Consider the following 288,358-nt stretch of genomic DNA (forward strand, 5'->3'; position numbering starts at 1 on the left):
CAGCCAGGTCTTTGTCTCACTGCGTTGAGAAACACGTGATGGTGTCTCCGCAGTGTCGGATGTTGATCTCCATGAGTTCATACATCCTCCTTTTCATAGTCTTTTTACTAGGCATTGCTCCTACCAGCCAGTTTCCTACCCCACACTGATGAGGGGCAATACCCCAAAACAGCTGTATGTGGATGGATACCATGTTTTGGCATAGGTGGTTTCCTTCATTGGAGACTGCCCTTCCCGTGGTTGTTCCTTCCCGGACAAAGACCTGGCTGGTCATTGCTTGCGTTGAGAAACATGTGATGGTGTCTCCGCGGCTTCTGTTTTGCATGTTTTACATATTTCCCATAAGGGATGGGGGCAGTGCTCTAGAATCACTGCGTTGAGAAACACGTGATGGTGTCTCTGCAGTGTCGGATGTTGATCTCCATGAGTTCATTCATCCTCCTTTTCATAGACTTTTTACTAGGCATTGCTCCTACCAGCCAGTTTGCTACTCCACACTGATGAGGGGCAATACCCCGAAACAGCTGTATGTGGATGGATACCATGAGACCAGTGAAAATGGCACTTTGATCTATCTCCCTGGAACTGACTTCAGTCCAGACACAGAATTATCTACTAGGTCGTCCACTCCCTTCTGGTTATCCTGCCCGTGCACTCGCTGGTGGCCCACTTGACTAATTCATCAGCACCCAGACTTTGGTTGATGCTTCCACAGTGACTCTTCCACTGGCATCATTATCACGTTGCTTAAGACACAATACTCCACTTCACAAGTTTGAGTGGCAACTTCACAGCACAGGTACAGGACTGTCTGAGCCGCACCAGGAGTCTACCCCTGACTGACTATAACCAGAAAAATCTCTCTCTCTGGTTCCCAGTTACCACTCCTCTAATTAACTCTGAAATGTCCTACAACTGTGCTGTATTAGGAGTGTACTCAGTGCCCCCATCTTTTGTCCTATTTACTAACTGCACTGTCCCTAACTTGTAAATCACAATATGGCAATAAACACATATATACACATCTTTACACATAATGCACAGATGCATAAATACAAGACATTCAAATATGGCAAACATGTACAAGCAAACATTAATATCAGCATTTAGTGAGCTAGGCCCTGACCCTCTTACAAGATCCTCAGAATTACATGTAGAGAATTACATCTTAAACTATGAGTGTGTGTTTTGCTGTATTGTGAGAGACATGGAGCCTGTGCTGAAGTGTGAAGGAGTTGCTGCTGAAGGGTTTGCCAGCAGACTGCGACAAGTGTCACGAGTGCAAGTAGAGTGTCATAAGTGTTAGCAAAATTGCTTTATGCCAAGTGACTATCTCCTTGTCTAATGTGAGATTTAGTAACCACAAAGCATACTGCTTTATGGGAAACTCTGTAACTCTTTAAGCTTATTGCCTCCCTGTAAGTAAAATTGTTGAGCATTTGCCTGTGTGCATTTCCTTTCCTTCTGACATCATTGGGTAAGGAACCACTCTGTCACCAAAAACTATATTAACCAATTTCCTAAAATGGCATGCCACAACATCTTTTATAAAATGTTCACCTTGCCTTCCATCACACAAGATTCCAACTTTTTAATAAGATCTCCCCTACTTGTATACAATATGTGAAGAACTTACCTGTCTATGTCCCGGAAAGTCTGTCCATGCCACCACTACTCAGTCCTTTGTAGCAGAAGGATTGCAATGCCGGGCAGCAAATATTCAGTACTAAATGCAATGTTCTGGTCAATGTTTTGCTTGTTAGTCTAATTCTGGATTGCTGCCAGTGCCAGGTACAGTGGCGTTATCCTCTATCTTGCTGATATCTTGCTTATCAGTCATCACATGACTTGATTGCTGATCTAGCTGATCTGCTGATTCAGACCTTCAGTTTGACTATTCATTAGTTTGTTAACATTTGTACTGTCCATGGCAACCAAAACTCTCTGTATTTACAATAATTAGTTTTTTAGCCCCTTAAACCCCAGAGGTATTTTTGTTTTTACGTTTTCATTTTTCGCTCCCCTTCTTCCCGGAGCCATAACGTTTTTATTTTTCCATCAATATGGCCATGGGAGGGCTTATATTTTGCGGGACGAGTTGTACTTTTGAATGACACCATTGGTTTTAGCATGTCGTGTACTCGAAAAACGGGAAAAAAAATTCCAAGTGCCGTAAAGTTGCAAAAAAGGTGCAATCCCACACTCGTTTTTTGTTTGGCTTTTTTTACTAGGTTCCCTAAATGCTAAAAGTGACCTGCTATTATGATTCTCCAGGTCATTACAAGTTCTTAGACACCAAACATGTCTAGGCTCTTTTTTATTTAATTGGTGAAAAAAAATTCCAAAGTTTGCTAAAAAAAAAAAAATTGCGACATTTTCCGATACTCGTAGCGTCTCCACTTTTAGTGATCTCGGGTTGGGTGAGGGCTTATTTTTTGCACGCGGAGCTGATGTTTTTAAGGATATCATTTATGTGATGATACAATCTTTTGAATGCCCGTTATTGCATTTTAATGCAATGTTGCGGCAACAAAAAAAATGTAATTCTGGCGTTTTGATTTTTTTCCCGCTACGCCGTTTAGCTATGGGGTTATTCCTTTCTTTTATTGATAGAGCAGGCGATTATGGACACGGCGATACCAAATATGTGTATGTGTGATTTTTTTTTTTATTGTTTTATTTTGAATGGGGCAGAAGGGGGGTGATTTAAACTTTTATTTTTTTTTTTTTTCCTATTTTTTAAAGCTTTTTTTTTAAAATTTTGACATGCTTCAATAGTCTCCATGGGAGGCTAGAAGCTGCCACAACTTGATCGGCTCTGCTACATATAGGCGATGATCGCCTATATGTAGCAGAATTACAGCATTGCTATGAGCGCTGACCAGCGGGTGGCGCTCATAACAATGCCTCATCAACAACCATAAAGGTCTCTAGGAGACCTCAGATTGTTATGGCAATGCATCGCTGACCCCCGATCACATGACGGGGTTCGGCAATGCAAGTATTTACGGCCACACGGTCAGAAGCTCTAGATAAAGCATGCTGTCAGCGTTTGACATCGGGATCTAACTAGTTAATAGGTGCGGGTGGATCGCGATTCCACTTGCGCCTATTGCGGGCACATGTCAGCTGTTGAAATCAGCTGACATGTCCCGGCTTTGATGCGGGCTCACCGCTGGAACCCACATCAAAACGGGGGGTACTGCCATTGGGTGTACTATCGCGTCCAATGACAGTAAAGGGGTTAAAGGGTTTGTCCAACACGAGACAAACCCTTTCAATTGTCCCTACTGCGCTGAATAAAATAAAAGCATACTTTTTTCCCAGATTGTGGCTGTTCCTCCAATCTGAGCCCATGTCATGTGAACATATCATATTATCAGTTATGTTATGTCACTATACCAACTATGCTACATCATATTCTCAACTCTGCTACAATGTTTTACCAACTCTGCTACTTTGTGGTAATAAAAAGCGTAAAAGCCATGCCACCGCAACAAGGTGTACCTCAATCGGGACAGTCCTATCCTCTAGTATTAAAACCTGACCTAGTGTCAGACGACATCAATGAAGATGGGGGCAGAGCAGGATCGGAGTTTGGCTGGTCAGATACCTGGTAATGAGAATCTATATCAATGAAATGTCCAACTCAAAAAAGGGAGCCATTTTGAGCCATGAGCCCAATGTTAAATGACCACAGTGTAAACGTGCTCTTACACAAATTTGACATATATCAAGTTATGCTCCAGCCCATTTCTTTGGTTTTTCTGTAGTTCCTTGTACTGTGTACAAACAGGGGCATGGCTCCCCTTTTTAGCTAGGCATTTAATCTATATAACTTTCCATGGTCAGGTGTCTGACCAATCGGACCCAGGCCCTGATCTACCCCATCGACATTGAGGTCGTCTGACACAAGGTGAGATATTGATACTAGAGGATGAGACCTTCCCACATTGGGTTGGATTTTATGCTTTTTTGATCAAAAACAGTGTTTACTAAGCATTCTATATTATTTGCATGTATTATTACTATTTACTTAATTAAAGCAGGGTGTATGTTCATTTTTTTATATTTTAGGCTTTGTCTGATAAATGGCCACAGTGTAAATGTACTCTTATTTGTTGCAACTTATGCTCCATCTCATTTCTTTGATTTTACTTTCTGGTAATGCCTTTGCTTCCCTTGTCATTGCTGATCCTCTTTTCTTTACCAGTCATCACTAATTTAGCTCTGCTTTACCAGTCACCACTGTTCCAGCTTTAGTATATCATTTATCACCAATCCAGCTTTGCTTTACCAGACATTATTGTTCCGCTCTACTACATCAGCTCAGCAGCTCCTGAAAAACCAACTCCTCTCTCCTGCTGCTCTAATGCCTCCTGTCTGTACTGCTCTAATTGCTCTTCTAGACCAAGGGCTTTGAGGATCCACCTCACCAGGTGAGACATGACCGGCACTGGCACTAAGAACCTTGATGGGGATGCCTGATGCTGAATTAACATAAATACTGGGTGCACTGCATGGAAAATATGACGTGAAGTGTAAGTAAATCTGCCCTGTACTTTTAATCTGTCACCAGAAATTTGCGGGCTATGTAAATGCCCTGTGTCCGGTCCGATGGGCGGTGTTTCTTCTTCTTTTCTCCACCCCATCTGTGGCCGACGTTCGTGATGTTTTCAGGAATTAGAGTACATCTCCATATTTCGCACGTGTGCAAAGCAATCTTGCCTCGCGCACGCGCAGCATGCTTTGCCCAGCTACGGGCAAAGCCGAAAATCATTACCCGGAACACAGCGAAATTCTTCCGGTACATAGTGTACCGGCGCATGCGCAGTAATGATTTTCGGCTTTGCCCGCAGTTGGGCAAAGCATACTGCACGAGGTAATATTGCTTTGCACACATGCGAAATATGGAGGAGAACTACTCTAATTCCTGAAAATATCACGGACATCGGCCACGGATGGGGTGGAGAAAAGAAGAAACACCGCCCATCAGACCGAACACAGGACATTTACATAGCCTGCAAATTTCCGGTGACAGATTCCCTTTAACCCCCCTAGTTTGTTTGCATGCTGAAACATCCACATATTATGTCATTGTAATGGTCCCTACTTTTGTCTTCTAAAGCTATCACCAATCACAGGCATTTAACTGCTTAAATTCTGCGGTCAAGGTTGACTGTGGCACCTAGGCGGTTTAATAAAAATGTGATCACCCAGTGCAACTGTGTTGTAATTGCAGCCATAAGACTAATAATGGCCTCTAGTCCTATAATGGCTGTATGCAGGGTTGGACTGGGGTGACAATTGCCCACCAGTAACATCAACTCTGGGAGCCCACTGTTCAGCTACAAGCAAACATCACAATCTCCTCATCCACAAATTTACCTCTGCTTCAATACACTAGGAAGACTGTCTTTGTCTGTACATAGTGAATCAAATGTATGGTGCCAACTACTGCTCATAGGGTGGTGGAGGATCTACTGCACAGGGGGAGGATCTACTGCACAGGGGTCCACTGGGGGCTTCACCTGTTCAACCGTGGGCCAGTCCAAGCTTGGCTGTATTGTTAATAAGCCATTTAAAGTCTATGCCACTGAAGAAGACAGTAAAGAGCTGTGCTTGGCTACCAATCCAGTGAATAGATGATCATCTGTTTAAACACAAACACCCCTGTAGGGATTGTGGGTTTTTGCTTCTTCTATTTTTAAACAGATTAAACACAATTGTTTGGATCTCAATTAAAAATTTCAATTAAACTTTTAAGCAAATTATATCAATCGATTGCCCAACAGATTAGAAGACGACAGGCTAAATGCGCCGGTTGCGCTTGGTCTCCTCATGCAGTGTGCATTTAAATGGAAGCAAATTATTAAAATCTTCAGTTCAGTAAAGCAAATAACAGGAGAATTGCTGTTGTTCAGTTAACAGTTTAATGATTTTTATGCTAATCCTGGTGTTAATTAGCCTTTAACAGCCACAACACTGTTTGGGAAAAACAACTTTATTTTTTCTTGTGTCATTTCACCATATTTAGTATTTTCCTGCCAGCAAATAATTAATGAAATGATTGCAGTCATTTATCAGGCCGATTCAAATATTGTGTTATTTTGTCTATAAACGGGTGAAAATTGTAAAAGAAAAATCAATTAGCGCTATTGAGATCAGTGCCGATGAGAGGGTAATCAATTTTTTCGATTCTCTTCTTTTTTACTCTTTTTAATTTTCTCCTCCATATTTTCTTCCTCTGTATCTTTTCTTGGTCAAGCTGCATCTGGAATACTGTGTACAGTTCTGGGCACCACATTTTAAAAAAGACATTGAAAAACTGGAGCAAGTTCAGAGAAGAGCTACCAGTATAGTGAGCAGACTGCAAACTATGTCCTACGAGGAACGGTTAAAGGATCTGAGAATGCTTAGCTTGCAATAAAGAAGGCTAAGAGGAGACTTACTAGCTGTCTACAAATATATGAAGGGATGTCACAGTGTAGAGAGATCATCCTTATTCTCATTTGCACGTGGAAACACAAGAAGCAATTTAATGAAACTGTAAGGGAGAAGATACAGATTAGATATTAGAAAAAGTTTTTTGACATTGAGGGTGATCAATGCGTGGAACAGGCTTCCACGTGAGGTGGTGAGTGATCCTTCTATGGAAGTCTTCAAACAGAGGTTGGACAGAAATCTGTCTGAGATGGTTTAGTGAATAATGCATTGAGCAGGAGGTTGGACATGAGAACCCTGGAGATCCCTTCCAACGCTAACATTCTATGATTTTATGGCTCTATGATTCAATGTGTAATTATGTACAGAGGCGTATCTAGAGTCCGATGGGTCCCAGTGCAAAATTTGGGCCTGGGCCTCAGCCTGCATGTTGGTCAGATGAATGGGCAATTGCAGCCATCTAGATTCTATAAAGATATACACCATTCACAAAAAGTTAGGAATATTTGGCTTTTGGGTAAAATTTCAGGATGAACCTAAAATGCGCTCTGACTTTTTCAGGTCAACATAATGCGACTGTCTCTAATGTACTGAATGCACATGTCCAACTGTTCAATGTTTCCGTACCTTTTTCACAACATTCTGTTCTCCAACAAGGAGCTTAATGGCAAAATTTTCAACAGGTGTTTGATCCATTAATTAAACCTGTTTCTTGGAGATCGGTTGTGACCAAATTTGGATTGCCACTACCCTATTCACTTTAGTTCACCTGTTCTGGTAATGTAGCCCAAGTATTTTGCCTCCTCCTTCCCTATGGCAAACTTCTTTGGGTTTATGGTAAACCTCATCTTCTTCAACACATCTAGAACTGTCTGGACCTTCTGTAGATGACTTCTCCAATCCAGGCTGAAGATCATAATATCATCCAGGTAATCTGCGGCATACTTTTTGTGAGGGGCTAGAATCCGGTCCAGCATTCTGGTATATTGGAAGCCAGAATCATGTGTAAAGAAGGTCATCTTCTCCTTGGCACTGTCACGCTGCAGCTCTGCAGGTAGATGCAAACTCCACAAGATGGCAACAGAGTGGAGGGAAGACTGATATACTGTGCAGAGCAGTCCACCAGCACTGCAGCGAGGCTACCACTAGGTGGCAACAGAATAGTCAAACAAGCCGGGTCGATACCAGAAAGTAGTGCAGTACAAAGGAAAATGCCAAACACAGAGTCAGAAAAGCACCAAAAAGGTCAATACCGGTCAGAAGCAGAAATACCAGAAGCAAGAGGCAGGAGCAGGTCAGAGTCAAAGCAGAGTCGGGTACCAGGGCGTGCAAACACGAAGGGAAACACTGAGTCGGGACGAGAAGAGGGGAATCAACAGACACGGGCACAGTCAGCAAAACACAGCAGGACAAATCAGGGTATAACCAGAGTCAGCTACTCACGCTGTAGGCAGAAAATATAACTGACACTGCCTGCAGGAAGCAGCACAGAGAAATAGCCGACCTGAAACCAGAATGAGGCAGAGAAAAGGTAACCCTTGAATGACCAGACCGGGAAAAGGAGAGACAGGAAAAACCCGGTCTGGATCATGACAGTACCCTCCTCTCAAGGGGGGGCACCGGACCCCTAGGTTACTTAGGATAGCGTGCATGAAAAGCCCAGTCCAACCGATCTGCATGGAATGATCGCGCTGGGACCCAAGATCGATCCTCAGGACCATAACCCCTCCAATGTACCAAGGACTGAATCGACTGCGAACCATCCGAGAATCAACAATCCATTCAACTTCATACTCAGTCTGACCATCCACGAAGACAGGACATGAAGGGGATGGAGACCCAGCAGAGGAAGGAACAAATAACTTAAGCAGGAATTTATGGAACACATTGGGGATACGAAGAGACAAAGGTAAGCGTAAGTGAAAGGTCACTGGTTTGACAACCTCAATGATCTCGTAAAGACCAATAAACTTGGGACCCAGCTTAACGGAAGAAAGTTTTAGACGTATTTTGTTGGTAGACAACCACACTTTATCTCCTGCTAGAAATATAGGACCTAAAGATCGTCGCTTATGAGGAAAATGTTTCTGTTTGCCCTGAGCCACACCAATGTTCTTCTGGACCTTCCTCCACAACTCCCCCAACCGTTGAACTGCAGAATCTGCCCCTGGACACCCCAAATCCAGCCTGGAAAATGAACCAAAATGGGGGTGAAAACCGTAGTTACAAAAAAACGGAGAAGTGCCGGTGGACTGATTAACTCGATTATTAAATGCAAACTCAGCCATGGGCAACAAGGAACACCAATCGTCCTGCTGAGACATGGCAAGACACCGCAAAATCTGTTCCAGTGACTGATTGGACCTCTCCATCTGACCGTTGGTTTCGGGATGGTAGGCCGAGGAGGTCAAGATAATAACCATTCTTTTACAAAATGCCCTCCAAAATTTGGACACAAACTGCACCCCTTTATCAGACACCAAATTCAGAGGCACACTATGCAACCGCACAACGTGTTCAATAAGCAACTTAGATAGTGTTTCTGCGTTAGGTAGTCCTGCCAAAGGTACAAAATGCACCTGTTTGCTAAATCTGTCAACCACTACCCAGACCACAGTTTTGCCATTGGAAGGAGGGAGATTAGTGATAAAAATCCATGGACAAATGAGTCCAAGGCCTGTCTGGAATTGGCAATGGCACCAATTCCCCAGCAGGTTATGGGAGCTTTTAGCCCGGGCACACGTATCACAAGCAGACACAAACACGGTGATATCAGAAAACATGGAGGACCACTAAAAACAGTCGAGCAATAGCTCTCTGGGTGGCCGAGATTCCAGGGTGCCCATTGAGAGCAGAATCGTGGAACTCCCGGAGCACCCCCAACCGATATTGAACAGGGACGAAGAGCTTGTTATCAGGCAAAGACAGAGGAGCAAGGGACTGGGCCTCATGAATTTCCTGCTCCAATTCGAAGGACACCCCCGTAACGACCACCCCACGCTGAAGAATGGAGGAAGGAGGTTTGGGAGGTGATATCGGTTCCAAGCTGTGAGATAAGGCATCGGCCTTGACATTCTTGGAACCAGGTCGAAAGGTGATGGAAAAATGAAAACGTGAAAAAAAAGCAACCACCTCGCCTGTCTAGGAGTCAAACGTTTGGCAGACTCAATATAGGACAGGTTCCTGTGGTCTGTAATCACCAGGATCTGATGAACAGCCCATCCAAAAGTGCCTCCATTCTTCAAAAGCCAGTTTTATGGCTAATAATTCCCGATTCCCGACATCGTAATTTCTCTCAGCAGGAGAAAATTTCTTGGAGAAGGCACAAGGTCTTAAGTTAGTCAAAGTGACGGGTCCCTCAGACAGCACCACCCCCACTCCCACCTCCGATACGTCCACTTCTACAATGAATGGTTCAGTCGGATCGGGCTGGACCAATACAGGAACAGACATGAAACATTTTTTCAATGTAGAAAAAGCTACCACTGCCGGGGCCGACCAGTTTTTAAGATCAGCCACCTTACAAATGAGATCAGTGAGGGGCTTGACCACTTGAGAAAACCCCTTAATACATTTTGGATAGTAATTGGCAAAACCCAAAAAACGCTTAAGACCTTTAAGATCTCTGGGTTGCACCCAATAAGCAATGGCCTGTCCCTTTCCAGGGTCCATATGAAACCCCTTGGTAGACAGGATGAACCCCAGATAGGACAGCTCTTAGACAAAATTGAGCGCTTCTCAGGTTTAGCGAACAGAGAGTTCACCCGTAACCTCTGGAGAACAGCACGTAGATGACCAAAGTGAGATTCTTTGTCAGATGAATAAACAAGAATGTCATCTAAATATACCACCATAAAGCGCTCAATGAAGTCAGAAAATACATTTTTAATGAAATTCTGAAAAACCGCTGGCGCATTCGTGAGACCAAAGGGCACGACCAAATTTTCAAACAAACCCTCAGAGGTGAGAAATGCTGTTTTCCACTCATCCCCCTCCTGAATACGGATAAGGTTTTACGCTCTCCTGAGGTCCAATTTGTAAAACCACTAAGCCCCAGATAATTGGTTATACAGATCAGGGATAAGCAGGAGGGGGTAGGTATTTCTCACCATAATTTTATTTAGTTCTCGAAAATGGAGGCAAGGGCGTTAACCACCATCCTTTTTTTTAACAAAAACGAATCCAGCGGCCACTGGAGAGACAGAGGGATGGATATGACCTTTGCGTAAACTTTCAGAGATATAATTTTTCATAGAAGAACGTTCCAGGCTGGAAAGATTGTACAAATGGGCCTTGGCCAATTTAGCACCCGGAATAAGATTAATAGTACAATCATAGGGGCGATGGGGTGGCAATACCTCAGCCTCTTTTTCGGAAAACACGTCCTCAAAATCTTTCAGGTACTCCGGAATACCCTCCAGATTAACGGACGCCATAAGCACAGTCAAAAGACAACCATTTGAACAATTAGGACCCATTTCACAATATCCCGAGATCCCCAGTCAATGACTGGATTATGCAATTGCAACCAGGGGAATCTCCCAACACCAGTTGCGCTGGAAGATTATCCAGAGCATAACATGAAATTCATTCCTGGACCCCACCTTGAGGAGAAACTCTTCAGAGACAAATTTAACAACATTTTTTGCGGTGTCTTATCAATGGCAATGATATGGATTGGGGCCTCAAGCCTAACTGTCCCTCTCTTACTCATTGATACCAGACTTGAGTCAATGAAGTTCATGGACGATCCACAGTCCACAAATGCTGAAGTGAGTGTGAAGCAATCCCCACAACAAAGTTCCACCTCTAACAAAAAATTTTTGAATGAAAAAAAAGGTACCTGAGAGTCTGAGTGACCTCCTCGACAATCACCCAGACTTGGCCGCTTGTTAGTCGGTAGGCGGGAGGGGCAGTCCTTTTTCCAATGTCCAGGATTTCCACAATAAAAACATAATTTTCCTTCACATCGTCGCCTCCTCTCCTTCTCCTTGAGGTTGGTGGCCCCCACCTCCATAGGTTCCGTATACGGCACCACACCAGAATTAGCAGGATGTAGAGGAACCTCTCGCTGCATTACACCTCTCTCCCGCAACCTCAGATCCACGCGAATGGCCTGAGTCATAGCCTCCTCTAAGAAGCTGGGTGGCGGATGGAGAGCCAGAGCGTCCTTAAGAAGATCCAACACTCCCCTCCTGAACTGAAATCTTAGCGCAGAGTCATTCCAGGACACTTCGGTGGACCACCGTCTAAACTCTGAGATATACCATTCGGCAGTGAGTTTACCCTGGGAGAGACCCATGTTCGTGTCCTCTGCCACCCTGGTTCATCAAAAATCAGTCCTAAGGCCTCAAAGAACCTATCCACAGTCAAACGTTAAGGGGTAGTAGCTGGTAAAGAGAAAGCCCTCCCGGAGTAACGAAATAATTATCCCCACCCAATGACTCTCATCAGCAGAGTATTGGGGTCTAAGGCAGAAAAGCAGCTTACAACTCTGCATGAATGTAAGGAACCTCCTTTTCTCCGGGGAAAGTATCTGGGAGCCTGATCATAGGTTCAGGAGAGTGTAGCAAGACATTTATAGGGTCTGAATGCTTACAGGCTGATTGGGAAATAGAACCCTGAAAAGACTTAACCGTCTGAGAAAGTTCCCCCTGGAGTTGATTATAGGAAGTGGCCTGGGGCCTATGTTCCACAGACAAGTCCTGTATCATTTGAGTCAGATTAGACATCTGATCCACCAGGGTACGAAGCGGATCCATAAAGAGAGGAACAAGGGAAAAAGAAACTGTCTGAGGTCAGTTATAATGTAACGCTGCAGCTCTGCAGGTAAATGCAAACTCCACAAGAAGGCAACAGAGTGGAGGGAAGACTGAAATACTGCTCAGAGCAGTCCACCAGCACTGCAGCGAGGCTACCACCAGGTGGCAGCAGAATGGTCAAACAAGCCGGGTCAATACCAGAGAGTAGCACAGTGCAAAGGAAAATACCAAACACAGAGTCAGAAGAGCGCTAAAAAGGTTAATACCGGTCAGAAGCAGAAATATCTAAAGCAAGAGGCAGGAGCAGGTCAGAGTCAAAGCAAAATCAGGTACCGGGGAGTCCAAACACAAAGGGAAACACTGAGTTGGGACGGGAAGAGGGGAATGAACAGACACGGACACAGTCAGCAAAACAGCAGGACAAATCAGGGTATAGCCAGAGTCAGCTACTTACACCGTAGGCAGAAAATATGGCTGACACTGCCTGTAGGAAGCTGCGCAGAGAAATAGTCAAACTGAAACCAGAGCGAGGCAGAGAAAAGTTAACTCCTGAATGACCAGACCAGGAAAACGACAGACAGGAAAAACCCAGTCTGGATCATGACAGGCACTTTGGGACAGGAGAATTTGCCAGTACCCTTTCGTTAGGTCAAGGGTGGTGATGTATCTGGCTGACCCAAGCCTCTCAGTGAGTTCATCAACCCGGTGCATCGGATATGCATCAAATTAAGACACCCGATTTAGTTTCCTGTAGTCATTACAGAAACGCCCCTCTCCATCTGAATTTGGCACTGGGACATTGGGGCTCGGCCAGCTGCTCTTTGACTACTCGACGATGCCCAGGTTCAGCACTCTCCTCCCCTCCATCCAAATCACCTAGCAGCGAGCTTTGGGAATCTGATAGGCTTTTTGTTTACCCACACATGCGGTCCTGTCAGGATTTCATGCTCAACAACATGTGTACATCCTGGCAACTCTGAAAACAGGTCCCAGTTTTGCTAAAACAGCTCTCGGTACTGTTGTTTCTAGGCTGGTGACAGTGTCTGTGCCACTCTGACTTTCTCCATCCTTCAGAATTGACCCCAGGCACGTAGCTTCCACCAGTTCCCTGTCTTGCCATGGTTTAAGCAGGGTGAGGTGGTACACCAGGTACGGCTTCCTTCTCTTTGGCTGGTGGACCTTGTAGTTGATGTCACTCAGTTTTTTTACTAAATTTTCTCAGCCTAGTCGACCAAATGTGGACATTTGCCTGGGCCTCTTGTACTTGAAGGAGGCTGTTCCTCACAATCGTCATCACCCTCACGATCCTGTCCTACATCTGAACCACATGCTCGGTGATGCTCTGGTGGGTGTAGCTTGTGCTTCCCAGGTCTCCTTCTCAATATCCAGAAGTCTCCGAGGGTGCCATCAGTATAACAGGTCGAATGGTGAGAACCTCGTAGAGGCCTGTGTAACTTCCCTATTAGAGGTACGAGAGTAGACAATCCCAGTCTTGGCCAAGTCTAGTACCCTATGCCAATAGGGTCCCGGTACTGACAGCTGCTCTAGTACTTCCCCCTCTCAGTTTAGTGACCTGAAATAGCAAATCCACATTTGCCGCGAAACCTGGTGTCGGCCCCCAGCTCTTGGGCAACCCCATTTATCACAATAACATTGTCCATTGGCAGGGTCATCAAACTCCCAGAGGCCAGTACCCCATTTATTTTCATGGGACATGCTTGTGATCCCTGCCCGGGATGATAGTGCACACTTCAGGCTGGATAGGCATAATATGAACAGAGCCTCCCTATGCTGCAGTTCATAGACATAGGACGGCTATGTGGCGCGGATCGTGACAAATTAAGTCTTTACCAGCGACTTTTGGCAACCCCTCAGTGACCCCTTTTGATATCGGAGTCATCCCAATTTTGGCACTATTATCCTTCTTTTGAGAGTTAGGCTCCTTTTGGGTACACCAGTACGAGGATGATTATGCCCAATTTCCTTAAGGACTTTGCGACCACCTGGTACTTTTCCACTAGGCCAACCAGGTTGTCGCCATTCCAAGGGTCTTCTTCGGCAACCAAGGTCTTCATTGGCCTAGGAAGGGAGTGAATAAATCTGTGCATAACAACAAGCTCAACCATCTGAGCTGGGGTGAAGGACTCTGGATGCAATAATTTCTGTACAAGATGCAGCAGGTTGAACATTTGGGAGCCAGGGGGTTTGTCTCCACAATAAGCCCTGTGGTGCTCTGACAGACATAGTCAATCCCATGCATGCCAATATTTCAGTTTTTAATTTGTCATACTCCTGTGCATCATGTAAGGCCAGGTCAATAAGCCATTTGGGGTTCGTCAGATAGGGGGCCAGCAGCTTTGCCCACTACCTTTCGAACACAGTTAAAAATGCCTCATCACCCGATCTTTTGCATGGCATGTCTTACCGCATTCTGGATGTATGAGCAATCACCTGGACTTTTGGGAGGGGTTATTTCTCTGTTGCGGACATCCCCTTCTAGGAGTTCCATCTACCTTTGCTGCTGTCGGATCTGCTGCATCAGGAGGTTATTTGTCTCCTGCTGGACTTGCTACTGCTCTTGGTGCTGCTGAAGTTGCTGGTGCTGCTGCTGAAGCTACTGCTGTTGCTGGCTTGGGATCAGGTGCTTGATCAGCTCCTCCATTTTGTCTGACCACTGTTCCATCCCTATAGCAGCCTTCACCCAAGACATACAGTTTGTCCACATCCATCACACTTGCTTCATGGGGATCTTGCCCGCACTTCTAGCTAATACCTGTAGTAGATCGGCTCACTCAGCTGCACACAGAGGTAGACACAGGAACACTGTCTCTTTAAATATTCGACTGGTTTATTAAATATACTGCATAAACCAGTGCAGAATTAGCAAAATAAAAACGGCCTTTCTGGCCTAATGGGAACACAAAACATAGCAAATGGCACTGTCCATGTGGCTACGAGGATCTGCAAACACAAGGTTCAGCTTTCTTTACCATGAGCACAGACACCAAATTCCAAATTATTCATAAGGCTGACTATTTACCTTCTAAACCCCACCCTGGTTTGGAGATATGGTGAACAGCCTCCCACCCACTCTTCAGCTGTTCACTAAACCTCCCTTAATATGGCGCATTAATCCCTCTCAACACTTGGTGTCCTGGAACATTTTCCTTGGTTCATATCACTGAAGCTAATAACTGCAGTGACACATATCTTCCTCTAGCACTTTGCCAGTGACTTTGTCACTGGGTGTATATCCACCACTGTTGCTGGCTTTTGTTTCAAGAAATTGTTTGAGACGAGGAAATCAAATCACAACTGCCTGCTTCTACTTAAATGCCCTACTTTCATAATAAAATGTCAGGGTAGAGTCAACTTTTTACATTTTCCATAAATTTCACCAGAAAGTCAAATATCCCTAACTTTTTATGAGTGGTGTATGTGTTAAATCTCCATGTAATGTCCCTCATCCTAGCTCCTTCCTGTAATAATGTAATCCCCTACTTACTGTGCTCCCAGAGGCATAGCTAGGGTTTTGGATCAAAGGGTGAGAAACGTCTAAGTGGGCCCTTAACCAGGTAACCCTGATTACAATTATTGTGGTGCACCCTAATTGTAGGTATAGAGGAACCTCAGCAGATGACCGCGGTGTTACTAAAAAAAAATCTCTGTACAAAGACCAACAATGATATTACCACCATATGGTGACTATATAGTGGTAGATACCAGTCCTGAAGAACATGTAATAGATTACAGTACAGTTACTGTGAGTGACTTACAAATGACATTCTTTCTGATGGAGTCATTTACTTTTCCGGTCTTTTCCATCCGGCTCAGACCGGCACAACAACTTCTCCAGGCAGGACTCAGCTACAGAGATTACAACAAAGACACATTTGTTCACATTCCCTGCACTGTCCCTATCTATTCCCAAACTACACAAACACTTGGAAAAGACTCCTTGAGAAAGCGGTGCATCCAGCACGCGAAACGCGCGTCGGGGCTCATCATACCCGGCCCAGGGTCTTTTCCAAGTGTTCCCCTTCTTCGTAAGCTTTCTTCCCCCATTTTTGACCATTTTGGACTTCCAATTTTATATTTGATTGTTACTTTGACGTTTGGGGGATCTTACCTATATGCATGGAACCTATATTGCACTAGCACTTTAGACATATATTTTCTCATGATTCCTATGCACTAGGGGACATTTTGGCTTCCCTGTGGGGTCTGTTGTTATTCTGCTATAAGTTCAATAGAATCACTGCACACGTAAAATATGCTTAAGGTGAGTATTTCTTAATTGATTGACGGAGAAGAAGCGACAGCTGACATTTCGGCCTGATTGCGGACTTTATCACATAGTCGCTGAAACAATAAGAAATATATACAATAAGAATCAAAGGCATATATACAAAATATACAACATATACAAAGAGCAGAAATATCCAAGGAGCATTGTTTGTCAACAAGTATGACTACACTAGGATCATTAGAGAGTATCAAGACATAAAGACACCTTACACAAGAAAAAGAGAATAGACTGGCGGCAGATATTAGCATAAAATAGAAGTTATTGCAATAATGTCATACCCCTTTAAAAGTAGAGGGTCTGTACTCACCGGATAATTAGTGACACTGCTAGGCAATATTTCAAAGATTGAAGGTTATCCTGTGTGTGAGGATAAAGGGAGGCATGATTAATGTGTATATGGACTCCAATAAAATACATGTAGATAAGTCAGGGAAAAAAATTGTATCATATATAGAGTAGTGCAAGAAGCTTGCGTAATTAATTAAAATAAACATATTGGGATGCGGAAGCTAGTGTAGCTTTAAAAGGTAGATATTGCATACCAATATGGTTAGTGGTCCCGCTTCCAGTGGAGCTGAAATTGTGGAGGTATGCCAAAGCTGTGTGAAATGGAGAAAAGACCAGGATAAATATATATATATATATATATATATATATATATATATATATATATATATATATGTATTCCCTGGTGGTGTGGGGCTGCTGCCCAAGGAAAAAATACGATCATTGGTGGCGCAGTGGATGATGCAGGCAGCACCGTGCCTGAGCAGTGAATGAGCGCAGTAACACGTCAAGTGTTTTTTATGGGCCCAGGACTGGTCATGTGGCCGGATTTAGGTGGGACGCCCGCGCGTGTGCACTAGAGCGCGGCGGTGTCGCTCAGTGTGGGTTAGCCACCAAGAAAATGGCATCTGATGAAGGCGCATGTGCAGTTGAGTGCGGCGGTGTCGCTCTATATCAGTAGGACACTAATAAGATGTATTTTATTATATCCACTTAATTGCTCCTCTTCCTCCTTTATACACGTTTCCTTGGAGCGAGTGTTTCTTTTCCCTGGTGTGGGATTATTATTATCTCACAAATTGGCATTGTGTACGCCACTGGGGTTTTTTGTGTAGACTCTATGTAGTACATTGCACTCCCCATAGGCAGATTCTATATAGCATAATGTTCAACATACACTCACTGGCCACTTTATTAGGTACACCATGCTAGTAACGGGTTGGACCCCCTTTTGCCTTCAGAACTGCCTCAATTCTTCGTGGCAGAGATTCAACAAGGTGCTGGAAGCATTCCTCAGAGATTTTGGACCATATTGACATGATGGCATCACACAGTTGGCGCAGATTTGTCGGCTGCACATCCCTGATGCGAATCTCCCGTTCCACCACATCCCAAAGATGCTCTATTGGATTGAGATCTGGTGACTGAGGAGGCCATTTGAGTACAGTGAACTCATTGTCATGTTCAAGAAACCAATCTGAGATGATTCGAGCTTTATGACATGGCGCATTATCCTGCTGAAAGTAGCCATCAGATGCCTGTTCTTAGCTGAGAGGAGTGGTACCCAGTGTGGTCTTCTGCTGCTGTAGCCCATCTGCCTCAAAGTTCGACGCACTGTGCGTTCAGAGATGCTCTTCTGCCTACCTTGGTTGTAACGGGTGGCAATTTGAGTCACTGTTGCCTTTCTATCAGCTCGAACCAGTATGCCCATTCTCCTCTGACCTCTGGCATCAACAAGGCATTTCCGGCCACAGAACTGCCGCTCACTGGATTTTTTTTCTTTTTCGGACCATTCTCTGTAAACCCTAGAGATGGTTGTGCGTGAAAATCCCAGTAGATCAGCAGTTTCTGAAATACTCAGACCAGCCCTTCTGGCACCAACAATCTTGCCACGTTCAAAGGCACTCAAATCACCTTTCTTCCCCATACTGATGCTCGGTTTGAACTGCAGGAGATTGTCTTGACCATGTCTACATGCCTAAATGCACTGAGTTGCCGCCATGTGATTGGCTGATTAGAAATTAAGTCTTAACACACAGTTGGACAGGTGTACCTAATAAAGTGGCCAGTGAGTGTAGGCAGACTCTATGTAGTATAGTACACTCCCCACAGGCCTCTATAGTATAATGCACTCTCCATAGGCAGACTCTATATATTATAAAGCACCCTTACAGGCAGATTCTATATAGTATAATGCACCCCCATCAGCAGACTCTATATAGTATAATCTACCCCTATAGGCCTCGATACAGTATAATACACTCCTCATAGGCAGACTCTATACAATATAAAGCACCCCCATAGGCAGACGCTATATAGTATAATGCACTCCCCATAGGTAGACTCTACAGTATAATGCATCCTCATAAAAAAATACAATACTCACCTCTCCTCTTTCCCCCGCTGATCCAAGCACCCGCTTAACTCAGCGGGCGCCAAGTCATAACGTCATTGCGCCTGCTGTCAGTATCTGACACAGGGATGTCAGATGCTGAAAGGGGGATGACGGGAGAGGGAGCGTGACGCTCCCTCTCTCATCAGTGCTTTCAACTGTATCGGCATCCAGCTGATACAGTTGAATTTGCGATGACTGATGGGGGGGCCTGGTGCCAGCATCGGGCCCCCCTTCACAGTTCATGGGCCCAATAGCGGCAGAGTGGCAGTGCAGGAAGATCGAGTCTCGCTGCTCTGCCACAGAGTGTAACTATGAGTGCGCTGCGCACGCCTATACAGTTGCAGTAGCGTAGCTCCGGGTGGGCCACATCAGAGCAAGGGGCCAAGGGTGACCCCCATCCCCCCCCAGTAGCTACACTACTGTGTGCACCTTATTGTTTCTCATTGTTAGTCTCTATTTTATGATTGAATTACAGCATAATCTGTACTGATTCAGATTAGTTCAATGTAATGCATCTATATCTACATTGCCCTCTGCTTTTTACCTATTTTGTTACATTCCAACCTGTGTTTAAATATTTTTGTTTGTGATGTATCAGCACTAAATAGTCTACGTAGGTGAAGTGAGAAAAATATAGGCATAAATTATGTTTATGGGATCAAATAACTAAAAATTGGCATGTGCATATGTATTCACCCTTTTGCTTTGAAGCCCCTAAAAATTTCTGGTGCAAGCAAATATCTTCATAATTTGCATGCTTATTGTAAGGAACTCCACGTGGGTTAGCTCTAAGTGTCACATGTCTGTCAGTATATATGTGGGGAAGGTGACTTGACGGACAGACTTGACTGGAAGTAGGAGGGAACGGTTGGTGCACTATGGACGGAGATTGACAAGGACAGCAGGGTGATAGCCGGGAAAGACAGACAAGAGAGTGCAGTACCTAGAAATGACTACAAGATGGCAGGGGGGAGTAGTTCAGGACTCAACAGCAGCTTAGGGCTTGAGAAACGCTTAGGCATGGGGGCGGGGGGATAGTAACCTAGGAGGGGAATTCCCGGTGAGAGAGGGGATAAATATGACTGGTTGGGGTTCCAGGTAGGTTAGTCAGGGGGGTGGCCCTGACCCGACGGACCACAGGACAAATGAGGCCCCGGGGGTACCGATTGGACAACGACCTAGGGCAGGTGAAGCGCTGGCGGTAGATTGGTCTAGGACAGCCCAGCGAAAGATCCGCGAAGGACGTTACTTCGACTGAAGGAAAGGTGCAGGTACCCGGGCCTGGAGACGGAGAACTGTAAAGAACTGCGGTGCGTGGCTGTGGTCGTCAGGAGGACGACGAATAAAATCCGGAACTGTTGCAACTGAACTCTGCCTCTGTCTTGTCCTTGCTTCGCCTGGTGCCTGTGTCGTCCGGACGTGGTAAGCAGTGGACCACCCCCCAATCCGGCCCCCTACCACATATACACTTTACCTTTTCTGAAAGACCACAGAGGTTGTAACACCATTAAACAAGATGCACTCCTAACCAAACAGCACCATAAAGACCAAGGAGATCTCCAAACAACACCATAAAGACGAAGGAGATCTCCAAAAATGTCATGGACAAAGTTGTTGAGAAAAACAAGTCAGGGTTGGGTTATAAAAAAAATCCCAATCTCTGATGATCCCCCGGAGCACCATCAAATCCATTATCATCAAATGGAAAGAACATGATACCACAACAAACCTGCCAAGAGAGGGCGGTCCACCAAAACTCTCATCCCGGGCATGGAGGGAATTAATCAGAGAGGCAACACAGAAACCAAAAGTAACTCTGAAGAAGCTGCAGAGTTTCCAAGCAGAGACTGGAGTATCTGTCCATAAGACCACAATGAACCGTACACTCCGTAGAGGTGGTCTTTATGGAAAAGAGTCTAGTAAAAAGCTTTTACATACACACAAAAATTGTAAGACTCATTCTGAATTTGCCAAAAAGCATATAGGAAACTCTCTAAATCAATGAAGGAAGGTGCTGTGGTCAGATGAGACCAAAATTGAACTTTATAGAAACCAAGATAAACGATATGTCTGGCGCAAAACAAATATAGCTCATCATCCCAAGAACATCATGTTTTTGGCAGCAGGAACAAGGAAAATGGTCTGAGTTGCGGGGAAGCTGGATGGTGCGAAATACAGGGATATTCTTGAGCCAGGGGCGGACCCTGACAGCTTGGGGCTTCTGTGCAAGAAATATGTCTGGGCCCCCTCCTTTTATGGCGAAAAAGCTATGTATATATAAATATACTAGCTGAAGAGCCCGGCCCTGCCCGGGCATAGTAGCTAACTGTGGTTAGTTATAGAAAATTATAATTATCCTCCATCCCATAGTCCCGTGCCCATATACCCATCATACATATCCACGATCCCATAGGCCCTTGCCCATATACCCATCATACATATCCTCCATCCCATAGTCGAGTGCCCATATACCCATCACACATCCTCCATCCCATAGTCCCATGCCCATATACCCATCATACATATTCGCCATCCCATAGTCGAGTGCCCATATACCCATCACACATACTTCATCTCATAGTCCCGTGCCCATATACCCATCATACATATCCTCCATCCCATAGTCCCGTGCCCATATACCCATCATACATATCCGCCATCTCATAGTCCCGTGCCCATATACCCATCATACATATCCTCCATCCCATAGTCCAGTGCCCATATACCCATCACACATCCTCCATCCCATAGTCCCGTGCCTATATACATATCCGCCATCCCACAGTCCTGTGCCCATATTCCCGTCAAACATATGCTCCATCCCATAGTCCAGTGCCCATATACCCATCACACATCCTCCATCCCATAGTCCCGTGCCCATATACATATCCGCCATCCCATAGTCCCGTGCCCATATACCCGTCATACATATCCTCCATCCCATAGTCCAGTGCCCATATACCCATCACACATCCTCCATCCCATAGTCCCGTGCCCATATACATATCCGCCATCCCATAGTCCCGTGCCCATATAAACGTCATACATATCCTCCATCCCATAGTCCAGTGCCCATATACCCATCACACATCCTCCATCCCATAGTCCCGTGCCCATATACATATCCGCCATCCCATAGTCCCGTGCCCATATACCCATCATACATATCCTCCATCCCATAGTCCCGTGCCCATATACCCATCATACATATCCTCCATCCCAAAGTCGAGTGCCCATATACCCATCACACATCCTTCATCCTATAGTCCCATGCCCATATACCCATCATACATATTCTCCATCCCATAGTCCCATGCCCATATACCCATCATACATATTCTCCATCCCATAGTCCCATGCCCATATACCCATCATACATATTCGCCATCCCATAGTCGAGTGCCCATATACCCATCACACATCCTTCATCTTATAGTCCCATGCCCATATACCCATCATACATATCCTCCATCCCATAGTCCCGTGCCCATATACCCATCATACATATCCACCATTTCATAGTCCCGTGCCCATATACCCATCATATATATCCTCCATCCCATAGTCCAGTGCCCATATACCCATCATACATATCCTCCATCCCATAGCCCCGTGCCCATATACCCATCATACATATCCGCCATTTCATAGTCCCGTGCCCATATACCCATCATATATATCCTCCATCCCATAGTCCAGTGCCCATATACCTATCCGCCATCCCATAGTCCCGTGCCCATATACCCGTCAAACATATGCTCCATCCCATAGTCCAGTGCCCATATACCCATCACACATCCTCCATCCCATTGTTCCGTGCCCATATACAAATCCGCCATCCCATAGTCCCGTGCCCATATACCTGTCATACATATCCTCCATCCCATAGTCCAGTGCCCATATACCCATCACACATCCTCCATCCCATAGTCCCGTGCCCATATACATATCCGCCATCCCATAGTCCCGTGCCCATATACCCATCATACATATCCTCCATCCCATAGTCCCGTGCCCATATAGATATCCTCCATCCCATAGTCCCGTGCCCATATACCCATCATACATATCCTCCATCCCATAGTCCCGTGCCCATATACTCATCACACATCCTCCAACCCATAGTCAACCATTATGACATCATAATGAGCGGCGGCAGGACTTGCAACCTTTGATGACATCAGGGTCGCCATGGCAACCATTGTGACATCATAAGGAGGGGCGGGGCTTGGCGCGCACACTGCTTCCCCGGTATGCAAATAGGGGCATTGTGACATCACAATGAGGGGCGGGGCTTGACACGCACACACTTTTTCCCCCAGTATGTAGATAGGGGCAACATTGTTTGGTGAATTGGAACGCACGGGGTTAAAATTTCGCCTCACAACATAGCTTAGGACGCTCTCAGGGTCCAGACGTGCGACTGTGCCAAATTTTGTGGCTGTAGCTGCGACGGTGCCGATGCCTATCCCGGACATACAAACAAACATACACACACATACACACATACACACATACACACTTTGAGCTTTATATATTAGATATGCACAGTGGGTACAGAAAGTATTCAGACTCCTTTCAATTTTTCACTCTTTGTTTCATTGCAGCCATTTGGTAAATTCAAAAAAGTTCATTTTTTTCTCATTAATGTACACTCTGCACTCCATCTTGACTGAAAAAAAAAACAGAAATGTAGAAATTTTTGCAAATTTATTAATAAAGAAAATCTGAAATATCACATGGTCATAAGTATTCAGACCCTTTGCTCAGACACTCATATCTAAGGGTGGTTTCACATTAGCGCTTTTTAAGCGCACGCATGGCCGGGGGTAGCTCCGCCCCCGAGCCGGCTCTCTGCCCGGCGTGCCCGCCCCTTGCTTGTAGCGCCGCCTCCTAGCGCACAGCGGCGCCTGCGATCGGCGCACCCTATCTTTAGCATAGGGTGCGCAGATCGTGCGCAGGCCGTGCGCTAGTTGCGCTTTGACCTGCGCTGCGCACTTTTGACGGTGCGCCGTGCGCGCCAAAATCCGAAAAGTTTGATTTTGGAGAGCACGGCGCACCGTCTAGAGTGCGCAGCGCAGGTCAAAGCGCAACTAGCGCACGGCCTGCGCACGATCTGCGCACCCTATGCTAAAGATAGGGTGCGCCGATCGCAGGCGGCGCTGTGCGCTAGGAGGCGGCGCTACAAGCAAGGGGCGGGCACGCCGGGCAGAGAGCCGGCTCGGGGGCGGAGCTACCCCCGGCCGTGCGTGCGCTTAAAAAGCGCTAATGTGAAACCACCCTAAGTCACATGCTGTCCATTTCCTTGCGATCCTCCTTGAGATGGTTCTACTTCTTCATTGGAGTCCAGCTGTGTTTATTTACCTTATAGGACTTGATTTGTAAAGGCACACACCTGTCTATATAAGAACTCACAGCTCACAGTGCATGTCAGACTAAATGAGAATCATGAGGTCAAAGGAACTGGCCAAGGAGCTCAGAGACAGAATTGTGGCAAGGCACAGATCTGGCCCAGGTTACAAAAGAATTTCTGCAGTACTCAAGGTTCCTAAGAGCACAATGGCCTCCATAATCCTTAAATGGAAGACGTTTGGGACCACCAGAAGTCTTCCTAGACCTGGCCGTCCAGCCAAACTGAGCAATCGTGGGAGAAGAGTCTTGGTGAGAGAGGTAAGGAAGAACCCCAAGATCGAATCCTGCTTTGAGCAGGGGGTTGGACCAGATGGCCCAGGAGGTCCCTTCCAACTCTACGATTCTATGATTCTATCACTGTGGCTGAGCTCCACAGATGCAGTAGGGAGATGGGAGAAAGATCCACAAAGTCACCTATCACTGCAGCCCTCCACCAGTTGGGCCTTTATGGCAGAGTGGCCCGACCGAAGCCTCTCCTCGGTGCAAGACATATGAAGACCCGCATAGAGTTTGCTAAAAAAACATGAAGGACTCCCAGACTATGAGAAATATGATTCTCTGGTCTAATGAGACGAAGATAGAACTTTTTGGTGATAATTCTAAGCTGTATGTGTGGAGAAAACCAGGCACTGTTCATCACCTGCTCATTACAATCCCAACAGTGAAACATGGTGGTGGCAGCATCATGCTATGGGGGAGTTTTTCAGCTACAAGGATAGGATGACTGGTTGCAATTGAAGGAAACATGAATGCGGCCAAGTACAGAGATAACCTGGATGAAAACCTCTTCTAGAGTGCTCTGGACCTCAGACTTGGTCGAAGGTTCACCTTCCAACAAGACAATGATCCTAAGCACACAGTTAAAATAACAAAGGAGTGGCTTCAGAACAACTCTGTGACCATTCTTGACTGGCCCAGCCAGAGCCCTGACCTAAACCCAATTGAGCATCACTGGAGAGACCTGAAAATGGCTGCCCACCAACGTTCACCATCCAAACTGACAGAACTGGAGAGGATCTGCAAGGAAGAATAGCAGAGGATACCAAAATCCAGGTGTGAAAAACTTGTTGCATCATTCCCAAGAAGACTCATGGCTGTACTAGCTCAAAAGGGTGCTTCTACTCAATACTGAGCAAAGGGTCTGAATACTTATGACCATGTGATATTTTAATTTTTCTTTTTTAATAAATTTGCAAAAATTTCTACATTTCTGTGTTTTCAGTCAAGATGGGGTGCAGAGTGTACAATAATGAGAAAAAAATGAACTTTTTTGAATTTACCAAATGGCTGCAATGAAACAAAGAGTGAAAAACTTAAAGTGGTCTGAATACTTTCCATACCCACTGTATATGTATATATATGTATATCCACACACACATACATGTATATATTACATAGTCTCCTTTATTATGTATATTGCTGTCCTTTATACAGTGCCCTCTCTTGCTATGTACAGCACCGTCCCTTACACATTGGATTACATAGAGCCCTGTTTTTTATTACATACCGTCCTCTCTTGTTATAATGCAATGATGGCTGATGGAGCATGGGAAATCTTCTTTTCTAATGGAGGAGATGATGGACTGGTAGTCTGGTCACCGGCTCCTCCATCAGCAGTCATTTTATATCTAACAAGAGAGCTGACTATGTAATAAAAGAGGGCACTGTGTGAATAACAAAAATAACAAGAATATACTATGTAAGAGACAGCACTGTACATAACAGCAGAGAACACTATAAAATAAGGGACGGCACCATATATAACTAGAGACGATGTTATTTAATATGGGACGATGTTATACATGATAAAAGAGGAAACTATGTAACTATGGTGTTATACATAATAAGTGAGTACACTATATACTAAGGGACTGTGTTAGACATAATACAGTGAGTACACTATATACTAAGGGACTGTGCTATACATAAAAAGTGACTACACTATATACTGAGGGATGGCGCTATACATAATAGATGAGTAAACTATATACTAAGGGACTGCTATACATAATAATTGAGTACACTATATACTCAGGGACTGTGTTAAACATAATAAGCGATAATAACGTCTTCCTCCACCTCCCCGTTCCTAAATCCATTATAAATACTCCTTCCTCCCTTCACAATCCCCCACGCCCCTCATTGTCCTCCTCCCCCCCCGCATCCCATTATTGTCCTCTCCCCACCCCCATCATTGCTTTCTCCCCCTCGCCCTCATTATTGCCCATTCCACCACTTCCATCATTGCTTTCTCCCTTACCACCCCCCATTATTGCCCTTCCACCACAACCATCATTGTCCTTTCCACCACATCACTGCCTTTTCCCAACCACCTCTTTCATTGTTTTCTCCCCCACCACCCCATCATTGTCCTTTCCACCACCTCCATCATTGCTTTCTCCCCCACCCCATCATTGCCCATTCCACCATCTCCATCATTGCTTTCTCCCCCACCACCCCCATCGTTGCCCTCTCCCCCACAACCCCATCATTGCCTTCTTCCTTACCACCTCCATTATTGCCTTCTTCTCCACCACCCCATCATTGTCCTTTCCACTGCCACCATCATTGCCCTTTCCATTGCCACCATCATTGCCTTCTCCCCCACCACCCCATCATTGCCCATTCCACCACCTCCATCATTTCCTCCTCCCCCACCATCCCCACCATTGCCATTTCCACCACCACCATCATTGCGTTTTCCACCACCACCTCATCATTGCCCATTCTTCCACCTCCATTATTTCCTCCTCCCCACCACCCCATTATTGCTCTTTCAACCATCATTGTCCTTTTCACCACCTCCATCATTGCCTTCTCCTCCACCACCACCATCACTGCCCATTCCACCACCTCCATAATTTCCTCCTCCCCCACCCCCCATTATTGCCCTTTCCACCACCCCATCATTGCTTTCTCCCCCACCACCCCATCATTGCCCTCTTCATCATCCCCATCATTGCCTTCTCTTGATCACCCCCATCATTGCCTTCTCCCCATCACCCCATCATTGCCCTCTCCTCCACCTACACACTCACACAGACACACACACCTCACTGCACGTTCCCCCGCAGCGCTACGCATGCACGCGGCACGCACACACACCACCAGTCATCTCTATACACATGCACGTACATACGCACACAGCAGACAGCACCTCTCACCTCTCCGCAGGCTCTCCTGCCGCCACAGCGTCACTGTCACCGGCAGCTTCCTCTCAATGGCACACCAGCCGCGGCGCTAATAGATGATGTCATCCAGCCGTTCCGCTGACTGCTGTGTGAGACAGGAAGCGAGGGCAGGATGCAGGATGCTCCGCTGCCATTTTCTCTTGTAGGCAGCGGAGCTGCAGGGATCTCTCCCTGCCTGCCACACATGAGGGCAATCTGGCCAGGGTCCCCCCAGAGCCTCGGGGCTGGATAAACAGGCCAGACTGCCCTCATTATTAGCCACCCTGCAGGGGCCCCCCAGAGCCTCTGTGCCCCGGTGCAGCTGCCCCAGTTGCACATGCGGTATGTCCGCCCCTGTCTTGAGCGTAACCTGTTTCAGCCTGTCAGTGATTGGATACTGGGACGTAGGTTCACCTACCAATAAGTCAATGACACAAAGCATACTACTAATGCAACACTCCAGTAATTAAGAGAAAACGTGTAAATAATCCTCCATCTTACTTGAAGTAGCTGGGCAAAAAAACTACTGGCAACATGTGGAAAGCTCTTAGAGACTTATCCAAAGTGACTTGCAGCTGTAATTGCAGCAAAAAGAGGCTCTACAAAGTACTGACTTTTTTGGGCGAATAATTATGCACAATCAAGTTTTCAGTTATTTTGTCTTATTTGCTGTTTGCTTCACAATAAAAAGAAAACCAAATGTTCAAAGTTTTAGACATGTTCTTTACATGAACTGATACAAACCCTCTAACAAATAAACAGTGAAATTCCAGATTGTGAGGTAGCAAAACGCTAAATATGGGGTGAATACTTTTCCTAGCACTGTATGTCCAATACTAGTTCCAGCGTATAGCAAAGAAATGAGCTAGAGCATAAGTTGCTAGACATGCAAATTGTAGGAGCATGATCACACTGTGGTCATTTTACAGACAAGAACCAAGATAAAAACAAATTGTTGATGAGAGTGATGACAACTTGTCTCTTCAGAATTTCCCACAGTTGTTTGGTTGGGTTCAGATCAGGAGACACTTGGCCATCAAATCACTTTCACCCTGTTCCTCTTCAGAAATGTAACAGATGAGTGTTTTGGATCATTGTCATGTTGGAAAAGTGCATGTCGACCAAAGGCACGGAGTAATGGGGTCATCTTCTCTTTCAACAGCAGTACATCTGTGAATTTGTGAAACCATCAATGAAATATAGCTCCCCATAAGGACTCTGCCACCACCATGCTTCACTGTAGGCACCATGTATTTAGAAAAAAATAATTTATCAAAAATACCTGGTGCTTGCAGTGAGACCTGGTGGTGGCAGTCCTTATGTGGGGCTAAATGAGTGCTGTTGGTGTTGGGGAGCTACATTTCACAAATTTACAGCTGCCAATACTTCGCATAGGCAGCTCAACATGAAAAATTTGATGAAAGGTCTTCATTAAAAGACATACAACATACCCACAATTAGGAGACCCCTCTTCTGTATACACATGGACACACATAATGAACACATAAGAGTAAGATAACTTTATTGGTCTTCATAGAGATTCACAGACAGTTTAGTTCAGACACGTGTGATTTTATCCTTTATTTCTAAGCAGGAAAGGTACACACCGATACGGGACATCCCATGTTAGTACGAGTGGATATGCTTCTCTGCATGTGATTCTACAGATAAGGATACATTCACAGCTTGGAAAGGTAGAAGAATACCTACAAAAATCACAATTTTAACGGTTCAGTGTATCTCGTTGACATATATATATATATATATACTGTATATATATTTCATTGACCACATGGAATACCGCACCTTATAACAGCTTATTATTACTGAATGGAAAACATTTAACATGACTTCATGTTTCGGCTAAAATGCTGATCTATTGAGCAAGAGACAAAGCAAATGGTTTAATATTGTTTTAGCCAGTTAAGTTATTCACTAATGCAAAAACTAATCTATCTAGCTTTCCAAGTAGTCTGATGTTAATAACAAAAATACTCTAATAAAAACTAAAAATTAAATTAATATTCAGGCCGTCTGCTTGGTGAGGTCGCACACCAATACTTTATGGACGGGTACCTGTAAAGTTTACAACATTTCTATAAGAAACCATAATACTAGTACATGTCCCTATAAAAAGGACGTAATGAAGTGTTCTCAAGTTTTCTTTTTTTTTTCCAACATGTTGTGTAGACAGATCCAGGGAATGTCTGAAGACCTCATCGAAGAGTTCCCCATCGGCTCTGGTCAGCCTCTAACATGGGTGAAAAGTAGTGATGATCGAAACTGCTGGGATAAGGTGTTTTCCACCCTGCTCGGGTGCTAGCTGAATATCTTCGGCGTGCTTGAAAAATACGAGTCCGCGCAGCTTCCTTTTCTCGCAACTGTTTGACAGCTGCAACACATGGAGGGGCCATCTATGTTAGGCAATCCCTGCATGTGTTAAAGCTGTCGAAAAACCACGAGGCATGCAACTGTGGGGACTTGAACATATTTTTCGAGCACCCTGAAGACACTCGATTAGCACCCGAGCATGGTGGATAACACCTTATCCCTGCAGGTTCGCTCATCACTAGTGAAAATCATAACAATCCAGTGATATAACTGAGTCTGGTTAAAAGGGGATGGGCAGAATTAGTAAAAACGGTTGCTTCTTTCTTAGAAACACGGAGAAGAAAAAGTCTGGGTTGCAATACCCCACACAACCTGTGGACATGTGTGGCGCTGTTTTGGAGAAAAAATAAAGTTGATCCTTTTTTTTTTTTTTTTTTTCAAATTAAGTTCAACGACTTTAGTCAGTCAGTTTTCCTTGTACAAGTTCTATCCGTGGTCTTTACAGATTGAACTCGTACCTATTATCATCTATGGAGCTGTTCAAATGTCCATGTATTCTGGGGGGCTGAGCGGTCCGCATAAAATCACGGAGACATGGCTGATTTCTATCGGAGTCTCAGACAAAACTTGCCAATGCCTATATTTGGGTCTGTGGAGGAATTCGACAACATTCCGAAATGTCATCATTGGTAAAATACACTCCATGGCTGTTTTTTTTTATTCTGGTCCCCTAAATGCAAGGGATTTTTAACTTCCATTTTCATTTTAGACACAGTAAATAACAAAATAGCTGGACTGGACTGCACTGGAGAAGTTGCCAAGTAAATGCTCTTCATTGGCGTCACTTCCTGCTCTGCAGTGATTGGCAGAAGTTGCATCTTACAGACTTCCTGCTCTGCACTGACTGGCTGAAGTTGCATCTTACAGACTTCCTGCTCTGCAGTGACTGGCTGAAGTTGCATCTTACAGACTTCCTGCTCTGCAGTGACTGGCTGAAGTTGCATCTTACAGACTTCCTGCTCTGCAGTGACTGGCTGAAGTTGCATCTCACAGACTTCCTGCTCTGCAGTGACTGGCTGAAGTTGCATCTTACAGACTTCCTGCTCTGCAGTGACTGGCTGAAGTTGCATCTTACAGACTTCCTGCTCTGCAGTGACTGGCTGAAGTTGCATCTTACAGACTTCCTGCTCTGCAGTGATTGGCAGAAGTTGCATCTTACAGACTTCCTGCTCTGCAGTGACTGGCTGAAGTTGCATCTTACAGACTTCCTGCTCTGCAGTGACTGGCTGAAGTTGCATCTTACATACTTCCTGCTTTGCAGTGACTGGCTGAAGTTGCATCTTACAGACTTCCCGCTCTGCAGTGATTGGCAGAAGTTGTATCTTACAGACTTCCTGCTCTGCAGTGATTGGCTGAAGTTGCATCTTACAGACTTCCTGCTCTGTAGTGACTGGCTGAAGTTGCATCTTACAGACTTCCTGCTCTGCAGTGATTGGCAGAAGTTGCATCTTACAGACTTCCTGCTCTGCAGTGACTGGCTGAAGTTGCATCTTACAGACTTCCTGCTCTGCAGTGACTGGCTGAAGTTGCATCTTACATACTTCCTGCTTTGCAGTGACTGGCTGAAGTTGCATCTTACAGACTTCCCGCTCTGCAGTGATTGGCAGAAGTTGCATCTTACAGACTTCCTGCTCTGCAGTGATTGGCTGAAGTTGCATCTTACAAACTTCCTGCTCTGCAGCGATTGGCTGAAGTTGAGGGTCTTAAATGGGAAGATCAGGAATTCTGCGTGAAACAGCTAATAAGTGCAGATCACTGAGAGATGTTGCTCTGCCAACCTCTGTTGCACCAACCAGTAACTTGCAGCGGTAGTTGTTTATTGTCTGCTGTGCTAAGTTTCCATCTGGGAGATCAGTATCAAACAATAATCAATCCGGGGACGTTAATTTGGTCCATACTAATAAAAAATAGGTCCAATTCTAATATGTATATATATATTGCTGAGTATCCCAAATCTTATACCCCTCACACATCGCAATGACATTAAAAATTAAAACTGGAGAACCTCCTTTCAGGCTACGGCTGCAATCTGACTTTGGTCACGACACCTATCGAGCTGCCAAAGTTTTCTAGGTGCCGATGATACATCACAGTGCGATACAAGTGAGTTGGCTTTCATTGGGCCCCTGATGGTACTGAAAGTGAGGCATGCAAATGTAAAAAAAAGTCAGAAGTCGACGGATTATGAGCAACTTGTTTGTTGCGATCGTAGTACTTTAGGGGTTGCAGTGTGACCCTATTCTCTTTTATTGCAGAGGCATGGCAAACCATGGCTGCACGACAGGTGTCTTATCTGCTACAGATCCAGCAGTTCTCTGAAGGCTGAGCACTGTGTAACCCCACCCACACAACTGATTGGCAGCTTTTTGTTTACATTGTATAGGCAGAGAGCTGCCAATCAGTGGTGGGGGTGGGGTTATACAGAGCTCATGAATATGGAGGACTATATGGCAGCAGGTTTACTAGTCCTCTAGTGATAATTTCCTGCTGATAAAACAATGATTTTATTAAAATTACAGCAAGCAGACTTGTAAGTGACTCAGAGCTGGAATCAGAATCTCTACCCCTACATTATGCTGCTTGCAAATATCTGATGACAGATTCTCTTTAAATGCCATTTAGGTGACCCCTGAATATTCCTAGTACTTTGGCAATATTGGACATGCTAATTCTGAAGCTCCAATCTCCAGCATGGCCGCTGTGTGCGCATTGCTATGTGAATAATGATGAGGATCAGAACACAGAATAAGGCAGTCGTTCACACCAACACACCCAGGGGAAAGGTTTTCTTTTAGCTTTTATATTAGACAAATTTCCTTTCTTTCAGATAAACTGCAGTTTTCATGAAAAACTATGACCATGCAATAATAATGTTATTTCTCTGTATTACTGAAAAAGTCCTGCAGCCAATCACGCAATTTCATAACCCTGCCCAATGTACGTTGGGTGGTTTCATTCATGTGCGGCTGCTGATCCGGGTGTTTTCCTGTGATCCTGTCATGTAAAAACATGCTATTAACCTGTAGATATGGAGCTAATCTGCAAGCTAATAGAGTTCTGAAGCTGCGCCACTCACGCACTGAAAGCCCCTCTGTCGGGAGGAAGTGAACTTTATTCCCCCCCATGGCAGTCTCAGGCTTTCAGTCATAGGGGTGGCACTGGCACGGCTTCAGTTATTAGCGTCAGCTATAAACAGCGCCGGGGTGCAGTTACAGCCGCCGCTCACTATGTACCGAACGAACGATGACTGCAGCCATGCCAGTCAAAGGGGTAGCACCGGCGCTGCCTATGTCATTAAAGCCGGCTGTCAGTCAGTGCCAGCATGCAGTTTCAGCCGCCGTTCACTATGTACTGAACTAACGATGAATGTAGCCACGCCAGTCATAGGGATGGCGCCGGCGTAGCTTCAGTCATTAGAGCTGGCTGTCAGTCAGCGCCGGATTGTGGTTTCGATGTGATGTAGAAATACTTAGCACTCCGGGGTGCGGTTTCAGTCATCACTCACTATGTACTGAATGAACGATGACTGTAGCCACGCCAGTCATAGGAATGGCGCCGGCGTGGCTAAAGTCATTAGAGAGGGCTGTCAGTCAGCGACGGATTGTGGTTTCGATGTGATGTAGAAATACTTAGCACTCCGGGGTGCGGTTTCAGTCATCGCTCACTATGTACTGAACGAACGATGACTGTAGCCACGCCAGTCATAGGAATGGCGCCGGCGTGGCTAAAGTCATTAGAGAGGGCTGTCAGTCAGCGACGGATTGTGGTTTCGATGTGATGTAGAAATACTTGACACTCCGGGGTGCGGTTTCAGCCATCGCTCACTATGTACTGAACGATCGATGACTGTAGCCACGCCAGTCATAGAGGTGGCGCCGGCGCAGCTTAAGTCATTATAGCCGGCTGTCAGTAAGTGCCAGCATGCAATTTCAGCTGCTGTTCACTATGTACTGAACTAACTGTAGCCACGTCAGTAACAGGGGTGGTGCCGGCGCGACTTCAGTCATTATGATGACTGTAGCCACGCCAGTCATAGGAATGGCGCCGGCGTGGCTAAAGTCATTAGAGAGGGCTGTCAGTCAGCGACGGATTGTGGTTTCGATGTGATGTAGAAATACTTGACACTCCGGGGTGCGGTTTCAGCCATCGCTCACTATGTACTGAACGATCGATGACTGTAGCCACGCCAGTCATAGAGGTGGCGCCGGCGCAGCTTAAGTCATTATAGCCGGCTGTCAGTAAGTGCCAGCATGCAATTTCAGCTGCTGTTCACTATGTACTGAACTAACTGTAGCCACGTCAGTAACAGGGGTGGTGCCGGCGCGACTTCAGTCATTATAGCCGGCTGTCAGTAAGTGCCAGCATGCAATTTCAGCTGCTGTTCACTATGTACTGAACGAACTGTAGCCACGCCAGTGATAAGGGTGGCGCCGGCGCGGCTTAAGTCATTATAGCCGGCTGTCAGTAAGTGCCAGCATGCGATTTCAGCTGCTGTTCACTATGTACTGAACGAACTGTAGCCACGCCAGTCATAGGGGTGGCGCCGGCGCGGCTTAAGTCATTATAGCCGGCTGTCAGTAAGTGCCAGCATGCGATTTCAGCTGCTGTTCACTATGTACTGAACTAACTGTAGCCACGTCAGTAACAGGGGTGGTGCCGGCGCGACTTCAGTCATTAGAACCGTCTGGCAGTCAGTGCCGGAGTGCGGTTTTGATGTGATGTAGAAATACTTAGCACTCCGGGGTGCGGTTTCAGCCACCTTTCACTGTGTACTGAACGATGACTGAAGCCACACCAGTCATAGGGCTGCGGTGGTCTGGCTACAGTCTCATTTCCTCCTGGCAGCAGGGCTCTCAGTGCGGGCGCCGGGCAGCTTCTGAACATTATTAACCTGCAGATTAACCCCATACCTGCAGGTTCATAGCATGTTTTTACATGACATGTTCCCTAAGGTTAACTTCCCACGATGAGTTATTTGATGCTGTTTATTTTCGCTGAGTAAAAACGCAGCGGTTTACAGTTCTAGAGCAAAGTGGATGGGATTTCAAGAAATCTCATGCCCGCTGGGCTTTTTTTTTACACCGCCTAAACTGCAATGAGTGTTTGAAATCTGCAACATGTCAATGTCTCTTGTGGGTTCGCTGAGTTTTATGTGCAAATTTTCCCCATAAACTTACATAAGAAGCAGAAAGTCCGCTAGTAAAAAAAAAAACACATGTGCGGAAAGGCACTAAAAACATATGCGATCAATAAAGTTTTCTCAAAGTCAAATATCAGGAAGTATCAAAAACAAAGCAGCTTTATTGAAAACATATAAAAACACGAAAAATGCAGCTTCAAAACACAATAAATACTTGTGTAAAAGAAAAACCCACAACTTAATAAGTGCAGAAAATCTGCAACATCAAAAACTCACCAAATACTCATCGTGGAAATGTCGCCTTAAATATTCAAAACGTATAAAAGAAGGTACTGAAGCAAGATTTTGTGGAACACGTCCAATATTTGACTGAATGCACATTTTACTCATTTTTTTAAGTCTCGACCACACAAAGATAACTTGGACTTGACATCCTCAATAGCGTGCTCGGTTAATGTCTAATACGAACATCTGGGCATCTTGAGTCCCTGCAGCTGCATGAGTTGCAGCTGTTATAGCTCATACTCACTTGCGAGAGACGCGCACGATTCTGGTGCGAGTCTCTCGCATGAAAACCCGGCACTGCCGCCGGCACTCGGACCGGAGCGTGCGGCTGCATAGAAATACATGTACCCGCACGCTCCGGTCCGAGTGCCGACAGCAATGCCGGGTTTTCATGCGAGAGACTCGCATAAGAATCGCGAGAGTTTCACGCAAGTGAGTATGAGCCCTTAGACAGACACAACAAAATCATGCAGCTGCAGGGAATCGAACATAATATATGAGCACACCGAGATGTTTGGATAAGACGTTAACCGAGCACATTCGCTCATCACTAATTCTTAATAATACAACCCTGTTACATACAGTGGGTACAGAAAGTATTCAGAACCCTTTAAATTTTTCACTCTTTGTTTCATTGCAGCCATTTGGTAAATTCACAAAAGTTCATTTTTTTCTCATTAATGTACACTCTGCACCCCATCTTGACTGAAAAAAACAGAGATGTAGAAATTGTTGCAAATTTATTAAAAAAGAAAACTGAAATATCACATGGTCATAAGTATTCAGACCCTTTGCTCAGACACTCATATTTAAGTCACATGCTGTCCATTTCCTTGTGATCCTCCTTGAGATGGTTCTACTCCTTCATTGGAGTCCAGCTGTGTTTAATTAAACTGATAGGACTTGATTTGTAAAGGCGCACACCTGTCTATATAAGACCTCACAGCTCACAGTGCATGTCAGACCAAATGAGAATCATGAGGTCAAAGGAACTGGCCAAGGAGCCCAGAGACAGAATTGGGGCAAGGCACAGATCTGGCCAATGTTACAAAAGAATTTCTGCAGTACTCAAGGTTCCTAAGAGCACAGTGGCCTCCATAATCCTTAAATGGAAGAAGTTTGGGACCACCAGAAGTCTTCCTAGACCTGGCCGTCCAGCCAAACGGAGCAGTCGTGGGAGAAGAGTCTTGGTGAGAGAGATAAAGAAGAACCCCAAGATTACTGTGGCTGAGCTCCACAGATGCAGTTGGGAGATGGGAGAAAGTTCCACAAAGTCAACTATCACTGCAGCCCTGCACCAGTTGGGCCTTTATGGCAGAGTGGCCCAACGGTAGCCTCTCCTCAGTGCCAGACATATGAAAGCCCGCATAGAGTTTGCTAAAAAACACATGAAGGACTCCCAGACTGTGAGAAATAACATTCTCTTGTCTGATGAAACGAAGATAGAACTTTTTGGTGATAATTCTAAGCGGTATGTGTTGAGAAATCCAGACACTGCTCATCACCTGCCCAATACAATCCCAACAGTGAAACATGGTGGTGGCAGCATCATGCTATGGGGGTGTTTTTCAGCTGCAGGGACAGGACGACTGGTTGAAATTGAAGGAAACATGAATGCGGCCAAGTACAGAGATATCCTGGATGAAAACCTCTTCCAGAGTGCTCTGGACCTCAGACTTGGTCGAAGGTTCACCTTCCAACAAGATAATGACCCTAAGCACCCAGCTAAAATAACAAAGGAGTGGCTTCAGAACAACTCTGTGACCATTCTTGACTGGCCCAGCCAGAGGCCTCAGCTAAACCAAATTGAGCATCTCTGCAGAGACCTGAAAATGACTGTCCACCAACGATCACCATCCAATCTGACGGAACTGGAGAGGATCTGCAAGGAAGAAAGGCAGAGGATCCCCAAATCCAGGGGTGAAAAACTTGTGGCATCATTGCCAAGAAGACTCATGGCTGCACTAGCTCAAAAGGTGCTTCTACTCAATACTGAGCAAAGGGTCTGAATACTTATGACCATGAGAGATTTTAGTTTGTTTTTTTAATAACTGCAAAAATTTTTACATTTCTGGTTTTTTTTCAGTCAAGATGGGGTGCAGAGTGTACAATAATGAGAAAAAAATGAACTTTTTGGAATTCACCAAATGGCTGCAATGAAACAAAGAGTGAAAAATTTAAAGGGGTCCAAATACTTTCCGTACCCACTGTACTATGGAGCAGTTACAAACATCTCGAGAACTTTCCTTTGTTTTTCAGGAAATACTGTAGTTATTTCTCTGATAATGGGATAGTTGTGCTTCTTAATAGGAAGTACATTCAATTTCATTTTTTTTTCTTAAAAAGCACAACTGAACAAAAGATCTTTTTTTCTTTAAACGGACATAAAAAAAAATGTGATACTGATATAAAAATACTGTACAGAAAAACACATCTAGTTAATCAATGCCATTCAATGACAAACCCGTAAACCTGGCAGCGGTGCACCCTGTGTGTTTAGACTTGGTGCATTTTGTAAGAGTGTAACACTTAAAGGCTTTGTACATTTTCGCACAGATTTTTTTTTAAATCGTTAAATTACTTCCTGAATGCAAAGTTAAGCAGTTTTCTGAATAGCCTTCATTAAAAATGTTCTAGACTTTTCCTTAACCAGCTTAGTGCTTTTTGCAAAAAAAGATACAAAACCATCAGAGCTTCAGCTCCCTGTTCTGAAAGATCTCCAACCCTTTTTACAAGGTGATAAATAGCAGCAGTGATGTCCACACAGATATCCATAGTGTGGATAAGGGAGATAGCATATACAACTTCAGAGAGGGCAGAGAAAACTCACTAATATAAAAGTAAGAGAAAAAGAGTAAAAGTAAGTGCAGTATAGGAGCTGATACATGAGCTAGTGAAGACAGCAACACCCTGGATACACAGAGCTCACATCCAGCCTATATTACTGGGAGAGAAACTCCCACAAAAGAACAATCTGAAATTTAGATCAGGCTGCTACCTGCGTATCAGGGTTTATAGCAACCCATAGCTCTTCAACTTCCAAACTCAATGCCCTAGTGGAGGAAATTGACTTCTTCCCGGCAGTCTGAGCTTTCAGTCACAGAGGCAAGGCCGGAGAGGCTTCAGTCGCCGCTCAGTACATGGTGAGCAGCAACTGTAAGCAAGCCCCAGTACTGACTGGCAGCCATCTCTGAACTGATATGGCTGTCAGTCATTGTGACAGGGAGTGTTTACAGCCGCTGCTCACTGTGTACTGAGCGGTGACTGAAGTCGCTCCAGGCATGTCTGAATGACTGAAAGCTAGAAGCTGCCAGGAAAAATAAAGTTAATTTCCTCCCGGTGGCCGAGCTTTCAGTACGGTGGCCTCAGAGCTCTGGAACGCTATTATCCTGCAGGCTGACTCTATATCTGAAAGGTAATAATAATGCTGGGGGACATGACAGGTTCCCTTTAAGGTAACCACTATTGTATGTAAAAATAAATAATTTTTCCGTGTCAAAGGTGTCTAAAGCCTTAAAGTCAACTCTTAAAGGGAATCTGTCACCCTTTTCTTCCACTTTCAGCATTGACATCAGGGGCTTATCTACAGCATTCTGTAATGCTGTAGATTCGCCCCCGATGTACCCTGAAAGATAAGAAAAACACGTTAGATTATACTCACCGGAGGGGGCGGTCCGGTCTGATGGGTGTCGCGGTCCGGTCCGGCGCCTCCCATCTTCATACGATGCGTCCTCTTCTTCCCTTCCTGTCGTGGCTTTGCTGCAGGCGCACTGCTCTGCCCTGTTAAGGGCAGAGCAGAGTCCTGCAGTGCGCAGGCGTCGGGAGAGGTCTGGCGCCTGCGCACTGCAGTATTCTGCTCTGCCTTCAACAGGGCAGAGCAGTGCGCCTGCAGCGGAGCCACGACAGGAAGGGAAGAAGAGGACGGCATCGTATGAAGATAGGAGGTGTCGGACCGGACCGCCCCATCCGGTGAGTAATCTAACGTGTTTTTCTTATCTTATGGGTTACATCGGGGGCTTATCTACAGCATTACAGAATGCTGTAGATAAGCCCCTGATGTCAATGCCAGCATCTGATAGTGGAAAAAAGGGTGACAGATTCCCTTTAATTGGGCATTCATTTTGTGCCTAAAAATGGACCAGTCTAATTTTAAAATGTCGAGCTTTTGTTCAGTCTCCAAAGTCAGGTCTAGTAGACAATGTTCTTTATGGTGCAAACCAATAATAATTTGTCTTCATTTATTTCCTTCAAATTTTTAGCGTAAGTAAATGTAAGCCAAGGTTCTCCCGTGTCTAGACTACAAAGCGGACAGATCTTCTTCCCATCAGAGTCATCCATAAAAAGTTTTTTATGTGTACCTGTGACTTTTAGCCATTCATGGTTCATCCGTGGTGGTGGACAGGAAAGCTATATCGTTCAAGTAAAAAAAAAATGGATACAGTTAAAAGCAGCGCTCTAGGATTTGGAAAATTAGATCATATTTAGGATTCTAAGTCTTGGATTTTACTAGCACTAAAATACTAGCGTGGCTTTACTTGTTCACAAAATCTCACATAATTTGATTTATGCAGGCACATCAAAATGTAAGTGGCTCACAATTTGGCTGCACGCTGACCTCTATGCCAAAAACAGCAGAGGAACATACCTGCGTAAGGCCCTGTTGGTAGACGGAACAGAGATCAATGTCTACAGACAAAACAACAAAGACGATGGCGGACCAAAGTCACTGTAAAACTAATGTAATGTACTATTGCGGGGCCCGCTTTTATTGTAAGTGCCCCTCTCGTTGAATTCGTAGACGTTCTTTCTCAACCTGCAGACGTTCCTTCTCTATGTGAAGCTTCTCAGACTCGAACTTTAGGAGCTGTAGCCTCTCCTTTTCTAGCTGAAGATGTTCCCTTTCCAGTTTTAATTTTTCAGCTTCTATGTCCAAGGGTTGCAATACAGTTTTTTCCGACGGCACAAAGTCATTCTCCAGGTTGGCTTTCTCCGCGTGCATGACTTGTAGCCTGAGCTTCTCTCGTTCAATTTGCAAACGTTCTTTCTCAAGCTGGAGTCTCTCATGCTCCATGTCTAAGTGCCGCAATCGCTCTCTTTCAATTTGCAGTCTCTCCTTTTCTACTTGCAGTCTCTCGGCTTCAATGGTTAAACGTTGTCGTTCCATCTCCAACTTCTGCTTCTCTAGGTTTATAAGCAGATGGGAGTCTTTATACGGGATTCTGGCTATAGAACTTAGGGTGCCGAACTCCTCGATTCTGGGAAACTCCTCGGGAAGGTCATTTTCTTCTCTAGAGTCAGGCAATACGGTCGATAACATTTCATCTTCTTCCATTTCGAACTAGGAAAAAGGAAAATGAAAGGTTTTTGAAATTTGCAATTTAAAAGACAAGTATCATCCAAGACACAACTACCTTGAAGAGACTCATGGTTGCCATGTCTTACACCTTCTGGATAGAATGTTATCATCCATATTTGCAAATACACTTCTAAGGCTACTTTCACACTTGCGTTATTTTGCGCTGCGTGCGCAGTGCAAACGCGCATAAAAAACTCATCATGCGTTTTTTGTTATTTTGCGCATGCGTTTTTTTGCGCTGATGTGCGCATAACGATGCGCACGTCGGCGCTCCCATAGACTATAATGTGTTTTTGGGTGAATTTTGTGCACATTGCGTGCGCATGCACTTTTTTTGAGACTGGTCGGACGCACAAAAAATGCAACAGGATGCATTTTGTGCGCCCGGGCGCACACTACAAAAAACCGCATACAAACGCGTACCATGTTAAGTATAGGAGAAAAAAACGCATGCGCATAAAAACGCAAGTGTGAAACCAGCCTAAGTCGTCACTTTGATTCCATGATTCTTTAAAAGAGATAGCCGGGATCTAAACATCTATTCTAACAGCAGGAAATGTGAGAAAATATGCAATTCTCACCTCTTAAAGGGAATCTGTCAGTAGGTTTTGGCTATATAATCTGATAGCAGCACGCAATAGGGGTTAAAACACTGAACTCAACGATGTGTCACTTATCAGGTCGAGTGCTGTTTACAATCAATATAGGTTTATCACCAGGTCATTATTACTGCCAGGAATAGTGCTTATGCGCCTGCTAGTCCAACTACGCCCCCTCTTCTGATCAGCAGCTCACTGTCACTATACAATGTATACAGAAAACTGTGGTGTGGGCAGGATCAGCTTTCTCACCTCTGCTTCATGCTACAACAGTGGAAACAGAAAACTGTGGTGTGGGCGGGATCAGCTTTCTCACCTTTGCTTCATGCTATAACAGTGTATGCAGGATACTGTGGTGTAGGCAGGATCAGCTTTATCACCTCTGCTTCATACTGCAACAGTGTATGCAGGAAACTCTGGTGTGGGCAGGATCAGCTTTCTCACCTCTGATTCATGCTACAACAGTAGATACAGAAAACTGTGGTGTGGGCGGGATCAGCTTTCTCACCTTTGCTTGATGCTACAACAGTGGATACAGAAAACTGTGGTGTGGGCGGGATCAGCTTTCTCACCTCTGCTTCATGCTACAACAGTGTATACAGAAAACTGTGGTGTGGACGGAATCAACTTTCTCACCTCTGCTTCATGCTATAACAGTGTATGCAGGATACTGTGGTGTAGGCAGGATCAGCTTTATCACCTCTGCTTCATACTGCAACAGTGTATGCAGGAAACTCTGGTGTGGGCAGGATCAGCTTTCTCACCTCTGATTCATGCTACAACAGTAGATACAGAAAACTGTGGTGTGGGCGGGATCAGCTTTCTCACCTTTGCTTGATGCTACAACAGTGGATACAGAAAACTGTGGTGTGGACGGAATCAACTTTCTCACCTCTGCTTCATACTACAACGCGTTCCTACACGTGGATTATGGACATGGGTAAGGTTAACCCCTAACTATCTCTTCTGTGTGCCGCAATTGGTCTCCTATCCCTGGGTCCTCTTACATTATATACAGTGGGGCAAAAAAGTATTTAGTCAGTCAGCAATAGTGCAAGTTCCACCACTTAAAAAGATGAGAATCGTCTGTAATTTACATCATAGGTAGACCTCAACTATGGGAGACAAACTGAGAAAAAAAAATCCAGAAAATCACATTGTCTGTTTTTTTTTCATTTTATTTGCATATTATGGTGGAAAATAAGTATTTGGTCAGAAACAAGCAATCAAGATTTCTGGCTCTCACAGACCTGTAACTTCTTCTTTAAGAGTCTCCTCTTTCCTCCACTCATTACCTGTAGTAATGGCACCTGTTTAAACTTGTTATCAGTATAAAAAGACACCTGTGCACACCCTCAAACAGTCTGACTCCAAACTCCACTATGGTGAAGACCAAAGAGCTGTCAAAGGACACCAGAAACAAAATTGTAGCCCTGCACCAGGCTGGGAAGACTGAATCTGCAATAGCCAACCAGCTTGGAGTGAAGAAATCAACTGTGGGAGCAATAATTAGAAAATGGAAGACATACAAGACCACTGATAATCTCCCTCGATCTGGTGCTCCACGCAAAATCCCACCCCGTGGGGTCAGAATGATCACAAGAACGGTGAGCAAAAATCCCAGAACCATGCGGGGGGACCTAGTGAATGAACTGCAGAGAGCTGGGACCAATGTAACAAGGCCTACCATAAGTAACACACTACGCCACCATGGACTCAGATTCTGCAGTGCCAGACGTGTCCCACTGCTTAAGCCTGTACATGTCCGGGCCCGTCTGAAGTTTGCTAGAGAGCATTTGGATGATCCAGAGGAGTTTTGGGAGAATGTCCTATGGTCTGATGAAACCAAACTGGAACTGTTTGGTAGAAACACAACTTGTCGTGTTTGGAGGAAAAAGAATACTGAGTTGCATCCATCAAACACCATACCTACTGTAAAGCATGGTGGTGGAAACATCATGCTTTGGGGCTGTTTCTCTGCAAAGGGGCCAGGACGACTGATCCGGGTACATGAAAGAATGAATGGGGCCATGTATCGTGAGATTTTGAGTGCAAACCTCCTTCCATCAGCAAGGGCATTGAAGATGAAACGTGGCTGGGTCTTTCAACATGACAATGATCCAAAGCACACCGCCAGGGCAACGAAGGAGTGGCTTCGTAAGAAGCATTTCAAGGTCCTGGAGTGGCCTAGCCAGTCTCCAGATCTCAACCCTATAGAAAACCTTTGGAGGGAGTTGAAAGTCCGTGTTGCCAAGCGAAAAGCCAAAAACATCACTGCTCTAGAGGAGATCTGCATGGAGGAATGGGCCAACATACCAACAACAGTGTGTGGCAACCTTGTGAAGACTTACAGAAAACGTTTGACCTCTGTCATTGCCAACAAAGGATATATCACAAAGTATTGAGATGAAATTTTGTTTCTGACCAAATACTTATTTTCCACCATAATTTGCAAATAAAATGAAAAAAAAACAGACAATGTGATTTTCTGGATTTTTTTTTCTCAGTTTGTCTCCCATAGTTGAGGTCTACCTATGATGTAAATTACAGACGCCTCTCATCTTTTTAAGTGGTGGAACTTGCACTATTGCTGACTGACTAAATACTTTTTTGACCCACTGTATGTGTGGTGACTAGAGTTGAGCGAAACGGGTCGAAAAAATTCAAAAGTCGCCGACTTTTGGCAAAGTCGGGTTTCATGAAACGAAACCCGACCCTAGGATGAGGTCGGCCACGAGGTCGGCGACTTACGCGCCAAAGTCGCGTTTCAAAAGTTTGTTTTGCGCTCTTTTTCAGCCAATCAGGATCCACGGACACTGTGGGCAATGTGATGACCTAGGCACGGGTCACCACCATCTTTCAGAAGGGCATGCAAGTGATTGGCTTGCTTTGGTGGGCGTCACAGGGGGTATAAAAGGGCGTGCACGCCGACCGCCATCTTACTTCTGCCGATCTTAGTATAGGGAGAGGTTGCTGCTGATTCTGTAGGGAGAGCGTTAGGCAGGGAAGAAGACAAAAAAACTGCTTCTGCTGCTAGCGATTTGGCCTGCACAACACACAAGTCACTGTGTGTGCAGTGCAAGGGGAGGCTATATAGTGGTGTATCAGTGGTGTTGGTTGTTGGGCTGCCTTTTAAGGCTTCCTGACACGCTGGCATTGCTGTTTACCCACTGCTCCGCAAACTGCTTTTTTAAAAGCAATCCAATCTCCCTTATCCTCTAGTCACTTTTGTCACAGCTGTGCCATCGAGCATGTCACATAGCGCTCAGATATCAGTGGGCCTCACACAATCCACAAGTGTCCAGTGTCCAAAAGTGTGCGCAGAGATTCAAAATCTCCATTATCCTCTCGTCACTTTGGTCACAGGCAGCTGTGCCATCGAGCGTGTCACATAGCGCTCAGATATCAGTGGGCCTCACACAATCCACAAGTGTCCAGTGTCCAAAAGTGTGCGCAGAGATTCAAAATCTCCATTATCCTCTCGTCACTTTGGTCACAGGCAGCTGTGCCATCGAGCGTGTCACATAGCGCTCAGATATCAGTGGGCCTCACACAATCCACAAGTGTCCAGTGTCCAAAAGTGTGCGCAGAGATTCAAAATCTCCATTATCCTCTCGTCACTTTGGTCACAGGCAGCTGTGCCATCGAGCGTGTCAGATTGCGCTCAGATATCAGTGGGCCTCACACAATCCACAAGTGTCCAGTGTCCAAAAGTGTGCGCAGAGATTCAAAATCTCCATTATCCTCTCGTCACTTTGGTCACAGGCTGCTGTGCTATCGAGCGTGTCACATAGCGCTCAGATATCAGTGGGCCTCACACAATCCACAAGTGTCCAGTGTCCAAAAGTGTGCGCAGAGATTCAAAATCTCCATTATCCTCTCGTCACTTTGGTCACAGGCAGCTGTGCCATCGAGCGTGTCACATAGCGCTCAGATATCAGTGGGCCTCACACAATCCACAAGTGTCCAGTGTACAAAAGTGTGCGCAGAGATTCAAAATCTCCATTATCCTCTCGTCACTTTGGTCACAGGCAGCTGTGCCATCGAGCGTGTCACATAGCGCTCAGATATCAGTGGGCCTCACACAATCCACAAGTGTCCAGTGTCCAAAAGTGTGCGCAGAGATTCAAAATCTCCATTATCCTCTCGTCACTTTGGTCACAGGCAGCTGTGCCATCGAGCGTGTCACATAGCGCTCAGATATCAGTGGGCCTCACACAATCCACAAGTGTCCAGTGTCCAAAAGTGTGCGCAGAGATTCAAAATCTCCATTATCCTCTCGTCACTTTGGTCACAGGCAGCTGTGCCATCGAGCGTGTCACATAGCGCTCAGATATCAGTGGGCCTCACACAATCCACAAGTGTCCAGTGTCCAAAAGTGTGCGCAGAGATTCAAAATCTCCATTATCCTCTCGTCACTTTGGTCACAGGCAGCTGTGCCATCGAGCCTGTCACATAGCGCTCAGATATCAGTGGGCCTCACACAATCCACAAGTGTCCAGTGTCCAAAAGTGTGCGCAGAGATTCAAAATCTCCATTATCCTCTCGTCACTTTGGTCACAGGCAGCTGTGCCATCGAGCCTGTCACATAGCGCTCAGATATCAGTGGGCCTCACACAATCCACAAGTGTCCAGTGTCCAAAAGTGTGCGCAGAGATTCAAAATCTCCATTATCCTCTCGTCACTTTGGTCACAGGCAGCTGTGCCATCGAGCGTGTCACATAGCGCTCAGATATCAGTGGGCCTCACACAATCCAAAAGTGTCCACTGTCCACAAGTGTGTGCAGAAATTCTAAATCTCCCCTGTCCTATAGACACCTTGTACCTTGTTTTACATTACTATATAGTTTGTTGGATTTTGTCTACATTTCTACCAAAAATGAGGAAGGCTGGTGGAAGAGGCCGTGGAATTGGGCGGGGGTTGGCAGCTGGTAATGATGGTGTTGGTGGTGGATCTGATGGTAGTGGCAAGAGCAAAATAGGACCGAATGCAGGAGGTGCTGACCCTGTGTCATCGTCTGTCTACATAAGGCCTCGAACGCTTAGTTTTCTAGGAGTTGGCAAACCGCTTTTAAAGGCAGAGCATCAGGAAAAAGTTTTGTCTTACATTGCTGACTCAGCCTCCAGCTCTATCGCCTCCTCTTCTTCAGTTGTAAAAAGTAAAAGCACTGAGTCGTCATTGGAGGCTCATGTTCATGAACCACACCTTTCCTTGTGTCCTTCACCCCAACCAAGATTGAAGGATGACGCAGGCCATACTACTGATTACTCCATGGAGCTGTTTTCACATACCATGCCTGGATTATCAAGTCAAATGGTGAATTACCCAGGCCAAGATGAATCTGACATGGAGTGCACTGATGCACAGCCGCTGATGGATGATTCTGCTGGTACATTCACTCAGAGCACTACATTGTCCTCGCAGTGTACAGAGCCAGATTTTGACCCTGATGAGACTCAGGTGCCCCTTCCCGCACACTATACCACCATACACGGTGACACAGAGAAAGGTGCACATGACATAGAAGAGGAGGTGATGGATGACCCAGTTGTTGACCCAGATTGGCATCCATTGGGGGAAGAGGGTGCTGCTTCCAATAGCTCAGATGAGGAGCATCCACAGCAGACATCGACATCGCAACAGCTGTTATCTGGCAGGCCCGGAGTACTCCAAAGACAGGTTCCAAACATCAAAAGAGTTGCTGGACAGCTTGTCCAGAGGGTCAAAAGATCACAGCGTGCTAGGCCGCAAAATGTCTGCCAAAGTAGGAAGAGTGCAGTGTGGCACTTTTTTGAACAAAATCCTCATGATCAGGCCAAGGTTATCTGTAAGAAGTGCGCAAAGACCTTTAGCCGAGGAAAAATCTGAAAAATTTGAATACCAGTTGCATGCTTAGACATTTAACCAGCATGCACTTGCAAGCGTGGACACAACACCAAACCTCAAGTGCCACATGTGCAACTGATCACAACGAAGGTAGTCAGCAACGCTACATTGTTTCCCCCACTGTAAGCCCACAGGTTAGCACAGCAGCAAATGTTGAGGTGTCGTTGCAAGGCCACAGCAGTCAGGGAATCCCACTGTTATATCAACGAAAGACTGATTCTAGGCCATCAGAAAGAACACCAACTCCATCACCATCATCAACCCTCTCTCAGTCCGCCCTGTCCACCGCTACTTCCACCATATGCAGCTCTCAAGTCCAGCTCACCCTCCCAGACACTATGAGTAGGTCAAGAAAGTACTCAGTCTCTCATCCGCGTACACTGGGTTTGAACGCCCACATTGCCAAACTAATCTCGTTTGAGATGATGCCCTTTCGGTTGGTGGAAAGCACAGCTTTCCGCGAACTCATGGCCTATGCAGTACCACGCTATGACCTACCCAGTCGCCACTTCTTCTCTCGCAAAGCCATCCCAGCCCTCCACCATCATGTGAAAGACCGCATTGTCCATGCACTCAAGCAGTCAGTGAGCGGAAAGGTGCACCTCACAACTGATGCATGGTCCAGTCGGCATGGCCAGGGCCGTTACGTGTCCATCACTGCGCACTGGCTTAATGTGGTGGATGCAGGGTCCACAGGGGACAGCGGTGGTGGGACAGTGCTGCCTAGCCCACGGTATAGGAAACAGTTGGCTGTAGGCGTTCGACCCTCCTCCTCCTCCTCCAGAAGCGAAAGCTCGTCCACAGAGCGCAGTCGTACGAGCACTCCATCTGCAGCTGCCACTGTTGCACACGATGTGTCCCCCTATCGAGCAGCTAGTGGAAAGCGTCAGCAGGCTGTGTTGCAGATGATGTGTTTGGGCGACAGACACACCGCCGAGGTGCTGGCCGAGTACTTGAAGCGACAAACTGAGTCATGGCTGGGCAGTGTACATCTTGAGGCAGGCAAGGTAGTTAGTGATAACGGGCGTAATTTTGTGGCAGCCATAGCCCTTTCAAAACTCAGCCACATACCTTGCTTGGCTCACACCTTGAACCTGGTGGTGCAGTGCTTCCTCAAAAATTATCCGGAGTTAACAGCCCTGCTCCAGAAGGTGCGAAGACTGTGCGCGCACATCCGCCGGTCGCCTGTACACTCCGTTCGTATGCAGAAGCTGCAGCGATTGCTCCACCTTCCCAACCACCGCCTCATTATCGACATTGCAACAAGGTGGAACTCCACCCTGCACATGGTGGAGCGGCTGTGCGAGCAGAGGCAGGCCATAATGCATTTGTGGGAGGATACACGGCCAGGCACTTTGAGAGCAGACATGGAGTTGACAGGCGTGCAGTGGTCGAAGCTGAAAGACCTTTGTAAAGTCCTTCAGTGTTTTGAGGAATGCACACGGCTGGTAAGCGCAGACGACGCCATCCTAAGCATGAGCATCCCACTTATGCGTCTGCTCATGCAAACTTTGACGCACCTTAAGGAGCAGGCGTCTGCAGCCAATGTTGATGAGGAGGAAGAGGAGGAGGGAATCCTTGATGACATTCAGCCATTGTCTGCTCAGGGACCTCTCCTGGACGAGGTGGAGGAAGAAGAGGAGGAGGTGGAGGATGATGGGGATGATTGCTTAGGGGAGGAGGATGCATCTCGTGGGGCAAGTGAAAATGTTGGCGTGGCAAGGTCTGGTACAGGGTTTGTGCGTGACTGGAGGGATGTGGATTTGCCAGAAAGTGCTCCTCCACCCAGCACTCGCAGTGCATCATTGACACCGGGAACATTGGCCCACATGTCAGATTATGCCTTGCAGATCCTAAAAAGGGACCCCCCCGCACTGCCAAAATGATGAACGATGACGACTACTGGTTGGCCAGCATCCTGGATCCACGCTATAAAGGCAAATTACAAAACATCATGCCACAGGAGAACCTTGACCTAATATTGGCTAATAAACAAGCAACTCTGGTAAATCGGTTGCTTGAGGCATTCCCAGCACACAGCAGCGGTGATGGTTCTCACACGAGCCGTACGGGCCGGGGGCAGCTTGGCAGAGGTGTTCGTGGTGCACACAGCAGAAGTGGCGTTGGAGACAGGGGTTTCATGACAATGTTGTGGACTGATTTTTCAAATACCGCTCACACAACTGGTAATACTGCATCGATGGAAAGTGACAGGAGACAGCAGTTGTCAACTATGGTTACAAACTACTTTTCCTCCCATATCGATGTTCTCCCACACAGGTCATTCCCCTTTGACTATTGGGCCGCTAAACTGGACACCTGGCCTGAATTGGCCCAATATGCCTTACAGGAGCTTGCTTGCCCAGCTGCAAGTGTGCTATCGGAAAGAGTCTTCAGTGCAGCTGGATCAATCCTGACAGAAAAAAGGACCCGTCTGTCAACCCAAAATGTGGATGATCTAATCTTCATTAAAATGAACCACGCATGGGTTTCCAAGGATTTTGTCCCACCTTCCCCTGATGACACATAGGGTGACAGAAAAATGGCTTGCTTTGGTCCACCTCTTCCTGGTACTTCACCTATTTCGCCTTTTGCATCAGCTGAATGTCCAACATCAACATATGCCACTTTCTAAAAATCCCTAACTGTGCTGCCTCCCCCCCCCCATGGCCGGGGTCACCACCTAGCGCACGACACCGTGCGAGTGCCGTTGCCCTGGACAGGTGGGTAGGCCGACTCTTGGGCGCGGGCACTGGCACAGGGTCCCTCATAGTGCAATCAAGTGTCTCTGACGGTGGTGGTGCACACCCGCCGTCAGACACACCGCTGTACTATGAGGGGCCCAGTGCCAGTACCGACGCCCACGAGTGGGCCCCCCTTGCTGGGGCAGGGCCCCAGCATTTGCAATCTTTACCTCTCCCTGCTCCTCCGCTGTGTAATCTGGGCCGTCAAATCCATACTGTGCCTGACACCGTCTGAGCCTGCCTCCTGAGACATATATTTTGAATGTGTACGCTATCCATACATGTTATCCGGGGATACGGTACCCTTTCTAACCTTTGTGCAATCACGTGCAATCCATACTGGGCCTAACACCGTCTGAGCCTGCCTCCTGAGACATATATTTTGAATGTGTACGCTATCCATACATGTTATCCGGGGATACGGTACCCTTTCTAACCTTTGTGCAATCACGTGCAATCCATACTGGGCCTAACACCGTCTGAGCCTGCCTCCTGAGACATATATTTTGAATGTGTACGCTATCCATACATGTTATCCGGGGATACGGTACCCTTTCTAACCTTTGTGCAATCACGTGCAATCCATACTGGGCCTAACACCGTCTGAGCCTGCCTCCTGAGACATATATTTTGAATGTGTACGCTATCCATACATGTTATCCGGGGATACAGTACCCTTTCTAACCTTTGTGCAATCACGTGCAATCCATACTGGGCCTAACACCGTCTGAGCCTGCCTCCTGAGACATATATTTTGAATGTATACGCTATCCATACATGTTATCCAGGGATACGGTACCCTTTCTAACCTTTGTGCAATCACGTGCAATCCATACTGGGCGTGAAAACGGCTGGCGAGCTGTTAAGCAAGCTACAGCACCTGTCCAGACAAGTACAGGGATTCCCTAGCGAGGAGACTTATTTGATTGTTTTCAATGTTGGGACAGCAATTTTTGGGGAGCACTATACTCTGGAGAATGATAGATGGGGCCCACCATACACTGGAACATTCCAAAGGTGGACATCAGACACTGGAGCAGCATTTACAGGGCCCATTATACACTAGAGCATTAGAAATGGGGCCCATTATGTTTGGAGCATTATTTGGGCCCATAAGACATTGGAGCTTCATCCATGGGGACCAACATATACTGTAGCATTATGTGGAGCTCATCATATACTGTTTCAAACATTATATGGGACCAATGATTCTGTATGGAGAAATAGATGGGCCTCGTCATGAGATGTAAAAAGTGAGGTATTTTTCATTGTACTATACCGCTATTTATCTGCCGTATCGGAGCATGATGAGTTGTGGTATGTGTTAAAGGGGCGCTCTTTCGCCCAGGGCACATGAAAACCTGCAGCCAGCCCTCCCCCCCCACAACTTTAGCGAAATAACCCCCATTTTTCAGTGCGTAACTTATATTATGAAGTTAATTACGGTTGACAAGCTTAAGTAAGAAGAATTGATGCTTTTGGCATTCAAATGGGCACTGTAGGTGTGTTTCCTGTCCTCCTCTCACTGCCGACTTTTATTCCCCATTGACTTACATTGGGTTTCGTGTTTCGGGACTTTTCCCTATAATCGGACGATCTTGCTCGACCCGACTTTTGGAAAAGTCGGGTTTCACGAAACGAAACGCGACCCTAAAAAAACAAAAGTCGCTCAACTCTAGTGGTGACTATCAGGATTTACTACAGGGGATACTATCATTTGTAGAGTTGAGCGAAACAGGTCGGTCAGATTCAAAAGTCGCCGACTTACGCCAAAGTCGGGTTTCATGAAACGAAACTCAACCACAGTGTGAAGTCGGCCATGCGGTCGGCGACCCAAGCGCCAAAGTCGGGTTTTGCTAAATGCTTGCACGTGACTTTTTTCAGCCAATGAGAGAAGTGGAGCGTAGCAGAGCGGGAGCGTAGCTGGAGTGGGAGTGAGAGAGAGAGGGAGAGGGAGAGAAAAGAGAGAGAGATTACGCCGCCTCTAGGGTTAAAATTCATGCCAGGTGTGTTTACAGTCCTCCATTCACTGCCGACTTTTCTCCCCATTGACTTGCATTGGATTTAGTGTTTCACGACTTTTCCCTATAGTCGGCCGATTTCGTTTTGAGAAAGTCGGGTTTCATGAAACCCCACTCGACCCTAAAAAAGGCAAAGTCGCTCATCTCTAGTCATTAGGAGGCTTAGGGGAATTTTCCCATGGCAATAGGCCACAGGTTTAGGGAAATTATTCTAAAATGGGAGTGTGTACTTTTCACTCCCTACCCCATGTAGCCTATCCCATTGTGTAGGACTCTTTGTTATCTGGCATTCCCGGCCCATGAACAAATATCTCTATGTTTCGTGTACATTTTGTGCTGCATTATATATGTTATGTCTGTATTTTAACATTTATATGATTGAATTAAAGACTCCTTTAATATTCAGAATTATTGGTATTATGGTTTTGATTGCTCCAGTGCTTTGGTGTTATTATTATGCATTCTGTACTTGGGATTTTGTTGTCCAATATCATAAATAGTAGGGTTGCTCAGTACGTCAGAGGCAAGATAGAATACTGTTTTATCGGTGTAGGTGACAGGCCCTATAGCAAAAATAAAAATGAAGCCGTCTTGGGTTTGGAAAGGGTGGCCCGACACTCGGATCAGTGTCTAGTGGGATGGAGAAACACGGGTTCACGCTAACATTTTGGAAAATGAAATGGCCTTTAGAGGAGAATGCCTCTATAATGTGGCAGGAGATTTATTATACATCTTTTTTTTTTTCTTGCAGATTCCTTATCAGTTCTTGGAGAATAATCCTCCTTAGGCTACGTTCAGTATTTGGTCAGTATTTTACATCAGTATTTGTAAGGCAAGATCAGGAGTGGAACAAAGGAAAAGTATAAGGCTGAGTTCAGACAATGAGATTTTGGTTGCGTTTTTGAAGCCTCGTGTTTTTGCTCCATCAGGAACGCAGCGTCTTACCGTTCTAGGAAAGTGGATGGGATTTATAGAAATCTCCTGCCCGCTGCGCTTCTTTTTTTTTTTTTACTGTGTAAACTGACCTGCGGACCGTTTTTCAAATCCTCAACATGTTAATTTTTCTTGCAGGTACACTGAGTTTTCTGTGCAGATACACATCAAAAACACATGTAATCCGCACCTGAGTATAGCAATAAGGCTTTGTCAAAGCAAAAAAAAAACAGGAAGAATCAAAAACAAAGCAGCTTTGTTTTTGATTCCTGACCGGATGGGGCGGGCAGGGAGCCGGCAGGGGGCGGGGCTTAGCGCCGGCCGTGCGCTGGGTGGAATAAACGCTAGTGTGAAACTAGCCTCACCTACCATGTTTGTACATAACTACAATTCACCTGGAAAATAAACCTTCTTCTGTAATTTTCATAAGTGCCTCCTGCAGTCGAGTTCAAGCTACCTGATGATATATCTACGTGTGAGTACTGGCTTGTACTGAGGCAGCCTAGAAACGGTGTCTCAAGCGCCCACCACTTGCAGCCTAGTTATGGAGTCAGAATAGGCTTAGTGCAGCTGCAGTCCTAGAATATAATAAAAGATTTGAAGGCCATGCCTTTCGATCTGTCCAGTGACTCCTTTTCTAGTACCACATTGCATTATTACATTTACCACAATACAATGATCTTCGCTTGTTCTTTTGGCAAATGGAGAAATGACAAATGGAGGTTCACTGCTGTTTCTTACTGACTTTATGGAGTCTATTTCATGCGTATTCACTTTTCTAAAATTAATTGCTGGTGTCTTTCAATGTCCTTCCAATGAGAAACACCATCTATCAAGAAGATCAGGATTCACTAAGGCCCCGACCTCGATTCATTAAGATTAGTGTATTTTATGCTAGTATTGTTAATGAGGGGCGTGCATGGATAATATTTGCCAAATTCATTTAGAAGCGCACACTAATTAATGAATTTGGCACACCTTAGTAATATTAGCATCTCTGAAGCTTGCCAGGAATGTTACTCCAGTCATAGACAGGAGTAGCACCTCTGGAGTAAGAAATGCCACGACTTTAGAAGAAATTTATGGGTGCGCATAGTCATGCCTTGTCTCCACCCTAGGCTTGCCCATTTTGTTTGAGCTGCAAAAAAAAAAAAAAACTGGCATGAAAACACCAAAAATTCACAAACATTTTGTGAATTTTCAAAGTGTTTTATTCCAGAAATGAATTTTTAATTGTTAGCTTCATAGAAACATTAATCTTTTATAAATATGTGCCTTTTTTTAAATTTTATATTTGTCTGTCATAAATAGTATAACTGTGTAATTTGCTATAATGTCATTATGTATTTATGATTTTATTCCATTAATTGAGGTGATCATGATCTCAATCTAATACTGTGGATGCTGCAGATCTACAACGTAGACCATGGATTCAGGTTGCAGGCTACCTTATATACGTGGGGGTTATATAGGTTATCATGCTACCCTACAGTACGTACATGGGATTATATATGCTGCCATATTATCCTATGTATATGGGGTTATGTAGGCTGGTATTGGACATTCAGGGAAGTCTAAACTACTGAATCAGAAAAAGAATCTCTGCATACAAAAAACATTTTTGGTCAAAAATTAAAATATCCCATTTCCCCATTAACACTAACTTTCAGTTTGGATAATTTAGTGATGGAGGTTGGGCAATGCCAGATATCTCCATTGCCACATAATGTTCATTCTATGGACAACAGTACTGAGACACCTCCAAACTACACCTACAGGAGCCTTTATGGCTTCCCATTCTACATCCATAGACATTAATATGAAGTTGGTCCACATTTTGCCCTTATAACAGCTTCCACTCTTCTAGGAAGGCTTTCTATAAGAATTTTGACCCCTTCGTCCAGAAGATAATTTGTGAGGTCAGACACTGATGTTGGGGAAAGGCTGGGCTCAAAATCTCTCTGGTGTAGTTCATCCCAAAGTTGTTGGATGGGGCTGAGGTCCGGGCTCAGTGCGGCCGCTCATGTCCTTCCACTAAACTCCCCCAACGATGCCTGTATGGAACTTGTGCACTGGGCACAGCCATGGGGACAGAAAATGGTCCTCCCCAAACTGTTCCCACAAAGCAGGAGGCTACAATTGTCCAAAATGTCTTGTAAGTTAAAGCATTAAGATTTCCTTTCATTGGAATTAAGGAACAGAGTGCGACCCCTGGACTACAACCTCATAGTATTATCCCTCCTCCACCATTCAGTCAGGTGGTAATGTTCTCCTTGCATTTACCAAACCCACACTCCTCCATCAGATACCAGATACAGAAGTGTGATCCGTCACTGCACAGAACACATTTCCTCCAGAGTCCAGTGGTGGCGGCTTTACACCACTCCATCCGATTGTCTGCATTGTGCTTGGTGATGTACGGCTGCATGCAGCTGCTCGGCCATGAAGCTACTGGCGGGGGTGCAGTGTTTGTGCTAATCTTAATACCAGAGGGGGTCTGGACTCTACAGTTATGGGGGCAGCAGAGCGTTGGTGAGTTTTCTGGCCTCTGATACTCAGCACTTGACCCCCCGCTCTGTAACATTACGGGGTCTCCATTTTGTGGCTGAGTTGCTGCGGTTCCATCCACTTTTCCATAATATCACTCACAGGTGACGGTGGAGGAAGAAATGTAATGAATGGACTTGTTACCCCGGTGGCTCCTATTACAGGACCTCGCTGGTATCAGTGACCCCTTTACCACTAGCCATTCTGTCACGTTAGTAAAGGCGGACGGCATGGTGTGGGGAAGATATTATACATAGGGGGGGCACAAGGGGCCGGATGTTAACACCGGGGTGGATGGTTTACACCAGGGGATGGATTTTATACATTTGGGGCAATGGAGCTGAATGAAAAACCTGAATTCAATGATTAAGAGGTGTGTCCCAGAACTTTTATCCAATAGTCTCTCTTAAGAGTAGACAGATAAAATCGAAACTGCAATTTTATATTCCCCTTAACCCCAAGCTGTAAACTAGGTTTTGTCAGCCAGTTTGACTTATCATTTGGGCATTGGAGTAGAGCCTAAACGCCATAGGTTTGTTGACCAATGTTGGCCAATTATAGCGCTAAGTGCTCCTCAAAAACATTTTATGGACCCAAGTGATGGTTATTCTAGTAATAGTGGTTGGTAAGAGTCCATCGACAAACATGACATTTTTGCCCGTTCCTCTTGTTGTCTATCATCATATTTGTACATAATTACACAATTTTCACCTAGAACAATAGGTCCAAGGTTAATGTCTTGTTCTCATGGTAGATGGCATTGATCTTTCTAACATTACGGGTCACATACCTTCTCTTCACTAGGCGTCTGATTATACACAATTCTATTTTGACGGGAGTTGAACTGGATTCCAAAGCAAGGATGTGATATTCTCTTTTTCCAGTTAGGACCCTGTAATGTCAGAAGAGGTCAATAGAATTGTCCTGTGTCTCAGTAGGTCTACATACGTAAGGGCAACAGAATTATTGTGGATGTATGTATTTTCTATATTCCAGACTTTTGTTAGCCTTTTCCTACAAAACTTGCAATTTTGGTTAGAGAGGAATAACCACCATTCCATTGGGTTTCTTTTAGGATTGTTATATTATGTAGGGTGAGTTTCGATCAACTAATTTGGCTTTGTGTCACTGAGATGCTAAAAAATCTCTGAGAATAATTCAAAATTGATTAAAAACTTCCATCTTCCTCTTTCCCTACCAGACCCTAACAAAATAGGGTAAGTTGTGTCAGAGCCGTGATATATTATATTCTGAAGTCAGGACAGATCTAGCAGTGGAAACTTGATGTGATGGAGGACACAACCGGTCCAGGTCTCATTCTACAAGTACGGTGGAATGGGTGGATGGTGTCATGGTAGGAAGTTGGTGGGGAATGGACAAATATACAAATTTTCTATAACATACACTAAAGAGACAATATAATCAAAACATTTTTTACATTAAGTGTCAACCCTTACAAAATGCTTACGAGGGTGATGGTAGAGCAGATATCACATCTGGTCTACAGGCTACAAAACACAACAGCAAGTTTCATGCAGATAGGGAGTAACTTAACTGATGTAAAGGGGTCTTCTGCCTTTAGAAAGGTGGACCCCAAATGATTCCTGTGATATAAAATAACAATGTCAGATAGTACTCACCCTCCCCAGCTCCAGAGCTGGCTCACCGCCGCTGCTCTGGTCTCTGTTTTGGCTGAAGCGGTGACGTCATGTCGACAGCGTTCATCACTACTGCAGCTGTAGGGAAGGTGACCTGACGGACGGACTGACTGGTCAGGTATCAAAGGGGTTTGCACTTGTCAGGCAGGATGTCAGTTATGACAGAAGGGAAAACAGCTAGGAAAGTGTAGGTGACGTGCATTACCTGGAATTGACATTAGGGGGCAGGGAGGAGTGTGAGCATAGGACTTGACATCAGCTTAGGTTCTAAGAAACCGTTGGTCATGGGGGGCGGAGTTACAGGGAATCGGGAAAGCTATAAATTTGACAGGAGGGTTCCAGAAGATTCCAGTCCCCAGGGGGAGCTCAAGTGATGAGGAGACTGTGACAGTTGGTGCACTGTGAGGAAAACCTAACTAGGGGACTGAGGAGAAAGGAAGTCAAGGGGTAGGGTCCTGACATGAAGTACCGCAGTATAGACGAGGCTCCGGGTGTGGGACACCGTATTTGGAACGACGTATGACCAGTAAAATTACTGTTGGTGTACAGGCCTACGGCAGCCACAGTGAAGGAGCTGTCAGAGCGTCACAGAGTGAAAAGGGACGGTATGTATATATACGTCCCTGTTGAAAGTACGCTGTCTCAATGTGTTCTGTAACCCGAGAGCTGTGAAGAGAATTGCGGTGTGTTGTGGGACCGTCAGGCGGACGGTGAAAGAAAGAATAAACTTGGCCCTGTTGCACCAGAAACGTGCCTCCATCTTGTGTCTGTACGTCACTGCGCGGTATCCAGAGGGACCACCCCCCAGCCCGGCCCACCGACCCTACACTTGGCGTAGTCGGCAGGATCAACGCCGCTAATACAATATCTTCTGCGGCAGGCCTGCCTCTGAGGAATGGAAACGGACTTGGACTGCACTGTTTGGATTATAAACACCTGTGGATTACAAATTACCAACCTGTGGATTAAAAATTGGGAGCGCTGTGGCATATCTGCGTTGCCAGCAGAGGATCCGGGGCGGTACCAGGTTCGGAGCAAGATGGCGGTGCTGCTTCAGTGCAGAGGAGAGGTCCGGGTGTTTGCAGCCGTTCTGGATGGACTGGGACCCCCTCCTACGTACCCCTGGGGACAGCGATATGTACCAGGAGGCCGACGCTCCCACATACTGGACCCTGGCAGGTGGGTGGAAAGGCCTGCCGTCGCCCCACCCAGCAGAGGGAGTGGCACCGAGGAAAAGATTGGCTGGGGCTATTTGGCGCCATTCGATTGCTGCCCACCGGACGGGATGAGACGCTGCGGTTGTCGAGGCATCGGCCGCCTTGAGTGGCGATGGCAGCGGGAGGTCGAGCTCCGCCAGCAGATCTATACCTCGGAGTCACGATCAGCCAGTCTGATCTCGGGTGGAGGAGCGGAGCCATGGCGGAGCCTCTCCGCGGAACCTCTGAGCCTGGAGGCCAGCCCCACCGGACGGTGGAGTGAAGAGTGGAGACTGCAGGAGCAGCCGCGGAAAGATGTGACGGAGACCGCGGTGCCGGGGAAGGTGAGAGTTCCCCCGGCTCTACCAGCGGCTCCGCAAGCGGCCCCCACCACTCAGCCACAGCACGCGGCCTCCTGTGATCCCGAAAGTCTGGCCAAGGAAAACACCACTGTCTATGCGGAGCTGAATGGTGTCTCCACTCCCAGCCCCGAGCCACCCCGCCCGGTGACGCCACGCCCGGTGTCGCCGGTGCGGAGCCTGTCTCCAGAAGACGCTGTTGCGTTCCCCCTGCAAGTGGCGACATCCTCCCCGAAACCGGCCGTTACTCCGGTTATGCCGGCTCCGGCTGAAGCTCCGGATGCAGTTCACCCTGCGGCCGTGGCTATGCCGGCGTTGGAACTGGCTGCAGCCTATTTGTCAGGCCCTGTGGCCCAACCTTTGGAAAACCTGACTGCCCCATCCGCCATCCGGCCCCAGCGGCTGCTGGGCCACTGACATCATCCGCCGCCTCTGCCCTGTTTTCACCCCCGGCTATATCCCGCCCACCGGACTCCCGGGCTTATACCGGACCCTCGGTTTGGGTCGCAGAAGTTGTGAAAAAGAAGAAGGCCAGAGAGCAGGAAGTATGGAACCTGCTCCATGCAAAGGGGGAAGCTGGCATGGCGGCTACACGATCCTTGGGATGGCTCGTGTACACCAATATACCAAAAGGGTACGGGTTTATTCGAGATAGTGAGACTGGCCAGAAAGTCTACATAAATGTAACTTCTATACGTCATGGCAGGGCCTTGAAGGAAGGGGACTTAGTGTCCTATTACAAGGAATATTGTCCTCGCGGTTACTATGCGGTTGCTGTACTCGCAGAGCCCAAAGAGTGTGGGCCCCCGTAAAAAAAAAGGACTTTTAGGACACTCTTCGTACCCCAGGAACCTCACGGCTGTGGGGTCCCTTGCTACCAGTCACCGGAAAGTGAATTGGACTGTCGGGAGTTCGTTGCACCATTGTGCATGTCATAAGGACATTTTTTGTGAAAAGGAATTTTTTTTTTTTGTTATTTATTTGTTGTTTCTATTTTCTCTTTCTTGCTTGCTCCGTTCTATGTTTTTTTAGCAAAGTACACGTTTAGTTGTTTGCCTGACAGAGCGGGGATATGAAGAAGCGAAGGAGTGTCCAGGTCCAAGGAAGGGGGAGAAAATCTGTTATGTTTTATTGTTTCTGTGTGTGATGGTTTTAAAGCAATAGTAAAAAAAAAAATATATATATATATATATATATATATATATATATATATATAAGAAAATGGGGTACTTGTGATATTATAAAGTTGTTCTGATGTATAATATGCACAAGAAAATGCAACAGGTCCGGGTAAGAGATGATCTGTGTGACCGAAGGAAACGTGAGACCGAAGGGGTCTATAAGTTGAGAAGGTCTGGGAGACCAAGGCGCCGACCATGACTGGCAACTAAGAGAAAGGCAAAGAGATGGAAGAAGTGAAACAGACAGTAGTCCCAGGTCAGGTCCCTGACACCACAGACACCCCAGAAAGAAGAGGGCGGGCACTGACAATGATCTGGTAGGTGTAAGGTCTCGATCATGGCATACTGGATTGTGAAAAGTGGCAGAAGGGGAGAGTAGGGGAAGGTACACGCTGGAGGGAGAGAATCCAGGTGTACCTAGCCCAATTTTGAAAGATGCTATCATGTGGCGTGCGCGCTGGCGAGTGGCAGTAGGCCGCTCGGAGCATGGTGCTCCCGGTTTGTTTCGGCCCCCGCGGGTAGTGGGTTTGGCCCAACAACTGGTCCGACAACAGATGGTAGAAAAAGCTTCAGAATGACGAAGGTAGGGGGCTATGATTGTCGGGGACGACAATAGACAAAAGAAGGAGGAGTGTAGGGAAGGTGACCTGACGGACGAACTGACAGGTCAGGTTTCAAAGGGGTTTGCACTTGTCAGGCAGGATGTCAGTTATGACAGAAGGGAAAACAGCTAGGAAAGTGTAGGTGACGTGCAGTAGCTGGAATTGACATTAGAGGGCAGGGAGGAGTGTGAGCATAGGACTTGACATCAGCTTAGGGCTAAGAAACCGTTGGTCATTGGGGGCGGAGTTACAGGGAACCGGGAAAGCTAAAAATTTCACAGTAGGGTTCCAGAAGATTCCAGTTCCCAGGGGGAGCTCAAGTGACAAGAGGACTGTGACAGTTGGTGCACTAGGAGGAAAACCTAACTAGGGGACTGAGGAGAAAGGAAGTCAAGGGGGGTGGTCCTGACACGAAGTACCGCAGTATAGACGAGGCTCCGGGTGTAGGACACCGTATTTGGAACGACGTATGACCAGTAAAATTACTGTTGGTGTACAGGCCTACGGCAGCCACAGTGACGGAGCTGTCAGAACGTCACAGAGTGAAAAGGGACGGTACGTATATATGCGTCCCTGTTGAAAGTACGCTGTCTCAATGTGTTCTGTAACCCGAGAGCTGTGAAGAGAATTGCGGTGGGTTGTGGGACCGTCAGGCGGACGGTGAAAGAAAGAATAAACTTGGACCTGTTGCAACCGAAACGTGCCTCCATCTTGTGTCTGTACGTCACTGCGCAGTATCCAGAGGGACCACCCCCCAGCCTGGCCCACCGACCCTACACTGCCAGTCTCTGAACTCAACATCTCGTGCCATCTACAATGGCAGAGCCACTGAGCTCAGTGATTGGCTGCAGCGGTGATGCGTACTGGCGATGTGACGTCAATGCTGCAGCTAAAACATGGATAGTGGAGCAGTAATGGGGAGCCAGCACTGGAGTGGGGGAAGGGGAGTACTATCTGGTGTTATTATCCGAACTCCAGACCCCCCCCCCCGATACACATCTACGATCAGGTCATCAGAATATCTCTTCTCAATGAGTAGCAATGAGTATGCCCATGCCAGACACCACTGGCGGTGTTTTATCTCGGATGAGGGTAGAGAACTGTGTAGGGAACTCAGCAGGTGAATGATCGCCAATAGGTTCTCACACAGTCAGGTGTCCAGGAACACCACTGTTCAGATGAAACTTTTGAAAGGGACATAAAGCTATTCTAGTGCTGCATGTCCTTGTTTCTCAGGGCCATTGCGGTTTCAAAAGTTTGGCATCCATATTCATAAAGGCAAGGTACATCCTATCTTATAAAATGGGAAAATGCTTTAAAGAGGAGATTTGACCAATTTGTTTATGTTGAACTAGACGCACTATATAATAGGTGCGGCAAAGCAAAATAAAACTTTTTTTTTCATTTCGCCTGTCGTTTTGGAGATATTAGCAATCAAAGTAGTTGACACTTAAACAGTTATTTTTTCTTTTTATGTCCAAGTGGGCATTACCAGAGAGATTTCACTGGGGGCGTGTACTTTTTCCTCTTTTTGAGGCTTACGAATCATAAGCAGTCAACAACACACTGGGGAAAGAAGTACATGCCGCCACAATAGCATTGACTAACAGTCTGCTCTGCTCACTGCAGAGGGATGATGTGCTGGAGAACAGTAGACCTGAGTGTAATTAATTGACAGCTTTTAGTTTTCTTCTCCAGCAGTTAGTGTGGGGGAGAGGCAGTAAAGTAAAAGTTGAGTCTCATTACAAACACTTCTAATAGCTCTCCTAAAAATTCAAATGAAATCGATTGGTGGAACCAAATACACATTAGCATTTCCAAAGTAAGATTAGTGCTGCCAATTTTATTGTACTACTGCCCCTCCCCCACATTTACTACAGGAGATAAAGGCTGAACACTGTCAGTTAATCACACTCAGGTCTGCTGTGCTCCAGCACGTCATCACTCTGCAAAGAGGAGAGCAGTACGAATGTCAATACATGTCTCGCACTGATCCTGTTCTACGCCATTGTGGGAGCAGATTCTTGTTTTCCCATTGTGTTGCTGCCTGCTTATGATTGGTTAGCATCAGACAGACGGAAGTACACGCCCTCAGTGAAATCTCTCTGGTAACGCCCACTTGACTTAAAAAGAAAATAACAGTTTAAATACTAAATACTTTGATAATATCTCTATTATCATGGTGCCAAGTACAGTGCTCAGCTTTTTCGGTCGGTCCCATGCACAATCACAACTTCATTCCGATGACAAATTTTAGACCCCGTTTTTGAGGAGGTGGTGAGGTCCCATTAGCCTGTGGATAGGTGAGAACTTTTAATACTGGGAATAACCTCTTATGTTTCCAAGTTACAAATCAAGACAAATCAAGAAGAATTAGTCTTATATTATTATGACTGCTTACTCTTCAATCTTATGACATAAGTTCAAAAAAACTCTTACTTCAAAGTTCTGAGGTTCTTCTTCTTCTTCAACTTTGATATCAGCCATAGACTCATTTGCTTCTCGGACATCTGTCCCATTTTTCCACTCCAAGCTAGAGTCATTCGTTAACCCACTTGGTTTGTCATCCGAGTCGTCAATTATGGAGTCCAGATCTGACAGTGGTAGGTGCATTCCAGAATTTCCCAGTTTAAGATCTGAATTCAGACTTTTCCTTTTTATAAGGGACCTCCAATCAAGATATCTTCGTTTAACCTCAGTCCCCGTCCTCTGTTCCCCTTCTCCGAGCGCATTCACACATTCCGCTATTTCTTCCCAGGCTTTGCGCTTCATTTCGTTAATTGTGGTGTTGAGCTGCTTCGAAAAAATGACATCTCTTCTCTTTTTTATTTCCGTTAGTAACGTTTGCGTTTCTTGGACGCTGAAATTACTTTTCCTTTTTCTTTTTAACTGTTTCATCATGGACGGCTGTAAGGTCATTTTTTTCACATCAGAAGAAACACCAAGATGAGTCCGAGATGGAAAGATCTGCGGTAACTGCTTCTTTCTGCTGAATTTGGCCAGTTTTAAAGCTTAAGGAAACGCTTTTCCTAGAGAATTCTGAAAAACTGAAAAAGAAATGTAAAAACTCAACGTAAATAATATATACAGAGTATAATAATAATAATAAAAGTGAAAGCATTATATACAGAAAGGGCAAAATAGTATAACAAAATATTAAAGGGCTTGCAAACGCATCTTTTCTTATCTTTCCTCTTGGCTCAACATATGTGGAGTGAGATTACTATCCCTCAAAAAAAAACAATTTTGGTATACTCTGTCAGAAGATATTTACGCTATATGTGTCCATGTGTGGTCACCCGTTGGTTTGGATGTGGATTGCAGCCTGCCAAGTGTTTTGCTAGCATGTCACTCTAGTGACTTTGAATATATTGTAAAAAATTCAAAACGCTAATCAAAATTTGTGCTCAATTTTTGCAGCAGGGCTCCTTTTCCTATTTGTTTTTTTTTTTGCTTTTTTTTTAACTTGCACTATCCCCGTGTACATTCGGTGGCCCTGAGCGCTGACCAGTGATGCACATCTCTGATCGCCATCAGTTCTCAATTACTGGCAAAGACCTTTCTATCCTGCTAATTTTACATTCTTTATGTATTTATTTGATATTTTGACAGATCTGACTTTTACAAATGCATCAATACCAAATATGTGGATTTTTTTTAAATTATTTTTATGTTTAATAGGGCAAAAGGGGGGTGATTTGATCTTATACGTTTTTTTAATTTTTCTTTTGCATATTTTTTTAAAAAACTTTTTTACATCTTTACTGTATTTAGTAGTCCCCTTAGGGGACTTGAAGCTGCAATTATCTCACAATCACGGTCTCCTATGAACACAAGCTACAGGTTGGCTTTTACAGAAGAATTGTAATGACAAGCAAGGGGGGTCAACTGCAGACCCCTGGCTGTCATGGCAACCCATTAGCGCCTCGGGATCACATCTGCTCCACCCACAGCTGTTAAAGGCACATGATTACTGATTGAATTAGCCATCATCTGCTGTGAAAGATGCGGGCTCCGGCGTTGAGTCAGGAACACCACATATGATGTAAATGTACGTCATCTGTCTCTAAGGGGTTAAATATTTCCGTGGATGCCCAGACATCATAAGGCTGCAGCTGGTTCCTCATGTATCCGGATCTATACCATACACTGACCCCATTGCTGAGGCTTCTCGCTGCACAAGCCCCTAAGGTGAGCAGCTCTGCACTGATTTGGTTCTAGCCTGTGGTTACAAAGCAATCTTAAAGTTATCACGCTAGGAGGAGACTAAAAAAACATTAAAAATCTCTGCAATTTAGAGCATGGAGGTGATATTTAATAACAAAAAAAAATAAAAGTTATTGGTCTCTCCAAACACTTTTCAACCATTAAAGAACTTGAGAAAACCCGTTTAAGGTGGATCTGTCATTTGATTTGACATTACAGACTTCATATATTATTACATAGATCTTTAGACCCAATGAGGCTGGTGCACTTACTTTACCAAATGGGATCAAGCATTCTGACGTGGATTTTTTTAAAAGTTTAAACTCTGCTGCTGCTGAGACCTCACACTGCTCAGTACAAGCAGCAGATGTCAGACCCGCTGGGTGGTGCCGGGACACTGATCTCTCTGTCTCTCATTCTTTCGTTGCCTATTTTAATATTAGGATTATACAGACTTTCTGCCATGGCTTTTCAATATAAATACACCTGCCTCATAAGGTCAAAATGATCTATATAAGAATTGTGAAATCTGGTGATAAAGATAAAGACTCTACCAGACCATCGTTTCATCGTTTCCCTTTGCCAAAAATCATCCAACTCTATGGATAACTATAATATGTTCTGCACTGCTTCAACCTGAAAGGTCTAGTCTATACCCAGCCTTAATACTGGAGGATGAGAGTAGGTAAAACTACAAGGAACTGTAACGAATGGAAGCGGAGGCAGAGATGATGAAGTTCACATTCGTTTTTATTTTTTAAGTGGAACCTCAGGACCACGGTCCGGGGGGCTCCGAAGGGGGCGTGACTAGTGAGCCCCGGGCACCCGTAGTAAAGCCCCTCAGGCAAGGCCAGAATGGAATACCCGGAGGACACAGGTGCTACCTCCAGTTAGACCCCAAACACGTGGCAGCTGTCTCAGCGGGACCAAAAGGGATAACAAAAGTTACAGCAGAGTCCGTAATGCGCTGGGTCCTGGATCTGGTTAGTTGGTAAGGAGTCGGTTCCAGTGACCTTCACACAGTCCTTGGACTCGGATGGCTGTAGGCGGAACGGGATGGTTTAGGCCCAGATGGTTGCTGATATAACCAGGTAACACAGGATACTGATATGCTGTGGAAACAGAGAGCATTAGACAATGCACAGAGACTGCAGATGCAGTTCAGACAGGTTAGCATGAGAACCGGATGTAGCAATGATAGATACTCATTGCTCCGGTGCTCTCCCTATGGAGGAGAGGCCAGAAATAGCAGCCAGTGCGCTGCCATTGGTTGATTGCATTTTTTGAATAATGCACGCCGCCCCTTTAAGAAGGCAAGAGAGCGGGCAGGCGGGCCCTAATGGCCTTAGCTACAGATCTCCTCACAGGACGCCAGGAGGAGGAGGCAGGATAGAATGCTGAGGAGCAGCATGAGAGGCTCGAGGTGAGTGCCTAGAACGGAGAGCAGCGGCAGGCCTGGACACAGCGCCAGGACGGGGTCCAGGCGTAACAGCGGCAGACCTGGGCGCAGCACCAGGACGGGGACCGGGTGTAACAGTATCCCCCTCTTTACACCCCCTCTTCTTCAAGCCTGCGTAGAACCGTTTAAGGAGAAGAGGAGCCTGGATGTTGTCCCTAGGCTCCCAAGATCTCTCCTCAGGACCAAAACCCTTCCAGTCCACCAGATAGTAGGTCTAGGTCTTACCCCTTACTTTTTTTACGGCCAGGATATGTTTTACCTCAAAAACATCATCCTCCGAGACAGGGTCAGGAGTGGTACCCGGATCCTTAAAGAAGGGACTCAAAACTACTGGTTTGAGGAGAGAAACATGAAAGGAGTTAGGCACACGTAGGGAAGTGGGAAACTTCAGCTTGTACGAGACTGGATTGATCTGTCTCAAGATCTCAAATGGTCCGATGAACCGGGGACCCAATTTGTAGGATGGCATCTTTAACCAGATGCACTTAGAAGAGAGCCATACCTTGTCTCCGGGACGAAAGATAGGCGCTTCCAAATGTCTCTTGTCCACATGCCTTTTCATACGCTGGGAGGCTTTCTCCAGAGCAGTTTTGGTATCCCTCCAGACCTTAGAAAAATCTTCGGAGAAAGTATCGGCAGCTGGAACGCCAGACGATCCGGAGATGGGAAGAGGTATTCTGGGTTGCAATCCGAAGACAATCTGAATGGGAGACTTTCCAGAAGATTCACTTACTTGATTGTTGTAAGAAAATTCGGCCCAGGACAGTAAGTCTACCCAGTCGTCATCATGGGCGTTGACAAAGTGACGCAGGAATCCAGCCAGGATTTGATTTGTCCTCTCCACTTGTCCATTGGACTGGGAATGGTACGCTGAGGAAAAATCCAGTTCAATTCTTACCAGTTTACAAACTGCTCTCCAGAATCTTGAGGTGAACTGGACGCCTCTGTCAGACACGATGTGGAGAGGGAAACCATGGAGACGGAAGATGTGCCGGATGAACAGGTCCGCCAACTCATGAGCAGTTGGAAGACCGGGTAGTGGAACGAAGTGAGCCATTTTAGAGAAGCGATCCACCACTACCCACACCACAGAACAGCCAGATGAGATCGGGAGATCTGTGATGAAGTCCATCACGATATGTTGCCAGGGGGTAGACGGAATTGGGAGAGGCTGAAGCCTATCTGTGGGTAGATGCTTGGCCGTCTTGTTACAAGCACAGGAATGACAGACTGTGACATACTGCAGAATGTCCTTAGCCATGGCAGGCCACCAGTAGTACCGGGAGATGAGTTGCAGAGTCTCTCTGGCCGGCGTGACCAGCCAACTTGGACGAGTAACCCCACCGAAGGACACGAGTATGCTCAGAAGCTGACACGAAAGTCTTCCCGGGAGGCAGCCGGGCAAGATCAGTAGAAGCGACCGCGACTAACCTTGAGGGTTCAATGATGTGCTGCGGTTCATCTTCTTGATCAGGAGGTAGAAAGGCTCTGGAAAGTGCGTCTGCTTTGACATTTTTGTCAGCTGGGCGAAAATGAAGAACAAAGTTAAAACGAGCAAAAAACAAAGCCCAGCCGGCTTGACGAGGATTCAGCCTTTGTGCAGTTTGGAGGTAAGCAAGGTTTTTGTGATCGGTGTATTCGACTACCTGATGAAGAGCTCCTTCTAGAAGATGCCTCCACTCCTGCAGAGCCAATTTGATAGCCAACAATTCCCGATCTCCAACAGAACAATTCCTCTCTGCGGAAGAAAAACCTTGGAAAAAAAACCACAGGGATGCATTCGACCGGAGGACGATTTATGGGTTAGTACAGCTCCCGCACCTACTGAAGAGGCATCAACCTCAAGAAAAAATTGTTCATTGGAGTTAGGACGATGAAGAACAGGTGCGATAGCAAAGGCCTTTTTGAGAGAAACAAAGGCCTCCTCAGCCTCAGGAGGCCAATCCTTCAGATTTGTACCTTTCCAGGTTAGAGCTGAGATGGGCGCCACTCGGGTGGAGAAGTTAGGAATGAATTGCCTGTAGTAGCTGGCGAAGCACAGGAATCACTATATGGCCTTCAACCCAGACGGACGAGGCCACTTGAGTACAGCCGATAACTTCTCAGGATCCATTTTTAATCCTGTGGAGGAAACAATGTAACCGAGGAAAGGCAAAGAGGATTGTTCAAAGAGGCACTTTTCAAACTTGGCGTACAGTCTGTTCTTCCTGAGCCTCTGTAAGACCAGGCGCACTTGTCTGCGATGCGAGACCAAGTCAGTAGAAAAAATCAGATTGTCGTCTAGGTAGAGAACAACACAGATGTAAAGCAGATCCCTGAAAATGTCATTGACGAACTCTTGGAAAACAGCGGGAGCATTGCTTAGACCAAACGGCATCACCAGGTACTCATAGTGGCCATCTCGGGTGTTCAAGGCTGTTTTCCATTCGCCTCCATCTCTGATTCGGATGAAATTGTAAGCCCCTCTGAGATCCAGCTTGGTGAAGATCCGGGCCCCTCGGAGACGGTCAAACAGTTCTGAAATTAGAGGCAAAGGGTACCTGGTTTTTACCGTGATCTGGTTCAGTCCTCGGTAGTCGATACAGGGCCGCAGGGATCCGTCCTTTTTCTTCACGAAGAAGAAGCCTGCTCCTGCCGGTGACGATGATTTTCGGATAAACCCTCTGGCCAAGTTCTCCTGGATGTAGTCCGACATAGCCTGAGTCTCTGCCTGGGAAAGAGGGTAAACTCTCCCACGGGGAGGAGATGTTCCAGGAAGAAGGTCTATTGGACAGTCATACGACCTGTGGGGAGGAAGTTTTTCAGCCTCCTTTTTCCCGAAGACATCCGAGAAGGACCAGTAAGCGGATGGTAATCCAGGCAGGGTAGCAGGTTGGACCGGGGGTGAAGCTGGTTCAATCCGGGTTAAACAACGGTCCGAGCAGGAATCTCCCCAATGTAGAATTTCACCTGTTCTCCAATTAAGGACTGGTTCATGTTTCTGAAACCAAGGCTAACCTAGAAGCAAGGGGTGAGACAAACCAGGGTACACATAAAAACGGATTCTTTCAGAATGCATAAGACCTATCCGGAGTTCCACTGGCTCAGTCTGGAACTGGACAGGTTCAGTCAGAGGCTGGCTATCGACAGCAGTTACCCCCAACAGGTTGGGAAGAGCCTAAACTGGTAAGTGGTAGCGATCCACAAGCGTCTGCTGGATAAAGCTTCCAGCGGCTCCGGAGTCCAACAGACAGAGTCCAGAAAATTTTATTGCTCCACAGGTCACGGAGACTGAGATCTGCAACGAAGGAGAGGAACGTTCTCTACCTAGGGTGGCCTCTCCTACCGAGCCTAGGCACAGGAGTTTTCCGACTTCTTTGGACAGGAGCGGATCAGGTGTTCGGAACTACCACAGTACAGACAGCTTCCGTTTTGCGATGCGCCTCCTGGCAGCGGCTGGCCAGACTTACTCGATCTACCTCCATAGCTTTGGGAGAAGAGGATGAGGTAGTCGTCTTGGAAGAATTAGCGTCCAGGTGGTAGGACCTCCTGTCACGCTTAATCTCCATGGAATGCTCCTGAAAACGCAGGTCAGTCCGGGTCGTCAAGGAAATCAGGTCATCCAAGATGGTAGGCCTGTCCCGTCCCGCCAGCTCATCCTTAAATTTTCCAGATAGGCCCTCCCAGAAGGTAGCCAGCAAGGCCTCATTGTTCCAGGATAACTCAGAGGAGAGGGTGCGGAACTGAACAGCATACTGAGCCACCGTGAGGGTTCCTTGGCGTAAGCGAAGCAGGGCAGAAGCGGTCGACGTGACCTGGCCAGGTTCATCAAAGGTCCTGCGAAAAGATTCAAGAAAGATTGAAGATCATTAACCAGCGGGTCTCCTCTCTCCCATAACGGATTCAGCCAGGCGAGAGCCTCTCCTGCTAGATGTGACATAATGAAGCCCACTTTGGCACGGTCAGACGCAAACATATGCCCCAATATGTCGAAGTGTAGGGTACACTGATTGAGAAAACCCCGACACTGAGTGGGATCACCATGGAAGCGGGTATGAGCTGCCAGGCGGGGGCCCTTGCTTGTCATGACAGCAGGTACCTGGGTGTTGCTAGGTGAATCAGGAGCAGCCGGGTTCTGCAGAGAATCCATGCGGGTGGACAGGTTACGTAGATATGTCGTGATCTTATCCTGTTGATCTCTTAAATGGGTCACCTCTTGGCACAACTCCAACACCGGAGGCCTCTAGGGTCCAGCGGATTCCATTGCCGGAGCAATCTGTAACGAATGGAAGCGGAGGCAGAGATGATGAAGTTCACATTCTTTTTTATTTTTTAAGTGGAACCTCAGGAACACGGTCCGGGGGGCTCCGAAGGGGGAGTGACTAGTGAGCCCCGGGCACCCGTAGTAAAGCCCCTCAGGCAGAGCCAGAATGGAATACCCAGAGGACACAGGTGCTACCTCCAGTTAGACCCCGAACACGTGGCAGCTGTCCCATCGGGACCAATAGGAATAACAAAAGTTACAGCAGAGTCTGTAATGCGCTGGGTCCTGGATCTGGTTAGTTGGTAAGGAGTCGGTCCCAGTGACCTTCACACAGTCCTTGGACTCAGATGGCTGTAGGCGGAACGGGATGGCTTAGGCCCAGATGGATACTGATATAACCAGGTAACACAGGATACTGATATGCTGTGGAAACAGAGAGCATTAGACAATGCACAGAGACTGCAGATGCAGCGCAGACAGGTTAGCATGAGAACCGGATGTAGCAATGATAGATACTCATTGCTCCGGCGCTCTCCCTATGGAGGAGAGGCCAGAAATAGCAGCCAGTGCGCTGCCATTGGTTGATTGCATTTTTTGAATAATGCACACCACTCCTTTAAGAAGGCAAGAGAGCGGGCGGGCGTGCCCTAATAGCCTTAGCTACAGATCTCCTCACAGGATGCCAGGAGGAGGAGGCAGGAGGGAGGACAGAATGCTGAGCAGCAGCATGAGAGGCTCGAGGTGAGTGCCCAAAACGGAGAGCAGCGGCAGGCCTGGACGCAGCGCCAGGACGGGGGCCAGGTGTAACAGTGGCAGACCTGGGCGCAGCAGGAACTATGTGACTACAGACTTGTGAATCCTCACATTGTGCACAGTGTGAAGATTCTCCGGCTCTGGGAGCGGGTATGCGATACACATACTAGCGGACACATTTCGACTAGACTGTTTCCGGCCTCGCTCAATACACTTTCATTGACCGAGGCTGCACCGACTAGTCGGCATGTGACAGCATGTGTGCAAATCATATACTTGTGCACACGCAACCGCCCGCTCCTTGCGCCGACAACCAGAATCCTTATAGCGTGCAGTGCGCATTCACAAGTCTTGTAGCTTAATACCCAACTATCCCTTTAACTGTGATACCGCATGATGATTGACATCCTGGTGAAAACAAGTATAACCAATAAAACCTAGCACCCTCCCACCAGATGTCCCGTAAGAACTGCTGCCTCTTTGGTGTCACCGCATGTTAGCCAGTGTGAGGTCTGCAGTCTAGTTTGTCTGTGTCCATACACTAAGACCAACTTTCATAGGTATGAGATTAAATCTGTTGCCTTTATGCTTTATGGCTTTTAATTCCTTCGATTTTCTGTTCTTTTGCTCCCTTTCTTCCCGTAGCCATAACTTTTTATTTTTCCATCAATATAGCCATATGGGGGGGGCTTGTTTTTTTGCGGGACGAGTTGTATTTCTGAATAACGCTATTGATTTTACCATATAGCGTACTGGAAAAAGGACAAAAAAATCAAAGTGCGGTGAAATCGTTCCACAATTGTTTTTTATTTACCGTGTTCATTATGATTCTCCAGGTCATTACGAGCGCATAGATACCAAACACGTATCGGCTCTTTTTTGTTTAAGGCAGGCACTTGGCCGATGACGTAAATATACGTCATCGGTCATGAAAGGGATAAGATATTATCAGTATGGAGTTTGTATGTCCCATGTAGGTTCCCATACACCAAAAATATATTAAGCATATCCCTAAAATAAGAAAATAGTCCCACCGAGGATGGAGACTAATGAGCACGTTCATTATATAGAACATTATACTAAGTTAGTGATATACGCAGGATATGAATGATGGTAATATTTTCATAATGTAAAAAAAAACTGAAGTAAACTGTATTAACAGAGGAATGATATGTCACCAGATTTCACAATAAATCTCCTAAATAAATCATGTATACATTATTAAATAGAGCTCTTAGACTTGAAAGAACTTGTGTACTTACCTTGCCAGAATGGCTGTATAATACTGATACTGAGAAAATAATTTTGTTTTTAGTCCCACTGTAGAATGAGGGCACGCATAACTTCAACTGCATTTAGTCCCACCTCATTCGCCCCACCAGCCTGACTGACAGCTACAGCTTGTACTTAGCAGAGCGAGATCTCAGCAGCAGGAGGGACACTGAGGAGATTTCAGTCAGGAATAGTAGATAGAATTGTAACATAATCAGGGAGGAGGGACACTGAGGAGGTATCAATCAGTCTAGGTGGACAAAGATTCAGCAGCAGCAAGGAGGAGGAACACTGAGGAATTAGGATAGTTTGGTAACATAACATAGTTAGTAAGGCCGAAAAAAGACATTAGTCCATCCAGTTCAGCCTATAAAATTCTGTCAGAATAAATCCCCAGATCTACGTCCTTCTAAAGAACCTAACAATAACTGTAAGATACAATATTGTTACACTCCAGGAAGACATCCAGGCCTCTCTTGAACCCTTCGACTGAATTCACCATCACCACCTCCTCAGGCAGGGAATTCCAGATTCTCACTGCCCTAACAGTAAAGAATCCTCTTCTATGTTGGTGGAAAAACCTTTTCTCCTCCAGAAGCAGAGAATGCCCCCTTGTGACTGTCACCTTCCTTGGTATAAACAGATCCTCGGAGAGATATTTGTATTGTCCCCTTATATACTTATACATGGTTATTAGATCGCCCCTCAGTCGTCTTTTTTCTAGACTAAATAATCCTAATTTTGCTAATCTCTCAGGGTATTGTAGTTCCTCCATCCCCTTTATTAATTTTGAGGCCCTCCTTTGTACCCGCTCTAGTTCCATTATATCCTTCCTGAGCACCGGTGCCCAAAACTGTACACGGTACTCCATGTGCGGTCTAACCAGAGATTTGTACAGAGGCAGTATAATGCTCTCATCATGTGTCTCCAGACCTCTTTTAATGCACCCCATGATCCTGTTTGCCTTGGCAGCCGCTGCCTGGCACTGGCTGCTCCAGGTAAGTTTATCATTAACTAGGATCCCCAAGTCCTTCTCCATGTCAGATTTACCCAGTGGTTTACCGTTCAGTGTGTAATGGTGATATTGATTCCTTCTTCCCATGTGTATAACCTTACATTTATCATTGTTAAACTGCATCTGCCACCTTTCGGCCCAAGTTCCCAACTTATCCAGATCCATCTGTAGCAGAATACTATCTTCTCTTGTACTGACTGCTTTACATAGTTTTGTATCATCTGCAAATATCGATATTTTACTGTGTAAACCTTCTACCAGATCGTTAATAAATATGTTAAAGAGAATAGGTCCCAACACTGACCCCTGCGGTACCCCACTGGTCACAGCGACCCAGTTAGAGAATATACCATTTATTACCACCCTCTGCTTTCTATCACTAAGCCAGTTACTTACCCATTTACACACATTTTCCCACAGACCCAACATTCTCATTTTGTGTACCATCCTCTTGTACGGCACAGTATCAAACGCTTTGGAAAAATCAAGATATACCACGTCCAATGACTCACCTTTGTCCAGTCTATAGCTTACCTCTTCATAAAAACTGATTAGATTGGTTTGACAGGAGCGATTCCTCATAAACCCTCGCGGGCAGGGTCCTCTCTCCTCCTGTACCAGTTATGACTTGTATTGTTTAAGATTATTGTACTTGTTTTTATGTATACCCCCCTCACATGTAAAGCGCCATGGAATAAATGGCGCTATAACAATAAATAATAATAATAATAATAATAATAAACCCATGATGATATGGAGTTAAACAGTTATTCTCATTGAGATAATCCAGAATAACATCCCCCAGAAACCAAATATTTTACCAACAATAGAGGTTAGACTTACTGGCCTATAATTTCCAGGTTCACTTTTAGAGCCTTTTTTGAATATTGGTACCACATTTGCTAGGAGCCAGTCCTGTGGAACAGACCCCGTCGCTATAGAGTCTCTAAATATAAGAAATAATGGTTTGTCTCTTACATCACTTAGTTCTCTTAGTACTCGTGGGTGTATGCCATCCGGACCCGGAGATTTATCTATTTTAATCTTATTTAGCCGGTTTTGCACCTCTTCTTGGGTTAGATTGGTGACCCTTAATATAGGGTTTTCTTTGTCTCTCGGCATTTCACCTAGCATTTCATTTTCCACCGTGAATGAGGTGGAGAAGAAGTTGTTTAATATATTAGCTTTTTCGTCATCATCTACAACCATTCTTTCCTCACAATTTTTTAATGGGCCTACACTTTCACTTATGATTCTTTTCCTATTGATATAGTTGAAGAACAGTTTGGGATTAGTATTACTCTCCTTAGCAATGTGCTTCTCTGTTTCCTTTTTGGCAGCTTTAATTATTTTTTTAGATAAAGAATTTTTCTTGCCCCTCTTACTTCTCTGTTTAGCCACATTGGGTTTTTCCTATTTCTCGTCCTTTTATTCCCACAAGGTATAAACCGCTTACAGTGCCTATTAAGGATGTTCTAAAACATTTCCCATTTATTTTCTGTATTCTTATTTCTGAGGTCATTGTCCCAGTCAACCAGATTAAGGGCATCTCTAAGCTGGTCAGACTTTGTCTTCCTAAAATTCAGTGATTTTGCGACTCCCTGACAAGTCCCCTTAGCGAAAGACAAGTGACACTGTACAATATTGTGGTTGCTATTTCCTAGATGCCTGACGACCTGCAGATTTCTTATTCTGTCAGGTCTGTTAGATAGTATTAGGTCTAAAAGTGCGGCTCCTCTGGTTGGATTCTGCACCAATTGTGAAAGATAATTTTTCTTGGCTATTAGCAGAAACCTGTTACCTTTATAGGTTTCGCAGGTCTCAGTTTCCCAGTTAATATCCGGGTAGTTAAAGTCCCCCATAACAAGGACCTCATTATGGGTTGCAGCTTCATCTATCTGCCTTAGTAGTAGACTTTCCATGATTTCTGTTATATTTGGGGGGTTGTAACAGACCCCAAAGAGAATTTTGTTACTATTTTTCCCTCCATGTATTTCGACCCATATGGACTCGACATCCTCATTCCCTTCGCTAATATCTTCCCTTAAAGTGGACTTTAGACAACACTTTACATAAAGACAAACCCCTCCTCCGCTCCGATTTTTACGATCCTTTCTAAACAGACTGTAACCCTGTAAGTTAACTGCCCATCATAGCTTTCATCTCACCATGTCTCGGTTATTCCCACTAGGTCATAGTTACCTGTAGATATTTCTGCTTCTAGTTCTTCCATCTTGCTTGTCAGGCTTCTGGCGTTTGCGAGCATGCATTTTAGAGAATTTTGCTTTGTTCCAATCTCCTCCCTGTTGATTGTTTTAGAAATTTTCTTACCTCCCTTCTGAGAATGTTGTCTTGGATCTTCTTTGCCGCACCTCATATCATTCATCAGTATAATATCTGACTTCATGCTCGTGTCTAACGTTTTTCTTCCCGTCCCCTCTTCTTCTAGTTTATCGCTCTCCTGATGAGTGTAGTGAGTCTTCTGGCGAATCTGTGTTTCCCAGGTTTGTTGAGGTGTAGTAGAGATTTAGTTAAAAATTAAATCTTCAGTAAGAATTATTCAGCTATTATGACAAGTAATTTTTTTATTTTATTATGAAAGCAACCGACAGATTCCTTTTAATGCAAATCTTTTCGAGGTTGGAATTCAGCCCCAGTATTTGGTTTAAAGAGTTTGTCCAAGCTTCATTCTTCAGGAGCACACTGCTCCCCAGCCTCCCAGCTTCTTGCTTGCCAAGGGGCCGTATGCTCCTGAATGATTGACAGTTTGGACCAATGACACGGTTGAGACGCTGGCCCGAACTGTACAAGCTTTGATGCTCCTACCAGAGGCAGCTTTGGATCTGGCCATCTACAGTGTCAAACAGCAGCAATCCTTCTATTATCGGAGGACTTTTAAGTCCTCTTTCTGTGCTATTTCACCATCTACAGTGTCCCCACGCTCCTCCTACGTTGGAGAGACAGCGGTTCAAGCAGCAGCGGAACAAAACTTGAAAGCTTACCGTAAGTGCAAAGAGTTTGCAAGCATTGTGCTCGCCTAAGAGACTGGCCACTGCTATTAGTTTGCTGTGGTGGCTGGTAGCCTAGGCAATAAGCAGCAAACAATAATTAAAAATCCCTCTGTTTCAGGAGAGCAGTCATATTTTTTATTAAGGTCTGAAACCTTGGTCAAAGTTATCTGAGTACACAAGTCTCCAATGGTGGCCAAACTTTTATCTCGGCCCATTTTCCTTTATGCCATTTTTAAAATGCTAAAGATGAAAATTTTTTGGGGGAAAAAATACAAAGGAAATGTATCATCTTTAGGCCTTTTACAGATCATTTCATCTTCAACTTGCTTAACTTTTCACAACAGCAGTAATTATGACCAGGGGTGCCCAAACTTTTACATGCCACTGTAGATTATCGACTGTGCAAAAATATATATACCGTAGTAAATCGCTAAGGCTACTTTCGCACATCTGGTTTTTTCCAACAGGCAGGATCCGGCGTCGTGGCAGAGCGACGGATCCGGCGTAAATTGTGGAAAACTGATGAAACGGATCCGTTTTTCCGCCGGATCCGTCTAGCGGCATTGTTTCACTCACTGGCATTGTTTATATCTGTTTCCTGGGGGCTGGCCAATTGGATCCGAGCATGCTCAAACTTAAAAAAACGGATCCGGTGGCCGGATCCGTATTTTTCCGGATCTGGCGCATTCCGACTTCCATTGTAGCAAAAAGCCGGAAACGGCTCATCCGGCGCTGTCCTGTTTTTCGCCGCAGACAAAAAACATTACTGTAGGTGCTTTTTCCAGATGCCGGAAATATAATTTTAGCCGGATCCGGCCAAAACCGGAAGAAACGGGAGGCCATGCGGCGCAATCGGGCGCTAACACAAGTCAATGAGAAAAAAACAGTTCCACCAGTTCTGGTTTTTCTAAAAATAGCCAGATCCTGCCTGTCGGAAAAAACCTGATGTGTTAAAGTAGCCTTATACTACAGTACTTTTTACTAAAATATCATCACAATCCGCGTCAGATAGTTGCGGGCACTCAGTAATCTGGTTTTACTGACGTCCGTCTAGTAATTGTAGTTTCTAATTTTTTTGTGCAAAGTTCTAGTAGTAAGTATACTATAGGTTTTTCTACTGTATACGATTACGATTGGTGTAATTTAGTTGTGGGCGATCAGTACCGTAATTATTTTTTTTTCTATTCTTTTTCTTTTTATCTTTTTCTAGATTCTTTTCTTTATAATTTTTTTTTTCGTTCCTTCTATTCTACCTTTAACTTAAAAAAAAAAGTTTTCACCAAGCACTCACACAAACACAGGTATGGTGTCCACACTACACACGTGAAAAATGTCCCGCTCGTTCCAAACCCGGTGTTCAGCTGAGGAGGCATATGCCTTCCTTGCCTCCGACACTGACATTGAGGGACAGGATGCCACCTTCTCTTCCTCAAGTGTTTCTGAACCGCCACGCAGAAAATGAACCAGCTCCCACCGTTAGCGACCCCCTATGGACCTCACCTCCTGAAAATTATGAGCCACAAATTCTTGATTTTGTGGCGCAATCAGGAATCCAATTTGACATCACAGGCCTCACAGAAATTTTTCTTTTTTTAAATCTTTTTGTAGATCTCATGGTGTCCCAGAAAAATTTGTATGCCCTCCAATTTTTATCCCAAAATCCCACTTCATCATTTGCCAACTGTAGACACCATAGAAATTATGACATTTTGGGGTCTTGTTCTACACATGGGGTTAGTGAAGAAGCCAACACTTCCTCAATATTGGGGTTTTGACGTTTTTTAGAACACCCCATTGTTCCACACTGACACGCTTAGAGGCCAACCACAAATTTTTGCATTACAACGATAGTCCAGAGATGACTCCAACATTGATCACTTCAGCAACAAGTTTGTGGAGGTGTACGTTCCCCAAAGGAACATCTGTATGGATGAATCCCTAGCACATTTCAAGGGGGGCGGCTCAAATTCTGTCAATAACTGCCCAGTATGAGGGCCATGTATGGAATTAAATTCTACAAACTGTACGAAAGTACCTCACGGTACACTCACAGGTTTAGGGTTTATGAAGGGAAGGACACCCGGATTCAACCTCCTGAATGTCCTCCTGTCCTGGGAGTGAGTGGGAAAATTGTCTGGGAATTGGTGCACCCACTGCTGGATCAAGGTTATCACCTCTACATACATAGTTTTTATACCAGCGTCCCAATCTTCAAGCCCCTCTCTGCACGAGGTGACGCAGGCCTGAGGTCCTGTCCTCAAAATTCGGAGAGGCCTCCCGAAGAAGCTAATTGGGCAGCTGCTCAGTAAGGGTGAAAGCAGAGCCCAATGTAAAGACGACATGCTGATGGTCAAGTACAAGAGGGGTGTCCTTTTCTTGACCACTATACATGGTGATGGCACCTCCTCCACTGTTCCAATACACAGGTCACCAAACCAGACTGTGTCCTGGGGTACAACAAGAACATGGGGGTGGGAGTTGATCTCTGTGATCAAGGCCTCCAGCCGTACTGTGCTATGCGAAAAGCTAAGGTGTGGTACCAGAAGCTGGCCGTGCCCATCGCACAGATGGCATTGTATAATGCTTTTGTGCTATCATGATGTGCTGGCCAGACTGGGACCTTCCTTCAATTCCAGGAGGTAATAATTACGGCACTAATATTTGGAAGTCAGGAAGGAGCGGGCCCCAATACTTCTGGAGCTGAAGGAACGTGTTGTACCAGAGCAACATTTCCCCAGTGAGGTCCCTCAAACAGCAAAGAGAGGAAGGTCGCAAAAAAGGTGCAAAGTGTGTTACAGAAAGGGGATATGAAAGGACACCATTTATCAGTGCGACACCTGCCCCGACAAACCTGGTCTGTGTATAAAAGACTTTCAGAGTCTCCCACCATCCCTGGATAACTAAATTTATTTCTGACGTAAGACAACTTACATATGCCAACCTGATGCACTCTACACAACTGACGCATGCTCGGCTTTTTCCAGCAGTCCCATAGAGAATGACTGCAAATTTGATTACCCGAACCTGTCATTTCACATTCAACCTGGTCTTGCTGCACTTATACCCCACAACAGATTAAAAACTGCTTTTGTTATAAATCTCTGACTAATACGTCCACAAACTATCCTGATTCTCATCCTCTGCAACTTGCCATCCACTCTTTTTCAGCAGGACATCCCTCTTCATCAGCATTCTGCCAGCACTATAGATGCTGGAACCTCCCTTCAGTCACTTCCTAGGTTGTATTGCTCCTCCCATTGTCCAGTTACTTGCCTCACATGAACTGAAAGCTCAGTTCTCTGTAATGTTTATATGCAGTTTGACAGACAGGAGATCAGGAGCAGAGAGACAAAAATCCAACCCCGCTTCCAATATCTCTGCGTCTCTTCTGCTGCAGACGGATGACACTTGACAATGAGCAGCGGACAGAGAACAGTTAGACAGAAGGGAGACACCTTGTTGTTGGCACTTTGGAGTCATTTTGAACCCCTTTATGACCTATGACGTACCTATGTCACAGGTAGACTCCGACTCTTTGGAGCGGGCTCCGGCGCTGAGCCCGCATCTTTTCAGCCACATGACAGCTGATTTGATCATCTGACATGTGCCCCTAACAGTAGTGGGTGGATTCACGATCCACCCACAGCTGTTTACATGTTAAATGCCACTGTCAAGCTCTGACAGCGGCATTTAACATGTGTGCCCGAAACGCGTCACAAACCCCGCCCATCTGTGCCCCTGTCAAATGATCGTGGGGCGCCGATGGGTTGGCATGACAACCTGAGGTCTGCAGGAGGCCTCCAAGGTTGTCATTGCAGATCTGCTTTGAGCACACGATCATTTCTGCTACCTATACATGTTCGGTATCTATGAACTCAAAATATTCTGAAGAATCATAATGGCTGTGGTCCTGTGGTCCGTTTTAGCATTTAGTGAACATGGTAAAAAAAAACCATTGTGGAACTGCACTTTTTTTTTGCAATTTCACCGCACTTGGAATTAGTTTCCCAATTCCCAGTACGCTATTTGGTAGAATAAATGGTGTCACTCAAAAGTACAACTCGTCCCGCAAAAAACAAGCCCTCACACGGCCATATGGCCAGAATAATTAAAAAAAGTTATGGCTCTTGGAAGAAGGGGAGCGAAAAATGGAAGTGCAAAAACGGAAAATCCCAAGGTGGTGATTCACAGATTGTCTATCACGTTATCTATCCAATCAGACCAGGTTGTCGGAAAGTTACGCCATGAACCCTGCAATGGGATGAGGGCAAAAATCGCCGAAAGACGAGTATAAAGAGACTTTTCGGAGATTGTCCACCTTTGGAGTTATTTTTTTAGGGTCTAAAAATCATGTTTACTATTTGGATTTTATTAAAAATGTTGCAGCGGTCTGTGGTCAGAAATCAACTCACAAATAGACAGATAAAAAAGTTCCAGATTCTAATGTCAGACCCTCAGAACGAGCTCACTGATCGATTCTCAGTTTACTCATTCTGCAGCCAGCAACAGGCAGTGCAACACAGAGGTTATAAAAGGAATACATTTTTAACGAAACCCAACAATATTACCCCTTCTCGTAATCTTAAGTCATATGTCGTGTCCCTGCCTTTGATGCGGGCTCAGACACTGAGCACGCATCTCTCCATGACGGGGAAATCTCCCCCCGCGGCTGTAAACCTATAGGATCTCACTGTCAATCTATGACAGCGACAAGTAATGAGCCGGCAGGATGCATGCCTTTCCACGCTCCTAAGACGTGATCGCAGGGTGCCGATGGGTTGCCGGGGGTCTGCTGATGACCCCTATGCCTATTATTACGATTCTCCAATGATAGCCAGACGTAGCCGGCGTTCATTGATTATGATTTTAGCTATATGTAGCAGTGCTGATACATCTACAGGCGATCAGACGATTTCAGCCTCAAGTCCCCTAAGGGGACTATTAAATACAGCAAAAAGTGGGGGGGGGGGGAATTGAAAGTTTTTTAAAAAATGAATTTTTTTTTTTTGGGGGGGGGGAACAGTTTAAATCATTCCCCTTTTGCCCCATTAAAGCTAAAATTAAAAAAAAATACACATATGGTATCGCTGCTTTCAAAAATCTAAAATAACCTGATAGGTAAGATAGATTTTTTGGACGCCGCAACATTGCAATAAAGTGCAATAAGAGGCGATCAAAATAGTATCAGTAACAATGTCAACTCAGGGCGCAAAAAAATGAGCTTTCACCCAACCCTCTGGTCGGCGCTCATAGCAAGTGAGTAATTCTGCTACACACAGGTGATCTGATCATCGCCTCTATGTAGCAGAGCCGATCGAGTTATGACAGCTTCTAGTCTCCCATGGAGGCTATTGAAGCATGCCAAAAGTAAAAAAAAAAAAATGTTTTTAAAAATATTTAAAAAAAAGTAAAAAAATCTAGAAATTCAAATCACCCACCTTTTGTCCCATTCAAAATAAAACAATAAAAAAATCAAATATACACAGATATTTGGTATCGCCGCGTTCAGAATCGCCCGATCTATCAATAAAAAAAGGTTTAACCCGATCGCTAAACGGCGTAGCGAGAATAAAGTAAAAAAGACAGAATTTTTGGCTGCTGCGACGTTGCATTAAAATGCAATAACGGGCGATCAGAAGATCATATCTGCACCAAAATAATATCATTAAAAACGTCAGCTCGGCACACAAAAAATGAGCCCTCACCAGACCCCAGATCACGAAAAATGGAGACGCTACGGGTATCTGAAAATGGCGCAATTTTTTTTTTTTAACAAAGTTTGAAATTTTTTTCACCACTTAAATAAAAAAAGAACCTAGACATGTTTGGTGTCTATGAACTCATAATGACCTGGAGAATCATAATGGCGGGTCAGTTTTAGCATTTAGTGAACATGGCAAAAAAACAAACAATTGTGGAATTGCACTTTTTTTTTGCAATTTCTACGCACTTAATTTTTTTCCTTTTCTCCAGTACACTATATGGTAGAATAAATGGTTTCTCTCAAAAGTACAACTCGTCCAGCAAAAACAAACAAGCTAAAAAAAAAACCTAAGGTTCTTGGAAGAATGGCGGGGGAAAAAATGAAAAAAAAAAGAAAATGGAAGAGGCAAGAACAGGTTAATATATATATATATATATATATATATATACATATATATATATGAATAAAATATAAATATAATATATATATACATATATATATATATATAAAAATAAAATATAAATATAATATATATATGCATACATATATATATATATAATTCTAGTTGAATCTGAGGTCCTGCCGCCACATTGCGAGGCCCAGTGACTGCAGTCGGATGTGATGTCCTCAGAGAGGTTTTGGAATGTAGTAGTGCAGCTAACACTGCCGTCCCCCCTATATACAGTAGTATGAGCGGAGTAGTGGTTACTATAGGGCGGTGCAATGTATGACTGACAGGTGTGAACAGACACTGAGCAGATAGAATGAGCCATTGTCCCCAAATCTGGTTCCCTTCCCCCTGCTGTCTAAATGTAGCAGAGCCGGGCTTGTCACATCCTGGTGCCATTACTGCTTCCTTATCCCATCACAAAGCAGGCAGCTGCAAAAGAGTCAAAGACAAAGTCAGCTCTGCTACATCAGGATGCAGCTCGCAGCCATGATCCACTTTTACACAGCAGTGCTTGCCTAGCATACAAGATGGCGATGTGGAGCCCAGGGAAAGAGCAAGAGGAGGCCAAGCTGTGAGCAGAGCACTGCACATCCCCACAGGGACACACACACAGCTCTGCTGCAGACATGCACGCTGCTCTTACCTGCAGACTCAGTGCGCTGAGTAGTATGGATCCCCCTGGGCACAGACACAGCAAGGGATGCCCGGCAGCCCCTGATAATAATAGTAGAGGGGGGACAGGAGCTGGCGGACACAGGGAGAAGGAGGGGGGCATCCACACAGCCACTGGGAAGAGGGGAGGAGGACAGAGGAGGAGGAGGAAGGGCGAGGAGCTACTACAAGGAGGCGAAGGATGAGGAGGGCGAGGGGGATCAGCCAGGCGGTGGGCACCGCAGACACAAAGAGGCAGCTGTGAAATGGCAAAATAAGAATGATCGTGTCGTATCACACCGGCTGCAGCGATGACACCGCTACGTGCAGGATACTACACCGTCTGCGCCGCGTCCTGACGAAGAGCGGCGGCAGCACCGGCAGTCTAGACCATAGACATCACATCTCTACCTGACTGGACCGCTACGTGACCGGACGTCTCCATGCTGCTTCACGTATCCGACATTCACGGTTCAAACACGGACTGTCCGGACCGACCGCCGGTCACGTATGAGGCCGGGACCAGAGACCCGCGGTCGATTCAGAACCAAAGTGTCGGAAGTGTGAAAATGGCCTCATCTACAGTTATGTCAGCAGTGGACCTGCTGCGTATGTCTTCCATTTTTTTGACGGATCCGCTTTAGTAGTGAGTGACTGAAATTTAAAGGAAAATGAGTCTGGGAAAAAGGAGAGAGAGAGAGAGAGATTTTCTGCCGCCAGAACGGAATTTGGGGTTAAATTTCTGGCAAGGAAATTCTTCCGGGCATACTCAGTGTCAAAAAGTGGATCCGTTGCCGGATTCCGTCAATAAACGGTTAGGCAACGGATCCGCCGCCCATAGGCGACCATTATAGTGAATGGCGGAGAGCGGCGGATCTGTTGTTATCCGCTATTTTGACGCAGACAAAAAACGTTTCATTGTCCGTCCACTAAAGTCAGCGGACGACAAAATTTTGGTGGATCCGCCGCTAATGCAAGTCAATGGGGAAAAAAAAAGGATCCGCCAAAAAAAAATGGCGGATTTTGAGTGACGTCAAACAACTGAAGTGTGAAACAGGCCTTATTAGTATGAGGTGAAATCTGCGGCAAAATCGCTGACAAAAATAAGCAGTGTGTGCCTGAGACTTCAGGAGTCTCGCTCTCTTGGCCGGCAGTAGGAAATCCTTCAGGTTTTGTGACAAAACTACACGGAAAAACACATCAGGCGTATAGGGGGCGCCGGCCATTTTGACGGTCGGGAGAGATGTGGATCGCGCTTGTCAAATTCGGACTGCCAAATGGTATTCCTCCCCCTGAGACCAGTAAGTGGCTGCAACGTCAGCTGGTGACTCTCTGATAGAGAACACATTAGCGTTCGGAGAAAGGAGCGCTCCTGTGTGTGGGAGGGACGGCGGAGAGGGGTCAGCCCAACTATCAGCCTTTGCCTGTGTCTCTTACTAAATTCCCCCCCAAAAAAACTATCCAACGGCTATTATGGCGTCCAAAGATTAATAAAATCAGGTTCCCCATAACGATAATCTTCCAGGAGGCCTAGATAAAAGCGCAAAACTCGATAAGACACCAGATTCCAAAATGAATCCTAACTTTAGACTAGTCCCCTATGTAGATTTTCACCTCCAAATCCGGCCACACATGGTGCTCCCCTTCTTTTTCTGTCACACAGACTTCTCCCCGTATCCATACACCCTCCTCTCACACACGGGCCGGCCTTGTCCCTTCTCCGATCAGACGCCCCCCTCATTACCTTCACCACAGTCGTCTTCCTCTGTGGTGAGGGACTATGGAGTCGGCGCATGTCCTGTATCGTGTCACATTTGGTTTTGCTGGAACATATTTAGAACCGTGTCAGAAACAATTCAATTTTGTAAAAATCATGTTAATTTGCGGTAATTTTGCTGTATTTTTCCCTAAATTGAGGCAAAAATTAAAGTAATGCAAAAAAAAAAAAAAAATGCCTAAGGCCTCTTTCACACATCAGTTTTTTGCCTTCAGGCACGATCCGGCTTTTTTTTGTAAAACCGGATCCGGCAAAATGCAATGCCGGATCCAGTTTTTCCCCATTGACTTGCATTAGCGCCGGATCGTGCCGGATGGCATTGCGTTTCATCCGTTTTTTGCCGGATCCGGCAACTTGTCTCATTCCGGCGTCTGGAAAAAATGGCTACTGTAACGTTTTTTGTCTCCGGCGAAAAAGCCGGAAGCGCCGCATCCGGCGCTTCCAGCTTTTTGCTACAATGAAAGTCTATGGGCGCCGGAATGCGCCGGATCCAGAAAAAGACGGATCCAGCCACCGGATCCGTTTTTTTTAAGTCTGCGCATGCTCAGATCCAATTGGCCAGCCCCCAGGAACAGATATAACCTGCTAGACGGATCCAGCAAAAAAACGGATCCGTTTCTACAGTTCTCCAAAATTTAAGCCGGATCCGTTTTTTCTAAAAATAGCCGGATCCTGCCTGACGGCAAAAAACTGATGTGTGAAAGTAGCCTAAGACACTGCCGAGGAAGAGAAGGACTTACGCCCAGGAGGTCTGCCGAAAGACGCTTCAGAAGGTCATTTGGCCGGCAGCAGGATCGGCAACCATCAAGAACTTCCAGGCCAGTCCTAAAAAATAAGACACTTTTTTTACTTTTTTGAAGTCGTCCATGATTTTTTTTTTTTTTTTTTTTTTTTTTATACTTGTACAGGTTATTTTGGTCGTAATTCTTATCCTATCCAGTGTACAGTGAATGCATCTGATGTCTCCATATCAGAATTATGGGCTGGAGACACGTATCTCTGATAATCATGGTGATTTATTATTTGGTTTTTCCAATGTGTCTGTAAAAAAAAAAAATATTGTCTGTTTGTGATTTTTTGATAAGCCGTCCAGAAAAAATAAAAAGTCAAGTTGGCAACTCTGACCGGCAGCCATCTTGACGGACTCTCCCTGGAGCTCTTGGTGGTCCCAACCCGAGCTGTCCGGCGACCGGCCAGTCCCAGCATTGCGGCCATCTGACTGCCCCCTTATGGCGACTCTTGATATGCCCCTAGGGCTACAATATATAAATGCCATCCCAAGAGTGCATACTTTTTCCGTTTTTCATGACTCTGCTGGATCCAAATTTTCTTATCTTTAGTATGGCATCCATTTATCTCATATACAAAAAGTAATAAAAATCCATTTTCCAATATTGTCCCATAATGAAAAATGTATCCGTGTGGTATCTACTGCTTAAGTCACTCACTTGAATAGGTTAAATTTGATCCACAATTTAGATTTAAAAAAATGGACGCCTCTCCCATTTTTTTTATTGCTATGGGCAAATGATTGGAAGAAAAAAATGACGTCAGCATGCCCATAGACTACAATGGGAATGTGTGCATGAAACACAGACACTTGTATGAGGCTTTAAAAAGTTTTTGCTATATAATCTTAGAGCGGCATAATGTAGAGACAGAGACCCTGATTCCAGCGATGAGTCACGTACAGGGCTGCTTACTGTAGTTTTGATAAAATTACTGTTTTATCTGCTGCAGATCTAGCAGTTCTCTGAATGCTGTGCTTTGTATAACCCTACCCACACCACTGATGTGTATACTGTGCCTAAGAAGAAAACAGCCAATCAGTGGTGTGGGCGGGGTTATACAGACCTCAGGAATAATGAGGACTACATGGCAGCAGGTGTACTAGTCCTGTATAGAGTTGAGCGACTTTTGGTTTTTTAGGGTCGAGTTTCGTTTCGTGAAACCCGACTTTTCCAAAAGTCGGGTCGAGCAAGATCGTCCGATTATAGGGAAAAGTCGGGGTCGTCCCGAAACACGAAACCCAATGTAAGTCAATGGGGAATAAAAGTCGGCAGTGAGAGGAGGACAGGAAACACACCTACAGTGCCCATTTGAATGCCAAAAGCATCAATTCTTCTTACTTAAGCTGGTCAACCTTAATTAACTTCATAATACAAGTTACGCACTGAAAAATGGGGGTTATTTGGCTAAAGTTGTGGGGGGGTAGGGCTGGCTCCAGGTTTTCATGTGCCCTGGGCGAAAGAGCGCTCCTTTAACACATAATACCACAACTCATCATGCTCCGATACGGCAGAGAAATAGCGGTATAGTACAATGAAAAATACTTCACTTTTTACATCTCATGACGAGGCCCATCTATTTCTCCATACAGAATCATTGGTCCCATATAATGTTTGAAACAGTATATGATGAGCTCCACATAATGCTACAGTATATGTTGGTCCCCATGGATGAAGCTCCACTGTCTCATGGGCCCAAATAATGCTCCAAACATAATGGGCCCCATTTCTAATGCTCTAGTGTATAATGGGCCCTGTAAATGCTGCTCCAGTGTCTGATGTCCACCGTTGGAATGTTCCAGTGTATGGTGGGCCCCATCTATCATTCTCCAGAGTATAGTGCTCCCCAAAAATTGCTGTCCCAACATTGAAAACAATCAAATAAGTCTCCTCGCTAGGGAATCCCTGTACTAGTCTGGACTCCTCGTCGTCCCCATCTTCCATCTCACTGCACAGTATTTCAACCTTGCTAGTGCTGTGATCCTGAGCAAGCAGGGGGGGCCCACTCGTTGGCGACGGCACTGGCACAGGGCCCCTGATAGTACGGTGGTGTGTCTGATGGCGGGTGGGCCGAACCTGCACTTTCATCTGCAGCTTCCTCTTTGTCACCGTGTAAGATGGAACTGTATATGGGAAGGGTAACCTGAGTTTCATCAGGGTCAGATTCAGGTCGTGTAGCGTGCGAGGGGAATGTAGTGGTCTGGGTCAATGTACCAGCAGATTCATCGAACAGTGGCTGGGCATCAGTGCACTTGTGTCGCCCCCAGGAGTACGGTTGCCACAGTGGCATTACCTTCCTCCTAGGGAGTGTGATATCATGCTTGGGAGCAACGAAGGATCTCTAGCAGGTTAACTGATTGGGCGGCGTTATTCCCACGAGTCATGACCCTCCAAACAGCGTTCATGAAGGCAAAGTGTTTGTTTTACGTGGGCAGTATGGTTGCAAAGCTGAACCTTAAAGGAATGTCCAGAAGGGCACCACCAGGAGTGGAGCCTACGTCGTAATTTGACTCAACACGGGCAGCCTCAACCATGCCAGCTACAGAACAGATGCACACATTGCAAGCTTATTTCCGTTAACGAACGAGACTCCGTCATGCCCCGCGGTCCGAGTCCAGCTTACTAGAGGGACACGTGAGGCTCTGGCACATGAGATTGGCCAATAACTGGTGTGTCATGCCCTTACATGTCCGTGGCTGCATGTGCGCTACACTGAAAAGGCCAGCGTTTGTCGCTTACAGGTGCAGATAACCCGCTGAACAACGTTAGTGATGGGGATCACTGATTACAATTATTACTTGCGAACGATGATTTGCCAGTAAGTGCAGGTCAACCGCAGTTCCGGAATTAGGCCTAACCGTCATTCCTGAAAAAATGAAAAACTTACGTGTGCAAACCACAGGTGCTGTAGCTTGCTTAACAGCTCACCAGCTGTTCTCACGCCCAGTATGGATTACACGTGATTGCACAAAGGTGAGAAAGGGTACCGTATCCCCGGATAACATGTATGGATAGCGTACACATTCAAAATATATGTCTATACATCAGGAGGCAGGCTCAGACGGTGTTAGGCCCAGTATGGATTGCACGTGATTGCACAAAGGTGAGAAAGGGTACCGTATCCCCGGATAACATGTATGGATAGCGTACACATTCTAAAGATATGTCTATACATCAGGAGGCAGGCTCAGACGGTGTTAGGCCCAGTATGGCTTGCACGTGATTGCACAAAGGTGAGAAAGGGTACCGTATCCCCGGATAACATGTATGGATAGCGTACACATTCAAAATATATGTCAATACACCAGGAGGCAGGCTCAGACGGTGTCAGGCACAGTATGGATTTGATGGCCCAGACTACACAGCGGAGGAGCAGGGAGAGGTAAAGATTGCAAATGCTGGGACCCTGCCCAAGCAAGGGGGGCCCACTTGTGGTTGTCGGTACTGGCACTGGGCCCCTCATAGTACAGCGGTGTGTCTGACGGCGGGTGTGCACCACCACCGTCAGAGACACTTGATTGCACTATGAGGGACACTGCCAGTGCCCGCGCCCAAGAGTCGGCCTACCCACCTGTCCAGGGCAACGGCACTCGCACGGTGTCATGCGCTAGGTGGTGACCCCGGCCATGGGGGGGGAGGCAGCACAGTTAGGGAGTTTTAGAAAGTGGCATATGCTGATGTTGGACATTCAGCTGATGCAAAAGGCGAAATAGGTCAAGTCCCAGGAAGAGGTGGACCAAAGCAAGCCATTTTTCTGTCACCCTATGTGCCATCAGGGGAAGGTGGGACAAAATCCTTGGAAACCCATGCGTGGCTCATTTTAATGAAGGTTAGATCATCCACATTTTGGGTTGACAGACGGGTCCTTTTTTCTGTCAGGATTGATCCAGCTGCACTGAAGACTCTTTCCGATAGCACACTTGCAGCTGGGCAAGCGAGCTCCTGTAAGGCATATTGTGCCAATTCAGGCCAGGTGTCCAGTTTAGCAGCCCAATAGTCAAAGGGGAATGACCTGTGTGGGAGAACATCGATATGGGAGGAAAAGTAGTTTGTAACCATAGTTGACAACTGCTGTCTCCTGTCACTTTCCATCGATGCTGTATTACCAGTTGTGTGAGCGGTACTTGAAAAATCAGTCCACAACATTGTCATGAAACCCCTGTCTCCAACGCCACTTCTGCTGTGTGCACCATGAACACCTCTGCCAAGCTGCCCCCGGCCCGTACGGCTCGTGTGAGAACCATCACCGCTGCTGTGTGCTGGGAATGCCTCAAGCAACCGATTTACCAGAGTTGCTTGTTTATTAGCCAATATTAGGTCAAGGTTCTCCTGTGGCATGATGTTTTGTAATTTGCCTTTATAGCGTGGATCCAGGATGCTGGCCAACCAGTAGTCATCATCGTTCATCATTTTGGCAATGCGGGGGTCCCTTTTTAGGATCCGCAAGGCATAATCTGACATGTGGGCCAATGTTCCCGGTGTCAATGATGCACTGCGAGTGCTGGTTGGAGGAGCACTTTCTGGCAAATCCACATCCCTCCAGTCACGCACAAACCCTGTACCAGACCTTGCCACGCCAACATTTTCACTTGCCCCACGAGATGCATCCTCCTCCCCTAAGTAATCATCCCCATTATCATCCTCCTCCTCCTCTTCTTCCTCCAACTCGTCCAGGAGAGGTCCCTGAGCAGACAATGGCTGAATGTCATCAAGGATTCCCTCCACCTCTTCCTCCTCGTCAACATTGGCTGCAGACGCCTGCTCCTTAAGGTGCGTCAAAGTTTGCATGAGCAGACGCATAAGTGGGATGCTCATGCTTAGGATGGCGTCGTCTGCGCTTACCAGCCGTGTGCATTCCTCAAAACACTGAAGGACTTTACAGAGGTCTTTCAGCTTCGACCACTGCACACCTGTCAACTCCATGTCTGCTCTCAAAGTGCCTGGCCGTATATCCTCCCACAAATGCACTATGGCCTGCCTCTGCTCGCACAGCCGCTCCACCATGTGCAGGGTGGAGTTCCACCTTGTTGCAATGTCGATAATGAGGCGGTGGTTGGGAAGGTGGAGCAATCGCTGCAGCTTCTGCATACGAATGGAGTGTACAGGCGACCGGCGGATGTGCACGCACAGTCTTCGCACCTTCTGGAGCAGGGCTGTTAACTCCGGATAATTTTTGAGGAAGCACTGCACCACCAGGTTCAAGGTGTGAGCCAAGCAAGGTATGTGGCTGAGTTTTGAAAGGGCTATGGCTGCCACAAAATTATGGCCGTTATCACTAACTACCTTGCCTGCCTCAAGATGTACACTGCCCAGCCATGACTCAGTTTGTCGCTTCAAGTACTCAGCCAGCACCTCGGCGGTGTGTCTGTCGCCCAAACACATCATCTGCAACACAGCCTGCTGACGCTTTCCACTAGCTGCTCGATAGGGGGACACCTCGTGTGCAACAGTGGCAGCTGCAGATGGAGTGCTCGTACGACTGCGCTCTGTGGACGAGCTTTCGCTTCTGGAGGAGGAGGAGGGTGGAACGCCTACAGCCAACTGTTTCCTATACCGTGGGCTAGGTAGCACTGTCCCACCACCGCTGTCCCCTGTGGACCCTGCATCCACCACATTAACCCAGTGCGCAGTGATGGACACGTAACGGCCCTGGCCATGCCGACTGGACCATGCATCAGTTGTGAGGTGCACCTTTCCACTCACTGACTGCTTGAGTGCATGGACAATGCGGTCTTTCACATGATGGTGGAGGGCTGGGATGGCTTTGCGAGAGAAGAAGTGGCGACTGGGTAGGTCATAGCGTGGTACTGCATTGGCCATGAGTTCGCAGAAAGCTGCGCTTTCCACCAACCGATAGGGCATCATCTCAAACGAGATTAGTTTGGCAATGTGGGCGTTCAAACCCAGTGTACGCGGATGAGAGACTGAGTACTTTCTTGACCTACTCATAGTGTCTGGGAGGGTGAGCTGGACTTGAGAGCTGCATATGGAAGAAGTAGCGGTGGACAGGGCGGACTGAGAGAGGGTTGATGATGGTGATGGAGTTGGTGTTCTTTCTGATGGCCTAGAATCAGTATTTCGTTGATATAACAGTGGGATTCCCTGACTGCTGTGGCCTTGCAACGACACCTCAACATTTGCTGCTGTGCTAACCGGTGGGCTTACAGTGGGGGAAACAATGTAGCGCTGCTGACTACCTTCGTTGTGATCAGTTGCACATGTGGCACTTGAGGTTTGGTGTTGTGTCCACACTTGCAAGTGCATGCTGGTTAAATGTCTAAGCATGCAACTGGTATTCAAATTTTTCAGATTTTTCCCTCGGCTAAAGGTCTTTGCGCACTTCTTACAGATAACCTTGGCCTGATCATGAGGATTTTGTTCAAAAAAGTGCCACACTGCACTCTTCCTACTTTGGCAGACATTTTGCGGCCTAGCACGCTGTGATGTTTTGACCCTCTGGACAAGCTGTCCAGCAACTCTTTGATTTTTGGAACCTGTCTTTGGAGTGCTCCGGGCCTGCCAGATAACAGCTGTTGCGATGTTGATGTCTGCTGTGGATGCTCCTCATCTGAGCTATTGGAAGCAGCACCCTCTTCCCCCAATGGATGCCAATCTGTGTCAACAACTGGGTCATCCATCACCTCCTCTTCAATGTCATGTGCACCTTCCTCTGTGTCACCGTGTATGGTGGTATAGTGTGCGGGAAGGGGCACCTGAGTCTCATCAGGGTCAGAATCAGGCTCTGTACACTGCGAGGACAATGTAGTGCTCTGAGTGAATGTACCAGCAGAATCATCTATCAGCGGCTGTGCATCAGTGCACTCCATGTCAGATTCATCTTGGCCTGGGTAATTCACCATTTCACTTGATAATCCAGGCATGGTATGTGAAAACAGCTCCATGGAGTAATCAGTAGTATGGCCTGCGTCATCCTTCAATCTTGGTTGTGGTGAAGGACACAAGGAAAGGTGTGGTTCATGAACATGAGCCTCCAATGACGACTCAGTGCTTTTACTTTTTACAACTTCAGTAGATGAGGCGATAGAGTTGGAGGCTGAGTCAGCAATGTAAGACAAAACTTTTTCCTGATGCTCTGGCGTTAAAAGCGGTTTGCCAACTCCTAGAAAACTAAGCCTTCGAAGCCTTATGGAGCCAGACGATGACGCAGGCTCAACACCTCCTGCATTCGGTCCTATTTTGCTTTTGCCACTACCATCAGATCCACCACCAACACCATCATTACCAGCTGCCAACCCCCGCCCAATTCCACGGCCTCTTCCACCAGCCTTCCTCATTTTTGGTAGAAATGTAGACAAAATCCAACAAACTATATAGTAATGTAAAACAAGGTACAAGGTGTCTATAGGACAGGGGAGATTTAGATTTTCTGCACACACTAGTGGACACTGGACACTTTTGGATTGTGTGAGGCCCACTGAATATCACAGCGCTATGTCACAGGCTCGATGGCACAGGTGTGAAAAAAGTGACTACAGGATAAGAGAGATTTTGAATTTCTGTGAGATTTTGAATTTCTGCAGACACTTGTGGACACTGGACACTTGGATTGTGTGAGGCCCAATGAATAGCACAGCGCTATGTCACAGGCTCGATGCAGCAGGTGTGAAAAAAGTGACTACAGGATAAGGGAGATTTTGAATTTCTGCAGACACTTGTGGACACTGGACACTTGGATTGTGTGAGGCCCACTGAATATCACAGCGCTATGTCACAGGCTCGATGCAGCAGGTGTGAAATAAGTGACTACAGGATAAGGGAGATTTTGAATTTCTGCAGACACTGGACACTTTTGGATTGTGTGAGGCCCAATGAATATCAGAGTGCTATGTCACAGGCTCGATGCAGCAGGTGTGAAAAAAGTGACTACAGGATAAGGGAGATTTTGAATTTCTGCAGACACTTGTGGACACTGGACACTTGGATTGTGTGAGGCCCACTGAATATCACAGTGCTATGTCACAGGCTCGATGGCACAGGTGTGAAAAAAGTGACTACAGGATAAGGGAGATTTTGAATTTCTGCAGACACTTGTGGACACTGGACACTTGGATTGTGTGAGGCCCACTGAATATCACAGTGCTATGTCACAGGCTCGATGGCACAGGTGTGAAAAAAGTGACTACAGGATAAGGGAGATTTTGAATTTCTGCAGACACTTGTGAACACTGGACACTTGGATTGTGTGAGGTCCAATGAATATCAGAGCGCTATGTCACAGGCTCGATGCAGCAGGTGTGAAAAAAGTGACTACAGGATAAGGGAGATTTTGAATTTCTGCAGACACTTGTGGACACTGGACACTTGGATTGTGTGAGGCCCACTGAATATCACAGCGCTATGTCACAGGCTCGATGCAGCAGGTGTGAAAAAAGTGACTACAGGATAAGGGAGATTTTGAATTTCTGCAGACACTTGTGGACACTGGACACTTGGATTGTGTGAGGCCCACTGAATATCACAGTGCTATGTCACAGGCTCGATGGCACAGGTGTGAAAAAAGTGACTACAGGATAAGGGAGATTTTGAATTTCTGCAGACACTTGTGGACACTGGACACTTTTGGATTGTGTGAGGCCCAATGAATATCAGAGCGCTATGTCACAGGCTCGATGCAGCAGGTGTGAAAAAAGTGACTACAGGATAAGGGAGATTTTGAATTTCTGCAGACACTGGACACTTTTGGATTGTGTGAGGCCCAATGAATATCAGAGCGCTATGTCACAGGCTCGATGCAGCAGGTGTGAAAAAAGTGACTACAGGATAAGGGAGATTTTGAATTTCTGCAGACACTGGACACTTGGATTGTGTGAGGCCCAATGAATAGCACAGCGCTATGTCACAGGCTCGATGCAGCAGGTGTGAAAAAAGTGACTACAGGATAAGGGAGATTTTGAATTTCTGCAGACACTTGTGGACACTGGACACTTTTGGATTGTGTGAGGCCCACTGAATATCAGAGCGCTATGTCACAGGCTCGATGGCACAGGTGTGAAAAAAGTGAATTGTAGAATTGGGCAGAATAGGAATCTCCCTAGAGTGTAGGTCTGTAAGAACGGAACAAGTCCTCCACAGTGACACACAGATAGCTTCACTGTGGCTGTGATAACAGCCGTTACACGGTACTGTGTGAGGAGCGTACACCGCTGTATGGTGTGAATAAATACACGCTCAGTACCTTAGCAGGACAAAAAAAAATTGGGATTGCTTTTAAAAAAGCAGTTTGCAGAGCAGTGGGGAAACAGCAATGCAGCTGTCAGGAAGCCTTAGAAGGCAGCCTAACAACCAACACCGCTGATCCACCACAATATAGCCTCCCCTTGCACTGCACACACAGTGACTGGTGTGTTGCACAGGCAAAATCGCTAGCAGCAGAAGCAGTTTTTTTGTCTTCTTCCCTGCCTAACGCTCTCCCTACAGAATCAGCAACCTCTCCCTATGCTAAGATCGGCAGAAGTAAGATGGCGGTCGGCGTGCACGCCCTTTTATAACCCCTGTGACGCCCACCAAAGCAAGCCAATCACTTGCATGCCCTTCTGAAAGATGGTGGCGACCCCTGCCTATGTCATCACGTTGCCCACAGTGTCCGTGGATCCTGATTGGCTGAAAAAGAGCGCTAAACAAACTTTTGAGATGCGACTTTGGCGCGTAAGTCGCCGACCTCGTGGCCGACCTCATCCTAGGGTCGGGTTTCGTTTCATGAAACCCGACTTTGCCAAAAGTCGGCGACTTTTGAAATTGTTCGACCCGTTTCGCTCAACTCTAGTCCTGTAGTGATAATCTCCTGCTAATAAAACAGTGATTTTATCAAAACTACAGCAAGCACTTGGAATCAAGGTCTCTGTCCCTACATCATGCTTATCTCAGATGACATGGCACAGACTTGGATGGGATGAGAGTTACCTTCAATCCCAGACATTACTGTTGTTGGGTAGCTGTGAATCCCAGCTATCATATATACTAGAAAATGAATGTCACACATGCATCGAACAATTAGCAGACCAGTTCTTATTTTTTAATGTACATTTCTGCCTTTTATAATATCAATTATTTATTATATATATATAAAGCAAACAGTTATGCATAGTATATTTAAAGCATTATTATAGAAAAGCATAGTTATGTTATTTTAATACATTTATCAAAATATACAGTTTGTCGTGTTACTAGATAAAATTCATGGCTAGTATAATGGAGAGATGCATGGAAATGTAGTGCACAAACAGGTATTTTTCTTTACTGCTATTTTTTATGATCTTTATTAATGGAGGAGGATGCTTAGAGAGTAATTCTGCAGAGCAGCCAGAGGACACGCCCCCGAGGATCCTGTGAGTCACTTCCTTTTGCTAAAGATCATAAAAATTAGCACTTAAAAAAATCTCCATTTGTCTGAAACCGTATGGTAGGGGGTAGAAAAAAAAATGAAAAAGAATCCTCACTGGAGCAGTGGGAATAAAATAAGAGCGAAAGGTGGCCACTTTTAATCTGGTGACATAACCTCTTTCCACTTCAATTCAAAATGTACAAATGAAAATAAGAAACTTTGAATTATTAGGCAGTTTTGACCATATCATTCATCAGCCACCTGTTCAATTAGGCTTGCATGCCCCCCCCCCCCCCCAATGGATCTTAAAGCATGTCGTTCTCGGAGACACCCCAGCGTTTCAGAGATAAAAATACCTGGCTGAAATTATTTGGGTTCCCTTTAAGGTACAGTATAAGGTACCTCTATGGGACTGATAATAATCCATTTAGTGATTAATAAAAAATATATCCATATGTTCATAAAAGTAATTTTAGTAACATACAGATAACAGGAGGACATGGTAGATAAAGCAATGTTCTGAAATTCTAGAGAGATGCCATGAACCGTTGGTAAACATCGAAACTCTGAAGTCATTAATATGCTAATTTATATAAGTATTTATAAAAGTGTATCAGGCGTACATATGTGCATTTGCTATCATCATAGGCATGGCATGCTATATAATGTATATTGGCAGCTACTATTCTGTATGGAGAGCGGGCACACTATGCCAATGCAGATATCATGGGCATTGGATGTAGCACATATGACGTGTGCTAAAGCAGCCTAGATACATTTCCTCACTCCACTTTAAAGAAAAGGGGGAGACAGGGCGCTTCCAATGCGTAGGTCTGTATGGAAAGTAGATGAGTGCACAGCAAGTGTTAGGCTCACCTGATAGGGTTGTGAGAGTCACAACACCTATAATCGCATAAAACAGCTGCAGCAGTCTGCACGAGGTCCAAGGACTTGGTACAAAGAGAAGGCTGGTAGTGCAATATGAGACTGCGCTGCTGTGGTAGAATTCAAGGTATCTTTATTTCCAACGCGTTTCCTGAGCCAGTCCCAGCTCACTTAATCAGGGCATGTTACAGAAGTTCATTGCAGGGGTATATATACACAAAAAAAAAAAAAAGGGGGAGGCGCCAAGAATAGTGAGGCGACACGTCAGCATGGATACATATACATGAATCATACAAAACAATAAAACTTTATTACAACCATATTAAAACGATGTTTAAAATGCCATAAAAAGAGTGTTGGTATAAAAACGTGATTAAAAAATAAAAAGACACAGGGGGGATCACGAGGTAAAAGATTAAAAAATGGCTCTCGAGTCCTGAGGTGGATTAGAACTTGCCTCAGAGAATATAACTCATGGTATTAGTCCACTATGCTACATGTGAAACTGGAAAGTAAGGAGAAAATGGTTAAAATCATGTGTAAATAGCTAAAACTAGTCTCAAATATCTTTTTTCTAGGTGGAGAAAAGAGAAGAACAACAAGAAGAAACTCTCTGGAATAGGTGATATAAAAATGGTTAAAAATTGAGTGTTAAGACATAATAAAAAAAAATAAAAAAATAAAAAAAAAAATGCATAATTTTTTTTTTTTTCTTTCTTTAAAAAACGAAGATGATGATATAAAGGAATTGAAAGGATAAGATATTAAAACACAGGGTCAAAATAAAATCAATAAAAAGCATCATTGATGATATTAAGACCATTGGGCTCAATAGATTTGAGTTTGTAGATCAAAAAACTTCCTTTCTGCATAGTGATTGAAACCTATTGGGGATGTGGTCTGGTATATGATCAATGGGATAAATGGTGGCTTTACTGAAATCTCTGGAATGTGTGGTGTCAAAGTGTCGTGAAAGTCCATGTTTCTGGAAGCCTATTTTGATATTGTGACGGTGTGAATTAATGCGACAATGTAGTGCTTGTGTAGTGCGACCTACATACAATCTGGGACAAGGACAGGAAATGACATATATAACATGAGAGGAATGACAAGTGAGGTGGAATTTGAGGGGAAATTTTTCAAGTGTAATGGGGTGGACAAACACGGACGTGCAGTGTGAAATGGTATGACAGCAAGCACAATTAGGACGGTGACACTTATAAATCCCTGGTGATGAAATGGTATGGGTAGTAGGCTTCTGGGGTAGAAGTCTACTTGGAGCCAGAATATTCTTTAATGACCTGGCCTTTCGGAAGGTGATAGCAGGTTTGTCTGGAAGGACCCCATTAAGTATCGGGTCCTTCTTAATGATGGGCCATAAATTATTTAGAACATCTCTTATCCTGTTCTGTTGTGAACTGAATGTTGTAATAAAATTTGTTCTAAAGAGTTCAGCATCATCTTTCTTTTGTTTAGCCAGAGATTTGCTGAGGAGAATATTCTGGTTAAAAGTTTTAAAAACATTATCACATGTAGAACTAATGAGTTTTTTGGAATACCTCTGAGCAAGGAACCTTTCCCTCAGGACCTCGGATTGTGTGTTAAAATCCTAAAATCCTTGAATTCTACCACAGCAGCGCAGTCTCTTATTGCACTACCAGCCTTCTCTTTTTTCCACTTTAAAGATGACAGATCGTTAGGTGTCACATCGTAGTCATTGTACAAAGTTACATATTGTCTCTTCAAAGAGGAAGAGGACTGGAACTCTAGAACCACCTTTCTGAAGAGACAATTTGGCTATTTAAATTCCCAGATTTAGCCTATAAGTCTCCGCACTCTGACATGCCAGGCTTGGCTTGTCGCTCTCCACAAGGAGACCCTAATACATTGTGACATATAATACGTTGAAGACAAAGAACCGTCGCGTTGAGCTTTTCCAAATTACTTGACTCCGGGCTAGGAAGGGGAATTTTTATAAACCCAGTTGGAGGTCCGGTCATCTTTGGGCTGAGAAATTAAGGTTACATAGGGTTCCCTGCTACTCTAGGGTGCAAGTTTGGTTGGACATTGGGAGCACGAAAACGGCTCTGCCCCGGGTTTGGCTAGGGAGAACATCGAAGATCTCTGACTCGCGCCGTGGCCTTCTGGCTTAGAGTAATGGTGAAGTTTTTTGAGGACCTTCTCCTCCGGGAAGGGTCTACATGAATCCTCACCTCGTTTGCTGTTTTGGTGTGACTTTGTTCACATTTTTTTATTGCCTAGGATGCTGCTTCAATCAAAAATTCATCAGTACTATTAACTCCAATGGAGGGCACAGGCGAGGTACAAAAACTATACAATAGCTCACAACATGCAATTTCTAAACAAAACCTCTATACAAAAATAAACCTTTAAATCAAGTTTGACTCCTGGTGCTTTTCTTCACGGTCCCCAGTCTTAGGGATGAGACATTAGAAAGTGACATATTGTTTCAATCAGATTTTTATGTATATGTACTGTATACATAGTAATTAAATGTAGCATTTATTTTTATACCCCACAGGCCACACACATGAAGAATACGGGAGACTGTTATCACGTGCAGTACACAACCAGTACTTATCAGAAATTCCTCCAGTTCCTTTAATATTGATGTAGGCTTCACAGACTAATTTTCTTCTTGTCTAATCATCAATTTTTGAAGGACATCCAGTTCTAAGTATTATCACTTTTGTGCCAATTTGAAGCCATTTCTTCTTGACGTTTTCACAGTGTTCCATGGCATATTTAACCCATTTACCCCCAAGGGTGGTTTGCACGTTAATGACCGGGCCAATTTTTACAATTCTGACCACTGTCCCTTTATGAGGTCAGAACTCTGGAACGCTTCCATGGATTCCGGCGATTCTGACATTGTTTTCTCGTACTTCATGTTAGTGGTAACATTTCTTTGATATAACTTGTGTTCATTTGTGAAAAAAGCAGAAATTTGGTGAAAATTTTAAAAATTTCCAACTTTGAATTTTCATGCCCTTAAATCACAGAGATATGTTACATAAAATACTTAATAAGTAACATTTCCCACATGTCTACTTTACATCAGCACAATTTTGGAACCAAATTTTTTTTTGTTAGGAAGTTATAAGGGTTAAAAGTCAACCAGCGATTTCTCATTTTTACAACACCATTTTTTTAGGGACCACATCACATTGAGGGGTCACTTTGAGGGGTCTATATGACAGAAAATACCCAAAAGTGACAACATTCTAAAAACTGCACTCCCTTTTTTGTGCCCTACTCCTGACTGATAACTTTCAACAATGAGATCCCTTTGCTGTGTTGTAAGCTGATTACAGACCCTGACTTTTGAATTCTCCAAGAACAGCTGAGTTTTATATGGAGTTAGTCAGAGTCCCTATAAATGATGGCGGCCGTGTACTGACTACTATGTAACATAAGTGTAAATCTGATGGGTTAATTCTGAGTGCAACAACATCCCCAATTATAAGAGGTTGCTCACAATTGCACAAAAACGATTTCAGTTTCTTTCTCAATGGATTTGTACAGACTATGGGTGACATTAAAATGAGGAAAAAAGTTATGAAATTATTTTTATATCCACTGTATGTCCATGTAGCGGCTAAAAAGAGTAGGAAGTGAGAGAGTCTAGAATTAGGGCTTAGTGGCTAGTGTAAAAATGACACACAATATATGAGAAGAGGTAGACTCATCCATCCAACTTCGGGTGGTTTAATTTTTGTTTTTGCTTAATTTTTTGCATTTTTTTTATCAATGCATTTTTTGTAATATGGTAATCTCCTAGCCAACTATTAATCTATGAGTCCTTTTGATCAGTGAGCTGTAGAGCCAATGTGCATATATACTATTCAGTGTTAAAATGCAAGCGACTGCCGCCCGCTTTTCAGATATATATATATATATATTTGCCTTAAAGAGGCCCTATGTGGTCAAAACATTGCTCGTACTTTTTGCCTTGTGTATGCGGTAACCAATAAAGGGATCATCTGGGAGTTGCACCAAGACTGCATGGACCATGTGTCACGTCACAGCTGCCAGGTGACTCGGGACCAGGGGCTCCTTCCCTGTCCCTAACACTAGGGACGCCCTAGCTCGACCTGCTCCCCAGGGTACTTCAGATGGTGAAGATGACGGGGCCTCCGCCCCTTGCTTTATCTCCTAAGTTAGCCCTCCATTTGTTCTCTTCCCCCACCCAGGGAAAAGGGGGTGCTACTGTGCACCGTAGTACACCAACCCAACAAACAAGGCAACACAGACAAGGGTTAACAGAAAACTCCAGGCATTCAAAATATTCACTCATATGTAACAGAGGAATACACCGGGGTGTGAAAGTAAGGGAATAAACAAAAACAGAGGATAGGGAATTACCAAACATACAAACAAAGCAACAGTCACTAATAACTCCTCCAACTCTCATTCTCATATGTGCTCCTCTCCCACCGTTAGCCATGCAGCAAATGCTAGCTCTGACGAGGATTAGTATCAGAGCCCAGATTATAAAGGGAAAATGAGTGGCTAACCAAGCTCAGCTGTGAGCACAGGGATTTCCAACATGGCCGATTAACCCCTGTTATGCCAGAAGAAATAACACATTTAAAATGAAGAAGTACTTCTTCTAAGCGCCGGAGTAGGAGCAATCAGACGCTGCGGTCTTCTGGCTCCACACTGTCGCGGCAACCCCGTGACACCATGGCGTGGTGCATGGGAGTAGACAGGAGCCTAGGAGCCAATGCCTATGTTTATGTGTCTGCTGCAAAGTGACTTTTACGGAACAAGAAGTATGAGCCTGGTGTAAGGCTTACTGACAGGTGTAAAAAGTGCAAGATTTCTGAAATATTTGTAATGATTAAGCCTCTCTCTGATCCATGCTGTCTATAATTCAGAGAGCATGAATTTACTAGACAGGTTCTCTATAAACAATAGGTAATTTTCTGATTTCACAGTCCCTGTAATGTCCATGAATGAAACAGTTTACAAATGGCTAACACCCCAAGGATCTCTGCACTTATTAAACTGAATGACTTCACAGTAAAATTCGGTTAAAGCCCTGGGCATCGGGGACACTTCCTCCCACTCCGATCGGTTGCTGTGGTAGACTTGAACCTCGTCAGTGATTTCATCCGGGGCATAATCGCCACCCAGGATATAAATTTTATCTTCGATACCCACTGCCCCAGCATTAAAACCAGCGCACTCAAAGGACCCTTCACCCTTCCAAACGCAAGTCTCGGGGCAGAAACTGTAAACTTTATATGTTGAAAGGTCACAGATGTACAAGGTGCTGTTGACGGGAACGGCTTTGATTAAAGTGGCATGAAAAAATTGTCCAAACTCTGCCAGAAGTTCACACCATTGATCTGTGTCTGCATTATACTTGAAAAAACAGTCAAGCGAAGGATTAAAAGCATCTGTGATCTCAACTTCGGATCCCAGTACGTAAATGAAGGACTTGCACGTGCTTGCTTCAGGATAGTATATCCCTCTTGGCAGTGGACCAACTGACTTCCATTCTTTAGTTAAAGGATTATAAGCTTCGACATCTAGTAGACTACGAATGTCTTGTGCTCCTTTGGTTTTCCCACCAATCACAAACAACTGGTTGAGGGCTATGACAGACGTATGCATGGTTCTTGGCTTTTTCATGGCTGGTACTAAAAATGAGTTATTGCTTGAAGGACAGTAGCACCAGGTTCTGTCAGTAGCTTCATGGTGGTGTTCGGCAATATGAAGCCGCACGGCACGACAGCAGCTACCAGTACATCCTCCTGTGATAAAGAGCTTTTCTCCAAAACTAGATAAGCTAGAACCAGGGAGGTCAATGATATGGATCTGAGGAAGCTCCATCCATTTATCAGTTTTGATATTATAGCAAAATGTGTACTGAGTTTCTCCATCTTCTGCTGTTTTGTGGACAAAGATATATTTTTCCGTAGTCGAAATTCGGGCATCCGGGTATAATCCCCCAAAATGTTCAATGCATCGTATGGCATTTCTGATCTTTGATGAACAGTCCGTGCTTGCTAACAATGGCTCCTCAGAATCCAGTAGATTTTGAAGAAAAGATTGTGAGAGCTGATGTAGTCTAACCTTACTTATCAACTGGGGGAAAAAACATGCTCTCTTTTCCAAACTATGCTTCGTCCAAGCTAGGACAGCCATGAGCACAAACTCTTCATCTGGAACATTCAGGTCATCATCCTCCAGGCATTTTTCTAGCACCCCGACATTCAACTCCAAGAAGTCCGTAGATTGTGTTAGCAATAGGAAATGCCGTCGAGCAAAGTTTAAGGCACAGTCGAACAGACGGGTGGAACCGTAACTATCTGACAACGACAGGAGTGACAGGCAATTACTTATGTCAATGGTCTTAATTAAAAAATCACTGCATGCCTTTGAAAGTAGAGGCACCTGGAGAAAGGCGGTCATCTGAAATAGCATATCCACATTTCCTTCTGTAATCTCGGCTTTGCCTGTGTAGGCGTAATCCAGAAATGCTTTTATAGCTTTTGAAGACAGATTGCTGATCATGACGTTTCCTCCATCTCGTTCTTTCATATTTACTTCAAACATAGCCCTGAAAGGCAATAGAACTAAATTAGTCATGTAAGTTATAGTACCAAGCAAAAAAGTTGTTTTTAGAAACCCTAAAAAGGTGCACAGATTACCAAGGAAACCCTAACTTGTCCACATCCATATTTGCTCCTTGAAAGAGTAAATATAATACCCATCTTTAAGGTAAATATAATGTATGGTCAATCAGGGAGACCTCTGCTAATCCCAAAAACAGGGTTTCCAAAACTACCTTTGTGAGTGAAGTGGAGTGAGCATGTGTGACCACCAATCCTAAAGACTGTAAATTAAGCTGTGGTCGCACATGCTCACTACTGATCCATTCACACCGGGAACTTTAAGAACACTGTTCCACACAGACAGGAGAATGAAGCAAGAACAAGAAGGTATGCCCATGTGCATATACTCAGCATATTCCTAAGGCCAGTAATATCGCTAAGTCCAAGCAGACATTCTGACATAATATCTAAAATGTCCTATACGATTATGTTCAATATATACGTTGTGAGGCAGTGACCGATGTCACAGGTAGGGGTCTGTTTGTTCTCCCAGGGGTGCGCACGGAGGCATATTGAGGCCATGATGAGGGGGCGTCGCAGGCATAGCTATGATTGCAATGGTGAAGCAGTGACCGATGCCACAGGTAGGAGTCCACTGTGTGTTCTCCCCAGGATGTGCATAGAGGCATATGAAGGCCATAGGAGTGCACAGCATAGCTGTTACTGAAATGCAGACTAAAAATAATAAAAATAAGTGTTAGTCTTGGACATGCTAGTGTCCAAGGCAGATGTAGGGAAAACCTGCTCTGGGATGTTATGTTGTGAAACAGACTGTGGAATGGTAGTCATGCAGTCTGTTTAATTCCAGGCCTGAGTTTTCCATGTGGCTGAGGGCCTTAGGTTCATTTGATAAAAGCCCTGTAGGAAAGGGTTTGGGTGTGTCAGGGCCAGTTTCAGTTTGGTGTAGGTGAGAGTGCAGAGCAGAGGTTCTGCAGAGCTTTGTCTGTGTAAGGAGACACCGGACAGAGCAGAGCCAATAGGCCTGGCACCCACAGCGTACACAGCGGTGCTGTCTTCCATGGTAACTGGTCAGAGGTGGACTGGCGTGTTTAAGGACTGCAAACAGGAGGATATGGTTCCCGGCTGTAATCCAGAGGATATCATGGACTGTATACGGTTGTGAGTAAGAGACATTGACATGGAGGTGCAGTCACCCACGGTTACAGGACAAAGGGAGGTCCAGCATGTTTAGTGACTGTGTAAACTGAAGGAGGACGTGTCTTGTGAAAAGCTGTGAGTAAGAGACATTGACACGGCGGTACAGTCGCCCACAATAACTGGACAAAGGGAGGTCCAGCGTGTTTAGTGGCTGTGTAAACGGAAGGATGCCGTGTAGTATGTAGTGCCGTGAAATGGACATTAATACTATGCACTAAGATTATATGCACTTGTGTGAAGTGGACACTGAGATCATATGCACTTGAGTGAATTTGTACATTTAATGCTGTGAAGAAACACATTAAAGCAGTTTTGTGTTTGAACTTTGTGGGTCACTGCTTCCTCACTGCATATGGTGCTACCGGTGCACTACATAAAATAGTATATGCTCAATAGCTTGATAAGCGTCCCAATTTGCTGGGACTTAGAGATATTACTGCCTTTAGAGATATGCTGAGTATAAGCACATCGGCATACCTCATTTTGTGGGAAAAGACTATCTGCACTGAGACTTTATGGGACCTGTATATGAGTAGTGGGGACAGGAGGTGTATGAATAAAACTATTATACCTCTATTTAAACATTGATTTATCTTTCAAACATCTGGTATCAGTGGCGTAAGTTATTGGCCCCGGTGCGAACTTTCATATGGGGCCCCCCAATGCCAAAATACACGCACATCTCCGTTCCATACACCTCGTACACGCGTGGCTCCGCTCCATACACCTCGTATACGCTACGATCCATACACCTCGCATATGCCACGCTACGCTCCATACACCTCATATATGCTACGTTCCGCTCCATACACCTCGTATATGCTACGCTCCGCTCCATACACCTCGCATATGCTACGCTACGCTCCATACACCTCATATATGCTACGTTCCGCTCCATACACCTCGTATATGCTACGCTCCGCTCCATACACCTCGTATACGCTACGCTCCATATACTTCATACGCACGCAGCTCCGCTCCGTACACTTCATACGCATGCCGCACTGCTCTGTACACTTCATGCGCATGCCGCTCTGCTCCGTACACTTCGTACGCACGCGGCTTCTCTCCGTACACTTCGTACGCACGCGGCTCCGCTTTGTACACACACGGCTCCGCTCACCTCGTACACACACGGCTGCGCTCCATACACTTCGTACACACGGCTCCGCTCCATACACCTCGTACACACACGGCTCTGCTCCGCACACCTCGTACACATGGCTCTGCTCTGTACACCTTGTACACACACATAGCTCTGCTACATCCATCCAGTAAACTCCTCCTGACCCCTCACATAAACTTACCCTCTCCCAGCACCATGACAACCAGCACGGCAGAGTCCTGCATACACGAGGCTCCTGATCATGTGACCCCTGACTCCTCCCCTCCTGTGACCTCATCACAGGTCCTGTGCGCACAGAGCAGCCAATCAAAGTGCAGAGCTCCACAGCAAATGAGTGGCTGCAGCTCCGCGATCGGGCCCCTAAGGACCCTGGGCCCCATCGCAGCTGCAACCCTTGCGACTGCGGTAGTCCCGCCCCTGTCTGATATTAAGGGTTTACTTCCCTAAAAACCGACATCTGCATAGGTGATAGTAATTTTTAGGCTATGTGCACACGCTGCGGATTCACCAGCGGATTTTTCCGTATGGATCCGCAGGTAAAACCGCAGGTACAGTAAATTGACCTGCGGATTGGCCAGCGGTTTTCCCCTGTGGTTTGACACCTGGACAATGGAATAGGTGTCAAACCGCAGCGGAATCCGCAGAAAGAACTGACATGTCAATTCTTTCTGCGGATTTAAAACCGCAGCTTTTCCGCAGTGAAAAAACCGCAGCATGTGCACAGCGGATTGTAAATCCCATAGACTTACATTGTACTGTACACTGTCTGCGGAACTGCTGCACTGTCTGATACAAGAGCTGTCTCGCACTTACTGTTTGCCATGGGGCAGTAATTTTATGTTTTTTTTCACTTGGTGTTTTGGTATTTGGTGCTTCAGAAGGCATTATAGGGATATGCAGCTCACGTAGAGCGGAGGTGCCAGATCACTAACCCTATGGCGCCAAACTCCACGGACAGGCAGGGTGTGATATCATGTATAATTAGAGAATGTATATCTATACCACCAACAATTATTTCCTTTCCTGCCTTTCTCTGGCCCCTCGTATTTTAGTAGAGATTTTGGTCTTGTATTGTTTTTCCTCTATTATTTTTAATATAAAGTTGTGTGAAAAAGTATTTACCCCCTTCCTGATTTCTTATTCTTTTGCATGTTTGTCACATTTAAATGTCTCAGATCAACAAACAAATTTAAATATTAGACAAAGATAACAGAAGTAATCACAAAATGCAGTTTCTAATTTAACCCCCGGAGGTATTTTCGTTTTCGCATTTTCGTTTTTTGCTCCCCTTCTTCCCAGAGCCATAACTTTGAGGACTTTTTTTTTGCGCACCGAGGTGACGTTTTTAATTATACCATTTTGGTGCAGATACGATCTTTTGATCACCCATTATTGCAGGGGTGGGGAACGTCCGGCCCGCGGGCCGTATTCGGCCCACCATATCCTTTGATCCGGCCCGCAGTCGCTCCAGAGCCGCGATCGGGTACCTTGATGCCAGAGGAGCAGAGGAGGACTCTTGCTCTGCTTCCTAGCCCCGCCCGCTGGATACCGCGCACTGATACGTGCAGCCGCAGGCACTGACGGGGACTGAGCACACCCCGCCGGACCCCAGCGGCCCCCGCGCCCTGATACTAACCAGGACGAGTAACCGCGCGCCGCTACCCAGTGTAAGCTGCGCGGTCTGTGGCCTGCCTTCCTAGTCACCCCGGCCTGCCATCTTCATCATCCTGGTCACCGGTGCTGCTGTGTCAGGTCAGTATGTGCTGCCTAATGGAGCCCTGTGCTGCTTATTGGGGATGTGTGCTGCCTATTGGGGACGTGTGCTGCCTAATGGGGACACGTGCTGCATATTGGGGACGTGTGCTGCATATTGGGGACCTGTGCTGCCTAATGGGGATGTGTGCTGCCTAATGGGGATGTGTGCTGCCTAATGGGGACATGTGCTGCATATTGGGGACCTGTGCTGCCTAATGGGGACATGTGCTGCATACTGGGGACCTGTGCTGCCTAATGGGGACATGTGCTGCATATTGGGGACCTGTGCTGCCTAATGGGGATGTGTGCTGCATATTGGGGACCTGTGCTGCCTAATGGGGACCTGTGCTGCATATTGGGGACCTGTGCTGCCTAATGGGGACATGTGCTGCCTAATGGGGACCTGTGCTGCCTAATGGGGACCTGTGCTGCCTAATGGGGACGTGTGCTGCCTAATGGGGACGTGTGCTGCCTAATGGGGACATGTGCTGCATATTGGGGACCTGTGCTGCCTAATGGGGACATGTGCTGCATACTGGGGACATGTGCTGCATATTGGGGACCTGTGCTGCCTAATGGGGATGTGTGCTGCATATTGGGGACCTGTGCTGCCTAATGGGGACCTGTGCTGCATACTGGGGACCTGTGCTGCCTAATGGGGACGTGTGCTGCATATTGGGGACCTGTGCTGCCTATTGGGGACGTGTGCTGCCTAATGGGGACGTGTGCTGCCTAATGGGGACGTGTGCTGCCTAATGGGGACCTGTGCTGCATATTGGGGACCTGTGCTGTCTATTGGGGATGTGTGCTGCCTAATAGGGACATGTGCTACATAGTGGGGATGTGTGCTGCCTAATGGGGACGTGTGCTGCATATTGGGGACCTGTGCTGCCTATTGGGGACGTGTGCTGCCTATTGGGGACGTGTACTGCCTAATGGGGACGTGTGCTGCCTAATGGGGACGAGTGCTGCCTAATGGAGACGTGTGCTGCCTAATGGGGACGTGTGCTGCCTAATGGGGACGTGTGCTGCCTAATGGGGACGTGTGCTGCATATTGGGGACCTGTGCTGCCTATTGGGGACGTGTGCTGCCTATTGGGGACGTGTACTGCCTAATGGGGACGTGTGCTGCCTAATGGGGACGAGTGCTGCCTAATGGAGACGTGTGCTGCCTAATGGGGACGTGTGCTGCCTAATGGGGACGTGTGCTGCCTAATGGGGACGTGTGCTGCATATTGGGGACCTGTGCTGCCTATTGGGGACGTGTGCTGCCTAATGGGGATGAGTGCTGCCTAATGGGGACGTGTGCTGCCTAATGGGGACCTGTGCTGCATATTGGGGACCTGTGCTGCCTAATGGGGATGTGTGCTGCATATTGGGGACCTGTGTTGCCTAATGGGGACGTGTACTGCATATTGGGGACCTGTGCTGCCTATTGGGGATGTGTGCTGCCTAATGGGGATGTGTGCTGCCTAATGGGGACGTGTGCTGCCTAATGGGGACCTGTGCTGCATATTGGGGACCTGTGCTGCCTAATGGGGACCTGTGCTGCATATTGGGGACCTGTGCTGCCTAATGGGGACGTGTGCTGCATATTGGGGACCTGTGCTGCCTAATGGGGACGTGTGCAGTATATTGGGGACCTGTTCTGCCTATTGGGGACGTGTGCTGCCTAATGGGGACGTGTGCTGCCTAATGGGGACGTGTGCTGCCTAATGGGGACGTGTGCTGCCTAATGGGGACGTGTGCTGCCTAATGGGGACCTGTGCTGCATATTGGGGACCTGTGCTGCCTAATGGGGATGTGTGCTGCATATTGGGGACCTGTGTTGCCTAATGGGGACGTGTACTGCATATTGGGGACCTGTGCTGCCTATTGGGGATGTGTGCTGCCTAATGGGGATGTGTGCTGCCTAATGGGGACGTGTGCTGCCTAATGGGGACCTGTGCTGCATATTGGGGACCTGTGCTGCCTAATGGGGACCTGTGCTGCATATTGGGGACCTGTGCTGCCTAATGGGGACGTGTGCTGCATATTGGGGACCTGTGCTGCCTAATGGGGACGTGTGCAGTATATTGGGGACCTGTTCTGCCTATTGGGGACGTGTGCTGCCTAATGGGGACGTGTGCTGCCTAATGGGGATGTGTGCTGCCTAATGGGCACCTGTGCTGCATTTTGGGGACCTGTGCTGCCTATTGGGGACGTGTGCTGCCTAATAGGGACATGCTGCATATTGGGGACGTGTGCTGCCTAATGGGGATGTGTACTGCCTAATGGGGACCTGTGCTGCCTAATGGGTACATGTGCTGCATATTGGGGACATGTGCTGCCTACTGGGGACCTGTGCTGTCTAATGGGGACGTGTGCTGCATATTGGGGACGTGCGCTGCCTAATGGGGACCTGTGCTGCCTAATGGGGACCTGTGCTGCCTAATGGGGACATGTGCTTCATATTGGGGACCTGTGCTGCCTACTGGGGACCTGTGCTGCCTAATTGGTACGTGTGCTTCATATTGGGGACCTGTGCTGCCTAATGGGGACGTGTGCTGCCTAATGGGGACGTGTTCTGCATATTGGGGACCTGTGTTGCCTATTGGGGACCTGTGCTGCCTATTGGGGACCTGTGTTGCATATTGGGGACTTGTGCTGCCTAATGAGGACCTTTTTCAACTGTTTGACTGTGCCCCTACTTGTATATGTTTGTATACCTCAGGGCTCAGGCCCCAGAAATGGGGTTAATCTGCAGGTTAGTAGTGTTCTGAACCTGCTTGGCTCCTGCATATAAAACCCTACTGTTGGGAGGAAATGCACTCTAATCCTCCAGAAGGTGTTCAGTCACGGCTTTGTAAATGTAGAGCAGAGGCTGTAACTGCGCCCCCCTTCATGGTTTCCAGTGCAGAGCAGCTGTCAGTCAGTGCGGAAGGCTGCGGTTACAGCCGCTGCTCTCCATACACAGAGCGGTGACTGAACCCACACCGGCGCCACCTCCATGACGGAAACCATAACGCTGCTGGGAGAATTAAAGTTCATCGGGGCAGCGGGGTTCAATCTGCAGGCGCCAAGCAGGATTCGAACGCTATTAACCTATATCTGCAGGCTAATAGCGTTTTTACAGGTGATAGGTTCCCTTGAAATTAATTTGCTCAGTCATGCTTTTTCTTTTTCAAATAGGTTCAGGTAGTGGTGAGACAAAATGGCCAGCGTAAAGAAAAGAAAAGTTGATGCAGAGTGTCGAGGTTTTCAAGATAAATGGACAAATGATTATTTTTTTGTTGAAGTCAAAGGCAAACCTGTGTGACTGGTTTGTGCCAATGCATTAGCAGTATTGAAAAAAGCCAATCGGGAGCGTCATTACAGCGTCAAAAGGACGCATGCGCCACCAAACGCATACTGCGCACGGCCTGCGTCCTCAGTGATAAAGATAGGGGACGCATGACGCATGTAGCGTCATGCGCCCGGAGGCGGAGCTACCGGAGGAGGCGCGGCAGGGGGCGGGGCATAGCGGCGGCAGTGCGCAGGCCGACGCTGCGGCCCTAAACGCAAGTGTGAAACCGGCCATAGCGCTCTGCTTTCAAACGTGAAATCATTTGAAGCTAACCTAAAGCTGTGGAAAGTGCAACTTGAAAGGAATAACACAGTTCATTTCCCCACTCTGGAAAGACAAAAGCCTTCCACGACACTTGAATATGCTGGTGAATGTGCCAAACTAATTGAAGCATTTGATGAAAGATTCAAGGATATCAAAAGTAAACAAATGGAACTGGACATCTTGGCTGCACCATTCAATGTGGGACCAGCTGATGTGCCGGATGACCTACGACACGAAATCATTCAGCTGCAAAACAATGCTGAGCTGAAAGCTAGGGACAATAACCTCCCGTTGCTGGAGCTTTATAAATGTTATGTGAACAATGATGATTTTCCCACTGTGAGGAGACGTGCATTGAAATATGCATCTGTGTTCGGAACAACGTATTGCTGTCAGCAGTTCTTTTCAAAACTTTCCATTGCAAAGTGTCGCCTTCGCTCAAGATTGACTGATGCAAACTTAGAAAACCAGTTGCGAGTAGCAACATCATCAATACCTCCCAATATCAAACGCTTCACCAAAGAGAAGTCAATCCAGCCATCACATTAGGTAGGAGTTATATAAATGTATGAATAAATATAGGTGGCTAATGTTTAAGTTTATTAATGAGTGATGAGCGAGTATACTCCTTGCTCGGGTGATCTCCGAGTATTTTGGTGTGCTCAGAGATTTCGTTTTCGTCGCCTCAGCTGCATGATTTGTGGCTGCTGGACAGCCGGAATACATGTGTGGAATGCCTGTTTGTTAAGGAATCCCCACATGTATTCAGCCTGTCCAGCAGCTGGAAATCATGCAAATGCGTCGACAGAAACTAAATCTCCGAGCACGCCAAAATACTCAGAGGACACCTGAGCATGCTCGGGAAAATCCAAGCAACGAGTATACTCGTTCATCATTATTAATTTTATGTGGCCCCCAAACGCTATTATAAAATTCCAAATGGCCCTCGGCAGAAAAAAGGTTCCCCACCCCTGAACTAGTCAATAGGCGCAGGAGGATCGCAATTACGCTTGTGCCTATTGCGGGCACATGTCAACTGTTTATAACATCTGATATGTTGCGGCTTTGAGGTGGGCTCACCGCCGGAGCCCACCTCAAAGCAGGGGATACTGACCGCTGACGTACTATCCTGTCAGGGTTCAGTAAGGGGTTAAAAATATTTTTTTTACTTTTGGCATGCTTCAATAGTCTCCATGGGAGACTAGAAGCTGCCATAACCCAATCAGTTCTGCTACATACAGGCAATGATCAGATCGCCTGTATGTAGCAGAATTACTTACCGGGTGGCGCTCATAGCAATCTGGCTATGACAGCAATAGAGGTCTGCAGGAGACCTTTGGTTGTCATGACAACCCATCGGTGACCCATGATCACGTGACAAAGGTCATCGATGGGCCGATTTCCGGCGCGATTGCTGGAAGCGCATGTTAAATGCCGCTGTCAGAGTTTGACATTTAATGGGTTAATAGCCGCGGGTGGATCGCGATTCCACCCGCAGCTGTTCTGGGCACACGTCAGCTGTTCAAAACAGCTGACGTGCTGGGAAAGATGTGGGCTCGGTGTCGGAGCCCACATCAAAGAAAGGGTGTCCGACATCGGAGTACTGTTACACCCGATGTCGGAAAGGGGTTAAGGTTTTCATTATTAAGGGAAAAAGAAATCCAAACCTACAGGGCCCTGTGTGAAAAAGTGATTGCCCTCCTCCCCCTTAAAACATAAATTAACTGTGGTGCATCACATCTTTGGGAAGCTGAGTTGAATTTACTTAGACATACGCAGGCCTGATTACTGCCACACCTGTTCTCAATCAAGAAATCACTTAAATAGGACCTGTCTGACAAAAACTGAAGTACACTAAAAGGTCCTCAAAAGCGAGACACTTTTTCACACAACTGTATAACTAATAAAGATATATTTTATAGGGTTTTTTAGCCAAAGATCAAGGGTCCAGGATTTAGCAGCTACGACCAGACCAGGGCACCAGGGCTAATACTATGTAAATGTGATTAAGCTATGTATATACATATTTTTTCCCCTGGAAATAACGTTCATGTTCAAATATACCAACAGGATCTTACCTGAAGAAGTCACTACTGGCTGCCAGGACACAACGGTGGCATGGAATAGATTCATCTTTCATCGTTATGTTGAAGTCAAAGAATATGTTTTGTTCCCTGAAGTTCTGCAGCACAGTTAAAATTTGTTGCCCGTGACTTTCCGCCACCAAGGAGACCGATTTCTTTTCAGCAGATAACGAACCATTGCACACTACTCTCCCAAATGGGTCCATATCGAGCCCGGAAATATGGGAAAGCTTAGGGTAGGAACAGAAACATAAGTCACATATTGGTGTATAGCTATGGAATAAAATTAATCGAATGGTTATGTCACGTGGAGGAGGATCTGTAACAACAAATTTGGATGTAGCACAATTTTCATCTACAAATTTTACAGCAAATTTTCATCTGTTGCATGTACATATTAAACTTAGCATTGCAAAAAGTGAAGTTCTCAGAAAATCTAGAACTACTAGAACTGACTAGAACATGACAGTGCATGCACTGCCCCAAATAATAATGGCGCCTGCTCAAGATCTCTGACGGAGAAGGCAGGACACTCACACAAGAATCACCTGTCATTCAGTCACAGGAGGAGGGAGGTGGGTGGGGAAAGAGGCCGGTGAGCTGAGAGTGCAGCGTCATGACTCCTGAACTTGCCATTATGAATTTTGAAAAATATAAAATTTTTGGGATTGTGTCTCCATTTTCCCAAAACCCAAAACATTTTTGTTTTTCTTTCAAAGGAGCAAGTGTGAGTTTTGGGTATTTTTAGGAGGGCTAGATGATGTTCTTATCGACACCATTTTGGGATAGATATGACATTTTGATCGCTTCTTGCATCATTTCTTGAGATATTGCGGTAACCAACAAAGCGCAATTTTGATGTTTTTAATTTTTTCCTGCTTACGGTGTTTATCAATTGATTTAATTCATTTTATATTTTGATAGATCAGACTTTACTGGAAGTGATGATACCACATATGTTTTTTGTTTTATTTTTTTTATTATCTTTGTTTTTAATAGGGGAAAAAGGGGGTGATTTGAACTTTTATGTTTTTTTCATATTTTGTAAAACTTTTTTTTTGTACTTTTTACTATATTTTTTAGTCTCAGGGGATTTGAACCTGTGATCGATCACTTTTGCTATATACAGCGATTCCACAGGATTGCTGCATGTAGTAAAAATCACGGTCCCCTTTGAAGCTCGGCCAGAGGCTAGGTTTCAAGGGACGTCGGTAATGAGAACAATGTAGGGCTTCAATAGACTCCCCACTGCCATAGAGACCCAATGGGGACCCGGGATGAAGTCACAGATGCACCGACAGGCGTGTCGATGCCTGTGTCTCCCATGTCGGTGTGCTGTTATTGCCGCTGTCAGAGTTTGATAGCAACTTTTAACAGGTTGCGGGCAGAGCTCGACACCACATGTTGCTTTAAGAGGCAAATGATGGCTGTTAGGGTGCAATCAGATGGCCTTAAAAATCAGACGGCAATCAGACCATAATGCTCGGACTGGCCAGCAGCTCTCCAGACCCGAGCGTGACAGCTGCATAGAAATACAAAAAAAGACATCAAGCTGTCACACTCAAGTGGAGAGAGCGACCGGCCAGTCCGAACATTACGGTCTGATCTACGACTGATGTATACGGCCATCTAACTGTGCCCTAACAGTCGTGAGTGAAATGGGGCTGTACCCGTGACTGATAACCTGTTAAATGCTGTTATCAATCTCTGACAGAAGCATTTACTGCACACGGCCTGGTGGGCATGCTGTTCCATGAAAGCAATGGCACGCTGTGAAGCCTGTGGCTGGGCTTCAAAGGAGACTGTGATTTGTGCTATATAAAAGAATTATGCAAATACAAGAAGACTGGAAAGATGCAAAGCCAAATAGGGTCTTATCTGGGTAAAATGCCAAAAGAATTGTCCAATGGTTGGGTTGTGGGCACACAACCCCTGATAACGCTAGGCTGCTGCAGACCCACGAAAATATGAAAGTGCTGGTAATAGAGAAACTAATGGGTTAAATCTGTGCTGCCATGTGGAAAAGATGAAGGATGCCAATCCGGGTGTAAGTGGTTTATTTGCCAAAGCGTTTCAAAGTATACATACTTCTTCTTCAGGACAACCAAGTATTTTTATTGTATTTTTATCATGGTTGTCCTGAACTAAAGTATGTATGCTTCCAAATGCGTTGGCAAATAAACCGTTAGACTCGGATGGGCATCCTTCATCCTTTCCACATGGCGGCACAGATTTAAGGCATTTGTTTCTCCATTGCCTCCATATAAAACAATTATGACATATTGTTGTATATAGTAGAAGAGATCAGGCAAATTTGCCTAAGAACTCTGCCATGAATAAAGATCTAAAAATCCTCCAACTTCTCCCAATGATCCAGTAGAAATTTGGTGATGAAAAATTGTTTTTCCAGCATGGTGCAGACCATGCCACAGCGCAAAAGTGATAACTAAGCAGCTCAGTGAACAAAACAGTGACATTTTAGGTCCATGGCCAGGAGACCTCACCGATCTCAGTCCCTTTGAGAACTTGTGGTCAATCCACCAAAAAAAGAGTACAAACAAAATACAGAAATTGTGATAAACACCAAGCACTGATTGGACAAGAACGGGCGGTCACCTGTCAGGATTTGGCCCAGAAGCTGATATCCAGCCAGGGGTGAAGGGCAGAAGTCTTATAAAATTAGGGTCAGCGGTGCAAATATTGAGTCTTTGCAAAAGCTTGATGAGTTTGCCAATAAAAGATGAAAAACTTATGAAATGATGATAATTGTACTCCAGTAACTGTAGAAATATCCAACTGAAAGATCTAAAAACATTGAAGCAGAAAACAGTGGAAACAAAAATTTGTGTCAATCTCAAAACTTTTGGCCGTAGTCGTACACTCACGTATATACAGATGGTATACAGTCCTGCCCATTGTTATTGGCACCCATGAAGTTTAAATACATAATGTGTAATATCGCCTGAAAAAAATGAATCAAGCGAAAGTTTTTTTGTATAGAGAATTTGTGTTAAATACAAAAGAGCAAATGATAAACAATAATTTAAAACAAAAAAACAATGGGAGGGAAAGACACCTAAAGCTTGCTGTGACGCTCGCACCCTTTACATTAAGTTAGTATGGAAACAAATTTTGACTCGCCTGTGGTCAATCACAAATGAGAATCACCTGTGAATAATTGTCGGTGCCCATGTGACATGAATTACCCAATGAATGATGACTTCAGTGTTTTAAAAAGTCACATGGTAGGCCTTGTTCCTTTGTCACAATGGTGAAGACAAAGGAGCTGTCTGAGGACATCAGAACTGCTATTATTAGCAAACACAAGGCTTCCAAAGAGTATAAGGCCATCTACAAAGACTTTGGTATCTCAGTCTCAACAGTGCACAATGTTATTAAGAAGTTTGCCAAGCATGGAACCATCAAGAACCTCTCTGGACATGGGGGAAAGAGAAAAATTGACAAGCGATGTCTTCTAAGGTTGGTGCGAATAGTGGAGAAAACACCACGTCAAACATCCATAGACCTGAATGTCAACCTGGAACAGTCTGGGGTCAGGGTTTCAACAAGTACCATACGCCGCACACTAAACCAAGCAGAGCTTTATAGACAAAGGCCAAGGAAGAAACCATTGCTGAAGAAAAGACATAAAAAGGAAGGACTGATCTTTGTCAAAGAGTACCTTGACATACCACAATCCTTCTGGGAAAATGTTCTGTGGACAGATGAAACAAAAATAGAGCTTTTTGGCAATGCAAAGAAACAGTTTGCTTACAGACGGCGCAATGAATATTATAAGGAAAAGAACACCCTACCAACAGTTAAGCATGGAGGAGGATCCATAACGCTGTTGGGTTGCTTTGCTGTGTCTGGTACTGGAGGCCTTGACTATATCACAGGAATCATGTTATCAGAGAATTATCAAGAGATTTTAGTGCGAAATGTCCTACCCAGTGCAAGAAAACTTGGTTTAAGTCGAAGATTATGGGTCCTCCAGCAAGACAATGACCCAAAGCATACATCCAAAAGTAAACAAGAATGGTTGAAAAAGAAAAAAATGGACTGTTTTAAATTGGCTAGCAATGAGTCCTGACCTCAATCCCATTGAAAATCTTTAGGGTGAGCTGAAATCTGCCATTGCGTAAAAGAACCCTGCAAACATTCAAGAGCTTGAACAAACTGCAAAGGAAGAGTGGGAGAAAATACCAGCTGAGAAGTGCGAGAAGCTGATAGTTGTTTTATTGTTGCAACACTTTGGACCACTAATTAAAAAATCCTGTGGATATAACTGGCATATTTCCATTTATGTTTTAATATATTGTACAGTCTACGAAAAAAATGAAGGGGTGCCAATAATGGTGATCAGCACTGCACATACACACACAAACTGTAAAAACATACTGTAAACACACATAATGATATCTACACATACAGTAAATACACACACACGCATATACAGCTCTGGCAAAAATTAAGAGACCACTGCACAGTTTTATAACGATCAGCTTCTCTACCTGTCTGACAGCCATTCCATTCCAGTGTCAGTTGAATTCCAACCAAAGTACACCTCATTGTACTTAACCCCTTAATGTATATTGACGGGCATAGTCCGTCATGGACGGGTGTCAGTTCCGCACCATGACAGACTATGCACGTCATGCATTTAAACTACCACTGCGTCTATACACACAGTGGTAGTTCAGTGCCGACAGCTATCTATGACAGCTGAGAGGCACCGCAATGGGGACAGGGACCCATGCCATCGGTCCCCGCACCCAGAGATTGCTGTGATCGGTCAATCAATTTGACTGACCGATCACAGCATGACCGCGCAGGAGATGCTGAAATATCAACACCTCCTACCAGGTCAGTGCAGGAGCTCAGCGCTGCCGGTGACTGAGCTTCTGCACTAACAGTCAGGAGCGACGTCCGCGCCGCCCCTGGCTGTTAACCCCTTAATTGCTGCGATCGAGCATAATCGCAGCGTTTGGGGGGAAGCCCGATCATTGCCATGAAGACAACCCCCGGGTCATCCAGCTACGGAAATCATCTGAGACCATGTTCACAGCATGGTCTCAGAAGCTTTCTGCATAGGGTATAATACATTGCAATGTATTATACCTGCAACAAAAGTGAAAAAAGTGAAAGTCCCATGAAGGGACTAGGTAAAAAAGGAAATTAAAAAATATGTAAAAAAAAAGTTAAAAAATAATAATGATGTTAAAACTAACAAATACACATTTTTATGTAAAAAAAAATTAAATAAACAAAAAAAAGTACACATTTGGTATCTCTGCGTCTGTAAAAATCCGATCTATAAAAGTATCATGCTAGTTAACCCCTTCTGTGAACGCCGTAAAAAGCAAAAACACAAAAAAGCAGCAAATTATACTTTTTCCAAACGGTATCATCATACCGCTTGGAAAAAGTGGAATAAAACGCGATCAAAAAAACGAATGGTAATAAAAACAGTATCACTGAAAGCGCCATCTTATCCCACAAAAAAAACAGCCGCCATACAGCTCCATCAACGGAAAAATAAAAAAGTTATAGCTCTCATAATAAAGTGATGCAAAAATTTTATTTTTTTCTGTAAAAGTTTTTTTGTGTAAAAAAGGCAAAACATAAAAAAAGATATAAATGAGGTATTGCTGTAATCATAGTGACCCGAAGAATAAAACTGCCTTATCAATTTTACCACACGCGGAACGGAGGAAAAAAAAAAAAAACAATTCCTGAATTGTTGGTTTTTGTTCATTCTGCCTCCACAAAAATCGGAATAGAAAGCGATCAAAAAAGTCATGTGCCCGAAAATGGTACCAATAAAAACGTCAGCTCGTCCCGCAGAAATTAAGCCCATACATGACTCTGTCAGCCGAAATATGTAAAAATTATAGCTCTCAAAATACTGCGATGCAAAAACATCTTACAAAAAATTCTTACAAAAAAAGGCGTCTTTTAGTGTGTGACAGAAGCTAAACATGAAAAAAGGATATAAATCTGATATCGCTGTCATCACACCGACCCGAAGAATAAAGTCGCCTAATCACTAATACCGCACGAGGAACGGCGTAAAAGATAAATCTAATTTTTCACCGTTTGTGGAATTGTTCATTTGGCCTCCAAAGATCGCAGTAAGGCGATCACAGTGGTTTACCGCATATCAGCGTACTCAGAACAAATTGGACAACAAGTTTTGGGGTCCTATTTCTCCTGTTACCCTTGTAAAAATAAAAATTTGGGGGCAAAATTATCATTTTTATATGATTTTTTTATTTTCACGGCTCTACGTTATTAACTTCTGTGAAGCACTTGGGGGTTTAAAGTGCTCACTACACATCTAGAAAAGCTCCTTGGGGGGGTCTAGTTTCCAAAATGGGGTCACTTATGGGGGGGTTTCTAATGTTTAGGCACATCAGGGGCTATGCAAAAGCGACATAGCGTCTGATCTCGATACAAACCAATTTTGCACAACACATATAGTGGTTCATTTTCTCCTGATACCCTTGTCAAAATTTAAAAAATTGTGTCCTAAGTAAAATTTTTGTGAAAAATGTTAAATGTTCATTTTTTCCTTCCCCATTGCTTCAATTGTTGTGAAGCACCTGAAGGGTTAATAAACTTTTTGATTGTGGTTTTGAGCACCTTGAGGGGTGCAGTTTTTAGAATGGTGTCACTTTTGGGTATTTGCATTGAAAAAGTCAAACGGCGCTCCTTCCCTTCTGAGCTCTGCCATGCACCGAAACAGTGGTTCCCCCCCACATATCAGCGTACTCAGGACAAATTGCACAATAACTTTTGCAGTCCAATTTCTCCTGTTACCCTTGGTAAAATAAAAAAAAATGAACCTGATGTATTTTTTTGTGAAAAAAAGTTAAATGTTCATTTTTTTTTAAATATTCAAAAACTTCCTGTGAAGCACCTGAAGGGTTAATAAACTTCTTGAATGTGGTTTTGAGCACCTTGAGGGGTGCACTTTTTAGAATGATGTCACTTTTGGGTATTTTCTGTCACATTGACTCCTCAAAGTGACTTCAAATGTGATGTGGTCCCTAAAAAAATGGTTTTGTAAATTTTGTTGAAAAAATGAGAAATCGCTGGTCACATTTTAATCCTTATAACTTCCTAACAAAAAAAAAATTGTTTCCAAAATTGTGCTGATGTAAAGTAAACATATGGGAAATGTTATTTATTAAGTATTTTGTGTGCCTTATCTCTCTGATTTAACAGCATAAAAATTAAAAGTTTGAAAATTGCAAAATGTTAGAAATTTTCGCCATATTTCCATTTTTTTCATAAATAAACGCAAGTTATATCTATGAAATGTTACCACTAACATGAAGTACAATATGTCACGAAGAAATATTCTTAGGATCACCAGGATCCGTTGAAGCGTTCCAGAGTTATAACCACAAAGTGGCAGTGGTCAGATTTCAAAATTAAGGCCTGGTCATTAACCTACAAAGTGCCTTGGTCCTTAAGGGGTTAATATGCTTCTGATTAGGTGATCACCTGAACCATATCTTATTTAACGAAGGAAAGTATATAAAACCCTGCTGTGGTGTTCACAATCCTCTTGCAATAGGCCAAGCCGGATGACAAAACAAGTGTTAGTAATATCCCAAAAGTAATAGGAATGAAAAAATAACTTTTATCCATGCCAAAGAAGGGCTCAGTTCTGGCTTTACTAGCAGAGGGATACAGAGAGCATCATGTTGCCTCCATCCTTAAAATTTCTAAGACGGTAGTCCATTAAAACAAGGTCAAGCAGCAGACATTGGGGACAGCAAAGCCACAGACTGGCAGAGGGTGAAAACGACTCTCCACTGACCAGGATGACCATCATCTTATTTGAATGTCACTCAGCAACCGCAGGATGACATCAAGTGACCTATAAAAGGAATGGCAAATGGCAGCTGGAGTGAAGTGCACGTCAAGAACAGTTCATAACAGGCTCCTAGAGGCAGGGCTCAAGTCATGTAAAGCTAGAAAAAAAGCCTTTCATCCATGAGAAGCAAAGGAGAGCCAGGCGTAATTTTGCCAAAGACCATAAGGATTGGACCATAGAGGACTGGATTAAGGTAATCTTCTCTGATGAGTCTAATTTTCAGCTTTGCCCAACACCTGGTCATCTAATGGTTAGACGGAGACCTGGACAGGCGTACAAGCCACAGTGTCTTGCACCCACTGTGAAATTTGATGGAGGATTGGTGATGATCTAGGGATGCTTCATCAAGGCTGGAATTGGGCAGGTTAATCTTTTGCGAAGGATGAATGAATAAAGCCGCATACAAGGTTATCCTGGAAAAAAACAGTTGATTCCTTCTGCTCAGGCAATGTTCCCCAACTCTGTGGACTGGTTTTTCCAGCAGGACAATGCGCCATGCCACACAGCTAGGTCAATCAATGTGTGGATGAAGGACCTCTACATCAAATCCCTGTCATGGGCAGCCCAATCTCCAGACCTGAACCCCATAGAAAACCTCTGGAATGTAATCAAGAGGAAGATGGATAGCCACAAGCCATCAAACAAAGAAGAACTGCTTACATTTTTGTACCAGGAGTGGCATAAGGTCACCCAAAAGCAGTGTGAAAGACTGGTGGAAAGCAGCCAAGACGCATGAAAGCTGGGATAAACAATCATGGTTATTCCACAAAATATTGATTTCTGAACTCTTCCCGAGTTAAAACATTAGTATTGTTGTTTCTAAATGATTATGAACTTGTTTTCTTAGCATTATTTGAGGTCTGCAAGAACTGCATTTTTTTTGTTATTGTGACCATTTCTCATTTTCTGAAAATAAATACAAAATTTATTGCTTGGAAATTTGGAGACATGTTGTCAGTAGTTCATAGAATAAAAAGAACAATTTACATTTTACTCAAAAATATAAAGAGAAAAATCAGACAGACTGAACATTTTGCAGTGGTCTCTTAATTTTTGCCAGAGCGGTATGTATATATATATATATATATATATATCTAATACTAGCTGAAGAGCCCGGCACTGCCCGGGCATAGTAACTAACTGTGGTTAGTTATAACAAATTATAATTATCCTCCATCCCATAGTCCCGTGCCCATATACCCATCATACATATCCTCCATCCCATAGACCCGTGCCCATATACCCATCATACATATCCTCCATCCCATAGGCCCGTGCCCATATACCCATCGTACATATCCTCCATCCCATAGGCCCGTGCCCATATACCCATCATACATATCAGCCATCCCATAGTCCCGTGCCCATATACCCGTCATACATATCCACCATCCCATAGTCCCGTGCCCATATACCCATCATACATATTCTCCATCCCATAGTCCCGTGCCCATATACCCATCATACATATCCTCCATCCCATAGTCCCGTGCCCATATATCCATCATACATATCCTCCATCCCATAGGCCCGTGCCCATATACCCATCATACATATCCTCCATCCCATAGTCCCGTGCCCATATACCCATCATACATCCTCCATCCCATAGTCCCGTGCCCATATACCCATCATACATATCCTCCATCCCATAGTCCCGTGCCCATATACCCATCATACATATCCTCCATCCCATAGTCCCGTGCCCATATACCCATCATACATATTCTTCATCCCATAGTCCCGTGCCCATATACCCATCATACATCCTCCATCCCATAGGCCCGTGCCCATATACCCATCATACATATCCTCCATCCCATAGTCCCGTGCCCATATACCTATCATACATATCCTCCATCCCATAGTCCCGTGCCCATTTTCCCATCATACATATCCTCCATCCCATAGGCCCGTGCCCATATACCCGTCATACATATCCTCCATCCCATAGTCCCGTGCCCATATACCCATCATACATATCCTCCATCCCATAGTCCCGTGCCCATATACCCATCATACATATCCTCCATCCCATAGTCCCGTGCCCATATACCCATCACAGATCCTCCATCCCATAGGCCCGTGCCCATATACCCGTCATACATATCCTCCATCCCATAGTCGAGTGCCCATATACCCATCATACATATTCTCCATCCCATAGGCCCGTGCCCATATACCCATCATACATACAGTGGGGCAAAAAAGTATTTAGTCAGTCAGCAATAGTGCAAGTTCCACCACTTAAAAAGATGAGAGGCGTCTGTAATTTACATCATAGGTATACCTCAACTATGGGAGACAAACTGAGAAAAAAAAATCGAGAAAATCACATTGTCTGGTTTTTTTTCATTTTATTTGCATATTATGGTGGAAAATAAGTATTTGGTCAGAAACAAAATTTCATCTCAATACTTTGTGATATATCCTTTGTTGGCAATGACAGAGGTCAAACGTTTTCTGTAAGTCTTCACTAGGTTGCCACACACTGTTGTTGGTATGTTGGCCCATTCCTCCATGCAGATCTCCTCTAGAGCAGTGATGTTTTTGGCTTTTCACTTGGCAACACGGACTTTCAACTCCCTCCAAAGGTTTTCTATAGGGTTGAGATCTGGAGACTGGCTAGGCCACTCCAGGACCTTGAAATGCTTCTTACGAAGCCACTCCTTCGTTGCCCTGGCGGTGTGCTTTGGATCATTGTCATGTTGAAAGACCCAGCCACGTTTCATCTTCAATGCCCTTGCTGATGGAAGGCGGTTTTCACTCAAAATCTCACGATACATGGCCCCATTCATTCTTTCATGTACCCGGATCAGTCGTCCTGGCCCCTTTGCAGAGAAACAGCCCCAAAGCATGATGTTTCCACCACCATGCTTTACAGTAGGTATGGTGTTTGATGGATGCAACTCAGTATTCTTTTTCCTCCAAACACGACAAGTTGTGTTTCTACCAAACAGTTCCAGTTTGGTTTCATCAGACCATAGGACATTCTCCCAAAACTCCTCTGGATCATCCAAATGCTCTCTAGCAAACTTCAGACGGGCCCGGACATGTACAGGCTTAAGCAGTGGGACACGTCTGGCACTGCAGGATCTGAGTCCATGGTGGTGTAGTGTGTTACTTATGGTAGGCCTTGTTACATTGGTCCCAGCTCTCTGCAGTTCATTCACAAGGTCCCCACGCGTGGTTCTGGGATTTTTGCTCACCGTTCTTGTGATCATTCTGACCCCACGGGGTGGGATTTTGCGTGGAGCACCAGATCGAGGGAGATTATCACTGGTCTTGTATGTCTTCCATTTTCTAATTATTGCTCCCACAGTTGATTTCTTCACTCCAAGCTGGTTGGCTATTGCAGATTCAGTCTTCCCAGCCTGGTGCAGGGCTACAATTTTGTTTCTGGTGTCCTTTGACAGCTCTTTGGTCTTCACCATAGTGGAGTTTGGAGTCAGACTGTTTGAGGGTGTGCACAGGTGTCTTTTTATACTGATAACAAGTTTAGGGGTGCCATTACTACAGGTAATGAGTGGAGGAAAGAGGAGACTCTTAAAGAAGAAGTTACAGGTCTGTGAGAGCCAGAAATCTTGATTGCTTGTTTCTGACCAAATACTTATTTTCCACCATAATATGCAAATAAAATGAAAAAAATACAGACAATGTGATTTTCTGGATTTTTTTTTCTCAGTTTGTCTCCCATAGTTGAGGTCTACCTATGATGTAAATTACAGACGCCTCTCATCTTTTTAAGTGGTGGAACTTGCACTATTGCTGACTGACTAAATACTTTTTTGCCCCACTGTATCCACGATCCCATAGTCCCATGCCCATATACCCATCATACATATCCTCCATCCCATAGTCCCGTGCCCATATACCCATCATACATATCCTCCATCCCATAGTACCATGCCCATATACCCATCATACATATCCGCCATCCCATAGTCCCGTGCCCATATACCCATCACACATCCTCCATCCCATAGTCCAGTGCCCATATACCCATCACACATCCTCCATCCCATAGTCCCGTGCCCATATACCCATCATACATATCCTCCATCCCATAGTCCCGTGCCCATATACCCATCATACATATCCTCCATCCCATAGTCCCATGCCCATATACCCATCATACATATCCGCCATCCCATAGTCCCGTGCATTATGATGTCATAATGGTTGACTGGGATGGAGGATGTGTGATGGGTATATGGGCACGGGACTATGGGATGGAGGATGTGTGATGGGTATATGGGCACTGGACTATGGGATGGAGGATATGTATGATGGGTATATGGGCACGGGACTATGGGATGGAGGATATGTATGATGGGTATATGGGCACGGGACTATGGGATGGCGGATATGTATGATGGGTATATGGGCACGGGACTATGGGATGGCGGATATGTATGATGGGTATATGGGCACGGGACTATGGGATGAAGGATGTGTGATGGTATATGGGCACGGGACTATGGGATGGAGGATGTATGATGGGTATATGGGCACGGGACTATGGGATGGAGGATATGTATGATGGGTATATGGGCACGGGACTATGGGATGGAGGATGTGTGATGGGTATATGGGCACGGGACTATGGGATGGCGGATATGTATGATGGGTATATGGGCACGGGACTATGGGATGAAGGATGTGTGATGGGTATATGGGCACGGGACTATGGGATGGAGGATGTGTGATGGGTATATGGGCACGGGACTATGGGATGGAGGATATGTGATGGGTATATGGGCACGGGACTATGGGATGGAGGATATGTATGATGGGTATATGGGCACGGGACTATGGGATGGAGGATGTGTGATGGGTATATGGGCACGGGACTATGGGATGGAGGATATGTGATGGGTATATGGGCACGGGACTATGGGATGGAGGATATGTATGATGGGTATATGGGCACGGGACTATGGGATGGAGGATTATTATAATTTGTTATAACTAACCACAGTTAGTTACTATGCCCGGGCAGCGCCGGCTCTTCAGCTAGTATATATAAATATACTGTAAAAACACACATATATACACATACTGTAAATAGACAAACACACTCATATATTTACATATATACTGCTCAAAGAAATAAAGGGAACACAAACATCCTGCTGCAAATGGAATAGTGCTCCCTTTATTCTTTTGAGCAGTGTATATATAAGCCGTCCAGGGAAGCTTATTGAGTGTATACATATACTGTCAGCACCCCCACATGCACATATATTTGCAGTATAGTTACATATGATGTGTACACATCATACTGCACATACAGACATACACAGTATAAGCACATATAGACATATACGCATCCCTACATTACATGTGCATTACTGTGGGGTTACTACTGACTGTACCTGTGTGGATGGTGGGCAGGCAGTGTCAGGGCAGGCAGGGCTTCAGCACAGGGCTGCCATCTGACAGCTGACAGTGCTACACTGTATCATCAGCAGCATCATTGGTGCAGCAGCCCACCAGGGGGCCTGTTACATGTACCCCGTTGTTATCCTGCCCCTCATTGGCGTCTATTCCAGCTTTTCCTATTGGAGAGTATTGGAAGGAGGGGGCAGCACACACAGCCGGCAGCCCTGCTGCCTGTAGGAGCGGAGGACAATACAAGGCGGCTGTTATACAGTGATGATGAATAATGTAGCATTGCCTGGGACTGCACTGCAGGAGCCAGGGAATATGACATCGCATATCCACACCCCAGTAACAGATCATCTCCCTAGGTCGCGGTACGCACCATACAGTGGAGTAGTGACGCTGAGTTGCCAGCATAGCAGAGTGGAGTTTAGTTTCAGCACATCTCTGATCTGGGTTTTACAGTTCGGGTAAATCAACTGGGATATCGTCAAGGCTCACACACACGGCAGAGCTATAGATCAGGGAGACACAGGGGCGGACTGTCCCAATTACGGTCACCGTGTAGTGGTGGGATGGTTTTGGCTTTTTTTTTTTAATAAAGAACATGTCAACTAAATCCCCTATATTGCTTTCATGCACTATGCCATTTACTGCAGGGCATTCAATCACGTTTGTTTTTTTTCTGTTCAGTGGCCAGTGTGAACGCGCGCTTACACGCTCCATGCACACCAGTTTGTATCGTTTTTTATGGGGAGTCCTGGTGACCGGTTCCCTTTAGGCAGGTTTATATCTATGCAGCTTGTACAAGTGAACTTCATTATTTCAAAAGTGGTTTACCTGTCTAACCCCGTTATTACAGTATCTTCCATGTGTTACACAGATGCATCATGGGCTTGTCCTGCCCCACGCATGAAATAAAAGGCTAAATTATAACATGGAGGCTTATAAATCAGAGCAATGTTTTAATTACATTCAGAACCAGTTTAAGAGGAACAAATTAAGATTTCCCACAGAAATCTCAGACTTTTACTTACAGAAATACTGGCTAAATAACATTCTTACATATATAGAAACCTTTCTAATTTTATAAAGGTGCATTTTTTTGCATTGAAAACTTTTGCATGTTTCATGTAATGCATTTCTTATGTATTGTACAACTGTAATATGGTGTTGGTGCATGCGGGCAGGACTGATGGGTCTGTGGCTCGGCCCCCCGGGGCCTGCTTCTGGTGTCTCTGGAGCAGAGATCATAATACCAGCCTTGAATAGTGAAGGAGTCGGCAGCCAACCCTGAGAGACATCCAAGGTGGGAACGCCCCGTCATGCCGAAGGGAGTCTGCTAGACCCAGGCCTAGTTGACCAGTGCTGATGGGTTCATGGATGCCGGGAGGGGGCTGGCCTGAAGGAAGGTCTCTTTTCCTGGCTGGTAGGAGAGTTGTCCTGTTGGTTGTTTTTTTTGCTTTTTGGACTGAACATTTCCGAAACAACCACAATTGGACTGTGCACCTCTTGGGAAGCAGGAGTTTAGTCCTCTGTTGCAGAAGAAAAGTACTCTTACCCTGATAGGCAGAGGGCAGGAAGCACTAGAAAGTTGGCGTGCATGATTGTTCAGGGCGCTGGCGGTGTGGCCCAGCCACCGGAGAAGGCTAGAAGAGAGCCTGGATTTTTTTTAAGAGTAGGGTCGCAGGAGCCTCTGTCAAACGTGGTGGAGGCCGCATGAATAGGAAGGTTTCCCCAGGAGATGCTCAGGGGAAAACTAGGGCATATTTGTCTTGTCCCTTCATTTTTTTTTAATGGAGCCACCTCACTACCTGGTAGGATATACCTGTCCTGAAGATTTCAAATCCTTCTTTGCAGACTGGTGATGAAGGTGGGCATGGAATAACCTGAACACAGACTTTCGGGTGACTGGCAGGTAACGGATTTGTCTTCCCTCCCTACTCTATCTGGCTCTGGGGGGCGAGAGGTTAGGTAGTGACACAATTCTAGGTGTGAGATCAGAGTGACAATTTCACTCTGTCACCCTCAAAAGCCATATTTGAAAGAAAAAGGGAAATCATTAATTAAAAAAATCAAGACCTAAAGCAGAAACCAGCCTGGGTCGTCCGGACCCATGTCTGCCTCCTACTGACACTAAGCTAAAACGGATTAGCTTCATGTCAGTTGGTGGTGTACCCTCCTAGCATAATCAGCATACAACCATAGTTTGTGTTCCCCAATGAAGCATTAACCACCCCGCACACCAACCAGAGGGCCACACAACGTAACCACCCCTCCAATCATAAACCTCCACCTCATACTAATCAGTGGACCCCACAGGATAAACCCAACAAAGCCCCAATGCCCCCTTCCCCAATCGTAAATCCCCATCAGGCGCCCCCTCAAGCATAAATCCCCATCATGCACCCTCCACCCCCAAGCATAAACCCCCCAACGGATGCCACCCCAGCTTAAACCCCCCATTCGACGCCCCTCCCCCACAGCATCAACCCCTTCAAACGTCCAACCCCCAAGCATAAACCCCTATCAGATGTCCACACCCCCCCAAACATTGCTTCCATCGGACGCCACCCCCCACCCAAGCATAAGCCCCCATCGGACGTCCACCCCCGGCATAAACCCTCACCAGACGTCCACGTCCACCCCCCCGGCATAAACCCTCATCGGACGTCCACCCCCCCTTAAGCATAAACCCCCATCAGACGTCCACCTCCCTTAAGCGTAAGTCCCAGCATAAAACCCTCATTGGACATCCTCCCCCCAGCATAAAACCTCATCGGATGTCCACCCCCATTAAGCATAAACCCCATCGGACATCCACCGCTGACCCAATCCCAGCATAATCCCCATTGGATGTCCACCCCCTTAAGCATAAGCCCCTATCGGACGCCACTCCCAGCATAAAACCCTCATTGGAATCCACCATCCCAGCATAAAACCTCATCGGACGTCCACCCCCCTTAAGCATAAACCCTCATCGGATGTCCACCCATGACCCCTCCCCAGCATAAACCCCATTGAACGTCCAACCCACCTTAAGCATAAACCCCATCGGACGTCCACCCCCTCCCAGCATAAGCCCCATTGGATGTCCAACTTCCCCAGCATAAACCCCGTCAAACGTCTACCCCCCATTTGACACCCCCAAGCATAAACCCCCACCAGATGGCACCTCTCCCCCAAACAAAAAGCCCTACCAGTCGAGCGCCTACCCCAAAATCAATCCCCCTTTCAAGTCACAACAGATGCAGAAAGGCCCGCCCCAAGCATAGGCCCCGTTGCCCAAACATAAGGTCCCCAAGACACTCAGGCACAATTGTGCATTAAATTCCCCCCCCCCCCCCAAGAGCCCAACCAGACCAGAGGGGTTAATGCATGCTTGTGGTGTCTGGTTGGACTTCCAGGGGGGAGATTAATGCATGCTTGTGGGGTCTGGTTGTCCCCGGGGGGGGTGGGCTAATGCACATTTGTGGGGTCTGGTTGGGCTTCTGGGGGGACGATGAATGCACGCTTTTGGGGTCTGCTAGAGCTCCGGGGGAGGGATAATGCACGCTTGCAAGGTCTGGTTGGGCACCGCATTAGACCCCCCAGGAGCCCACCAGACAACAAAAGCATGCATTAACCCCCTCCCCGTCAGTCCAACCAGACACACAAGCGTGCATTAATTTCCCCCCCAGGGAACCCAACCAAACCCCAGCTTAAACCCCCCATTGGACGCCCCTCCCCCACAGCATCAACCCCTTCAAACGTCCAACCCCCAAGCATAAACCCCTATCAGATGTCCACACCCCCCCAAACATTGCTTCCATCGGACGCCACCCCCCACCCAAGCATAAGCCCCCATCGGACGTCCACCCCCCGGCATAAACCCTCACCAGACGTCCACGTCCACCCCCCCGGCATAAACCCTCATCGGACGTCCACCCCCCCCTTAAGCATAAACCCCCATCAGACGTCCACCTCCCTTAAGCGTAAGTCCCAGCATAAAACCCTCATTGGACATCCTCCCCCCAGCATAAAACCTCATCGGATGTCCACCCCCATTAAGCATAAACCCCATCGGACATCCACCCCTGACCCAATCCCAGCATAATCCCCATTGGATGTCCACCCCCTTAAGCATAAGCCCCTATCGGACGCCACTCCCAGCATAAAACCCTCATTGGAATCCACCATCCCAGCATAAAACCTCATCGGACGTCCACCCCCCTTAAGCATAAACCCTCATCGGATGTCCACCCATGACCCCTCCCCAGCATAAACCCCATTGAACGTCCAACCCACCTTAAGCATAAACCCCATCGGACGTCCACCCCCTCCCAGCATAAGCCCCATTGGATGTCCAACTTCCCCAGCATAAACCCCGTCGAACGTCTACCCCCCATTTGACACCCCCAAGCATAAACCCCCACCAGATGGCACCTCTCCCCCAAACAAAAAGCCCTACCAGTCGAGCGCCTACCCCAAAATCAATCCCCCTTTCAAGTCACAACAGATGCAGAAAGGCCCGCCCCAAGCATAGGCCCCGTTGCCCAAACATAAGGTCCCCAAGACACTCAGGCACAATTGTGCATTAAATTCCCCCCCCCCCCCCAAGAGCCCAACCAGACCAGAGGGGTTAATGCATGCTTGTGGTGTCTGGTTGGACTTCCAGGGGGGAGATTAATGCACGCTTGTGGGGTCTGGTTGTCCCCGGGGGGGTGGGCTAATGCACATTTGTGGGGTCTGGTTGGGCTTCTGGGGGGACGATGAATGCACGCTTTTGGGGTCTGCTAGAGCTCCGGGGGAGGGATAATGCACGCTTGCAAGGTCTGGTTGGGCACCGCATTAGACCCCCCAGGAGCCCACCAGACAACAAAAGCATGCATTAACCCCCTCCCCGTCAGTCCAACCAGACACACAAGCGTGCATTAATTTCCCCCCCTGGGAACCCAACCAAACCCCACATGCGTACAATAACCCCCCTCCATGCTTGTGGGGTCTGGTGGTCTCCTGAGAGGGTTAATGCATGCTTCTGGGGTCTGGATGGCTCCTGAGGTGGGTTAATGCATGGTCCAACTAGACCCCGCAAGCGTGCATTAACCCACCGGGCCCAACCAGACCCCACAAGCGTGCATAAGGCCCCTTCACACATCAGTTTTTTGCTATCAGTAACAATCTGTCGAATTTGGAAAAAAACTAATCTGGCAACTGATGCTGCCAGATTCGTTTTTTTTCATAACTTGTATTTGCGACGGATGGCCTCACGTTTCATCCGTCGTTCACCGTATCCGTTGAAAATTGTCCGGCGGCTGGATCCGTCACCGTCCGTTGTTTGCTTGAATGGAAGCCTATGGGTGCCGGATCCGTCAAATGACGGAATCTGGCGACGGATTCCGTTTTTTTTTAACTGAGAATGCTCCCATTTATTTAGGATCCAATTAGCCAGCCCCCAATTAGGAAAGGTATATAAACCTGCCAGGTAGGGCTTCACTAATCCATGTCCCAGCAAGCAAGCCAGCAGGAGTCCAGCGACCCAGCCAGGCCTACCAGCCACACAGCCAGTCTCAGTAAACATGTCTTCTTCTGGGAGCCCTCCCTTACATCGTCAGCAAACGGAGTTAAACATTTTTTTTTTCTTTGTGATGTTAACATTTTTTGTACACATAACCCTATATGCATTAATTCTTGTTTAACAGAAAGCCGCAGCATCAGAGGTGCTTCTAGGAGACGGACAGGGTGGGGAAAGACCCAGAGTGGGCTCGCAGAGTGTTTCTTAACATGCATCGCAGAAACGGATCATCACAGACATCACAGTACACACAACACATAAGTCTACATCCAAGCACTTTTTTTTTTTTTATAGTCTTCCGATTCTGGAGCTCAACGTGGAGGTCCTCAAAGCGCCTCCTAGGGTCGTAGGCGTCAACGTTGGGGTGGTCAGCAGAGAGTAAGCACCTTTTTTTTTTTTGATTTTTGTATTTTTCAACTTCATGTGGAAGATTTGAGTGTAATACTTTTGTTTTTTGTCTTTTTTAACAGGCTTCACGGCGTGCTCCTGACTGATGGTGAGGAAGCAGGTCTAGACATCAACCTTATCGATCTAGTCCGAGAGCGGGAGCCGCTGTGGAACATGGGGGACCGCCGCCACGCTGGGAAAAAGTGTGCCACAAAGTTGTTGAAGATTGGGAGGACCTTGATGCTCGGGCCCAGAATCAAGCACGTAAGCATTCACAGTTCAGTAAGTGATGTTACAGGACGTAATGTGTTATATAACCAACTTGTGCTTTCACTTTACAGGGGACAGAGTGACCAAGCCGTGGCAGTCACTCAGGGATCGCTTCAAGAGGGAGTTCAACAAAAAGATGCGGGACCCCAAAGTATAAGTATGCTAGAGCCCTGTCATTCCTCCGGTCGACTATGGTGAGCAGAAGGTAAATATTCTCCACCCCATTTACTAAGTAAAAATGTTTACATGTGTAACTTTTTGTTTCAGCCAGGGCCATGAAATATATTACTTTTTTTTTCTTTGTACCACAGCACCGTCTGCAGCACTTGGGAGTTTTCAAAGTTGAACCCTTCCGGAGCGATCCCATCAGAGTCCATCACTAGGGACCACTTCAACAGACCAGACCCATCTGCACCTTCCCTCACATCTGGTCCCTCGGTCCCATCCACCAGCGATGGGAGCATCTTGGCAAACTTTGTTACATGAAGCTGCTGGTGACAAGGTAGCTTTTCCTTTAATCCACCCCTCTGACACTGCTGCCACCTATAGAACACCTTTGGGTTCTGGGCTGCAGCACCAGAGGGGTCAGGAAAAGAACTATGCGCCCGAGTTCTGGCATCTAAATGCATCCTTCCAGAACTCGATGAAACTGTTGTCCGAGCAAACGAGTGCTGGATTCAACCTCATGCACAACAGTATGCTTGAATTGAGTACGCGTCTGGATAGGATGCAAGTAAATCACCCAATCATTCATTTTTCCAGGCAGTAGTCAAGCGCAGACAAGTTATCTCCTGACCAGCAGATGCATGTAATGCAAGTCTGCCAGTTTGCTCTAGTGCAGGTTAGCTCCCAAGCCCCTCCACCTGCCCCAGTAGTTCCTCCCGCATCTGCCCCTCCTCAAGCCACTGTCCCTCCTCCCCCTACTGTACAATACCAGCTTCTTGCCCCGTACCAGTTCCCAACCACAGCATCTGTGCCTCCACTCCCTGCCCAACGCCAGTCTCCTTCCACACCCAATGTGCCCCAAATACAAGCCTCTTCTCCACCCACCACCTCTTCTGTCTCCACCCCTTAAACCTTACCAAATCCCATCCCTACTCTCATTTTTTTTGTCCACCCACCCTCTTGAATTCTCCACCCCTTCACCTTCTGATCCGTCACCACCACAATCCGCTCTCCATACTCCCACTGTCGAAGTGGTTCGATCGATCAGCCCTTCCAGTACTAACTTATATTTTTATTAAATTATTTTTTTTTAGAAAAAGCTTTACAGTCTCTCATTTAATAAGATACAATACTTGGGGTAACAAGGTACAATACTTGGGTTAATAGAAAAAAAAATAATGGTGTAATCACAAACATGAAAACTGCAAAAAGTTTGGTACTCCAACATACATTATATCAAAGGACAAAGATATCAAACCATCTCATCCTGCCATTCTACTCTTCCTTGAGGTGACATAAAGTACTCTGCAAATTTGTCCCTCATTCCTGAAACTGCCTCCGGACTCCGAAAAGTAATATTCTGATAATCACGCAAGGGGCTTTCTACCAAATTGTCATCCATGGCAATCTGTTCCTTGCATATTAGGAAATTGTGCAGGACCACACAAGCTTTCACCACCTCATCCACATTGTGAGCATTCAGGTTAATAGTGGTCAACAGAACTTGCCATTTGGATGTGAGAAGGCCAAAAGCGCACTCCGCCGCTCTTTGCGCTCGTGTTAAGCGACAATTAAACACTCTTTGCGTTGGCATCAAGCCACTACTTCCGTATGGCTTCAGCAGGTGTTGCGAGAGTTGGAATGCTTCATCTCCAACACATACAAACGGCATTGGTGCCCCGGAGGTTTCAGGAAGCGGTCTTGGTGGTGGAAATTGGAAGCTGTTTCCATATAAATGACGCCCCATTGCAGACAATTTAAATACTTGAGAGTCATTGGTGGGGCTGTAGGCCTCAACATCGACCGCTATGAACTTGTATTGTGCGTCTGCAATGGCCATAAGCACGATGCTGAAATGTTTCTTATAATTATAGTTATATATAGAGCCATTGGGTTTGACGACCCGAATATGTTTACCGTCCACTGCACCTAAGCAATTTGGAAACTGACAAATCTTTTGAAAGTTTTCAGCAACGTCCAGCCAACTCTCTGTTGTGGGAGGTGGGATATATTCCTCATGTAAACAGTCCCACAATGCACGGCAGGTGTGTTTTATAATCCCCAATAAGGTGGAAAGCCCGAAATAGAATCCACGATGAAGTGAGTTAGGGTATTCGCCAGTTGCAAGGAATCTGTTAAAAAGGTAAAGACAATAATTAATACAAACTACCAGCAACATCTAATATATAATTGTCAATCGGCTCTGTCACAGCTTCCGGCGATTGTGACGCTATCCCACAATCCACCGTGCCGCACAGAAAGTACGCCGACCGCCATACTGGAATACCCAAGTGATGGGTATTCCACAATATGGTACCCGCTGGTGGTACCAGGCCCTTGCGCAGTTATCACCAGCGGGACCCCTGCAACCAGATCATACTTACCCCCACCCCACAGTGCGTCTCTGCCCCCCTGCTTCTTTCAAGTGCACGCGCGTGCGCACACACAAACACGCGCGTGCACGCACACAAACACGCGCGTGCACGCACACAAACACGCGCGTGCACGCACACAAACACGCGCGTGCACGCACACAAACACGCGCGCGCACGCACACAAACACGCGCGCGCACGCACACAAACACGCGCGCGCACGCACACAAACACGCGCGCGCGCACACACACAAACGCGCGCGCGCACACAAACGCGCGCGCACACACACAAACACGCGCACACACACAAACACGCGCACACACACAAACACGCGCGCGCGCGCACACACACAAACACGCGCGCACACACACACAAGCGCGCACGCACACACACAAACACGCGCGCGCGCACACACACACACGCGCGCACACACACGCGCGCGCACGCACACACACGCGCGCGCACGCACACACGCGCGCGCGCACACACACACACGCGCGCGCACACGCGCACACACACACACGCGCGCGCGCGCACACACACACACACACACACAAACACGCGCGCGCGCACACACACAAACACACGCGCGCACACACACGCGCGCACACACACACAAACACGCGCGCGCACACACACACAAACACGCGCGCGCACACACACACAAACACGCGCGCGCACACACACACAAACACGCGCGCGCACACACACACAAACACGCGCGCGCACACACACAAACACGCGCGCGCGCACACAAACACGCGCGCGCGCACACACACACGCGCGCGCGCACACACACACAAACACGCGCGCGCGCACACACACACAAACACGCGCGCGCGCACACACACACAAACACGCGCGCGCGCACACACACACAAACACGCGCGCGCGCACACACACACAAACACGCGCGCGCGCACACACACAAACACACGCGCGCACACAAACGCACGCGCGCACACACAAACGCACGCGCGCACACAAACGCACGCGCGCACACGCACGCGCGCGCGCACACACAAACGCACGCGCGCGCACACAAACGCACGCGCGCGCACACAAACACGCGCACACACACAAACACGCGCACACACACGCGCGCGCGCACACACACGCGCGCGCACACACACACGCGCGCACACACAAACACGCGCGCACACACAAACACGCGCGCACACACAAACACGCGCGCGCGCACACACAAACACGCGCGCGCGCGCACACACACAAACACGCGCGCGCACACACACAAACACGCGCGCGCACACACACAAACACGCGCGCGCACACACACAAACACGCGCGCGCACACACACAAACACGCGCGCGCACACACACACAAACACGCGCGCGCACACACACACAAACACGCGCGCGCACACACAAACACGCGCGCGCACACACACAAACACGCGCACACACACACACACGCGCGCGCACACACACACAAACACGCGCGCGCGCACACACACACAAACACGCGCGCGCGCACACACACACAAACACACGCGCGCGCACACACACACAAACACACGCGCGCGCACACACACACAAACACACGCGCGCGCACACACACACAAACACGCGCGCGCACGCACACAAACACGCGCGCGCGCGCACGCACGCACACAAACACGCGCGCACACAAACACGCGCGCGCACACACAAACACGCGTGCGCACACACAAACGCGCGCGCGCACACACAAACGCGCGCGCACACAAACGCGCGCGCGCACACAAACGCGCGCGCGCACACACAAACGCACGCGCGCACACACAAACGCACGCGCGCACACACAAACGCACGCGCGCACACACAAACGCACGCGCGCACACACAAACGCACGCGCGCACACACAAACGCACACACAAACGCGCGCACACACACAAACGCGCGCGCACACACACACGCGCGCACACACACGCGCGCACACACACACAAACGCACGCGCGCACACACACACAAACGCACGCGCGCACACACACACAAACGCACGCGCGCACACACACACAAACGCACGCGCGCACACACAAGCACGCGCGCGCGCACACACACACAAACACACGCGCGCGCACACACACACAAACACACGCGCGCACACACACACAAACACGCGCGCGCGCACACACACACACAAACACGCGCGCGCGCACACACACACAAACACGCGCGCGCGCACACACACACACAAACACGCGCGCACACAAACGCGCGCGCGCACACACAAACGCGCGCGCGCACACACAAACGCACGCGCGCACACACAAACGCACGCGCGCACACACAAACGCACGCGCGCACACACAAACGCACGCGCGCACACACAAACGCACGCGCGCACACACAAACACGCGCGCACACACGCGCGCACACACACACGCGCGCACACACACACGCGCGCACACACACACACACACGCGCGCACACACACACACACGCGCGCACACACACACACGCGCGCACACACACAAACACGCGCGCGCGCGCACACACACACAAACACACGCGCGCGCACACACACACAAACACACGCGCGCGCACACACACACAAACACACGCGCGCGCACACACACACAAACACACGCGCGCGCACACACACACACGCGCGCGCGCACGCACACACACAAACACGCGCGCACACAAACACGCACGCGCGCACACACAAACGCACGCGCGCACACACAAACGCACGCGCGCACACACAAACGCACGCGCGCACACACAAACACGCGCACACACACAAACACGCGCACACACACACGCGCGCGCACACACACACACGCGCGCACACACACACACGCGCGCACACACACACACACGCGCGCACACACACACACGCGCGCACACACACACACACGCGCGCACACACACACACGCGCGCACACACACACACGCGCGCACACACACACACGCGCGCACACACACACACGCGCGCGCACACACACACACGCGCGCACACACACACACGCGCGCACACACACACACACGCGCGCACACACACACACGCGCGCACACACAAACACGCGCGCACACACAAACACGCGCGCACACACAAACACGCGCACACACACACAAACACGCGCGCGCACACACAAACACGCGCGCGCACACACACACAAACACGCGCGCACACACACACACACAAACACGCGCGCGCGCACACACACACACACAAACACGCGCGCGCACACACACGCGCGCGCACACACAAACACGCGCGCGCGCACACACACACAAACACGCGCGCGCACACACACACACGCGCGCACACAAACACGCGCGCGCACACAAACACGCGCGCGCACACAAACACGCGCGCGCACACAAACACGCGCGCGCACACAAACACGCGCGCGCGCACACACACAAACACGCGCGCGCACACACACACACACGCGCGCACACACAAACACGCGCGCACACACACAAACACGCGCGCGCACACACAAACACGCGCGCGCACACACAAACACGCGCGCGCACACACACAAACACGCGCGCGCACACACAAACACGCGCGCACACACACAAACACGCGCGCACACACAAACACGCGCGCACACACACAAACACGCGCGCACACACACAAACACGCGCGCACACACACACAAACACGCGCGCACACACACACAAACACGCGCGCGCACACACACACAAACACGCGCGCACACACACAAACACGCGCGCACACAAACGCACGCGCACACACAAACGCACGCGCACACACACAAACGCACGCATGTACTCACGCACATACATTCAAACATGCACATACACAAGTACGCACAGACACATACCTGCACGCCTATGCATACATACACATGCTGCATACATACACGCGGATGCCATTTTTGGACACTCAGGTATACAAAGATGGTGGCCCCATGCCACATCACACCGCCACGGAGCTGCCCCCATAGTGATGTCACTGCTATCGGGCCCACATCTAGCTACAGTTATAAGTCTGCAGGAGGAGAAACAATAAAATGGCTTACCGGAGAGTAATCATCAGACGCTCCGCCAGTGAAACGGAGAAGCGGCAATAGGAGTCATTTCTACGGATGAGGTCTCCAACACGTGCAACCAAAATATCAAAGTTTTCCACTTTCATCCGAACATAGTTAAAAAACTTCTCGGGGTTTCCTCTCAACTCCATATATAATGTAGTATATAATGACTCCCCACGTGTCAGTCTCACTGCACAGATTGGGCGGATCCGAAAACGACGTCGGCGCCGACGCATGATGCGCTGTCTTTCTCGCTCCCTTTCAAGAACGATCGCTGCCAAACGATTCGTCTCAGCAGTAAAATCCTCTACGACCTTCCAAATGTTCGCAATCACAACTTCCATTTTATGCCACTTGCTCTACAACCTGTCAAAGATGGGGTGGAGAAACACTGTAAATTTAGGTTTTCAGTAGCCAATAATGTTTGTGAGCCTGCCACTGGGCGTTCTGAAAAAACGGATCCATCGAAAAACAAAAGAAACAATGATGCGAAGGATACGTTTTTTCGCAGGATCCGTTGAAAAAGACGAATCCATCGCATCACTTATTCACAATCCGCGATGGATCCGTTGAGCAAACGGATTGTGACTGAAGGCGAAAAAACTGATGTGTGAAAGGGGCCTAAATCTCCCCTCCCCAGAAGCCCAACCAGACCCCACAAGCATGCATCAACCTCACCCCCCCATCCCCGGGAGCCCAACCAGACCCCACAAGCATGCATCAACCTCACCCCCCCCCCCCCATCCCCGGGAGCCCAACCAGACCCCACAAGCATGCATCAACCTCACCCCCCCCCCCATCCCCGGGAGCCCAACCAGACCCCACAAGCATGCATCAACCTCACCCCCCCATCCCTGGGAGCCCAACCAGACCCCACAAGCATGCATCAACCTCACCCCCCCATCCCTGGGAGCCCAACCAGACCCCACAAGCATGCATCAACCTCACCCCCCCCCCCCCCATCCCCGGGAGCCCAACCAGACCCCACAAGCATGCATCAACCTCACCCCCCCATCCCCGGGAGCCCAACCAGACCCCAAAAGCACAGGGGTTAATACACGCATGTGGGGTCCAGTTGGGCTCACGGAGAAGGGGTGGGGGGGGGGTTAATGCACGCTCATGAGGTCTGGTTGGCTCCTGGGGAGGGTTAATGCAGAGCCCAACCAGACCCCACAAGAGTGCACCAACCCCCCCAGGAGGCCAACTAAACTCTAAAAACGAGCACTAATCACCCCCCACAGTGAGGAGCCCACCCACACCCCCGCAAGCGTGCATTAACCCCCCGGGAGCCCAACCAGACCCCACAGGAGTGCATTAACCCTCCAGGAGCCCACCCACACCCCGCAAGCGTGCATTAACCCCCCCCGGGAGCCCAACCAGACCCCACAGGCGTGCATTAACCCCCCCCGGAGCCAAAAAAGAACCCACAGACGTACTAACCCACCCAGGGACCCAACCAGACCCCACAGGCGTGCATTAACCCTCCAGGAGCCCACCCACACCCCGCAAGCGTGCATTAACCCCCCGGGAGCCCAACCAGACCCCACAGGCGTGCATTAACCCCCAGGGAGCCCACCCAGACCCCGCAAGCGTGCATTAACCCCCAGGGAGCCCAACCAGACCCCACAGGCGTGCATTAACCCTCCAGGAGCCCAACCAGACCCCACAGGCGTGCATTAACCCCCCGGGAGCCCAACCAGACCCCACAGGCGTGCATTAACCCCCCGGGAGCCCAACCAGACCCCACAGGCGTGCATTAACCCTCCAGGAGCCCAACCAGACCCCACAGGCGTGCATTAACCCCCCGGGAGCCCAACCAGACCCCACAGGCGTGCATTAACCCTCCGGGAGCCCAACCAGACCCCACAGGCGTGCATTAACCCCCCGGGAGCCCAACCAGACCCCACAGGCGTGCATTAACCCTCCAGGAGCCCAACCAGACCCCACAGGCGTGCATTAACCCTCCAGGAGCCCAACCAGACCCCACAGGCGTGCATTAACCCTCCAGGAGCCCAACCAGACCCCACAGGCGTGCATTAACCCCCCAGGAGCCCAACCAGACCCCACAGGCGTGCATTAACCCTCCAGGAGCCCAACCAGACCCCACAGGCGTGCATTAACCCCCCGGGAGCCCAACCAGACCCCACAGGCGTGCATTAACCCCCCGGGAGCCCAACCAGACCCCACAGGCGTGCATTAACCCTCCAGGAGCCCAACCAGACCCCACAGGCGTGCATTAACCCCCCGGGAGCCCAACCAGACCCCACAGGCGTGCATTAACCCTCCAGGAGCCCAACCAGACCCCACAGGCGTGCATTAACCCCCCCCCCCGAGCCAAAAAAGAACCCACAGACGTACTAACCCACCCAGACCCCACAAGAGTGCAGTAACTCCTCCCCCCCCCACAAGCATATATTAACACCCCCAGGAACCAACCAGACCCTGCAACCCAAGCAAACCCCACAAGCATGCACTAACCCCTTGACCTTAACATTAAGCCCCCAAATCCGACTGGATAGCCCCATCAACCAAACATCTACGAAGACACCAACCCGTTAATCAATAAACCCTCCTGTGTGTCAGTGACGCCGCTGACCTCCTCCCTGCCGCTCACAGCCGCCAGCACCAGAGGCCGAGACAACCGTGTAATGGCGGCTCAGGCTTCTCTTCCGCCGCCTTTGCTAAGACAGAACACGCCCCCTCCCTGTGTGACACGCCCCCGGACGTGACGTCACACCTGGAAGGCGCCCATACAGTCAGTGTAGCGTTTGACCCTGCTGCTGTCTGTGCCTGACAGGCCGGAGTGTGCGGCTGTACGCGGGGCCCCTCATCATGGCGGCGGCGGCGGCGAGGTGGGCCTTCCCCTGTGCTCGCTGGGCTCCGGGCCGCGATGACTGGTCGCTGTGTGCCCGCTGTGTGCAGCCTGAGGAGAAGCAGCGCATCGCTCACTTCATGTTCAGCCGCGATGCCAAAGCCGCCATGGTATAACGCGCAGTGTGCACACGGCTGTGGCAGGCAGCGGCCGCTATTAACCCCTTGGTTTTCCTCCGCTGTTCCTGGTGACCCCATTCCGGGCACAGCTATCTCCTCTGAGCAACTCACATTACATTTTATTTGTGCTGCAAAATAGCAATTCTGGCTTTTTTTTTCCTTTTTGGGGCATTTAATGTAACAAATAGTTGTATCTTTTGGTATTTGGCTTCTTACTGAAGGGGGCACAATCTGTTCCCTCTGTTCCTCATGTTTGTGTTTTCTAGCCGCCCCTCAGGTGGTCGGAGCCCCTGCCGCTGTGATCACCCACGCTGTCCACTCCAGCCGCCTGACGGTGTGATAATGACGCCCGGCGTGAGGCTGAGCTCCAGAGGGCGACCGATGGGGGCACACAGTCCGATGGACCGGTCTCCCTGCCCCCCAATATCTACCACCTGGGGGGTCTCCGGGGCACATTAGATAGACGTCCGGCTGACTGTCTCCTGCTGCCCGTGCCCCGGAGCAGAGTCCGGCTGCTCCATTGTCGGGTAGATTTTTCCTCTGTCTCAGAGACGATATGGATCTGAACCCTAGGGAGAGAGGTGACTAGTCCGGCGCCCCCCAGACCGCTCCGATCCGGGCCTTGTACTGGGATCTAGGAGACACCGGTCACCCACCCAGTGAGGCGCTGGGAGGAGCCGGCCAGGGGCGGTGTGGGACCGGTCTCCTATCCGCCTATGGTCCCCGGACGGATTTTCTAACTACATTTTTTGTGCAATCATGCCGCTGATCTCTAATTTCTGAATCCAGTGCCGGGTTCCCCTTTAAGCATAATGCCTGTGGCCACCTCTTAGCGTCTGTGGTCACTAAAGTGATATTGTGGCATGTCTGGATCGGTGGTGGTGACCCCTATACGGAAGCTTGTGCTGCCCCCCAATGTTATGTGCGTGTCATGCCAGTATATGGCCGCAGAGCCCTAATGGAGAGGTCGTAGCCGGACTAGTGCTGCTTTCCTCTACTCCGTTTCCTCAGGGCTGAGCTGCGGGTTTTATTAGCGCCTCGGGTTATATTCGGCTGAGATTACCAGGCCTCGTTCTCCTTTTTTGTCCTTCAGGCCGGACGACTTCTGATCAGAAAGTTCATTGCGGAGAAGCTTCAGATCCCCTGGGATAAGATAGTGCTGGACAGGACTGCTAAAGGGAAGCCGTTCCTGGTGAGCGATATGCCTCCGCACCTCCCAAACTTCAGCTTCAATGTCTCCCATCAGGGCGATTATGCCGTTCTGGCCGCGGAGTCCGAGCTCCAGGTGGGAGTTGACGTAATGAAAACTGATCGACCAGGTACGGATTCTGCTATTTGGCTCCATAACGCAGCGCTGGTAAATGCTTTGGTTTCCTCTGGCTAGGTGATAACGTACAGATTGGAAGCGGATGTAGGTAGCGGGGTCGAGAAGTTAACTTGTTAAATGCCACTGTCGAGCTGACAGCGGCATTAACAGTGTGCCAGCAAGGGGGTGTTGGGAATCCAGATTCACACATTTGTCTCCAGAGGCAAAGTCCTTTTTTCCAACTTCTGAGCATGCCCATGGGACGAGCTCCCATTGGAGTGCAGGAGTCACGTGCTCAGGTCCTGCTCCTGATATCATTGGTTTAGCTCAGGACTCTGGAGATTCCCGGCAGGTCCCGTATGCTATAAAAAGTGTGCATGGCCGTTCTGCCATGCGCTAGTATTTTTATACTGCTGCTGTGTGTATGGTGACGGATGCTTGGACTGGTGACTGACTCATTAAGAAACCTCTTCCCCCCGGTTATTACGTCTGTGTGAGTGAGTGGTATTCTGTCAGCACCTGCGCTAGCGCCTGCGCGCACAAGCTCCATCTTTCCAGCAGCTTAGCGTCCTGCATCGCGCTTGCAGCACACGTGTACACGGTAAGTCCGCTCGTTGGTAGTGACTTTAACTACTCTGGTTTCCGGCTACCACACATGTGCCGCTGAGATCCTGTGCTGTTAACAGGCTCAGCAATACTATTTTTGTATTGTTTTTCCTGCACCTTGCCTTTCTGCACCTGGGTGAGTTAGAACCCCGTGCATATTAGTGCTCTGCCTCTCTCAGCAGCGGTCTTACCATCCCCCGCACGGTGGACCCCGAGTGGCGAAGGCACTTTAATTATTTATTTATTTTTTTAGTGCCTTCCGCCACTCCTAACAGGGGGCGCATCAGCCTAATCACCTGTGACATGATCGCGAGTTGCTGATGGGTTCCTATGACAGCAGGGAATTTGCTGAAGACCCCCATGCTTGTCATTATGGAGCTCCCTTCATTCCCTGCCTGTGGCCGTGATTTTCACTATATACAGCGATGCTGGGACATTGCTGTATATACTACAAGCGATCAGATGATCGCAGCTTTAAGACCCTAAGGGGACGATCAAAGACAGTGAAAACTAAAAAATTTTTTTAAAAAATAATATAAACATAAAAGGTCAAAATAGCCCCTCTCTTTTTTCCCCCATTAAAAATAAAGATAATAAAAATACACATCTGGTATCGCTACATTCAGAAAAGTCCGATCTATCGAAATATAAAAACAATAAACCTGACCAGCAAACACCGTAAATGAGAAAAAGTCAAAAACACCAAAATTAAAGTTTGTTGTTTTTTTTTTTTTTTCTATTTTGTTGCTGCAATATCAGAGGGGTGGCGGGAGGATCGTGCTGTGCTGCCTGAGGGGGTGGCGGGAGGATCGTGCTGTGCTGCCTGAGGGGGTGGCGGGAGGATCGTGCTGTGCTGCCTGAGGGGGTGGCGGGAGGATCGTGCTGTGCTGCCTGAGGGGGTGGCGGGAGGATCGTGCTGTGCTGCCTGAGGGGGTGGCGGGAGGATCGTGCTGTGCTGCCTGAGGGGGTGGCGGGAGGATCGTGCTGTGCTGCCTGAGGGGGTGGCGGGAGGATCGTGCTGTGCTGCCTGAGGGGGTGGCGGGAGGATCGTGCTGTGCTGCCTGAGGGGGTGGCGGGAGGATCGTGCTGTGCTGCCTGAGGGGGTGGCGGGAGGATCGCGCTGCCTGAGGGGGGTGGCGGGAGGTTCACGCTCCCTGAGGGGGTGGCGGGAGGATCGCGCTCCCTGAGGGGGTGGCGGGAGGATCGCGCTCCCTGAGGGGGTGGCGGGAGGATCGCGCTCCCTGAGGGGGTGGCGGGAGGATCGCGCTGCCTGAGGGGGGGTGGCGGGAGGATCGCGCTGCCTGAGGGGGGGGTGGCGGGAGGATCGCGCTGCCTGAGGGGGGGGTGGCGGGAGGATCGCGCTGCCTGAGGGGGGGGCGGCGGGAGGATCGCGCTGCCTGAGGGGGGGGCGGCGGGAGGATCGCGCTGCCTGAGGGGGGGGCGGCGGGAGGATCGCGCTGCCTGAGGGGGCGGCGGCGGGAGGATCGCGCTGCCTGAGGGGGCGGCGGCGGGAGGATCGCGCTGCCTGAGGGGGCGGCTGCGGGAGGATCGCGCTGCCTGAGGGGGCGGCGGCGGGAGGATCGCGCTGCCTGAATCCCAGCAGCAGCATGAAGCTCTGGATGTGTTATTGCCTTTTATATGTTTAAAGCCTCAGACATCAGTTTGTCACATGGAAGTTCTACTTGTGTTTCTCACTGATGATAGGTACGAGTTCTGTGGGTCTGGTCACATGTCCATATGTTTTTCTGGAAAGTGTGGTCCGTACAAAAGAACAAGAGACAGGTCTGATTTCCAGTCTCTAATCAGTCTTTGAAATGCAGGTCTAATGGGTCCAAGGAAAAATTGGACAGCACTCAGATGACCTATGTTTGCTTTCCTGTCACAAGGTTTTTGCTATGTAATCTGAGAGCAGCATGATGTAGGCGCAGAGACCCTGATTCCAGCAACGTGTCACTTATTGGGCTGCTTGCTGCAGTTTTGATTAAAAGCTGTTTTCTCTGCTTCAGATGTTGCAGCTCTCACAACACTGAGCTCTGTATAACCCCGCCCACACCACTGTTCGGCAGCCTCTTGCCTATGCACAGTGCACAGAAAGCCGCCAATCAGTGTTGGGGTTATATAGATATCATGAATATGGAGGGCTACATGGCAGCAGGTTTACTAGTCCTCTAGTGATAATCTCTTGGTGATAAGACCAGCGATTCTTATAAAAACTTCAGCAAGCAAACGTCTCCAGACATAAAATGATGTCTTGGGCGTTTCTTTGCGATCCTACTATTGCCACCATCATCTTGAGACTATTGATTTCCCACAAAATGGGAAAAACAATGCCATGAGCCCCACTATTGTACTTGTGTGCACTCGCTCTTGCTTCACCCCTCTGACACTATCTGTGCCTATTCTACCCGTCAGACCATTTACATTTTGCCTTTTGCCATTTTTCAGGCAGCGGCTCCACAGAAGAGTTCTTTCGCATCATGCACCGTCAGTTCACAGAAAGAGAGTGGCGCTCTGTGAAGAATGCGGGGAGCGATGGAGCGCAGCTCGACATGTTCTACCGGCACTGGGTAAATCATGGCTGCAGAATAGGAGCTGACTGCAAATCGTAGCGGGGGCTTTATGTGCCTAATTCCTATTACCGTATTAAAAAACACCTATCCCAGTGAAAAATGGCCAATGCCAAAAATAACCAGACCTACACTGGGATGCTACATAGCCCTACTTTTAGGCTCACTGATACCTTCCTAGCCGTGGAGGTTGGCACCCTAAAAACGAGAATTGGCGCCCCCACTCAACGTGGACTATCCCTCACTCCCCTACCAGTCCCTATTCAGACAGGAGGGAAAACAATAATCTGATAGTGCAGAGATGAGACTTCAGAATGCCCTAAGCTCAAGCAAAACCTCAAACAATTGATGTTGTCCTGATAAAACCCCCCACACATGGGTATATTAACCAATAAATTGCTTGTCATATGTAGGTATGCCCTTATGATATTATAGCAATGAACATTAAAGTTGCCTTAGGCTACAGTAGGACCCCTGCATCAGATTATTGTTTTCCCTCCTGTCTGAATAGGGACTGGTAGGGGAGTGAGAGAGAGTCCACGTTGAGTGGGGGCACCAATTCTCGTTTTTAGGGTGCCAACCTCCACGGCTAGGAAGGTATCAGTGAGCCTAAAAGTAGGGCTATGTAGCATCCCAGCGTAGGTCTGGTTATTTTTGGCATTGGCCATTTTTCACTGGGATAGGTGTTTTTTAATGTATAAAATAAATAATTCGTTTTAAGGGATTTATATGTTCGCACTATTTCTGATTCCCATGAGATATATATTTCATACGTTCGACTATTACCGTATTATCCAGTCCCAGAGGTCTAACCCCCTTAGAGGCCTCGGTAAATTACAACTATGGAATCTACGCAGTTATACGGAGACTCAAGGAATCACAGCTTAGATCTCCTATCCAGAGTAAAGTAAAAAAAATAAACATTAAAAGAAAAATCCATACGGTCGGTTTCTGTAGTTTATGGTAAATTCAGTCTTGGGTTATTGTAGGCGTTTGTGTTTTCAGGCATTGAAGGAAAGCTTTATAAAAGCCATAGGGGTCGGCCTCGGCTTCAACCTGCAAAGAATAGAGTTTGAGGTGTCGCCCGTACACATGGAACCGGGAAAGGTTTACACACGGACCAAGATGTGGCTCGATGATGATGAAGATGAGGATTGGTCCTTCGAGGTAAGAGTGCACCTCCTCGCTATGGTACTATTAATGGAAGCCCAGATTGCGGTATTCCTCCAATTTATGGTGCTGATTTGTCGGGAGTGGGCTTGTGAGTGAAGGTGATGGAGGGTAGTGAAATAAGGATTTGCACCTTTTGTATCGAAAAATACTGTTAAAGGGACAGGGAACTTTGATTCGTGGTATCCAGATCATGGACAGCAATAATCAGGCGTTGGGTTCATTATGTCTCTCATGTATGTATAACTCAGAAACATGGCAACATATCAGAAAAAAAATCATACATTGAGAAGCCGGCCGGACAGGAGAAGCCATCAACTGAGCTCTGAACTGACGGCTCCTGAAGCCTTTGGAGAATTCTCACTTATCTTTGTAGAGTAGCTGCAACTTCTGGCTAAAATCTTTAAAGATTTGGGACCTCTCTTTTCTGGATACAGCCTTTCAAAAGATGTGCTGAAGGCTTAGATTAGAAGAAAAAAAGTGTGTGTATGTGTGTGTGTGTATGTATATGTGTATATATATATATATACACACAGCTCTGGCAAAAATTAAGAGACCACTTTCAAATGTTCAGTTTATCTGATTTTTCTTTTTATAGGTATATTTTTGAGTAAAATGTAAATTGCTCTTTTATTCTATAAACTTCTGACATGTCTCCGAATTTCCAAGCAATAAATTTAGTATTTTTTTTTTTTTTAAAGGATAAATGGTTAAAATTTAAAAAAAAAAAAAAAAAAACAACAACAACCCGGTGCTTGCAGACCTCAAATAATGCAAAGAAAACAAGTTCATAATCATTTAGAAACATGAATACTGTTTTAACTCAGGAAGAGTTCAGAAATCATTTGTCAGGAACACCGCACTGCACTTGCTCACTGAGCCAGTGCACGTGTCCTGAGTAAAACAAACTGTGCTCAAAGATACCTGTGGAGCAGAGCAGCAGCAGTGAAGATGCGTGCTTCAATCAAACAGGACCTGAAGCACGTGACTGCCAAGGGGCGGAGCCAGCCACAGGTCTCTCAGGAAGCAGGAGCAGAGAGATTGCTTCAGGACAGAGAGGACCTGAAGCACCTGAGTGCTGGGGGTGTGGCCTAAGCTCCGCAGAGCTAGGAGCTGAAGGAAAACTCCTAGAAGGGTAACTACAGGACAGAGCTATCAAGGGGCATAGACAGGGACGTAAACCAGATCAGGCTGGAGTGCCAGAGCATGAGATAGCAGGACAGTACCAAAGGATTATACAGAGCGGATAGTCAGGATGTAGCAAGAGATCAGTAAACCAGAACGAGCAATAGACGATACAATAGGGACAAACTGTAATGGAGTAACAATAGCCAAGCCAGGGGGTCAGAACCGGAGAAGACAATAGTACCAAAACATGAGACAGAGAACAGAGTGAGGGGACAGACCGGGTCATACACTGGAGGCAATCAAGCAATGCAGTATACACGCACACCAGGGGGTCAGACACACAGCCAGAACAACAGTATAGCAAACAAGGAATCCTAGTCTGGAGTGAGTATAAATACCCCTCCCAGATCCAAAGGGAGGCCAGCAAAATTAACCCTGAGAGAGCAGAACATTAACCATATCCTATACCTTGACAGCAATATTTTGTGGAATAACCATGATTTTTAATCACAGCTTTCATGCGTCTTGGCATACTTGCCACCAGTCTTTCACACGGCTTCTGGTGCAAAAATTTCAGCAGTTCTTTGTTTGATGGCTTGTGACTATCCATCTTCCTCTTTATTACATTCCAGAGGTTTCCAGTGGAGTTCAGGTCTGGAGAATGGGCTGCCCATGACAGGGTTTTGATGTGGTGGTCTCTTAAATTTTGCCAGAGCTGTATATATATCTTTGCTAGATATATATATATTTAATTTTTTTTGTATCTAAGCTTTAATATGTATATGGCCACAGAGACATATTTGTTATTTTAAGATATTATTGTGAGCTCCCATCCAACTTTTTCTTCTCTTAATATATTGCAATCATATTATAGAGCACTGTGTACTTACAATTGCTCATTTTGCCTTTCTACCCAGCTAATTCTTCTCTTTTCTCTGCTCTATGCAGAAACAGGAATTCTCTTGTCCCCCGCATTAATCATTCCTCTCTTAAACGTCTTACCCCGCTGCTCCCTCATCCCCATTGCCATTACCTTTTGCAGCGACTGATAACTTATGCAGGGAAAATTAACCTCCTGGTTCTATATTAGAGCTCAGAAGGATGCAGCGCCTCAGTTTTTAATTACGTGTGTGTGTGTGTGTGTGTATATATGTGTGTGTGTATATATAGAGTGAATTTCCATTTTCGTGGGAAGACACAAAAAATTTCATTTTTAGGGATAATAATGAATAAAACCTTTCATCAACGGTATTGCACAAGTTAACCTTCTGGAAATTTGCAAATAAATTCAATCTTTAATAAACAGATATGATAAAATTAATACATCTTGGATGGGGAGAATAAATAACCGTTTACAAGATGATGAATCTCCCAAGGTTACTTTTCATTTTTAGATCGATTCTCCCCTCATCGTTTCTGCTTTTTGGATCCAAAAATTCCACAAACAGCTTTCTGAATACTTACAGCAAAAAAACCTTCAAGGATTGCAAATTCCCTTCTTTTTAAGAGCAAGGACAGAGGAGGCACGGCTGTACCCAATATTCAATCATCCTACGATTCAAATCTGATGCAACACAGAAAATGGCTTTTGAAAAACAGCAAACAAAACTTGGTTACTTTGGAAGAGGACTGTTTTGAAAATTCTCCTTTGATCTCACTTTTATTCATCTTTATTCGGACTCACATGACAGCACCACGAGAGAGGGGATCCGCCCTTTAGGAACAGGAAACCTACAGATACAAAAAGGGCGGCACCTCTCCCACGCATCAGTTGGTTTCCTGTTCCTGAGGGGACGGGATCCTACAGAGAAACCGGATCCCAGGCCGGCCGGCCGATACAGGTAGCGAGGGGGTCTCCTACCTCGGCCTGGTGCGGAACTCCTGGAGGACGCCACGGTGGCCCAGGATGGGTGGCACGGCGGTGGCGTATGCAGCAGGGAGCGGCGTCCGGAGGAGGTCCGTCTCCAGGGTAAGGCCGCCGCCGGTGAGTATGCCCCCCGGGGGGCTCCCGGCTCCAGCGGCGCATGTGCGGTGGTATCGGGGGCCGGCGCGGCTGCGGGGTGCTGAGGCCGGGGAGCGCTACATTCCGGAGCGCCCGGGCGTCCCGCGTGGCTTCCGGACACGGGGTCGCGGTGACGTCAGGGGGCGGGCGGATGATGCGCTTCCGGGGTCAGCGGCGCCACTGCGCAGGCGCGAGGAAACCAAAATGGCGGCGCCCATCGAAAACGCCGGTAAGCGCCGGCTCTCCGGCCGGGTGCGGCGCCAGCTGGGGAAGGGAGCCCTATTAAGGGGGGAGGGGTGCGGCAGGAATACTGCTGTCCGGAGGAGGGGTATATAGGCAGGACCCTGGCTGGGTGCCTTGCCTTGGCCTCATTATTGCGAGCAGTAATGGAGAGCGATCAGGAGCAGCAGCAGCGGCAGCAGCAACGTAGGCAGCAGCGACAAGCATCTCTGCCGCCCCTGGATGACCTTCGGCAGGTCAAGCAGAAAAAGAAAGAGTCCCGTGACAGTAAGGAACGTGCGGGACGAAGTGACCAATCCAGTCATAAAAGCTCCTCTAGGCAGACAGGAGCATCGACTGAGAAAAATCCCCCTCATTCTCCGGTACTTGATTGTGGCACTGGTAAGTGATCTTCGTGAAAGTTCACTCAGTGACGGGACCCCCCTTCTGTGTTTTATTCTAGGGGAAGAAGGCTACAAGTAAAACTAAACACAGGGAATGCGCACTCTGTGCATGCCCATTACCTGACAAATGCCCCAAAAAATTGTGCCCCCCCTGTATTCAGCAGACAGTGGCGGAAGAGTCGCCCGCGGTAGCGTCGAGTTTAAGGGACATAGTCAGGGCAGAAATGAAGGAAATCCTAAAGTCTTTGTCCCAGCCGGAAAGTCTAAGGGGCGAGGTCCCGGTGGAGTCCGATTCCTCGGCAGAATGGAGGAGAAGTAGAGACTCCCAGGCTTCATCTCCCTCGTCCTCCTCAGGAGGAATCGGGGCGGTTTTGTCTGCCACTTGACCGAGTAGACAAGCTGGTCAAAGCAGTCAGAGGGACAATGGAAGTAGAGGAGCCTAAGCCCCAGTTATCCATGCAGGATGTCATGTTCGGGGGCCTGGAACAGAGGAAGCGTAGAGTCTTCCCATTAAATCAGAAAATCCAGGATCTGATCCACAGAGAGTGGAAAAAAACGGATAACAGAGGGTCGCTACCACCAGCCCTCAAACGCAGATATCCCTTCGACGATCCGGCAGTGAATACTTGGGACAAGGCCCCCAAATTAGATGCAGCCATTGCGAAGGCATCGAAAAGATCCTCGCTACCCTTTGAGGACATGGGATCCCTTAAATATCCCCTAGACAGGAGGGCAGATACCTTCCTTAAGAATACCTGGGAAATGGCTGCCGGGTCCTTAAGACCAGCAGTGGCATCAACATGCACGGCCAGGTCCATGATGGTCTGGTTGGACCAGTTGGAGTCACAATTAAAACAGGGCACATCGAGGCAAACAATTCTTGGGGCCCTACCAGCAATCCAAGAGGTAGCAGCATTCTTAGCAGATGCCTCAGCGGATGCAGTAAGAATAGCCGCCAGGGCAGCAGGTCTTTCTAATGCGGCTCGTAGAGCCCTGTGGCTGAAGTGCTGGCAAGGGGATATTCAGTCCAGGGCGAAGCTCTGTGCTATTCCGTGTGAAGGTGAATATTTGTTCGGCGCAGCCCTGGACGATCTGCTTGAGAAAGCTGGGGACGACAAGAAAAAATTCCCAAATCTCTGGTCTGCGTCCTACTGACGTCCATTTGGTAGGAGATTCGGTCAGGGGAGAAGGCGCAATTCTTCGCCTATTAGAGACCGTCCCAGATGGGAAGATAGGAGAAGAGGTACGGGCTACATGTTCAGACGCTCGTCGAGAGATCAAAAGAGACAGAATCAATGACTAGTAATTCCCGTGGGGGGTAGACTGTCATCCTTCCTAGTGACTGGGTGCGCAAGGTAATATCCACCGGGCTTAGATTGGACTTTACCCAGGTCCCGCGGGATACCTTTAAAGCAACTCCTTTAAGATCTTCACCCCTCGAACAAGCAGCCTTAGAAGCGGAGGTCTTAAGCCTTTGCCAGAAAAACGTCCTGATAGAGGTTCCAGATTCTGAGAGAGGAAGAGGGTTCTACTCTCCCTTATTCCTGATCCAAAAACCTGATAAGACATTTAGGACGATTATTAATCTACGTTTCCTTAATAAGTTTTTGGTTAATCGTACCTTTAAGATGGAGTCCATCAATACAACAATAAAAATATTGTTTAAAGGGTGTTTTATGGCAGTCATAGATTTGAAAGATGCGTACTATCATGTACCTATCCATGCAGATTTCCAGCAGTACCTGAGAGTGGCAGTTTCAGTAGACGGCACAGTCCGTCATTATCAGTATAGAGCCCTTCCCTTTGGTCTCTCAGCAGCACCCCGGGTATTTACAAAAATAGTGGCCGAGGTTATGGCTCATTTACGGGAAGTGGACATCTTAATTGTTCCATATTTAGATGATTTTTTGATTGTGGGGAAATCAGTGGGCCATTGTATATCCCAGATAGAAAGAGCTAAATCAAGGTTAGAAAACCTCGGGTGGATATTAAACTACGAAAAATCCCGACTTCAGCCCTTAAAGATACAGAAGTTTCTAGGCTTACTATTAGATTCAGAAACTCAGCGGTGTCTATTACCATTGGATAAATTGCAAAAGATACAGCAGCAGGTTCTTCGGGCGATTGATAATCCTTCTATGACCCTCAGACAGGCCATGTCCCTGTTAGGCTCTCTAACCTCATGCATCCCAGCAGTCAGGTGGGCACAATTCCATACTAGAGCCCTTCAGAAGGACGTCCTGGTTTATAGCAGGGCCTTGAAAGGCTCCTTACAAGGTCGAGTGTTGCTAAGCCCCTCAGCTGTTACGTCGCTTAGATGGTGGCTCGATGACAAGAACCTAGCCTCAGGGGTGCCCTGGGTAACGCAGATAACCCGTATTATAACCACAGACGCTAGTCCCTTCGGTTGGGGGGCCCATATGGGGAACATAGTGGTACAGGGACGTTGGGATTCTGATGCTGAGATCTCATCCAACCAGAGAGAGCTATTGGCGATAGAGCGGGCAGTCAAAAAACTCATTATGTACCTACAGGGCCATCACGTGAGGATACTCTCGGACAACCAGGTAGCGGTAGCATATGTCAACCACCAAGGTGGAACCCGCTCCGACGCCCTGATGCGGATAACAGAACGTCTCCTTCAGATAGCAGAGGAAAGTTTTCTATCTTTAACAGCCCTCCACATCAAAGGAAAAGACAACGTGAAGGCAGACTTTCTAAGCCGCAAGGCTCTAAAGCAAGGAGAATGGGCTTTGAACAGGGATATTTACCACCAGATTGTCAGCAGATGGGGTCAGCCAGAGGTAGACCTCTTTGCCACCAGAGAAAACAGAAAAGAAAAATCGTTCTGCTCTCTGAATCCCAGGGAAAATCCACTGGCAGTGGATGCCCTCCTGATAAGATGGAACTTTTCTCTGGCATACGCCTTCCCACCATTAAATCTTCTACCTCTGGTAGTGAGGAAGATCAGGGAAGATCGGGCAAGAGTCATATTAATTGCCCCCTTTTGGCCCAGGAGGACCTGGTTCGCATGGTTGAGGACCAAGTCGGTATGCGATCTCTGGGTACTACCAAACCTTCCGGATCTCCTCTACCAGGGGCCAGTCAGCCACCCGCAAGTAGCGGGACTCCATTTGACGGCGTGGTGTTTGAGAGGACACTATTAAAGGATAGAGGGTTCTCCAAAAATTTAATTGATACCCTCCTAAAAAGCAGAAAACTGACTACCACTAACATTTATGCTAGGACCTGGAAGCGATTCCTGTCCACCTTTCAGTTTGATGTCAGAGACGGAATTCCCACGAAACATATTCTGGAGTTTCTCCAGAGCGGTCTCGAATTGGGTCTCTCCACAAGTACATTAAAAGTACAGGTTTCAGCCTTAGGAGCCTTGTTTGCATGTGATATTGCCAATAACTATTGGGTAGTAAGGTTCAACAAAGCAGCGGCTAGATCGAGACCCATACACAAAGACAGATGTGTGCCTTGGGACTTAAACTTAGTCCTTACAGCCATGACAGAGTCCGTTTGAACCTTTGGATTCTGCCTCATTAAAGATTATATCTCTTAAGGCAGCATTTCTAGTAGCGATAACATCCGCACGTAGAGTGAGCGACATACAGGCACTTTCCAGATTGCCCCCTTACACAGAGTTCTTACAGGATAGAGTAATCCTAAGGCCAGATCCAGCATACCTTCCCAAGGTAGCATCACAATTTCACAGGACACAAGAGATAGTTCTGCCTTCCTTCCTCCCTAATCCGACCAACCCTAAGGAGCAAAAACTTCAGGCATTAGATATTAGGAGATGCTTACTTAAATATTTAGCAGCCACGGATCCTTGGAAGAAGGAGAATGCATTATTCCTATCCTTCCAAGGTCCCAGGAAAGGTTGTAGGGTATCGAAACGCACATTAGCAAGGTGGATTAGGGAGGCTATCTCTCTTGCCTACACAGCAGGTGGAGGTCCGGCTCCGCAGAACCTGAGGGCGCATTCCACTCGTGCCATGGCATCATCTTGGGCAGAAAGATCTGGAGTGTCAATTGATCAGATATGTAAGGCGGCCACCTGGTCATCTCCTTCCACCTTTTTTAACCACTACCGGTTAGACATGGGTGCCTCCTCAGATCTCACCTTTGGGCTAAGGGTGCTGCAGGCTGTAGTCCCTCCCTAAGTTAGTTTACATCTCTGTAATTCTCTCGTGGTGCTGTCATGGGAGTCCGAATAAAGTATTAAGTTACGTACCGGTAACGGTATTTTTCGGAAGCCCATGACAGCACCCTTAGTTCCCTCCCTTGTTCACATATAGGGGTGCACTCCTTTAGAAGATTGTCCACAATTTACTGTATGTGGGAGATGGTATAAAATATTTCTGGTAAATAGGGTAGATAGGTTGTATATATTATATGTTGTGTACTAACCATGGTAGCCTCTCAAGCTCTGTAATCCAACTGATGCGTGGGAGAGGTGCCGCCCTTTTTGTATCTGTAGGTTTCCTGTTCCTAAAGGGCGGATCCCCTCTCTCATGGTGCTGTCATGGGCTTCCGAAAAATACCGTTACCGGTACGTAACTTAATACTTTTTGTCCTTTTCCTTCCTCTATCATCTCATCCACTATTAAAATCACAATTTCACAGACTACATCATTGAGACACAAAAGAGGGAGGAGAAACTGAGCTACAGGTGAAACCATCAACTGAGCTCTGAACTGGCAGCTTCTGAAGCCACAGGCGAAACCATCAACAGAGCTCTGAACAATCAAACCGGAGATTCCTCACTTTTTCATATTTGAAGACTAGCTGCACCACCTGGCTAAAATGTATAAAAGATTTGAGACCTCGCATCTCATTTTTGGCTGCAGCCATTCAAAAATATATTTTGTAATTTTTTATATCTTTTTTTTTTTTTTTTCATGTATATGGTCATATATTGTAAACCACAAAGACGTATATTTGTTATTTTGAGGTATTATGAGCAAAAGCCCTCCTCTCATCAGAATTATTTGTCATCTTATAATATAGCACTGTGTACTTACAATTGCTCATTTTGCCTTTCTACCCAGCAAATTCTTCTCTTTTCTTCTCTATGTAGAAACAGGATGTCTCTTGCCTCTGCAGAAATCATTCCTCTCTTTAGCGTCTGTCCCAGTTGCTGCCACCGCTCCCTGCCGTTGACTTTTGCAGTGACTTATGACTCATACAGTGAAAATCGACCTCCTGTTTCTACAGAGATCTTTAGAAGGATTCAGCTAGTCAATTTTTAATCACGTGATGTCATAGACCTAATGGAAAAGAGAAGGATTGGCTGGGTAGAAAGACAAAAGATGGATATTTGGTATTCACAGTAAAATCTTTCTTGTAGCTTTCATTGTAGAATATGATAACTATGAGTGTATGCTGCTGTCACCAGGAGGTTGACATTAGGCAAAAAAAGAGCTAGCTCCTCCTCAGCAGTATACAGTGCCGGCAAAAAAAATCTTTACATATAAAATCCACATCATAATTTCACTTTTTAAAAGTGTACACAATGGGGGAGATAATTAAAAACTGTCTAATATTAAAGCTGGCTTTGTTGCAAATATCAACAAATCAATGCTCAGTTTTCACTTCTCTGGTAAAGCGAAAGCTGCACTCTGGTTATGTGCAGCTCAGCCAGTTTTGCTATTAGGCAGTCTTTTATTATCTCCCTCAGTTTTTTATTATCTCCCACAATGGGTTGAAAGAAGCTTAAAATGGAAGAGAAATCCCGTGCCTTGACTCTGCTCGAGAAGGGGGATTCGGTGATTGCTGTAGCTAGAGATCTGGGAGTGTCAAGAGAAGCAATTTATCAACTGAAGCGGTCGGCGGCATCATTGCCTCCTGGGATGGTACCGCAGAGGCAGTCAGGCTCTGGCGCACCTAAGAAGACTTCACCAAGGACTGATAAGCTTCTGAAGCGTGAAGTGATGTCACATCCTTCTATAACTGCTGTTGAACTAAAAAACAAGTACCCTATGCTCCTCCAGAACATCGCAACTAGGATAATTCGTCACCGCCTGCAGAAGGACCTGGGTCTACCAAGTTGCCGTGCCGCAAAGAAGCCCCTACTCACAGCAGCAATGAAGAAGAAAAGGCTTGCCTTGTGTAAGAAATATCAAGATTGGACATCTGAAGAGTGGAAGAAAGTGATGTTTAGTGATGAGAGCACTTTCAGGCTGGTCAGGGGAGGCTCAAAGGTTGTGCGTCGTCAGAGTACCGTGTCACGGTATGACACAAAATATACAGTTAAGACTGTTAAACACCCTGACAGTGTGATGGTGTGGGGTGCATTCAGTGGAAGCATGGGCAGGGCAGGTTTGTACTTCCTTCCCAAGAATGTAATTATGAAAGCAAGCAATTATATTACTGTTTTGGAAGAACACAAGCTTACTTTTTGGGTCATACATCAGTATGATTACTTTATGCATGATGGAGCCCCTGTCCACAAAGCCAAGGCCGTGAGAAAGTTTCTCAGTGACCATAACATTAACATTTTAGAGTGGCCAGGTAATTCACCTGACCTTAACCCCATAGAAAATGCCTGGAATTTAATGAAAAACAAGGTTCAAGAGACACGACCCAGCAACATCAGCAATCTAAAGGAGGTGCTGAAGACACTGTGGGTAAACATGGACTCCACATACTTAGCCAGCCTTGCTGAATCCATGCCTAAACGACTGCAGATGGTGATAAAATGTAAGGGTGACATGACAAAATACTAATTGTAATAGAATATCCACAATAAAACACTTGAATCCACTTGAATATTAAGATTTTGTTGTTTCAATGAACTTGTAAAGATTTTTTTTGCCGGCACTGTAACCACCAACAGACATAAAGCTTGTCAGTCAGTGAAAAAGCAGATGGAGAAGCAACCATAGAAACAAAAAAAAACATGAACAGGCCCAACATGGGCAAAATAACGGTAGGGTGCTGTGTCCACCAATGACATCTCCAGGAAAGCTTTTACAGTGAGTACCAAAAATCTGTCTTTATCACTTCATTGTTGGACACAGGTAACCATGGAACATCCTAAAGCAGTCCCAAGTGAGGGAGTAAAATAACTCCGAGAACTCGGGTTGGACTGCAGATGATCGTCATCTGCAAAAGCTTTTTTCCTAGGCTGGCATCCGCCGAAGCGTAGTTATGTATTCGGTAAAATCTCACAAATGTGTGAAAGGAATACCAGGTAGCTGCCTTACAATTTTGAGATGCAGGGGCCGGATGACGCGTGACCCAGGAGGCCCAACCGCCCGGGTAGAATGAGCTTTTACCCCCGGAGGGGGTGGTCTGCCCTTAACCCGATATGCTTCCAAAATAGCTGAACGAATCCAGCAAGCGATGGTAGAATTTGAGGCAGGTAGACCCCCTATGACAACCCTTAGGATTGACAAAGAGTCAGAGCGCCGAAAAGAAGCTGTTCTAGAGAGGTAGACGTGAAGAGCTCTAACAATATCCAGCTTGTGGAGAGACCTTTCCAGGGGATAAACTGTGGAAGGGCAAAAGGAAGGAAGAACAATATCCTCATTGATGTGGAAAGAGGAAACTACCTTTGGAAGGATGACCTTGTCCTGATGCAGAACAAGAAAAGGAGAACGACAGGAGAGAGTCGCCAGGTCCGAAACTTGTCTGATGGACGTTATGGCCACCAAGAAGGCAACCTTCCAGGAAAGAAAGGAAGTTGTAATGTTCTGGGTGTTTTCGAACGGAGAGCTCTGAAGGGCACATTGGAGCAAGTTAATGTTCCACAGATCTACTGGAGATTGATAAGGTGGAGCCAGATGAGATACACCTTTTGAGGAAGGTCTTGACCTTGGGCAGAGATGCCAAATACCTCTGAAACAGAGGGCGGAGACTTGACCTTTTAAGAGTGCAGAGGGAAAGGTTGGAAATCTAGACCAGATTGGAGAAAGACCAGGATGGATGGAAGTGAGAAGGACTTGGGAGCAGAGTGATTGTCCTCACACCAGTGAAAATAGGTCTTCCATGTTCTATTATAAATGTGAGAAGACAAAAGCTTTCTCACACTGATCATGGTCTATATGACCTGAGGTGAAAAAAACCTTCCTTCACAACGGCAGCTTCAACGGCCATGCCATTGAATTTAGCGAATAATTATTATAGTGGAAGAGGGGACCCTGTGAAAGGAGATCCAGATGGTCTGGAAGTGTCCAGGGAGTAGCTATACGTACCAGGCCCGTCTGGGGCCACCAGGATTACAGGTACTCCTGACTTGATGTTCTTGACGATCAAAGCAGCTGACATGTTGCGGAAAAGATGTGGACTCCGCGCCTTAGCCCACATCAAAGGGAGGGTGGTGTCCGACATCGGAGTAACTATTACGCCCGATATCGGAAAGGGGTTAAAGAACGGGAAAGGATACAACGTGACCTGCAAAGTAAAAGATTAGATTAGATCCAGGTCTGCCTCCTACAGACACTAAGCTTAAGCTGATGAGCTTTGTGTCTGTCGGTGGGTGTACACTGCTGGGGAGGAGATACTTTTTCCTTTTTTTCCAAGTGTCGCCTCCTAGCGACAGCAGTGTGGCGCCCCTGAGGCTTCAGTCACCACAGAGGTTACTGCACCTTCTCCTAAGGTGTGGTACCCCACCATCCAGGTAAGGTGGGAAATCCTGACCACGCTCCACACCTGCACCCCACACACAGAATAGTTCAGTGGGGCCACCTAACAGCTTCAGGCTGGGGGTAGCAGAGCACCCCTTGTGGAACCCTGGTTCGTAACACGAGATGTGCTGGGAGGCGGGTGGAGTAAGATGATACAAAAGAGTGGGAAGAGTGAGGATTAGTGGGTAGTTGGAGAGAGAGAGGAGAAGGAGATGGATGTTTGAAGGACGTGCTGCAGCAGGTCCTAGTGATCTGTGCTGCTGGCACGGGGAAGGAAGAGAAGGAGACTGAAAAGACTGATAACCTTACCTTCCAGAAGAAAGAACAGATCGGAACGAAGGACGGTGGGAAGCAGGTTGAAGAAAGATGGATAACCCTTCCAGTCCAGAGCGCAAAGGCCGGGGCCCGGTCCCCGAGGTTGATCGGATCCTTAATATCCGGCAACAGACACCGGTGGAGTAGTGAGCCGCTAACGCCTTGCTCCCCTCATAGACTTGGGACACAACAGCACATGGATAGTGAGCCGGGACTCTGGAGCCAGCGTTCCCCGAAGCAGGCTATAGCTGTCATACAAGTAGAGACTTGGAACACCTAGAGAGAGGCATTCCAGGGTAACTAAGTACTGGAGTGCTTCGCACCTAAAGGCGCATTGGAGGAGTCGTTCAGAAAGGTACATTTTGGCGGAGTGTAGAAGGGAGAATCCTATCTTGCCTGGAGGTTGGCTGGAGCCCTGACCTGGAGAACGCAGTGTCGAGGCAGGCATTTGTGTGAACTGCAAACAGTGAGTAAAGCTTCGGAACCGCACACTCTGGTGTCCTCCAGTTATTCCCGCACCGCTACACCTGGGTACCTGTACCTATACCATCGGCGCCTCCCCGCCATTACTTCATCTACACTGCCCTGGGACTACAGCTCCGCCTGTGGGGAGCTTTACCATCTATGCTGCACACACCATCAGTCCCAGTGGATCTGCACGCAGCGTCGGCCTAACACCACACTTGCCGAGCACCACAGGTGGCGTCACGAACTATTCCTATAAACTGTAATATAAACTTCTACCATTAACTACATCTCCCTATTGCTTGGGCGCCCAGGGCCACGGACCGGGTCACCGCTGCTGTGACACGTCTCCCCCTGACACCGGCCCAGTACCGAGTACCCCACAGCCCTGGGTGGGCTACCCAGCAGCATACACCATGGTTACCTGTGTCCCCCAATGAAGTGATAAAGAAATGAGCAATTGTAAGTGCACAGTGCTATATAATATGATGACTGCAGTGCAATATAGTAAGAGGGTAAACATTTTGATGGGAGGAGGGCTTCTTTAAGAAAACCTTCTGCCATCTTCAATAGAACTGGGACTTGGTAGAAACTGCAATGATTTCATCACTGTTCATTTTGTGGAGCATCCACAAGTCTAGATATCTAAATGACAATTTGTACCTGTCCATTTATATGACGTCCTAGATCTTTGTATTTAGGATTAGTTTTGTTCATGTTTTGTAGGAAACGCTCCTGGATGAAAAACATCACGTGGCTGTAGCTTTAGGGTGCAAAGACACAAATAAGCGCCCCCGATCACAGGTGCAGTAAGAACTTTCCTCTTATAATACAGTGTAATATATTGGATTGTTCTGAGACATCACAAAATATTAGTAGGTGATTCCAAAATTGTAGGCAAATTAAGCCGTCCAGAGAAGGAAAAGAATTCTCCAATGGGACAATGACAATTATATATGTAATGTATCCAATAAAGGTGGTGGAGGTTTTTTTTTTTGTTTTTTTTTCCTTTTACATCAATAATTCTGGGTATTTTAGTCTGACCGCTCCCTATTACTATATATTTATTTCTATATATTTATGAATCCTCTTTATCGCTTCCATTGTTATACATTTTTTGCACCTACTTTCCCCTTTCTCTTTATTGGATACACTAGCTGAAGAGCCCGGCATTGCCCGGGCATAGTAACTAACTGTGGTTAGTTGTGAGCCCCCCGTCCCCTTGCAGTGTGACACCCCCCTCCCCTGTGCAGTGTGAGCCTCCTTGTGTATTGTGAGAACCCTTCTGTATTTTGAGACCCCCCTGTGCAGTGTGAGCCCAGCTTGTGCGCCGGCCATGACAGGGCTGTGACAGGCTCCATTGCAGCGCAGTCATGTGAGGACACGTGGGAGTGCGCTCGGTGAGAGGGAGAGGACTCGGAGGAGTGGTCTGCGCTCCCCTCCTGTCCGTGGCTGCTGCCTCCTCCCTCAGAGTTCCCCATGGCCCCCCGTGCGGTGATTACCTGTACCCGGCTCCTTCACTGTATTGTGAGCACCCTTCCCTTGCAGTGTGAGACCCCTTCTGTATTGGGAGACCCCCCCCCCCTGTATTGTGAAATACTGACCAAATACTGAACGTGTGAATGTGGCCTTATACACAGCCTCCACCTGCAGCGCCTCACTCTTCTCTATACACAGCCTTATACTGCAGCAGTACCTCACTTCTGTCATTTTCCCTTCATGCCTGTAGCTGAAGACCATTAAAGTGTTGTCACATTTTGTGGAGATATAATCAATTATACTTGGAAATAAACATGTGGTTGGGTGGGGATCAGGAGCAGTCTTTCTTCATCACACAGTCAAGGGTCGCAGGAATTTTACAGAAGCCTCCCTTCCCACCAGTCTACTTTAAATCCGAGCAATCTACCTCTCCCTTTTCCACTGGTAGGATCTTCTAGTAGGACATCCCGTTTTCAATCAGACAACGCTACAGCAATGGCATACATAGATCATTAGGGCGAAATGCACAGCAAGTTTGATGTGATGGAAATATCGAGGATTCTGTTTTTGGCAGAGTGCTGTGTCCCAGCAATATCTGCAGTGCACATCCCAAGGGTGAACAATTGGGCCACCGACTTCCTAAATTGTCAGGGTCTCTCCTAGGCCGATTGGTCCTTTAACCCCATCGTCTTTGACCAAATCTGTCAGAAATGGGGTACCCCCAATGTCATCCTAATGGCGTCTTGGATGAATCACAAGGTGCCTTACTTTGTAGCCAGGTCTTGCGACCCACTGGCGATCGACTACGACCCCCTTGGCATTCCTTGGGCTCAATTTCAGCTTCCATACCTCTTTCCTCCTCTCCTGTTGATCCCGAGAGTTGTCATGAAAATCAAGGTGGAGGGAGTTAAAGTAATCCTGGTGGTCTCAGACTGGCCCAGAAGTACGCAGAGTTAGTTAATTTGCTTGCAGACGTTAACTGGAAACTTCCAGACGGTCCAGACCTACTCTCACAAGGTCCCACCTTCCACCAGAGTTCTCGGTCTCTGAATTTAATCGTATGGCCATTAAAGCTGCCTTTCTGAGGGAAGTATGTTTCTAATCCCAGGTCATACAGACCATGATAAACGCACTAAACCCCGCGTTCTCACATATTTATCACTGGCATTGGAAGGCCCTTTTTCGTTGTGTGAAGACAACCACTCGGCTTCTATGTCTTTTTTTTACCATTCCACCCATCCACGTGGACCCTGGGTGATTTTTTTCATTCTGGTAAATGTTATTGCTTCAATTCTCTAGCCATGAGGTACATTTCCCTTACTTGATCCTCTCTATACCCATATCATTCATTTTTTAGGAGGGATTTTTTCCTTCTGAGGAGATCAGCTATGGGGAAACCAGCAATGTCTGGGTTTCATCTATTTCATTGTGCATAATGTTGCTGCAGGCTTCATTTAACATATGAGATTGTATCATTAATATTATCTATTTCTGCTTGCTGCACCAGCACTTTAAGAATTGTTTTGTATGCAAAAAATTTTTCCATATATTCCCTCATGTGCTACATTTTTGTACCAGTCATTTTACAGTCCATATGTTTGTCACCCAGTGTCATGCCATTTTCCACTTTCTGTATGGTTTGCTGTTTCTTTTTATTTTTGGTGTTAGTTAATTAATTTTGAATATTTTATACAATATCCTTGGAGGACCTTTTTCTCTATAGTGTTTATACTTGGTTTCACGGTCCTCCGTGTTATAACCTTTCTCTCGTTTTTAAATATCACGTTTTTCTCCAGTCAGTCCTCGACTCTGGACTTTTTCTCAGTACCCTTAAGGGTCAGGTCTTCATGCATTCATTTCTTTATCAAAAAAATTTGGCTTCTCGTCCCAGGTCAAGACCTTCCTCCAGGGAGTTGCTTGCCTTGCACCTCTGTATCGTCCTCCGGTAGACCCTGTGGTATCTTAATCTAGTGTTATGTGTTCTTTAGCAACCTCCTTTGAAACCCATTCAGGACATTCTGTCTTCCTTTATTTCCAGGAAGGTTGCCTTTTTGACAGCCATCACATCCATTAGAAGAGTCTCTGAACTGGCAGTTCTCTCTTGCCGCTCTCCGTTCCTTGTTCTTTGTCAAAACAAGGTGGTACTCGGACCCATCCCTTCCTTCCTTTTCTAAGGTGGTTTCCTCCTCCTACAATAATGAAGACCTTATTCTGCCTTCTTTCTGCTCATCTCCCGCTCATCCCCTTGAAAAATTTCTTCACAAGCTGGACCTGGTCAAAGCCCTACGTTTCTACCTTTCAAGCAAGAACCGCTTCTTTCTGACGCCTTGTTCGTCATCCCTGAGGTTTGTCATAATGGTCTTCCTGCTTCCAAATCTACCAATGCCTGCTGGATTTGCCTAGCTATTCTAGAGACATGTTGTGTTAAAGACAGACAACCCCCTCCGGGTTTAAGAGCTAACTCCACCCGGGCGGTGAGCGCCTACTGGGCAGTTAGCCACAAGGCCTCTGCATCTCAGATTTGCAAGGCCGCGACTTGGTCCTCTCTGCATACATTCACGAGGATCTACAGAATTCATACTCTTGTTTTGGCTGATGCAGGCCTGGGAAGAAAGGTCCACCGTCCGACCTAACTTGTCCAAGTTATTCTGTTCCGTCCCTCAGCTTTAGGATGAACCATGGTTGCCTGTGTCCTCCCAATGAAGCAATAAAGAAAGATTCTATAGTGAGTACCAAAAATCCTTCTTTCTTGAAGCCTTCATTGGGGAACACAGCACCCTCCCTGGGTTGTGCCTTTGTTGGGCCTGTACATAGTTGTGTTATTGTTGCATCCGCTACTGCTTTTTCACTAATTGACTAGCTTTGTGCCAGTCAATGGGTGTATACTGCTGAGGAGGAGCCAATTCTTTTTTTGCCTAGTGTCAACCTCCTAGCGACAGTAGCATACACCCATGGTTACCTGTGCCCCACAATAACGGCTACAAGAAGGATTTTATGGTGAATACCAAAAATCCTTTTTTTTTTTTTTTTTTTTCTTTTTTAATATTTATAATTAGAATACATATAGCTGCCGTCGAGAAGATGACTTCCTGTATATTTGTTTGAATGCATCTGTTTATCTTGCAGGAGGGAACAGTATTCACAGTTCTCACTTATGAAGATCTCATGGCGTCTGCACTTCCAATTACACCCGAGGATCCAGACTACTGGGATAACTTTCAGTCTAAACAAGAATTTCCCCAGCGGCAGAACTCTACAGCCAAAGCTGAAACTGTAACTTGAGGACAATGTTTATTTCCTCTTTGTGTATTGGAACAACAAAAAATAGTCAAATTGAACATAATTTGACACAAAACCACAAAAATGGGCCGGACAAAATTCTTTGCCCCCTGAATTTATTATTTGGTTGCACACCCTTTGGAATAAGGGCTGTCTGTCTTCGTTGTCCTGAAGTCCACCTGCTTGTTTGTAGTTTCCAGTATTCCAGTTGTCTACCTATGGTTTCCAGTACCTCTGTTCACCAACCTTCTGCGCCAACGGCCGTGGTCCATATGCCCACCTGGCCCTTGGGCTTAGAGAATCCATCTCACTCAGTGAGCCCCGTAAGCTTCTCATAACGTTGCTTATTTTGTGAATAAGTGTCTGCCAAAGGACCGCTAAATTTTGTGCGCCTTGTTTGAATCATTCAGTTCATTTCTGCAATGGGTAGGATGTGATGTAGCCATGATATCATGGGTAATTCACTAACGTAAGATAAGGGGAAATGGTGTCACTATCTTCGGGTAAATAGGTTTTTGGGTTTTTTTGGGGGGTAAAGATGCTGTGGTGGTTGGTGATTCTGTTAAATTTTGGTTGCACAGTTCCAAAACGGAGCAGATGGCAAAAGGGTCCATTATACACCCAGTAGCAGGAAGGGCATATAAATGCGCACTGTTAAACACAGGGATGATACTTGTGGCCTGCGTTCTGAAATGGTGCAGAAAATAGGCAGGTGGGCGTCTAGGACAGTGGTCTCCAACCTTTTTTTGCACCATGGACCGGTTTCAAGCAAGACCATTCTTCCATGGCCCGGCAGGGCGGGGATGGAGGTGTGGCAGGGGCGGGGCTTTGGTCATAAGGGGGCGGGGCTATGGACACGGTTGTAGTGTAGCAGTGCATACTTATAATTAAATAACATTTATAATGTGACTCAACTCACCATAGGTTTTGAATCAGTGCTCCATCACCCCCTTCTCCCCATCATTGCCTTCACCCCATCACTCCCTTCTCCCCATCATTGCCTTCACCCCATCACTCCCTTCTCCCCATCATTGCTTTCACCCCATCACTGCCGTCTCTCCATCATTGCCTTCACCCCATCACTGCCGTCTCTCCATCATTGCCTTCACCCCATCACTCCCTTCTCCCCATCATTGCCTTCACCCCATCACTCCCTTCTCTCCATCATTGCCTTCACCCCATCACTGCTGTCTCTCCATCATTGCCTTCACCCCATCACTCCCTTCTCCCCATCATTGCCTTCACCCCATCACTCCCTTCTCCCCATCATTGCCTTCACCCCATCACTGCTGTCTCTCCATCATTGCCTTCACCCCATCATTACCTTCACCCCATCACTGCTGTCTCTCCACCATTGCCTTCACCCCATCACTGCCGTCTCTCCATCATTGCCTTCACACCATCACTCCCTTCTCTCCATCATTGCCTTCACCCCATCACTGCTGACTCTCCATCATTGCCTTCACCCCATCACTGCCGTCTCTCCATCATTGCCTTCACCCCATCACTGCCGTCTCTCCATCATTGCCTTCACCCCATCACTGCCGTCTCTCCATCATTGCCTTCACCCCATCACTGCCGTCTCTCCATCATTGCCTTCACCCCATCACTGCCGTCTCTCCATCATTGCCTTCACCCCATCACTGCCGTCTCTCCATCATTGCCTTCACCCCATCACTGCCGTCTCTCCATCATTGCCTTCACCCCATCACTCCCTTCTCTCCATCATTTCCTTCACCCCATCACTCCCTTCTCTCCATCATTGCCTTCACCCCATCACTGCTGTCTCTCCATCATTGCCTTCACCCCATCACTGCCGTCTCTCCATCACTCCCATCATGGCCTTCTCCCATTACCCCCTCATGGCCTTCTCTCCCCATCACGGTCTTCTCCTCATGTCCCCATCTCCTCCAGGGCCAGGCTCCACCTACACAAACACACACAAACACACACAGGCATACATGTACACACACACAGACAAACATATATACACACACACACACACACATTATACATACACACACACATTACCTCTCTCATCTCACCTGTCCGCAGCATCGCCCGCGCTTCCTCGCTCTGACACAGCAGCGGCCGCGCTCCTCTCTGTGTCAGTCAGACAGGAAGCGCGGGCGGCGGGCAGGAAGCTGGATGGGTCCTTGCAGCTCCGCTCCTGCTATTCCCTCTTGCAGGCAGCGGAGCTGCTTGGATCGCTCCCTGGCCGCCGATACACATGAGGGCAGTCTAAGAATTGCTGCGCGCCGCCCCAGCCCCCGCTACGCCACTGACCGCCCCTGGCTCCCCTTGTGTCCGTGGACCGGCAAGGGCACTGCAGCGGCCCGGTGCTGGGCCGCGGACCGGCGGTTGGGGACCCCTGGTCTAGGAGATACAAGCTACACGTGCGTATACCTCCTGGCTGCCCACTGTATTTCATAGTACTTGTCTGTACAGCTGTCATTTTTTGCCTTAAACTGCTAAGCATGTCCTTTCCAGACCCATCCCACCTCTCTGCCATGTTTCTCCTGCAGCAGCCACTGCACTGCCTTGATAGCTACATTTCTCCAGGCTGACCACTGTGTTTCATAGTGCTTGACTCTACCACTGTATGCTGGGAAAAGTAATCTCATCATGTATCTACCCTTAAGAAACAGTTCTGAAAATAGGGCTGATTTTTAAAATGGCTGAATGACAACAAGACTGGACTTTTTCATACTCAAAACAGTGTTAGCAAAGTGCAAAGCCACCCAAACGGGGATGATTACTAAACTCACCTGGGTGAAAATGCCACGGCTTCTTCTGTTTTCACCACCTGTGTATAGACTACAGCAATCCATGCAATTGCTTCTGACCGAAAAAAGGGATAATTTTTAGAATGTTTATACAGATTAGGTAGCCTAAAATTTCTGATGGTTACACTGCTGGGTTACTGTAGTGCCGGCATCCCTGTACACTGCCCTTCTTCCTCAGCAGGGATGCTGGCTCACTCACCGTTGTGATCCCTGTTCTACACCTCTTCATTGGTGGCAGAACGAGGTGCGCACACGGCACACAAATCCCCGACCCTGTGCTTAGGGCACACGTTCGTACCCTCTTTCTTAAAGGTGTGTCCAGCCCCCCCCAGCCAATAGCTGACAGCTTCTATTTAAGGCACCTCTTCCAGCATTGAGGTGCCTGAGCAATGTGGTTAGTTACCCCTTAGCCCCTTTGATAGTGGTCAGGTCTCCACCAGTCAGTCTACCTATCCTGTTCCTGGCAGCCTTTACTTGTTGTTTTTTCTGATTTTTCCGCTGGTCCAGGTGGCATCTGCCAGTGCTCCTCTGTAAACCAGGCAGTCCACTGTGCACCGGCCTGAGCTCATCTGAATTCCAGCCGATCCAGCCCGCACCTTCCAGAGCTCTTCTGTATAACAGCTGGTCCAGCCAACACCTGTCAGTATTCATCTGCATACCAGCTGGACCCATCTGTATCTGGTTCCTGTGTTCCTGCAGTACCTGCCTACATCTGTCCTTCCACTCCAGGCCATTCCAGCTACCAGTTCCCTGGGAGATCAGCTGCCATGCGTCCATGTTCTGTCTTGGAGTAGCACCTGCTGTTCATCATGAGCCAAGCCTAACCCTACCATCAGAGGCTCTACTGAAGAGTCAGGTGCTCACCTAGTCACACCAATCCAGGCTCTCCTCAGACCACAGCACAGTGGTCTATCACTCCGTTTACAGTTTGCTCACGCAATGGAATCTGCTGGTTCCCAGGCCTCCTACTTTAGACATGTATCGGGAGTTCTCCCGCCAGAAAGAAATCCCTTTCTATCTGCAAACTGTGACCACCCGCCTAGATACACTGACAACTCCGGCTACTTTCGCACGTGTCCAAGCTGCTGCAACCTCGGCCGTGACCCAACAGCCTGCTAGCTATGTGCCCAGCTGCGGCTCCAGTCTGTCAGCTCCGCCATGCTATGGCGGTCACCCTGCCCTATGTTGGGGCTTATTAGTCTGTGCACGCTGCACTTAAGACTCTTGGCTCACTAGTTTGTTTCCAACCAGGCCAAAATGGCTTTCATTTGGACTCTGTAATGCACCTGCAGTCTTTCAAGAACTGGTGAACGACATCTTCTGGGATCTTCTCTACACGTGTCTAGTAATTTACTTGGGCAATATTTTTGTGTTCTCCCCAGATCTGCCTTCACACCGAAGAGGTATTTGCCAGGTTCTGCAGAGGTTAAGTAAGAACCGTCTGTACCCAAATACGAAAAGTGTGTCTTTGAGCAGGCTTCTCATCCATTTCTTGGATACATTACCTCCGAGACCGAACTGAAGATGCATCCCGTTAAAGTGTCTGCTGTCCTTAAGTGGCCTCATTCAGATGGTCTAAAAGCCATTCAGTAGTTTCTCGAATTTACAAATTACTACCGCCAGTTAATTCCCCATGTCTCCTCCCAGAGTGCTCCTATCTAACCTGACCTGCCAGGGGGCCAACCCTAAGATGTGGACTCCAGAGGCTAAAAGTGCCTTTGTATCATTGACCCCTTAATGACCAGAAGTATGTTTGGTTTTGCATTTTCATTTTTTGCTCCTCTTCTTCCGAGAGCCATAACTTTTTTTTTTTTTTTAATTTTTTGGTCAAAATGAGTATTTGAGGGCTTGTTTTTTGCGGGATGAGTTGTGCTTTTGGACAACACCGTTGGTTTTATCATGTCGTATACTCGAAAATGTGAAAAAAAATTCCAAATACGGTGAAATTGCAGAAAAAAGTGCAATCCCAGACTTGTTTTGCTTTTTTTGTTTTTTTACCATGTTCCCTATATGCTAAAACTAACCTGACATTATGATTCTCCAGGTCATTACAAATTCATACACCAAACATGTCTAGGTTCATTTTTATTTACCGTAAGGCCTCTTTCACACATCAGGTTTTCGGCGTCAGGCACGATCCGGCGCTTTTGACTAAAACCGGATCCGGCGAAATGCAATGCCGGATCCGGTTTCCCCCCCATTGACTTGCATTAGAGCCGGATCGAGCCGGATGGCCATGCGTTTCATCCGATTTTCGCCGGATCCGGCAATGTGACGCGATCCGGCGTCTGGAAAAAATGGCTACTGTAACGTTTTTTGTCTCCGGCGAAAAAGCCGGACACGCCGGGTCCGGCGTGTCCAGCTTTTTCATACAATGAAAGCCTATGAGCGCCGCAATGCGCCTGATCCGGCGACAGCCGGATCCGGCGGCCGGATCCGGTTTCTTTGGTCTGAGCATGCTCAGTAGCTCTGCCCACAGGACATATATAAAAGCAAGACAATGGGACCCTCAGCCACACCCAACATGCCACCCAAGCCAAGGAGCAGGAGAAGGCAGCAGACATCAGCAGCAGCACCATCAGCACCACCCCAAATGGAGCAGCATGCTGAACAACGGGAGGGGAGTCCAGCAGCAGATGAGAGACGGTAATTATCAAATCCCCCATTCCTCCAAACTAGGGCTATGGAATATCAAGATATTCATTGGCCCTTTGTTTCTCTTTATTCAACAGCCGCCCAATAGATGCAGCAGCAGCAATGGCAGCAGCAGAAACACCACCCACAGCCATGGAGTCTGGCCATGAGGAAGACAGCACATCTTCTGGGAGCCCTCCCTCGCATCGTCAGCGTTTGACGGTAAGTTTTTATTTCCAAAATCCATCATCTCTGTAATATATGTGTATTCATTGCCTTTTATTTCAAAACAGGAATCACAAGATGAAGAGGAGCTCCCAGAAGAAGAAGGAAGGGGTGGACAGACACTTGGAGTGGGCTCACAATTGGTAAGTTTTTTGCATCAAACGCAGAAACACAACATCACACTACACACAACACATAGAAAACAATGTTCTGCAGACCACACACAGCAAACAAATGCCTACATCCAAAGACATAACATTTTTTGTTTTCTTCTCTAGTCTTCCCAATCTGGTGCTCGGCCAAGAGGTCCTCGCAGTGCCTCCCAGGGTCGTCGGCGACAGCAACGCGGCGGTCACCAGCGTGTAAGTATAAATATTTTTGCTTTGTTTTTTTTTGCACTTTTTATTTCATTTCTTTTGTGGAGGCTAATTATGTTATTTTTGTCTTTTTCTTTAACAGCCTTCACAGCGTGCTCCCGACTCTGACGGTGAGGATGGAGGGATTGATGTGGACCGCCTCATCGATCTCATCAGAGAAAGGGAGCCGCTCTGGAATATGGCTGACCGCCGCCACGCTGACCTGATCGTTACCCGACGATTCTGGGAGGAAATCTGTTCGCTCCTTGTGGACCGCTGGGAGGACCTCGAAGCTCGGGCCCAGATTAAAGAGCGTAAGTATATACAGTACCGGTTGCTTGATTTAAACCAGTGTTTCCCGAACTCCAGTCCTCGTGGTCCCCACGGATCATGTGTTCAGGATTTCTATTTACTTTGGAAATCCTGAAAACATGACCCCTGGGGACCATGAGGACTGGAGTTTGGGAAACACTGATGTTGTATACTAACCACTTTGTCCTTTCTCGTTTCAGGGGAGAGAATTGTGAAGCGGTGGCGGTCTGTGAGGGATCGTTTCAAGAAGGAGTTCAATAAAGAGATGCGGGCCCCGAGTGGATCTGGAGGACGCAGGAGCAAGTACAAGTACGCACGAGCCCTGTCGTTCCTCCGGGATACAATGCTCACCAGAAGGTAAATATTACACACCACATGTGACAAAAAAATGTTTAGATGTAACTTTTTTTTTTCAGCCAGGGCCATACCATGTCACTTTTTTAATTGTTTTTTTTTCTCTTTATTCCACAGCACGGTGAGCAGCACTCGGGAGCCTGCACGATTGGTCCCTTCTGAGGCGATCCCTGAGGAGACCGTCACCGAGGGACACTTCGACCGCCCCGGTACATCTGCACCTTCCCAGCCTTCCCACACATTCGACCCATCTGTCCCATCCACCAGCACAGGAGCATCCTGGCCGCCTACATTACATGAAGCTGCTGGTGAGGAGATCGCTTTCCCTTTACCCCACCCTTCTGCCCCTGCCACCTCTAGTACACCTGCGGGTACTGGGCGGCAGCGGCAGAGGGGTCAGGAAAAGAGTTATGCGCCAGAGTTCTTGCATCTGAATGCATCTTTCCAGAACTGTCTAAAAGTCTTGTCAGAGCAAATCTCCGCAGGCTTTCAGCAGATCAACTCCAGCATTCTGGAGGTGAAGACACTTCTGCAAACCATGCATTCAGAAGCAAGTTCTTCGCCAAACCACACCTTTTTCAGGTCTGTTGTGGAGCGCATGGCAACACTATCTCCTACCCAGCAGATGCATGTAATGCATTCGTGCCACGGTGCTTTACAGCAGGTTACCTCCCAACCTCCACCTCCCACCACTGTAGTTCCTCCACCTGCACCCCCTCCAGCCACTTTCCATCCTCCCCCTCCTATTACATCTGCACCCCCTCCAGCCACTTTCCATCCTCCCCCTCCTATTACATCTGCACCCCCTCCAGCCACTTTCCATCCTCCCCCTCCTATTACATACCAGCAACCTCCCCAGTACCAGCAACCTCCCCAGTACCAGTCATCTCCCCACTTCCAGCAACCTTCCCCGTACCAAACTCCTTCCCCGTACCAAACTCCTTCCCCGTACCAAACTCCTTCCCCGTACCAAACTCCTTCCCCGTACCAAACTCCTTCCCCGTACCAAACTCCTTCCCCGTACCAAACTCCTTCCCCGTACCACTTTCCATCAACATCATCTGCTCCTACAGTCCCTGCCCAACCCTCCACTCCACCGCCCACCACCTCTTCTGCCTCCCACATGTCCACCCATTCTGTAGCTTTTTCCACACCATCACCTCTAACTGTTCCTTCCCCACCACGATCCCAATCCTCTCTCCACACTCCCAGTGTCGAAGTGTCCCGCAGCCCCTCCAGCAGTATTTCCACCCCACACTACACAGATTTATGATGTGTTTTGTAATAAAAATGCCCATGTTTTTTTCAAACCTTTATTAAAAAAGTTTTTTTAACTTTAAAAACAGTTTACAAACAAAAAAATATTTTAAATAAAAAGTTAAATTATTGTTTACACTGGTTGTCTGTCATTTCTTTCTGCGGTGAAATATGTTTAAAAAAAAGGTTAAATAAAGGGTATTTAAAAGGTTAAAAAGGTATTCAAAACCAGGTATATAACTGTGTGTAAATTTTAGCTTTTTGCCACAGTTGTGTTCCTGGTTGTGTTTGAAGCAAAGTATTTCACCTAAAAAGTTGTGTTTATTGTTGGTGATTTCCTAACAATGTACACAACTTTTGTTAAAAGGTGAAATACTTTGCATAAAACACAACCAGGTACACACCTGTGGCCTAAAGCTAAAAATAGAGACCATGACAAGATAGCCAACTTTGGTTGGCAAAGGTATATACTGTTGGTACAGAAGGTACACAAGTTTGGTTGGGCACAAATCTTTCACACTCTGTCATCCTGCCAGTGTACTCTGCCTTGAGGTGACATAAAGTATAGTGCAAAATTGTCCCTCATTACTGAAACCGTCACAGAACTTCTAGTGGTAATGTCCTGGTAATCTTGCAAGGTGGTTTCTTCAGAGGTGTCCTCAATGGAAATGGGTTCCTTGCAGATAACAAAATTGTGGAGTACCACGCAAGCTTTGATCACCTCGTCAACAGTTTCTGTCTTGAGGTTGATCGCAGTCAATAGGACCCGCCATTTGGCTGTCAGAATACCAAAGGTACATTCAACCATTCTTCTTGCTCTTGTGAGGCGGTAATTAAAAATGCGTTTTGTTCTTGTCAATCCTCTGCTAGAGTACGGTTTCAAAAGGTGTTCTGACAGCTGGAAGGCTTCATCCCCTACACAGACAAATGGCATAGGTGGACCAGATGTTTGCGGCAGCGGTCTAGGGGGTGGGAACTGGAAGGTGTTTCCATACAGTTTACGCCCCATGGCAGACAGTTTGAAAACTTGAGAGTCATTGGAGCGGCCATAGGCCCCAATATCCACAGCAATAAATTTGTATTCCGCGTCAGCGATGGCCATGAGGACAATTGAAAAATATTTCTTGTAATTGAAATATTCCGATCCCGATCCGGCTGGCTTTACAATGCGGATATGTTTCCCGTCCACAGCGCCCAAGCAGTTGGGAAACTGACATATCTGTTGAAACTTGTCAGCAATTTCAATCCACCTCTCTGTTGTGGGCTCTGGTAAAAACTCTTCAGCTAAGGAGTCCCACAGTGCACGGCATGTGTGCTTCACTATTCCAGATATGGTGGAAATCCCGAGTCTGTACTGGAAATGCAGTGACGAAAGGGATTCTCCAGTTGCAAGAAATCTGTGGGGAATTAAAAAACAATTAGTTTAAAATCACAGCATTACATACCAAAACTGAGCTATAACACTTGGAGATACAAACTACCACCAACAAGATTGCAGTGAAAGTGTGCACTGATGCGAGCATATCCAATAAATGTGGCTTACCTTAAAGTTACCATCAGACGCTCTGTGGGTGAAACAGAGAAGCGGCAATAGGTGTCCGCTTTTCTTATGAGGTGTGCAATGCGCTCCACCAAGTAATCAAAATTCTCCATTTTCATCCGAACATATCCAAAAAATTTATCCGGGTTTCGTCGAAGGTCCATGCAGAGTGTAGAATAGACCCCACGCGTCATTCTCTTGGCTGTGATGGGGTGGATCCACAAACGTCGTCTACGATGACTGATGCGCTGCTGTCTCGCTCTCTCCTTCTCCAGAACAATCACCCTCAAACGATTCGCCTCCTCTGTAAAATCCGCCAAATTCTTCAAAATATTTCCAATGACAACATCCATCTTCGCCAGTAACTTGCTCTTCTCTCCAACCTGCACTTTCTCCTCGACAACCTGTCAAAGAAGGGCTGTAGGAACACTCTATATATAGTTTTCCAGTAGCCAATCCCGTCCGGAAGGCCACAAGGGTCAATTTTAAAAACCGGATCCGGCGTAATCCGTCGAAAAACGGATAGAAAAACGGCACATCCGGTTTTACTAAACTTTTGCCGGATCCGGCGTTCCGGCACGACGCCGGATCGCGCCTGACGCCGAAAACCTGATGTGTGAAAGTAGCCTAAGTGGTGAAAAAAAAATCAAAGTTTTGTTAAAAAAAAAAATTTGCACCATTTTCAGATACCCGTAGCGTCTCCATTTTTCGTGATCTCTGGTTGGGTAAGGACTAATTTTTTGCGTGCCGAGCTGACGTTTTTAATGATTCCATTTTGGTGCAGATACGATTTTTTGATTGCCCGTTATTGCATTTTAATGCAATGTCGTGGCACCTAAAAAAACAATTCTGGCGTTTTTAATATTTTTTTCGTTGCGCCATTTAGCGATGGAGTCTTTACTTTTTTTTATATTGGACGATTCTGAATGCGGCGATACCAAATATATGTATGATTTTTTTTGTTTTATTTTGAATGTGGCGAGTGAGGGGTGATGATCAGATCGCCTGTATGAAGCAGAATTGCTGACTTGCTATGTGCTTCGACCACCGGGCGGTGCTCATAGCAATCCATCAGTGACAACCATAGGGGTCTGCAGGAGACCTCTGGTTGTCATGCCAACCCATCGGTGACCCGCGATCACGTGATGGGGGTCAACGATGGGCGGTTTTCCAGCGCAATTGCCGGAATTGCATGTTAAATGCCACTGTCATAGTTTGACAGTGGCATTTAACGGGTTAATGGCCGCAGGTGGATCGAGATTCCATGCGCAGTTGTTAAGGGCACAGGTCAGCTGTCCAAAACAGCTGACATGTGGCGGGAAAGATGTGGGCTCACCGCCGGAGCCCACATCAAAGGGAGGGTGTCTGACATCGGTGTTATTATGCCCGATGTCGGAAAGAGGTTAAAACAGGCCTTCTCCTGTGCTGCATTGTCCGGACAATAGTAAGCAGTTCTTTCTGGAGGTGGATGCTTCTTGCTCTGAGGCCAGATCCATTCTTATTCAGTGGTCCTCTTCCAGTCGCATGGTGACCTGTTGTTTTTTTTTTACAAGATCTTCTCTGCTCCAGAACGCAATTACTTGATTGGCTATCGGGAACTGCTAGCGATTAAACTGGAGCTGGAGGAGTGGTGATTCTTGCTGGAGAAGGGGCTTTGCATGCGGTTGTTATCTACATGAACCCCAAGAACTTAGCCTATTTGCAGTCCGCACAAAGGCTTAATTCACAACAGACCAGCTGGTCTCTGTGCTTCAACTTTACTCTCCATTTTCGTCTGGCGGATTAGAACGTCAAGGCAGAGGCATTCTCCAGATCGTTTCTGTCCTCAGATCAGGATGAGGAGCCTCAACACATTATTGAGCCTTCCAGACCAGAATAATTAAAGTCACACCGTTGGATTTGTCACGTCTCCCGTCTGGTAAGACTTATGTTGCTGAACAAGATAGGTGGCGGGTCCTTCTCTGGGGTCACATTTCTACGTTGGCTGGCCATGCTGGACAGAGAACGACGGTCTTCCTCATTTCCCGACATTATTGGTGGCCTACCCTGCGCAAAAATATTGCAGATTCCATCTCTGACTGTCCCTCTTGTGTCATCTACCCCCTCCCTGACAGCATGGATTTCATCACTGATCTTCCAGTATCGGCCGGGTGTTCTATCAACTTGGGTGGTTGTGGATTGCTTGTCCAAAATAGCTCACTTCACTCCATTGCCCAGTCTTCTATCTGCACCACTGCTTGCAGAGAAATTTATTCTACATATTTTCAGCCTCCGTGGTCTTTCGCTCCTTAATGTCTCGGATAGAGGAGTTCAGTTTACTTCTCACTAATGGAAGGCCATTTGCAAGTTGCTGAATGTCACTTTGAATTTCTCATCAGCCTACCATCCTCAGTCCAATGACCAGGTAGAGCGAGGCCCTCAGATCCTGACTAACTTCCTCCTGCATTTCGTCACTGCCCACCACACTGACTGGGTCGAACTCTTACCTTGGGCTGAATTCTCATACAATAAACATGTGAGCGAATCCTCTGCCAAATCTCTGTTCTTTGTGGTCTACGGTCAACATGTCAGTATTCCGTTCCCTGTCTATCACCTTCAACATTCCTGCTGCCAAATCTGTCGTCTAGAGTTTTTCTAAGCTCTGGGAAGAGACAAAACCTTCCTTATCAAAATCCTCTGAGCAAATGAAAAGACACACCGACAAGAGACGTCTGGATTTGCCTCTATTTCGTCCTGGGGGCAAGGTTTGGCTGTCGTCCAATTATGTCTATCTCAAGGTACCCTCATATGAATTGGATCCATTTTTCATCAGTTCCTTTGAGGTTTTAATGCAGACTAATCCAGTAGCCTACAAACTCAAACTCCCGGCCTCTTTACTGATCCCCAATTTTTTTGTGAGTATTTCCTTAAGACTGTCATCCTCAGTCCCTTTCTCAAAGATCCTGGTACCACGCCTGCTCCAGTCAGCACTGAAGACCTTTCCGAGGTAGAGAACATTCTGGCCACCAAGAAGGTAAGAAGAAAAACTTTCTTGTGGATTGGAAGGGGTTTGGTCTTGAGGAGAGGTCTTGGGAGACCAACCATGTCCCTCTTCTTGCGTGCTTGAAGAAGATGTGGTGTAAAAGGGGGGGTACTGTAGCTCCGGCATCCCTGTTGGCTGCCTCTTGCCCCAGTAGGCGCGCCGGCTCTCCGCCACGGCTTCTGTCCCTCACTTCCTCCTTGTGGGCATCTGCCCATGGCGTGCAGATTCCCAGGCACTGTGCTAACGGTGCGCACTCACTCTTTCTTAAAGGGGCCATGCGCGCTGTCCTAACGTGTCCCCAGTAGTGATGAGCGAGTATACTTGTTGCTCGGGTCACCCCGAGCATGCTCGGGTGGTCTCCGAGTATTTTGGCGTGCTCGGAGATTTAGGTTTCGTTGCCTCAACTGCATGATTTGCGACTGCTAGCTTGAATACATGTGTGGAATGCCTGTTTGTTAGGGAATTCCCACTTATATTCAGCCTGTCTACAAGTTGCAAATCACCAAGTACCCTATGTTAATTATTTAATGCACTTGCTTTTTTACTTATTTATTTTCATTAGGGTATATACACACATTGATTTTTCCTTTTGATTAAGTTGCAAATCATGCAGCTGAGACGACGAAAACTAAATCTCCGAGCATTCCAAAATACTCGGAGATCACCTGAGCATGCTCGGGGAGACCTGAGCATGCTCGGGGAGACCCGAGCAACAATGCTACTCACCCATCACTAGTCCCCAGCCAATGGCTCTGGGCACCTTTTTAAGGCACCTCCTCCAGCATGGAGGTGCCTGAGCAATGTGATTAGTTATCCCTTAACCTGCTTACTAGTTGTCAGGTCCCTAGTCGACACTAGTAAGGCTAGTTTCACACTAGCGTTTGGAGGCGCAGCGGACGCTCGCCGTGAAGCTCCGCCCCTGCCGCTCCTCCGGTCAGCTCCGCCTATGGGCACATGACGCTGCATACCACCTACGTACCCTATCTTTAGCATTGGGTACGCAGGCCGTGCGTAGGTATGCTTTTGCCGGTGCCTGTGTCCTTTTGACGGTGCGCCAACTTGCGCCAAACGCATGGTGTTGCATTCTGGTGCGGCCGGCGCACAGTCAAAAGGACGCATGCGTTGGCAAAAGCATACCTGCGCACGGCCTGCATACCCAATGCTAAAGATAGGGTACGAAAGTCGTATGCAGCGTCATGCACCCATAGGCGGAGCTGACCGGAGGAGGAGCGGCAGGGACGGAGCTTCACGGCATGCGTCCGCTGCACCTCCAAACACTAGTGTGAAACTATCCTAAGTGTACCTGTCTGCACGTACTTGCCTATCTGAATTTCAGTCAGTCCAGCTCAAACCCGCCAGTGCTTTTCTGCAGATCACCTGGACCCGTTTGTGTCATGGTTCCTGTGTTCCTTCAGTGCCTGCCTACATCTGCTGTCCTTACTCTCTGGGTCATTCTAGCTTCCACTTCCGTGGGGGTCAGTTGTCGTGTGTCCGTGGTTTGTTCTGGAGTAGCACCTGGTGTTATTGGGAGCTAAGCCTAACCACATCATCAGGGACTCTAGTGAAGAGTCAGGTGCTCACCTAGTTATGCCCCTCCAGACTCTACTCAGACCACAGCACAGCGGTTCCACCACCACTCCCATTACTGTTACCTCTGCCATCCGTTTTCCAATTTATGCCATGCATGCTCTCACACACACTAGGGAGTTAATATTACTTGTTCCCTATAGGGGAGCATACTTGTTACATATGGCTTAGGGATGAATTTATGACCCTTTAGTGACCCGGGGCAACTGTGCTGCACTTTATATGCTCTAAGCACTTTATCCCTTTATTAATCAAAGTCTATTGATGTTTTTTAGGGCATAGCTTTTTCCTTGACTCTGTTCACTTAAGTGATGCGTTTATGTCCTTCATGCCTGTGCCTTTTTCTGTATTTTTTACTTTGCTTCTACGTTTTGTGATTTATTTTTATGCTTCATTATTTAATAAAAAATATTTTTTACTATATTGTTGACTTAAACTCCATGTTTTTTGTAGTTTTTTGTGTCCTCCCCTAATAAAGTGAACAGCCATTTGAGTAAAATAAAACACTTACATCTAACAAGATATGTTCCTTGTAACAGTCAGATAAGTAGTATGGCCCGATGGGATGGTAAAGCCGGAGGACAACCTGAGACAGCAAAACATATAGAAAATATTCACTTTACATGGGAACCGAACCTTCATCAAATTGTATAAATCATTAGTATAAGTGAATATAAGACACATTGTAATATATCTTATCCGAGAAGTTAGCTTCATTCTATTCTTATCAGTCAGTTCTTCCCCTCCCCCGTCTCCTGATCTCATTAACTCTGAATAAATGGCACAAATCCATCTTCCTGAGCACAGTAATTTCACAAGTTAGGAGAGAGAGGAGCAGCACAGTCAGGAGGAAGCACAGAAACATTGCCATGCAGGATTCTAGGTGGCATAGTAGCTTATACCAGAGCTGGATTCAGATATACAATGCTCAGTACAGCAATTTAATTTCCTCCATGGCTCTGTGCTACCTGAGGAAAGAGCAAAAATACTTTTTTATGGGAGACCGATTTTAAGACAATTTCAAATTAGCCATAGTGACTGTGGGATGAAGACTGGAGAACAATGCAAAATACTATGCAAGCCATATAATGGCTGGAAATACTTAAATGTCACGTAAAAGTATCATTACCCTCTAACTACTTTACTCTTCTAGTTGATCCAAGAAATGTGATGTCAATAGTAATGCTACAGAATTCAGCTGGGATCTTGGTAATACACAGGGATCTTCTTGTCAAGATTTCAGCTCTGTAATCGTTTATCAACCCTAAAATGAGCAATAGATCGGTCAGATTTTATCCTTTTATTTTTAGGCAGGAAATGTTTGTTAAAACCTCAGAATACTTACAGTAATAGCTGGTGAATTCCCGATGGAAATGAGATTTCTAATCCAAAACAAAGTTTAAACTTGGAGCTTTCAACGCTCCACAAGTAAAACTTTGAGAACCTTCCAGCAGTAGAGCGTTATTCCACCTACAATGTAAGGAACAGATTAGTTTTCACCCTTGTATTTCCCAGTTCTGTGTGTACAGCGATGGTATACCCGATCACCACAAACCTCGTAATTCACACAGGTTTTATTTCACATCTAAACCAAATAATGCTCAGCTTTAGGCCACGTTCACACGCTCAGTGTTTGGTCAGTATTTTACAGCAGTAAGAAATGCCTCAATGGCCATCAGACACCCGACAATCAGCCAACAAGTAGCCGATTGATACTGGATAAATGCGTCAGGTTGTCCGGTGCAATCCTGGCCTAACTCAGTGGTCGGTGCCGACAGCCGTGGTCCGGCCTCCTCCACTTATATAATTAGTGTAAGAAGAAGGACCCCGGAGCCGGCACCTCCGCCATTATACTCACTCTAAAGATGTCCGGCTCTGCTGAGTCCTGTACACGCTGAAGTTCTCTTCTCAGCTTATGTAGGTGGTGACTGACGTCCCCTCTGTGGTCCTGGACCAGACAGAGTCAGGAGGGAGATCTGAAGGGGATGAGAAAACATTGGAGACATATTACATGGTGCCATAATCCATGGTGCAGGTTCCTCTTAAAGCACCATTAAAGGGGTTGTCCGGTCTTAAGCTCCATGTGATGGAGACTTATGAGCGCTCACATCACACGCACTGCGCGCTCTGCGGATTCTCCGGTGCCCGGAGCGGGGGGTCATGTGCTTCCATGTCTGCGGTTTGCCACATTCCGACTAGACTGTATCTGACCTCAGTTGCATAAATCGAGGCTGCAACCATCTAGTCGGCTCGTGACCTCATGTCTGCAAATCACATCATTGTGGTCACCGCCGGAGAATCATAGAGAGACTGCAGACTTGTAGCTCAAGACCAGACAACCCCTTTAATTCCAGAGCGCTGCACATGTGAAGAGGGATTACATATATACATACAGTACAGCGAGAGCTGGAAGCACCTTTCCTCATTATCCCCCTGGTAAATAGCGGAGGGCGCATCTTACACATTATTACCCCCTACCCCATGTAAATAACTGGGGGCCATCAGTGTCCCCCCGTGTAAATAGCTGGACGCCCTTTCTGCACATTACCCCCCTCCCACCTTATAATGTGCATCTATCTATCACCCCTCCCCATGTAAGCAGATGGGGGCACATTTTGCATTATTGCCCCCTCCGTTGAACATGTGGTAAATGTTCTTTATTATCTATTTGTGTGCTATGACTACTGGTTTATGGCAGAAAAAGTCTAATTTTAGAAAATAATTAAAAAGGAAAAATAAGAAAGTCATGTCTGTTCAAAAAAGTGGAGAAAAAATGAAAATCGAAAAACTAAAATTGGCCTCCATCAAATGTTTTTCTTTTTTTTTTTGCATATGAGAAAATATTGATGACACATGAAAGGTAAAAATGAATATTCTGCCCAAGAACGGATGAAAAACAGACCGGGCTTTAGAATTTAGAGATCACACAGAAACACACAGCAGGTGCAGTAATAGGGACACATACGGAGGCAGCGGCTCAGTATTGGGATGCCAGCAGGATAAGGAGTTTGTGCAGGTTGGGAATAGATGGTGATGGGGCTGGAATATGAGAAGGGAAACGTGTCTTAGTTGTAATCTCTGCAGCCGAGTCCTGACTGGAGGAGTTGTCATGTCGGTCTGGGCCAGATGGAAAAGACGGGAAAAACTAAAATTGGTCTCCATCAAATGTTTTTCTTTTTTTTGCATGTGATAAAACATTGATGACACATGAAAGGTAAAAATGAATATTCTGCCCAGGAACAGATGAAAAACAGACGGGGAGCACAGAGGAAGAGACAGACGAGGGAAAAATGGCGTCTAATGTTGGCCCAATCCTGAAATTGAGATTTGCTCCCTGGTTTTCTGTCGGCGATTCCTACTTTTATATCCGATCACTGAGGACTCATGATTTGTAAATAAAAAACAAAATTCACGAAAACGGTTTATCTGTTGTATTGTGCCATGATTTGTGCCGGACGAGTTACTCATCTCTAGGGGCAATGGCCGCTTCCCATACACCAGGGTACAAGATAAATAATCAGGAGGAAAACTTCTAGAATCATAACAGCCACAATAGATTTACCTCCAGATGGAGAAGTCCTCAGTCAACGATCTTCAGGAAAATCCAGAAATAATCCACTAATCCAGAAGTAATCCACTAATCCAGAAGTAAGTCGCTAATACAGAAGTATTTCGCTAATCCACAAGGAGAAGATCTAGGTAAGTGCCGTCAGGAGACAAACAAATACCAAGTCTGAGCCAGTGAGATGGGACGGAGTGTTTATAGGTTCCGCTCTATTGTGACATCACTCACCTGTGTGACATCACTGCAAGCTTCCATACAAGGTAAGTCATGATGTCACAATACAACACCCTCATCAGCGCCCATGTTACATGATCGCAGGGCACCAATTGGCTGTTATAATAGCCGGGGGTCTGCAGAAGACCCCCATACAGTAGCGTAGCTTCCGGTTAATGGGGCTGAATTACGCTATAGAGTCTGCCTACGGAAGCGCATTATACTTTAGAGACTGCAGTGCATTATATTAGGGGCTGCATTATACTATAGCGGCTGCCTATGGGGGGTGCATTATATTAGGGGCTGCATTATGCAATAGAGCCTGCCTACGGGTGTGCATTATATTAGGGACTGCATTATGCGATAGAGCCTGCCTATGGGGATGCATTATATTAGGGGCTGCATTATACTATAGAGCCTGCCTATGGGGATGCATTATATTAGGGGCTGCATTATACTATAGCGGCTGCCTACAGGGATGCATTATATTAAGGGTCTGCATAATACTATAGAGCCTGCCTATGGGAGTGCATTATATTAGGGGCTGCATTATACTATAGAACCTGCCTATGGCGGTGCATTATATTAAGGGATGCATTATACTATAGATGCTGCCTATGGGGTGCATTATATTAAGGGTCTGCATTACACTATTGAGTCTGCCTATGGAGTACATTTTATTATAGAGTCTGCCTATGGGGATGCATTATGTTAAGGGATGCATCATACTATAGAGGCTGCCTATGGGGACTGCATTATGCTATAGAGTCTACCTATATGGGTACATTATATTAGGGGCTGCATTATACTATAGAGGCTACCTATGGGGATGCATTATGTTAAGGGATGCATTTTACTATAGAGGCTGCCTATGGGGGGATGCATTATACTATAGAGCCTGCCTATGGGGTGCATTATATTATGGGCTGCATTATACTGTAGAGTGTGCCTATGAGGGTGCATTATATTAAGGGCTGCATTACACTATAGATGCTGCCTATGGGGTGCATTATATTAAGGGTCTGCATTACACTATTGAGTCTGCCTATGAAGGAGTACATTTTATTATAGAGTCTTCCTATGGGGATGCATTATGTTAAGGGATGCATCATACTATAAAGTTTGCCCATGGGAGTGCATTATATTGAGGCTGCATTATACTATAGAGTATGCCTATGGGGGTGCATTATATTTAGGACTGCATTATACTATGAAGGCTGCTTATGGGGTGAATGTTTAAAGGGGCTGTGTTATACTATAGAGGCTGCATTATACTATAGACCCTGCCAATGGGGTGCATTATTAGGGGCTGCATTATACTAAACAGATATTATGCTATAGAGGCTGCCTATGGAGATGCATTATGTTAAGGGATGCATTTTACTATAGAGGCTGCCTATGGGGGCTGCATTATACTATAGAGTCTACCTATAGGGGTACATTATATTAGGGGCTGCATTATACTATAGAGGCTTCCTATGGGGATGCATTATGTTAAGGTATGCACTTTACTACAGAGGCTGCCTATGGGGGGGTGCATTATACTATAGAGCCTGCCTATGGGGTGCATTATATTAGGGGCTGCATTATACTATAGAGTCTGCCTATGGGGGTACATTATATTAGGGGCTGCATCATACTATAGAGGCTGCCTATGGGGATGCATTATGTTAAGGGATGCATTTTACTATAGAGGCTGCCTATGGGGGGGGTGCATTACATTATAGAGCCTGCCTATGGAGTGCATTATATTAGGGGCTGCATTATACTATAGTGTCTACCTGGGGGTCATTATACAGTGTGGGGGCATTAGACTGTATAAGAGAGCATAATACTGTGTATAGGGTAGATATACAGTGGGGAGACTCGGGACATTGTTAAATGTAAAGTGGGAACTTATTGTTATAGGGGAACTCAGGTTACTGTGACTGTCAAAGGATCAGACAGAGGACATTATTGCTTTCTAGGGAACAAAATGTGGGCACTGTTTTCTAGGGCACTTTTGCCTGGCATTACTCTATTCTAGAGGGCTGCATTAGAATTTAGAGATCACGCAGAGTCACACAGCAGGTACAGTAATAGGGACACATACGGAGGCAGCGGCTCAGTATTGGGATGCCAGCAGGATAAGGAGTTTGTGCAGGTTGGGAATAGATGGTGATGGGGCTGGAATATGAGAAGTGAAACGTGTCTTAGTTGTAATCTCTGCAGCCGAGTCCTGACTGGAGGAGTTGTCATGTCGGTCTGGGCCAGATGGAAAAGACGGGAAAAACTAAAATTGGTCTCCATCAAATGTTGTTTTTTTTTTGCATATGATAAAACATTGATGACACATGAAAGGTAAAAATGAATATTCTGCCCAATAACAGATGAAAAACAGACCGGGCACACAGAGGAAGAAACAGACGAGGGAAAAATGGCGTCTAATGTTGGCCCAATCCTGACATTGAAATTTGCTCCCTGGTTTTCTATCAGTGATTCCTACTTTTATATCCGATCACTGAGGACTGGATTTGTTTCATAATTTGTAAATAAACCATTTTCGTGAATTCTGTTTTTTATCTGTTGTATTGTGCCATGATTTGTGCCGGACGAGTTACTCATCTCTAGGGGCAATGGCGGCTTCCCATACACCAGGGTACAAGATAAATAATCAGGAGGAAAACTTCTAGTTTCATAAATAACAGCCACAATAGATTTACCTCCAGATAGAGAAGTCCTCAGTCAACGATCTTCAGGAAAATCCAGAAATAATCCACTAATCCAGAAGTAATCCACTAATCCAGAAGTAAGTCGCTAATACAGAAGTATCTCGCTAATCCACAAGTAATTCGCAAGTAAATTGCTAATCCACAAGGAGAAGATCTAGGTAAGTGCAGTCAGGAGACAAACAAATACCAAGTCTGAGCCAGTGAGATGGGACGGAGTGTTTATAGGTTCCGCTCTATTGTGACATCACTCACCTGTATGACATCACTGCAAGCTTCCATATAAGGAAAGTAATGATGTTACAATACAATGCCCTCATCAGCGCCCATGTTACATAATCGCAGGGCACCAATTGGCTGTTATAATAGCCGGGGGTCTGCAGAAGACCCCCATAGACTAGCGTAGCTTCCGGTTTATGGGGCTGAATTACGCTATAGAGTCTGCCTACGGGAGCGCATTATACTTTTGAGACTGCCTATTGGGGTGCATTATATTAGGGGCTGCATTATACGATATAGGTTGCCTATGGGGGTGCATTATATTAAGGGTCTGCATTATACTATAGCGGCTGCCTATGGGGGGTGCATTATATTAGGGGCTGCATTATGCGATAGAGCCTACCTGTGGGGATGCATTATATTAGGGGCTGCATTATACTATAGAGCCTGCCTATGGGGGTGCAATATATTAGGGGCTACATTATACTATAGAGGCATCCTACGGGGATGCATTATATTAAGGGTCTGCATTATACTATAGAGCCTGCCTTTGGGAGTGCATTATATTAGGGGATGTATTATACTATAGAGGCTGCCTATGAGGGTGCATTATATTAAGGATCTGCATTATACTATAGCGGCTGCCTATGGGGGATGCATTATATTAGGGGCTGCATTATACGATAGAGCCTACCTGTGGGGATGCATTATATTAGGGGCTGCATTATACTATAGAGTCAGCCTATGGGGGTGCGTTATATTAGGGGCTGCATTATACTATAGATGCTGCCTACAGGAATGCATTATATTAAGGGTCTGCTTTATACTATAGAGCCTGCCTATGGAGGTGCATTATATTAGGGGCTGCATTATACTATAGAGGCTGCCTATGAGGGTGCATTATATTAAGGGCTGTATTACACTATAGAGGCTGCCTATGGGATGCATTATATTAAGGGTCAACATTACACTGTAGAGTCTGCCTATGGAGGAGTACATTATACTACAGAGTCTGCCTATGGGGATGCATTATATTGAGGCTGCATTATACTATAGAGTATGCCTATGGGGGTGCATTATATTAAGGGCTTCATTATACTATAAAGGCTTCTTATGGGGGTGAAGGTTTTTAGGGGCTGTGTTATACTATAGAGGCTGCATTATACTATAGAGCCTGCCAATGTGGTGCATTATATTAGGAGCTGCATTATACTATAGTCTGCCTATGGGGGTACATTATATTAGGGGCTGCACTATACTTTAGAGGCTGCCTATGGCGATGCATTATGTTAAGGGATGCATTTTACTATAGAGGCGCTTCTATGGGGCCTGCATTATACTATAGAGTCTACTTATGGGGGTACATTATATTAGGGGCTGCATTACACTATAGAGGCTGCCTATGGGGATGCATTATGTTAAGGGATGCATTTTACTATAGAGGCTGCCTAAGGGGGGTGCATTATACTATAGAGCCTGCCTATGGGGTGCATTATATTAGTGGCTGCATTATACTATAGTCTGCCTATGGGGGTACATTATATTAGAGGTTGCATTATACTATAGAGGCTGCCTATGGGGGGTGCATTATATTATATAGCCTGCCTATGGGGTGCATTATATTAGGGGCTGCATTATACTATAGAGTCTACCTGGGGGGTCATTATACAGTGTGGGGGCATTAGACTGTATAAGAGAGCATCATACTGTGTATAGGGTAGCTATACAGTGGGGAGACTCGGGACATTATTATATGTAAAGTGGGAACTTATTGTTATAGGGGAACTCAGGTTACTGTAACTGTCAAAGGATCAGACAGAGGACATTATTGCTTTCTAGGAGACAAAATGTGGGCAGTTTTCTAGGGCACTTTTGCCCCGCATTACTCTATTCTAGAGGGCTGCATTTGAATTTAGAGATCACACAGAACCACACAGCAGGTGCAGTAATAGGGACACATACGGAAGCAGCGGCTCAGCATTGGGATGCCAGCAGGATAAGGAGTTTGTGCAGGTTGGGAATAGATGGTGATGGGGCTGGAATATGAGAAGTGAAACGTGTCTTAGTTGTAATCTCTGCAGCCGAGTCCTGGCTGGAGGAGTTGTCATGTCGGTCTGGGCCAGATGGAAAAGACGGGAAAAGTGAACGATTCCATCAGAAAGAGCGTCAGCGGTAAGTCACCAACTATAACTGTGCTGTGATCTCTTATATGTTCAGTAGGACTGGTATCTACCACTCACCATATGATGGTAATATCCATGTTGGTCTTTATATAGAGATTATTTTCAGCAACATCGTGGTCATCTGCTGAGGTTCTCCTACATCCACTATTAGGGTGCGTCACCCAGTAGTAATTAAGGTTACCTGGTTAGGGGCAGCACCCATAGGCAGACTGTGTAGTATAAGGCAGCCCCCATAGGCAGTCTCTATAGCACTAAGCAGCCCCCATAGGCAGTCTCTATAGCACAAGGCAGCCTCCATAGGCAGACTCTGTAGTATAAGGCAGCACCCATAGGCAGACTGTAGTATAAGGCAGCCCCCATATGCAGATTCTGTAGTATAAGGCAGCACCCATAGGCAGATTCTGTAGTAAAAGGCAGCCCCCATAGGCAGACTCTATAGCACAAGGCAGCCCCCATAGGAATAGGTAGACTCTGTAGTATAAGGCAGCACCCATAGGCAGATTCTGCAGTATATGGCAGTCCCCATAAAAAAAAAATACCCACCTCTCTTCTTTTTTCCTCTGCTGCTGAGCGCCCACACATCTCTGGGCCGTGGGTGCCGGTTAGTGATGTCATCGTACCCACTGTCAGTGTCAGCATCGGTGACAGGGGGATGATGGGAGGAGCGTAGCGCTCCTCTCATCAATGCGCTCAGCTATATCGGCATGTAGGTGCCGGGCGGCAGAGCAGGGAGATCAATTCTTCCTGCTCTGCCGCAGAATGTAACTATCGGCACGCTCTGCATGCCAATACAGCTACAGTAGCTTGGCTCCGGGTGGGCCCCCTCAGAGCGCGGGGCCTGGGGTGATGGTCCTTTCTGCCCCCCAGTAGCTACGCTAATGCTTTTCCTTCTTGACTTCTTGGATTATTTTTATTTATTTATTCTTGTTTTCCAAGAGCCCAAACTTTTTATTCTTTGGTTGATAGAATAATGCATGATTATCCATAAGGTGCCAGTTGCGTAAGATGTCAATAATACAGTGCTCATAAAAAAGGAAACACTTAAGCATCATAATGGAACTTCAAGACAATCACACTTCTGTGAAATCAACCTGTCCAGTTATGAAGCAACACCGATCATGAATCAATTTCTCCTGCTCTTGTGCAAATGCAACAGACAACAGGTAGAAATGATAGGCAATGAGCAAGACAACCCCTATAAAGGAGTGATTCTGTAGGGGGTGATCACAGACCATTTCTCTGTTCTCATACCTTTTGGCTGTTTTCTACACTTTTGCATTTTGTCATTGCTGTCACCCTTAGAGATACAGTAGCATGAGGCGGTGTCTATAACCCACAGAAGTTGCTCAGTTAGTGCAGCTCATCAAGGATAGCACATCAATGCGAGCTGTGGCAAGAAAAGTAGCTCTGTCTGTCAGCACAGTGTTCAGAGCATGGATGAGATGCTAGAACACATGACAGTACATCAGGAAATGTGGAGGGGGCCGCAGGAGGGCAACAACCTGCAGTAAGGAGGAACAGTGCCACAGCCCTGCAAAATGACCTCCAGCAGGTAATTAACATTCATGTGTCTGCTCAAACTGTCAGAAACAGACTCCATGAGAGTATGCAAGCCCAACGTCCAAAAGTGGGTGCCCTCCATGTTCTAGCCAGAGGTATCCTGACTGTCATTCGGTACCAGGATGAGATCCTCAGACCCATTGTGAGACCATGGCAGGTGCAGTGAGCCCTGAGTTTCTTCTGATGCATGAAAATGTGAGGCCTCATGTGGTAGAAGTGTGTCAGCATTTCCATCATGATGAAGGCAAAAAATGTATGGACTGGCCTGCCCGTTCCCCAGACATGATCCATTCAAGCACATCTGGGACATCATGTCTTGTTCCATCCAGCAACGCCATGTTGCACCATAGACTCAAGGAATTGACTGATGCTTTAATCCTGGTCTGGGAGGAGATCCCTCATGAAAACATGCCTCATCAGGAGCAAGCCCAGGCAATGTAGGGAGGTCATACAGGCACGTGGAGGTCACACACACTACTGAGCATCATTTCCTTGTCATGAGGCATTTCCACTGAAGTTGGATCAGTCTGTAATTTGATTTTCCACATCGATTTTGAGTACCATTACAAATCTAGATCTCCATGAGATATTATTTTAGATTTACATTGATCATTGTTATGTTTTACTGTTCGCAACACATTTCACTATGTAATGAATAGAGATTTGCAATTGGAATATTTCATTCAGTGATACCTAGGATGTGGTATTTTAGTGTTCCCTTTATTTTTTTGAGCAAGTGTATATATGAAATGATCTGCAGGAAAGGACAGATGACCACATACTGGAAACAACAAAATATAAGACTAGAAGACATGACGGTAAAACTAATTTCTTTGCAAAGACGATGGGGAACTAATGTGTCCAGAGTCACTATCCATCTACCCTCATGCTGCGTTATATCGACCCCTCTAATGCCGGAGTAAATTTTATCAATTCGTGTAACCATGAAGGATTACAAAAGAGATAGTGTTTGATTTGAAATTGGCATAAACGATCCACAGATTTAATAGAGGTGTTGCATCATGAATTGCAGCATTGATAATGGCAATTATGGGGACCACTAGAGCTAAATGGATTCTGTAATTCAGGGGCGGACATATCACCGGTGTAGTTGCATCAGGGCCCAGAGGTGGAGGGGGCTCGCTGACACCAGCGACTAATCCAGCTGGTTGTATGTCCAAGCACGTACATTCAGCTGAAATGTATTGTGGGGCAGAGGCCCACCGGCTCCCTCCACTGTAATACACAGCACCCGCCAATCAGAGGCCAACAGCTGACATAGGCGCCTATGACTCAAGAGGTGTGTGATAGTGACGTCATGCACCATGGAGGGGACGATAAAGTCATCTGCCGGCTCCTGCTCTGGATATAGAAGGGGACGCTGCATATGGTGGGAGCGGAGGAAGGTAAGAATCAGGGATTTTTCATGTGTTGGAGAAGAACAGAACATCACACATTATACCAGGAAGAGGGCAGCGATAGAAAACATTACCCCAGGAAAGGGCAAAGAATGGAGCGCATTACTCCAGGAAGGGACACATTGCCCCAGGAGACGACCAGGACGGAGACATTACCCCAGGACAGGACACATTATCTCAGGAAGGGACCCAGGATGAGGCCCATTACCCAATGAAAGGGAATAGAAGAGGGCACATTGTCCCAGGAAGGAGTTCAGGATGAGACACGTTACACCAGGATGGGGCACATTATCCCGGGAAGGATACCAGGACGAAGAATATTATGCCAAGAAGGAGACCAAGATGGGGCACATTATCCAACAAAGGGGACCAGGATGGGGGACATTATTACTTGAACAGGATGGAGGACATACTTACACAAAGGGGCCCTGGATGGGGAATATTATTACACAAAGGGGCCAGGATGGGGGTATTATTGCATGTGAGGGTGAACATGGATGTCTTTATAGGATCTAGAATACAACAAGGGCCCATACACCTGGCCAACATGCAGTTGGGGGCGCAGCTTCAACTTTTGTTAAGTACCTGATATATTGAAAAAGGGGGAGAGGGGTTTTTGGCGGGTTGGGAGAGGATCCTAAGACTCTGATACCATCTTCTCCCAAACCCTAATTCCTTATCTTATCAGGGACTTATAATGAATGTGTGGAGGGTGGAGGGGACACAGGACAGGGACTAAGGCTAGGTGCACATGTTCAGGATATGGAGAAGAAAATTCTGCTGCCAATCCAGGTGTGTTGGCAGGAAAAATGCTGCGTGGGAGAGTGACGGAGACTGATTCATTTGTATTTATTGGGTGCCGAAATTATAGTTAATGGAGGCACAGCGCTGCTTATCAATTTATACTTAGAAAGGTGCATGGCTAATAGAATATTAATGGTGGGGTCCATATTTGTATTCAGGGGCGCAGTGCAGGGGGTCTCTTATTCAGGAGACAAATGTCTGTATACAATATATGCGACCTTGTTATTTTCAGGGCGGCGGTGATCAGTGTGACAAGATGAGTCGTGGCTGGGAGATGTCGACATGAAGGTCTGACCAGAGGGAGAAGAAACAACAGAAAACGTCTCTAATCAGACATCAGCCGTCACCGGATGCAAATGTTATTCTCTGTCTGTACTGTATGACTTGGAGTAATGCTGCTATTTGTAAAACCACCTTCCTTAGGAAACATTCTCACATGTGTGATATATCTGCTGCCAGATTACTTTTATCGGATGGCACATGGACTCAGAGTTTCATAGATCCATTCACATATCCATGAAAATCACAGATCTGAGAATGAAATCTGCAATACTCAGAGCATGTCCGTTTCTGATTCAATTTTGAGGATCAGAGTAGGAGAAACTCATTGGGTCTGTGTGCTGTCGGAGAAAGAAATTGAGCCGCACACCGACACTTCACATGGATACAGGACTGATGCGTTATTATGTATAGCACAGTGGTGTACTATATAGTGTTTCTTATTATATGTACAGGAGCTTCTCACAAAAAAGTTACCGTATACACTCGTGTATAAGCCGACCGGTGTATAAGCCGACCCCCCTAAATTTGCCATAAAAAACTGGGAAAACTTGACTCACGTATAAGCCTAGGGTGGAAAATGCAGCAGCTACTGGTAAATTTCAAAAGCAAATACCAATAAAAGTAAAATTAATTGAGACATCAGTAGGTTAAATGTTTTTGAATATCCATATTGAATCAGGAGCCCCATATAATGCTGTCTCTCATCTTCCTCTTGACAATACTCCACAGATTCTCTATGGGGTTAAGGTCAGGCGAGTTTGCTGCCAATCAAGCACAGTGATACTGTTGTGTGTAAACCAAGTATTGGTACTTTTGGCAGTGTGGACAGGTGCCAAGTCCTGCTGGAGAATGACATTTTCATCTCCATAAAGCTTGTCGGCAGAGGGAAGCATGAAGTGCTCTAAAATGTCCTGGTAGACGGCTTCGCTGACCTGACTTTGGTCTTGATGGAGCACAATGGACCTACACCAGCAGATGACATGGCTCCCCAAACCATCACTGATTGTGGAAATTTCACACAAGACCTCAAGCAGCTTGGATTGTGGTCTCTCCACTCTTCCTCCAGACTCTGGGACCTGGATTTCCAAATGAAATGCAAAATTTACTTTCATCTGAAAAGAACACCTTGGACCACTGACAACAGTCCAGTTCTTTCTCTCCTTGGTCCTGGTAAGACGCTTCTGGCGTTGTCTATTGGTCATGAGTGGCTTGACACAGGGAATGCGACACCTGTAGCCCATGTCCTGGATACATCTGTAGCACAATCCCTTAGTATGTAGTGCACTTTATTGTTATATATAGTGCTGTGCCATAGTATTTAGTGTACTTTCTTGTTATATATAGTGCTGTCCCTTAGTACATAATGCGCTTTCTTGTTATATATAGTGCTCTCTTAGTATATAGTGTACGTTCTTGTTGAACGCAGTTAGTGTACACACCTGCCCAACCTGAACACCTTGTCTAAACCCCAGATGGTGCAATAAAGGACAATGGTCTTCAATTGAGCATTCACTTGTTATATATAGCGCTGTCGCTTGGTATATAGTATACATTTTTGTTATATATAGCGCCGTCCTGAATTATAGAATCATAGAATTGTAGAGTTGGAAGGGACCTCTTGGGCCATCTTGTCAACCCCCTGCTCAAAGCAGGATTCGCTAAATCATCCCAGACAGATATCTGTCCAGCCTCTGTTTGAAGACTTCTATTGAAGGAGAAGTCGCCACCTCTCGTGGCAGCCTGTTCCACTCATTGATCACTCTGTCAAAAAGTTTTTTCTAATATTTAATCTCTCTCCTCCCATTCAGTTTCATCCCATTGCTTCTAGTCTTTCCTTGCGCAAATGGGAGTAAAGTTTCCTCGTATAGCACTGTCCCTTATAATGTAGCATCCTCTCTACTTACAGTGGGGAAAATGAGTATTTGATACTCTTACAATTTTTCCCACCTACAAAGTGTAGAGAGGTCTGTAATTTTTATTGTAGGTACACATAACCTGTAAGAAACAGAATCTAAAAATAAATTCCATAAAATCACATTGTATGACTTTCAACCTCTTCCCGACAAGCGCCGTAACATGAACGGCACATGTTGGGTTTCCCTCTTTGATGTGATCTACAGCGCTGAGCAGCGCCAACATCTTTTCCGGCACGTCAGCTGATTTCATTAGCAGGGAGTGAGCATAATCTGACTGTGGTTTGGCAAGCCAGAGAAATTGTGGAGAGGGGAGATTACTGTCATAACTGCTTAAACATTTCCATTCTGCAGTATCTACGGGGACCTCATCGGCATTTTTGTTGGGCTTTGAGTATGTATTTTCTGAGGTGTGTCAGGATTTGCCCCCCATCGGGCATATTACTGTCCTTTTAATCTGACTCCCGGAGCTAAACTACCCAAGTCCAGACATGTCCGGTCCTAAAAGACAAGCCATGAAAGATTTTGTTGATGAGAGTCTTGAGAAGGGACATATCAGACCTTCATCTTTGCTTGTGGCAGCAGGGTTCTTCTTCGTGAAAAAGAAAGATGGCGGTCTTCATCCCTGTTTAGATTTCTGGGTATTGAATCTAATTACTATCCAAGATCCATACCCTTTTCCTCGGATTCCTGATTTATTCAGCCAGGTTGTGGGAGCTAAGGTTTTCTACAAGTTGGATTTAATGGGGGCCTATAACCTGGTTAGAATCAGGGAAGGGGATGAATGGAAGACGGCGTTCAATACACCTGAGGGACATTTTGAGAGTCTGGTTATGCCTTTCGGTCTGACCAATGCACCAGCGGTGTTCCAGCATTTCATTAATGATATTTTCCATCAGGTTTGTGGTGGTCTATCTGGATGATATTTTGGTTTATTCACCTGATTTGGAGACACATCGGGACATGTTGGACAGGTATTTCAGATTTTAAGGGATAACAAACTATATGCCAAACAAGAGAAATGTGTTTTCGCAGTCCAGGAGGTGCATCTTCGGGTTTTCGGATGGATCTGGAAAAGGTTCGGACTGTACTTGATTGGGACCGTCCCAAAAATCTAAAGGAATTACAGCGTTTTCTGGGTTTTACTAATTTTTACCGAAAGTTTATTCAAAATTATTCGGTAATGGTGAAACTTACATGATGAGGACGAGGTCTGATTTTTCAAAATGGTCTTGTCCCCGGGTAAATGGCATCTGTGTGCCTTCTTTTCCAAAAAATTATGGCTGAGAGAAATGATGACATGAGTAATAGGGAGCTTTGGCAATTAAATTGTAGTTCGAGAAGTGGCAACATTGGTTAGAGGGGGCAGTAATAGTATCATCGACTATTGTAACTCTCTTCTAATCGGTCTCCCTCTTACCAAACTCTCCCCTCTCCAATCTGTCTTGAATGCTGCAGCCAGGATCAAATTCCTCACCAATCGTTACACCGATGCCTCTACCTTGTGCCAGTCATTACACTGGCTACCCATCCACTCCAGAATTCAGTATAAACTAATTACCCTCACCCACAAAGCCCTCCATGGCTCAGCACCACCCTACATCTCCTCCCTTGTTTCAGTATACCACCCTACCCGCGCCCTCTGCTCGGCTGATGACCTGAGGTTAGCATCCACAATAATCAGAACCTCCCACTCCCGTCTTCAAGACTATACACGTGCTGCACCAATTCTTTGGAATGCACTTCCCAGGTCAATATGATTAGTCCCCAATCCCCACAATTTTAAGCGTGCCCTGAAAACGCATTTATTCAGACTGGCCTATCGCCTAAACACATTAACCTAATCTATCCCTGTGTGGCACAGCCAAAAGTTTTAACATAACCAGGTTCCCCGCATCATGTTCCCACATGCTTTATGCATCCATTAGCCCTCTGCATCTGTACTGTTACACACTTAACATTATGGCTGGTCCATACAATCAGGGCAACTTGTTACCACCCACCTTTCGTGTCTACCTCTTTCCTCATAGACTGTAAGCTTGCGAGCAGGGCCCTCATTCCTCTTGGTATCTGTTATAATCTATGTGATTATTGTTATGCTGTAATGTCTATTGTCTGTAGAAATCCCCTCTGAAATGTAAAGTGCTGCGGAATATGTCGGCGCTATAGAAATAAAATTTATTATTATCACGGACCACAGGCAGGGATTATTTTCCTGCTCGGTGATGGGTGCAGAACCTTTATAGAAATGGATAGAGACTACATAGGGGTCTTCACTCCCCTAAAATGTGGGCTCCCCCTCCCTGTTGTGAACCTACTTGTCCTTCACCCAGCATGACACCCATCTATCCTCCCTTCAATACGGTGCAGTAGTCCTGTCTCTTTTGCAGAAAAACACCTCCAAAGTATGATGTTTCCCCCACGATGCTTCACAATTGGGACAATGTTCTCAGTGTTGTACTCATACTACTTCTTCCTCTAAACTCGGCAGGTGGAGTTAACATCTATTTGCCTATTGTCCTGTAGCCCATTTCAGACTTGCAGGTCTACAATTTTGTCCCTCGTTTCCTTAGGCAGCTCTTTGGTCTTGGCCATGGTGGTGAGGTTGGAGTGTGATTGTGTGGACAGGGGTCTTTTATACAGGTAACGAGTTCCAACAGGTGCAATTAATACAGCTAATGAGTGCAGAGAAGAAGGGCTTCTTAACCCCCGAGCCGTATTCCATTTTTGAGCTTTTGTTTTTTTGTTCCCCTTGTTCTCAGGGCCCTGGTGTCCTTAGACAGCTCTTTAGTCTAGGCCATGGTGGAGAGGTTGGAGTGTGATTGATTGACTGTGTGGACAGGTGTCTTTTATACAGATAACGAGTTCAAACAGGTGCCATTAATACAGGTAATGAGTACAGATTAGGAGGCTTTTTAAAGAAAAACTAACAGGTCTGCGAGAGCCAGAATTCTTGCTGGTTGGTCAGTGATCAAATGTTTATTTCATGCAATAAAATGCAGTTTAATTATTTAGAAATCGTACAATGTGATTTTCTGTTTTTTTATTTTTAGATTCTGTCTCTCACAGTTGAAGTGCATCTACGATAAAAATTACAGACCTCTCCATTTTTTTGTTGGTAGGAAAATTTTTAAATTCTGCATTGTATCAAATACTTACTTTCCCCACTGTACGTATGGTGCGCTCCGTTACTATATAGTGTCCTCTATCATGCACAGCGCCGTCCATTATTACATAGCATTGTGTCTTCTTATGTACAGCATCATCTCTTACATAAAGAATTTTTGTTTTGGTTTCTCACAGCGCCCGATCTTTATTGCATAGTCTTCTCATGTTAGATATAAAATGACTGATGATGGAGCAGCCGTGGACCAGAAGTCCAATCCGTCAACTCCTCCATCAGAAAAGAAGCTTTTCCAGGATCCATCATCAGTCATTTCATTATATGTCCAAAAAGAGAGGGCGCTATGGGATAAGGAACAAGGCGTTATAAATAAGGGAATCTGATGTATAAGGGAAGGTGTTGAACATAACAGTAGAGGAGACTATGTAAAAGGGGACAATAGTATACATAATGAGAGGGCACTATGTAATAGGGGACATTAGTATACATAATGGGAGGGCACTGTGTAATAGGGGACATTAGTATACATAATGAGAGGGCACTATGTAATAGGGGACATTAGTATACATAATGGGAGGGCACTATGTAATAGGGGACATTAGTATACATAATGAGAGGGCACTATGTAATAGGGGACATTAGTATACATAATGGGAGGGCACTATGTAATAGGGGACAGTAGTATACATAATGGGAGGGTACTATGTAAAAGGGGACAGTAGTATACATAATGGGAGGGCACTATGTAAAAGGGGACAGTAGTATACCTAATGAGAGAGCGCTATAATGGGGGACAGTAGTATACATAATGGGAGGGCAGTATGTAATGGGGGACAGTAGTATACATGAGAGGGCACTATGTAATGGGGACAGTAATATACATAATTGGAGAGCACTGTGTAAAAGGGGACATTAGTATACATAACGAGAGGGCATTATGTAATGGGGGACAGTAGATACATAATGGGAGGGCAGTATACATAACGAGAGGGCACTATGTAATGGGGGACAGTAGTATACATAATAGGAGGGCAGTATACATAATGAGAGGGCACTATGTAATGGGGACAGTAGTATACATAATGGGAGGGCACTATGTAATAGGGGACAGTAGTATACATAATGGGAGGGTACTATGTAAAAGGGGACAGTAGTATACATAATGGGAGGGCACTATGTAAAAGGGGACAGTAGTATACATAATGAGAGAGGGCTATAATGGGGGACAGTAGTATTCATAATGGGAGGGCAGTATGTAATGGGGGACAGTAGTATACATGAGTGGGCACTATGTAATGGGGGACAGTAATATACATAATGGGAGAGCACTGTGTAAAAGGGGACATTAGTATACATAACGAGAGGGCACTATGTAATGGAGGACAGTAGTATACATAATGGGAGGGCAGTATACATAACGAGAGGGCACTATGTAATGGGGGACAGTAGTATACATAATGGGAGGGCACAATACTTTGGAGATGTTCCAGCAACTTCGACCAAAGGATGGTTAAAATCAAAAGACTTTATTCCAAAAAAATGATTAAAAACAGAATAGATGCATAAAAAACATATGGTTCACCAATGTGACAGACGCTTACGCGTTTCGGACTAGAGGGTCCTTACTCATAGCTTAACATCTTACAAATAAGCATATACCTATATACACTTGCTGGCTGAAGTAAAGTGGGAGGGAAACAAAATGGGCGGAGGTCCACAATAGCAGGAAGGGAGGATTTTCTCCACAAAAAAAAAAAAAAAAAAAGGCATAGTATCTGAACATGGAGGAAATCACCACATCATCTTAATCATATATATATAAAAGATCAGATTTTAAATTCATGCCTGCGGGATATCGTGTTTTTAACTTAAAAATCCACATTGCTTCTTTGCGCTGCAATTCCTTTTTTCTATCACCTCCCCTCTTGGGGTTTGGGACAGTTTCTATTATATTAACCCTACAAGATGTTGATTGGAAATGAAGCAGATTTTAGGGTTGAAGTATGTTTATATAGAAAACCGCAATCAGGTAATTCTTTGCTGCATGCTAGCAGCAACCATCCCAAACATGTCATTAATAATCTCCCAGTAGGTGAATTTGTGCGTGCCAAGAGGTGCTGCACAACTGATTCATTTTACAGACAGGAATGTGAAGTAATTGATGAACGATTAAAGACTAGAGGTTATCGCAAGCATCAAATTAATAGGGGTAAAATTGTAGCAGAAAGAAAAACAAGAGATGATTATTTGGAAATAAAATCAAAATTTAGTAATTTTGAGGAGAAACCAGTTTTTATTACTAAATATAGTGATCAATTTAATCAAATAACGGAAATTATTAAATCAAATCTACCTATTTTACGGGTGGATCCAACTTTGAGAACTATATTGGATAAAGGCTGCAATTTTATTCCTAAAAAAGGAACTACAATTGCGAATATTTTGTCCCCCAGTGATCACACTTTGCGTTTTTCATCAGAAAATAATTCAAGCTGGTTATCTGTCTCTGGTAGCTATCGTTGTGGAATAAGATCATGCGGTTTATGTAAATACATGTATAATACGTCTACATTTAAATCCACAGTTACAAAAAATGAATATGTCATAAATATGTTTGCCAACTGTAGTTCCACATATGTTATTTATTTAATAACATGTGAAACATGCTGCATTCAATATGTGGGCAACACCACACGTTCTCTTCGCAAAAGGATTTCTGAACATCTTTATGATTCATGTAATAAAACTACAAGGAGTCCCTCGGGAGCCTCTCAGCATTTTATCTCTGTACATGGAGGAGATGTCAGTACTTGTAGGGTTAATATAATAGAAACTGTCCCAAACCCCAAGAGGGGAGGTGATAGAAAAAAGGAATTGCAGCGCAAAGAAGCAATGTGGATTTTTAAGTTAAAAACAAGATATCCCGCAGGCATGAATTTAAAATCTGATCTTTTATATATATATATGATTAAGATGATGTGGTGATTTCCTCCATGTTCAGATACTATGCCTTTTTTTTTTTTTTGTGGAGAAAATCCTCCCTTCCTGCTATTGTGGACCTCCGCCCATTTTGTTTCCCTCCCACTTTACTTCAGCCAGCAAGTGTATATAGGTATATGCTTATTTGTAAGATGTTAAGCTATGAGTAAGGACCCTTTAGTCCGAAACGCGTAAGCGTCTGTCACATTGGTGAACCATATGTTTTTTATGCATCTATTCTGTTTTTAATCATTTTTTTGGAATAAAGTCTTTTGATTTTAACCATCCTTTGGTCGAAGTTGCTGGAACATCTCCCAAGTATTGTGCCCACAAGATTTTCCGGAATCCAAGTTCCCTGCACCGCCCAGGATTGATTGCATTCCTCCAGACTTCGCATTTGCTACGGTTTGGTGAGCTGACAAAAAACTTTTTCCATAATGGGAGGGCAGTATACATAACGAGAGGGCACTATGTAATGGGGGACAGTAGTATACATAATGGGAGGGAAGTATACATAATGAGAGGGCACTATGTAATGGGGACAGTAGTATACATAATGGGAGGGCCCTATGTAATAGGAGAGAGTAGTATACATAATGAGAGGGCACTATGTAATAGGGGACATTAGTATACATAATGTGAGAGCACTATACAACAGGGGACAGTAGTATACATAATGAGAGGACACTATGTAATATATACAGTATATATATGTATTCATATTTTTGGAGCATGTCAAGACACTCTGTTAGCACTTGAGCATGGTGGATAACACCTTATCCCAGCACATTCGCTCATCACTAATAAGAACCCAATGGAGTCTGTTTGGTTTTCTTCATGGTGTCCCATTTAACCAGCATATTGTGCTTTTTTTTGGCCGGGAAGGAGACGCCGGATGTATCATCTGATGTAGATCTTGACGGAAACTAAAATCCTGTCAACTTTATTGTGATGAACGAGACACAACACGAATTACACACAAACATTTATTAAAAGGGAAATAAAAAAAAGAATTAAATAGTGAAAACGCTGAATGTAACAGAATCGTTACACCCCATAAATAAAATAATCCCATTATATAAAATTTCTTTACATAAAATACATGAACGCTCCTAAGAAGTGACAATACACACGACAGATGAGGTTCTGATAAAATCTACCGGAGAACAGAGTGATTGAGGTCGGTCTGTTACCAGTCTGGAAAGACAACACCGGAGTGGTGCTTTAAAGGGCTTTCTCTTCTGACCACATCATAAGGTAACATTGGTGGACGCCCAGAAGCAGATTTATGATACAAGGCGACATGTAAACTCTGTGTAATATGCCACTAGAGGACAGAGAGGGAGTGCGATTGAAGGATCAAACACATCTAGCCGTGTAGCAAGAAGGCGCAGTGCACAACTGCAGGGTCTGACTACAAGAGAGCTTGTTTGTAGTCTGTAACCATGGAAACACCTAAGAGCTGTAAACACAAAGCTGCCGAATGTCACCGTTACCATGCGCTGCAGCGGCAGAAGCGTCTCCTATGTTACATCTTAGATTTTTTCCTTCTGCACATAGGAGGAGAGCGCTTCCTATTACCATACTATGAGCCTTGTGCGCGGGAATCAAAACGGGCCGAAACGTGGAGTTACACCCCGTCACAATCTGGATATGGCCGCCTCCATTGCTTCTGACTAATTCACCTTCATACGGCATGCTGAAGAGCCCTGGAGCTACATAATAAGGCGACTCGTGGCATCCGAGAGTTACAGCTCGTAGATTTCTTCTTACAGGTTCACACTTACTCGCACTTTCCTCAGTCTTCAGATATTTTTATTTCTTAACGTCTCATTTTTTTGCTCTTAATTTTTCCAACGTTTTCTGCAAGCGATAAAATTTACAAAATTATTCCCAACGTATAAGGGATATTACACACTCACAAGCAATTTGTTTTTTTTTTTTTTTTTAATGGAAATGCATTTATTTTTTACATAAAAATCCTCTGTGCAATTGGGTTTCATTAACCTGTTTGTACCATTTGGCTTCTACAAGCTCTTCTGCTTCCCTGCACATTGCTGGCTGTAGAAGGAAGTAACTGAGAATCCCACATAGTGTTTTTGCCCTTGTCTTTTTTTCTGAGCACCTCTCAGCTGACTGATGACCACATCAAAGTTCAGCTTTACTACGATGAGTACAGAAAAAGGCAGGAAAAAAAAAGTTACAAACTCTTTGGTGGATTCTTAGGAAACTCACTCAGCAGACAGCCATGTGCAGGGAAACAAAGACCGTAAAAGACACAAGGAAAAACATTTTTAATGAAACCCAAAATATCTATATTTTAATAAATAAAAAAAATAAATAAACTGTCCCCAAAGATTTCCATGTTATTTAAGAATTAATCTCTAGCACCCATGTAGCTGTGCCTCTGATCTGGTGTTATATATAAAATGTGCAGGGGTAATAAAGAGGTATAAAAATATATCACATTTTATCAGTGAATACGATTAAGAACATAAAAGGTACCCAAGAAATCAAGGGGGTGAGCCAGGACCGACCTAATAGCAGTGACTCAGAATAGTTCAGGCTCATGGGGTGCACAAAATATTTTATCCGATGCAGAAAAAAGCAGCACAACAAAAGAAGAGAAACTAAAGTATTAATATAAATATTGTAGTTACATGAGAGGCAGAGCACATGTAACCCCTTTCCGATGTTGCGCGCAATAGTACGCCCACGTCGGACTCCCCCCGTTTGGTGCAGGCTCTAAAGCTAAGCCTGCACCTTCCCAGGCGTATGACAACTGATCTATACAGCTGACATGTGCATGAAACAGCCGCGGGTGGTCAGCGCTCATAGTAAGTCAGCATTTCTGCTATACACAGGCGATCTGATCATCACCTGTGTGTAGCAGAGGCGATCAGACAAGTGCAGCTTCTAGTCTCCCATGGAGACTATTGAAGCATACAAAAAGTTAAAAAAAACTTTTTCAAACTATTAAAAAAAATATAAAAAGTTCAAATCACCCCCCTTTCGCCCCATTCAAAATAAAACCATTAAAAAAATAATTAAAAAAAACAATATCAAATATACACACGTCAAGAGAGCGGCTCCTTCTCTTCCACTCTGCAGATAGGGTGTCATTGCCAATGCAATGCTGATTGACAGCCGGCTCCCTGTTACCCAACTGCGGGGAGCCAGCTGCCATCAGCATAACGTTGGCAGTCACGCCCTGTAGTAGTGGTGGTCCCCACCAATTGCTCAATAACCAGTGCTGATGAGCACAACTTCAGCATGCAGCGTGAACACAGAGCACTGTACAATCCTAATAGAAAATCAATGGATCCGTACAGCGCTCGTAGACTTTCTATTGAGACTGTACACCGTCCTGGGTGTGTTCCGCATGCAGGAGCGATGCAAATCAGAGGTGGTGTTTGAGCAAATATTGAGAGTGCCAGAATCTCAACCATCAACAACTCATGTAAGGGGGCATAAAAAATCCAAAATGATAGGTGCACGTCCAGGTGATGAAGTGGTGACAAGTCTATACACAGATCAGGTCCTTGAGAGCAAACCCTAATAATTCCTCACCTTCTTAAACTCTCTTGCCTTCTCGCGGTTCTTTGCATATGTTTCCTGCCGCATCTTCTCTTCTCTCCGAGTTTTAACCTCATGGAGCCGATTATAGAGCCTGGCCGGGACAAATACACAGGATATAAAAATGCATGTGGTGCTACAGAGGTCATCCATGTTATGTCCATGCTTCACCTGCTTCAGAAAATACAGCCTCCGATTTCTCCATTTAAAGAGATTGTCCGCACTTAGCAAGGGCTCACCTTGTCATGGTACAAGAATACGTCACCAACAGGGTGCAGCCGTGCACTTGTCAGTAGGATCTGCCCCTCCCGAGTGACTCAAGTTAGGGGGGCAGTAACCTTGGTCTAGTGCAGCGAAATGCTAAGGAAATCCTGAAAACATGACCTGTTGGTGGCTCTTGAGGACTGGAGTTGGGGAACACTGGTCTAGTGCATGCAATGGTTACCGTATAGTGCGCTGGTGCATCTCTAGCTCAGACAGTCTGCGATCTTCCGGGGTGCACACTCGGACCTCAACCACTTTCTTCAGCTGTCCTCCATCAGAAGAAACCAGCTCTGTGAAAACAACGTAAAAAGTTACAGTTATTTTACAACACATCAACAGAGAAGGGAAAAAACAGTGTAAAGGGTCATTACCTCCGACATAGATGGATATTGTCGGATTGAGCTTGTAAATGCAAACACTTTTTCAAGTTACTGCTGAAAAAAATTTGCAGCCGTTCTTGAGATATTAACACTTGTTTACAGCTCATTGCCTAGGAGACCGACCACCGCTGCGGCCCAGCTTGTATTCACTGTGCTGAAGATGACCGGGATTAAGAGGCAACAATGTGCTCCAGTGATCCTGGCCAGCTTCACAAAAATGCTTTCAAGTTCAACAGAAAAGAGCTTGTAAGCACTGCATATGTTCTGCTAATCTCTGGTGAATATTTTAATAAAAACAGTAAATTATAAAATTGCTTGCATTTACAAGCTCCATACACTATATCTATCTACCTATACACTACCGTTCAAAAGTTTAGGGTCACTTACAAATTTCCATATTTTTGAAAGAAAAGTTACACTTCTTTCCAATGAAGCTAACACTAAATGATTCAAAAATACACTCTACACATTGTCAATGTGGTAAATGACTATTCTAGCTACAAAAGTCTGGTTTGTAATGCAATATCTTCATAGGTGTATAGAGAACCATTTCCAACAACCATCACTCCAGTGTTTTTATGGTACTTTGTGTAACTTTGCTAACTGTGTAAGAAGGCTAATGGATGGTTAGAATACCCTTGAAAACCCTTGTGCAAGTATGTTAGCACAGCTGAAAATAGTTTGGCTAATTAGAGAAGCTATAAACCTGACCTTCCTTAGAGCTAGTTGAGAATCTGGAGCATTACATTTGTTGGTTCCATTAAACTCTCAAAATGGCCAGAAAAAACATTCAGGGTGTGGAAGGCCTTCTCAATGCGATGGGAAGGCAGTAAAAGATGGATTTTTGGTTCTTACCGTAAAAAATCTTTCTTGGAGCCTTCATTGGGGGACACAGATTACCATGGGTGTATGCTGCTGCTGCTAGGAGGCTGACACTATGCAAAAACAAGAAAATTGGCTCCTCCCAGGCAGTATACACCCACCGACAGATACCAAGTACCTCAGTTGGTGAGAAAGCAGTAGGAGAAGCCACGGAACTTTAAACATATGTACCAACCCAACAAGGAGCTCAAAGCCCAACACGGTACAACTTAAACAGGGAGGGTGCTGTGTCCCCCAATGAAGGCTCCAAGAAAGATTTTACGGTAAGAACCAAAAATCCATCTTTCTTTATCGCCTTATTGGGGGACACAGATTACCATGGGACGTTCCAAAGCACTCCCAAGGGCGGAAACAGCAAAAAGGAAAGAAGGAACCGGAAAGGCTTAGGTCAGCCGGTGAATCACCGACGCCTGCAGAACCTTCCTACCAACAACTGCATCAGACGAGGCCTGGGTATGAACCCTGTAGAACCTCGCAAAAGTGAGAAAGGACGACCAGGTCGCGGCCCTGCGAATCTGTAAAGCCGAAGCCTGGTGACGCACAGCCCACGAAGCTGCCACAGCCCGGGTAGAGAGGGCTCTCACTCCCGGAGGGTGCCGCTTTTCCTGAAGTCGGTACGCTTCCAGAATGGTAGAACGAATCCAGCAAGCCATCGTGGATTTGGACGCCGGAACCCTTTCCAGCGACCTTCATAGAACACTAGCAAGGAATCGGATTGACGAAAGGAAGCAGTCCTGGCGAGATAAGCACGCAAGGCTCTGACTACATCTAGGTTTGTGGAGGGACTTCTCAATAGGGTGAGACGGTGCCGGGCAAAAGGATGTAAGAACGATATCCTCATTGATGTGGAATGAGAATACGACCTTTGGGAGAAAGGAAGGAACGAGTCTGAGAATGACCTTATCTTGATGGAGAATCGGGTACGGGGAACGGCATGACAAGGCCGCCAATTCAGAAACTCTTCTGATGGATGTAATGGCAATCAAGAAAGTTACCTTCCACGAGAGAAGGGATAAAAGAATGTCCTGGATAGGCTCGAACGGCGCCTTTTGGAGAGCGCTAAGGACGAGATTGAGATCTCACGGATCTATCGGCGAATGATGCGGAGGAGCCACATGGGCGACCCCTTGGAGAAAAGTCTTAACCTGCGGTAAGGCCGCCAGCTCTCTTTGGGAGAGGACAGACAGGGCGGAGACCTGGCCCTTGAGGGTACTGAGGGACAGACCCGCATGTAAACCAGACTGGAGGAACCCCAGAATAGATGGAATGGAAAAGGACATAGGAAAGACTTTTTTTTTTTTTTTTTACCGTCGCACCAACGGAAAAAAGGTCTTCCAGCACCTATGGTAAATGCGGGAAGAGGCCGGTTTTCTGGCTTTGATCATAGTCTGAATCACCTGGTCAGACAAGCCTGATTCTCTCCGGATCGCGGCCTCAATGGCCATGCCGTTAAATTCAGAGACTGAGAATTCTCGTGGTAAAGGGGGCCTTGCGAGAGAAGATCCGGACGGTCTGGAAGCCTCCAGGGAACGTCCACGAGCATGTTCACCAGCTCCGCGTACCAAGGGCATCTTGGCCAGTCTGGGGCCACCAGAATCACTGGTACGCCTTCCGATTTTATCTTTTTGACCACTCGAGGGATCAAGGCAAGAGGCGGAAATAGATAAGGAAGTCGGAACTGGGACCACGGAATTATCAGGGCGTCGCAAGAGACGGCTAGAGGGTCCCCGGACCTGGCTACGAACTGCGGAACTTTGTGGTTCATCCGAGATGCCATGAGATCGACATCTGGGGTGTCCCAGCGCTGGCATATCTGATGGAAGACTGAGGAGTGAAGGGCCCACTCGCCTGATGCTAGACCTTGACGACTTAAAGTAGGCCGCCCAATTTTCCACCCCTGGAGTGTGAACGGCGGAGATCGCAGGAACGTGACGTTCTGCCCAGCGCAGTATCTTGGCTACTTCCGCCATTACTTGCTTGCTGCGCATGGCCCCCTGGTGGTTTATGTATGCCACAGCCGTGGCGTTGTCCGACTGAATGCGGACCGGCTTGCCGAGGAAGAGAGGCTGCCAGTGAAGAAGAGCCAGGAAGATTGCTCTGATCTCCAGAAGATTGATGGGGAGAAGAGCCTCCTGTGGGTTCCACCGGCCTTGAGACGTTTTTAGATGGCACACCGCTCCCCACCATTGAAGGCTGGCATCGGTGGTGATGACTTGCCATTGAAGCGGCAGCAAGGACCGACTCTGGCCTTGCCCACCAAGTCAGGGATTGTTTCACTCTGAGGGGAAGGAGAATGGGACGGTCCAAGGACAGCGAGGTCTTGTCCCAGGCCGAAAGAAGAGCCAACAGGAGGGAACGAAGATGAAATTGTGCAAAGGGCACCGCTTCCATGGAAGCTACCATCTTCCTCAGAACCTTCATGCCGGACCGAAGGGGAATGGTGGTTGGCCGCTTGAGAAGTTGAATCCCTTTGGAAAGAGCTGAAAATCTCTCCTTTGGAAGAAACACACGGGCTAAATTTGTGTCGAATTCCATGCCTAGGAAGGTCAGGAGCTGTGTGGGGATCAAAATGGACTTTCCTTTGTTGATTATCCACCCAAGACGGCAAAGAGTGTCTAGGACTATCTGAAGACTCTGAAGACAGTCTTGCCGGGACGATCCCTTGATCAAAAGGTCTTCCAGATAAGGGATGATGAAGATCCCCCTGGAGCGGAGGATGGCCATGACTGTCGCCATTACCTTCGGGAAAACCCGGGGAGTGGAGGCCAGACCGAAGGGAAGAGCCGTGAACTGGTAGTGGTCTTCCTGAATCGCAAAACGAAGGTATTTCTGATGTTGCAAACACACAGGGATGTGAAGATAGGCATCCCGTATGTCCACAGAACAGAGAAATTCCTTGTGTTCCATTGAGGCTATCACCGACCAAAGAGACTCCATTCTGAAGATACTTGAATAGAGGCCTGAAAATCGTTCGTGTGCGGGAACCGGAACGATCACTCCAGCGGCAAGAAGAGAGGAGACGGCTTGAAAGAATCCTAGAATGTGAGACCGCTGTTTTGGATGTCGGGACAGGAAAAAACGTCCCTTTGGCGGAGATACAAACTCGATCTTGTATCCGGATGTGATGATTTCCCTGACCCAAGCGTCGTTGACAACAAACAGCAGGCGTCCATGAAAAAGGAAAGGCTGCCTCCCACCCTGGAAGAAATTCCAGGAGGGGGTGACCCGTCACTTGGAGGCAAACCGACCAGACCGGGTACCTGACGACCTGGGGTATTGACCTCTAGATCTCCAGCGGGGAGCGGGTTTGTAAGATAGTCTTTTCTGCTCTCGCTCCTTAGAGGCGGAAGGCCGATCTTTGAGGTAGTGTCCGCATGCCATGACTTTAGGCAAAGGACTCGGCGTACGGCCACTATGTTGCTGTTAGCCTTTGCCACGCACCCAGCTGCATCTAGGGCGGCGGCCAAAAGGTATTTAACCGCATGATTAATTTGATCTGCCAGATCCGCCAACTCGTCCTGAGGAGCTGCTGCTAAGATGCCCCTGCGAAGAATCTTTGCCCAATCAGAGATGACCTTTGCTATCAAGGCAGGTGCGAAAATTGGACAGAGGGAGGCACCAGATGCCTCAAAAATTGATTTCGCTAGAGACTCTATTTGTCTGTCTGTTGGATCCTTAAGTGATGTCCCATCCGGGAGGGATAGGACCATCTTTGAGGCAAGAGACAGGAGGATCCACTTCGGGGGCTTTGGACCATTTTGCGCGTAAATCCGCATCAAAGGAGTACAGGACATCTAAGTACCTGCGGCCTGAGAAGCTCTGCTCGGGGTGCTCCCAGTGTTTGGTCAGTGTAGTATCAAATCTTTATGGTTTGGGAAAGTTTGGGATAGAGGCCTTGCCCGCTTAAATGGAATGGAACATTCCTGAGGAGGGGGCTTGTCTTGTTTAATTTCTAAGGTTTGAAAGATAGCTGAAAGGAGGCTATCGACCATCTTCCGAGTTTTAGACATGCCATCTGCTTCTGAGCTAGATCCTGATTGGGGATCCTCATCTGACCTAGTGTCGTCTCCTGAAGAGGGAGAAGGGCACCTGGGAGAAGCAGTCGGGCCTAGAGAGCTGGAAGACGAGCCAAAGAGAACACGCTTCCTAGTAATTCTACTCCATCTGTCCCTCTGAAGGTCGCGGTCACGTGCGGACGACTCACCTTGCGAGGCAGTCGTTGCACAGGTGGCTGTAGATAGCTGAGGCAAACGTTCTAGGACCTGGACCAGGGACTGAGACACTTTAGTCAGATCAGAGACCGACTGCGACATTGCCACGGCCCACTCTGGGAGAGAAGAGGTACCCTCATCCCGGGAATCTGTGTGCTCCTGAGAGGCTGATATGGCGGAGGGACTGCAGAATGGACAGAGGGGCGACAACTGACCTGAAGGCCACTTCTTTTTACAGCGCGCACAGGCATAGTGAATAACGGTGGGCTTGAAATAAAGCGCCGAAGGGTTGAACATAGGTGGGATACGCCGTATGGCCGCACTAGATAAGATCAGGGACTGCAGAGGGGAGCTAATTTGCAATAAAGGGCTGAGCTTACCGAGAATCTGACGAGCAGCAGGACCCTGAAGTGTCCTCTAAGCAGCGAAGGACGAGGAGAGATTCCAGTCAGGAAACTGGCAGTGAGGTTGAGGAAGGCGGAGCTTGGCGCCGGGCTGTGATCGGCCCATGGAGGCGGGGGGGGGGGGCGGTAATAAGAAGATTGATGCCTCTGAAAGCAAAAGGAGCCCTGTAATAGGGTGGAATGGGCGTGCGAAAAAGGGCGCCAGAGAGAAAAGGAGAAGCGCGTCCTGAGCAGGGAGGCAGGAGAGAAAGTGAAAGTGAAACCGCTCCCCCTCCCCGCCTGGATCTCCAGCCTGCAATGGCCGCGGCGCCGATAGAGGTGAGCTGCGCCCCCACCGCTCTGGAAACCCCCCCAGTGATGAAAAGACCCATTCAGCTGGAGCGACCGCTCCAGGGGACCGCTGATGCCTGTGCACGGCGGGGAGCGCGGCTGTCAGCATGAGGCGCGCGGCTGGCAGAGAGGGAGGAGGGCGGGAATTTCAAATGTTGCTCAGAGACATGCCGGCTGAAGGGAACGATCACTCTTACTTGACGTCCCTGAAGAGGATAACCGCAGGGGCCCTGCGTAACAGTCAGGCCGCTGGGAGAAGACCTCTTACTCTCTGACATGTAGAAGACGGCGTTTTCTTGCTGGGAGCGAGGGATAGCCTGCTGACCACCACCGTCTTCCTCTCAGCCCTGTCCCAGGAGAGGGGTGAGGGGTTGTTTTGGCAAGGACCGGCCACCCATCATCCGCCCACAACACCGACTGGTGTTAGGGAAAGGTCCTGCCTGCGGTACTGAGAGTTGCGATGTGGGAAACCACCACACTGCTCGCTCAGCCGCCTGATATAGGAAATCAGAGTGAAAACTACACCCTGTTTCCTGATGTGAAGACCTGAAAGAAATAAGCGAGAAAAGATTAAAAAGTTCGACAAACACCTAAGGAAATAAAAGGATTATTAACTGCGGATCTGAGAAGATCCCGGTCCACCTCCTACAGACACTAAGCACAAACTGAGGTACTTGGTATCTGTCGGTGGGTGTATACTGCCGGGGAGGAGCCAATTTTCTTGTTTTTGCATAGTGTCAGCCTCCTAGCAGCAGCAGCATACACCCATAGTAATCTGTGTCCTCCAATAAGGCGATAAATAAAAGACTTCTGCCCAAGTGGTCATTACCTTAGCCACACAAGTCGCCGCGAAAGGTGGGGTCTGAAGCCAGACCCAAGTGCCTCATATAGACACTAAGCAAAAACTGGAGAAATCTCATCCAGCGAGAGGGTGTATACTGCAGGGGAGGAGTTAACTTTTTTTCTGGTTTACTTAGTCTCCTCCAAGTGGCAAGCAGCATAACACCCAAGGTCTCTGTGTCCCTCAATGAGGCGTAGGAGAAAAGAACTTTCATGTGAAACTCGACAGTCTATTCTTGTTCTTAGAAATGAAGGCTATTCCATGTGAGAAATTGCCAAGAACCTGAAGACTTCCCACAACGGCGTGTACTACTCAGAGGAGAGCACAAACAGGCTCTAACCAGAGTAGAAAGAGAAGTGGGAGGCCCCACTGCACAAATGAGCAACAAGACAAGTACATTAGAGTCTGTAGTTTGAGAAATCAACGCCTCACAGGTCTTCAACTGGCAACTTCATTAAATAGTACACGCAAAACGCCAGTGTCAATTTCTACAGTGGAGGCGACTCCGGGATGCTGGCCTTCAGGCCAAAGAAAAAACCATATCTGAGACTGGCTAATATAAGGAAAAGATTAATATGGGCAAAAGAACACAGACATTGGACAGAGGAAGATTGGAAAAAAGTGTTATGGACAGACAAATCCAAGTTTGAGGTGTTTGGATCACACAGAAAATCATTTGTGAAATGCAGAACAACTGAAAAGATGCTGGAAAGGTGCCTGACGCCATCTGTCAAGCATGGAGGAGGTAATGTGATGGTCTGGGGTTGCTTTGGTGCTGGTAAAGTGGGAGATTTGTACAAGGTAAAGGAGATTTTGAATAAGAAAGGCTATCACTCCATTTTGCAACGCCATGCCATACCCTGTGGACAGCGCTTGATTGGAGCCAATTTCATCCTACAACAGGATAATGACCCAAAGCACACCTCCAAATTATGCAAGAACTATTTAGGGAAGAAGCAGGCAGCTGGTATTCTATCTGTAATAGAGTGGCCAGCACAGTCACCAGATCTCAACCCCATTGAGCTGTTGTGGGAGCAGCTTGACCGTATGGTACGCAAAAAGTGCCCATCAAGCCAACCCAACATGTGGGAGGGGCTTCTGGAAGCATGGGGTGAAATTTCTCCAGATTACCTCAGCAAATTAACTGCTAGAATGTCAAAGGTCTACAATGCTGGAATTGCTGCAAAGGAGCATTCTGTGATGAAAGCAAAGTTTGAAGGAGAAAATTATTATTTCAAATAAAAATCTTCTTTTCAAACCTTGTCAATGTCTGGACTAGATTTTAAATTCATTTGGCAACTCATTTCATTAATAAAAGTATGAATTTTCATGGAAAACACAAAATTGTCTGGGTGACCCCAAACTTTTGAATGGTAGTGTATATACACATACATACACACACACACACACACACACACACACACACACACACACACACACGAGAATTACCCTTAAAAAGGGAAAAAATGAATTCTACTGTGCTGTAATGGAGGCGGAATATAAGATCTCACCGGGGCCGGTCTGCAGGTCTCCCTGGATGTCAGACACATGGGATAGGCAAGGCATCTGATCTTCCTCCTTTGGACTTCTGTCTTTTTTCTTCATTTCTTGGACCCTTTTTGCAGAATTCTGAATGAAATGACTCTTCTTTCTCATTAGGGCTTCCTGCAGATTTCCCGGAGTGGACGTAAACTCAAGACTCATTTCTGACGAGACACAAAAATATAACGGATAAGGTGACCACTGATCCAAAGTTTTAGGCTTCCCCTCGCTTTACCCCTAACATGACCACTGAGTGTTTCAGATGACCGATGCAGGCGCAGCGCCATATAGGGGGAAAGAAGAGGGGACACTTCTCATTTCAATGTTTAGAACACATGTAACGGGAAAGAGGTTGGGGTTTGGAAGGCCAACAGCTTCACAACCGGCCCGGCCATCTCTGGCTCAGCACCGTGGGGCCTACATGGTTTTCTCCTGTTCTGTGACTCCTATACCAGCAGCTGCTGCACAAGGAACCATAACATAACCCCCATCTGGGCTCAGCCCCTCTTCTCCCACTCCTCTGAACAGGACGACGGTATTTAGTTACCTGAAAATTGTCGTGATAAAGACATGTTGACTGAAGACTGATCTGCTCCATCATGAAGGCCTGAAGAGTCCACCTCTGGTTGGAGCGGCTGAAAAGTGCTCTGCCAAAAAATAAGGGGGTGATCTTGTTATAATCGGGAGAATATAATATTACTAGATTATGGCCCGATGCTATCGCATCGGGAGGATGCGATAGCATCACACCTCTTGCCATGTTAACCCTCAACACACACACTCCTCAACACACACTCCTCTCACCTTTCACCATCTCCACTCACTCTTTCACTCCACATACGACCCCTTCTCTCACTCCGTCTGTCATACTCACGCCGTCATCGCCGCTGCTCCACGATCCCCGACATCTTCTTCCGCCGGCGCCATCCTGGATCCAGACGTTGTCCACGCCGGCGACATGTTCTTGCGGCGACGCCATCTTGAGTATCGTGAAATCCCGCGATAGTCAAGATGGCGTCACCGGAAGAACATGTCGCCGGCGTGGACGACGTCGGGATCCAAAATGGCGTCGGCGAAATCTCGCGAGTTTTCGCCGACGCCATTTTGGATCCCGACGTCGTCCTCGCCGGCGACATGTTCTTGTGGCGACGCCATCTTGACTATCGCGGGATTTCGCCGATCCAAAATGGCGTCGTCGCAAGAACATGTCGCCGGCGTGGACAACGTCGGGATCCAAAATGGCGTCGGCGAAATCTCGCGAGTTTTTGCCGACGCCATTTTGGATCCACGACGTCGTCCTCGCCGGCGACATGTTCTTGCGGCGACGCCATCTTGACTATCGCGGGATTTCGCCGATCCAAAATGGCGTCGCCACAAGAACATGTCGCCGGCGTGGAGGACGTCTGGATCCAGGATGGCGCCTGCGGAAGATGATGTCGGGGATCGTGGATCAGCGGCGATGACGGCGTGAGTATGAGAGACAGAGTGAGAGAAAGGGTCGTATGTGGAGTGAAAGAGTGAGTGGACGTGAGTGGAGATGGTGAAAGGTGAGTGGAGTGTGTGTGTTGAGCAGGGCTGTGGAGTCGGAGTCGTGGTCGGTGCTCATTTTGGTGGAGTCGGAGTCGGAGTTGGAGTCGGTATAAAATGGACCGACTCCGACTCCTAAAATATATAATAAATTGGGTACAGTAGTTCAATGCAGGATGTGCTGAATATTTTTTCATAGGAGTTTGGGAAAGTTATGAAATGTCCTATAAATGGCTGTTATATTCCTGATCTAAGGCTACATTCACACACAGCATTTTTCCTGTGTTTTTTGAGGATACGTTTTTCAGCTGCAAAAGCTGATCATCTTTTTAAAAAACTGCATCACCTGAAAGGTTTTTGAGCTCATAGATAATGTTTTCAATAGCAAAAGCAGATTAGAAATCTGCTCTATCTATATATCCATTTATCCATATCTGTACCAAAAAGAATGAAAACCGGGTAGTACACCAATATATATTCTGTTCTATCTAAATATCTTGATTATTGGATCATAAAAATGATTAAATGTCTGAGGTTCACATTGTACTACAATAAATTTTTCACTTAAATATAAGCAATATGTGTGGGAGTCGGAGTCGGAGTCGTGGAGTCGGAGTTGGAGTCGGTGTAAGGGAAATTGAGGAGTCGGAGTCGCAGGTTTGGCTTACCGACTCCACAGCCCTGGTGTTGAGGGTTAACATGGAAAGAGGTGTGCGGTGACGTCACCGGTTACAACTGGACGGAAGTTGTTACAACCGGAAGTTGCTTAGGGCATTTATAATATTATCAGTCATAAGTTATAACTTATTGGCTGAAGTGATGAGAATCATGTGATCGCCTGCGCTAGGCCAGTAGGGATCGATAGTCATTCTCCAGCAGTAAGGGCTCATTCACACCATTTAGCAGCTGTATTTTATGGTCTTTATTAGGGTAGTTTCACATTTGCATTTAAGGCCGCAGCGACGGCCTGCACACGGCCGCCGCTAAGCCCCGCCCCCTGTCGCGCCTCCTCCGGTAGCTCCACCTACGGGCGCATGACGCTGCATGCGTCCCCTATCTTTAGCACTGGGGACGCAGGCCGTGCGCAGGTATGCGTTTGGTGGCGCACGCGTCCTTTTGACGCTGCGCCGAACGCACTAAATTGCAACAGGTTGCGTTTGGCGCTGGTCGGCGTAGCGTGAAAAGGACGCATGCGCCGCCAAACGCATACCTGCTCATGGCCTGCGTCCCCAGTGCTAAAGATAGGGGACGCAGGAAGCATGCAGCGTCATGCGCCCGTAGGCGGAGCTACCGGAGGAGGCGTGGCAGGGGGTGGGGGCTTAGGGGCGGCCGTGCGCAGGCCGTCGCTGCAGCCTTAAACGCAAATGTGAAACTACCCTTAGACCTCGCTCCCACCACCGTATATATTTTTAATTGGATAGTATCAGACCAATGTTATTCAATGGGGCAGTTTTTGAAGGTTTGCTTTTGCTTCTTTTGTGCTTCGACCTGACATTTTTATTGATTTCATTTTGAAGGCACATACAATGATTTGATGGTGTTTTTCTGTATTTTTTTTTTTCATAGGAGCAATTATTTTTAAACATATAATTTGGATAAAAGAAAAGCTGTAGAGCGCATTACCTGGGATGTGTTCACACCTTGCTGATCAACGGTCAAGGAGACTGAAGGCTCAGATGAGACCATGCTGCTGTCATTCAGGCTGATGAGAGTCAGATCTGGTTCCTCCAGGATTCCCCGCATTGACTCAGAATCCTGAATCACAGAATAAAATATATATACTCATATCTATATATCAAAAACACAAAAGGAAAGCAACACTAGTCCATATTATGACAGAATGATAAACTTTATAGAGGATCATAAATATACCTGATAAAAACTGAAGGTAAAACTAAATCAAATTTGCAGACGATGCAAAGCTAGGAGGGATAGCTAACACTAGTGAAGATGGAGAAAGGATTCAGAAGGATTTAGATAATGTAACGGAGAAATGCAAGATTCTATATCTAAGCAAGAGAAATGAAAATTACATGTACAGAATGGGAGGAATAGAACTAAGCAATAGCATGTGTGAAAAAGACTTGGGTATACTAATACCCAATAATAAAGTGTCATGTTTTTTGCCCTATTATCACTACTTCCGGACCATTCCAGAATCTTCTATTCACATACTGAACTCTTCTATGCCAGTGGTGAGGGTTTGCCCCCCCCCCTCCCGTTCTTTTCCCTTTGCCTGTCATGCCTGCATCTTCACTCACAGCTTGTAAAACTACACTCTTTCCTCACTCGCTCCTTCCTGTTCCCCCTTCCCCACTAAGGAATGTATTTTAGCCAAGAATCTTCTTTGTCTAAGCCCATGTGCTGAATACACTCACTGGCCACTTTATTAGGTACACCTGTCCAACTGTGTGTTAAGACTTAATTTCTAATCAGCCAATCACATGGCGGCAACTCAGTGCATTTAGGCATGTAGACATGGTCAAGACAATCTCCTGCAGTTCAAACCGAGCATCAGTATGGGGAAGAAAGGTGATTTGAGTGCCTTTGAACGTGGCATGATTGTTGGTGCCAGAAGGGCTGGTCTGATTTCAGAAACTGCTGATCTACTGGGATTTTCACGCACAACCATCTCTAGGGTTTACAGAGAATGGTCCGAAAAAGAAAAAAAATCCAGTGAGCGGCAGTTCTGTGGCCGGAAATGCCATGTTGATGCCAGAGGTCAGAGGAGAATGGGCAGACTGGTTCGAGCTGATAGAAAGGCAACAGTGACTCAAATTGCCACCCGTTACAACCAAGGTAGGCAGAAGAGCATCTCTGAACGCACAGTGCGTCGAACTTTGAGGCAGATGGGCTACAGCAGCAGAAGACCACACTGGGTACCACTCCTCTCAGCTAAGAACAGGAAACTGAGGCTACAATTTGCACAAGCTCATCGAAATTGGACAGTAGAAGATTGGAAAAACGTTGCCTGGTCTGATGAGTCTCGATTTCTGCTGCGACATTCGGATGGTAGGGTCAGAATTTGGCGTAAACAACATGAAAGCATGGATCCATCCTGCCTTGTATCAACGGTTCAGGCTGGTGGTGGTGGTGTCATGGTGTGGGGAACTTTTTCTGGGCACTCTTTGGGCCCCTTGGTACCAATTGAGCATCGTTGCAACGCCACAGCCTACCTGAGTATTGTTGCTGACCATGTCCATCCCTTTATGACCACAATGTACCCAACATCTGATGGCTACTTTCAGCAGGATAATGCGCCATGTCATAAAGCTCGAATCATCTCAGATTGGTTTCTTGAACATGACAATGAGTTTACTGTACTCAAATGGCCTCCTCAGTCACCAGATCTCAATCCAATAGAGCATCTTTGGGATGTGGTGGAACGGGAGATTCGCATCAGGGATGTGCAGCCGACAAATCTGCGCCAACTGTGTGATGCCATCATGTCAATATGGTCCAAAATCTCTGAGGAATGCTTCCAGCACCTTGTTGAATCTCTGCCACGAAGAATTGAGGCAGTTCTGAAGGCAAAAGGGGGTCCAACCCCTTACTAGCATGGTGTACCTAATAAAGTGGCCAGTGAGTGTATATGTGTAGGAAATATCAAAGAGGCCAAAACTCAGGCCCAATCAGTGACAGAAATATGAAATTACATATTTGGAATGTTCTTCGACGGGACTAATTAGCCTGTGTTTTTCCAAATTCTAGCTTCAGCGGAATCCGAGAAGTAGATTCCTGCGCAGCCGGGGCAGACCGATGCTTTGTGTTTGGTTTTGAATGAACGCCAGCGACAAGTTGAATAAGATGATACTATGTGCGTTACTATACGAGGTACCCTCTGCGAGATAGGATTATTCTAAGTTTTCAGAACCAGATCTGTAACTCTGGGATAGGGGAGGGAGCCGGAAAAACCAGCCCCTTTAATGATGTCACAAGCCCAGACGTATAAGCCTGCAACTAAGCCCCCCCCCTCTGTTATTTGCTGCCTGGACGCTGTTGTCTCAAGACCCCCACATGCATTGGGGATGTGTCGCCCATCCTCCCAGCCTGGTTTGCCTAATATGATCTAAGCAATACGTGAGTTTATTACTTCTCTTAATCCCCTTTTATTTGTATTCGCTTTGTACATATTTTAATTGTCTCATTTTGTAAAATCTTTTTATACCTTCTGTAAACACTTCCTATCTTTTGGAAGTAAAATATATAATTATTAGTTCCGTCTCCATGTTCTATACCAAACTTTTACGTGCCTGAAGTAATTACGCTACTAATTTGGGTTGGCTTCGCACCCCTTTATTAATTTAAATATTGATAGAGAAATCGGAAGCTGGTGGCAGCCAAGTGTGCTCTGGGCTAGGTGGGCTAGCTGGCAGTGACGGAAGGGGTTTTACAGTGCCTACAAGTAGTATTCAACCCCCTGCAGATTTAGCAGGTTTACACATTCGGAATTAACTTGGCATTGTGACATTTGGACTGTAGATCAGCCTGGAAGTGTGAAATGCACTGCAGCAAAAAAGAATGTTATTTCTTTGTTTAATTTTTTTTTAAATTGTGAAAAGTTTATTCAGAGGGTCATTTATTATTCAACCCCTCAAACCACCAGAATTCTGTTTGGTTGCCCTAAAGTATTAAGAAGTATTTCAGGCACAAAGAACAATGAGCTTCACATGTTTGGATTAATTATCTCTTTTTCCAGCCTTTTCTGACTATTTAAGACCCTCCCCAAACTTGTGAACAGCACTCATACATGGTCAACATGGGAAAGACAAAGGAGCATTCCAAGGCCATCAGAGACAAGATCGTGGAGGGTCACAAGGCTGGCAAGGGGTACAAAACCCTTTCCAATGAGTTGGGCCTACCTGTCTCCACTGTTGGGAGCATCATCCGGAAGCGGAAGGCTTATGGAACTACTGTTAGCCTTCCACGGCCTGGACCGCCTTTGAAAGTTTCCTCCCGTGCCGAGGCCAGGCTTGTCCGAAGAGTCAAGGCTAACCCAAGGACAACAAGGAAGGAGCTCCGGGAAGATCTCATGGCAGTGGGGACATTGGTTTCAGTCAATACCATAAGTAACGCACTCCACCGCAATGGTCTCCGTTCCAGACGAGCCCGTAAGGTACCTTTACTTTCAAAGCGTCATGTCAAGGCTCGTCTACAGTTTGCTCATGATCACTTGGAGGACTCTGAGACAGACTGGTTCAAGGTTCTCTGGTCTGATGAGACCAAGATCGAGATCTTTGGTGCCAACCACACACGTGACGTTTGGAGACTGGATGGCACTGCATACGACCCCAAGAATACCATCCCTACAGTCAAGCATGGTGGTGGCAGCATCATGCTGTGGGGCTGTTTCTCAGCCAAGGGGCCTGGCCATCTGGTCCGCATCCATGGGAAGATGGATAGCACGGCCTACCTGGAGATTTTGGCCAAGAACCTCCGCTCCTCCATCAAGGATCTTAAGATGGGACGTCATTTCATCTTCCAACAAGACAACGACCCAAAGCACACAGCCAAGAAAACCAAGGCCTGGTTCAAGAAGCAAAAAATCAAGGTGTTGGGAGTGGCCTAGTCAGTCTCCTGACCTTAACCCAATTGAAAACTTGTGGAAGGAGCTCAAGATTAAAGTCCACATGAGACACCCAAAGAACCTAGATAACTTGGAGAAGATCTGCATGGAGGAGTGGGCCAAGATAACTCCAGAGACCTGTGCCGGCCTGATCAGGTCTTATAAAAGACGATTATTAGCTGTAATTGCAAACAAGGGTTATTCCACAAAATATTAAACCTAGGGGTTGAATAATAATTGACCCACACTTTTATGTTGAAAATTTATTAAAATTTAACTGAGCAACATAACTTTTTGGTTTGTAAGATTTATGCATCTGTTAATAAATCCTGCTCTTGTGTGAAGTTTGAAGGCTCTAACTTATTTGCATCTTATCAAACCTGCTAAATCTGCAGGGGGTTGAATACTACTTGTAGGCACTGTATAAGCTGATTGTCTGGTTGCGGCCAGAGCCTTTATAATTCCCTCGCTGCAGCAGGCCTAATAGCCAGTGCACAACAAGTAGCCCGTCCGGCAACTAATTATCCTAGGTGCAGTTCCCTGACTGACCTGAGGGCAAAGGAGAGTGCTGCAAGTTCCAAAGTGGAACTAGAAAGTGGGATATACATAAATCCCTGCAGTTCATGACATATTGTGAAAGAAGTGGGATAACTACAATAAGCCCCTGCTGTAAATTGTTAGGGCAAGACTAGCTTGCTGTTTTTCATCACAATGTGGCAGTGGAGGGATAACTAAGATAAGCCCCCCTGCACATGTGATAGCCGTGTGTGGTCAAAACTCACATAACCTCCCTTTACCTGACACTGCACATGAGTTAACAGTGTGATGCAGCAGCAAAAGAGGCGAACACAGTTCTAGGATGTATTAAGAGAAGCATAGAGTTTAGATCACGTAAAGTAATTATCCCCCTTTACTCCTCCTTGGTCAGGCCTCATCTGGAATACAGTTCTGGGTACCACATAAAAAAAAGACATTGAAAAAGTAGAACAAGTTCTGAGAAGGGCTATCAGGATGGTGAACGGATTGCAGCGTATGTCCTACGACACGTATACGTGCGCCATTGTGAGACTACACCTCTTTCCTTTTCCCCTCCGGCAGAGGTTTGGTGAGAAGAATTTTTTAACCCTTCCATGACCAAAGGTATTGTCATTTTTGCGTGTTTTTTTGCTCCCCTTCTTCCCAGAGCCATAACTTTATTTTTCGGTTAAAATGGCCATGTGAGGCCTTGTTTTTCTGTGGGACAAATTGTACTTTTCAACAACATCGGTTTTAACGTATTGCGTAAAAAAAAATAATTGTCCAATTCCACAATTGTTTTTCGATTTGCTTTTTATCTATGTTCACTAAATCCTAAAACGGACCCACGATTATGATTCTCCAGGTTATTATGAGTTCATAGACACCAAAAATTCCAAAGTTTATTTAAAAAAAAAAAAAAAAAAATTGCGCCATTTTCCGATACCCGTAGCATCTCCATTTTTCGTGATCTCGGGTTCAGTGAGGGCTTATATCTTGCATGCCGAGGTGACGTTTTTAATGATACAATTTTTGTGCACATACGATCTTTTGATCGACCGTTATTGCATTTTGTTGCAATGTTGTGGTGACCAAAAAATGTAATTCTGGCATTTATTTTTTTCTCGTTATGCCGTTTAGCGATCGGGTTAATCTTTTTTTTTGATAGATCGGGCGAATCAGAACGCGGCGATACCAAATATGTGTATGTTTGATTTTTTATTTTGAATGGGACAAAAGGGGGCGATTTGAACTTTTAATTGATATATATTTGAATTTATTTTTTTTTGGCATACTTCAATAGCCTCCATAGGAGACTAGAAGCTGCCATCACCCGATTGGCTCTGCTGCATACAGGCGATGATCAGATCGCCTATATGTAGCAGAATTGCTGACTTGCTATGAGCGCCGACCAACTGCTGACGTGTGCCGGGAAAGATGTGGGCTCACCGCCGGAGGGAGTCCGACATCAGCATACTATTATGCCCGATGTCAGAAAGGGGTTAATGAATGTGTGTAAAGAGCAACAGAATGGGGGACATTGTTACAAGTACAAAAAGGAGACCATTACAACATGACAGGGGACCCTTATTACAATTACAGGACGGGTGACCTAATGGCACGAGACATGGGACATTATTACAGGACAGGGAAAAAGGGATTCTTTTTTCTTTAAATAATCAAAATGAAAGTATGAAAAAATAACAAAAACATGTGACAACAAAAAATGCTGTTATGTAAAACCTGAAGTAAAAAAAAAAAAGACCTGTACCATAACCCATATGATAAACGGCATTAAAAAGAATAAATACACGTCAAAAATTAAAGGAAATAAGTGATGATCAAAAAGTCATATACAAAAATAATGGTGTCACTGAAAGAGTCATGATCTCTGGCAAAGAGCGCGCAGCCCTTCATATTCACATCTTTTCTATTTACAGCCCATTTACCCGACTGGGTGCGAGACCCCTGGATCAGCTCCTACACCGCAGCATAATCTTAGAGAAATGGGGTCGTTTTGCCACAAGCAAATCCAAAACATACAAAGATTTTGACTTTTGCCACTTTGCCACAGTGTGAGCAAACAGCAGGAACGCGGGATGCAGTTACTAGCAGGAGGCAAATCAAGGGTTAACCGGTATTTAATACAGGTGTGACTCCACAAAGGGAGATAGGTGAAAAAGGGAGTTTGTGATTCAAAACGGGGGTAAATATTCAATAAAAAGGTAAACAGCAGTCGGATGTTCTCAAAGGGTGGAGGCTTGAATATCCCATGGTGGCGTCACAGACGACGCGCGAAGTCTCTGGCCTGGTCCTGGAGAAACGAGAGGCACTGTCTCCTGACAGCCGCGATGTGTCCTGACTCACCTGCACATGGCTTCGCAGTCCCGGAACAAGGTGTCGATGGAGAAAGTTCAACGGTGGAGATCGGGAGTACACTGTTCGACCCTGCGTGATCCCCCTGGTCAAGCCTGCAGCTCACTCCTAATACAGTCAGCGGTGTGGTACGGGATACGTCACTTCGGACTCGAAGGTGAGCGGGCCCGCAATGTTAGGCTGCTTGCGGTCTGTCGACGTCTGGGATCGTAGCAAGCAAAACGGCCTGGCCTTCTGGTATGGTGCTACGGGGAGTGAGCAAACCTTCCCCTGCTGCGTATGTTGCCTTCTCGCCAAAGACCCAGTCTTCCCGCGCTCAGAGCTTTTTATCCCTGACCCGCCCCCTGAAGTCAGGTGTCCAGACCTGTCCCGGTCAGAAGGTCTCCCTCTTGGCAACAAGGGTGACAGCCCCAGTAGTTCTGGCCGCCCCGAAATGAGAGAAGCACTGCCGGTTGTATTACCAGGGAGGTTGCTGAGAGAAGCACTGCCAGCTGTATTGCTGGGGATGTTACTGAGCCGGTCCATCTCCCTACACTCCCCCTCCCCTTTTGCTCGCCATTCCATGGGCGAGTGTTTCGCTGAAAAACATGAACAGTCTCTCTTGAACAGTCTGCCGCCAACAAATTGATCTTGATTGTAGCGATTGGGGGGTATTCCAGCTGTAGTTCGCTCGGAGCGCCGTAAGTCATAAGGAATAGTTGAGTCTCCTAGAGTGGTCAAGTCTGGTTGCATAACAGGTGGTGAGGGTTTGTCAGTTTCCACCGGGGTTATTTCTTCAAGAACTTTTGGTACTTGTCTTTCCTGTAAATTTCCAGGTGGTTGCTCAATATCATCTTTCTCTTCACATTCTTCTACAGCGGATGGCGAAACTTCAGGGGTGTCTGTAGTTTCCACCTGTTGAACCGGATCCTTGGGACAGACAGGGCCGAAGCATATTACGGTGGACCACTCAAATAGTGGGATTCTCCTTTTCCTCAGATTGAACTGCATACACTGGGCCTTCAGCACTAATTCGCCGTTTTATCCAATTCGGATTTTTCTTCTACCGGGGTTCCAGTTTGTCCCGAGGGTGTTTTTCCCGAATTAGCACACGGTCACCCGTTTGAAGATCTGTTCCCGGTGGCGGGGCCCGTTCTGCATGCTGTCACTGCTGGAATTTGGTCTGCACCAGACGATGTAAAGTCTATAACCGATGGCGATGTTCTCGAACCCAGGTGGACACCCCCGTCCGTGGGTAGTCCTCTTCTGGGTCGAGCTCCAGTTCGGTGATCCCTTTTCCTGCTCGACCAAACAAGGAGCATCCGATTATTGTACACCCACACCAATTCCGCAACATACTCAGGCAACCGGGCCTTTCGGTCTATCTCCAGAGTTCTTAGCATTTGAATTAACGTCCGGTTGAACCGTTCGCATGCTCCATTGCCCTGCAGGTGATATGGCGTGGTACGGGATTACTCAATTTGGTACATTTGATGAATTTCTTCCATTACTTTTCCTAGGAAGCAGGCCCCCTGGTCCGAATGAAAACGCTTTGGGCATCCATGAATCTGCATGAAATTTTTGCAGATGGCATGTGCAGCGGATTCCGCAGTCTGATCTCGAGGAGGGGTTCTGTCGGCGCTCTTTTCAGTTCCTGAAAGGCTTTTTCTTGGTGTTCTCCCCAACAGTCCTGCTCTTTGCGCCCGAGGGAACTCCTTTCAAAAGTTCTGGCAGTGGATTCACTATGCGAGTAAAATTCTTCACGAAACGCCGGTAGTACCCAGACAGTCCCAAGAAGGTCCGGACGTCTTTCACCGTCTTCAGTGTGGGCCAGTCCTGTACCACAGCAATTTTCTCTCGGGATGGTCCTCCTCCTTCGGCAGAGACAACATGGCCCAAGTACTCAATCTGGGTGCAGAATAAGTGACATTTTTGAGGTTTCACTTTTAGTCCATGTCTCGGAAGGCAGCTCAACAAATGCTCGAGTCTGTGTAAATGGTCCTCAAAGGAAGCGGTGTATACTATAAATGTCATCCAGATAGATAAGCGTGGCCTCAAAGTTTAGGTCACCTAAGCACCTCTCCATAGGCCGCTGAAACGTTCCAGGGGCAGTGGCTAATCCAAATGGCATTCGATTGAATTCAAACAGGCCCATCGGGAGTATAAAAGCCGTTTTGGGCCGATCTTGTTCCCACATCGGTACTTGCCAGCATCCACTGGCGAGGTCCAAGGTTGAAAAGAATTTGGCTTTCCCCAATGCCGATAAGGACTCAATTCTGGGTAGTGGGTACGCATCTTTCACAGTACAGGCACTGAGCATCCGATAGTCCACGCAAAAATGTAGTGTGCCGTCCTTCTGCACTAGTACTATAGGGGTAGCCCACGGACTTTGACTCTCCCGTATGACACCCGTTTGCAGCATTTGACTAAGCACACTTTTCACCTCTTGGTACAGCTGTGGAGGAATTTGCCAATACCGCTCTCGTATGGGCGCAGTATTTCCCGTTGGTATTCATGGGTTATGGCGGTAGTGCAGCCAAAGTCATCCTCATAACGAGCAAATACTTCCCGATATCACCCCAGTCAAACCCCCAGCTGCTGTACCTGTGACGGCGTAAGTTCGGACAGCTCAGCTCGCATCTGTTCCAGTATATGTCGCCCCCTTCCTAAATATGCAGAGGCTCTGGTGCTGGAGAAAGATCCACCATCACGGTCCAAGGGTCTCCCTGAACTACTGTCAGTTGTACAGCCTGAGGTGGTATAACTTCTTCTGGCATGCCCACGATCCGGGCTACTTCACTTCTGGAGATCGCGATGTTTTGCTCTCCTAAGTTGAGGCAAAGTACGGGAACCATGTTATCACGGACAGTGGCTAATGAACGGGCCACCATGAGCCCCTGAGGCAGTCATTCCGAACCCGACGGTTCAATTTGGACCTTTACTCCTTCAAGCAGTGTGCGAGCCCAAACGGGCAGGTTGAGTACAGTCTGTACTGGCGTCAGGACAAGCTTGGTACGATCACAATCCCCAACGTCCCCCCAGCACTGGAGGGCTCCTGGGCATGCGCCTCGTGGATCAGCTGGGTGAAACACTCTTCTCTGGGGAGTGTGCGGGCTCCACTGTTTCAGAACCCCTCCCGAGGGTTCATTAATGAGGAGGCTTCTGAGCTCCTTGAGGACATTTATTCCCAGAGTTGACGGCATGTCCCAGTCACTTCTCCATGGGTCAGCACCACACCCTTTTGTCCCAAGTCCTTACCGCAGATGGCTATCTGCATCCATACCACTCCTGCGACCGGAATGGGCTAGTGATTGGCGACTGTCAACTTTATCACCAGGCCCCATGGCTTCCGGATAGTGCCGACGGAAATAGGCTTCCAGCATCGTGGTCACCTGTGAGCCTGTATCTACCACACAACGCACTGCTCGCCCGTCCATTTCGGCCCAGACCAAAGGGCACGTTGAGACTAAATTTGTGTGACTGACTACTCCCTCATGACTGTTCAGGCTCCAGGCTGCGTCCCCCAGGCTCGGAGCCTTATAGTTTAACAGACGGCATTGTTGGGGCCACCCCCGACATGGACACTCTCTAGCCAAATGTCCAATCTCCCCACAATTGAAACAGGTGGGCGGCCTCTGTCTCTCCCTCCCTCTGCATACGGCTAAAGAGGCACATCCTTAGTTCCCCTACGTCCATGGGGTCACCATGGGTCTCTTCTAAGATTTTCAGCACCTTACTAAAGGTATCCCACTCTCTGGGAGGTCATAACATGACTGAGTCTCTGGCCTCCCCATCTACTGTCATTATGGTCACTTCGGTCTCCAAAGCAGGGGTCATGGGATTCATCCTCATCATCCCCCTAATACATTCAGTCCAGCTCCACAACATGGTATTGTTCCCCATGAACTTGGGAAGATTGTTCAACATCACTCCCAGGGAAATGCTGGACCTAGGGCTGACCCCAACCGCTTGATCTGCCGCCTCCATGCCAGTAGGATTGCATCCTGCCGACTACGCCAAATGTGAGCTAACAGCAGGAATGCGGGATGTGATAAGCAGGAGGCATATCAAGGGTTAACGGGCATTTAATACAGGTGTGACTCCACGCAAGGAGACAGGTGAAAGAGGGAGTTTGGGATTCAACTAAGGGGTAAATATTCAACCAAAAGGTAAACTTAGCAGTCTGATGTTTTCAAAGGGTGGAGGCTTGAAGATCCCACGGTGACGTCACAGACGACGCGTGAAGTCTCTGGGCTGGCCCTGGAGAAACTCACCTGCACGTGGCTTTGCAGTCCCGAAACAAGGTGCCGATGGAGAAGTAACCTGCGGGGCCTCTTTGGATGGACAAAGTTCAACAGTGGAGATCGGGAGTACACTGTCCGACCCCGCGTGATTCCCCTGGTCGAGCCTGCAGCCCGCTCCATATACAGTCAGTGGTGTGGTACGGTACGTCACTTCGGTCTCGGGGGTGAGCGGGCCCACAATGTTAGGCACCTCGCGGTCTGTCGATGTCTGGGATCGCAGCAAGCAAAACAGCCTGGCCTTCTGGTATGGTGCTGCGAGGAGTGAGCAAACCTTCCCATGCTGCGTACATTACCCTTCCCGCCAAATACCCCGTCTTCCCGCAATCAGAAAGTCTCCCTCCTGGCAACAAGGGTGACAGCCCCAGTAGTTCCAGCCCCCAAACGAAAGAAGCACTGCCGGATGTATTACCAGGGAGGTTGCTGAGAGAAGCACTGCCAACTGTACTGCTAGGGATGTTACTGACCCGGTCCATCTTCCTACAGCAGCAACAGAGCATTCACTGACCTTACGCGGTGATGTAGCATCCGTGTAGAGCAATGTTGTGTCACAGCAAAAAGGGGCCACAGCCTAAATAAGCTTTTAATACATTTTTTGTGCTTCACTAATCTTTTGTTTTTTGGATTTTATTTTTACGCCATTTATTATCATATGGTAATAATGACCCGGTAACATAACCTACCACGACAGTACAATTAGGACTAAAGTGTGTATTGAGCTGGGTGAGGGCTCATTTTGGGTTTTTTTTTCATGGTGAGCTGAGGTTTTCGTTGATCTCTCTTTGGGATACTTACAGTGCTTTGACTGCTTTGTTTTTTGGGGAAGGTGCAAGGACCGAAAAATGTCAATTGTGGCTTTTTTTTCTGCCTCAAAGTAATTTGCTGTTCAGGTTAACTTACATTCTATATCCTCTATAGATCTGACGCTTACAGATGATGTGATGCAAAATATTTTTTTTTTTTTTTTTTTTAGTGTTTACTTGTTGACTTCTCCATGTCTTTTTAGGCCCCACAGAGTTGCATGGAGCGGTCACAGGGCCAAGTGGTCCTCCAATGCTTATAGACTATATGGATTTCTGAGGCCTGACCCATCATGCCTATAGTGAACAGACGAGCAACGTTTTATCTCCACCAGGAATAATATGGACTATGATTTGGGGCATTTACTTACCCAGGTACAGATAAAGCTCGGCAGAGAACCAGCAGAAGAACCTATAGTCAGGCTGGATAAGGACTGAAGAGCTGATCTGGAGTGAGACGTGTGTGTCAAGACCTCGGATTTTGGGGTCCGATTCAGTGAACCAGTGTGATTAGAGCCTTCATCAAGATCTTTAGGGTCCTCACTACCTGCGATCACTTCTCCACGCTGATCTTCCGGTACGGCGGGCAGCTCCTCGAAGCGAACGTTTTTCACGCTTTTCCTCTCCAGGGATTCAGAAACCGGATGTTCGGACAGTTCAGAATCGTCCGCAGTCATCTGAGCAAGCACAAGTTCATGGAAAGATCCGCTCTCCTCCGCTGCACTCGTCAGGATGGTAGAGGAGCGCTCACCAGCAAAAGGTCTGCGAGTGGCATCGAAAGACTGTGAGGCGCCGTTCTGCCAAGGATCTTCATTGACCTGATCTTGACCAGAAATTACACAGGACGCCTCATCTCCGAGGCTCAAGTTTGGCTCATTAAGCGTGCTTTCGGGGTGTAATGGAAGAAAAGATCCAGAAAAATCTTTAAAATAAAGAAAAATATATAAAAAAAAAAAAAGAAAAATATTAATTAAAAACTACATCGCACCTAGGGATAAAAAAAAAACTGTATATAAATTACCATTATGGCATATAAAATGAAGGCGGCATTCACACCCATGGCAGCGTTCACACTAGACTGGACAGAGTGACCAACTAAAGAATTTGAAGAAAGTGTTTTCTGCTGTGGCCACTAGATGGAGCTCAGGAGCAGTGTATATCAGTAATTCAGTATGCAGTGAGCTCCCTCTAGTGGCGGCAGCAGTAAACCAGAACCTTTGGTTTTAAAACTATGTCTCCACCATAGGCCTCCGATCTTAGAAAATGAAGCAACAGCAAATGCACACGTGGCCCTTATTAGTCAATGGGACCAGAGTATAAGGCTAGACTCATATCAGTGTTAGGGCATGCATGCAGTTGACAGATCTGTGCCCTGTAATCTCTCTGGGTTTCAGTGCTGAAATCTCATCTCCCGAGATTTCAGTGCCAGGATCTCCATCTGTGCAGCGGCCATTTTCCTGTAAGGCTGGTTTCACATTAGCGTTGAAACAACGCTGCGCACTGCGTCGGTAAGCCCCACCCCGATCCGGCTCCCTGCCCGCCCCATACGGGATCACCGCCTACTATCGCATTTGCACGCATGCGATCGGCGCACCCTATCTTTAGCATAGGGTGCGCAGATCATGCGCAGCCAGTGTGAAAGTAGCGTGCTGCGCACTTTTGACGGTGCGCTGTGCGCGCCGAAATGCAACATGGTGGGAAGCACAGAGGGACAGCGCGCAGCAGCAAGCACTGGGGGACAGAGCGCGGCGGTGGTGGCAAGCACCAAGGGACAACGCGACAGCAGCACCAGGGGCAGAGTGCCTGTGGCGGCAGGCACCGGGGAACAGAGCACGGCGGTGGTGGCAAGCACCGAGGGATAGCGCAGCGGTAGCACCAGGGACAGAGCGCGACGGCAGTATCAGACACCCGCAGCGGCGCGCTGCACATCAAAACACCCCCTCATCCCAGCAGCAATGTTCCACTCCTGCCTCCTCCATCAGCAACCCTGGGACTCCGCTTCACCACAGCCACCAACCCCGGTAAGCAATAAGACGCATGGATTATAAGATGCACCACCATTTTATTTAAAAAAGTTTTCTTCCTATTTTTCTCCTCAAAATTTGGGATGCGTCTTATAATCTGGAGCATCTTATAAAGCAAAAAAAACGGTATGTGCAGGAAACATGGATTTTTGTGATAACTCACCGTAAAATCCTTTTCTCCGAGACGCTCATTGGGGGACACAGATACTGTGGTGTATGCTTCTGCTGCTAGGAGGCTGACACTAAGTGAAAAAAAAAGGTTAGCTCCTCCTCTCCCTATTGCGGGCGGAAATCAGTTTGGTGCCAAAGCAGTAGGAGGACAACAAAATCAGCCTTAATACAGGTACATCATGTCCAAAACACCACCCTTATATCAAAATTAGTAAATGCATATTAATTTAAACAAAACAAGAGCCTACTGGCTAATAGGGTGGGTGCTGTGTCCCCCAAAGAGCGTCTCGGAGAAAAAGATTTTACGGTGAGTTATCACAAAAATTCATGTTTCTCCTTTGCCTCATTGGGGGACACAGATACTGTGGGACGTCCTAAAGCAGTCCCTGGGTGGGAGATTGACTCACCGATCCAAGCTACATGCACCTCTTGCTTAAAGGTACGCCACCTCTGCTTGGAGAATCCTTCTACCCAGGCTCGCATGTGCCGAGGCCTGAGCATGGATATTATGTTTGGCAAATGTGTGCAGGCTGGACCAGATTGCTGCCTTGCAAACCTGTTCCGTCGAAGCCTGGTGCCGAAGCGCCCAAGAGGTGCCCATTGCCCGAGTAGAGTGCGCTCTGATCTCTGCTGGAATCGGCGTGCCTCTAATGCGGTAGGACTCCTGAATAGTCAAACGAATCCATCTGGCTATGGTCGATTTTGAGGCAGCGAGTCCCTTCCTGCCCCCTTCGGGGAGCCCGAACAGCGTGTCCGTCTGACGAAAGGGTGCCGTCCTCGACACGTACTTCCGGAGGGCTCTTACCAGGTCTAACGTGTGAAGAGCCTTTTCCACACGGTGCACTGGTGCTGGACAAAATTAAGGCAGGACAACATCTTCATTAATGTGAAAAGAGGCCCCAACTTTCGGCAGAAAAGGAGGGGCTGGTCTGAGCACCACCTTATCCTTATGGAAAGTGAGGAAAGGGGCTTGGCAGGATAGGGCTGCCAGTTCTGAGACCCGCCTGATAGAAGTGATGGCCAATAGGAACACCACTTTCCAGGAAAGGTACCTCAAGGAGATATCCTGAAGCGGTTCAAATGGAGCTTACTGCAGAACACTTAGGACCAGGTTAAGGTCCCAAGCGTCCATAGGCACCTTATAGGGAGGTACCAAATGGGAGACTCCCTAGATGAAAGTCTTCACCTGCAGATTGGTAGCAATTCTGTGCTGGAACAGGACAGATAAGGCCGATATTTATCTCCTGAGGGAACTTGGGGCTAAGCCCGAGTCTAGGCCCGACTTGAGAAAAGTCAAGATGTTGGGGATCGAGAATCTCTGCGGAGAAACACCGCGGCCTCAACACCAAGCAAAGAACACCTGCCAGGTGTGGTGGTAAATTCGTGCTGAAGCAGGCTTCCGGGCACTAATCATTGTAGGGACCACCTTGCTCCCGAACCCTGCCTGGGTTAGAATCGAAGATTCAACGGCCATGCCGTCAAACACAGGGCCCCTGAGTTCGGGAAGCAAATCGGCCCTTGAGAAAGTAGACCTGGGCGCTCTGGCAGGCGCCAAGGAACGTCGGCGAGCAGCTGCATTAGATCTGCGTACCACTCTCGACGGGGCCAGTCTGGGGCCAGCAGAATCGCCGGAACCCCTTCCGTCTTGATCTTCTTGATGACCCTCGGAAGTAGTGGCAGCGGGGGAAATAGATATGGGAGGCGAAACTGGTTCCATGGCAGAAGCAACGCGTCCACTGCGATTGCCTGCGGGTCCCTGGCCTGAGCGACATATGTGGGCACCTTGGCGTTCACTCTGGACGCCATCATGTCCACATCCAGAGTTCCCCACAGCTGACAAATCTGCCGGAAGACTTCGGAGAGTGGTCTCTACATCCCGGACGCAAGACCCTGCCGGCTGAGAAAGTCTGCCGCCCAATTTTCCATGCCCGGGATGTGGACAGACGAAATCACCGAGTGGTTTGCTTCGGCCCACTGCAGAACGTGCCCCACCTCGCACATGGTTGCTCTGCTGCGGGTGCCCCCTTGGTGATTTATGTAAGCCACCGCCGTGGCGTTGTCCGATTGAATCCAGACAGGGTGGCATGCTAGAAAGTGATGAAACTTTTGCAGAGCCAGCCGAATTGCTCGTATCTCCAATAAGTTGATCGGGAGGCGTGCCTCCTGTGGCGGCGAAACACCACTCCCCAGCCGAGGAGACTGGCGTCGGTTGTCATCACCAACCAATGGTCTGGGGGGGAAAGGTTTACCCTGGGTCAGAGAGGAACTGGTTAACCACCATCCGAGCGACTGCCTGACTTGAAAGGACAGTCGGCACTGCCGATCGAGCGTGAAGAGATTCTTGTCCCAAGCTGACAAAAGGGCGTGCTGCAGGGGGCGAAGATGGAACTGGGCGAACGGTACCGCTTCCATTGCTGCCACCATTTTCCTAGACTCCTCATCCCGGATCGGATGGCATGAGGGACTGGTTGACGAAGTTTCCGGACTCCCTGCCGGAGCGCTAGCACCTTTTCCTGAAGGAGAATTACCAACCCTCGGCGAGTGTCGAGAATCATTCCTAGGAGGGAGATCTTTTGAGCTGGCACAAGGGATGACTTCTTCACATTGACCAACCATCCTAAGCGGGCAAGAGTATCTAGCGTGATGTTGACATTTTCCTCGCATGCCCGTATTGAAGGGCCTTTGACAAAGAGGTTGTCCAGATAAGGAAAGATGACTATGCCTCGAGAATGCACCATGACAACTGCCATAACATTTGTGAACACTCTGGGGGCTGTGGCTAGGCCAAAGGGTAGTGCTACGAACTGAAAATTTAGATCGCTGATGGCGAAGCGTAGAAACCTCTGATGAGGAGGAAAAATGGGGATATGCACATATGCGTCCTGGATATTTATTGAGGCCAAGCATTCTCCCTGCTCCATAGCCGATATGACTGACCGGAGACTCCATCCGGAAATGTCTGTTCCTGATGAATTTGTTCAGAAGCTTCAGGTCCAAAACAGGCCAGACAGACCCGTCCTTGCTGGTGTCGTCTGGTAAGGGCCTCGAGTCATTTGGCCAACGATCTTTGGGATCTGGATCCCCTCGATCTGGGCTGCTGAGTGCATACTCAGCAGCCTCCCCAATGGGTTTGCTCTACATGAGACCTGCCGCTCCCTATCCTGGTTGGGGCGGCCTGAGGCGGCGGAATTGGCCGCTGTAGTCCACCCAGTGTTGCGAAAGGCCCGAAAACGTGCCTGAAATGGGTGACGAAAAAGCGGCTTGACCTTTTGTTGAGGGAGAAACCCACTCTTTCCTCCTGTGGAGTCGGAGATAATTTGATCCAACTTCTCCCCAAATAGGCGGCCGCACTGATAAGGCAGGGAGGTCAAAGGACTTCTTAGAAGAAGAATCGGCTCGCCATGTGCTTAACCATAGGGCCGAGTAATTGGCCGCATCCAAAGATGCACTGATTACATAGTCTCCGGCCATCGCCATCTGACCTGCGACCTCCGAAATCTCTGCAGGTAGATCCTGCTCCTGCGCAACCTTGTTTAATGTTTCTGACCATGATATCACAGCCTTGGCTACCCAAGTTGCTGCGAACGAGGGAGTGAGTGCTGACCCTGACGCCTCATATACTGAGCCAGCTAAGCTCTCTATAAGGCGATCCGTGGGATCCTTAAATCGAGGAAACACTAGGGATGGATAGCACGGTCTTAGTGGCTAGGCGCGAAACCGGAGGATCCACCATCGGGGATTCATCCATCTTTTACGGAGGTCCGGAGCAAACGGATACCTTGTTTCAAGTGCCTTTTGACCCGAGTAACGCCTGTCTGGACGTTCTCTGGGCCGCTGCACTATGTCCTCAAACTCCGGGTGAGAGGAAAAAATTCTGTGCGGGCGCTTCACTCGCTTAAATGCCACTTTATGCCCCGTAGCCGCTGCGGGATCATCCTCAATCCCCAGGGTCTGATTGACGGCTTCTATGAGGCTGTCCACTGTTTCACGTGACCCTGGAGTGTCTAGGTCAAGGGGCTCGTCTGAGTCGCAATCAGAGGTCTGCTCGCTATCAACCACTGGTGACAGGGAGCGAGAAGCAGAGCTTACGGATGCCAAGGCACCGGATGGACTGGGCGACACCGTGTGGATTCATTTCCTCCGGGTCTGCCTGGAGTGAGAGCGGCCCCTGCAGGCCGGAGGCTTTTGTGAGGTGGAGGTTCCCTCTAAGGCCGGCGAGCCATTGTCCCTGCCCCTATCAGGGGCTTGAAGGGACTCTATTGCTCTCGTAAGCGATGCCATGGACTGTGACAGTGATAGGGCCCACTCCGGGGGATTTGACACATTGGTCACTGTCGCAGGGGAGGGCTCCTGGTCACGTTCGGATTCGCAGGCTTCGCATAATCGCTTGCTCTGCGCCCACGGAAACGCAGCCCGACGAGATGCATGCAACGTAAAAGAACGTGTGCGTCTTTGCCTTTTCGGACATGCTGTATCTGTCCGCTGCTGAGGATGTGGGGAGGAGGTAGCACCTCGTTTCCCTGTAGCGTGGCCACTCAGGCAGCACCTACCCCAGTTCTGCGCCCCCCCGTCCTGGCTGCTACCTTCAAATCGCGCGCCACCAGCTGTGGGGGTGAGTCAGCATGTAAAAACTGCTCTAGGGGCGGAGCTTCCGTTCTGCAGCCTAGCCTAAATTTTTTCGCCGCCGCCCACTGCAGGGCGGGCCGCCGGAAGTGACGCGCGGCCCCAGGGGCGGGACTTCCGGCCGTGGCCTCAATTATTCCCCTACCCGTCCGGGTGGAGGGGGGGGGGGCACGGTACACAAAAAAACATGGCGCCACTAACTGCCTGACGGATCCAGCCACCCTCAGCCCTGCATGGCCGGTGGCTCCAGCCCTGAGGTCTTTGCAGGAGCCCTCCCAGACCCTCTCCTCACCGATGATCCTCTTCAGCCTGAGCGCAGGTATGTGAGGGGGCCTTGATAAAATAGGACGGTGCAGGCACCCTAGCTCCATCTAACCCCTTTCAGGGGGTGAGGAGAGGGACCGTCCGCCACCTTGCAGCACCGCAGTCTAAGCATTGGTGGAGCAGTGGGGGCCGCACGGACTAGTCTTGTGCCTCTGTACAGCCCATGGTTTCAATACCTAGGGGTGGTCAGGGCCAAGTCCGGCATTGTGTCCCACGACGCGGGAGAGGATACGTGGAGGGACACTCGCACGTGCTCGCCCGTTGTTGGTTTGGGGAAATCGGACCGTTTCAATAGGAACCGTTGCCCCGGTTACATCTTCATGGAAAAAGACGAAAAAAGTCTGGAGAATAAAAACAGACGTGTGCCTCCATGGACACGAAGCAAAAAACTGATTTCCGCCCGCAATAGGGGCGAGGGTGTATACGGCGGAGGAGGAGCTAACCTCTTTTTTTCCACTTAGTGTCAGCCTCCTAGCGGCAGAAGCATACACCCACAGTATCTGTGCCCCCCCAATGAGGCGAAGGAGAAAGAAGCTGTACTGATATATGAGCAGCATCCTGGATACATACAGACCTCACATCCAGCCTATATTACCTGTGAGAGATACTCCCAAAGGAAAAGAATCTAAAACGTGGATCAAACTACAAAACTAAATATCAGGGGGTCTAAAAATGAATGAAATCAAGATCGGTTACAAACTGCAAGTCTATTATTATTATTTATTTATATCGCACCATTGGTTCCATGGTGCTGTACATGAGAAGGGGTTACATACAATTACAGATATCACTTACAGCAAACAAACTAACAATCACAGACTGATATAGAGGGGAGAGAGGACTCTGCCCTTTCGGGCTTACATGCTACAGGATGGTGGGGAAGGAGACAGTAGGTTGGGGGGTTACAGCAGTTCCAGTGATGGTGAGGCGGTAGCTCCAGTAGTGGTGAGGAGGCAGCGGGGGATCACTGCAGGCTTTCCTGAAGAGGTGGGTTTTCAGGTTCCGTCTGAAGGATCCGAGTGTGGTTGATAGCCGGACGTGTTGGGGCAGGGAATTCCAGAGGATGGGGGCTATTCGGGAGAAGTCTTGGAGGCTGTTGGGTGAGGAGAGAATAAGTGTGGAGGAGAGAAGGAGGTCTTGGGAGGACCGGAGATTCCTTGAGGGAAGGTATCTGGAGATTAGTTCAGAGATGTATGGAGGAGACAGGTTGTAGATGGCCTTGTAAGTCAGTATTAGTAATTTGAACTGGATACGCTGAGGGAATGGGAGCCAGTGAAGAGATTTGCAGAGGGGAGAAGTGGAGGAATAGCGAGGAGAGAGATGAATTAGTCGGGTGGCAGAGTTGAGAATGGACTGGAGAGGTGCAAGGATGTTAGCAGGGAGGCCACAGAAAAGGATGTTGCAATAGTCGAGGCGGGAGATGATGAGGGCATGCACAAGCATTTTAGTAGATTGAGGGTTGAGGAAGGAACGGATTCTGTAAATATTTTTGAGCTGGAGGCGACTGTAGGTGGAGAGAGCTTGGATGTGCGGTTTGAAGGACAGGGCATAGTCAAGGGTTACTCCGAGGCAGCGGACCTCCGGTACAGGGGAAAGCGTGATGTTGCTAATTGTTATAGAAAGGTTGGGTAAGGAAGATCTGTGAGATGGGGGAAGGATGATCAGTTCAGATTTGTCCACATTGAGTTTGAGGAAGCGAGAGGAGAAGGAGGATATGGCTGATAAGACACTCTGGGATTCTGGAGAGCAGAGAGGTGATGTCTGGGCCAGAGAGGTAGATCTGAGTATCATCGGCATAAAGGTGGTACTGGAATCTGTGGGACTTTATGAGTTGCCCCAGACCAAGTGTGTAGATTCAGAAGAGTAGGGGTCCTAGAACAGAGCCTTGGGGGACTCCAACAGAGAGAGGGTGGGATGAGGAGTTAGTGTGGGTGTGGGAGACGCTGAATGTGAGGTTGGAAAGGTATGAGGAGATCCAGGATAGGGCGAGTTCTTTGATGCCAAAGGAGGAGTGGATCTGTAGTAGGAGGCAGTGGTCGAAAGCAGAGGACAGGTCTAGAAGCAGGAGTATAGAGTATTGTCCGTTAGCTTTGGCTGTATGTAGGTCGTTGGTAATTTTGGTGAGGGCTGTCTCAGTGGAATGATGGGGGCGGAAGCCAGATTGTAGATTGTCAAGAGCAAGTTAGATGAGAGGTGGGAGGAAAGTTCAGTGTGGACATGCTGCTCCAGGAGTTTAGAAGTGAATGGAAGCAGCGATATTGGGCGATAGCTGGACGTGGCTGTTGGATCGAGGGTTGGCTTTTTAAGGATAGGTGTGATTGTGGCATGTTTGAAAGCAGAAGGGAAGGTACCAGAAGTTAGTGATAAGTTGAAGAGGTGGGTTAGGGATGGGATAAGTGTGGTGGTGAGGTTTGGGAGGAGGTGGGATGGGGTCAAATGCACAGGTTGTGAGGTGCGATTTGGAGAAGAGGCGATTAAGCTCCTCTTCAGTGATGTTGGAGAAAGAGGTAATGGGGTTTGGGCATTGGTCTGGTATACAAAGGGGTTGAGGTGGTTGGGCAATAAAGACTTGCCGTGTTTGGTCTATCTTGTTTTTGAAGTGTGTGGCAAAGTCCTCGGCAAAGATTAGGGAAGTCGGAGGTGGCAGTGGTGGGCGGAGGAGGGAGTTAAAAGTATTGAACAACTGTTTGGGGTTGTGGGATAAGGAAGATACAAGGGATGTAAAGAAGGCCTGTTTAGCAGAGGTGAGCTGATTTGAATGGAAGTGTTGCTTGTTTGAGTGCAGTGAAGTCGTCTTGCAAATGTGTTTTCTTCCAGCGCCGTTCTGCAATTCTAGATGCTTGCCGAAGCTTTTTAGTGGCGTTATTGTGCCTGGGTTGTCTATTGGTTCGTCGCACTCTTATGCATGACAGGGGCAACTGAGTCGATGGCTGATGCAAGAGCGGCACTGTAGAAACTAGTGACAGTGTGTGTCGTGGAGTGAAGCTATGGAGGACAGTGGTAGAATAGAGTCAGAGAGTGTGCGAGTGTCTAGATGTGCGAGGTTTCTGCGGGGGTGCGCATGCTGCTGGACGTGGGTGACAGGTGAGGAGGACAGGGATGAGAAAGTGAGTAGTATTAACTACAGATAACCACTAACATATGTAAAAAAAAAATCATTTTATCCCTGTCAAAGTGTCCATAGTCTTTAAAGTACCTTCACAGCTGGAGACCAACTGTGAACTAGGATGCATGGGGTCCTACTGTCTACAAGGCTCCAGTACAGGAGCAGTCGCTAAACGATGTAAAGCAGTTATACAGAGCTCATTCCTCTACTAAAGATGGGAGCTTGCCACTCCGCGTGCATAGATATTATCTTACACCGGCATGTCACTCTCAATAAGGAGATGTTACCCCTTTCCCCTTACCCCCAGAGACCTCTCATCCAGCCAAATCTGACTATGAGCTTTGCACTAATGAGGGGCAAACATCCAAAACACGTGTCTGCAGTTGGAGGTTCTGGTTTGACTTTTTTTTTCCTAAGTTAGGAGCGTCAAAGGGTCAATATTCACATTTAGGATTGTTACATCCAATAGGTGGCGCTGGAGTTCCAGTCCTCTTCCTCTCTAACGAGACAATTTGCTTATTTCATTTCCTAGAGGAGCGTGCATGGGTCTTCCCCAAACTGTTCCCACAAAGCTGAAGCTACAATTGTCCACAATGTCTTCTGCCGAGTCATTAAGATTTCTCTTCACTGGAACTAAGTTGAGGCCGCCCCCTGATAAGAGCCCATAATATTATCCTCCTCCACCATCTGTACAGGGGGGGCACAATGCAGTCAGGGGGTAACGTCCTCCTGGGATCATCAAACCCAGACTCCTCCATCAGAGGCAGATAGAGAAGTGTGATCCGTCACTGCACAGAACACGTCTCCTCCAGAGTCCAGTGGTGGCGGCTTTACACCACTCCATCCGAAGCTAGGCATTGTGCTTGGTGATGTATGGCAGCATGCAGCTGCTCAGCCATGAAGCTCCCAGCGGTGGCGCAGTGTTTGTGCTGATGTTATACCAGAGGAGGTTTGGACTCTGGCGTTATGGAGTCAGCAGGACATTGGTGACTTTCCTGCCCCCCTACTCCTCAGCTCCGAGATATCCACTTCGCTGCTGTGGTTCCACACCGGGGATTTGGGGGTGTTGGGGTGAGCGGCCGGATGTTATTCAACCGGGGAAAATGAGAAACCTGAATTTAGCAAGTAAGCCATTTGTCCTAAAACTTTTTCCCCACATAGTGTATATACCATAGGAGCTCAGATCAAGTGTATGAACCCTCATATACGAAATGATCGGGGACAACAGATGTCATCACAGCTCAGTTTGAAAGCCATAAAAATAAAAAAAAATATAAAACAAAAACATCCAACACACACACTTTACATTCTACCTCTCATTCATACACACACCTTACCCTCCTACCACACATACACATGCGCTCACACACACCACTTACCTCCTACCACTCATACACACACACCACTTACCTCCTACCACACATACACATGCGCACACACACACAGTGAGCTCAGTTCAAGTGTAGAAAGCCTTTTTGCATGAAATGCTAGCGACGGCTCTGTGTTCATCATGGCTCCACTGCTCTTTACAGTACATCGGGTCCGCTCGCTCACCTTCTTTCGCCGGCCTCTGAGGTGACCGCCTCCCCAGCACATGTGATTGGTATAAGCCGCTAGAGGATGCAGGACTTCTATATGGCTGCGGTTCTCTGTGGTTGCTGTTACTGGAGCTCTGGAGACAAGTAAAGAATACAAGTATCTGATGAAACGTGATAGCAGCGAATCATCCGAAAATGGACACAGAGAAATCATACCTGACTCTGGTCCTGCATGCTTTGTGGACTGATGGTGGCGTCTGATCGGGCATAGGATGGAGTGGAAATATCAGAATCCAGATTTGGATCCAGTGAGTGAAAAGTATCAGACAGGTGGTTACCCTGAGATGAAATATCAGTGGCAACAGAAGAAGCTGGAATAAGTGAGAAGGGAAAATGTTCAGAAGTAAAAAGTGTAAAACATATAAAAGTTTAACTTTACTTTCCAATAGTGAAATGGGAACCATGCAGTCATCTTGCTGCAGCTGCATCCCCCTCCTTTCCCCTCCTCCCATTATTGGGTTACACTAGGTAGATTTCAGGAACTGCAGACTGATGGTAAGTTAAACAAGAAAACACTTCTTCCCCAAGAAGATTTAAAGGGGTTGTCCAGATCAGTATTAGATGGGTGGGGGTTGCTGATGAGAACTGCAGATCAGCTCCCAATTACATGAATAGAAGCTGATCTGCTGCACACAGGAACGGCTGCTACACATTGAATTGAGCTCATCGGTGGAAGTTCTGGGTGTCAGACCCCCACCGATCTGACATTGATCATGAATATTAGATGCCTGGACAACATGCTTAATACAGATCCCTGTGAAATGTCCCCCAAAGGACGGAGTAGTGAGGACTGAAGGACGGCATCTTTGATTGATGTTAGTTTCGAGAATATAATTTTTGGAGAACCTCACTGCGGACCCCGATCTGCAGCACAAGTTCAGGCAGCTGCAGGGCCCTAGTTACACGAGCAAAATAACATACAAAAGCCCGGCTGCCCAAAAGCCAATACCCCCATATTATCCCTTCTCATCCTCATCTGTCACATCCAGATCTTACTTACCGTGAAAACTAAAGTTCCTTCCCAGAGAAGAACCGAGCTCTTTGGTGTATTTCTCTATGATATGCTGGATGTGGTCACCACTTTGCACTGGACACAAGTAATGACTCCATGTTGTTGCCGTTGACGGACTGGTGAGGTCCTTATTCTCCTCGATATTGGAGAAGTTACATCTCTGGAGATCTAAATATAATATATATATCATTATGACATACATTTGTGACCTCGTCTCCCGGTACTTTCCTGCACGCAACCTCCGATCCTCACAAGATCTCCTTCTCTACTCCCCTCTTATCTCCTCTTCCCACAATCGCATACAAGATTTCTCTCGCGCATCACCCCTACTCTGGAACTCTCTACCACAACATATCAGACTCTCACCTACCATCGAAACCTTCAAAAAGAGCCTGAAGACCCACCTCTTCCGACAAGCCTATAACCTGCAGTAACCACCGATCGACCAAACCGCTGCACGACCAGCTCTACCCTCGCCTACTGTATTATCACCCATCCCTTGAAGATTGTGAGCCCTCGCGGGCAGGGTCCTCTCTCCTCCTGTACCAGTTATGACTTGTATTGTTTAAGATTATTGTACTTGTTTTTATGTATACCCCCCTCACATGTAAAGCGCCATGGAATAAATGGCGCTATAACAATAAATAATAATAATAATAATAATAATACATTTAAAAAAATCAAAAATGGTATCCCGGTCCCCTGTTCAATGTCTCTCTGAGGAAACCGATACGAAGAACTAGTAGGATTTATGAAGACTCCTCAAACTTGTCTTTGTCTACAGTTTCCATGAGGTGGAGTAGTACCTGTGTGGGGTGTGCTAGGAATGGAAAGAATGGAGCAGCCACAGCCGATAAATAATCCTTTCTAGGACCTTGCAATTTGCAAACCTCCAGGTATCTGTGGAGTAATCTAGATGTTCCCTAAATTCACCACAGGCACCAATGATCAGACATACGGTCTATGGGCAATTCATGCCAAAGCAGGAGGAGCTGCAAGATGGAGAGATCCAAGCCACATGCTAAAGGGAAGGCTTTGCTCGCACCATGTCCTAGGCCCCAGCTCACGATGCCAACACCAACCTGAGATCACAGGACTTGTGTCGGTCTTCTCGCTGGTCAGGAAGCTGCCGGATGATATGGTTGTTGTGGACAAGTAATCGCAGGCTGAAGTCGGGCTCCTTTCTTGTCCACTGGGCCCCTACACAGAAATACAGACTGATACCATTCCCCAAACCACAGTACATTAAACATCCACCGACACAGTCTGAGCTCAGATCAAGTGTAGAAACCACCACAAGTAGCGTCTGGTGAGAAGAAGATGCATCATGGCTCAGATAAGACACGGGACAGACACACCCATACAACAAGGGCACTTCCATCGGTCCCGGTGGCAAGAACGTCTACATGCCGGTGAGCTTTTCTGCATTCTCGGTTTTGCCACGGCAGCAGTTCTAAGGAAAATACCAGAACTGCTACTGCAGAAAACAGCAAATGCTGGATGTCGTAGATTTCCAGATCGATGAGGAATCCCATGACACGTCACAAAAAAAATGCAGCAGCGCGACTGCAGGGGGTCACACCGGTACCTGTGAAAGTGCCCCCAACACGCTCACAGGACACACCACCAGGCTCACATGACAAAACTGTCAGCTTCTCCGGTCTGGATAGATCACGTACCGGGTGTCACCGATACTCAGATTTGGCTATTTTTCATCATTGATCACTTTTTTTCAAAAAAATGACCTCAGATAAGTCGGAGATAACAGTTTATAGATCCCAATGGGAGCTGTAGTTACTTACGAGACCAGGAGCTCCTTCCTCCATAAAAAGGTGTTTAAAGGAGGCGTCCTCATCGCTGCTCAGGATCTCATGAAAAACTGGAAGAACAGAACGATCTGAAGAAAAAGAAAAAAAAAAAAAAATAGGTGAAGATGAAATGGTTAATGTCTCTGAAGCTAAAGGTCATTGTTACATCACTGAATAATGGCATAAAAATGGCAAAGATTATTTCATGATCTATACAATGAACAGGATATTTAACCCCTTCCAGGCATGCGCTGTACAGGTTAGAGAAGCAGGTGTATGTAGCGGGCTGAAGAGCGGAGCCTGCGCCATACTCGGCAGATGCTTGCAACAGCAGCGATCAGAGCTCCGCCGGGACAGCAGCTACTGGAAACCCCTTATGGACCACTATTAAACTGGGTGCACATGTTGCAGATTTGGTGTGTTTTTTCTTAGCAGATGTTCTAGACAAACCTGAAGTAATCCTATGACAGCAAAGTGAATGAGAAACCGGAAGTGTCATGCCCACATTATTTTTGACTTGCAGATTTGGTGCAAAAAATAATTTGCTGTGTCAATTCACTGTGCGTTTTTGCCCTGTTTTTTACCATTGACTTCACTCAAACCTGACAAAAATGTGCGTTCTTTACAGCTGCTTTTTTCCTGCCAAGAGACGCAGAAATGTTACTCAACGTGTACACTAGGGTGACCGCAAAAAATCGATGTCGGAATTTTGTCCGTCTGGACCCCACAAAACGATTCCCCTTTCCAGATATTGAGATAGCCAAAATTTGAGCTCGATCAAACGACGTTAACCCGTGCCGCTCATCGCTCAAAGTTTGAAAAAAATCCAAATTGAGGTATTTTAAGATTTAGGTATTTTGCATAGTCTGTTAGACTATAAAGAATGTGACAACAACATTGCAGAAATAGCCCTGACCAAATTTTCGAACCATTTGTGGTATTTGAATGCAGAGTTGGTGGGATTATCGTTTTTTGATCCCACCATTACAGACAATGAAAAGTTGTTAATGGCTAATAAATTGCTCAGTAGCACAGATGAACCATCAGAGCCCGCTAGGGTTGTAAATCCAAAAGTTAGGAAAGAAAAATTAAAAGAGGTAGGAAGCAACCGACTTTAACGACCTTCTGACAAAAGATATGTCCTGCAAGTTGTAAGCAAATGCCGAGCATTATATTCTGACGTTTCAAAAACTACTTTAACCAAAGCTCTAGAATAGATTAGATAACTATGTAAAATTATCAACTCATGTAGGTTAGCGTGCTCTGATGGTTCATCTGTGCTACTGAGCAATTTATTAGCCATTAACAACTTTTCATTGTCTGTAATGGTGGGATCAAAAAACGATAATCCCACCAACTCTGCATTCAAATACCACAAATGGTTCGAAAATTTGGTCAGGGCTATTTCTGCAATGTTGTTGTCACATTCTTTATAGTCTAACAGACTATGCAAAATACCTAAATCTTAAAATACCTCAATTTGGATTTTTTCAAACTTTGAGCGACGAGCGGCACGGGTTAACGTCGTTTGATCGAGATCAAATTTTGGCTCTCTCAATATCTGGAAAGGGGAATCGTTTTGTGGGGTCCAGACGAACAAGATTCTGACATTTTTTCCCCCCCATATGAGATCCGGTCACCCTAGTGTACACATACCATTAGGCTGTGTCCACACGTTGTATTTGTTTTCCCTAAGGCAAAACCTGCTCTCTTGGCAGTAAGAAACTTGCCTCAAAAAGCAGGTTTTGCTTTAGTTTTTGCAGCTTTATTGTCAAGATACATCTGTCTCTTGTGCAGGCTGAACGCTTAAAGTTAAAAAAGAAAAAAAAAATCTGATTCTACTTTATTGGGTTTTGGCACCAAAAAAAACAGGATTTTTGGTTGCTTACCGTAAAATCTGTTTCTCAGAGCCTTCATTGGGGGACACAGGAACCATGGGTGTATGCTGCTGCCACTAGGAGGCTGACACCATGCAAATAAGAAAATTAGCTCCTCCTCCACAGTATACACCCCACCGACTGGCGCTCAATTACTCAGTTAGTGAGAAAGCAGTAGGAGAACCAATAGAATATAGAGTAAACCAACAATTCAACTAGAACTATATTACATAGAACAAAGTACAGAAGTTGAAAACATGGGAGGGTGCAGTGTCCCCCAATGAAGGCTCCGAGAAACAGATTTTACGGTAAGCAACCAAAAATCCTGTTTTCTCTATCGCTTCATTGGGGGACACAGGAACCATGGGACGTCCCAAAGCAGTCCCTGGAGTGGGAAACAAAACTTCCATCATGTCAGCGGACTCACCACCGCCACCTGCAAGATCCTTCTTCCTAGGCTGGCATCCGCCGAAGTGTAGGTGTGGACCTTGTAAAATTTTACAAAAGTGTGAACAGAGGACCAGGTTGCAGCTTTACAGAGCTGCATCACAGAAGCCCTGTGGTGCACCGCCCAGGATGCGCCCACTGCCCGAGTGGAGTGAGCCTTAATCCCAGAAGGGGGCACTCTGTTCTTTATCCGGTAAGCCTCTAAGATAGCCGATCTGATCCAGCGTGCAAAGGTCGCCTTGGAGGCTGACAAGCCTTTTCGAGTCCCATCTGGGATGACGAAAAGCGAGTCTGTCTTCCGGAACGCATCGATTTTAGCCCAGTAGACCTTCGTCGCCCAGACCAGGTCTAGTCTGTTCAAGGAGCGTTCCCGGGGATGAACTGGAGCCGGGCAGAAAGAAGGTAGAACGATGTCTTCATTCAAGTGGAAAGCAGATACCACCTTGGGAAGGAAGGACGGTGGAGGCCGTAGAACAAGTTTATCTTGGTGAATCACTAAAAAAGGAGGTTGACAAGAAAGAGCTGCCAACTCCGAGACACGTCGGATGGAAGTAATGGCCACTAGAAAGGCCACTTCCCAAGAGAAAAGAGATAGAGAAACCTCCTTGAGAGGCTCAACGGGGGAACCTTATAGAGCCTCTAGGACTAAATTGAGATCCTAGGGATCCACTGGAGCCCGATACGGAGGAACTGCATGGGCCGCCCCTTGTAAAAAGGTCTTTACCTGCGGCCGAGAGGATAGCGTTTTCTGGAAAAAAATCGAAAGTGCCGAAACTTGCCCCTTTAGAGAACTAAGGGCCAGACCCCCGTCCAGGCCTACCTGGAGGAATGCTAGAATAGAAGGAAGCGAGAAAGGCATTGGCGAAACGCGATTGGACTCACACCAACGAAAATATGCCTTCCATGTTCTATAGTATATTTTGGAAGACGAAGGCTTCCTAGCCCGGATCATTTTGTGAATTACCCGATCTGAAAACCCTGACTTTTTCAGTACCGCGGTCTCAATAGCCACGCCGCCATACTGAGCGACCGAGAATTGGGGTGGTAAATCGGACCCTGAGACAGCAGATCTGGTCTGTCTGGAAGTGTCCAAGGAGCGTCCGTGAGAAGGTTGACGATGTCTGCGAACCAAGACCTTCTGGGCCAATCCGGCGCAATGAGGATGACTGGTTCCCCTTCTGCCTTGATCTTATTCAACAGCTTGAGTAGAAGAGGAAGAGGAGGGAACAGATAGGGGAGTGCGAACTGTGACCAAGGAATGCTCAGAGCATCGGCGCCCACCGCGAGGGAATCGCGGGCCCTGGATACGAACTGTGGAACTTTCTTGTTCAGGCGGGACGCCATCAGATCCACATCCGGAGTACCCCAACGAAGGCAAATCTGATGGAAGACTTCCTGATGCAAGGACCATTCCCCTGCCGCGAGGCCTTTGCGGATGAGAAAATCGGCGGCCTCGTTTTCCACACCCGGAATGTGTACATCGGATATCGCTGGAACTGACATTTCTGCCCAATGAAGTATCTTGGAACTCCGAGTCCCTCCCTGGTGGTTGATATATGCCATCGCTGTGGCACTGTCTGTCTGAATCCGGATTGGCAGACCTCTGAGCAGCTTGTCCCAATGAATCAGGGACAGGAAAATAGCCCGTATTTCTAGGACGTTGATCGGAAGAGACGCTTCCTGCCTCGACCAATGGCCCTGTACTGTGAGATGACGAAACACTGCGTCCCAGCCCAGGAGACTGGCGTTTGTCGTCACCACTTGCTAATGTACCGGAAGGAACGATTGGCCCTGGGCAATAAGAGGAGATGTTAGCCACCAATTGAGGGACAGCTTGACCCAAAATGAGAGTCGGATTGGATGATCCAGTGAGGAGACAGACTTGTTCCACTGCGACAGAATGGCCCGCTGAAGCAGTCTTGAGTGGAATTGGGTGAAGGGAATCGCCTCCGACGTTGAAACCATCCTCCCTAGAACTCTCATGGCTGATCGGAGGGAAATGATTTGGGGGCCCTGAAGCAAACAAACAACCCGCCGAAGAGTTAAGGCCCCGTCACACACAGCAATCTCGCTAGCGAGATCGCTGCTGAGTCACAACTTTTGTGACACAACAGCGATCTCGACAGCGATCAGCGACCGGCCCCCCTGCCGGTATCGCTGATCGCTGCAAGAAACCTCTGGTCATTTTTTTCGTCGCTGATCTTCCGCTGGCCAGCACGCATCGCTGCGTGCGACAGGCGGGAGACCAGCGATCAGCTGTAAAATAATAAAAAAAAAATAAAAAAATATTGTTATTCTAACCTTCCAGCATCCCGCGCAGTCTTCCCGCCTCTCTCCACGCTCCCGGTCCCAGTGATCCTTTGCAAGAATGACTGCGAGACTTCGCGATCCCGCGAGAACGGACGTCATCGCGGTAATTCTCGCAAAGGATTACTGGGACCGGAGCGTGGAGAGAGGCGGGAATGCTGCGCGGGACGTCGGAAGGTAAGAACAATATTTTTTATTTTAATTCTATTTTTGACATGAATATGGCACCAGCGCTAACGAACACAGCGATGTCGCGCGCTCGGCGTAGCTATGCTAATCGCTGGTGAAACTGTCTGTTTGACAGCTCACCAGCGATCATAGCGACTTACCAGCGATCCTGACACGTTGATATCGTTGTCGGGATCGCTGGCCCGTCGCTATGTGTGACTCCAGCTTTACTCTCGTGTCGTCGGCAAGGAAGACCTTTGCCTGACAAGTGTCAAAAACTATGCCTAGAAACACAAGGCGTTGTGTTGGAACTAGACAAGACTTTTTTGTGTTGATCATCCACCCGAATCGAGCAAGAGTGTCGCGACAATGGTCAGACTTTCGAGAGCCTGGGGCAAGGATGGAGCTTTGATGAGGATGTCGTTGAGGTACGGGAAGAGCACAAGACCTCTGATCCTTAAAATGGCCATCAACGCTGCCATGATCTTTGTAAAAACCCTGGGAGCGGTGGCGAGCCCGAATGGCAGGGCGACAAACTGAAAGTGATCCTGATGTATCGCGAAACGCAGGAACTTTTGATGACCCAGGAAGATTGGGACATGTAGATAGGCATCTTGAATGTCTATGGAACACAGGAATTCTTGTGCCTCCATGGAAGCGATTACTGAACGAAGGGACTCCATCCTGAAATGTCGCAAACAGACCCTTTTGTTCAGTAGTTTTAAGTCCAGAATGGGTCGAACCGTGCCTCCTTTTTTCGGCACTACAAACAGGTTCGAATAGAAACCTGTGAATCGCTCTTTTTCTGGCACTGAAACAATGACTCCCGACTTGAGAAGAGAGTCGATGGCTGTAAAGAAACCCGGCACCAAGGCGGGGTCTTTCGGGGGTCGGGATTCGAAGAATCGATCCTGAGGACGAGAAACAAATTCTACTTTGTATCCTGAAGATACAACTTCCCTGACCCAAGCGTCTTCCACTGAGGCAAGCCAGACGTCCCTGAAGGCAAGAAGATGGCCGCCCACCTGGGAGTATGCTCCGGTGTTCTGTTTCCAGTCATGCGGAGGAAGATCTTCCAGGTCTAGCTCTGGTAGATCTACCCTGGAAAGAATGAGATCGCCAGGAAGGAGTGGGCCTAAAGGAGACTCTTTTTCTATCTTGGCGCGGTTGAGGCCTCTGCTGGTGGGAAGACGTATCTGCTGTCGTGAAGCGACGAAAAGACCGAAATGGTCGATACTGACGTTTCGGAGGAGGCCGACGAGATTTTGACTGGGGAAGAAGGAAGCTTGTGCCCCCAGTGGCATCCTTAATGATCTGGTCCAGCCTATCGCCGAAAAGACGCGATCCCTGAAACGGTAAACTGGTGAGGGACTTTGACGATAAGTCCGCTTGCCAAGCCTTAAGCCAAACTGTGCGCCTAATAGCCACCAAGTTGCTTGATGCCTGAGCTGCGTAGGATGCGGCATCCAGTGAGGTGGAGACCAAATATTCGCCTGAATGCGAAATTTGGTCGGCGAGATCTGCCAGCTGCTCTGGCTGGTCTCCGGCCAAAATGCCTTGGCGGAGGTCCTTAACCCATTTCGCTATGGCCTTAGAAGCCCAAGTAGACGCAAAGGCCGGGATTAGAACAGAAGATGCCGCTTCGAAGGCTGACTTAGCAAAAGATTCTACGACTCTGTCATTAGTGTCTCCTAGATATGCTCCCCCAGAAATCGGAAGGACCGTGCTGTTAGATAGTCTTGAAACCGGAGGGTCCACGGCCGGTGAAGCTGACCAGTCTGCAATGAGTTCTGGCGAAAAAGGATACAACACCCCAAGGCGTTTTCCTCTTTGATTTTCTCTCTCTCTGGAAAGAATTTTCTGGAACTCTGAATGATGAGCGAAGACCTTGGAAGGTGGTTTCGACCGTCTGAAAGAAACCTCCTGGTCTGCGGATTCCGCAGGAGAATTTTTGATATTGAAGGACTGGTTAATCTCTGCAATGAGGTTCTGAGCCATATCCCTCATATCAGCGATTTGGTCCAAGTCCAGCTCCAAAACATCCTCGGTGGGTCCATCCGAAAAGGTCTCGCCTGGCTCAGGGGGAGGAAGATCTTGATAAGGGAGGCTGTTTGCACGGACTATGGGGCGATGCAGAATGGGAAGAGGAACGGGAAGAGGAACTGGACCGGTGCTCCCGTCTGGCTCTTTTGCGTCTAATATTAGCAGGCTCGACCGGAGCATCCTGTGAACTGCTGGGTCCTGCAGAAGCCTGTAGTGGCAACTTATCCAGTACGGACACCAAGGTCTGGGACACCTTGGTGAGCTCCGCCACAGATTGAGACAGAGAGGAAACCCACCCTGGAATAAGGGCCTCAACGTCACTCGGGACAACCGGGGGCTCCTGGGCGGTGGGTTCAGTGGGCTTGCTGCAGTCCTGACAGAGGGGAGAGGACTGACCTGATGGAAACTTGCGTTTGCAAGAAGAACATGCAAAATGACTGACTACCGGAGAGGAAGAAGCAGAGGGAATTGGTTTAGAATTCGACATTATGAGCTAACCCACTAACAGTGCCAGACGGTTAGGGGACGGAGAGCTGAGGAGGGTGTCAGAGCTACTCACGGAACCTGTGTACACAGCACGCTGAAGCGAAGACGAGCAGCTGACAGGCTGAGTAAAAGCTGTGAGGTAAAACGCGCGCTCCTGAAAGCTGTGGGCGGGAATCACCTCACAAGAGAGGGGGGCGGAGCTAACCACTCTGTCAGGGACATAAGAAAACTCCACTCACTCCTATAGGACGACTGGGAGGAGTGGGCGGGCCCATGCGACGCCTCTAGCCCTCAGTGAAGCAGTGGGCGGCGCCCGGGACTGTTCCACAGAAGAAAAAAGCCTGCCTGAAAATGGGGACGTGGCCTCGCCTCAGAACTAGGCCCGAACTGACGCCGGGGCCTAAATTAGAAACGGCGGCCACCGGAGGACGCGGGGCGGCGCGGAGGCCTTAAAGAGGACCGCAGTTCTGCGGCACTGGCACTGAGAACGCTAAACAAAGGTAATGCCGCCTAAGGAAGCTTGCCCGTTCACCACCGCCCAGGAGGAATACTATCATGGGAAGGAGAAAGGTGTTCAGCCTGCTGATACTTACCTCCTGCAGTCCTGACTTACCCCATTTCCAGTTGCAGACAGTGTCTCCATCCACCTACAGGCTCTGGTAGGCGAGTGGGTGAGAGACCAAAGGCGAACACACATAAGTGTTCCTGGCCGGTCGACATACGAGGATACGGGGAGGCAGTACACGCCATACTCATAGTCTCCTTGTGGGAATACAGATGTGACTATTCACTCTGAATACCTCTGGAACCTGCAAAGAAACGACGCACATTGAGGTAGATAAGGGTCTAATGACAAACCTGTGTCCAACTCCTACTGACACTAAGCTAAACTGAGTAATTGAGCACCAGTCGGTGGGGTGTACACTGCGGAGGAGGAGCTAACTTTCTTATTTGCATAGTGTCAGCCTCCTAGTGGCAGCAGCATACACCCATGGTTCCTGTGTCCCCCAAAGAAGCGAAAGTGAAAAAATGTTTTTGCACCACTCATTGCTTTCAATCAAAAATGATGAAAGAATGACATGCTGCATTCTGCAAAAACCAAGGGATTGCACAAAATACCAAGGACAAAAAAAACAAGCAGTGCGCATGAGATTTCTGAAATCTCAAAGACTTTGCTGGTACTGTGAAACGTAGCTGAAAATTTGCTGAAAAAACAAACAAACAAAAAAAAAACACAACATGCAACGTGTGAACATAGCCTTAGTCTACACAACAGGGATACGCGGAAGGTAAACCTTTACCCATAAGAATAGTGGCTTCAGTAACGTTGGGCATGAGACGCTTAACACACAGGTGCGATATTGTGCCGTTACACAATTTTGGAGTGTCGAGGCTCCTATGCGCTATGGAACAGGATGGAGGTGCCATTCAACGCGCTGCTGATGAAGACTCAATACAGATTAAGACTCGAGAAAGTCTAATGTACAGGTTTACAGTGTCAACGCATTTCGAGGCTAACTGCACCTATTCTGATCCTACCTACCAGCGGAGGTTCGAACCCTAAGATTTGAGAATGGCACCCCCGCTCGACGGCGTCTCTCTTATATTCCTGGTAAGGCGCTATTCTGGATACAGCACATAGTGATTAGCGAAGAGGATGGAAAAGGTATGTAGATCACAGAAAAAAAATCTATCTAAATGATAAGAATAGTGTATATATATATATATATATATATATATATATATATATATATATATATATATATATATATATATATATATATATATATATATATATATATATATATATACACACGCTATGTTATTCTATCATTTGGATACAGATTTTTATTCTGTGATCTACATACCTTTTCCATCCTCTTCGCTAATCACTACGTGCTGTATAGAATAGCGCCTTACCAGGAATATAAGAGGGCAGCTGTCAAGCGGGGTTCTTTGGGTTCGAACCTCCGCTGGTTGGTAGGATCAGAATAAGTACAGTTAGATCCCCCTGGCTATGTAAAGTCTCTATGATACTAGTTTTATGTAATTTATGTATTATTCACACACAGGTTTTTTTGTGTTGGTACTTTTACCCATATTATAAATAAAATTCATTTTTTAAAAGGGAATATATGTTCGCCCCATTCCAGGAGGCTCCAAAGAATTCAGGAACTCCAATGGGAACATTACGACTCGTTCACTGTCCATGACAGAAGCAATGGACATGGCTGTGGTCTCTGGACCAGGCACAGTCTCCCCTGTATTTGTAGATTTATGGAGCAGACATTATCACTTTTAGTTGCTAGGATTGCGCTTTCACAAAGCCACTGATGTTTGGCCAGAGCAATGTGATTGTTTAAGCGAATTTCTGAGAGCAGCAAATTAATAATATTTTACTGGTACCTCCTGGTGCAAAGAAAAACAAAGAGTCTCCCATTTTACTTGAAATCTGAACCATAATTGCCAAATACGCCGATCTCTGGGCATCAACCAAAAGAGGCTCATCTTATGGACCCGTTGAAGCGCAGCAGCGCGAAACGGCCGTAGTCCATACTCTGCACACGTCTCCCATGCCGATGCCTTTTTATTCCTGAATAAAGCCCTGCACAGTTGAACGGTGAGTGCCATCCTTCATTTCTTTGTATGTGGCTCATCTTATGTGACAAATTCTTTCAACGTTTACAAATCAGAACTTCTTTCTCGCAGATTATCTCTGTGTCCATAACATCAAAGGCTGGTGGAACTGGAGCAGGTAACCAAATATTTTGGGTCTCTTTGCTGCAGGAACCATCACATCTATTTTGTGATTTAACTGTCACTAGACCTTAAAAGTTGGCATAAATCCTTCTTCCTCGAGTCCAGTTGCCGTACCAAGTCATCTGGAAACAAGAATTGTATCTCCTAATACTTTGCAGAAAATTCTTGGACTCGGGAGCGGTGTATGAAAGCAGAGGTTCGGGAGGTAGACGTAAAAGGTGGCGAACTAACTTTGCCATTTGAGCAGCTCTTTCACACAATTCCAAGTTAAACTTTTTTTTTGCTTCCCTAGATTCAGCCTGTCTCATCCATTTTTAGTCTGGTGTTAAAGTGCAAAATTTCACTCAAATCGGGTAGAAAGGTTTGTTTTTGTATTGAACAGGCCGCCACCTTTACCAACACCAGATCAGATTACCAATGCACTAGCAGGATGCAGCAGACCCCCATAATAAAAGCGGGGGCAGCACAGGTGCAGATTACTGACGCAAACAGCCACTCACAAACCTACCAATTCATGGAAGGGCGCTGTGTAGTATTAAACATGCACCCAGATGAGGAGTGTATAGGACGCCAGTCACACAGGTACGTGTGGTGCACAGCGTCTGCCTATTGATGACGCCCATACTATTAGATCAGTTGGCTGTTTAGCACTATATAAGTGCCCCCCCACAAGACGCCTCAATTCACCCAACCAGCACTAAAAAAGGGCCTGGCTGCATCTTGCATTAACAAAAATGGAAAAAAAAATTGCAATAGAAAGATGAATAATGTATAAGATAAATACATTACATGTGGAATTGGTAGATATTTTGGTTAAAATAAGTAAGCTCGCAACCCACGTCAAGGGTCCTCACACTTGCGAGTCCCAACACCAAAATTAAAAACGGGTAACAGAAAAAATATACATGTATTTATATTGTATTATGTTCAAAGGGATACAAAAAATGTAATCAACGACTTTCCAACTTTCCCCATTTAGAGAAAAACATTCAGCATCTCCACATCCACAAAATTCGATCTGTTAAAATCACATTACTTAACAAATATGGGAACGCCCAAAAAGAAAAAAAAAAACCAACATGCTCAAGGTTTGTCTGTACCTGCATTTGACTGAAAACATACAATAAAAAGTGATCAAAACATCATGCCTTCCCTAAAATGATATCAATAAAAACGGCAGCTCAGTAGAAAAAAAAAAAAAAAAAAAAAAAAAAAGCACAGGTTCATTGATGGAAATCAAAAATGTTCTCAGAAAAAGACAAGAGAAACCACACAACTTTAGAAAAAACAAACAAAAAAACCCATAAAATTCTATCTGGGTTTTTCTTTTCCACCACTAGAAAGCTTGTTTGGCATTGCCAAAAATCATGATGACCTTAAGAATTAAGTTGCCATTTCGATTTTACAGCACAATGACTGCACAAACTCACCCCACCCCCACTACAAAAAATAATTGCAGAATTCTGCCTTTTTTTACCGTTTTACCATTTTTTCCAGTACATTACATAGTGAAATAAATGTTGCCCCCGGGTGTGCACATTACTGCTGCTCACTGTAGGGTCAATGCTCCTTCACAGACATGTTGCATTATCTCACCTGCGACAGATGAGTCATGGGACCCCTCTAACCCCAGGGTCTCTCGCCACGATAGCGTCACGCGGCTTTGGTTTGCAGTCTCGTTGCTGATGTTGGCCGATAGCCGGGAAAGGTCGCCTTGCATTAAAGTGGAGTCACTGCTCATCCTAGTGATGTCGGGGTGACACTGCAGAGCATCGCTGGGTCCTGATCGCTCATTCCAACCTAAATGATATTGACCATAGAAAACTAATCAGCATTTCGCAGAAAAAAAAAAAATGAATAAACCAGAAGGCAACATGGGATCTGCACACAAAACCCAAGGACGTACTGGGTTCTTTACCTGTTTGGCTTTCTCGAAGTTCAGAAATCCCTGTGCTGGAGCGTCGTCCGCTGCCGCTGGGCGTCTCCACCTCCATGATGGCGCTCAGCTCGTGCTGCTGCAGGAACGGCCCCAATTTGGTCTTTGTGACCGGCGGCTTGGAAGGTCTCCACTTCTGCTCCCTTCCGGCAGGTCTCAGTAGGTAACCATTACTGGACTCAAAATCTAAAAACACAAGGGAAAAAAAAAGGCAAAAATTAAAACTAGTTGCAAAAAAATACAAGAAAATAAGAAAAATAACCAAACAACTATTATTCATCTGTTCAATCCCCCACCGCTCCAGCCCCCTAGCTCCAGGGGCCGACACTGGTCTTTGATTTCATTCCTAGAGTGAAGACTTACCAACAGTCACATAACCACTGCAGCCAATCACCGGCCTCATCAGTACAGTACATGGCCGCTCAGACCAGTCACCGATCGTAGCAAATGTGTGTCAGTATGGCAGGTCTACACTCCAAGAAGATAAGGACTACTGAAGGTCGCCATGCTGATGTGTTGGGGAGAAGTTAACAGGAGACTAATGTCTGTTTTTTTCCACATTAGATTGATATTTTCATTCTTTATATCAGTATAGTATAAAATTTATACTGTATGTACAGGTAAGATTGTACAGGAGGAAGCGGAAGTAAGCTGTGACATCACCTATTGTGAATGGTGAATCCTGTGTTATCTACTGTATATAGAGGTGTTATCAGTCATTGTACAGGAGGAGGAGGTGAGCTGTGACATCACCTATTGTGAATGATGGATCCTATGAGTTTGTAGGTTGCCAAGCGATTCACTTACTTGTAACCACAGAGTGGTCTCCCTCTTCCTCATCATCATCCAACGCCTTCAGCAGTGCAGACATAAATTGGTATCGTTCCCGCTCAGGAACCACAGTGAGATCGGCAGGAAATTCCCCCTCTCTGGGCTTAAAAAAAATAAACCACCACAATTATTAAAGGAAACTATAAAAGGATAATCAAGGGGTGTTCTCATCCTAAACGTCTGACACATGAGGGTCTCGGATCCTGCTCAGCTAATTCATAACTCTCATAGAAGTGAACAGAGAAAGCTGCATATGTGCGGCTACATCACCACTCACAGCGGCACAATAAGGGTCCCCATTAATGACATGGGTGGGTGGGGGTTACAGAAGTGACAACTGCAAAAAATCAGATATTTATAATATCCTGTGGATTTGCCATAAATGTCCAAGATGGGAATACTTGTTGCATTTTCAAGTTTATCCTCTCCTTCTTTCAAGCGTCAAAACGGTTTTGTCTGTCGACATCACCGTATGACGGCTTCTTACACTCCTTATTAGTTTAGTTAGGAAACTTGAACCTACAATCACCTATACAATACACTGCAATACTATAGTATTGCAGTGTATTGTAAAAATAACTGTCTCCAATGAAGAATGGCCACAGGCCGGGCTGTGTTGACATGACCCCATTTCGAAACAGAAGCCTTAAAAAGACCCCCAGTTGCTATTGCAGCCTAACAACGTGATGAATGGGGAAAGATGCCAGAAATATATTAGGCCTTTTAAAGGTCACTGCGAAGCCTTAACAGTGGCAGAGTCTAGGCTGGTGTGACAGGAGCTAGCTTAATGTATGTTGCTAAGGGGTTTAATATTCAACATCTCACCTCTGGGGGGCCAAGGAGCTTCTCCAGAGACTCTTGGTGCCTTTGAATCTGTTCCTCCAGCTCCTTCTGCTTATGTAGGAGATGTTGCTCGTGACTCTTCTGCTTTGACAGTAGAGATTCTCGTTGCTCGTCCAGCTGGACCTGCATTTCCTTCAGGTGGTCCTGCTGGTTACGGATCTCTGCAGCAGAAGATAGAAGCCTCTCTCGGAATTCCTGAACATTGGAAAAGTCTTCTAGGAGTGGAGGACGTATGCTGCTTACTTGTTCTTCAGGAAACGTGAAGGAGAAGCTTGGTTCGGAGAAATCAGTCTGAGGTAGTCCTAAAGAAAGTGCTCTAGGAAGCGGGAGGTACGATGTACCGGAGGAGGAGTCGTGCTCTCCTGGACTGGACGCTGAGGAAAGTTTTTCTGAACCAGTTACAGTAGCTCGGGCTTCGCTTGGACTGTGAGATAATAGTCCCCGAGGACTTCTCCCTCCAAAAAGGTGCGGGTATGAGGAGTCCACACTAACAGGACTCTCGGGTCTAAGGTTATATTGGCTCAACGCCATGAAGTCACTTGCAGATGACGGAGCGGGCTCAAGTGTCTGTCTACCATTTCTAGGACTTCTTTGTTGTGCACTTACTAGCCCTTGTGGCTGCTTTTCTGTAGACGGAGACTGAGCCGATGAGGATAGTAAGGTAGGAGATGACAGAGCAGCACACGGCCGGTCATTTTCAGGTGACTTAGGTTGTGGATTTTGAACACCTCTTGTGCCTTCTTCACCCCTACCTGGGGTTTCTATGTAGGACGTGGATAAGTGAGGATACCGATTCTTCAACAGTAACTGGTATTCCTGCAAACGTTTACGTGCATCATCCAGGGATTGTTGGTGAAGCCTAAAACATGAAAGGATGAAAACCTCAAAATGTAGAATAACGCGGAAAAAGAATACACCTGGGGTACATATATTTATAGCTTGCAGACCGATGTTACCCCCCAGAGAAAAGGAAGGGGAAGCATCCATGACTGCAAAACGAATCACACTGGAAACGGCTTTCCTTAATACATACCTATTCTGTTCTATCAAGCGCTGCTGGTATTCCCGAATCATCTGAATATGCAAACTTTCAGCTGATGTGTTTAACTGGAAGACAGTGCTTGCAGATTCCTAGAGGAAAAAAAGAAATTAAAATGAATGCATAAAACATTAAAAAAAAGTGACATGCCACAATAAAGCGTGTTTATCGTATAGGGAAAAGGCATACCATTGTATACACTTACAAGATCTCAGCTGGCAGTCATTGACTAGAAACCATCATGTTCTACTTCCACAGGACAAAAATCTTTGATACTCATGTGCAATCTATCACACAACTGGCAGTAAAACGTACCCAGGTGTCACGGGTGCTTCGCAGGCTGCAGACCGTCGCACTGCATCTGGCTGCAGAAGGTCTCAGCAGTTTGCTTTGCAGACTTCTTCCTGGTCCTTCTGACTCTATGACCCAGTGGCAACCTTCCTCTAGCTCTAATGGATACACCTGGACGTTTATAACTCCCAGCTTGCTGTTGAGAGTTGCCGGTGATATTTTCATTTCCCTGTTGAGGCTTGGAGCTATAGCAGTCGGCTATCTTCCTCTTTGGTGTTTGGAGGACGTCTTTGTTTCTCTCCGAGTCTACTCAAGCTAAGTGTTCCCCTTGTTTGTGTATCCTGTCTTTAGTTATAGTGGGGAATCAACCAAAGTTCACCACGTCCTTCCCTAAGCAGGGCTTACCTAGGGTCAGGAAGGGATTAGGCATCCTGCTCGACGATAGGTGCAGAATATATATAGGGACGCTTAGGGCAGACAGGGCGACGTTAGATCTGCCTAGGGGTCTCCACTCCCCGCTTCCCTAGTGTTGGGCTCCCTTCCCTTTATCCCTTTGTGTTGCACTTAAGGTCTTTCCTACACCGTGCGTGACACCAGGAGAGAGAGAAAAAAAAAAAAAAAAAGACTGCTCTGTGCAAAGCATCAGCTTCATATTCAACAATAGAGATGAGTAGGACAACAAGGGGTTACTGGAAGTATCTTAGAAGGGGATCAGCATTCTGGGTGGTTGTCACTGATCCAACGGCCACGAATAAGTCCCTTCTACTCCGTACAGTTAGGGCAGCAACTGACGCTGCAAGCGCAGTTTTATGCCCCCATGCAGATGGACTTAGGCAAAGCCGTTACGATGAGTCCAAACTTTTGCATGGTGGAAACATGTTGTGACAATTCGTACCACAGGTGCAAAACTACTAACACACTGTGGAATATACTATTCGTAGCATGCCCTAAATTATGCACAAGTTTAACCGTTATATGTTGATAGTGTTGTGATGACACAGCATTAATCTGGCCACTGGTGTGAGAGTGAACTATTCTTAATTAGGACATACTGTTCCTCTGTTCAGTAGGACAAGGGACATTAGCCGTTATTTCATGTGAGACTGTTCATTGACCCTTGTTCAGTGTAAATATGGGGAATGTCTTCTAATTACGGATTGCATCAGCCCACAGCGGTTTACTAGTCTGCACAACTTGGAGGACAAATATGCATTCTTATTGAACAAGAAGGGATTACCTAACCCCAATCCTGTGGGACAATGCCCTGAAATAATAGATGTGGGATATAAAAGGGCCCTGCTCCTGTCACAAGTATGACTCTATAGGACGTCAGCCAAAGAACCAAGGTTCCAGCTGGTGAATTACATAACTGCTCATCACTGAGCCTACAAAGACGTTTGGAGAACCCAGGTTGGGACATTAAGGTCACTTAACCACATACCTAACTGCACTTTGTCAGCTTCCTAAGCTTGCCACTACCTCCTCTCTGTGGGTGCCTGCCAAAGGCAGGATGCTGCTGGTTGGGATATTTGGCTTTGCATGCCCCGAAGTCACAGAGGTTCTAATCCCTGGCGAGCCAGTGGAAGGGTGAGACTCTCATTTGCACCCTCTTGTGTCCTTGCTGGGAATGTACTATATGTTGTTGGCTGTTTGTAACTAGAGTTGAGCGACTTTGGTCGGATCGGGTTTCGTGAAATCCGAATGAAACAAAATTTGAGTCGGACGAAACTAGTCCGACTAGGGCAAAAAAAAAGTCAGAGTTTTGTCTGAGACCTGACCCCAATGCAAGTCAATGGGAAATAAAAGTCGGCATTGAGCGTATGACATTCATCCACTCAATGCTGACTTTTATTCCCCATTGACCTGCATTGGGGTCAGGTTTCGGACTTTTTTTTGCCCTAGTCGGACCGGTTTCATCCGACTCAAATTCTGTTTCATTCGGGTTTCATGAAACCCGATCCGACCAAAGTCGCTCAACTCTATTTGTAACCTAATAGCCTCACCGTGTGTTATCGGAGTAGTGTTCTGCCCACTGGAAAGGAGTACGGTACGTTAAATGGGGATAAGCCCCGGCCCGTGCAGTGTTTCTAAAGACAGCCAGGCCAGTGGATGAGAGCACTCATTGACCCTCGTGTCTCCACAAGCGTATTTTAACAACCACATCCACATGGTTTGTCCATAATCTGCAGTGTGTGAATTCAGATTGACTTCCAGCAAACAGAAAAGGCTTATGTTGCATTAAAGGAAAACAGGCCTCTGGTACCTCTGGTTTTCCATCCACCACTGCTGGCTCCAGTTCTTCCTCCTGTGCCGCCGTTACACTGCTCCCCTGTGCCTCTTCCCGCATTTTATGGAATTCAGCCTGTAAGCTTTTTCTCTCTTCTTCCAGTTTCTGTATCAATTCCAGTTGTTCACGCTTCTGCCGCTCCAGTTCTTCCATCTGTAAAGCATAATTACAGTAACCAAAAGAGTAATCTTTCATTGCTTCATTTATGTAAATGTATTAATCATTATCCTAACCACCGGCCTGTCACCGGATTAACATGCCCCGAAACCGTACACCATCTGCATAGTGAGCTGCTCTAATACAAAGTGTAGGAGCGGCCGAGCTACACAGAAAGTGAAGGCGCAAGAAGTCCTCGACTTTACACACAGCAGCGAGTGGTTAATGCTATATCTGTAGGTACAGACAAATCACTTAAGTATGCTAGACATTAAAATTACAAAAGCAAGAAGGAAAAGTTGTGGGATCATGGAAATCACAGGACGGATAGACGTGTTACTGATCTGCAAATGAGGGGGAAAAAAATGGAAACCAAATTTTCAAAACTGCTCGATTTATTGAGCTTCACATGCAGAAATCTCGGTACGTACAGCCTCGGCTGCTATCAATGAAGTCAATAACGATCGTCTGAAGAATGTTCTGCTGCTCTGATTTCACCGGGACAAATAATCAAGATCCACTGCTGGCAGCTCCTGTGTAATCAACGAGTAATGACATCCTAGATGTGCTCGATGGGAGACAAGTCCTGAAGTGCTGCAGGTTGGAACACCATTAAGCAAGAGGCACCACTAACCAAACAGCACCATAAAGACCAAGGAGATCTTCCAACATGTCAGGGACAAAGCTGTTGAGAAATACAAGTCAGGGTTAGGTTATAAAAAATAAAACATAATATCCCAATCCCTGATGATTCCCCGGAGCACCATCAAATCCATGATCATCAAATGGAAAGAACATGGTACCATAACAAACCTGCCAAGAGAGGGTGGTCCACCAAAACTCTCCACCCGGGCAAGGAGGGAATTAATCAAAGAGGCAGCACAGGGACTAAAGTTAACCCTGAAGAAGCGGCAGAGTTCCCAAGCAGAGACTGGAATATCTGTCCATACAACCACAATAACATGTAAACTCCATAGAGGTGGTCTTTATGGAAGTGTGGGCAGACTCTCCAAATGTATGGAGGAAGAGACCAAAATTTAACTTTTTGGCCACTAAGGTAGAATCTATAAATCACGTAGAATGTAAGACCACAAGGACAGGGTCCTCTCTCCTCTATATCAGTCTGTCATTGTAAATTTGTTTACTGTAAACGATATCTATAACTTTGTATGTAACCGCTTTCTCATGTACAGCACCATGGAATTAATGGCACTATAATAAATAATAATAATAATAATAATGGTAAGCGCTATGTCTGGCACCAAACCAACATAGCTCATCACCCCAAGAACACCATCCCCACAGTGAAACATGGTGGTGGCAGCATCACGTTGTGAGGATGTTTTTTCTGCAGCAGGGACAGGGAAAATGGTCCGAGTCGGGGCAAAGATGGATGGTGCGAAATACAAGGATTTCCTTCAGCAAAACCTGTGTTCAGTATGTCAGTGATTTGATACTGGAACGGAGGTTCGCCTTCCAATAAGACAATGACCTAAAGCATACTACTAATGCAACACTCGACTAATTAAGAGGAAATGTGTAAATGTTTTGGAGTGGCCTAGTCAAAGCCCAGACCTTAATCAAACTAAGAATCTCTGGTCAGACTTGAAGATTGCTGTTCAACAGAGGAGACCATTTAACTTGAAGGAGCTGGAGCAGTATTTCCTTGAGGAATGGGCAAAAATCTCAGTGGCAAGATATGGACAGCTCATAGAGATGTATCCAAAGCGCCATGCAGCTGTAATTGCTGCAAAAGGAAGATCCACAAAGCACTGACTTTAGGTGGGTGAATAATTATGTACACTAAAGTTTTCAGTTACTTTGAAAACCAAATGGTCACAGTTGGAATGTTCTTTACATGAACCGATACAAACCCTTTAAAAACAGTGAAATTCCAGGTTGAGGTAGCAAAACACGAAAAATGCCAACAGGATGAATACTTTCGCAAGCCGCTGTAGTCTGGTGCTGTCATGTTGATAAACGGCTCCTAGGAAACTTTCAAATTCCCTCGTGAAGAAGACCACTTCATGGCTTTACCCACATGGTCTCCAGTCCAATCTCCAGGTATTATTGCATCCATGCCAAAAGCCGGACTCATCAATGAAGAGGACAGACCTCCATACTAGTTTTATTCTGCTCCATGATAGCCTTTGAGATTAGTGGCATGAGGTCAATGGACATCTGTTGCTGGACGTCTGGGCTTCGCACAGTGTCATGTAGACTCCTTTGGATGATTGTGTAGACATTGATGCTTTAGTCTTGTATGTGATGTCCAATTTATTTGCAGCACAGAATAGATTACAGGGCGCCATTCTTCAAATCTGACGTTCCGTACGTGCAGAGATTCCCCTCTGGGTACCAGTGACTGACGTTCCAGATCCTCCTCGTTCTCCTAACCACTTGGGAGAACGATGTTCACAACGTTGAACCACACTGACATCTCGGCCTACACGCATTGCGATATGTCGGGGAGAGAAACCAAGGTCTCTTGGTTTGCGACAAGATAATCCTTTAATCGTCCCACCATGGGGAAATTCAGAGCATTACAGCAGCAAGGCAGGAACAAGTACAGATACAGATGCATAAAGGCATTACATTGACAGTAGGTAGGTACATGTACGAAAAAAAAAAAAAAAAGATATAACCGGACTATCACAACTTTGGATCTATCAGTTCACTGTTTTGGTCGTTCTCAGTTTTGGACAGTGCTGGTTATACAGCCTAACTGCAGCAGGAAGGAAGGACTTTCGATAGCGCTCCCTCTCACATTTAGGATGAAGTAGCCGGTCACTGACAGTACTGCACATCTTTGTCACAGTCTCATGCATGGGATGGGAATCATTCTGCACCATGTAGCTCACCTTGGCCAGTATCCTCCTGTCGCCTACTTCCTGAACTGGATCAAGGGGGCATCCCAGGACAGAGCTGGCCCTTCTAATCAGTTTGTCCAGATTATTCCTATCCCTGGTTGATATGCCACTACCCCAGCACGCCACACCAAAGAAGATGACTGATGCCACAACAGAGTTGAAGAAGGATGCAAGGAGTGCCCCCCTAACTCCGAAGGCTCTCAGCCTTCTGAGCAGATAAAGCCTACTTTGGCCCTTCCTGTACACTGCTTCCAAGTGATGGGCCCAGTCAAGCTTATTATTGAGGATCACACCAAGGTACTTATAGGTGTCGACTATCTCAATGTCATTTCCCTGAATGTTCACCACTACTGGTGGATTTTTTCCCTTGCGAAAGTCCACCACCAATTCCTTGGTTTTCCTGGAATTAATCCTAAGGTGGTTCCTCTGACACCACTCCACAAAAGCTTGGTTAGTATCTCTGTACTCTCTTTCATCTCCTCCTGTGATGAGGCCTACTATTGCAGAGTCATCACAATACTTCTGCAAGTAGCAGCTAGATGAGTTGCACTTAAAATCCACAGTGTACAGTGTGAAGAGAAAAGGGGGGGGGGGACAAGTGCCGATTACTGGCGTGTCCACAAACAGGAGGCATCGCACAATCATTCCCACAAGACTTGATCTAATTTGTGAAGCTTGATATGGTTAAAAAACAATTAGCAATTAGTTTTCCATCTTGTGTTTAGGATCGTCCCACTGCCACATACTGGAGCTCAGTGCTTAGAAATGTGATCATGTGCAGATCTTGGAGAAACCGGCTACGTCCTCGATTTCCATAACGTTACAGAGAGTCATCTGTGGTGCTGCAATTGAGCAGTGTAGCTTCTAATTATTTTTGTGGGGGGCTCTTATAGGGATCAAATGGCTTAAAGGGCTACACAATCATAGCAATGGCTTGGAAAAGGGAGGGGTAAAGTAGAAGTTTTTGTCAGGCTCACTTTAAGAAAAAAAACGGAGATTAGACCTACCGGTAATGTTATTTCCAGGAGTCCATCCTGACAGCACCATGGGGTTGTCCTTTCATCCTTCCAGGGACAGGAAATGCACGAGAGGTTAAAAGGTCCCCTCCCACACCACACTCCAGTGATTTTTCCAAGTACCACACCAGTATGATGCAATTAAATTTTATTTAGATTTAGTACAAGCATAATGATACCAATACAAATCATAGGGAGGGAACTACCAGTGCTGTCAGGATGGACTCCTGGAAATAACATTACCGGTAGGTCTAATCTCCGTTTTCCAGGACGTCCTATCCTGACAGCACCATGGGGAATACCAAAGTAGGAATTCGCTTAGGGTGGGACTACTGCTTGTAGCACTCTGCGACCGAAGGTCGCCTGGCTAGCTGATAGAGTGTCCAACTTATAGTGTCTACAGAAAGTATTTGGTGTAGACCAGGTGGCGGCCCTGCATATCTGTTCTACTGAGGCACCCGCCATCTCTGCCCATGAAGTCGCTATCGCCCTGGTGGAATGAGCCCTAAGCCCTTCAGGTACCGGCAAGCCTTCGGCCTCGTACGCCGGAGATTATTGTTGTTATCCACCTCGCTAGAGTCTGTGTAGCCGCACTTCTACCTTTATTTTTGCCGTCGTACTGGACAAATAGTTTTGTGTCCTGTCGCCAGTCCCGGGTGACTTCCAGGTAACGGGCGACCATGCGTCTAACATCCAAAGAATGAAACAATTTTTCTTTATCATTCTTTGGGGCTGGACAAAACGAGGGCAGGATTATTTCTTGGTTTAGATTCTGCGGCGATACTACCTTAGGGAGAAACTTTGGATCTAGTTTGAGCGTTATGTGGTCCTCGAAGATCTGAATGTAGGGATTCTGGATTGAGAGGGCCTGGATCTCACCTAAACGTTTAGCTGAGGTGATAGCTACCAAAAAAGCATTTTTTTGTGTGAGCTTTGAAATGTCCATCTCTGAAATTGGCTCATAAGGGGGTTTACACAGCGCACTGAGTACCAGATTTAGGTCCCATGGGGGGTTTTCCTCAATGTGGGTCTTAGCCTCTGGGTGGCTTTAGTAAATCACGCTATCCATGGATGGGAGGATAGGGAGAAATTAAAGAAGGTACTTAAAGCCGCTATCTCGACTGAGTGTGCTCGGGGTCAGGCCCTTATCGAATCCGGCCTGTAGGAAGTCCAGGATCTGAGGAATATCAGGCCGAGATAGGTCTAGAGGGGCACTACCACTTTCTGTACAGAATCTCTTCCAGATTTTACAATATATCGCTCTTGTCACCGGTTTTCGGCTGGCCTGCAATGTGGAGATCACCTGGTCCGAGAGGCCATTGGACTTTAGGATGTCCCTCTCAGGATCCATGCTGCCAGTTGCAGGCTTCCTGGGTCTGGGTGTAACACTGGACCCTGGGAGAGCAAGTCTGGTATTGTTGGTAGGTGGAGTGGCCCCCTCTGAGCCATCTTTCTGAGGAGGGGAAACCAACTCCGCCGGGGCCAAAAAGGTATGAACAGCATCACCCGAGCTCCTTCCTCCTGGATCTTCCTGAAGACCCTCGGTATTATGGCAATCGGTGGAAACCCGTATAGGAGTCCCCTTCCCCAATTCTGGTCCAGGGCGTCGATTTCTTCCGGATGGTCCGCCGGGTTGAGGGAGTAGAACCTCTTCAGCTTGGCGTTTTTTCTTGTCGCGAAGAGGTCCAGCTGGGGTGTCCCCCAGCGATGGCAAAGATCCTTGAAGATCTCCTCTTTTAGCTCCCATTCGGTGGTCCGGACTTCTTGTCTGCTTAGATAGTCGGCTATCCTGTTTTGGGAGCCTTTCAGGTGCACTGCTGATAGGGAGCGAGAATTGTTTTCTGCCCAGGTGAGGATGCGAGCTGCTAGCTTCTGAAGTATCCCGTGCCTTGGGCCCCCCTGGTGGCGTAGGAAGGCTACTGTGGTCACGTTGTCCGACATGATCTTTATATGTTGGTTCTGTAGTCTTGAACCGCTTCTCTTCAGAGTCTCCCAGACTGCTCGCAGCTCTCGGTAGTTTGAGGACTGTAAGCTGATACTCTTGGGCCACGTTCCTTGTAATAATCTTCCTTCTAGGTGGGCTCCCCATCCTTCCCTGCTGGCATCTGTAGTGATGGTCACGCATGGAGACAGGATCCAAGGAACCCCCCGGCTGATTTTTCTGTTGCTGATCCACCATTTCAGAGATGATCTCAGCGCCGGAGACGGTCGGAACTTCTTGTCCAGCGAGGACTGCCGTCTGTCCCATTTCGTAAGGATCACCTTTTGTAGGATTCTTGTGTGAGCCTGGCTCCACATGACACAGGGTATGCATGCGGTTAGGGTGCCCAGGACTTCAATCGCGGTCCTTATCGAAACCTGGTGTTGGCCGAACTTCCGCACCTTGTCCATGATGGGCTTCTTCTTCACCTCCGGCAAGAACGAGACCCTTCTTCTGGAGTCTAGCATTACCCCTAGGAATTTTTTCTGGGTGCTGGGCCGCAGATCTGATTTTTCTGTTTAGGATCCAACCTAGGCTCTCGAGGCTGAAAATTATTGAGCTGAGTTGTTCTTTTAATTCGGACGCTGACCGGGATATTACCAAGAAGTCGTCTAAATAAGGCACAATGATTATGTCTCTTTGTCTTAAGTCTGCCACGACTTCGGCCACCAGTTTTGTGAAAACACGAGGTGCTGATGCCAAGCCGAACGGAAGAGCCTGAAACTGGAAGTGGTAGTGTTTGCCTCTTTCCTCTAGGGCGAAACGCAGGAACCTCTGAGATTGAGGATGGATGGGAACATGATAATATGCGTTAAATCTATAGTGCACATGGACGCGTTCTGGTCTATTAGCGGGATGGCGGTTTTCAGGGACTCCATTCGGAACCTTTTGTAACGAACCCATTGATTCAATGGCTTTAAATTTATGATAGTTCGGCTTTCCCCCGATGGTTTTTTTTATTGTGAAGAGTGTAGAATAGTGGCCCTGACCTCTCTCTACCTCTGGGACAGGAATTGCTACTTCTGTTTTTAACAGGTCTCTTATGTCTGCCCATATAGGGTCTATCATGGCTTCGGAACGGGGTTTTGTAACCACAAATCGTGCGGGAGGGGATCTTGTGAACTCGAGGGTATAGCCCTGGGCAATTGTATTGAGGACCCATGGGTTCTGGGAGATGCGCTGCCATGCCCCTGCAAAGTGTTTTAGGCGCCCCCCTACCGGCATGGCGTCATTGCCTTCTGCTCCTGGAACTTTGTCCGGAGCGAGTCGGGGGAGCTCTACTTCTTCCCCCCCTTGAGTACTCCCAGCGAGAAGATTTCCCTTTCCCTCTATATTCCTGCCTCTGGTATGGGCGGGATCTCTGAAAGGGAAATTGCCTTTTTGGTTTTTCCTCTGGAAAACCTTTTTTTTCGTCGGAGGCACTCTCTAGAATTTTATCCAAAGCTGGCCCAAATACCTTCCCGCCCGAGAAGGGTATGGAACATAACTTATTTTTAGATTGGTAGTCCCCCGACCAGGTTTTCATCCATATGGTTCGGCGGGCCGCGTTGGATAGGGAATTATTTCTGGCCGCAAACCGTACCAATTCTGCAGAAGCATCTGCCAGAAAACCGGTCGCGATTTTCAACAGGGGAATACTCTCAAGGATATCACCCCTAGGGGTTTTATCCTTTAACTGTTGTTCCAAGTGGTCGATCCATAGGTGCATGGATCTAGCGACCGATGTAGCGGCTATATTTGCTTTTATCACTGCCGCTGAGGCCTCCCAAGCTCTTTTTAAGAGCACGTCGGCCTTTTTGTCCATGGGCTCCTTGAGACTTTGGAATCTTCAAAAGGAAGCGAAGTTTTTCTCGACACCTTGGCCACCGGTGAATCGATCTTAGGCACCTCGTCCCAAGTGCTGATGTCCTCCTGGTTAAATGGAAGTCGCAGCTTAAAGTCTCACGGCACGATCAGTCTTTTCTCCGCATCTTGCCATTCTTCCAGGATTATTGCCCGAATATGTTCATTAACTGGGAAGACCTGACGAATCCTGGCTCTAAGTCCCCCGAACATTGTGTCCTGGATGAATTGTTCTTTCGGGGTTTCCTCGATCTGCATTGTACCTCTTACTGCCCTGAGCAGCTCTTCCGTGTTCTCTGATGTGAAGAGGTACCTCTTCCCTGTTTCTAGGGGTTCCGAGGTAATCTCGCCCTCTTCCTCCGAGTCCGTGCCCTGTATCTCTTCTTCCGATGATAGGTCGGACTCCTATCTAGGTCTTTTGGACTGGGACCGTCCGGAAGACTGAGTAGGTAGTATTCCAGAGACCGAGGCTTGAACTTCATCTCTGACTACTGCGCGCATCTCCGTGAGAAAGGCTGCCTGCTCGCCTCTGACGATTCGGAGTGTGCAATCCTCGCATAGGGGCTTCTTCCATGCGCTCGGCAGTTTGCTGGCACAGATGGGGCATTTAGGTTTGCCTGATGTCCTGGCTGTTGCTGGCGTCGCCTTATCCTAAAAAGACAGGAGTCCTCCCTTTAAAAAAAGCTCCTGTCTCTGGCCATCCTGCCCCTGTGCCCTTTACTCACGGACGCTGGTTCTGGCTGGTCACTGGTCCTAGCGTCCATGCTGGCGGCGTCTGACAGAAACTTAGGCGTCTGTCACCTCTCAATCTGCCTGGAGCCGGTGCGCTGGTCTCCCACTTCCCCCCGCTCTTATCCTACCTTGTCTTGCGCAGGAACGCTCCTTCTGCCGCCCTCTAACGCGTCCTCCGTGCCCCGACCGGAAGTCGTCATCTCTGGGCGCCCGGAAGTGACGCGCCGCCGCTCTGCATTCTGGGCCTCGCGGGAGCCGCGCTGGGGAAGCGGGGATGAGTCCCGGAGCGACGCTCCACGGGACACCCGGCGGAGAACCCCCCTTAGGGGAGTGCCGCTTACATCGTCCGACCCGGAGGAGTTGGCGGTTAGGACCCCGCACCTCCTGGCCCCGGTAAGATCCTCTAGCTTCTCCTTCTGGTTTCCTGTATGTTGCGGCGCTCCCGTGCCTGTCCTTACAGGGACAGGAAAAACACTGGAGTGTGGTGAGGGAGGGGACCTTTTAACCTCTTGTGCATTTCCTGTCCCTGGAAGGATGAAAGGACAACCCCATGGTGCTGTCAGGATAGGACGTCCTGGAAAAATAAAATAGTATCTAAAAGTGGACAACTTCTTTTAATATACTATACTAGTACTGATTCGACCAAAGAGTACATTTTAGACGAGGTGCTGTGCCACCCTCCATGCACTCTGTACAGGAAACTGGTCGCCATTTACAAGGAGCGGTGAAGACTCGGTCACCTTGTTTTTCCGCTCGGCCTCCATTCTGATGCGCACGGATTGTTCCTGAGGATGGAGCAGAATAGACTTTCCGGCCAAAACCATGTTGTCAGTCACTTCATTAGAGTCTAAGAGGAGAAAAAAAAAATCATTGCACAGAATTGCTGATTTTTATACATAATACATCACACGGGAAGACTCAGATCTATACGGCCCAGAACATCTTGAAGGAATAAGACAGAATATTACAGTACGGCTCTGAGTAATGACGTTCCCAGATCTAAAGCCTCTGTTCACATTTTATTTAAGTCTTCGTTGACCTTTTAAGGGAAAGGCAGGCGCTGTCTATCACTTTTGTTGTTTTTGTTTTATCTATTTGGGGGTCCTTTGGAGATCCACATTATCACGCAGAACACAGCCCGTCAAGCAGTCAGCTTTCCGCCTTTGATCTCGCTTGTGCCAGACCAAGCGATGTTTCCCTGCAGTTTTCGCCTGGAAGGATATACCTTCCCCTAACATACCAAACGGCTTAGTTTTGTGCTAAAAGCAGTAGGAGAGCAATAAAAAAAACAGACATGAAACAAGTAACAAGAACAAAACCTGGGAAGAAATTGATGTTCCAATGCAACCAGAAACAATCCAGGGGAAGGAAGAAACATAGAACATGGTGAGATCTGTGTCCCCTAATAAATTCAACGAGAAATCAATTATACAGGAAGCTACTCATAGAAAAAAAACAATGCAGAAAAATGAAGAACATACTGGTAAGGATGAGCACGAGGACATCTCAAGAGGAACTCTACACCCACCTGCAGAAGAGCCTGAAGAAGGGTGTAAAAAGTCAGGAACCTGTACCAAAAGGAAAAGATGACTGAAAAATAGAGATTTTTGTGTATTCACCATAAAATCCTTTTCTCAGAGCCAATCATTGGGGGACACAGACAGTGGTGTTATGCTGCTTGCCACTAGGAGGACACTAAGTAAACAGAAAAAAAGTTAACTCCTCTTCTGCTGTATACACCCTCTCGCTGGCTGAGAGTTCTCCAGTTCTTGCTTTGTGTCTGTAGGAGGCATTTGGGTCTGGCTTCAGACCCCACCGTTTTTATTTTCATTTTTGAATTTTTCTGTAAATTTTTATTTAGTGTCCTCCTAGTGGCAAGCAGCATAACATCACTGTCTGTGTCCCCAAATGAGGTGTAGGAGAAAGGACAAGATTCTGAAAGTGAATAATTTTATGAGACAGAAATCCAGAAGCTTCTACCAAGTAAGAATCCCAAGTGTGGATATAACCGTTGCAGGATTATCAGTAGCGATGAGCGAACGTGCTGGGATAAGGCAATATCCGCCATGCAAGTGTGCTAACACAGAGTCTTCTGCGTGCCTGAAAAATATGTTCAAGTCCCCGTTGGCTGCATGTCTCGTGGCTGTTCGACAGCCGCAACAAAAGCAGGGATTGCCTGTTTGTTAGGCAATCCCTGCTATCGAACAGCCACAAGACATGCAAGCACACAAGGTATTATTCGAGCACGACAAAGTCGCTCGGTTAGCTCCCGAACCCCTTATCCAAGCATGTTCGCGCATCACTACTTAATATCAGCCATAACCATGATTCACAGAATGGATAAAGAAAAAAGACTTCTTGAAATTCCAAACTTCGACTTTTTCAGGCACCAGGTAAGGAGTGGATGAATGGCAGACCCCGAGAAAGAGGTTGGTAGCAGAAGTAAAGGACATGGAGCACCAGCATTAGATGGTTCGAATATCAGGCTTGGTAAGGCCATCCAGGATCCATTAGCAGTAGGAAGCCCTCCACCCGACCCTCAAGAGTACGAGGCAGATGGGCACTGTGGGCTCATGGAACTGGTTAATAAGCTGGATTCTTGATAACGAGACAAAGCGCAACACAAAAGCGTATCAGGAATCAATCAAGATAGAGAAGTTGTACAAGGTTCCCAAAAGGAGACCACTCCTGTGGACCTAAGGGTTGGTTCTTGAATTAAGACAATATGTGGCCCAGCTCGTCCACCTTGGAGTTGTGGACTGCAGAAAACACTGAACATAAAAAAAAAAAAAAAAACTGCACCCGGGGCATAACTATGGCGGCTACCGCCATTTCAAGAGGAGATCTCGGCATCTCACCCTGGAGACTAATGCCATAGATGAAAAAGGGCTGACCCTACGCTTTAGGGTCCTGGTGTGCAGGGAGAAGATATTAAAAAAGGGAAGGTTCCCAGTTAAAAGAGGTCAATGTAGGGTCTTGCCCAAAGAGAAATAGCCAAAGGAGACACTCGAAGACAGAGTTCATCCTACACAGGATCTACATGAGAAGGTGGATATGCTCAACATCTGGAGCAGAGATGTGCACTGCCGATGTCATTCCGACAGAGCTAAAAGTGACCCCTGCAGAGGTTGGACCCCCAGCTGATCAATACGTTCTAATTATTCCTGTGGATAGATGATAATGGGTTTGCTTGGTGAAAACAAGTAACTACTTAATGTCTGCCTCCAAACAGCAGGTGTTATAACCCATGGACTGTATCCCCTTATAACATGGAGCAGAAACTGAAATGTGCCTGTGGTGTTTTTCTTTTGAAGACACTCATGTGAACAGGTCCATAAACTATAATGGATATGCGGTCCATCTGAAAAACGGACGTCTGAATGAATCCTTCACTAGAGAAAGGCGAAAAATATTGAGCAGGATGTGTGCTACATTTCACACGGTTTTGATTGCATCCAGCTGCAATGGAATAAAACAACCTGGACACCCCAAGACCGCCATGATCAGGAGGAATTACCAATTGCAGACGTGTGTTTCGCCTCTTGGATGACATCTGCAGCTTCCTGATGGATGGGCAGAGAGCCAGACTCCAGGGTGTCGCTGGCCTCTTCCGACGTCTCGGCTTTGGCATTCCACTCATCCTTCTGAGTCCGGATTCGGTTTAATAACCTTTTCAGCACTTTCTTAGATTGCGGTTCTCCGGTTTCTAGTAAACAAGAAAAATAAAAATGAAGATAAATCATGTAAAAATTTCTCAAAAACATAGAAAGCAGCATGTACAAACAAAAAAACAAAAAACACTTCTGGTACGTAAACACCAAGATGGTAAATTCTGAATCCTTACCGTGCTGCTCTTCTACTGATGAGACGTCCTCCGATCCTCCAGAATGGCGCTCCAACCTGGACACCACTTCTGGCTCCGCAGTCACATCCAGGTCTTCATCCACACTGGTCACAGAGGGATCGGGCAGGGGCTGGGGTTTTAGCTGTAGGACCATGTCACCTCTTATTTCTTAGGAGAAAAAAAACTAAGAATTAAAGGGGTGATCTGCCTGTGTTTTTTAGTGTTTTTAAAACAAATGCTTAAAAATTGTGAGGGAACCAGACAGTGAGTGATCAATTCCTCCACCTCACAGTCACAGAAGTCGATAAACTAAGCAGAAAAAAAAAAAAAGATGGATTTTTGGTTCTTACCGTAAAATCTCTTTCTTGGAGCCTTCATTGGGGGACACAGAATACCATGGGTGTATGCTGCTGCTGCTAGGAGGCTGACACTATGCAAAAACAATGAAATTAGCTCCTCCCCGGCAGTATACACCCACCGACAGGCACCAAGCACCTCAGTTGGTGAAAAAGCAGTAGGAGAAGCAACGAGAAAAAAACTCGAACCATATGTACCAACCCAACAGGGGACTCTAAGACCCAACACGGTACAACTGAAAAAGGGAGGGTGCTGTGTCCCCCAATGAAGGCTCCAAGAAAGAGATTTTACGGTAAGAACCAAAAATCCATCTTTCTTTATCGCCTTATTGGGGGACACAGAATACCATGGGACGTCCCAAAGCAGTCCCAAGGGTGGGAACAGCAAAAAGGAACGAAAGTAACCGAAAGGCTCAGGTCGGCCGGTGAGCCACCGCCGCCTGCAGAACCTTCCTACCAACCACAGCATCAGACGAGGCCTGGGTATGAACCCTGTAGAACCTCGTGAAGGTGTGCAAAGATGACCAGGTTGCAGCCTTGCAAATTTGCATGGCCGAAGCCTGGTGACGAGCAGCCCACGAAGCTGCCACAGCCCGGGTGGAATGAGCTCTTACTCCCGGAGGGGGCCGCTTTTCCTGAAGACGATACGCTTCCAGAATGGTAGAACGAATCCAGCGAGCGATCGTGGATTTGGAAGCCGGAAGGCCCTTCTGGCGACCTTCAGAGATGATTAGCAAGGAATCGGACAGACGGAAGGAAGAGGTCCTGGCAAGATAGACACGCAGGGCTCTAACTACGTCCAGTTTGTGGAGAGACTTCTCAAGAGGATGAGATGGAGCCGGACAAAAAGAAGGAAGGACGATATCCTCATTGATATGGAAAGCGGAAACCACCTTTGGAAGAAAAGAAGGAACGGGCCTGAGGACGGCTTTGTCCTGATGGAGAATGAGGTAAGGGGAACGACATGACAAGGCCGCCAATTCAGAAACTCTTCTGATGGAGGAAATGGCGATCAAAAAGGTGACCTTCCAAGAGAGAAGGGACAAAGGAATGTCCTGGAGAGGCTCGAACGGCGCCTTCTGGAGCGCGTTAAGAACGAGGTTGAGATCCCACGGGTCTATTGGCGAATGATGAGGGGGAGCCACGTGGGAAACCCCTTGTAGAAAGGTCTTGACCTGTGGTAGAGAAGCTAGCTCTCTTTGGAAGAGGATAGAGAGAGCGGAAACCTGGCCCTTGAGCGTACTGAGGGACAGACCCGCGTCTAACCCAGCTTGAAGAAACCCTAGGATAGACGGGATAGAAAACGACATTGGGAAGACTTTTCTATCATCGCACCAACGGAAAAAAGCCTTCCAGTACCTATAGTAAATGCGGGAAGAGGCTGGTTTCCTGGCTCTGATCATAGTTTGAATAACCTGACTGGACAGACCTGATTCCTTTAGAATTGCGGTCTCAATGGCCATGCCGTCAAACTCAGAGACTGAGAATTCTCGTGGTAAAGGGGACCTTGCGAGAGAAGGTCTGGACGGTCCGGAAGCCTCCAGGGAACGTCCGCGAGCATGTTGACCAGCTCCGCGTACCAAGGCCGTCTTGGCCAATCTGGAGCAACTAGAATCACTGGTACGCCTTCCGATTTTATCTTTTTTACCACCCGAGGGATCAATGCCAGAGGCGGGAACAAATACGGAAGTTGAAACTGGGACCACGGAGTCACCATTGCGTCGCATGCGACGGCTAGAGGGTCCCTGGACCTGGCTACGAACTGCGGTACCTTGTGGTTCATCCGAGATGCCATGAGATCGACATCCGGGGTGCCCCAACGGTCGCATATCTGAGAGAAAACCGCGGGGTGCAGGGACCATTCGCCGGACGCTAGGCCCTGGCGACTCAGAAAGTCGGCTGCCCAATTTTCCACCCCTGGAATATGGACGGCAGAGATTGTCGGAACGTAACGTTCTGCCCAGCGGAATATCTTGGCCACTTCTGACATTACCTGTTTGCTGCGCGTACCCCCCTGATGGTTTATGTACGCCACGGCCGTGGCGTTGTCCGACTGAATGCGGACCGGCTTGCCGGAAAGGAGGGGCTGCCAGTGAAGAAGGGCCAGGAAAATCGCCCTGATCTCCAAAAGATTGATTGGAAGGAGAGACTCCTGTGGCTTCCAGCGTCCTTGGGCCGCTTTCTGATGGAACACGGCTCCCCATCCTAGAAGGCTCGCATCGGTGGTGATGATTTGCCACTGAGGAGGAAGGAAGGACCTCCCTTGGAGAACTGACGCTGGCCGTAGCCACCAAGTGAGAGACTGCCTCACTCTGAGAGGAAGCCGAATAGGACGGTCCAAGGACATCGTGGTCTTGTCCCAGGCTGAAAGCAGAGACAGCTGGAGAGGACGAAGGTGGTACTGCGCAAAGGGCACTGCCTCCATGGAGGCCACCATCTTCCCCAGGACCTTCATGCCGAACCGAATGGGAATGGGAGCAGGCCTCTTGAGAGATTTGATGCACTTGGACAGAGTTGTAAATTTTTCCTTTGGAAGAAAAACACGGGCTAGCTCCGTGTCGAATTCCATACCCAGAAAGGTCAGACGCTGGGTGGGGACCAGAATGGACTTCTCCTTGTTGACTAGCCAACCTAGGCGGCTGAGAGTGTCCAGGGTTATCTGAAGGCTCCGGAGACAGTCCTGGCGAGACGAACCCTTGACCAAAAGATCGTCCAGATAAGGGATGATGAGGATCCCTCTGGAGCGAAGGATGGCCATCACAGTCGCCATCACCTTCGTGAAAACCCGGGGCGCTGAAGCCAGGCCGAAAGGAAGAGCTGTGAACTGAAAGTGGTCTCCCTGAAACGCAAATCGAAGATACTTCTGATGTTGCACACATATTGGAATGTGGAGATAGGCATCCCGAATGTCCACCGAGCAGAGAAATTCCCCGGGCTCCATGGAAGCAATCACCGACCGAAGAGACTCCATCCTGAAATGGAGAATCTTCACGTGGCGATTGAGCAATTTGAGGTCCAGAATAGGACGAAGAGAGCCGTCTTTCTTCGGGACTACAAAGAGATTGGAGTAGAACCCGGAAAACCGTTCGTCTGAGGGAACGGGAACAATGACTCCGGCGGAAAGAAGGGAGGAAATGGCCTGCAGAAAACCCGGAATCTGGGCCCGCTGTCGCGGAGGCCGAGACCGGAAAAACCGTCTGTTCGGGAGTGAAGCAAATTCGATTTTGTAACCGGATGCGACGAGTTCTCTGACCCAAGCGTCGTCTACAACGGACAGCCAAGCATCCGCGAAAAAGGAAAGTCTGCCGCCCACCCTGGAAGAAATTCCAGGTGGGGGTGACCCGTCACTTAGACGAAAATCTGCCGGAATTGGCTCCTGCAGATCTGGAATATTGTCCTCTAGATCTCCAGCGAGGAGCGGGTTTGTAGGAAGGTTTCCTCTGATCCCGCTCCCTGGTGGCAGGCGGCCGATCCTGTTGAGTGGCCCTCTCCGTGGCAGAGAAGGGACGAAAAGGCCTGAATGGTCGAAACCCCCTTCTGTTGAAGGGACGTTTTGGTCGAGACTGGGGAAGCGAAGTACTTTTGCCTCCAGTGGCATCGGAAATTATCTGATCCAGCTTTGCTCCAAAGAGCCTAGAGCCATGGAATGGCAGATTGGTAAGCGACTTTTTCGAAGTAGTGTCCGCATCCCATGACTTTAGCCAAAGGACTCGGCGTACAGCTACTATGTTGCTGTTAGCCCTTGCTACGCAGCCGGCCGCGTCCAAGAAGGCGGCCAAAAGGTATTTTCCCGCCTGGTTAATCTGATCTGCAAGATCTGCCAATTCGACTTGAGGAGCTGACGCTAAGATGCCTCTGCGAAGGATTTTTGCCCAAGCGGAAATGACCTTCGCCACCCAGGCGGATGCGAAAATAGGGCAGAGAGAGGCGCCAGATGCCTCAAAGATAGACTTAGCCAGAGATTCAATCTGCCTGTCAGTAGGATCTGTGAGCGACGCCCCGTCTGGAAGAGAGAGCACCGTTTTAGAGGCTATCCGGGATACTGGAGGATCTACCTCTGGAGCCTTGGACCACTTTGAGAGCAGTTCTGCGTCAAAGGGGTACAGAACGTCCAAATACTTGCGGCCTGAGAAACGTTGTTCAGGGCGCTCCCAGTGTTTGGCTAAGGTAATATTGAAATCGTTGTGATTGGGAAAGGTTCGGGACGGAGGTCTGGCTCGTCTAAGGACAACCGAGCTTTCCTGAGCTGGAGCCTCATCCTGTTTAAGTTTTAGTGTTTGGAAGATAGCTGCAAGCAGACTATCGACCATGTCCCGCGTTTTAGAAACGCTGTTCCCCTCAGAGCTAGCTTCCGAATGAGAATCATCGCCTGACTGAAGGCTGTCATCTGAGGAAGGAGAAGGAGGCCTGGGAGCAGAAGGGCCCTGCGAGCTCGAGGACGAAGTGGACCGAGCCCGCTTCCTAGAAGACCTTCCCCGTCTGTCTCTCTGAAGGTCGCGGTCAGGTGCGGACGACTCACCCCGAGAGGTGGTCGGGGCAGAGGTGGCTGAGGATAGCTGAGGTAATCGTTCTAAAACCTGGACCAGCGACTGTGATACTTTTGTCAAGTCAGACACAGACTGTGACATTGTAACGGCCCACTCCGGGGGGAGAGAGGAGGGAAGAGCGCCCTCCGCCCGGGACTCTGTGCGCTCCTGAGATGCTGACATATTGGAAGGACTGCAGGGGGGGCAGAATGGAGACGACTGACCTGATGCCCACTTCTTTTTACAGCGCGCACAGGCGTAATAGATAGCGGTGGGCCTGAAGCAGAGATCCCCTGAAGGGTTGGGCATAAGTAGACTGCACTGAATGGCCGCAGGATTTAAGGAATAACTGCCGAGGAGAGCTAATCTTTGCCTCAGAGCAGAGCCTACCGAGATTCTGTGAGCAGCAGAAAACGCTGAAGTGTCCCCCAAACAGCGCAGGAAGGAGTGAGACAACCAGGAAAACCTTGTGCTGGAGGCTGGGGGCGGAGCTTAGCGGCCGCTCCATGACTGGTTAACAGCGAAGGAGAGGGCATGGCCGAAGGAGGAGGCTGGCATATGAAACGAAAAAGAGCCCTGTGATGGGCTAGTAAAGGCGCGCTGAAAAGAGCGCGCTCAGGAAGGGAGGAGGGAGCACAGCGATGAGGAGACTGTGAGGGAAAGTGAAAGTGAAAGTGAAGACGCCGCAGCTCCATGCCAGCGCCGACATAACGGAGCTGATCTGACAGTGGCCCTGGGAAGTCTGCCTCCCCTGCTTGTGACGCTGTTGGAGGAATCCCCAGTGTCTCCCTGGGAGTGAGAAACAAGCGGCTTGAGTGTGCGGCAGGCAGAGAGGGCGGGAAATTCAAAAGTTGTGGACCTGAAATCACAAAGGTACAACTTCTGCCATTCACGGAGCTTATGCGGGGCCGGAGGGAACGTACAGGCACTTACCTGACGTCCCTGAAGAGGATGACCACAGGGGCCCACGGGGAAACGGCAGGCCGCTGGGGGGAAGGGAGTCCTCTGTACCCGCATCCTGCAGAAGACGGCTTGAAATACCTGCGATCGCCGTCTTCCTCTCAGCCCTGTCCCGAGAGAGGGGTGAGGAGGGGGATTCGGCAAGGACTAGCCACCTGTCCACAACCCTTATCACCGGAAGGCGAAAGGGAAAAGTCCTGCCTGCGGTACTGAGAGTTGCGATGTGGATGACACCACACTGCTCGCTCAGCCGCATGATATGGGAAATCAGGGTGACAACTACACCCTGTTTCCCGATGGAAAATAACCTAAAAGACAAAAGAGGGAAAAATTAAAAAGTTCAGACTAAACCTGAAAAGAAAAATGCGGATCTGGGGAGATCCCGGTCCGCCTCCTACAGACACTAAGCACAAACTGAGGTGCTTGGTGCCTGTCGGTGGGTGTATACTGCCGGGGAGGAGCTAATTTCATTGTTTTTGCATAGTGTCAGCCTCCTAGCAGCAGCAGCATACACCCATGGTATTCTGTGTCCCCCAATAAGGCGATAAAGAAAAAAGCTTTACTTACTCGTCACTTCAACAACACTGCAGCCAATCGGTGAGCTCAGAGGCTCTGCCTGAATAGACACTACGGGCTACTTAAAGCTACTGAGCTCACTGATTGACTGCAGCGCTGTTGACGTGACGTTGCTGCATAAGAGAGGAAACCTGTAGCTCAGGTTGAATGGAAACAGACTGAGCACGCTCTTACTTGCATTTCTCGTATACATGTCCTCGAATGCAGACTCGAGCTCCCTCTGCCATTCCTCCCTGATCTCTGCTCGGCGGTAGGCCGGCTCAAACAGCTGCTGCGGCATCTTTGCTACGATCTGTCGCCGTCTGGATAGGTCATCCTGTTGCATCTGTTCCAGATCTTTCATCAGCCTTTCCCTATCCTGGGAAAGGAAAAAACAAAACAAAAAAAAAACAAAAAAAAAAAACAGACAAGCTGCGTAAACCAAGCCGTTCTTAAATGGGACTATTATATTGATGGCTTATCCCTAGAAAATGTCATCAATATAAGATCGGGGGGAGCAACACCCAGGACCACCCCACTGCCAGTACCTGCACACAGTGTACGGAGCAGCTCAGTTCCCATTGAAGTCTACGATATCACCCCTGTATAATCACTGACCTGGGCGAGCTGAACCATTTTTAAAGCGTGAGATCCGCGGAGGACGGCCTTCTCCATTTGCTCCCGCCTTTCACGGTCCTCTTCCTGTTGAAGTGCATTCAGCCGCTTCTCTTCCTCCACGGCTGCAGAGCGGGCGTCAGTCTGGAAAGTAATAAACGTGGTCAGAAAATTACTGCTTGTACAGCGGTGCTCTGCAACCTGTGGCTCTCCAGCAGCTCCAAGACTTAGTCCCAGCATGACCGGCTGGAGATTGGTTGTAAACTGCGTGCAATATTAGATTTGCAGCCCCCCCCATTTAGGGTCCCATTCATTGCTGCATTTGTGCCATTTTCTTTTTTGCTGTTTTGCATTTTCGCCTTATTATTCCTTTAAGCTCCATCACTGTGGTCAAAGCTTGGTGTCTCTAGGTGTTTTTCTGGCATTCATCAATCGTGACTTTGTAAAGTAAAAAAAAAAAACTTGGCAACATTTTGAGTGCATGTTTACTACAAACCGGAGTAATTTTATAGGTCAGAAATTTTTAGTGCAAATGTTACGTTTTAGTGGAATATGCGACTTTTTGTGCCAAAAAAAAAAAAAAAAAAATTAAAAGCATTTTTTTTATTTTGCGTCTGACCATTTCAACGATTTGGCAAAAAAAAAAAAAAAAATTAAAGTCTACTTAAAAGGTGATGACAAACCAATATGGCAGCCATTAGGGCTCCCCCGGGAGATACCACAATGCGATGGCTCCAGCTATAACTCACCTGCTCAGTGTCCATCTCTCGGTCTACATAGGCTTCAGGCAAGTGGTAGTGGGAAGTGGAGAAGTTATCTACATTGCAGACCTTCACCAATGGGAGACGCTGCGCAACCTCAATGTTCTGTGTGAGATAAGGAAGCGTCAGATACATTCAGGTGACATACAGGCAACTCTGCACATTATTTGAACACACACACACACACACATATATACATACATACATATATATTTATTATTAGCATATATTTGCTTTATCTATTTTTTTAATTAAATATATTAAAAGAGCCAGCTCAATGAGAAGAATAAAATCTGTGTCATCAATACATATGCCCTGCCAGTTATCAGATACCCTGTGGGCATAGTGTGCTGGCTAAAAGAAGAGATCAACTAACATCCCCCGTAATCCGAACTCGCACCTCCGTCTCCAAGACTTCTCTCATGCTGCACCAGCTCTCTGGAATGCACTTCCCCAGACAATCAGACTGATACCTAGCCACGACCTATGCAAGCGCACTTTGAAAACCCATCTCTTCAAACAAGCCGACCACATCAACTACTCAGTAAACTAACTTTGCCCTGTTCCCTCCTTCCAAATCTTATTCTGAATCTGCACCCTACTATTCATCTGTCTCCACACCCTCCATGCACACAATAACCGCACTTGATACTTGATTATTGCACTTAAACACACGGGCTGATGACCGGATCATGCAGCTTTATATGAAAATCCCTATTATAATTGCCAGACCTGAAATAACAAGCACTTCTCACCTCCTGTGTCCCCCCATTTCCTTGTAGATTGAAAGCTTGCGAGCAGGGACCTCACTCCTAATGTCACTGTGTAAATTGTCTTAACTGGTATTGAATTTATTGTCTGTACATGTCCCCGCTTAATTGTAAAGTGCTGCGGAATATGTTGGCGCTATATAAATAAAAATTATTACTATTAATTATTAAGAGATGGAAGCTGCAGATGTGAAGACACGAAAGCTCCTCACAATGCATGGAGGGCTCCACCCCAAGTCTAGCACTCAAAGATTATATACCAACAGAAAGCAGGGTGGTCGAGGCTTGATAAGCATCCAAGCCACCATTATGGATGAAACAAGGAGTATCCAGGAATATATCAGAAAAATGGCCCCAAAAGAGGAGATGCTGGGAGAATGCCCAAGGCAGCAACAGAAGATCTGGAAGGAAGAACAGGAACATGAAGCGCCATGGTAAGACAAGCCGTTGCATGGGAAGTACCATCGACAGATAATGAAGGTGGCTGACATGGAGAAGTCCTACCAATGGCTGGAGAAAGCTGGACTCCGAGACAGCACAGAGGCATTAATCATAGCGGCACAAGAGCAAGCACTAAGTACCAGATCCATAGAAGCAGGAATCTACCACACAAGACAAGACCCAAGGAGCAGACGGTGCAAAGAAAACTCAGAAACAGTCCAACATACAGTATAGTGGAAGGATGCAAAATGCAAGCGGGAACAGCGTATACTGAACGCCACAAACAAGTAGCGGGAACTGTATACAGGAACATCTGTGCAGCATATGGGCTAAGAGTCCCCCTATGTTCAAAAATACAGCAGAAAAAAGGGCAGCGCTGCTTACCCCTCCCGAGGTCTTTGAACAAATGCACTACAGGATGCAGCCAGCCCATATAGCAAAGATGTTGGCAACACAGGTGCAAAATACTAAATAGACCGCCACTCACCACCTACCCATTCATGGAGGGGGTGACTGCTTAGGCCTCTTTCACACTTCAGTTTTTTACAATCAGTCACAATCCGCCAGGTTTTGAAAAAAACGGATCCTCAATTTTCTTTTGAGGATCCGTTTTTTTTCTCCATTGACTTTCATTAATGGCGGATTGTGACAGATTGCTGTCCGTTGCATCCGTTTTTTTTGAGGATCCGCCAAAAGTTGCTGTCCGTCACCATCCTCAAAGATTTCAAAACGGAGCTTGCAACGTTTTTTTTTCTGGCGGATCCTCCAGACACTCATTTAACCCGAAATTCTTTCTGGGTGCCGGACAAAAAAAAAAAAAAAATTCTCTCTCTCTCTCTCCTTTTCCAGGCTGCGATTCCTTTAAAATTCTTCATTTTGCGGATCCGTCAAAAAAACGGATGGGTCGCATCCGTTGTCATCAGTTCTAAAATGGATCCAGCATCCGTCCTTTTGGCGGATTTTGACTGATGCAAAAAACTGAAGTGTGAAAGAGGCCTTAGTATACAGTACATTTGCACAATTTGTCATGCCCCTACTATTCGATTAGTCGGCTTGACGTGGGTTGCGAGCTTGCATATCTTGGCTAAAATAAGGACCAATACCTCACATATTTATATGTATTTTGTGCACTATATTTTTCAGGATGCGGCCAAGCCCAGCACGTTGGGTCTTGTATACAAGGGTGTTTACATGGGATGCATTGAGAGAGTGATGGCCAGACCGCTTAATCGAATAGTATAGGTGTGACTAATAGGCTGAGAACCAGACACTATGCATTACCTACATATGAACAGCGCCCTATACAGGCCTTTACTGTGCAAATGTATACTTGGGTAGGTGGTGAGTGTCGGTCTATTTAGTATTTTGCACCATCTTTGCTATGTGGGCTGGCTGCATCCTGTAGTGCATTTGTTCAAAGACCTGGGCAGGTAAGCAGTGCCGCCCCCTTTTTCTGCTGTATTTTTTAATTTTTGGAGGATTTTCAGTCCTCTTTTGTGGCTTTGCTATTAGTTAAGCCCCCCTAAGTCCAGGTGGGAGACCCCAGAGAAAGTGGTGGAGAATGAAAGGGCTAAAATCCTGTAGGACTTCAAGTTCCAGACGGATAAGCAGGTGTTGGCTAACCAACCAGACATTGTGATAGTAGACAAGGATCGGAAGACAGCAATGATAAAAGATGTGGCAGTGCCAAGTGACAGCAACATCAGAAAGAAGGAATATGAGAATGAGAATATATACCTTATTAATATACTATAATAATTTATATAATATAGTATATGTGATATATGTAAACACTCATACACAAATATAATAAATAAATTCTTCATAAAATATGAGCATAATTTTAATATTAATATGTAAAGAAATATATTAAAATAAAAAATAGACAAACTATTATATACTAATATATTTTTAAAAAATAGAGAAAAATGGGTATCTTAAAAAATGTAAACTTTTTATATATGTATTTTAGTCCCCCAAACATGATAATAAAAACTAAGCATATAAATCCATAAACACAAACTATAAATTATCCCATATGGTGAACAGTATAAAAGAAAATGAATACTGAACCCGAGAACTGCTGTTTTTCAGTTGCTGCACCTCCCTTCAAGATTAAGGGGAGAAAAAAAAACAAAAAAAAAAAACACAAAAAAAAACAAAAAACAGCTCACCACAAATGCTACAAGTTCTCACACAACTCCGGGAACTAATAAGAGTAATTATGATTTTCAGAAAAAGGAGGTAAAAAATAAAACAAAACGTGGAGAAGCAAGATTTTGGGTATTCACCGTAAAATCTTTTTCTCTGAGCCTTCATTGGGGGACACAGGAAACCATGGGTGTATGCTGCTGCCACTAGGAGGCTGACACTACGCAAAAAAATAGTTAGCTTCTCCCCAGCAGTATACACCCACCAACTAGCAGAAAGCTAATCAGTTAGTGAGAAAGCAGTAGGAGAAGCAGAAACATTACAGAACAAATGTAACAGATAAGAACAGAAGCTGATACAACAGTAAACAAGGGCGGGTGCTGTGTCCCCCAATGAAGGCTCCGAGAAAAAGATTTTACGTTGAGTACCCAAAATCTAGTTTTCTCTCTTGCTACATTGGTGGACACAGGAAACCACGGGATGTCCCAAAGCAGTCCCAAAGGTGGGAAGAAGCAAGATATCCTCAAGTCAGAGCTCAGGCCACTGTCGCGTGCATGTCCTCTCTACTAAGGTTTGCATCTGATGAAGCATGAGTGTGAACCCTGTAGAACTTGGTAAATGTATGACTAGAAGCCCATGTAGCAGCTTTGCAGAGCTGTGAGGCCAACGCATGATGGAGGACTGCCCAGGAGGCCCCCACCAAAAGTGTGGAGTATGCCGTGATCCTTAGTGGGCATGTTCTACCTAGTAGACGGTAAGCTTCCAGAATGGTGGGACAGATCCATCGAGCAATGGTAGACCTGGAAGCAGGGAGACCCTTTCGTGGACCTTCTGGGATGATGAACAGAGAATCTGAGAGCCGAACAGGCTCACTCCTGAACAGATAAGACGAACAGCTCTCACTAAGCCCGCTTTAGAGGGTGATAGAGGGGGGTGGACTAAAAGGATGGAAGTACAATGTCCTCATTTAGATGAAAACCAGAAACCACCTTGGGAATAAAGGATGGAACCGGACATAGGACCACCTTTTCCTGGTCAAAGACCAGGTAAGGAGCGCAACAAGAAAGCGCTGCTAGCTCTGAAACCAATCTAATTGAAGTGAAGTGACCAGGAAAGCAATCTTCCAGGAAAGGAATGTGGAAGAGATCTCACGCAGTGGCTCAAACGGAGACTACTGTAAGATGTCGAGCAGCAAATTAAGATCCCAGGTATCTACTGGGGACTGGTAGGGAGGAACGGAGTGAGCTACTCCTTGGATGAATGTTTTGAGCTGTCGGCGAACGGCCAAATTCCTTTGGAACAGAATGGACAGATCAGAAACTTGTACTTTAGTAGAACTAAGAGACAGTCCGGACTCCAGACCCAACTGCAGAAAAGACAACATGGATGGGAGGTGAAAAATCATTGGAGTGATGTGGTGAGTTTCACAACAGCGGAAAAATGCTTTCCATGTCCAGTGGTAGATGCGGGAAGATGAAGGCTTCCTTGCTTTAATCATTGTCTGGACGACCTGACCAGAGAACCTAGCCGACTTCAAAACCGTGGCTTCAACAGCCATGCCGTTAACTTGAGCGACTGAGAACTCTGGTGAAAGAGGGGCCCCTGAGACAAAAGGTCCGGGTGATCTGGAGGTCTCCACGGCGTGTCCGCTAGGAGGTTGACCAACTCTGCGTACCAGGGTCTTTGTGGCCAATCTCAGGTGAGGAGGATGTCTGGAATTGCTTCCGCTTTTATCTTTTGGACTACCCTGGGGATTAGCGATAAAGGTGAAAATAGGTATGGAAGGGAGAACTGTGCCCAGGGTATCGCTGGTGCATCATATCCGATCACTAGCAGGTCACGAGCTCTGGGCACAAACTGAGGAACCTTGTGGTTGAGTCTGGATGCCATGAGATCGATGTCCGGATTCCCCCATCTGAGGCAGATCCTGTGAAAGACTGATGGATTCAGTGACCATTCGCCTGGGGCAAGATCCTCTCGGCTGAGAAAGTCTGCCGCCCAGTTTTCGACTCCTGGTAAGTACACCACGGAAATTGCTGGAACATTCTGCTTGGCCCAAGACAGGATCCGAGCGACTTCTGACATCACTGCCCGGCTTCGAGTTCCCCCTTGGTGATTGACATACGCCAAAGCCGTGGCATTGTCAGACTGGACTCTAATCGGATATCCGAGAAGAAGTTCCTGCCAATGAAGCAGCACAAGAAATATTTCTCGGAGTTCCAGAATGTTCATCGGGAAGGAAGATTCCCGAGCTGACCACTGACCCAGGACCGTCAAATTTTGGAACACTGCTCCCCAGCCGAGAAGGCTGGCGTCCATTGTTACAATCTTCCAACGAATGGGAAGGAAAGACCTCCCGAGATGGAACAACTGGGAACACTCCCACCATTTCAGGGACTGTTTTATCCGCGGGGGAATTGAGACGACTCGATCCATAGGACGGATCGACTTGCGCCATCTCGCCAGAAGAAAGAGTTGGAGAGGATGCGGGTGAAACTGAGCAAACGGAACTGCTTCCATTGAAGCAAGCAACCATCTTGCCTAGTACGCTCATGCAGAAGCGGAGGGAGCGACCCCTGAGAGACCGAACTCCACGCATGAGTGCTAGAGATTTTTCCTTGGGTAGGAAGGTCTTTGCAGGGGCGGTGTAGAAGAGCATTCCCAGAAAAACAAGACGTTGGACCGGGATCACTTGGCGGTGTTTACAATCCAGCCAGCCGAGAAAGTGTGTCCAGGGTGATCTGCAGACTCTCCTGACAAGCCGAGGGGTTTGCGGCCTTGAAGAGGCTGTCATCTAGATAGGAAATGACTAGGACGCCCCTGCTGCGTAGAATGGCCAGAGCTGTTGCCATTACTTTTGTAAAAACTCTGGGGGCGGTGGCTAAGCCAAAGGGTAGTGCTGCGAATTGGAAGTGAACTCCGTGAATGGCGAAACGAAGGAATCTCTGGTGCGGGGGAAAAAAGGAATATGCAGGTAGGCGTCGAAGGGACTCCATCTTGAAGTGACACAGACGTACATATTTGTTCAGTAATTTGAAGTCCAGGATGGGATGAACTGAGCCGTCCTTTTTTGGGACCACAAAACAGGTTGGAATAAAAACCTGGAGAATCGCTCGTGTGGGAACGGAGATGACGCCAACCTTCAGGAGGGAGTCGATAGCCTTAAAAAGCCCGGAATGAGAAGGGCTTTTTTCGATGGACGGGACTCGAAAAAACGAAATTGAGGGAGTGTGGAAAACGATCTTGTAACCGTAGGAGACGATGTCTCGGACCCAGGCGTTGTCGACTACAGATAGACACTCGTCCCAAAACTGAAGGAGATGACCGCCCACCCTAAAAGACTTCCCAGGTGGGGGTGACCTGTCATGCTGATGAGAATCAGTTGGTCCCTGATCTGGTAGGCCGGCATTGAGTAGGTCTTGAACGCCAGGTCCTTTCCTTTGTTGATGCACTGGGGACTGACTTGTCCTGTAGGGGGTTACTCTGTGGTTGGAATCTCCGAAAGGAGCGAAAAGGAACTGTGCGATGGGGAGTACGCTTGACCCTCTGTTGGGGTAGAAGCGTACTCTTTCCTCCAGCGGCATTGGAAATTATCTTGTCCAACTCTTCTCCAAAGAGATGAGAACCGTGCAAGGGAAGACCTGTGAGGGACTTCTTTGAAGCCGAGTCAGCGTTCCAGGCTTTTAGCCACAGGACCCTGTGGATGGTGACGATGTTGCCGGCTGCAAGAGCTGAACAGGAGGCTGCATCGAGAGATGCAGTCAAGAGTTATTTTCCCACGTGGCCAATCTGGTCCGCCAGATCTGCCAGCTCGTCGGCCGGGGCACTAGAGACGATACCCTGGCGGAGATGCTTCGCCCAGGCGGACAGTGCCGTGGCCACCCAGGTAGCCGCGAAGGACAGGCAGAGGGAAGAGCCCGCGGCCTCAAAGGCAGACTTGGTCAGAGCTTCGATGTGTCTGTTGGGAGGGTTCTTTTAGGGAGGAATTGTCAGACAGAGAAAATATAGTCCTTGTGGTCAGCCAGGAGACCAGAGGTTCCACCAAAGGAGACGCTGCCCACTTGTTAAGCAGGCCAGGCTCATAAGGATACAGGACGCCCATTCGTTTTCTTCTCTGGAAAGGCTTGTCTGGGTGCTGCCATTCCACCGCGAAGATCCTGTTGAACTCATCGTGGTAGGCGAAGACACGGGGAGGGCACTTCGTTTTCCTGAAAGAAACAGTCTGTTCAGAGGGAGAGAACTCAGTATTTAATGTTAAGAGTCTCATTAAATGCGACAATCAAACTATCCCTGTCGCGCAGTTTGGAGACCTGTGCCAAGTCCAGATCTTAATCTGATTCAGA

At 46.8% G+C, this 288,358-nt stretch overlaps 5 protein-coding genes and 1 non-coding gene across 11 annotated transcripts in view; 2 read left to right on the forward strand and 4 right to left on the reverse strand.

Moving 5' to 3' along the window:
- Positions 1-39,367: 39,367 nt before the first annotated feature.
- MSANTD4 (Myb/SANT DNA binding domain containing 4 with coiled-coils) lies at positions 39,368-83,675 on the reverse strand. 3 transcript variants are annotated; one of them, XM_073558376.1, is made up of 5 exons: positions 83,574-83,675; positions 62,837-63,444; positions 56,192-56,293; positions 39,960-40,652; positions 39,368-39,721 (listed from the first exon to the last, which is right to left on the reverse strand). In XM_073558376.1, exons 2-4 carry the CDS (start codon positions 63,314-63,316, stop codon positions 40,080-40,082), a joined length of 1,155 nt encoding a protein of 384 aa, XP_073414477.1. In that variant the 5' UTR covers positions 63,317-63,444; positions 83,574-83,675; the 3' UTR covers positions 39,368-39,721; positions 39,960-40,079. The 3 variants fall into 3 exon arrangements, with proteins under 3 accessions (XP_073414477.1, XP_073414476.1, XP_073414478.1); XM_073558375.1 differs by having other exon boundaries at positions 83,155-83,671; XM_073558377.1 differs by lacking the exon at positions 56,192-56,293 and having other exon boundaries at positions 83,155-83,671.
- Positions 83,676-95,740: 12,065 nt separating this feature from the next.
- KBTBD3 (kelch repeat and BTB domain containing 3) lies at positions 95,741-126,686 on the reverse strand. The gene is made up of 3 exons (XM_073558378.1): positions 126,580-126,686; positions 113,308-113,543; positions 95,741-103,546 (listed from the first exon to the last, which is right to left on the reverse strand). Exons 2-3 carry the CDS (start codon positions 113,517-113,519, stop codon positions 101,944-101,946), a joined length of 1,815 nt encoding a protein of 604 aa, XP_073414479.1. The 5' UTR covers positions 113,520-113,543; positions 126,580-126,686; the 3' UTR covers positions 95,741-101,943.
- Positions 126,687-142,051: 15,365 nt separating this feature from the next.
- On the forward strand, positions 142,052-166,324 carry AASDHPPT (aminoadipate-semialdehyde dehydrogenase-phosphopantetheinyl transferase). 2 transcript variants are annotated; one of them, XM_073558381.1, is made up of 6 exons: positions 142,056-142,331; positions 143,434-143,659; positions 146,698-146,819; positions 147,825-147,986; positions 161,891-161,968; positions 165,770-166,324. In XM_073558381.1, exons 1-6 carry the CDS (start codon positions 142,182-142,184, stop codon positions 165,923-165,925), a joined length of 894 nt encoding a protein of 297 aa, XP_073414482.1. In that variant the 5' UTR covers positions 142,056-142,181; the 3' UTR covers positions 165,926-166,324. The 2 variants fall into 2 exon arrangements, with proteins under 2 accessions (XP_073414483.1, XP_073414482.1); XM_073558382.1 differs by lacking the exon at positions 161,891-161,968 and having other exon boundaries at positions 142,052-142,331.
- Positions 166,325-171,752: 5,428 nt separating this feature from the next.
- Positions 171,753-178,077, forward strand: LOC141069071 (uncharacterized). The gene is made up of 4 exons (XM_073558379.1): positions 171,753-171,929; positions 172,027-172,237; positions 172,436-172,592; positions 172,707-178,077. Exons 2-4 carry the CDS (start codon positions 172,123-172,125, stop codon positions 173,860-173,862), a joined length of 1,428 nt encoding a protein of 475 aa, XP_073414480.1. The 5' UTR covers positions 171,753-171,929; positions 172,027-172,122; the 3' UTR covers positions 173,863-178,077.
- Positions 178,078-201,935: 23,858 nt separating this feature from the next.
- The window catches only part of LOC141069073 (uncharacterized), a 104,740-nt gene continuing 18,317 nt past the window's right edge, over positions 201,936-288,358 (reverse strand). For all 3 annotated transcript variants that reach the window (XM_073558385.1, XM_073558384.1, XM_073558383.1), the window contains 24 exons: positions 280,642-280,758; positions 279,896-280,036; positions 279,473-279,656; positions 272,881-273,048; positions 272,554-272,742; positions 269,777-269,883; positions 260,416-260,592; positions 257,856-257,953; positions 256,805-257,681; positions 255,956-256,082; positions 255,131-255,334; positions 254,809-255,012; positions 243,119-243,213; positions 242,399-242,516; positions 241,305-241,484; positions 240,461-240,615; positions 240,261-240,378; positions 228,830-229,380; positions 216,544-216,675; positions 213,941-214,040; positions 213,363-213,557; positions 204,985-205,093; positions 204,534-204,633; positions 201,936-202,826 (listed from right to left, as the gene is read on the reverse strand). In XM_073558385.1, coding sequence (XP_073414486.1) covers positions 202,794-202,826; positions 204,534-204,633; positions 204,985-205,093; positions 213,363-213,557; positions 213,941-214,040; positions 216,544-216,675; positions 228,830-229,380; positions 240,261-240,378; positions 240,461-240,615; positions 241,305-241,484; positions 242,399-242,516; positions 243,119-243,213; positions 254,809-255,012; positions 255,131-255,334; positions 255,956-256,082; positions 256,805-257,681; positions 257,856-257,953; positions 260,416-260,592; positions 269,777-269,883; positions 272,554-272,742; positions 272,881-273,048; positions 279,473-279,656; positions 279,896-280,036; positions 280,642-280,758 — 4,479 coding nt within the window. In that variant the 3' untranslated portion in view covers positions 201,936-202,793. The remainder of the gene's footprint in view (positions 202,827-204,533; positions 204,634-204,984; positions 205,094-213,362; positions 213,558-213,940; positions 214,041-216,543; positions 216,676-228,829; positions 229,381-240,260; positions 240,379-240,460; positions 240,616-241,304; positions 241,485-242,398; positions 242,517-243,118; positions 243,214-254,808; positions 255,013-255,130; positions 255,335-255,955; positions 256,083-256,804; positions 257,682-257,855; positions 257,954-260,415; positions 260,593-269,776; positions 269,884-272,553; positions 272,743-272,880; positions 273,049-279,472; positions 279,657-279,895; positions 280,037-280,641; positions 280,759-288,358) is intronic.
- LOC141069082 (small nucleolar RNA U2-19) lies at positions 242,971-243,040 on the reverse strand. Its single transcript, XR_012226510.1, has one exon. It is a non-coding gene; the product is annotated as a small nucleolar RNA U2-19 (small nucleolar RNA).

This window comes from Dendrobates tinctorius, unplaced genomic scaffold, assembly GCF_039654945.1.
Source record: "Dendrobates tinctorius isolate UK_male_01 unplaced genomic scaffold, ASM3965494v1 ptg000256l, whole genome shotgun sequence".
Taxonomy (NCBI): Eukaryota; Metazoa; Chordata; class Amphibia; order Anura; family Dendrobatidae; genus Dendrobates; species Dendrobates tinctorius.

What these genes read in the sequence shown, in the direction of transcription:
- AASDHPPT (XM_073558381.1), top strand. Translation starts at nt 142,182, where the DNA reads ATGGCGGCGGCGGCGGCGAGGTGGGCCTTCCCCTGTGCTCGCTGGGCT. An exon ending in GCGATGCCAAAGCCGCCATG is followed by an intron (nt 142,332 to 143,433) that starts GTATAACGCGCA and finishes TTTGTCCTTCAG; the next exon opens with GCCGGACGACTTCTGATCAG. An exon ending in ACATGTTCTACCGGCACTGG is followed by an intron (nt 146,820 to 147,824) that starts GTAAATCATGGC and finishes TTGTGTTTTCAG; the next exon opens with GCATTGAAGGAAAGCTTTAT.
- MSANTD4 (XM_073558376.1), bottom strand. Translation starts at nt 63,316, where the DNA reads ATGACCTTACAGCCGTCCATGATGAAACAGTTAAAAAGAAAAAGGAAA. An exon ending in AAGAACCTCAGAACTTTGAA is followed by an intron (nt 56,294 to 62,836) that starts GTAAGAGTTTTT and finishes CTGACATTACAG; the next exon opens with GGTCCTAACTGGAAAAAGAG. An exon ending in AGACGCCTAGTGAAGAGAAG is followed by an intron (nt 40,653 to 56,191) that starts GTATGTGACCCG and finishes CCTTTTTCCTAG; the next exon opens with TTCGAAATGGAAGAAGATGA.
- LOC141069071 (XM_073558379.1), top strand. Translation starts at nt 172,123, where the DNA reads ATGGCTGACCGCCGCCACGCTGACCTGATCGTTACCCGACGATTCTGG. An exon ending in TCGGGCCCAGATTAAAGAGC is followed by an intron (nt 172,238 to 172,435) that starts GTAAGTATATAC and finishes TTCTCGTTTCAG; the next exon opens with GGGAGAGAATTGTGAAGCGG. An exon ending in GATACAATGCTCACCAGAAG is followed by an intron (nt 172,593 to 172,706) that starts GTAAATATTACA and finishes TTTATTCCACAG; the next exon opens with CACGGTGAGCAGCACTCGGG.
- KBTBD3 (XM_073558378.1), bottom strand. Translation starts at nt 113,519, where the DNA reads ATGGACCCATTTGGGAGAGTAGTGTGCAATGGTTCGTTATCTGCTGAA. An exon ending in GCCAGTAGTGACTTCTTCAG is followed by an intron (nt 103,547 to 113,307) that starts GTAAGATCCTGT and finishes ATTGCCTTTCAG; the next exon opens with GGCTATGTTTGAAGTAAATA.